General features: G+C 41.1%; 4 protein-coding genes across 6 annotated transcripts in view; 1 reads left to right on the top strand and 3 right to left on the bottom strand.

Annotated features, from left to right (window-relative positions):
- Positions 1 to 15,469: 15,469 nt before the first annotated feature.
- LOC134853402 (transportin-3-like) lies at positions 15,470 to 39,988 on the bottom strand. The gene is made up of 12 exons (XM_063869396.1): positions 39,968 to 39,988; positions 31,142 to 31,355; positions 30,815 to 31,064; positions 29,657 to 29,966; positions 29,261 to 29,411; positions 28,737 to 29,107; positions 27,630 to 27,865; positions 21,799 to 21,962; positions 20,894 to 21,397; positions 19,648 to 19,874; positions 17,234 to 17,466; positions 15,470 to 15,788 (listed from the first exon to the last, which is right to left on the bottom strand). Exons 2-12 carry the CDS (start codon positions 31,344 to 31,346, stop codon positions 15,548 to 15,550), a joined length of 2,892 nt encoding a protein of 963 aa, XP_063725466.1. The 5' UTR covers positions 31,347 to 31,355; positions 39,968 to 39,988; the 3' UTR covers positions 15,470 to 15,547.
- LOC134853403 (vacuolar protein sorting-associated protein 4B-like) lies at positions 31,420 to 148,545 on the top strand. 2 transcript variants are annotated; one of them, XM_063869397.1, is made up of 8 exons: positions 31,420 to 31,442; positions 131,738 to 131,824; positions 131,892 to 131,926; positions 134,100 to 134,233; positions 134,522 to 134,694; positions 138,601 to 138,796; positions 140,900 to 141,110; positions 148,358 to 148,545. In XM_063869397.1, exons 2-8 carry the CDS (start codon positions 131,740 to 131,742, stop codon positions 148,454 to 148,456), a joined length of 933 nt encoding a protein of 310 aa, XP_063725467.1. In that variant the 5' UTR covers positions 31,420 to 31,442; positions 131,738 to 131,739; the 3' UTR covers positions 148,457 to 148,545. The 2 variants fall into 2 exon arrangements, with proteins under 2 accessions (XP_063725467.1, XP_063725468.1); XM_063869398.1 differs by lacking the exon at positions 31,420 to 31,442 and adding an exon at positions 39,105 to 39,115 and having other exon boundaries at positions 131,736 to 131,824.
- Positions 148,546 to 186,843: 38,298 nt separating this feature from the next.
- Positions 186,844 to 191,694, bottom strand: LOC134853035 (trichohyalin-like). 2 transcript variants are annotated; one of them, XR_010164309.1, is made up of 3 exons: positions 191,063 to 191,694; positions 189,865 to 190,613; positions 186,844 to 186,955 (listed from the first exon to the last, which is right to left on the bottom strand). XR_010164309.1 is itself a non-coding variant. In XM_063868962.1 (2 exons), the coding sequence occupies exons 1-2, from the start codon at positions 191,676 to 191,678 to the stop codon at positions 190,120 to 190,122; spliced, it is 1,110 nt and encodes a 369-aa protein (XP_063725032.1). In that variant the 5' UTR covers positions 191,679 to 191,694; the 3' UTR covers positions 189,838 to 190,119. The 2 variants fall into 2 exon arrangements, 1 of the variants encoding a protein (XP_063725032.1); XM_063868962.1 differs by lacking the exon at positions 186,844 to 186,955 and having other exon boundaries at positions 189,838 to 190,613.
- An 18,383-nt stretch (positions 191,695 to 210,077) lies between these two features.
- LOC134853241 (uncharacterized) overlaps positions 210,078 to 257,029 on the bottom strand; it is a 98,240-nt gene continuing 51,288 nt past the window's right edge. The window contains exons 3-4 of the mRNA XM_063869209.1: positions 216,967 to 217,124; positions 210,078 to 210,478 (exon numbers count right to left, since the gene is read on the bottom strand). Coding sequence (XP_063725279.1) covers positions 210,078 to 210,478; positions 216,967 to 217,124 — 559 coding nt within the window. The remainder of the gene's footprint in view (positions 210,479 to 216,966; positions 217,125 to 257,029) is intronic.

Genomic DNA, 257,029 nt, shown 5'->3' with positions numbered 1-257,029 from the left:
ATCTGAACACAAAAATTTACCACGAAACAAAAGTTTCATAGATATCCTTTTATATTAGTTGAAAGAATACCGCGGCAGGTGAAATATAAATTTTCTTTATAAATCAGGGAGCTAAAGCAACGTGCTGATTTTTTGGTGGTAAAAAAAAACTTAAAACGTACATCATGAAACAACTATAAAAAATGAAAATTAAAAACGTTATTAATTCGAATTGATTTGAAAACTTGAAACAATTTTCCCATTTTTCACATAAACCGACGTCTACGAAAACTTAAATTATAAGCTTTCCATGTACAAGGTCGAAAACAAAATTGGCAAAGAAAAGGGATTAAAAACAATTATATTCGAATATAATGGGTTCTCTGCAAAACAAGCGATTAGAAATTCGGATAAAAGAAATTGCTTATAGTCGATTATAAAGTATTATAGTTAATTTTATTTGATTTCAAAAAGAGAGATTAGAATCGATTAAAAATTGATTAAAATCAATTTTTATAAGACTGGTACTAAAATCATATTATAATTAATTGTTAACGCTTGAAACTGGATGCGGGTTTCCGCTAAAATCAAACTATCTGCGCCATTAATCAAGAGGAATTTCTAAGTAACTGAACGTGCTGTTGACCTGATAATCTTGAGCGTTTCTTGGAACTAATTGTTTCTTTGAAGTCTTTAGAAAAAATTGCTCTCGTTAAAGTCTGAAACGTACGACGAATTATCTAGTAACTCAAACGACGAGGCTGAACGTAAGTTTGGCCATCTGTAACTGAAATTAATTAATTAAGAGTGAAAATAGAGACAAAAAATTGAAGATTTAAAGTCATTAATAAAATTGAAGTGGAGAAATCTTAAAACAGTCCAGGTATGAAATTGACGTAGTACGTTGACATTCCGCATTTAAGAAAATGAAAATGAAGTGTGTGCATTACCTCACAGATAGGGGCCCAGAAAAAAGACTCTTTACAAATCGAAGTTTATGTAGGAAGGAATTAGAAAAACTAATGAAATAATAAACAATTAAACCTTCGCAATTAAACCTTGCAGTTTTTTTTATTTCAAACACAAAAAGGGGTCAACCATGATTTTGTTGCAAGCAGTGACGATGAAAGATGCGTACCCCAAATCGCTTATTAATAAATTTCAAAATTGGGAAAACACCAAAATCTTCACGAATTTGGATTTGAGCTCTGCATTCTGGTAATGTGCCCTTCAGAAATGGATACCGAGAAAAAAAGGCTTTGATTTTGAAGTGCGATTGTTTCTCAGAAAAAACTGCTTTTTAAGTTGTGTAACGCAACAGTTTTTTTCAGCGCCTGATAGCCTAAGCCGTTCTCAGTAGAAGAAAAAAGTTTGTTTATTTGATGATGACACGCAATTGATTAGTTTGTTGCCAAGCTTTGCCAGTTACTGCCGAGAACTCAATAAAGGGTAGGCAGACAAAGCCTCCGAAAAAATTGCAAGAAGGGAGCAAACTTGTATAATTTTAAATGAGATCGTTTTAATTTTAATGTTAATTTTTTGTTGTTCATCATTTTTCAGTAGACTATTTCACCCTCCTTCGTTTTTTAACACTCAAATTTTTGACCATTTCGTTTAAATCGTGTTCAAGTTTCTCAGCCTAATATACAAATTGCGCAAACTAGAGTTTTTTATTTATTTTACTCTTTCACATTAACAATTTTGCTGATTATACCTTACCTACGATCTTGATCTCTGATGCTGGTCTCTGCGAATCTGGAGGCACAGTAATTACTCGGTCGTGATTCTTCAAATCATTGACTTTTTGGAAAAAAAAACAAGAAATTTATAATCCATTAGGACAATTGCTTCTAATTAAGCAAAAAATATTTCAGAAAGTTTTTTTGAATGTTTAGGTTGAAACATTTTTTTTTCAAAAGCATGGCTCCAAAACTCAATTCAGTTTTATACAGGGTTGCATTAATAACACTCTTTCCCAGTAAATGACATTTCCAACTGTTAATAATGGTAAAATAATGGTGTACCAACTAATGATTTTTATTCGATCAAATTTCAGTGCACGAAGACAAAAAACCATTCTCCGTTATTTTCCGAGACAAATTCCATTGTTAAAAACGCTACTTTTTACCCTGCTACGCTCGGGCCACTTATAGCGTTCTTAGTCAGAGAGGAGCAAATCCACTTTCCAATTCGTGCGTCTGCTTGCTGGAGTTTCAAGAAAACCTGCTTTTGCTTGCGATAGTTTTTTTTTAAGTTCTCGTTGAGAACAGATCTTCATACTGACACGATGTCTATATTTTGAGGGTCAGGTCAGAACGAGACTGCAGCACAGGGGCGGATTTAGGGAGGGGCGGTGGGAGCGGACGCCCCCCCCCCCCCCCCCCCCCCCTCAGGGATTCGACCCCCTGCCGACCCAAAGGGTCCCCCCTTTGGTACTTTTTAAGAAAACCATTTTTTGCCGACCGACCCTAAAATTTTTCTAAAGGCGCCTTCGGCGCCAATATATACTAACTTTGAGGGGGAGTGGCCAAAACAGGGACCTTTTAGTGCTTTAGACGAGCTCGGAAAATCAATTTGGTCGACCTAAAAAAAGGTCGTCAAAATTTTCGAAATTTTTTTGAAAATCCGCCCCCCCTCGAAAAAATCCTAGATCCGCCTCTGCTGCGACACATAACATTTCAAGTCCTCTGAATCTTTAGAGGTCAATTTGGCTCCGAAAATCGCTGGGCGCATAACGTTTGCGACAAGACAAACTTATCGGGTTTCTGCAGCATCCAACCTCTCACAATACTCACTGCCATGGGTTCTGTAAGCCCCAGGAGGCCTTTACACACTTCTAATTTCGGCCAGCAGCAATATGATCTGATTGCAAAACATTCAAATCAACTGAGATAGGGACCATTTTTGAGTTTATGTAAGTGCTATCAATTATTCTAGATAGACACCAGTTTGAGTTTATGTAAGTGCTATCAATTCTTCTTTCTGTCTGGCGACCTGCTGTCGTGACCTTGCGATCTCTAATGTCCGATGGGATCTGAAATAAAAGAGTGCAGTAAGATTTCGATTTGATGCCTAACAGTTTGTCTTCAATAAAACTTATTAACAACCTTTTTGAATTTCCAAACTTATGACTTTAACATGGCGCAGCCAGCAGAGAAAAAAGGAGGGGGAAAAATCCATTAAATATAGTAGCATTTTGGGAAACACGAACGCCGGAACCTCCAGTATATTGGGAGGAGTGGATAATTAAATTTCACTGGGGGATGATAGCAAAATACGACGTTGATCCGATGATTTCTATTTTGCGAGTACTCTAAATGCGGCGGCTATCACGGCGTTGCCTGATGAAGTCAATGGGAAAAACCGTCTCGATTCGGAAAAGAAGTTAAATTCTAACTTGTAACTTTGTATCGGAGATGAGGCGCAACGCATATTCAAAGCACGGAAACCGACGGATAACATTAAAACGGAACGGTACCCACGGGTCCTGGATGAGATGCAAAATGTTTTCCAACGTGAGAGGAATGTAACTCATGAGCGGGGACTATTCTACGGACGAAAACAACGGGAGAACGAAACTTTCGAAAAACTTCATGCGGAGCTAAACGCTCTAGAAGGTAGATGTGATTTTGCAAACGCGGCCAAAATTGTTCGTGATATTTTCATTATGAATATGCGGGAATCGGATTGCCAACGAGAATTATCACGATCAACTAAGTTACCGGAGGAAGTTTACCGGATCGCCTTATCAAATGAACGTGGTGAGCGCGCATACAAATCATATACGGGAAAACCAGCTTCATCAGCTCCGGCAATTTCAATAAAACAGGAACCAGTAAATAATATAAGAAGGGGACAAGGATTTTTTCGAGGCCGAGGACGTGCGGGACGTGGGGGATATACCCAAGGATCAAGTAGTAGTGGGGGAAGCGGAAATAACCGTAGGTGTTACAATTGCGACGCGCCAAATTTTACCCTGGATCACATCGCGAGCTGTCCTGCAAAAGAAGCAACATGTAACTCATGCCGGAAACTGGGACATTTTGAACGAACATGCCGAGGAATTAGAAGGGGTACTAACCAATGGAGAGGACGAGGACAAGTTGGATTGGTCAGGGAGGAAAATGAGCATCATCAAAGTACGCAGAACGTAAATGAATTGAATGAAGACCCAGTATCGTGGGTGAATCAGCAGGGGTGCGGGGAAAACGAATCCATGACGTCGGGATCGGACGACTACATGGTAATGTCGATAAAAAGGAAGAAAAATGAGACTGAATTAAAGATCCCTGGGGCCCGAGTTCAAGTGGAGGTGTCAGGGAAGAAGATGTGGTTGTGGATAGATAGTGGATCTCCAGTGACTATCTTCAGCAAAAACGACCTAAAAACAACTTTAGGAAAAGCAAATCTTCAACTACAACCGTCAAAAGAGGAATTTCTGGATAACAACAACAACCGAATAAACATACTAGGGAAGGTAACAGTGATGATGTCATTAAATGGCTGGGCAGCACCAGCACAAGTGTCAGTAATATCCGGAAATCATCAATCAATCCTTGGGCGCGACCTGATGGGCACCCTAGGTCTCGAGCTAGTCCAACGGAAGAAAGTGATGGGAATCACAGGGGAAGGGATCAGTCAAGAGGAGGAGGAATACGACGAATTACAAACATACTTCTGTAAGTTGTACCCAAATTTATTTACTAGGATAGGGAAGATCCGGAATGCGAAAGTAAAAGCTGAATTTTTTGAAGATTTGAAGCCTATACAACAAAAAGGGCGTAGGGTGCCAACCAGTCTACAAGAAAAGGTGGATAAAGAAATTCATCGGCTGATAAATGAAGGACATATCATAAAATTACAGGAGTGCTCAGATAAGTATTTCGTCTCTCCTATCGTCATTACAGTAAAAAAGGACGGAAGCATAAATTTAGCACTAGAATCAAGAGAATTGAATAAACAGGTACACAAAAATAAGTACCAAATGCCGAATATTGACGAAATAATTGACGGAGTAAGTCAGATTATCGCGGAGAAAAAATCGGGGAATGTATAGTTTACAACATTGGATTTCACATATGCGTACGGACAAGTCGCATTAGAACAAAAACGAGCGAGCAATGCAATTTCTCACTAGTCGGCAGAAAATCCACGGGGACTAATCGTTTTAAAAACGGATTTTACGGACTTACGTCAATGCCGGCGGAATTCCAGAAGGTAATAGATAATTTGCTTAAGGAGTTCCCCCAGGCTAACGCGTTTATTGATGATATCCTAATTGCTTCAAAAGGAACTAAAACCGAACACATTGCGTTAGTGGAAAAGATATTGAAAAAGCTGGACGTCTCCAATGTCGCGTTAAAATTGCGAAAATGCGAATTTGCGAAAACGGAGTGCGAATGGCTTGGATTTCGAATTGAGAGAAGTGGTATAACACCCTTAGTAAGAAAAACACAAGCAATAGAAGACTTGAAACCCCCAAAATCTCGAAAGCATTGAAATCCTTGATGGGTTCGCTACACAGCTTACAAAACTTTTTACCCAAACTCGCCGAGTTAAGCGCACCGTTAAGGCCATTACTGAGCCAAAATAACGATTTTGTCTGGACACCCGTTTGCGAAAATGCGTTCCAACAATTAAAATCGCTGGTGGAAAATATTGTCGGATTACGACATTTCGACATTCACCGTGAAACTAGAATTATGTGTGACGCTAGTCACGATGGCCTAGGGGCCCGTCTTAGAACAGTAAGAGCATCCGGGTGGCATCCGATTTCGTTTGCATCCCGTTATCTTAATCTGGCTGAGAAAAATACTCCACAAACGAATTAGAATTACTCGCGGTAGTGTGGGCCACGGAAAATTTTCGGAATTATATATACGGTCGGTATTTCACAGTGATATCTGATCATAAAGCGCTATTTACATTGTTGAATTTGTCACCAAAAGGAAATAAAACATTTTTCAGTCGCTTAACTCGATGGTATGATCGACTGGTGCCATACGATTTTAAAGTTGAACATAGACAAGGGTCAAAAATGGGGATGGCTGACTATTTGTCCCAGTTTCCGTCCGCAGAGGCACCCGAGACAAGTCATTACGATGAAAATTTTACAGTAGCAAAGATAAGAATGATAAACGCGGCGTTGAGGCCCAAGGATAAAAGGAAGCCTAGGGGTCAAGAAGTGAATAACATTAAGCGAAAACCGACGGTAGGGGGCGTACAGTCATGTTTCGACACAACCAAAGCAGTTTCATCCAATGAGAATGAAAAAAAAGACGATTATGCAAATATTCACCGTGAGCACAAACGCTCAATAGAGGGCGTGTTTACATGCAACCGACGGTTAACCAATCAGCGTCGAGATATTTGCATACCGGCGGAAATATGCAAATACCAAAGAACGAGATTCAGACTTTGTTCTCATTGCTTAAATTACAGTTGCAAACATAAAAAATTGATTCAATACTCTCGAAACCCTTCCATTTCAACTAACTACAATTGCAAGCCTTCTGCGTCGAAAGTTTACAGTTGCGAACCATCCGTCTTACAAGATTACAGTGAAAAGCCACTTACTTTGAAAATTTACAGTAGTGAAGATTTTAGTGAAAAGCCAGTTACTTTGAAAAAATACAGTAGCAAATCCGAGAGAAATAACTTGAGTAACCCAAAATATAAAAACCTGATTTTTTCGCCAGAAAAGAATGATCCTCCAACTTCAGCAATAGTCAACACATCAACTAATTTGGGAAATGTTAATCTAAATGTTGTACTAAACCGCCTAAATCAACCTCCTAGCGTTAGTTCGGATTCCGATATCGAAATGATACCACCTGAAAAACTTGAGACCAAACAAACTAATTCTAAAAAACTAAATACAATTATATCTTTTCCACATCAATTCCCCGGTTTATCGTTCCCACTTGTACAAAATGAAAAATGGATCTATTCTATAGTGCCGTCGGATAGTAAAATAGTGAAGAAAATTGAACACCCGGAAGTTTTGAATTTAAAATTGATTGAAGCAAATATTGAAAAAGACCCAATTATGAAGACCATCCGAGACAACATCAGAGACAGGATTTCACGAGCAAAGGAGATTATTACAAAATTAGGACAATATTACGCCCAGCATTACAACGATTTCGCAGTACGGGAGAATTGCCTGTGGATGGACGGCCGGTTAGCAATACCGAAGGACCTATCCTCAGAAGTTCCGAATCGTCTCCATTATAACCATCATAGGCGGGATAAGATGTTCGCGGCCGCAAAGGACGTGTGGATTCCCCTTATGCACCGAAATATCGCGGCCACAGCCAAAAACTGCAAAAGTTGCTTAGAAGCAGGTAAAAACCTTAAACCGGACATTCCAAAAAATGACATGGGGGAAACGTATGATCCTAAGGAACCAAATGATTTGGTCCAATTAGACTTCTGGGGTCCAGTAAACTATGTTAGGGGTCGGAAAAAATATGTACTTGTAGCAGTAGATACTTTCTCGCATTGGCCGTCGGCGTATGTTTGTTCAAGCAACAAATCAAAAAATGTATTGAAGTTCCTAAGGAAGTACATAAATACTCATGGACACCCAAGGAAATTGCACATGGATCAAGCCACGGGGTTTTTCTCTAACGAAATTAAAAATTTCTGTAACTACGAAGGTATCGAACGTATTAAATCTCCGGTGAGGGATCATCGCGCAACAGGAAAGGTTGAACGGACTATTGGGTCGATAAAAAAATTACGTGTTGACTTATCTCCAGGAAAATAAAAACTACAAGTTTGGGGAGATGATATCCCGTGCGCTTAGTGCATTACGTTTCGTGCCACACTCTAAAACTAAACTAACGCCGTTCGAAGCATACCATGGTCGAAAAGCAAATACGGCACTGCGAAATTTAACGAAAAAGCCGTCATTGAAAAACCTAAATTGGAACAATGTTGTTAATCAACAATTATCTTGTTTAGACAAGGCGGGAAACCTCCCAGAAGTTGAACTTACCCTAAATTGGGAGAAGAGAAGTGACTTAGTGTACGCCCCTCAAAATAGGAAAGCTCCAATCATTTTGGACGATGACGTGGTAACGGATCCCAAGGCTCCGGAAGTTGTGGACCCCAAGGAACTAAGCCCACCCAAGACCCCAACATGGCTGAAAAAGCATAAAACAAGTTCAACAACGGTGTATCAGAGGACCGGGAAGACGGATCCAAAGGACCCAAGGAGGTATAAACGTTTGCCATTAAAAATTGATAAAATGACTAAACATACGGTGCAAATGGAAAAAGGGTCGTTACTAAAACGGAGTGGTGTGTCTTTTAGATCGGCGGCTGAAGAAAGCCTAATTGGGAATAGAAGCGAGGAGTGCACCCCTGGACCGAGTAGAAACGTAACTAGTACACCGGCCCCAAGCGAATCAAACAAGTATAAGCGAAAAGCGGAGAAGGACCGAACCGCAATGGAAAATGCAAGAAAATCGACAAAACAGCGAAAAGTGGAATACTCGGCGGACGAGAGCGAGGACGACGACGACGACTACGATAGTGAATGGGAAATCAGACGAAGGGAACCAACCATAGGTGCGGCGAACGAAGGACAAGATGTACCGTCGGTTAGTGTGAACTCACCACGATCCGTCGGTGGAAAACGCAATAAAAATCAGTACGAAACGGCGACGAGGAAATCAACACGGCAGAGACGCGGAGTTGACAAAATGGGGGGGGGGTTATGATCCACCGCATAGAACATAAATGAGGGAATCGACAAAAAGAGAAAAGGAAAAAGTAAACCATAAGAGAGGTTTGGCGGGTGAGAAAACTCAACGAAAACTAAAAACTTAACTAATACATTTATACAATACCAAACAGTAACATAAAGTTTATTTAGAGTTTATAAAGTTTACCTACGCTAAAATTTATTTGTGGTTGCCCGAATGAGATAGGGACCAGTTTTGAGTTTATGTAAGTGGTATCAATTATTCTAGATAGACACCAGTTTGAGTTTATGTAAGTGCTATCAATTCTTCTTTCTGTCTGGGGACCTGCTGTCGTGACCTTGCGATCTCTAATGTCCGATGGTATCTGAAATAAAAGAGTGCAGCAAGATTTCGATTTGATGCCTAACAGTTTGTCTACAATAAAACTTATTAACAACCTTTTTGAATTTCCAAACTTACGACTTTAACACAACAGAAGTAGGCTTGAGACGCTTGACTCCATCTTCGATAATTTGGATTAAAGCCAGACTTTTTATGAGTTGTCTAGCCGGTTTGCCCTGTGGCACAAATATGATACAGTGTTTTTCTTAACAACTGGTCTAAGTTTTGTCAAAAAAATCAAAAAGTCATATGAAACATATTTGATAAGCTTTTTACAAACATAAAAATGTATTGCAAGCACTTTTTTGTACACGAAAGTAGCTGAACTCCATGTTTCCGAAAGCAAAAACCAAAAAAAAAAACAATTGTTAACTTCATTCTCGTTGATTTCGAACTGCAAGCACGTTCTGATTGCATGATCTATGCAACATGATGATTGATTTTGATGAATTAACTAATTCATGATTCGGTGTAAGCGATTTATTGCCCTTGCAAAATGCATTCAAAAGAATGGCGCAGTTTTGGGCTGCATCGAAACCTCCAAGAAAGCTTTCAAACCAAGAATAGAAATGGAGTCCACCTTTATCAATGAAATCTGCATCAAATTTTGCACGCGGAATCTAATAGCAAATTACTTTGAAACATGCCGACTATTCAATTTTTCTGTGAACACCGAAACAGTTAACACCTCAAGAAAGCAGTGGGTTGATTACTGCAATGTACAACTTTCTGGACTGTCAAGATATCCATAATTTTGAATAACCAGAAGAAAACACACGGTTACTTCTGCATTGTAGAACACTTACTTCTTCCAGTCATATCTACCGGTATATTCTGTCAACTGGCTTCAGTTTTGATTTCACGAGATTAAAAATCTCAAACTCAATCACACATATCGAACTTAAAAGACTTCAAAACTCAAACTTAAAAAATTGTTTCAATAATTGACAATTCATAAAAAAGATGAGTGCATAACAAAATCCTCGACAAGTTGAAACATTCAACATTGAAAAATTACTTTTGTCGAAACCTTTGGCAATTTCATGTCGGAACCTTTGGCAGTTTCATGTCGGAACCTTCAGCAATTTCATGTCGGAACCTTCAGCAATTTCATGTCGGAACCTTCAGCAATTTCATTTCGGATCCTTCGGCTGCGGCGCTTAACTAAAAAGTACAATTTTTATGCGTCGAAAATTCTACAAAGAAACAAGTAACGGTAATAAAACTGAAAAGTAAACCCTTAGGAGACTTTCGACATGTGAAAAATCCGTGGGAAAAAACATTTCCATCCTTCCGTCCCTTCATCGTGTAATTTGACTACTTCCTTAGTTTATCATCCAGTCTAACAAAACTAAAGGATCTTTTAACTTAAACGATCGCTTCTCGCCGTATATTTTTAGTAGAATGTAAAGTCTTTATTACTAGCCAATCGTAATTTATAACTTTCCCCTAAACGAATTATTGTAAATTTAACTAGTTGTCAGAGAATTTTGAGATTGTTCAGAAGGAGATTGATCAATCACTCTTATAGTGTTTCAGTTTTTCAAAAGATCTTTTGAGATCAAAGAAAAATAAAACTGCTCGTATCAGGGCGAAGTCCTGAAAGTTCCATTTGCTTTTTAAATAAGGACTATGGAGCAGTAATAACATGAAAAAAATGAAGAAAAAATTAAACGATTTTTTTTAATTTGAGATTTTTTGTGAAAATCATCCCCCAACCCGCCATATAAAGTATAAAGTCATAAATTTGCTCCTAGAAACAAATTAATTATGGCAAGTAAGCTTCCATCAACCAATTTGGAGCAATTTCTTAGACGGATTGAATCTCAGTGCGGGTACACGCCATAAACGAGATAAATCGCGCGTTAATTGTCCCGAATTGGCCAAAATGGCAATCTTTAAACCCCCATAACTTTATGAAAAACGATCAGAGGTGAAATATATTTTCAAAGTTAAGCTCAGAACAGTAATACCTTTTCAATGATATTATAAAACTCCTTCAAAAATGGCTAGCTCAAAAACCGAAGTTTGTCTGAAGAAAAAACCCACCTCGAGAACATATTTATAACAAAACTGCTCGTATTAGGGCAAAACCCTGAATGTTCCGACTGTCTTTTACGGTCTACGGAGCAGTAATAGCATGGAAAAAATTAAATGTATTAGAAACAAAAAGCTTTTTTGAATTTGAGATTGTTTGTGAAAATCACCCCCCACACGCCTTATAAAAAAATCAAAGTGATAAATTTCGCTCCTATTTACAACTCAATTTTGGCAAGCAAGCTTCGTTCAAACAAATTGGAACAATTTTTAAGACCTATTAAATATCCGCTTACGCGTAAATAGCGCGAAATATATCGCGCGTTAGTTGTCCCTAATTGGCCAAAATGTAAATCTTTTGGAGCACAAATATTCCGTTACTTTCGTTACGAAAGTCGAAACAATGATTTCGTCTGCTTTATATTTAGAGTGAGGGCAATGAGGATAAAACTTAGGTCAACATTTCTTGCAGATGGAAAACTTTGCTAACAAAAACCAACAACTTACCAGGGTTGGTGCTCTAGCCTTGTATCTGAATATCAAAAACTGTTCTCCGCAGCACATTAAAAATTGTTCTTTATTCATTTGAGACAGAATAAAGGCGCTTTATGCGACTAAAGTCGCCTCAGTTTTATTGATCCTTTTTTTCACTCTGAGTGTAATTTTTGAGCTTTGATATTGTAATTTTGGCGTCCCCCTTCACGAGAATGGTGGTGGGGAGATTGCTCAATTGATCCATTTTTTCTAGCACTCAAACTCATAAATGATTTTTTTATGAGCGTGTACGAGATTTGCACCCAAGGGGGATAACGATAGCAGGACAAATTTTTCAATTATCGAGAAGTGAAGCTGCTGGCCGGACTCGAACCCTTGACTTCTGTCGTTTTAAGGGTGTGTGTCGTCCATCTACGCTAATCCTAAAAAGAGTAGCCGAGAATCAATGTTTTAATATAGTTAACTGATAATTCCTGTGAACAAGTTTTTTGATGGAGAAAAAGTCAAAGACATATTAGGAATGCCGTCGCTAAATTTTACCTGAGGATAAACGTAGAATGCTAGAAAAAAATTTCCCATTTTAGCTTTTTATCTCAATCATCATTAATTTATGCTTATACACCTATTTCGTTTTAAATAACTTGATTCGATTGTCTCCAAGTATAAACAAGCTAAGCTATTTGTTTTGCACATTATTCATCTAGCATAACAACAAAACTTATTGTCCTAACAATGTTAAGGGACTTTTATTTTATTGAACGCCGTTGTCTTGAAGAGCACTACTGATTTAGGGAAACTTTTTCTAGCACAGTCAGCTCTTGAATGATTTTTTTAGCAATAAGCTGGCTAAACCAAACAAGTCTGCTCGTATCAGGGCAAAGCCTTGAATGTTCCGACTATCTTTTACGATTTATGGAGCAGTAATAACATGAAAAAAAAATTAATTGTAATAGAAAGAAAGAGTTTTTCTTTGAATTTGAGATTTTTTGCAAAAATCATCCCCCACACGCCATATAAAATTCAAAGTGATTAATTTTGCTCCTAGTAACAACTCAATTATGGTTAACAAGCTTCGTTCAACCAAATTGGAACGATTTTTAAGACGTATTAGATCTCGGCTTACGCGTTAATAGCGCGAAATATATCGCGCGTTAGTTGTCCCTAATTGGCCAAAAGGGCCATCTTTAAACCCCCAACTTTATGAAAAATGATCGCAGGTGAAATATTTTTTCAAACTTAAGCTCAGGGAAACAATACCTTTTGAAAAATAAAGTTAAAATTCCGTCAAAGATGGCTAGTTAAAAAGTCGAAATTTGTCCGAAGAAAAAAACTCAACCCGAGCACAACTATTCTGTTACTTTCGTTATGAACGTCGGAACAATTATTTCGTCTGCTTTATATTTAGAGCGAGAGCAATGAGGATAAGAATAAGGTCAACATTTCTTGCAGATGGAATATTTTGCTAACAAAAAAGCGCATGGGACCCTTTCAATTAGCATGTCCTTGTATACATAAAAGACTAAGCTGCATCTTCGCAAACACAAAAGCGCCCAAATATTCGGGAGAATTTAAATGCATAGAAACACTAGAATTGTACGTAAAATTCTTAGAAAGTAAAGGCAACCACACTAATTTTGCATTCAAAAAATGGTAGCGTAAAGGCCAACTTTTGACCAAGTGAACAACTTCCTCCAAAATCAACTAAGTGAGGATTTTGTTCACTGGTTAAAAGTATTTTTTTTCAGCCAATCAGATTTGAGCAAAGTAAAAAAAATCAGATTTATCGCAAGTGTAATAAAGTATTTGTTTGAAAAGTTTTGCAAATTATGCTGAGATGTAAATTTTCTGAGAGAAAAATTGTATGATTGTACTATATTTAGACATAAAAAGGCTGCTTTTGCTTCAACTGATGAGCTGCAGAGCAAAAACTGTGTTACTTCATTACAAATGTTTACACATAAAATTTTAGTGCCAATGCGGCCTTATGATTCGAAAACGGCGCCAAAATTAGCCCGAAACTAGCACTTTTATTTGCAAATTACATGTGTAAACAAAGCTATTGAATTGCTCATTATTTTGACTTTTAATTTCCTTCTAACAATCCATTGACTGATACGGTTAAAATTACTATGTTTTTCGAAGAGCGTCCAATTAAGGATTGAGCAAAAAGTAGACACATATGCGTATCGCTACGCACACAAAAACATCTATGCATCTGCAATGCAATATCAGAAGAAGGTTCACTTGAACGAAAGGTAACTCGATATTTATTTACGGTCACTAGTAGGAATGAACTCGTTGCCAAACTGTTTAATTTTACACGTTAGTTTCGGAAAATAAGAAAATCAGATAAGCAAGAGAGAAGCTCTCAAAAATAACTTCAGTGGTTTAAGCCCCAATACTTCCTTTATGTAGGAAAGCATGGCTTCTCAGCTTAGTAGTCAAACTCTGAAAAGTTGCCAGTCAAACTCTGTACTTTGGAAGAAAAAAGTTGATTGACTCAAAAAAAGATAGACTCCTTTACCGTTCAATTTACCTGTAGTTTTTTTTAGCTAAGCCCCGGTAAACTGCAACACCAATTCAGCAAACAGATGGCTGGAAAGTTTTAATTATTTAGAAAAAAAACAACAATTTCTTGCACTTTCGTGAAGCTTTGAATTTTATATAAAACAAAAAACATTTCATCATTAAGCTTTTCGCGCTATGCTAGAAAAAATTTTCAAAAGCTAGCCCAACTTGAAAATTGAAACATAGCCAGAAGGCAGTCAATTAACACAAGTGAACAAAAAAAACAGTAGTCGTTTTTGGGAAATCTCATCTATCAAATTTCAAAAAAATTACAAATTGCCAAACAAATTTAAGAACGATTTATTATTGACATTTTGAAATTAACCCAATTCGACACAACTGGATCACTAGCTAATTTTTTTTTGGCTGCAAAATCTAATAATTTGAATCCGTTTTTGAAGCTAGAAATTGATCACTGATTTGGTGATCACCTTTACAATTCAGATCGATAGTGGAGTTTGCCTTCCCTTTCAAAAGAAATGAACAGAATTTAAGAAAACTTAAAGCCAAAGAGCAAAAAAAACTAGACTGAAGAAAATTTTGAATTTGAAAAATTTCATTAGAACCGAGACGTTTTTTCATTGTTGGAAAAATTGAGACATCAAACCCACGTTTGAAACCTAAGATCATTCAACGGACTGCTGCGCGGCTATAAATTAAGAAAGAGTCTACGTTCTAGCGCGATTAGACTTTAAATCAACTTTGTACACAGAGGCGAAGCAGCTCTATCAGTTGAAATTTAAAAAAGTAGAACTTAGACTCGAATTGGCAAAAACTCGGCTTTTTTTCGGTTCAAATGATGAATTAAAAATGCATCAACTGTGTTAACTTATTACTACTATTCGAATTTGGAAGCACATGCTGTGAAGCAGCTGTAAAGGCGCCCCAAAAGTGGCACCAAAATTTGCGATTTAGGTTGCAAAAAAAAGAAAGTTCGTATTAATGCACATTGCTTCGCAATTGTAAATACACTGCTTGTACGAATAAATTTCATTTTCTGCTCCAGAGTGAAAGGTGGGTAAAAGTTATGCCAGAATTATAATTTTGTGATGCTTGTGCAAAAAACGTGATGCATTAAAAGTGATGCTTGTGCAAAAACCTTATTTCAGACTTCCCACTGAAAAAAACTATGAAATCAGTCCTTCAGTACGCCAGTAAGACATAATTTTGTTAATAATTTACTACTAGTCTCGGTTTTAGAGAAATGCCGTAAAAAGGGTGTATAACTGAGAACGAGATGATTTTTCGACGATTTGGTCATTCGATTTATCATCTTTTCGTAGCAGGATAAAAAGTGAGACTTGAAAACTCTCATTTTTAAATCAACATAAATCTACAATAACGATCAAATATTCACTCAATAGCCAAGTAGTTCATCTGTAAAACTTGACTAGATTTTTCAGAGTTCTTCCAACCGGCCTGTAGTTCGAGTCGTGAACAATTGCGTCGTAGATGCTTCTGAGTTGTTGAGGGGATACATTTTTGGCGGCTGTTTCGTTTCTCTGGGAGAGGGCTTCAAATGCCTGGGCGAGGAGGATGCAGAAGGAGTCTCGGTCGAACTGGGAGACAGTTTGGAACACCAGACTGATGTCTGGCAGCAAGTATCTGGGCAGACTAAAACACAGCACAAAATAGAAACCAGAAAAAAAAACGAAAAAAAAATTACAATAGAAGTTTTAAGACAGTGCCAGAAAGTTGGAAAAATGCCATGAAAACCGAAAATAACTTCATGATGTCTATAAATTTTCAACTTTCAAATTTCGAAGAAAATAACTAACTACATCGCGTTAGAGATCTATCAGGTGATTCTGTTAGACTAATTTTTCTTACCTGAAAACAAGTCAATAAATCAATTTGATAACGCTTTCTAATCGCAAACATTACACAGAGGTGAACGTGTTATACAACGAAAGCGTGGCCTTGCAAGCTACCAAACAGAGCCAACTGACAGTTGGAAAAGTGTAACGAACACAAGGAAATTGAAATAAAAAACCAGTTTTTTCAAAAAATCTTCAAATTTGAATTTGAAGAAAAATAGATGGCTTTAGAACTCTTTAAATTTGCTGAAAAAATTAGGATGGACAATTTTTCGTTAAAAGTAACCCAATTTGAGAAAACTGGATCAATAGGTAAGACTTTTATTTCGCTGGGAAATCTGATAATTAATTTACATTTTAGAAATCAGAAGTCGATCACGTTTTTCGTGACCTTTACACTTTTGCTGTTCGATAGTGGAGTTTGCCTTCCTTTTAACAAGAGAAATGAACTGAACTTAAAAAGAAATCACAAGCCAAACCGCGAAAAAACCAAAATTGAGCGTGAACAAAGTTAAGACTTTTCCTGAAAAAAAAATCAGCAAGACCTATTATATAAGAGGGTAACTTCCCAAATGTCATAAAAACAAGTTTTTCCATGACACTCAAGCTTTTTTTAACTAAAAGTTCTCCTTTTATTTAGGAATGAGATGTGTGAACAAGATTTGATTGTATCACTTTCAAACAAATGTTGAGTGACCGTTTTGCTGGAAAAATTGACCACACAAAACAAATTAGTAGCTACTTATGCTTTTGATAAGAATTCCTTAAAAAATCGAGATGATGTCAAACAACAACTGAATTGACAACTTTACGACTTTTAACACCTTGTTCAGTAAAAAAAAACATCTCTCATAATTTTTCAACTGTTGCATGGAAATTATGCCATTTGGGATATTTCTCATTTTTATGCCATTTGGGAATTATGCCATTTGAGACGTAATCTATAAGAGTACTCACTACGCTCATTATTCTTAAACAGACAGTGAGATGGAAATAACTTAAGAAAAAAAAACGAACATTTTTTTCAGACCATAGGGTACTAAGGCAATTGCATTACCTCCAGGCCACGTTAGAAGGCGGTGGGAAGTTGCTAAGAATCGACAATTAAGTAACATCAAAACAAATGTGTAAGAAAAGTTGTTTGCGGGAAAAAACGTAAGTTCCCGATTACAAGACAGTTGCTCTCGCAATTGTAAATATAAACAGCAAACCATGTATTTTCCTATATTACTTTAGACCAACCTGAAAACTGCAGCTGCAATGGCCTGAGTGAGGAGTTTATGCCCGTGCGTGGATAACATTTCGCTCATCTTGCTTCTCAGCTGTGACGTGTTGTCTGAGTTAGTACTGTTACTATTAGTGATGCTGATGTTGTTGTTTGCATTGTTTTTCGCAGATGCTGTTGAGAAGAGAGTGTCTATAAACTCCACCACTGAGATCAGAGCTTCCTTGTGGTCCAGGTGCAACGCACAGATCTAAACAGAAAACTTTCATTAAGAATATTTTAAATTTGATTTCTAAGCCAAATAATTCTACAATTATATACTATATTCAAACTACTCAGAATCCCAAACAACAGCAAAAAAAATCGATCCTAGGTATCACACTCAGGCTAATTCAAACCTGCTGAGTTTAACAAATTTTTCCCAATTTGATATTCTATATTTTTTAAACCGACGAAACTCTAATTAGCAATCAGAGTCAAGCTGAATTAGCAACTTGGAAACCGCAAAAGACTCATTTCTATCAATATCAAATTAAATTATATTCTTTTTCATTGTTTTTGCATTCATAAAATTTTGCTCTATCTTATAGCACAGTTTATTATATTATTTTACCTTTTTAATTTTACTTTTTTAATTTTACTAATTTTTTATTATATTATTTTATGACTCTTTTAATTTCAAAAAACTTGGAACAGTTTCAAAATACCGCCATGGTCTTTGCTGACACACAAATATCACCAAACTTGAACTTTTTAACCAGAGTGGTTCCCATTTGCTATCTTTTCAGCTCTCAAAAGATATTGTTCTGCCGCTGCGCAAACTCACTTTTTTACAGTAAAAAAAAACATGTTGGTGCCTGTAATTATGAGTTTAGCAAAAATTAATTTTGCGAACTGAATAGAGGCTATGGGTACCAAACAACAAAATTGAAGAAAAGCTCAAAAATAGCCGGTTGCTATGCGAAGAGCACAGAAAATTCCAAAAAAAAACTTTTTTATAAATCGTAATAAGGAAAGGTTAAAATAACTTTGTTCGTGTGCCCGATTCAAACTTCCGACCTAGAGACTAGGAGTCTCGTGTCCTCCCCCCTGCGCCACGGTCGCTTGAAACAGCCACCAATGAAGCAGCTACAGATGCGATTAAATTGCCACTGCAAATGCAGCAAAACTGCCACAAAAAAGCTATTTTATTTGCAATTTGGGTTGAAAAAAAAATGGATTCAAAACACAGCACTACGCTCGCTAGCTTACATGTAGAATAAAGTTGTTCGAATTAGAAAAAACTGAATGAATATGTAATTTTTTTTGTTCTTCTAGGATTTCGGAAAAATAAAGTCAATTTTCTAAATGAAAAAATTGCGCCATTTTCACTTATGTTATTAGCGAACATAATGTAATTATGAAAAAAACATATTGTGATAATTATCAGACACATGACAACTCAAATAAAAATAAAAAACGAAGTAGAAAAAGTATAGCTAGCAAAAAGAAAGTACTGATGGTAGCCCGTCTCGAACCACAGACTTTTTTCAACCAAATACAACTTTACCACTTGAGAAATGCTCATTTTTTAAATTAAATTGAACTCAAAGCAAATTAACATCCCTTGCAAGGCTGAATCACTAAATGATTTTGTAAACTAGTTAAATTTCAATAACAACTGCTAGTCGCAAATGCAAACAATGACAGCCAGTTACTGTGCAAGTAGTACAGAATATTCCGACCATTGTCTTTAAAAACTTTTTAAAAAATAGTGTAGTTTTCTTCTGCGTGGTGTGATGAAAGGATCTGACGTAAATCTATCTAAGCATATTTGACAGTCATAGCAAAATAGGCAAAATGGACAAAAAAATTGTAGAAAAATGACTAGAAAAACAAAAAAGTCAGTTTTTTGTTCCCAAAATTGCGCTAAAAAACTAAAAAAACTAATTTCACTTGTTTAAAATTAAGTTTTCAGGGCTTGACTGCAGTACTATTGAGTAGTTGTAGGCCTGCTAGCTCGCTTTAATTGCTCAAAATCGAAAATTTAAACTAGTTTTTATCGATATTGAGAAAAGTTTGTGAGAGATTGTTTTTATGTCGTTCGAATCACGACTGAAAGGGCTTCAATTTGGTATATCAGTCGACCCATTCCGATGCTTATTTGGGGCACCTGATTCTGCGTGGAAAACAAAAAAAGAAGAAAAAAAACATTTTCAAATGGTCGGAACAAAAATAGTAGCTACGCAGCTTGAAAAGTGTCCCTCAACAAAGTTCACAAACAAGCATTTCTGTTGGAAACCAGGGACAGGAAAATAATGCTGAGGCGCCTGATAACAGGCCACACAAAATTCTTAATGGCGCTCTCTCGGGTGACCGGGCTCTAAATTTTCACCGTAGATTATATAATACCTCACCTCACTTAAAGCCAATTATGATTTTCTAAACTCACGGCAGCGTCGAACACAGGTGCGAACTTATCCGACCCAATCAGCACTTCGGGACACTTCTGGGTGATTCGGATACTCAGTCTGTAGAAGTCGTCCACTGTGTCTGGGTGGTTTCTGAACCCGTCCTCTTCCGTAAACTCATTCAGAGCCCTGGCTGAGAAGTGGTCGAATAGGGCGGACAGTCCCTGGTTGTACTGGCCACAGGCGCCAAACTCATCCACCACTATACCTGCAACAAATTGGATTTTAAAAAAATTAGGCGGATGTTCAACTAAATGCCATATCTTGAAGCAGGGGCGGATATACGATTTTTTCGAGGGGGATTTCCTCGACCTTTTTTAGATCAACCAAATTGATTTTGCGAGCGTTCGCGCTTTCAGAACACTATAAAGGCCTTATTTTCACAAAATTTTCTGCACCGCAGGTAAAATTTTGATAATACAGGTCAAAAATGCCGTTTTTGTCGCTTTTTTGTGACCAAAGCGCCTTTAGAAAAACAAAAACTTAAGGGTTGGTCGCCGAAAATGGATGTCAGAAAAGAATAGTGAAGGGCCAATTTCTCAGAACACGATTTACCAGACAGCTTTAGTAAGCAAACTAATCAGAAATTCCAATCACTTAGGATATATAATAGAAAATGAAAATTCATTTCTGAAAAATGCTAACGAGTGGGGAAAAATCCAAGTTCCGTTTAATTTTTTCGAATCTAAGAATTTCTCCAATTTTCTATCCAGGGAAAAATATTGAAACAATCGATTCTAATTCATCGCAAAGCATGAAAAGCAAATGGCGACATTTGAAATATAGCCAACAGACAGTTCGAAAAGAATCAATGAACGCAAGTAAACAGACGAAAAAATTGACTCTTTGAAAAAATCTCAATTTTTGAAATTCAAAGAAAAAATGTGCCCTTAAAGCCCTTCGAATTTTGAGGGCAATATGAGTGGCATTTTTCTGATAAAAGTAACCCAATTTGAGAAAAGTTGATCAATAGGTGAAATTTTTCTTTCGCTGAGAAATCTGACAACTACATTCCCCTTTCGAAACTAGAAGTCGGTGCATGATAATGTAGTTTGGAATTCTTTTAACAAAGGAAATGAGCTGAACTTTAAAAGAAAGCAAAACCTAAACCGCGAAAAAGTATATTTGAGCCTGAACTAATTTTAGAACTGTTCCTGAAAAAAAAACAAAAAAAATCATCGCGACATATATAACTACGTTCATCGGCTCTTAATGAACTCAACTGACCTCCGAGATACAAATAGCAGGAGAATCCATTCTGCGTGTACAAATCCACCAAATTCTGCACCAAGTCTGCCAAGTAGGCTTCAAAATGCAGGCCAAGACACCTCAACGAGTAGCGCAGAGTCCTGCATCCCTTTTCCGAAATCTTCTCCGACATTTTGTACTGGTGCAAAATACCCAACACAAGTGGCAAAATCTGCCCAATTACTTGTTTGCAAGGATGTTCACTCGTCGCGTCTCCTCCCGAATCATGGGGGGTTTCCTCTTTAGGTCTGACGTACTGGAGTAAAATTGAGATCCTGTCCAAAACTGGGATGTAGGGTCTGAGAGGACTGTCGTTTCCAGAAGCGTCTCCTGCTGCTTTTTCGCTTTCCGGTGACAAGTATTGTTCTGATTTCTGTTCTGCATGTTGGTCGGCGGAGTTGGCAGCGCTTTCGATGCAGAACTTGACAAGTTTTTCGAAGCCCACTTTCAATTCTGGGTTCGGCTTGTGGTTCAGGATGCATACTGAAACAAAGAAATAGGAAATGGAACTAACTAAAATCTAGCTTCCGGAGCTTCGAACTTCTGGGTTTCAAACATGAAAGTTGCCTCTCTTCTATAGGAAATCAGATCAGTATCTATCAATCTAGATTTAGCTGGTTAGATTAGTTAACAAACTATAGAAAAGATCAATTCTTTTCCCCAAATTTTAACTAAAAAAGAATAAAAAATAAACAAATAAACATTTCATACGTTGTCATAATGGCAAATTTCAAAATCTTTCGTTTTCGAATGAATTCTTTTGGAGGATTCACGGATTTATAACTTCTCCATAATTCACTCAATTTTTAAAGTCATCTTGTTAAAATATTCTCATTTGTTCATCCATCTATACAGCGTACTGATTGAAATTCACACATGCATACCTAGCCCCTGTATGAGGTCCTCGGATGACTTCTGTTTCTGGAGGTCAAAGTACTTCAGAAGTTCGCAGAGGGAGTCGAAATGTGGTGCCAGCTGTTCTGCGTTGGAACAGCAGATGTTGAGAAGTGCAGACGAGGCACAGTCATTCAACTCCTTGCAGCTCAGTCTGAAACAGAGCAACATTGTTAAAGTCCTAACGTCTCCCCCTGTCAGTCGAGATAGGTCCACGGTGCGCGGGGGTGGGTTAACATTATTAAGACCAGAAATTATCCATAAAAAACATGTACATAATCAAGGCCACAACAACGGTTGTCCTTAATAAACTAAAAAATGCTAACGCTATAAAAAGATTTAGCAGCAAGATTAAGTTCAGCTGACTGCACGATTGGCTTTTAAACACCGTCCTTGACCGTTTGAAAACGTTTAAAAATATTTTAACCAATAAAATCAGTACACAGAGACGAAACAGTGTTTCACACCATTTGCAATACAACATAAACATCGTATGTCAAGCGAGCCGACAGAAAATGAGACAAAATCTAAAAGCGAGACTTTTTGTATTTTGAAAGAAAAAATCGATAAGGAAAAAAAATCGATAAAGAAAAAAAATTCATATATTTGTCTCGTTTTCATTTTAAAAATCTTAAGGAAAACAGGCCAACTACAACTGCTTGTGTTGATTTAAAGCCAAACAAATTTTTGCAGTGGCAACTAAGCCGACAATATTTTACCAGACACCAATATTTGAGTAGACACCAGTTAAGCATAACTCTATACTCCCCAATCACGCATGCATAGAAAATTTCTTTCGCAATCAAACGATGCGATGCATATGGGTAGAATAAGCCAATAAATTATAAGTCAAAACCTTCTGAGCCTAATAAAGCAACAGAAAAATGATTAAAGAAAAAACCATAAGCTGAAAGACTAAATTGGAGTAAATTTACAACCAAAAAGTATTCAAAATGCAGACATACTCAACATAAGTCGGTTGTTTAGGAAAATACAGACCAAGTGAGTTAACAAGATGATTCAAGTGATTTTGTCAAACAAATTGTTAGACTGAAAAAAGTAGAACCCAAATAATTTTCCATAGGAACGCAAGCTATAGCGGGTATCACAGACACAAAAAAATGGCAAACAACCGCACGTTAGTCGACGTTAAACAAAACGGCAACCCAAAAATAGCAAATCTGATAGATATTTGTAAACAAAAAATAGTAAAGGCCATTTAGTTTCAACAGAAATGTATATTAAAAATGTATATGCGGCGACAACTCATACTCTGCATTGCTTAATTATGCAGATCACCCGCAACACACATACACTCCATCATAGACCCCATAGCCCCAAAAACTTCGGAGCTTCGGGGTCTAAAGGCACATCACCAAATCTTTAGGTCTTTTAAAATTAACACCAAAAATTCAAGAAAAATATGCCACTTTTAGGAACTCCAAATAACTATTTTGGCTTTTAAACACCCTTGCTGAATGTTTGACAACATTCAAAAACAGTGTTCATCATTCAAATCAGTCAACAGAGACGAAACAGTGTTTCCCGCCATTTGCAATACAGCACAACATAGAATGTCAAGCTAGCGACAGAAAAGAGACAAACTCTTGTGTCGAAATATTTTTATATTTTGAAAGAAAAAGCCAAAAAGGACTGACAAAATTTCCATACATTTGTCTCAATTTTCAGTTAACAATTTTAAGGAAAATAAGCCAACAACAACAACTGCCAAAGCTGAATTATAGCCGAAACGAAATTTTCGCAGCTGTCGTCTGAATCAATTTACTAACACCCAATTCCAAGTTTGAGGTTAGAAAAATCTTCACGTTTTTGGCAAGGTGTTTATCAAAAACGCAGAAATGATCTGAGGGTCCAGGAAATCCTGATAAATTTGAACAAACGAACGGAGACTTCCCATGAAAAACACTATGAAAAAATTACTATGCTATAAGAAAGCGCTATACAAAGAAAAAACATGCAGCAGTAAATGCGGTTTTAAAGCACAAATTCCTTACGCTCCTTACATAACCGAAATAAATTTTGTATTTGAACTGTTCATAGCAATTTGCGAGTCTGGTTGGAAAAATTGCGAAAAAAGGTTATTTGTAACATAAACAGAGACGAAGCGGAGCTAAACTATACAAGAAAGCAGCTAAGTAAAAAACACATGGAAAAATGTGAAATTAACATCGCCTAAGCATCGAAGCCTCCAGTGGCACGGGGCGGTTATCTCAGTGGAAGGAGGAAAGAAGGAGGACCAGAAGGCAAATTAAGAAGGACAAGAAACGCTGGGAGGAGTCGTGGTGGCTACGAATAGTTCAGGAGGCAAAGAGCGCAGAAGGGGCGGGTGACACGCGGAAGCTGTACCAAACCTTGAGGCGGATCGGTGTCAAGGATACGCAAACCATAGAGGACGAATTCTTCAGCCCAGAAGAATACCAGGCGCACTTTATGGCGGTTTCTAAGCACAGGTATGAGAGAGAACCTGAGGATATAGAGGCCACAGCACTGGAAACAGAAGAGAGGAAAGATGCAATCGCAATAGAAGCGGCAAAACGCCTGGAGAAGGATATCACCTTCGCCGAATTCACTGAACAGCTGGAAAGAATAAGCAACGGAGCGCCGGGCAACGATGGTATCAGAATGGACGGCATTAAATGCCTTAGCAGAAACGCCCAAATACCCCTATACAACTGCATAACCAATCTCCTAGGTACCAGTCCATCGGACTGGCCAGATGATTGTAAAGAGGGCTGGATGATACCACTGCATAAAAAGGGTGCAAAAGACTGTCTGGACAACTACCGTGGGGTATGTCTCCTACCATTAGCAAGCAGGATCAAAGCAAGGCTCTTTGCCACAAGGATAAGAAGATGGGCAGAAGAGATAGGCGCCATGGATGAGAATCAAAATGGCTTTCGTAGCGGCCGCTCTACAGCAGATGCTACGCAAGTTGTCCTGCGAGTGGACGAGGAGACAAGAAGAGTGCTAGGTTGTTGTCAAGAAATTGATGAAAGGCGCCCCGGGGCAACCCTCTTAGACATCACAAAAGCGTACCCAAGAACCAACAGGCAACTCCTATGGAGAATTCTGGAGCGCCTAGGCGTCACTTCGAGTGTCTTGGAAATAATCAAAGGCCTCCATGAGAAAACCTGTTACAGGGTCAAGGGTAAAGAGGGCCTCAGTGAGAACTGGAGGCCACAGCGAGGACTGAGAGAGGGATGTACAACATCACCAATCCTGTATAACATCTACCATACTCAAGCGGCCCGACTAGCACAAAAAATGCGGGAACAAAAGGCAGTGAGTAACGACGAAGAGTACAGCCTCGCGTGGAGCTGGAGACCCGGCAATAGCTTACCCCCCGTAGATACACGGAGAACGACGAGAAGTAGTACACAAGAGAAGTTCATCTTAGTGGACTCCTTGTTCGCGGACGACTCAACCCTTATTGGCTGGAACAGTGAGCTGAGGGAAGGCAAGACAGCTTTCAAGGAAGCCCTCGCCCAGTTCGAAGAAAAGTGCCACGATGGCACGGAGGAAAACATATCCTTCGCTTCTGAGGCAGCCAATAAAACAAGGATGCTAGGGACACGAATCGGTAAAAATGAAGACAAGGCTGCTCGGATAAAAAGAGGGTACTGCGCGTGGTACAAAATCAAACGGTGGTTATGGAAATCTACCTTATCAAAACGTACCCAAGCTATCGCAGTGCAAGCCACAGTTGAGTCTACAATGCTATTTGACTCAGCTGTGAGGCCATGGTCAAAGACAGACATAAATAAGATGCAAAGCGTGGTGGACAAGGCGTATCGGCATATTTGGAGTGGCGGAAGAGGTCTTGCCTTGATACGCATGCAGGAAACCAGCACAAACTCGTATCAAATAAGGAAAGAGTTGGGAATACCATCAATTCGGTGCAAAATAGAAAAACGAGCCCTGGAACGAATAGGACACATTCAGCGAATGCCCAATACCAGGACAGTGAAAAGAGTCGTCCTAGGACACTGGAAAATGGAGCCGACACAACAGGGCACCCTGCGCAATGGTCTTATTTCATACTGGAGGAGGCTAGTTAAAGAGATGGGAAAGGATTGGACAGACCTCGAGAACCTCACCCGCGACAGGAAAAAGTGGAAGATACTGACTAAGGAACGGATGCAATTCATTGAGAACTGGGAAAATGAAATGTGCAACGTAAATGGAAGACAGGAAAAGCCCAGAAGATCACAGTATACCGAAGACTCAAGGGGGAATGTCTATAAATGTAGATGGGAAGGATGTGAGCGAGTGTGCGCCAGTAAGGGTGGAAGGACACAACATGAAAGGAAAATGCACCACGAGCGTCTCACGACCTTCACATGCCCGCATTGCATGCGCACGTTCAACGAGAAAGGGCCATGGACGAACCATAGGCGAGGGGCATACTAAGGAACCCCCAAAAGGCAAACGGGCGATATGCGACATATGCGGGGAGGACCAGAGTGCAAAAAATCTCGCGCGTCATAAGAGGAACATACAAGGAGGAGAGCAGAGAGCGAGCCCGAGTCCCATTCTAGGACCTGCAAAGGTCGTAACAGAACGAAGAAGAAGAAGAAAGCAGCTAAGTAAAAAACACATGGAAAAATGTGAAATTAACATCGCCTAAGCGGTAACAAAAATAGAATTTTGTAAGCGGTAACAAAAAACCTAAAACACCTGAGGAGGAAACCTTGAAGTCAGAAAATTAAACACAGAAAAAAGTTTTTAAGCCCACTGGACCTTACTTAAACATAAAAACACACAACATACAACACACACACACACACACACACACAACTTTTCGCTCATCAAACGACAAGACAAAAATGGAAAAATGAAACTTACATATCGAGTTGGTTACATTACAACCAAAATAAAAAGAAAATTTTGAATTGGACGGATAAGTGAAATGCTTTAAAAAATGTTAATTGTTTGTGTTATTTGAACAGTTGCTGTTCGATAGTGGAGTTTGCTTTCTTTCATTTAAGGAAATTAACTTTAAAAAATCATTTTAGCGTGAAAAAATTAGCCAGACTTCATGATGTGGAATGTCAATTGAGCAGACAAGGCAGCGTTGTAGAATATTTTCTCGAAACAATTGGTTTTAATGACGATGAAAAACTCTAACAGAATCTAACTCTGCTTTATTAAACTTTTGTGCTAACTAAATATAATGAACTTGTGTCATGTACATGACGCATCCTGCACCTCTGCAAACAATGCATTCCCACAGGAAAACTCATCTCAATCGATCAGTGAGGGATTATTCCCTTGGGCAATGCCAGAAATCTATTCTACTACTTCTACTCTCTGTTCATGACTCTTAAAAAGGTAATTCAACAAAATCAGAATTGGCAAGCGTACAAACAACAGAACTACTTTCAGTTATAGTGAAAATTGCTTAAGCCAGAAAATGATTTGACGAGGGAAAAATCCATACTTGGGAAAGTAAGCCGACAAAATGGAAGCAAGAGACAGTCCGACATTCAAAATTTTCCAAAAAAAAAACGATTTCCATGCATATCGGAGAAAAACGAGGTCCGACCGGGACCCTTAGCCTAACCGCGTGCATAAACTCTAAACCAAAAGAGAACGGGCCTAAAGATGTCGAGGTTTTTTAATGAGGCAGGTCAATTTCTCCCAGAATTGTACGCCAATGTGTTTACGAAGAAGTCAAATTCCCGATTACAAGTAGACTTCCTCTGGCAACTGAAAAGTGAGCGAAATTGGTAGTTTAAGGCTGTACGTGTCTCATTTAACAAAAAAAATAGTTGCGATTGAAAAATTTATGAAAACTAACCTTGTGGCCAGGAACTGAATGATTCCTTCGAGGAAGTTCGGGTGGTTGCTCACCCACGTGCCCAGTTCTCCTAGGAACTGCAGCACCGCAAAGCCCACACATACATGCGTCTGATGATGTCCAATAGCCAGGACTTTCTCGAATAGGGGTGGGGTGACTTCATTTTCCTCTCTATGGATGAACTTGGCCACTGCGTTCAGAACGAAGATTGCAGCTTCTATGCTCTCCCAGGCGTTCTTAAAAATGATCACCTCACTGCAATATCCGATAATAATCCCAACTAACTTTTCCATGAAGGCTCGAGGAGTCCTCGCTAGAATCCGGTAGAACTAACGAGGTCCAAATGAGTCCATTCAAAACAAGTCAAGGTCCACAGAATTATAGTCCTTAAGAGTGTCGTGAACCCTTTGGACGGAACAAAGGGGTCCCCGGATTCAATTACAGGGGCTAGGCTTAGAAACTTTTTAGAGGAAGGGCACTTAAGATCAGCAAGACTAGACAATCTCAAAGCGAATTTATTTGGAGCTTGTTTCTGCAGAGCGGATGGCAGTGTTAGCTTTAATGTCATCAGATTTGAAGTTTCAGAGATTTCTTTTTGGTCCAAAGGGAGACCGATTGCTCAACAAGAGTCCGTCCAAAGAGTGACTTGACTTGACAATGGGGGGACACAACACTGAGTAAGGAGTGAGTTTAGAGGTAGTAAAGCTAGCACTGCCGATGACATGCATTTGGTTTAAGACCCTCTAAGAACCTCCTGTGAAAACAAAGAGCAAAATTAATTCCCAAGAACTATTCATAGGATCTCTGATACTCATTTGCTCTTTGCTAAATTAGTTCACTCAAAGTTGGATGTTTCTAAAGCATAATCTTAAACAGCATGTGCATTTCGTTACGTGCTTTTAATGCTTTTATTACAATAAAGACCAAAAATTTTCTTAGAATCTAGTTTTCCAAAACCCACCGGTTCCCATATTTGAACAAAACGAACCAATCTGAATAACTAAGTGTTATTGAAAAAAGTATTTTAAGAATATAATTTTAGTCCTACACTCTATAAGCACAACTTTCATTTCAATTGAACAACTAATCTTCTTTAAAAAAAGATACCTGTGTTTCGATCACACTTTTGGCCATGACTACAATCTTCATAGGATGCACAATCTGTACGGACTCCATGATGAGATCCCTGGCTAGATTTCTGAACTCGTAAAAGTCATCTTTCATACTCAACAAATCACTTCTATCTGGTTCCAACTGACACAATCTGAACAGGGACACAATAAGACGTTCATAATAGGGCGCAAACTGAGAGATAAATTCTTCGCTGTTGCTCTGTCTTGAGATTGACTCGGCAAAAGCGAACCAGAAGTTGAAAGTGTGCAGAGCTATTTCGAAATCATAGTGTCCGCAACAGTCCAGCAGCATGTCAAGGATGACTTTGCTGCCGATTCCATTGTTTGAAAGCGATTGAATCGAATCTAAAATATAGACAAAGTTCCGTTTTATTTTGATAAGTTTGAAAATTTGAATCATATTAAATATAAGCAAAATGATTGCATTACGACAAATCCGATTTAAAATCAGACTGATGATTTAGAGGCACACTTGTTGGTAAATCATTTAAAAATTACCTAGAAAAACTTCGGCAGTGGATGCGAAAATAGTGACAAAGTTCATAGATTTCTCGGCATCTTCATGTGCAACCGACATAATGTATGGCTCCCTCAACTGCACAACTCCGTCGTACACTTTGGCCAAAAACTCATCCGACGTCGCTTGTTTCTGAAACGCAACTTGGTCAACTTAAATGACATAAGAAATAAAGCGGATATAACTCATGCTGTTTAAACAAATGTTAAACTATTTGCACAGCAACAATGCAATGAAGCACGTAATTTTTGAAGGAGTTCTACACGTGTGAATAACTTTTGAAAACGTCATTTCATTTCAAGGGGGACGGGGACAGTGATTCAGGTTGAATTTTTTACAGGAAACTTAGAATTTGTAACAGAATCAGTTTTACTCACAAAACACGCTTGCACAACGGCACAGACAAAATCCGTCAAAACTTCATGTGATTGAGAGGTTGTCGAATTTTCCTTGAGAAGGTGAAAAGACAAATCACAAAAAGATCCACTGTTTATCGCACTAGTATGGATCAAATCTGCTCTGAGCCAACTTGTGAGACATTTGAATATTCGGAGTAACACTTCTTCTCTTTCTGTACACTGTATTTTGAGTAGTGAAGCGAATAAGTCGATACATTGTGGAGCATCTTGGCTGAATTCGAGTTTAAGTTTATTTCGTCTGTTTTCTCCCAACTCCAGTCTTTTGCTACTGTAACAATAGAGAAATACATCCAAACTTGCTCCAACTTTGTGTAATTTTTTGCTATCGCATTGTTATTTGCTCTCACAAAAAAGTAGCTGATATCATGTTTTACACAGAGACAAAGCTGCGCTTCGCAAACACTTGCGAGAACACGATCAAAAAGCAGCTCTATCAAATTAAATAAGTAAAAGTAGAAATAAGCCTCGAATTATCAAAAACTCGGCTACATGTACGATTCGAATCTGCGACCTACAGCAATCAAGAGACTCTTTAAGTCTCACGCACTATCCCCTCAGCCTTTCAAGCTTAACGACCAACAAACACTAGTCACGAATAAAGCAGCTACATATGCTAGCAAATTACCAATGCGATTCAGCACCAAATACAATTAGACTCAATTTTGCAAAAAAAAAAAATTGAAATATAACAAACTGAAGGCACCCACACTAACTTTGCATGTAACAAATTGCGAACCATAAAGCCACATTATGTATAGATAATGCATTTCAAAAAATTTGAGATATATTGAGTTAGAAAATTTCTGAAATCGAGTTTTTATTATTGTGACGATGTTTGAAACAAATACTTTTTTTTCGGTTCATTTGATGAATTAAAACTGCATCAACTGTTATAGTTTATTACGATTCGAATGTCAAAGCACATGCTATCAAAAAGCTGTAAAGTTGCCCCACCATAAAAAAGCCACACCAATATTTGCGATTTGGGTTGGAAAAAAAGAAGGTTCGTACTAATACACTAGCTTCGCAAGTGTAATTATAGTTAATATCATATAGAGTCGAATCTGCGAAAACTTGGACGAATAAATAGGGCCAAAAAAATCAAACGAAACACACTCGATGTCTTCTGGGATGTACTGCAAAATCTGCATAACCACCAAAGCTGTCCTGGCAGAAGACGAAGGGTTCACAAAACTTTTCAAATGTAATAAGCAATGGTTCCATTCTTCGCATTGTAAAGCCAAGTGTGCTACAGCTACTGAAAGCTGGCTATTGGTTGACTTCGAGAAAACAGTAGACCCAAGAAGTATTCCCAAAATCGAGTCACGTATTTCCTGCCAGCCATTACCGATTTCAGCAAAACTGTCTAAAACATACAATTTGATGAAACAAATTTTACGTTTTTTTTCTAAATGGCTTCATAAACAGAGACTTTGAACTGACCTTGTATTTTTGTTCTCAGCGTATTTGCTGCAAAATAATACACTTCAGGAGGGTTAGCCTTTGTCAAAAGCTCTAGTGAAACAGGCCAGGCCGAAGATGTAGATTGAAAAGACTGTAACTTCTTATCAGCAACTGATTTTGAGGATTTATCGCCGGACTGACCATACAACTGATCAACGAGTTTTATCACTTCAGCTGCGGACATTCAGAGTCTGGAGAAAAATTATTTTCAAGATCCATTGACCATATGGAGTTGTGATAAACTTATAAGCCTAATTGTTGTGATAAACTTATTAAATAGTTTCAAATTTGATATGGCACGCAACAAGCGTCTTGCAAGTGCAAGTAATTCAATGTGCGGGTCCTGCAGCAGAAAAATCAAGGACAAAGAGGAACAAGCAATCCAATGCGACAAATGCGACAATTGGCTACACCAAAAATGTACTGATGTCTCGCTGGAGGCCCTCAACCTATTCGATGTTGTGAAAGGAATCAAATGGTTTTGTGACCATTGTCTTAACCCCGTAAAACAACTGATGGCCAGAAACGAGTCCATGGATGAGGCCGTTGGAATCATTAAGGCAACCATATCAGAACTGAAGGAGGATCTCAATAAAGCTAAGTATAATTCTACGTCACTAATAACTTCCAACCCAACCCAGGGATGTCGAATACTCGGATTTTTTGATATTCGTTATTCGCCGCGGCCCAACCATTCGATATTCGACTTCGGCCGAATAGTGCCCTTACTATTCGGATTCGGCTTCGGCCAAATGTTACTACTCGAACAACTATTCGGATATTTGGTTATTTTCCCAAAAAACTTAGCATAAAAGTTTGATACAACAAATTCTATAAAAAGTATTGAACATAGCATTTTTCAAGTAGAATTGGCTGTGACTTGCGTAATAATGTAAAAATCGCGGGAGTGAGTAAATGTTAAAAATCAGTCACAACTCACAACCCAGTTTTTCGAGCTAAATCGACTGAGATCGCTAAAAACTGTTAAAAATCAGTGACAACCCAGTTTTTCGAGCTAAATCGAGTGACACTATTTAAAAAAGAGACCGTAATTTTAAAACAAGTTTGCTAATGAACAGTTTTATTTCAAAAACCTTTTATTCTTATTTAAGAAAACATTTCGTGAATGATTCTCAGGTGATAATCGATTTTGTAAGTAGTTGCGACTGAGTCGGCATAAAGAAAATAGGCGCTCTGGATCAACACTGGACGGACGAAAATTTTCCAGAAAAGCGAAAATGTCAAACTCATCTAATTGGCAATTGTTATTGAACTCTGCAAAAGACAAACCTTCTTCCACAGCCACATATTGATGATCATTAGACGCCACCTGTGTGGCACTTTCGGGTTCAACAGCGAACTTTCGAATAGTTTCAAAAAAACTCCCCGATTTATTAATCAGGGCAGTGATAACAGGATTGTTATCAATCCACTTACCCAAAACAGTGCGAATTGGAGAATTAAGAGCTGGTTCCATATGTGCCAAATGATTAAGAAATTTTATAACCTTCACAGCTAACGCAGCATCAGACTTGTTGCTTTGCAGAGACAGTTTGGACCGTTTTGCTATCACACACTTGCGTGTGTTTAGTCATCGAAGTCGTTGACGCCCCGGCAGCGACATCAGACTCTTCTACATTAGCCATCTTAAAAAAAAACAGAAAAATATAGTGAAACAAAACAGTAAACCAATATTCGGAATATTCGGGTTTTTTAGCAGTGGACCCTGGATTATTCGGTATTCGGCAAAAAAAAAAATATTCGGATTCGATATTCGGATTTCAAAATTTTAATATTCGGATTCGGCTTCGAAGTGCCGAATACTCGGTATTCGGGTGGAATACTCGGATTCGAATCGATAACCCTGACCCAACCCCGCCAGCACCCAACGAAAATAATTTACAAATTAGAATAAATGGAATAAAGGAATATACACGGAAGAAAGACGCAAATGGCAAAGATATAATTGCAACTCAAGACGAAATTTTGTCTCATGATTCGTATGAAATTGAAAAAGTGCTTAACCACCTACGGGAAGAAACAAACTGTATCGCCGACTTAAAACGTCTAGGAAAATTTGACAAAGACAAACAACGCCCTCGTACTATTTTAGTGCGACCGAACAATACCTGGACTGCTAGAAAACTTCTAGCGAAAGCAAAGCAGCTGAAAGCAGCACAAAAGTGTTTATATCATAAAGTTTGAATAAAGAGGAACAAGAAATAGAAAATAAATTATTGATGAAAAGAAGAGAATTGATTAACGACGGAACAACCACAAAAGATATACGCATAATAGGACTGAAATTATATGTCAATTGAGACGAAACCAAAATTGATTGACTATCAAGTACTACGGAAGATTTAGATGTATTATGTTTCAATATCAGAAGTATATACCTTCTTCAGCGTAGAGTGGAGCTTTCATCATTTCTTGCCTCGCAGAACTACAACATTATTCTAATATCAGAAACTTGGCTTACCGATGAACAGGAAGATAGCGAAATTTTTCTGCCGTCTTATCAACTATTTAGATCTGATAGAAAAGCTCCTAAAGGTCAGACAAAGCACGGAGGCGTTATGATTGGAATTATGCACTCATTTCATTGTCAAAAAATATCACTACCTGAAGAAAGCCAAGGTGCTGCTGTAGGGTGCATAGTAAATTTTCAGAACAGAAAAATATTAATTGTTAGCTTCTACAATCCACCGCAAACCAGCCACTATCACCTTAACGATGAAATGATCAAATTAATTTTTAAAGAAATTGAAACATTGATGTCACAGGTTGATGCAACAATAATCTACGGCAATTTCAACTTGGATATCGACTGGAACATCAGAAGTAGCGAAAATTGCGAATCTCAGAGTTTCCTTGATGAAGTTGATCACCTTGAACTAGAACAACATATAGATTTCCCAACAGCTGCTACGGGTACTTTAGATCTCTTATTCTCAAAAGGTGAACTGAATCTCGTCTCAACGAAAGTCAAACCCTTATCCATTTCAAGCATGTCAAACCATTTTCCAATTACAGCAAAGTTTGAAATTCGAAAAGTAAACAATGTTTTCCGATCATACCACAATGAGTCGAAAATGTTCAGCTACTGTAAAGCCGATTTTAAAGCCTTAAATGCGGATATAATAGACAACCCTTTTCAAGGCTTCTGTTGGTCTAACCCTGATGTGTTATTGTCGGACTGGTATAAATGGTTGAACATCAAAATCGAACGCCATGTCCCTACTCGAACAAGGCATCGAGGCAGACTCGCGCCATGGATTACCCAATCCACATCCAATATCATCATGAAATTGAACACCGCTAAGAAAAAGTACCCAGCTCTGCACAACCGTGTTTTATCTCTACAAAAAGAATACGATTTTGCCGTTGAACAAGACCAAATTAAATTTGAATCAGAGCTATATGATTCTAGATCAACTGATAAGCTTTTCAAATTTTACCGTACATTTAAGTCGTCCAGAGTACCATCAAAACTTATTTATGGTAGCAAAGAAGCTCAATCAAATGCCGAAAAAGTGGAACTTTTTGCTGATTTCTTTGACGATAATTTCTCAAAACCCTCCGATCCTCCAAGTCTTGGTGAGCCTCAAAACTTATCAACCACGAAATTAGATGATTTTGATATCTCGGAGCAACGCATACAAAACATCTGCAGAACTCTGGACTGTACAAAAGCAAGTGGCCCAGATAAAATACCCGCAATTCTTTATAAGAACTGCTCAAAAAACATCGCTAAATCACTAAATGTTCTTTTCTATAAGATCAAACAAACCTGCAGTTTCCCCAGCTATTGGAAATGCGCGATCGTTAACCCGACTAATAAGAAATCGTGTAAATATATGGTGGAAAACTACAGAACGGTTTCGTTACTTGCAATCGTATCTAAAATTTTTGAGCGATGTATGTTCCTCGACATCTATGAATTTTTCGAGCCGCTCATCTCCAATCAGCAATACGGTTTCCGCAAAGAACGATCATGCGTAGTTCAAATGATTGTTTATCTGAACAAGGTCTATAAAGCAATCAATGATGGAAAATCTGTAGAAGTTGTGTACACAAATTACGAAAAGGCATTTGACAGGGTAGACCATCAATTATTGCTGCGCAAAAATCAAGATATCGGTATAAGTGGGAAATTGCTTAAACTACTCAGCTCGTATCTTACCAAACGTACCCACAAAATAAGGGTAGAAAATCAATTATCCACAGAAAGATTATTAAACAGTGGTGTCCCACAAGGGTCAATTTTAGCAAGCATCTTATTTCTTATCTACATAAATGACATACCGTCGCAATGTAAATTCTCTACACCTCTCATATGCGCCGATGATGTCAAATTCATTAAAATCAATCAACAGAGCAACATTTTTCAAACTGATCTAGACAGAGTGTTCAAATGGAGTTCATCTCACAAACAACCGCTGCATGTTGGTAAATGCTCTTACATGAGCTTTACAGGTGAATGCAACCAAATGACTTTCAAGAATATTGCAACACCGGAAGTTGAAGTACAGAAAGATCTTGGGTTATTAGTCTCGCGGATTATGAAATGGAATGAAACTATAAGCAATAATATTTCCAAAGCCCTTAAGACCTTTTACATGCTGAAACGAATCACTTCAAAGGGACTACCAATGCGCGTGAAACTTAATATATTTAAATCGATGATTTTACAAGTGCTGTTATATGGGTCAAGTTGCTGAGCAGCAAGCATTAAAATGCTTAGATTGATCGAAAAAGTGCAAGAGAAAGCACTGACATGGGTAAATGGCCGGAACGACTACGTAACAAATCTGATGCAATGCAACATTTTACCGCTGACCTTGTATATGCATTTATTGGATCTACTATTTATGTCCAAGATGTTGAATGGTTAACATAAAAATGATGCCACAGAGTATTTTTGTTTAAAGTAATTCGACAGAGCCACCCGGTTATCAGAGAAACCTTTTTTCGAACTGCCGAAAATAAAGAAATCTATCTACCAACAGGAGTTTTGGCTCAGAACCTGCAAACTTGTGAACATCTTACCAAATTCAATCGACCACTCCAACCATCAGGGACTCAAACCACGACTACTGAAGCACTTCTGGAATTACTTCATGACAAACTATAGTTACAACGATATTTCGACATGGAAACTTGCATGACGCTGAAACTTAAGGATGGAAACATCCAAGCTCTAATAGCTGAATCCATAATAATAATAATAATAATCATAATAATAATAATAATAATCATAATATCTTTCAGTATTTTTCAATTTAGAAAAAACACTTGAAATACTGTAAAAAAGGATAGATCAATACAGTTAAGTGTAATAACGATTTTTTTTCTTTTTTTATTTGTAAGGTAATCAGAAGGTCAAAAGTATCATAGTAACCAAGGTTACAGTCATGAGTCCCTTCATCATGTATTCCAGTCAAAAACCTAGGAATTTTCTAGATATGGAAGTGATAATGATAAAAGAAGATGACAAGTGTTTATGTCCTTTTCAATTAAAATTGATACGGGTTACGTTTCTTCAATAAGAACACGCAACTCGACACGAGATAATATAATATACAAGTGTTACAAATAAAAAACTTCGTCGAAAGTTATTTTGTCATTTATTGTTCCGAGTACGCAAGCGGCGTTCGCAATCTGTATTGCCAGGGAGGTTCTCTGTTTTAAAAAGCTACCTGCTCTGGGTTCCTCAGTGCATATGCTTAGGTTCTTACAAAGCTTGCTCAAAAAAATTTCTGTGCTGGGGCCGGCCGCGCCCTGAATTTCAAAAGCTAGCGGTTGAAAAGATATCCATCATTTACAAGATCTTTTTACTTGTCAATTTTTCGCTCTTCCGCTTCAGCGGCAGCCGTACCAGGGTTACAAACAGACCCGGCATTAATCCTACAAGGAGCTAAGGAGTCTACTACCGTTGCATCCCACAAGAGCTGCTTACCATCAGCCCATGGAACGAGCGTCAAACCGTCTGGTCGCTTCTGATCGGTCCTGTAGAGGTGTCGGGGTTCTAAAACAGACGGAATGTGAGTAGATGATAGACTCTGCTTTATAAGGGCATTCAGGTTTGAATGCCTCGAGAATCTCCCTGCAATTTGAGGCAAGAAAGTCCATCCTCGATAACGTCTTTTCCGCACACGCATTTTTGCCGTTCGCTTATTTTTGATCCTAATCGAAGTCCTATCGCAATTCTGAGTTGTTGGTTCGACAGTTTTAACCTTAAATTTTTGCACGGGTTGACGTTCAACCATTGGGAGCCAAATCTATCTTGGAACGCGTTGAACCTTTTTACGTCCGTTGGTTCGAGTCGTAAAATCAAGTCTGCAATTTCGCTGTCAAAAATTGGCTCCTTCCAATTTTTTTGGATTTCGAGTCATTTCCGGAGCCATTTCAATTTTTCCAAGGTCAAACCACCGTTTAAGCGCATCATCATAGGTTCCATCCACATGCTCCAAACCAAAGATTTCGCTCAATGCATCTTTTGCTCCTACTGCTGAGGTTAGGAAAGCGGGTAAAGCTAGTAGACGAGCGGAAGAAACGCCCAAGCCACTTTTGGCTGCCGGGAGAGCTGCTTGTAAAAACTGGTTATCATCCATTTTCACGTTAGTGACCTTGCATAACGAATTTCTTAGTAGTTTTTTGTAGCGTTCCAAAAAATCATTTTGCAAAAAACAAGGGCTTGTACGCAAAAAACATAGGAGTTTTGGCATGCTAAAGCAATTTTTCAGGAGGTAAAAACCATAATGGGCGTCTAGTTTGTCAATGACATCCGAGATTTTTTCAAGCTCCTTAATTTTTTCGTCGAGCAATTCTTTTTGGAAAAGCTCGCCGATTGGAGATCCTAAAATTAGGAGTTCTTCTTGTGTTTTTATTTTTATTTTGGGGCATATTTTTCGAAGTTTTGTTAAAATTGAATTATACTGTGTACTAGTAGTCGGTCCCAAAAAACAAAGTTCACACTTCTCAGTGTTTAAGCTCAGGCCGTAAATTTGTTCCGATCTCAGAATGTTTTTAAGGTCCCGAGTACTACCTTATGGTCGTCGGCTAAATTCCCATCATCTAAACACCAGATGTTAATTTTCGACTCCAACTGTTTGACTAGTGTATGAGTTGTTTCCGCAAAAAGGGGTGGGGCTTCAGGATCACCTTGCTGAGTTCCGTCTTCTGACATTATGACAGAGCTTCCGTAAAAAAGGTAACTAGGTTTACCATACGCACAATGGGTGTAATTATACAATTCGGGGCAATTTGAATAAACATGATTCAGCATTGTTTCTCTGTTTAAAGAGTTAAAGGCATTCTTGAAATCTAGTTTTAAAAAAACAGTGCATTTTGGATTGTCGTCGCGTTCAATTAGGTTTCGAAACGAGTGCGCAGCTATTTCTGCTCCTCGTTTGGTACCGCATCCTACCTGTACGTTTCCGAAAAAATTTTGTCGCTCGGAGAGGGCCTTGCTTCCAGCGCATTTAGACGCGATACGTCTCAGCGTGTTGCCTATGGCAATCGGTCTCAACCCTACGTCTATCTTTATGAGGGCGATGAGCTTGGCGCCAAAAAAGAAAGGTCTTAGTGGTTCGGGTATTTTGCCATCTCCAATGAGGTTTATCAGCTTAGTAAGCGATTTCAGAAAATTAAGTCCTTCACTGCCATTCGACTTACTAACAAGATCATTAAAAATTTGAGGAACTATTTTATCAGGACCTGCTGCTGATCAGTTTGGAAAGGATATTATCGCTTTGTATAGGTCGAAATCGGTTACGAAAAAACTATCCAACTTTTCTGGATTTGGAGCTGCAAATTTGGCTCGCTGCGGGTGCTTAGACAACAATTTTTGATAAGTATCAGTTGAAAAAGGAGCTATTTTGTCATCCGAAGCAGCAAGCCTTATTCCTCCCTTTACATTTCCTTCATCGAGCTTACTACTTATTAAATTTATTCTCTGCTCGAGGTCACTCAGAGGCGGGCTTGAAACTTGGGGATGGGGTTTTGGAAGTGACACGTCATTTGCTCGAATTTTTTTATTTATCAAAGAGCTCATGCTTGTGGTCTGTTTGCGTCCACTTCTTTTCGGTTGCTCCAAAAAACAAGAACGACGTTAAAAAAATTAGCCACTTTGTAACGTCTTCTACATTGTAGACGATGTCATTTATTTTGTCCGACAGATTTTCCGCCATGGAAACACGCGAGTCTTTTGGTACTCTCTTGAGTACTCGTTCATTTGAGATGGCTGTTTTAACATAATTGTCTAGCACTAAATCATTACTTATTGTTGCTTTACTAACAGATTTTACATCAACGCATAAAGGACACTGAAACCATTGGGTTTTCTTAGAATCGCTAAGAGAAATATTTACACAACTGATATGATACCAACTAGAACAACAATCACATCTAACCCAATTTATCAGTCCTGAAGGTTTTAAGCAATCTTTGCTTGTACACTCTTTGTTGTTTTTCCTCATCTTGACGCAGCATAAAGGTAAAAAAAAGGATTTTGACTGGACTTTAGGAGACTGAACTAACCCATGATAAGCGGTTAGTAGGAATTTTACAAATCAGCAAATAAAAAAAAAGACAACTAAATTAATTTAATTTTTAAAATCGAATTATAAAAATCAAAAACAAGGAACAATCTCACCCGAGCTCAGTAGGTCCAGCGGCGCACCACCAGACTCCTCAAGTCAGTTCCAGTTTCCCACCTCTCCACAGAAAGCCACTTGACAGACCTGTCTCTAAAATCCCTCAGAGGCACATACAGGCACAAACATCAAACATAACAAATCTATTTAATAAGTTTATCACAACAATTAGGCTTTGTATAGGCGACTGTTACAGAACTAATAATGATTGGTTCTGTAACAGTCGCCTATTTAAGTCACATGAGGTTAAAGAAAAATGAGCCCTATAACCATTGGCTCAAGAGTCAGGGACACTATCTCTTGTGTTTTTCTACCTGAAGCAGTCGGTTCACTTGCGACATGAGACTAAAACCCGCGTTACAGCTTGAAGGCCACTATGTAACATTCGCCCGGAAGTACATATCGACGGAAAATAAAGCTAGGTCCTAAGACGACTGGCCAACGTCTAAACAGAGCTTTACATGCTTTTAACCGTCTCTACCAAAGCCAGTTCTTTTGGTGATCTTTCTAACATCGGGTCGACAAAAACGTTACTACTTTCGGCTTCGGTCAAAACACTCAGATTAACTTGACTACATGCAAAAATAGTGAGCTCATGGCTTGTTCTCAGTATCCCGAGACCACTAGATCACTCCTAAAATCAGGGCTCTACTATATATTGAACTATTATTGTTTTTGTTCAGTAGATAAAAATCATCATCTTCATCGAAGATGGATCAACCCTTTCCCCCAACTCCTAGCTGCTCATCCTTGCAAAATGATTTCAGATGTTAATAAATTCAATTCAGGACATAATAGGGAAGCTAAATTTTTGTATAAAATGATATAAGTTCCAGTCCCGAGACCCCTCCGGATTCTTGAATCCGGGGAATTAAGACCCTTATCTTCCTTCCGGAAAGCTGGTTTTCCACCCTTCACCGTTGTTGCAAACGGCCTTGCAACTATTGTAGCGACACAATAGTTGCAATTTGGGAACGGTCTCTGCTAATTCTGCTTTTTATCCGATTTGATTCTCTATTTTCACCTAGTAATTTTCGTCGCAACTATTGTTGTTCTGATTTTATTCTGGTTTTCTTCTAAAATGGCAGATTTTGACGTTTCTCAGAATTATTACGTCATCACTTCGAATTTTTAAAATTTCAAATTACCAGAATATCTCAACCTTCACTGTTTGACTAATCGTCCCAATAACGTTGTTAATCTCTTAAAATCGTCAATACGGAAAGTTAGCTGCTAACATTTCGAATCTGCATTTTCGTTCATTCTGGTCGACTGTCACAAACTCCCCGGACAGCCCGGTCAATGTACCCATTGAATCTCGCAATGTTCGTAAAATTGGTACAGTGTCATCGAACAGAATTTACAAAATGCACGAAATTACTTTTATCCGCGTCATATCGACTCACTGCAGAATATAAATGACATCATACTACATTGCTATAGCCTTCCAAATTCTTTCACTTATCTGCACCTTGAGGATATGACTTAAGATAAAACATCTTTTCTGACTTCCAATGTCAATATCCTAATTTAAAACTTTTTCTCCTAGATTTTTAAAAGATGTTGGCTTGCAGGACAGTCCTGCCAACCAACAAGCTAAAATTATCCTACTATGCTTCTTCACTTCGGAAATCTTGCTTGTTATTGTCCTGAATATTAAAATTAAGAACTCTGTGGTTAGAAAGAACAATGAAACAATCTCCCTCTTCAAGAGATCATCCAAGTCTTCCATGTCACCACAAAGTGATCAGTCGACCTAGTTGATTAAAAACAATCATGCAGACTGGAATATTTAAATATACTCTTTGCTCAAGCCTTTCTAAATAAATAGTAAGTGTCTCTAAAGTCACTAAATAAAATCAAAATGCAAATTTATAAATGCGACGAATTCTTTAATGTTGAAAACTCAACTAAATTGTTCAGTTTTCAATTACAACTTGGTTGCCTGGTTTCTCACTTGAGGTTTTGTCACACACATAAAACAACTCTGAGTTTTAACTTCTCCTTTTGGTCACTTCTTTGTTTCTCCTTTTTTTGTCGTTTAGAAATTCTAAAATTTCTAAATTCGTCTAATTTTTTTTCTTTTTGCATATTGTTTTTCGGACATTTGTCAACGTTCCATCTCCTCCTCCTGTGACACTGACTCTGCACTTTCAGTTTCTGTGTCTTGCAACACATCGTTAGCTATTCTGACGCTGTTGGAAGCAGCCTCCAACACTTCTGCTCCTCTAACCTTTGTTTAAAACAAGGTAGGGGATCCACATTAGATTCTCTGTTCCTGCAGAAGCTGTTGTTGAGACACAACGTCACGTTTCATTCCAAATCTTCCTTCAACATGTCTTCCTTTTCCTTTCCACTACGTTCACTTGTCCCGGAAATTCTTTTCACAGCGATGGTCACTGCATTCCGATGAGTCACGAAAGCTCGCTTGAAAGCTCCTGCCCCAATGTCCAACTGATATCCGCTGTACACTCTGCCGTGCTTCGACATATGCTTTTTGACATATTCGTACAACCATGCAGTCATGTTGGCTCTAAACCATGGCATCAATCGTCTTCTTGCCCATATCTTTTTCACTTCCATCGGAATGTTCAGAATCTTGCACATTGTCTCGAATTGATCTAAATCTTTTAGACAACCCAATATCTGCAATTGTTCTCTCGTTGGCTCTTCCTGGCTTTTGTTCTCTCTCACATGAGCTTCCAGCCATCGTATCGCCATCATAACTCCCACTATTACTATTGTTATGGCCCGTGATGAGTCTGGTAAACCCATGGAGAGCAGCTCTACAGAGTCCCAGATCAACACCAGATTACTACGCTCGGGATACCACCAGGTCTGCAGCAAGCAGTGGCAGGGAAACTCGTCATGTGTCAACATGATGCTCCTCCAATTACACTTTCCCGAAGCTTCCAGCAGTGGTTCCACTTCCATCAACACTCGGTGGACGTCATCATTCTCGTCTACTGTATTGTAATCTGTAACAGTTGATCCTCTCTGTTTCTGTCTCTCAAAGTCACTGAAGTTCCCACTCACATATCCCATGAACTTCCTTCCCAGTATCGATTCCAACTCCTCCTTTGTTCTCTCTGCACAGTAACTCGTAAGATTTTTCCGACATTCTCGTTAGTGTCACACACTTTGGCACTGAGAAGGCTTGATCCACGATCGTTCTCGTAGTCTTTACATCCACAGCTACGAAATGCACCGGGTATCTGCTCTTGCACATTGGAGCTAATGTCGATCCCACCAAATATCGTGCTCCTGATGGTCTACGATAAGTTTCAGTGTATCGGATGTTCATTTCCGCCTCGATCACTTCCCTCCATTTTCCTAGGTGCTTCTGCTCAATTTGAAAAACTCCTGGAAACACTTCTACACTGATGGCTGTGACCATCTCATGTTTCTGTTCTAGATTCAATAGTGACTCTAAAAAACCAAACATGCTCTAGATTCCTAGTGCAGTCACTAGATTCACCTCAGCTCCTCCATCGCAATCTGCGATCAGTTCCGTTTCCGTCCTTGCTTTCATCACAACGTTCCCAAACAATATCGTCAATTGCTTGTTTTGTCTCTCTAGGGTTTTCACGCAATCCAGACCTCCAAAAACGTGACCTTCCAGTCCACAGACTTCCGCCAGACAGCGACCAGGTTTAACCCAGTCTTCTGTTCCCCAGCCAGGAAACTCCACTTTGTCTTCTCCGTTGCTACTAGAGGCTGTTGTCATCACATTATATATGATGTTAAGGTCACGGAGGTTACAATCTGCATTTAGTTCCCTCTGCACATCTTGAGTCGCCCGTAGTATCGAGTCAGCGTTGGGACTAGGACACCATGATGGTCTCATCAGTTCTTACACTACCATCAAGCTCGTTCTTAGTAATTCATCTGAGAATCCCAACACAAACTCCGCTCGTTTGTCGGATTTTGGCACGGAAGGTGCAGTCACCTCTTCTTCCAAGACTAGTCCCAATTTGGTCTGCGGATTAGATGCGCTTTTAATCATTACAATTCTGGAAGTCCAGAACCTTAGCAACACTGCCTGCTCGTAATCAAAGAAGCAATCGCGTATGTCTAGCTCAGGAAAGGGTTGTACGCTATCCCTATGATTCCGGACACGTAGCTGTATGACTTCTTCCTGATCGGTCCACAGTACTCACTGGATTTCGGCAATGCCCCCATAGATTCTTTAGTGAGTCTCAGCTCCTTGTTTGAGAATCTCCTGATTTCGTCTATTTTTCTCATGGGTTCTAGCTCTTCAGGTTCTTTCATATTCACCCTCATTGGCTTGCTTTGATGCATATCCAGCAGCGCTAGCAAGAGTAAGGCTTATACTCGTTCATCGCCCTCCCTCAGCATCTTGACATAAGTGTTCACTGCTGGCACTGAAATCTGGTCTATCATGAACCGAATGAAACAGAGAGCGTCTCTCCGCTTCGCGCACGCTACTGCTGCTCCCTCTTGTGTTATCAGATCCCTCAAGTTTGTCATCAGGAATACCTTCTCTTCTTTTGACCTTTTCCTTTCTTCTGAGTCATATTCCCCGCGATTCAATCCCATCATGCACCAGGCGAACCTCAGTTGTAGTTCGGTTCTCACGTAAGGTACTGCCATGAGAGCGTGTATTCTTGGCGTAGTCCTCATCTCTTCTTCAAAGTACCGTAACACCACTATTTTCCATGGAAGGCTCACCAATTGCTCCATCGTTTCTGCCTTCATCTCAGACGACGCCAGAGTCCCGTACGCTTTCTGCTTGAGGGTGGTGCCTTGCAGCATTGTCTCCAGATAACCTTCCATGGCAATCTTGTCTTCCAGAGCCATTAAGTATCCTCTAGCCGAGTTTCGGTACTCCAACATCTCCATGTATCCACCAGCGGGTTCATCTATTGACACAGTCTCCGACACTGTCAGTCGGTTATACTCCACTGGTACCAGTTGTCCTGCGACACTTCCCTTTCCGCGGTTCATGGGAGACGGTTTAAAGTTTTTCATGGTACTTTCTCCACATTGGCTGAGTATCTTCATTTCCAAGGTTGCTCCAGTCAGAGTGCGGTCACTCCTTTTGGATTTATAACCCATTGACTTTATCCCTGCCATCAGAATGGGTGGCACCATTGCTACATCAGTCAACATCCTGTCTGTGCCAGGCAATCGATCATCACCCTGCCCCAAGTCCATATTTTCTTCAACGCGTTTTCTTTTAGCTGAATTGACAGCTTTCATCGAGATTCCGGATTCCACTTTTGTCTTTATCGCTTTCCTCAATGTTACCTTGCTGCCCAGTTTCATCTTCAATTGATTAATCCTGTCAATCACCATTTTTGATCGCATCGTTACCTTTTGGGTTCTTGACAGATTTACCACCTCTCCTTTATCCTCCTCTGGTGTCATCTTGATGGGAGAGTTCGTTTCACTTTCATCAGTGGCCGAGTCCATCAACAACTCACTCAATCTCCCCTCACACTCATCAAGTTTGTCAAGGACCTCCCGCATCAATGGTCGGTTGAGACCTACTTTCAAAATGGACTGGGTCCCGTAGCTCTGAACTACTGTCCAGACTTCTTCCATGAACGCCACTCTGTCCAATCTACATCCCGTCCTATTATCATGGTCTCGGTGATGTACTTCCCACTCTTCTTCGGGCAACGTTCCCAAGAAAGGTACTCTGGCAGTGCCTTCTATTCTTCTTCTCCTCGGTGATTCCATGAGGAGTCTTTTTTCGTTATCTTTTGAATTGCCCGGAGAGCTGCTCTCCGGCAAATTCCGTTTCAATTCCATAAAGGCCGACGGAGATTCCAGTGTCGAAGTGCTTTCGTCTGCTGGCTCAGTCGCTTCCAACGTATCCGCGTTGTTCTCAAAGTCACTGAGGAAATTGAAATCCAGGCTGGATTTTCCTCCTGTCGATGCCTTGTCGTCTTCCCTATCAGCATGATCTGTATCTTGTTGCACGGGTTCCTCCGTTCGACGGCTTCCTCCCTGCCCATCTATTCCTTCTGATGTTCTTTCTTGGAGCTTGAGGGTTCTTGCTTTTCAGTCTCGGCCCATTCCGGAAATTTCGCTATGATCAGTATGCCGGCTGATTTATCTTCCTCTTCTCCATAGACCACTTTGATTTCCTCACAGCCGAAGGGTGCCAGGAAGGTTCTCGTCTGCAGCGTTCCTCCTACCGTTAACTCCGGTTTCACACTAGTCAGGATCAGGGAGGCCTCAGGCAGATCGGCCCTACCTCTCATCTTCATAGGCGTTAAGTTTAACCCCGCCCTTCCTTATCAAATCCTCCAGGCTTGGGAGTCGCGGCGTTCCTTATTCATCTTCTCGTCGCTTGATCCGTGTAGGCAAATTGTGTGTACTGCAGCACGGCGGCGTTCCTCCCCACAAAGTATGGATCCATCGTTTCCATGAGTTTCCCTATCCTCCTTTCATTGGTTTCAAACGCTCTTAACCTAGGAGTTTGTACTACGGAGACTGCTCCGAGCAACATCCTACTTATCAGAGGGAATTCAGGGATTTCCTCCGGCAGCTTCTCGTAATCACCCCAGTCTTTCGTCTCTTCCCTCACCTTGTGATATGCTGCAGTGAGACGAGGAACTCTGGTTATTTCACCATTCGACTTATCATAGGGTCTTAGATTCTAGAGCTTCTCTCTACTTCTCCCATACGATCACGGAAGTGATCATCAAAGTTGACGACTGTCATTTCTGGCTCTGATATTTTCGCAAATAACAGATCTTTCCTCATGAGCTCCCGCAATGCGTGCTGCTCACACCAGTTCAGCGCACTACCGTCCACTGCTGATATGAGGTTCAGGTACAGCACCGACCTCCTATACGCTTCTACCTTAACGTCAAGGAACGCAAACGTGACTGCTGGTCCAAAAATCACTGTCACAAACTCAGTGGCTCCTCTGATCAACGCTAAGGGATCGGTCCTCATAGCCAAGCTTAGATCGGTTAGTAGGGGCATGCCCCCATCATGTCGTCTCACGTCTTCTTCCCTTTCGAAAGCGATTTTGCTGCAAGAAATACTGGATAAGAGTGTGTCTCAGGTCTCTCATCTTATTCCACGAGTCCGTGGCTTTCTTCATGTCAAATTTCCTCACATTCTCTCTCATCTGCTCTGGGCAAAGTGTCAGTTTCATTAGTCCTCCCAAGTTTCCATGGGAAATCGCAATCAATGTTAGAAGCCCATTTAACCGCAAGTTCTGAACTCCTTCGGTGAGCAGTATCACCGGTCCCTTCGCGAAACTTTCTGCTCCAAACGTCACGAACAAGGCTAGTAGTTCCACAATTGATACTTCCACTGTTGCTTGGAGGAATTCTTTATCAAGTAATGAGAGAGTTTCGGGTAGACTTTTGCCAAGAAGGACGCGGTCCATCCGGCTCCCAACCCTTCCAACATGCTATCTGTCCGTTCAAAGCTTTCTTCCCCCTTCACTTTCTGGGTCTAGAAGGTTTCCAGGGTAATCTGGCACATTCTGTTCTCAAACTCGGCTGTCTTTTCTTCAGCATTTTCCGCCAGTTTCACCTCCATTAACAAGTAGGCATGGATCTTCTTGGTCATTACTGGGCCTTGCTCAAAAGCATCTGCACCCAATGCCGCTACTCGAGGAATTAGATGTAGCCACGGGTTAGCCTCCGGTTTGGTTCTCAAAACCATCGCCTCCAAGTGAGCTCTAGCCTCCTGGGAGTTTTTCCTTCTCTCTTTTTCTCCTGTCGCTTCCATTCCTCGGAACCATAAGTCGTTCGACATCGCTACGATCACTCGATGGTCGTCGCCTATTCCCGGTTTCAGTTTGAGCTGTCGACTGAAGTTGGACATTTCCAACCCCAGCACCTCGTCCAACACTAGCATGTGTAGCTCATGGTCCTTGAATCCTCTCATCGCGTTCGAGATATCCGACCACACCCAGGTAGCTCAGTCCTGAGTGGTCTCAGGTTCTCCATCTCTATCATGCCGTTTGGGGCCGATATGATAAAATCATATTTCCCTTCCGAAAGCAAGGTCACGATCGCATACACGAATTTCAGTCCATCCGGGAGATGTGCATACCCCGGAGACAGCGCGAACACTACTCTCGGTGTCATCTTGGTGAAGAACCCCTCCTTCATCGCATCCATCATTTCACCCATTGACTCGAGGATGTCTTTTGTTGCTGGCCATACAGCATTTTCTACCGTTGTAGGCTCTATGAGTCTGCTCAGGAAACCTCTACTGTGTAGATGGTCATTGATGCCAGCAAACACGATTGTGATTGGGTTCATGTCCGTCTGTCTTTGTACCCCGATAGCCATTGACACGGATTGCAGTAGGTCCAGATCGACCGCTGCCAACATTATGACGTCCGGCCAAAACAGAGACTTGAAAGTGTGCACGAACTCTGAATTCGCTACTATCATAATCTTGGCCTTCCTCATTTCTGCCTTGTCGTACGCGGCAAAGATGGTCTCATCTTTCTTTATCGCTTTCAATTCGCCGTATCTTTGGACATCACCTTCTTGACTTACTTTTTTCGGGTATACGCTTTCTTCCACATGACCGGGGGGTGTCTTCAGCTGCCTGAACATCTTCACATGTTGTCCAATCGGCGCCCTCGTTATCAGAAATCTTCCCGGTCTCTCTTGTCGATTCCCCTCATCGTGATTTAATCTCACGTCTTGCAATGATCGTGCGGTCACTGGTCCCATTGTGTTATTAGAGGGCAGTCCCTCTAGGTCAGCAAACCTCAAGGCCGTCGTGGAGCTGAAGTTTATGCCAGCGGCTTTTAACCAGTGTACGCCTGTTGTCGAGTACAGTCTACTGACCGATAGCCTCGCTCCATTCAGCATCCTCCTGGCATCCACGGCGAAGCTCAACATCTGAAGGTCCAGCTTCATCAGGTCATCCTTGTACACATGCCGGGGAGAAGGTCTCTATCAGGGCATCTCTCCTTTCGACTGGTACTTGTCGTCTCCGATCTCGTATCCGATCTAGAGGTGCTGGTTGTCTCCTCCATCGGGTTTTCAGGCCCTAGTCTTCTCCTCGGATTAATGGTCCTCCTCATTGGCGCTTCTCCCAATCGATCTTGAACGTCTGGTCTTTGACCTGGTTTGCTAGAGCTCTGCTGTCTATAGTTCGTCACGGCCGGGACCGTCCCCAAGCGTGTTTCCAGGTTCGGAGGCACAAAGGTGGTACACACCGGTTCGTTCGATGCTCCCTCCTCCTTTAGCACCCCTGTGTCAAAGAGTTCTACTTCCATACTATTGAAGTGGATGCCGTCCGTGGTCCGCCTGGCCTGATCCATAGCTCTCTACTCATGTTCGATGTCCATGAGGATCATCCTTCCGGCATTCCGATTTGCGAGATTCCTTAGGATGTTATTCCACCGGACTACTCCTTCGTTGTGCCTTCTCCCTGTTGCAGTCAAATTCCTCGCATTCATTGGCACAGTGCAAACGGTCAGTATCGCGCAGTTGAACTTCTGCCAGAGAGTATTAAACAAGCACACCATCATTGATTCCCATAGTGCTTCTTCCTCATCTGAGCTTCTCGAGATGTTGTTCGTCCCAACCTGGATCATCACATTGGGGATTGTCCCTTGGTTCATCAGCTCCACCATCCGAAATAACTGGGCTATCGTCGCGCCTCCGAAGGCCATCACCGTGGTGACGCAAGAGGTCTTCAAGTTCGAGAGTACTCTGAATAAGCTATCTCCCAGTATCAGATGTGATTTCCCCAGCGGTGGTTGCTGCAGGTTCACTGCCGGATTCCAGGTCGCTCGATTGAAGCAAGCTCTCGGATCTGACTCCGGAACTCCTGTGAAGTTATATCTCAACTGATTGTTCTTTTTTACGTCTATTACCCGTGACACTTTCTTCGCCGGCATCTTTCGTATCTTCCTCTCTGAGACCTTGTGCCGCTAACTCCCTGTCTGGTCATCACGCTTTGGGAGAGCCGTACTCTGCCAGTATCGTCGATTGTTCCATAAGGTGCAATCACCCCGGAACCTGGCGCATTCTTGTTGGCGACTAGTCGTCCAGCTGTCTCTATCAGCTTCCTCACCCTTTGTTCCACGACTGGGTCACCCAAGGTGTCACTAGGGTCCGGGATTGTCACTCGACCTGTTGTTGTCGGGAGTCGCGTTTCCGTTGTCTGACTCATCTCTCGAGGCGTCAAGAACTCCATCGGGGACTCCCCCCGAGGACCACTTCTTGCAGGTATCACCTTCTCCACGGCTGTTGTCAACGCCATCCGCTCTTTTTATCCCGCCTCAAGCGCTCAATTTCTTCACTCTTTTTTTTGTTGCAGTCTTCGAACAATCTCTTCCACATGTCTCTATCTTCCTCCGTACTGAGCAGGGTCTTAGTCATCTCATCCAGCTCCTTCCTGGTCCTTTCCAGCTCATCCTTCATCCCATCTAGATCTTGCATGGATCGGTTCGTCTGAACCCCTCATTCTACTTTCGCCCTCTTTGGTGGCACAGCTGCTCTCAGTGGTGAACCAGACGAGGCAGCCTCGCTGTTCATCTCTTGATGCATTCTCGTCAGCCCAGGCTTGGGCTTGGAGGGCAAAGGCATTTCACCTGGTTGATAAGTCCGCTCTCCCCATATGCTGCCATCAATAGGACTTCCGTGGGGCTGTCCCCACGGTTGTCATGTCCCAAGGTGTTTATCAGGGCTGTCAGCAACATGACTACCTCTGGGTCCTCCAGAGCGAAGTCTCGATCCATTAGACGACGATAGATCGCATCTACCATTGGTCCTACATATGCCTCTGCCAGGTCCATCATTCATCCAAGTTGAAATTATCCATTCTCTTTTCAAGTTTGATTCGATTTGATTCAAGGGTTTGACTCAAGTGAGCAATTAAATGATCAATCAGGATCTAGAAAAGAGGTCACGAATATCACACTTGTCAGTTTCACCTGAACTTCTCGTTAAAATTTATTTAAAAACAGTCAGATAAAATGATTTTGATCCTAAAATAAAATATAATCAATCGGTCTCTAAAATTTTGGAATTCGACCTAAGATTGGACAGTCCAAACTTTGGTTCTATTCCTAAGATCGTCATTCAATTGTTCATGGTCACTAACTCTTTCTTACCCAGGATCTTAGTTACATTACACATAACATAACACACATATCACACACTACATAATTTAGTCTAACACCCTCTTCCACGTCACTCAGCCTATACTTCCTCTTCCACGTCACTCAGCCTATACTTAAGTAATATTTCTTATGTAAGTACACTTGTATATTAGTATCAGAGAATATCACGTGTAAAAGCGCGTACAGTTCCCGAGGATGCAGTTGTCCTCTGTTCGGATCGTACACTGGAAGCGAGAGCTCCTTCACGTCCATTTCCACGAGGAAGTCTCTCAACCTCGTCAAGGACAAGACTAGGTTTTCTGGGTTCACGTGCCGCTTCTCCGTCGCCCTCGTCACCAAGAAGCATAGGTATTTTCCCGGTATCTGTGACGCCCCCTACTCCTGATCTTTGGTTCCAAAGGATTTCTATATTTTTATATTCTCTCTTAAAATCTGCCGCTAACGTCCTAGAACTCATTGCTGCTGTGATTGCTATCGCACATGTTCTGTATGTGAGTATGAAATCACTATCTGTTATTTTTATGCTATTTGAATACTCATTTGGTAAGTTAAATTATGACTCAGCTACCCTCCCTATGTCAGGTTTCTTAGGTTCTTCGCCTGTTCTGCTTCTAAGTCTCCTGTCTCTCTTGCTATTCTTAAATTTTTTATTATCAAGTTTTCAGTGTGGGTAAGTCCTACCCCCACTCCCCGGACAAAAATATCCATCGACGTCCCCGTCGATCGCATACCGGATATCAAGTCGAGGTTAGAAGCCAGAATGAGTAGTTGCCCTTCCTGGGCAGCCCAGGAAGGATCATCTCGTTCGGTTTTCATGTATTTCATGCTTTCACGATCTACATCTTGAATCATGACATTGGTCTCTTTGGGGTCTGATGTCATTTCGTTCAGCCTTTCCAAGACTCGCAGATTTGTGAGATCTTTTTCGTAGGACTCCTGTTGCTCGTCGTCGAATTCTACTTCGGGTTTCGACCGGTCCTCGATCCATTCCTGGTCGTGATCATCTACTATGTCGATGTCTTGTGACACTGTTATTCCTTCTAGACCCACCACTTCTTCCACTATCTTTTTCAGATCTATCCTTTCTACTACAAAGTCATCACCGTAAGGGTTATATTTCTTTTTGGGTCTTGTCCCGTCTCTCTGTCGAGTCTGTATCGTGAACGGAAGTTCTGGTTCCGAGTTCTTGGGGACCATATTTGTTCGGTATCCTGCCAGTCTTCTTCTGCGTATGGTAGGTCTCATCGTCTGCTTCGATCACCTCAATTGGATCCAGGTCCAGTGGTGTACTTGTTGCTTCCTCTACGACTTTGTTTTCATCGTTCTTCTGCCTGGTGCCTTTCTCGTTGACCTCACAAGCAGGGTCCATCATTAGATAATCCCCTTCTTCCATGTCTGCGGGTATACACCAGTCTTCTGTCGATGGATTGTGTGGCTTAATGCTCTCGTAGTGGGCGGTTCGGCCAGTACTCAGTCTATAAAAGCGTCCCTCTTGGTGCACTTCCGTAATCATGAAGTGTTCCTTCCACTTCTTAAGGAGCTTTTTCGTTCCTTTCGGTGGTATAACGTTCTGAAATACCCATACGTAGTCTCCCACCGAGTAAGTTTTTGCACCAGCTGCTTTCTTGTCGATTTTCTTCCTCTGCCTTGCCTGTGCTTGCTGAGTATTTTGTCTACACAAGTCGTTCAACTCTTGCTGACGTCTGATCACATCCCTCACGTAGACCTGAGGAGACGTTTTCTTTTCCTGATACTCTTGGTAGAAAAAGGTCAAGGGTAAAGACTTCTCGTGTTGCATGCTATTATAGGATCCCATCACCTGTGGAAGGTATCTGTCCCAATCGGTCATATACCTGGAACAATATACCCTCAGCATCGACACTAACGTTCTATTCTGTCTTTCCACTAAGCCATTCGTCTGGAGATGGTATGTCGTGGAGTGAGCTTGAGCAACCTGTGAGTGTCTCATAAGCTCTTTCGTGAGCTCTCCTACGAAAGCTGTTCTGTTATCCGATTGAAACGTCATCGGGCAACCATGTCTCGCTATCCACGTATTGATCAGGTGGTCGCATGTCTCTTCTGCTGAGGCTGTTATGCAGTGCACGGCCTCTGCATATTTCGTGAAATGATCTATCATGACCAAGACTTGATTATAACCACTGTCTGTCATGCATATCTTTTGGTGATCTATCTGCACCACTTCGTTGAATTCAGACGACTCGATCGACTGTAAAGGAAATTGCAATTTCCTTGGATCCTTGACCTGTTGGCATGACAGGCACGCTGTTACCCACTTGTCACATGCCTTTTCTTTCCAGGCCACTCAAAGCGTTTCAGGATCCTTTGATACACTTTATCGATCCTCTATGGCCCATCTGATCATGCGACCTGAATAATAGTTCTGTCTGATAAAAATGCGGCAACACTATTGCGTTATACTTGTATGGGACTTTGTCTTCTTCTCTTCTCTTGCAAGCCACAATTCCGTCCTTGTTCAAATATAACCTCCCCTCTTTCTGCATGAAGTATTGTCTCAGGATACGGTAACTGTCTTCTTCCAGGTCGCCTTTGTCTGGTGGACCATTTTCTATCCAGCCTTTCAGGTTGCTTGTCATGCGGTCATTTCTCTCCGCCCTTAGTAGGTTCAAGAGTCTGTATCTCGCCTTCAAGTATGTCTTCATGACCCTCATCTGACTATTCAGCTCATTGGGCTGGTGTGTGTCTTCTTCCATCTTAACACACCAAATATTCGCCAACGGCTGTGTTTCTTGTTTGAACGGCTGAAGATCAGTCCTGAATACCTCTTTTTGTGGCAACAGACCTATTGAACGTTTCGATACCGCTATTGTTTCCAAATCATCTGCTGCGTTGTCAAAGACTCCTTCGCTAGGTATGAGGTAGCGGTCACTGTCAGGATCCTGGTACACCTCTGTATCCAGATCCCTTGCACAATTTTCCACTAGTAGTGTGTGGATCGCTAGTTCTGACAGTTCTGATCCCGAGCTCGAGTTCCTGTCTGAGAAGGTATCAATTCCTGAATTTCGGGAATTGTCATCTGTTGAAGAGTCTGTGATGGAGTCTGTACCCTCCTCCAGATCAGGTCTGTGCCATCTTCGCATCCATCTGAACTCCCCGGACAAAACTTTGTTCCCCAGGTCCTGTTTCTCGTCAGGAACTTTTTCTTCTATCTCAGGCTCCCCGGACAAACTTCCTTGTCCCGGGTGTTGATCTTGCCGGCTTTTTTCACCGTTTGTCTCCCCGGACAAACAATCTTGCACCAGTTTTCGTTCAACCTTCTCACTATCTCTATCCTGGTCCTCAAAGGTAACGGTTTTCTTTGGCGTATCGTTCCCCCGTTCTTTCCGACCGTACGAAGTACTTGTTAAGACCTCGTGGGGTATTGAGGATACTAGTTGCTGAACTATTGACCTACAATCCCTCTCGTTGTCTTTGTGTTGTCGTATTGACGGCATGATCTTCACCTTCTCACTGACTGTCAGTGATGCCATGGCTGCTGCCCACTCGGGGTCGTCTCTGGTCACTTCTCTCTCTAACATTCCACCCAGCATCCGCATCACTTGCAGTGTGACCTGCATCGTTTTATCCAATAATGAGAGGCTGTCTATGTTCATGCGAGAGAGTTCCTGCTGGACCAGGTTTGAGCGCAGCAACAGATCCAAGGGTCCCTTTCGAATAGGATTTTTATCTCGGCTGCTTTCTCGTTAGGTAACTCAGGATGTCCTGGAATTGGATGTCCAGACTTTTCCAACCATCTCGTTAAGGGAAGCGCTTCATAAGTTTCTTTGTCCAGAAACGAGAATCCTTCCTTTATTTCTGCCTGATTGGCTTGCTTCTGTTCCAATCTTTCATAGAACTCAGTTTTCTTGCTGAGGCTGTCAGCATTCTGGTGTTTATCACGCATCCTGTGCTCGACTAACATGTGGTAGCCATCCAATCTTACTATCCATCTACCAATATAACTCTAATCCATCGAGTAGGTCTTCAAACAGGATAACGCTCTGTTGTCCCCGCGTAAATTAAAGGGAGCGCTCCCCAAGTATGCGCGGTACTTTTCTATGAAAGTGACTACTGCAAACATTTCTGCTTTTGGTGCACCATATTTCATCTCAGAATCACTGAAGACCTTGCTGCCATATGCAATGGAACGGAGAACCGTTCCTCCATTCCATTCTTGCTCCTGATGCAATATTCCTGAGATGGCCACGACCGATGCGTCTGTATCTAGAACATACATGCTCTTTTCTGTAGGCATGCCTAGCACTGGCGCTTCGCACAGTTCCCGCTTTATGTTCTCGAAGGCAGCTTGTGATTCATCGTTCCATTCCAACTTCTTTCCTTTGTTGCGCATCAGCATCTGCATTGGATACACCTTGTCTGCATATCCTTTGATGAACTCACGGTAATAATTGGCAAACCCTAGGAAGCTCATTAGCTGTGTGTCCTTTCTCGGACCTTCCATGTCAACACAGCCTCTACTGCTTCCGGGTCCGGTCTCACACCATGCCTGTCCACCATTCTCCCCAGGTACTTCTCCCCAGGTTTGCACTTCAAGCCTGCTCTTTTTATGAATCCAAATTCCTCATCGAGCCAATCGATGTGGTCTTCCAGGGTCGGTGTCGCTATGACTACGTCATCCACGTAACACATCACGAGATTCCCGTACTTCTTAGTCACTCTGGTCAAAGCCTGAGCCATCAGTATTTGAAAAAAGGCCGTTGCGTTGCACAAGCCGAAGGGCATCCTCTTCCACTGGTACAACCACGCGAATCCTGTCTGTTCTCCATCCTTCTTCCGCAGCGGGACCTGCCAGAAGGCAGAACCCAAGTCCAATGTAGTGAAGAACTTGGCATCACCAAGTTTAGAGAGGCTCCCGTCTATTCGCGGTATCGGGTACGCATCTTTTATCGTTACCGCGTTCAAGTAGCAAAAGTCGCAACAAAACCTTAGCTGCCCCCTTTTTTTCGCCATTACCACCCCGCAAGATCACGGCGATTTCGAGGGTTCTATCATGCCGTATTCGAGCAGCTTTTCGATTTTCGCTCGGCACGCTTCCGACTTATGTGGCGTCATTCGTCTGGCGCCTTCTCTGTGGGGAACGGCGCCTTCTTCAACTTCAATTTCGTGTTCGACGAAGTTACAGCAGCCGATATCCGCCTTATTTTTGAAAACACATCTGCGTTTCGATTTAAAACGTCCCAAAATATTTCGAAATCTCCCTCACCAATTTTTCCTTTCAAGTGTTCTATCTCCGGCAAGACCGGTTTGTCAGATTCTAGTTCATATGACGAGGTGTGTTCCGGAAAATTCGAGCATTCGATATGCCGTCGTCCGTTTCGGATTTCATTGAAAACAATTTATGTATAGATTTTAATTCATTAATCCTCTTTAAAGTTTTATCTTTATTGGCATGATAAGGACAGTCTTTCACACAATGTTTCTTCAAGTTTTGTGTCTCCTCATTGTCGGTCCTTATCGGCAAAGCGTGACCAAGCTTCTTTCCACGCTGGATTGAAACCGTGGTGTCCAGTGTGTTCAATAACACACTGACACACAGTCCGTTTCGCGTTACCGAGAAGCTCCGGCCTAAAATCACCGAACTCTGACTATTTGGACTCGGTACTATACAAACCTGTTTACTATCGCTTAACGAATTCAAATTCCTCATTCTAAAAATTGCCTTGCCACCACAGCCTGCCCTGGCTGTAATTTTACCTTTTTATCTAAAAAAATGGTTACCTTGTTTTCGTCTGTTATTATCCTATTAATTGGTTTCTTAACAAACTTCCAGTCCGGGTTTCTAATCCGTATTAGACCGTTGTTCAAGTCAATCATCACGTCAAAATTCTTGACAAAATCTCTGCCCAAGATGAATTGGTCGGCATCGTCTAAGTTCTCTACTACCTGGAAGCTCATCCATAGATCCCGTCCCCCCATGTGGAGAACTGTTATCGGCGTTCTTCCGGCTACGTAAATCGCTCCTCGATTGGTGGCGGCCAGTCGGAGATTCGTCGGAATTAGATCTTCCCTCGTGAAGCACATTCTTTCCCAAGTTTTTATCGGCATCACACTCACTACCGCTCCTGTGTCCAGAAGCCCTGTGACTCCGATTTTCTTGCCATTGGTATCGAGCAGATGTACAGTCACATCTGCTTCGTATCCAATGTGTACCGCGTCTTGTTCCATCATGGCGTCATGGCCTATCCTGCGGACTTTGAGTTCCTCCTCACCCAAATAGATCTGCCCTACTCGGTCACTATCTGTTGTCACATAAGTCCTATTGTAGATACTGATTCCATCTACGTTCAGCATCACTTGATACGGCCCATAGACCTCCACGTAGCGTCCATGAAGTTGTCCACCCGTTGTTAGTAGTGCTCGCACAGCTCTCGACTCAGTGCGTGGTTCCACCTGCCTCAGATACTCTGCATATGTGTCCAAATGCATCAAAGTAAACTCTGATGGTTCACTCAGATTTCTGATTACCTGGTGTCCTGCTACCGAGATTATCGACTGTATTTTGCTTCCTTGCGACACCATGCCGAACCTCTGACCGGAGATCACATTAAGTTTCAAGCTCAAACTACTTGGTGCCTTTGTCTCTTCGACTTCTGTTGTCTCGAAAGTAATCAGTTTCTCCTGCAGTTTCTAATTTTCCAGGTCGAGTTTTACTTTTTATTCGATCACTTTCGTCACCAGTTCCTGCTGCACTCTATTTAGAGCATCCCTCGCGGCTGCCCTAAAATCAATCTTGAAGTCATCGGCCGCTGTCACCGGTTCCGGTTCACATGTCTCTTCAGTTACCGCTTGCATTTTCTTCGTCGCCAGCTCTTGCAGTTTGTCTTTTCTGCGCGCCTCCGCTTCACTCAAAAGGCGGGCCTTGCTGGCTTTCACTCCTGATAAAGCTTCCTCATGCCTTGGATGCTTGATGTCTGCTACAGCATCCCAGAATTGCGGACAATCTTATTTAAAATGACCTTTCAAGTTAGAAAAGAAACACTTCGGGCCGAATTTCGCAATTACTCCTCTCATGAAATCCTCATGGTCAACTTCTGACGCATCTTCGTCCTCGAGGCTAAAGCCTATTGCTTTCATGCTCTGTTTGTAAGTTGGGCATGCTGACACATGATGATCCGTTGAACTGTAATTGGCACAAGAGTGTCTCTTGTCCATATCATCCCTCGGTTTGTACCAGTTGTTCCCGTGGTTTGCTGGTCCGTTGTTAAAATTGCCATAATTGTTCTTTTCATATCCAGATCTCGAAGGAGGTTTCAACAAAAGATATTCTTTTGACTTGAGCCTCAACTCCTCTGGTGTTGGCGCATTGGTTGATAGTGGTGTGTAATGCGTTGCTAGCTTTGTTCGAAGTTTATCATTCTTCACACCATCGATGAATTTTGAGGCTACTGCCAGATTCATCCTTCTATTTGACTCATTCGGTTGGCTGCGTCTTCTTAGCATTTCCAAGTCGTCTAGGAACTTGTCTATCGTTTCATCTTCTCGTTGCCTCCGTTTCTCGAAGCGCATCATAGCCTGGTGCCCCTGCACCCCTGATCCAAAACAATTTAACAAGATTTCGAAGATTTTCTCAGCTGTGTCTCGCTGATATTGCTTCTTGGCCATGACAGAGTTCGGGCTGTCCCTTCCAAGTTACTGGTGAGCGCACTGCATTCTTGTCTTTTCGACAAGTCCTCTTCCTCGAAATGCAGTTTCATTTTCTCTATCCAGGTATCAAAACAGCCATCAGATTCGTCTTTATAGCATCTTGGTTTCCTACAGATTCTTCTGGACTTCTCACTGCGTTCATTGGTTCTGGATAACCCCGTAAGGTACGTTTCCAAAGACCTGTTTAGGGGTTCAAAGGCTGTGGCCATAGCCGTAGCATCTCTTGAGTGCCCTGCCTGAGAATCGTCGTCCCCTGTTAAGGGTTCTGTATTTGGTGTATCCCTACATTCCGAATCGCCGTGACTGTTTCCTTCTTGGCCCACTTGACTCCTCCCTGGGCCGGCATATCTCCTGTTGCTGGAATCACCTCTCCCAGTCGCATGTGTGATTTGCGTCGGTCGTTCGTTTGAGGTCTGTCTGTTCCCTGTTGAACTTGCACTACTGTTTGGGCCCCATGTTCTATTATCCCTTGTGGCATAGCTTGATGAGCTGCCCCTACCTCTAGTGGATCCATATTTCCTCCTCCATTGATGGTCATTGAAGTTCACCTTCGGTTCCCTGCTGGGACCTCCCGAATTTGGTTCCCCTTCTCTTGGTCCACTCCTGCTGCCTAGTAGCCCGTCCAACCTGTCCATGATAGCCTGAGTTCGCCTCTCCATCATCGCATCTATCTTTGTGTCAAGAGTCCCAAGAGTCTGCTCTTGTTGCGTTCTTAACTTCTCCATGTCGTGTCTTAAGCGTAACTCTCTCTGTTCCGCTTCTCTTGTCATTCGCGACAAGTTCTTCGCTATGTGCTCGTCCGTTCTTTCCTTCAAACTTTTCTCGCTCCTACCAACTTCTTATCTGTTTCGGTTTATTTTTTCCCGCAGACTTTCTCTTTTTCAACGTGGACTGCTCTCTCCAGTTCACTCATTCTTATGGACGTCTGTTCATTTTATTCTTCTATACTGATCACTATGTTGTTCAAGGCTTTTTCTAATGATGCCCCGTTTTCTACTAGTGGCGTCACTAGTGGTGGTGTCACTCTGTCGATCCCAGGTAGCTTTGTGCTGGTCAAGATTCGGTCTTTGACACGTTTTTTCATTATCCACCTCTGGTTCCGCTGATGCGTTGCCTAGCCCTATGTTTCTATTCTCCCCAGTTCGCGTCTCCGAATTTGTCATACTCACAAAATTTCTTGACTGGCCTGGTGTGTTTGTGTCTTTGCTTGTCGTTCTCACCACACCAAATTTGTCCATGGTTCCAGTCTCTCTGTTTTTGTATGGCTCATTCTCCTGGGTCGAACTATTGAGGCTGACTTGAGATCAAAAATCCATTTGCTCCTCATCGTCCTCTTCTTCCTCCTGGGATTCACCTTCATTTCCTGTATGGTGAATGGAAAGATGTTTCCAAAAGTGTTCTTCACTCTTTCCGAAAACGATGCGGTTGTTGCCTGTTTCTCCGTCACGCCTGCCATCATGGTGTTGTCTGTGGGAGATCTCCTAGTTGCCACAATTTCAGTAGAGATGTCGGACAGTTCCGACATCTCCTCTCGGTCCAGTGTCCCGGTGGAAGTGGAAAAATCTTGGCCTTGTTATACCGGAGTAGATTCACTCCCTAGCCTTCTGTTCCCTCTCCCGTCCGGTCCATGCATTTGTTGATTCTCATGCATGGCCTGGTCCGGATGGACCTCCACTTCTAGCATAGCTTTTCGCTCTTCTGAGGACTTCTGACTCCTTGTTTCAACCATTCTGCCTAAAACCGTCTCCCCTTTGTCGGTCCGGGTTCGTGTGATCCGTTCCACAAAAGGGTCAGTCATTGCTTTTCTTTGCTTTTCATGTATGAATTTTCTAGAGCTATTACCTCGTATAGGTATTCTTGACTTGTCTAAACTCATTTTCAACTTATCACTTCCTATTGCCTATACACTCAATTCGATTGCTAGTGACCTTCTAGTTTGACTATTAATAATAATAACACAACACAAAAAACTTCAAAAGATTCCATTAAATAGTGACCACGAATCCTTGTATGTTATCAGAGTACAGCTTGTATATAATTTATTCACAATAACCGATTATCGGTCGTACGATTTGAGAACTAGCACAATATGATGATATCGGTCAACTTAAAAGATAGTGTACTCACTACCCAATCAAGCACAAATTTTATTGATTTAAAATCAAAACAACAAAATAAGAATATTTCTATGAAAAACGTATGTGTATTGTGATTTTAGTTGGTCGCAGTACAATAGTCGAACTTGTATTTTAAAGAAAGAGCTTTCCGTGCTTGGTGCTGCACCAAACAGACAAAACTTTGAAGGCAGTAATTTTCTCAAGTGGGCGTCTATTGCACCCACCGAGTACTGTGCTACCTATCTGCCTTCGGACTGCCCGAGCTAAACTTACTAAAATCCTCAGGGTAGTCACTTTTCTCAAAAACTTTTTGGATTTCAATCCACACCAATGAGTTACACACTCTTTTTTAATTTAGACTTAGTGTCGCGAATATCCGAGTTCGGACCTGTTTTGTTTTGGTCTGGTCTTTTTCGAAAGACAAGTTACCAGGGCAGTCACTGGTTCCTAGCCTGTCTCCTAATAACCTAATACCTCTCACCATAATCTTTTCTATGGTGAGAGTAGTTCTTTAATAAAATAGTTCTTTAATAAAAGAACCTAAGTTCTTTGATAAAATAATACCCCTCCGGATTGGCAAAAGTAGGACCTTTCTGGATTGGCAAAATTGAGACCCCTCCGGATTGGGACCCCTCTGGGATAGTAAATATAAGACGACTCGGATTGGTACCCCACCGGTTTTGTGAAAACAAGACCCCTCCGGATTGGGACCCCTCCGAATTAGAAAAAAAAACTTGGACCCCCCCGATTGGGACCCCTCCGATTTTGTAAAAATAGCTTTTCGGAGACTTCCTTGATTTTCAACCTATAACCCTCCGTATAGTTTCTCTGATGCTATTATGCTGTTTGAATTAACTAGGAAGGGTTTGTGGTCCTTCCCTAGACCCTTCCGGATTGAAGTTAAGCCTCTTATTTGACAATTCACACTAACGATGAAGGGTCTTATCGCTAGACTAATTTCGGCCCGATTAAGGTTTTCTTGTGCCTTTAGCCTTCCCTTTTTGTCTAGAACAGCTTAAAATTGCTTTATTCAACCGTTATCACCTTTTGGAAGGGGTAAAAGGTCTTTCCAAAAAAAGTTTATAAAACGTGAAGGGTCTACCCTCCCAAAATAGTGTATTTGCTAAAAACAATCTCAAAAAATTTTCACGCTTCTTTTTTCGAATAATTTTTGTTCCTATTAGTAAGCTCAGCTACATTCTGATCTAATGGTACCAAGATCAACTGGATCTGTCCAGTCGTTTCAAAGTTACTGACCAAAACGTTTTTTTTCCAAATTCAAAAATTTTCTCCCTTATAGGTTCCGCCTAACTTTTTTCACAATCCCGTTCTTTTCGACCTAAAAGATATTGATCCGAGCTCAGAAGGCCGATACTCTTCCTTCTAGTTCAATGCAAAAAACCCGATCTAAAAGGCTTTCCTTGAAAAAATATGCGAAAAAATATGCTATTTGGACCCCTCCGGATTGATGAATCCACTGAATGAAACACGTTAAGCTCGATTTCTCTGTAACCCGGAAGGATTTCGGGAAGCGGGTTTTAAAACCTGTAGATTCACTAGTGGACGTTGTCCGAACAACTATTTTTACTGTCCTAACTCAAAAATTTCAAAAAATTTTCTGATTTTATAGTGTTCTGTTTTCTCAAAAATCGCGAAAATTCGGTTATTGGTGCCAAAATAGTTCCGACCGCTTTCGAACTAAACTTAACCGGTTCTACATATTATAGTAGTTCATTTACAATGTAACACACTGATTTAGCGCTTTTTTCCGTTTCAAAAAATATCGATATGTCAAAAACCGCGATTTGTGGGGGGGATCAAAATATCGCTATTTTGACCTTGAAAACCGGTCTGTTTTCTTTGTTTTTCACTGAAAAACGATATAGGAGTATTAATATTGGCTATATAAGTAATAATACTAGTAATACTATACCCCTCCGGGTTCGTTCAATATCCGAATTAAGGTGCTTAACTCGGATATTCGCAGTTCGGTGAAGGGTCACTACAGTGCAGCACTGTCGAGCCCCCCACAGATTACTATCTTACTTTTTGTACCAAAAGGGATACAAAACTTGTTAGTGATACCCAACAGTCGATTGTTGTTGTTTTTGAGCCCTTCTTGTTGCTCCTTGTACTGCTTGCCGGATCAGTCTTCTCACAAGACCCTTCCGGATTGAGCGCAAATCAGCAGACCCTTCCGGATTGAGCGCAATTTAGCATTAACGTGCCAAAATAACCCTACAGTACAAGCCTCACAAACGGGCCACAAAACTGATCGTAACGATACTGACTGATCAAAATGCCTGTAACACCAATATATCTATCAACAACAAACGGGGGGTCGGATCACATCTTGTCTGGGGGGATGATTACTACTGATTTTATACTTTTTTTTTTTACTTTTTTTGGTTTTTTCAGTTATTTTTTTAATGTTTTTTCTTTTCTTGATAATATACTACTTTTTGTTTGGTTTCTTGTATATCTTTAAGTGTTTTTGGTCACGGACCACTCAGGAAAGGACGGGACAGCGAATCCCCCCACCCTTCCTGGTTCGTGAATTTTCGGTCTTAACTAGGTTAAAAAGCTATTCACGGTAATCCGGAAGGCTTCCGCGTTCCAAACTACCCTTACGCACCGGCGGTTTAGGCCTTTTAAGGGCGTTAATGTGAGCATCCGCTCGGCGCGGAGCGCTCGTTAACGGTTCTGCCGGTCATGATGTTAAAAAAGAATAACAACAAGGAGCGCCATAAAAACATCTATGTAACATTCGCGCGGAAGTACATATCGACGGAAAATAAAGCTGGTTCCTAAAACGACTGGCCAACGTCTAAACATAGCTTTACATGCTTTTAACCGTCTCTACCAAAGCCAGTTCTTTTGGTGGTCTTTCTAACATCGGATCGACAAAAACGTTACTGCTTTCGGCTTCGGTCAAAACACACAGATTAACTTAATTACCTGCAGAAATAGTTAGCTCATTGCTGGGTTTCAGTATCCCAGACCACGAGATTTTTCGTAAAATCAGGGCTGCTACTATTTATTGAACTATTATTGTTTTTGTTCAGTAGATAAAAATCATCATCTACATCGAAGATGGATCAACCCTTTCCCCCAACTCCTAGCTTCTCATCCTTGCAAAATGATTTCAGATGTTAGTTAAATTCAATTCAGGACATAATAGGGAAGCTAATATTTGTAAAAATGATATAAGTTCCAGTCCCGAGACCCCTCCGGATTCTTGAATCCGGGAATTAAGACCCTTATCTTCCTTCCGGAAGGCTGGTTTGCAACGGCCTTGCAACTATTGAAGCGACACAATAGTTGCAATTCGGAACGGTCTCTGCTAATTCTGCTTTTTCTCCGATGCTGACTCTCTGTTTTCACGTAGTAATCTTCGTCGCAACTATTGTTGTTCTGATTTTATTCTGGTTTTCTTCTAAAATGGCCGTTTTTGACGTTTCTCAGAATTATTACGTCATTACTTCGAACTTTTAAAATTTCAAAATACCAGAATATCTTGACCTTCACCGTTTGACTAATCGTCCCAATAACGTTGCTAATCTCTTAAAATCGTCAATTCGGAAGGTTATCTGCTAATATTTCGAATCTGAATTTTCGTTCATTCTGGTCGAATGTCTAACTACCAATATACCCACCACTCTAGAAAATAAGAACACCCCCATACACAGGTCTCAAACACGTTAAATAGGCGAACGCTGTTAAAAACAGGGTCGGAACCTTATGTATAGTAACTTTTTATTAGTCAGTGGACCTTTGATCCATTTCAGATGGATCAACCTAAAAACTCTCCCTAACTCAACATTGTAACATTCTCTCGGAAGTACATATCAACGGAAAATGAAGCTAGGTTCTAAAACGACTGGCCATCGTCTAAACACAGCTCCACATGCTTTAAACCGTCTCTGCCAAAGCCAGTTCTTTTGGTGGCTTTCCTAACATCAGGTCGACAAAAAACGTTACTGCTTGCCGGATCAGTCTTCTCAGAAGACCCTTCCGGGTTGAGCGCAAATCAGCAGACCCTTCCGCATTGAGCGCAATTTAGCATTAACGTGCTTAAATACTCAATTAACCCTACAGTACAAGCCTCACAAACGGGCCACAAAACTGATCGTAACGATCCTGACTGATCAAAATGCCTGTAACAACAATATATCTATCAACAACAAACGGGGGGGTCGATCACATCTTGTCTGGGGGGATGATTTCTACTGATTTTATACCTTTTTTTTTTTACTTTTTTTAGTTTTTTCGGTTATTTTTTATGTTTTTTGTTTTTCTTGATTACTATACTACTTTTTGATTGGTTTCTTGTATAACTTTCAGTGTTTTTGGTCACGGACCACTCAGGAAATGACGGGACAGCGAATCCCCTCACTCTTCCTGGTTCGTGAATTTTCGGTCTTAAATAGGTTAAAAAGCTATTCACGGTAATCCGGAAGGCTTCCGCGTTCCAAACTACCCTTACGCACCGGCGGTTTAGGCCTTTTAAGGGCGTTAATGTGAGCATCCGCTCGGCGCGGAGCGCTCGTTAACGGTTCTGCCGGTCATGATGTTAAAAAAGAATAACAACAAGGAGCGCCATAAAAACATCTATGTAACATTCGCGCGGAAGTACATATCGACGGAAAATAAAGCTGGTTCCTAAAACGACTGGCCAACGTCTAAACATAGCTTTACATGCTTTTAACCGTCTCTACCAAAGCCAGTTCTTTTGGTGGTCTTTCTAAAATCGAATCGACAAAAACGTTACTGCTTTCGGCTTCGGTCAAAACACTCAGATTAACTTAATTACATGCAGAAACAGTGAGCTCATGGCTGGGTCTCAATATCCCAGACCACGAGATCTTTCGTAAAATCAGGGCTACTACTATTTATTGAACTATTATTGTTTTTGTTCAGTAGATAAAAATGATCATCTCCATCGAAGATGGATCAACCCTTTCCCCCAACTCCTAGCTTCTCATCCTTGCAAATTGAAATCAGATGCTAAATAAATTCAATTCAGGACATAATAGGGAAGCGAATATTTGTAAAAATGATATAAGTTCCAGTCCCGAGACCCCTGCGGATTCTTGAATCCGGGGAATTAAGACCCTTATCTTCCTTCCGGAAGGCTGGTTTTCCACCCTTCACCGTTGTTGCAAACGGCCTTGCAACTATTGAAGCGACACAATAGTTGCAATTCGGAACGGTCTCCGCTAATTCTGCTTTTTCTCCGATGCTGACTCCCTATTTTCACGTAGTAATCTTCGTCGCAACTATTGTTGTTCTGATTTTATTCTGGTTTTCTTCTAAAATGGCCGTTTTTGACGTTTCTCAGAATTATTACGTCATTACTTCGAATTTTTAAAATTTCAAAATACCAGAATATCTTGACCTTCACCGTTTGACTAATCGTCCCAATAACGTTGCTAATCTCTTAAAATCGTCAATTCGGAAGGTTATCTGCTAAAATTTCGAATCTGAATTTTCGTTCATTCTGGTCGAATGTCACACTACCAATATACCCCCACTCTAGAAAATAAGAACATCCCCATACTCAGGTCTCAAAACACGTTAAATACGCAAACGCCGTTAAAAACAGGGTCGGAACCTTATGTATAATTACTTTTTATTAGACAGTGGACCTTTGATCCATTTCAGATGGATCAACCTAAGAACTCTCCCTAACTCAACATTGTAACATTCGCCCGGAAGTACATATCAACGGAAAAAGAAGCTAGGTTCTAAAACGACGGGCCATCGTCTAAACACAGCTCTACATGCTTTAAACCGTCTCTGCCAAAGCCAGTTCTTTTGGTGGCTTTCCTAACATCAAGTCGACAAAAAACGTTACTGCTTTCCGGCTTCGCCAAGAACGCTCAAATTAACTCAATTATATGCAAAAATAGTGAGCTCATGCCTGGGTCTCAGTATCCCCAGACCACGAAGTCACTCCTAAAAACAGGGCCACACCGGACAAAAATCATCATCAACCCTTTCCCTCACTCCTAGCTTCTCATTATCTGGAAATGAATCGGGATGTTAATTAAATTCAATTCAGGACATGACCAGGAAGCTAAAAGTTTATGCATAACATTTGAGTCTCGGGCCCGAGACCCCTCCGGATTCTGGATTCCGGGAAAATAACACTCCAATTTCTTTCCGGAAGGCTGGACACGTCGTTCCAACACTCTTCTTGGTTCTTGTGAATTGCTCGGTAATCATTGTAGCGGCACAATCGTTACAACTTGGTGTGGTTTCTAACAATTTCCAGTTATAATTCCATTATGTCGTTGTTTTCTCGTAGTTGTTTTCACTGCAACTATTGTTGTTCTGTTTTGCCGTTTCAGTGTGTGCGAAATATAAAAAGGCTACGTGTCGTTCACGTCCAAATCAAAATTTTAAAAATTAGCATGTAAGTTAAAACTACAACCTCTTGATTTGGCTGATCGTTCCAATAACGTCGCTAATGCGTTGAAACCATCAATCTTCCAGGTCAGATGTTGTTTCTCTGGTCGATAAAAATTCGAATGCGAATCTGCATTTCCGTACATTCTGGTCGAATGTCGCATACTCCCCGGACAGCCCGGTCAATGTCCTCGTTGAGTCTCGTCGTCTTCATCAAAGTGATAAAGTGCCATCGAACAGAATTTACAAAGTTCACGAAATCACTTTTATCCATTTCATATCAACTCACTGCAGAATATAAATGGCATCATACCACACTAGTATTGCCTTCCAAATTCTTTCACTGATCTGCACTTTCGAAGATTTGACTTAAGATAAAAAATGTTTGCCGACTTCCAATGTCAATCAATATCCTGATTTAAATCTTTTTCTCTTAGGTTTTAAAAGGTGTTGGTTTTCAGGACAGTCCTGCCAACCAACAAGCTCAAATTATCCTACTATGCTTCTTCATATCGGAAATTTAGTGGTTATCGGCCCTAAATATTAAAATTAAGGAACTCTGTAATTAGAAGGAACAATGAATTGATCTCCCTCTTCAAGAGGTTACCCAAGCTTTTCACTTCACCACGAAGTGATCAGTCGTCTTATTTGATTAAAAACAATCATGCAGGCTAGAATATTTTAATATACTCTTCACTCAAGCCTTTCTAAAAAATTAGTAAGTGTCTCTAAAGCCACTAACTAAAATCAAAATGCAAGTTTATAAATGAAACAAATTCTTTAATCTTCAAAACTCAACTAAATATTTTCTTTTCAGTTTCAATTGCAAACTTAGTTGCTTTGTTTCTCATTTGAGTTTTTTGTCACATACTTCTCTTTTGTCGTATGTGACATCTTCTCTTTTGTTGCTTCTTTGTTTCCTTCTTTGTTCGTCGTTTAGAGTTTCTGAAACTTCTAAAGTCTTCTAATTTTCTTTGTTTTTGCATCTTGTTTCGGCCATTTGTCAATGTTCCATCTCCTCCTCCTGTGACATTGACTCCGCACTTTCAGTCTCTGTGTCGGTAGCTATTCTGACGCTGTTGGAAGCAATCCTCCAACACTTCTGCTCTTCTACCCTTTGTTTACAACAAGGTAGAGGATCAACGTTAGATTCTCTGTTTCGGCAGAAGCTGTTGTGGAGGCACAACGTCATGTTTCTCTCCAAGTCTTCCTACAACATCTCTTCTTTTTCCCTTTTGTCACATTCACTTGTCCTAGAAGATCTCTTCACTGCGGTAGTTACTGTATTCCGATGAGTTGCAAAAAATCGCTTGAAAGCTCCTGCTCCAATGTCCAGCTGATACGCACTGTATACTCTGCTGTGCTTCGACTTATGCTTCTTTGCATACTCGTACAACCATGCAGTCATTTAGGCTCTGAACCATGGCATCAGTCATTTTGGCTCTGAACCATGCAGGCATTTTCTGGCCCATATCTTTTTCATTCCATCGGAATGTTCAAGATTTTGCACATTGTGTCAAAAATATCTTAATCTTTTAGACAATCCAATTCCTGTAACTGTTCTTTCGTCGGCGCCTCCTGTCTATTGTTCTCTTTTACATGAGCTTCCAGCCATCGTATCGCCATCATAACTCCTACTATCACTATCGTTATGTGCTGTGATGAATCTGGTAAACCCATGGAGAGCAGCTCAGATCAAGACCAGATTACTACGCCCGGGGTACCACCATGATTGCAATGGCAGGGGAACTCATCATGTGTTGACATGATGCTCCTCCAATTACGTTTACCCGAAGCTTCCAGTAGTGGTTCCACTTCCATCATCACTCGGTGGACTTCATCATTCTCATCTACTGTATTGTAATCCGTGACTGTTGATCCTTTCTACTTTTGTCTCTCAAAGTCACTGAAGTTCCCACTGGCGTAAACCATGAGCTTCTTTCCCAGTATCGATTCTAATTCCTCTTTAGTTCTCTCCGGAATTGCTGAGAACATTTTGCACAGTAACTCGTAAGATTTATCTGACATTCTTGCTAGTTTTACACATTTTCGCACTGAGAATGCTTGATCCACGATCGTTCTCGTACTTCTCACACCCACCGCTACGAAATGCACTGGGTATCTACTTTTGCAGATTGGAGCTAGAGTTCATCCCACTAAATATCTCGCTCCCGTCGGTCTGCGATAAATTTCACTGTGCCGGATGTTCATTTCCGCCTCTGTCGCTTCCCTCCACTTTCCTATATACTTTTGTTCAGTCTGTAAAACTACTGGGAACACTTCTACACGGATGGCTGTGACTATCTCATGTTTCTGTTCTAGATTCAATAGTAACTCTAAAGAACCAAACATGCTGTAGAATCCTAGTGCAGTCACTAGATTCACCTCAGTTCCTCCATGGCAATCTGCGATCAGTTCCGTTTCCGTCCTTGCTTTCATCACAACGTTCCCAAACAATATCGTCAATTGCTTGTGTTGTCTCTCTAGGGTTTTCACGCAATCCAGACCTCCACAGATGTGAGCTCCCATTCCACAGACTTCTGCCAGGCAGCTACTAGATTTGACCCAGTCCTCTGGTCCCCAGCCAGGCAACTCTACTTTGTCTTCTCCGTTGATATTAGAGGCTGTCTTCATCATATCAAAGATGATGTTCAGGTCACGCAGGTTAGTCTGCATTCAATTCCCTCTGCACGTCTTGTGTCGCACGTAATATCGATTCAGCGTTGGGACTAGGACACAAGGGTGGTTTCATCAGTTCCCATACCACCATTAAGCTCGCTCTCAGTAGTTTGTCCGAGAACCCCAATCCAAACTCCACTCGGTTGTCAGATTTTGGCACTGAAGGTGCAGTCACCTTTTCATCCAAGGATAGTCCCAGCGTGGTCTGCTGATTAGCAGCGCTTCTTATCATTGCAATTCTAAGACGCCCAAAATCTTAGCAACTCTGCTTGCTCATAATCAAAGAAGCAATCGCGTATGTCTTCATTTAGGAAAGGGTTGTACGCCATCTCTATGATTCCGGATACGTAACTGTATGATTTCTTCCTGATCGGTCCATATTATTAACTGGATCTCGGCAGTGCTCCCATGGATTCCCTAGTGAGCCTCAGCTCCTTGTTTGAGAACCTCCTTTTTTCGTATATTTTCTTCATTGGTTCTAGTTCCACGGGTTCTTTCATATTTACTCGCTTTGGTTTTCTCTGATGTATGTCCATAAGTGCTAGCAAGAGCAAGGCTTGTTCGTCGCCTTCCCTTAGTATCTTGACACAAGTGTTCAATGCTGGCACTGAAATTTGTTCCATCGTGAACCGAATGAAACACAGATCGTCTCTCCGCTTCGCGCACGCTACTGCTGCTCCTTCTTGGGTTATCAGATCTCTTACACTCATCACTAAGAACACCTTTTCTCCCTTCGATCTTTTTCTTTTTTCCGAATCATATTCCCCGCGAGTCAATCCAATCATGCACCAAACAAACCTCAGTTGTAGCTCTGTTCTCACATAACGTATTGCTATCAGACCGTGTATCTTCGGCGTGGTTCTCTTTTCTGCTTCGAAGTATCGTAACACTACCGCTCTCCATGGAAGGCTCACCAACTGCTCGATCGTTTCCGCTTGCATTTCAGACAATTCCAGATTCCAGAGTCCAGTATGCCTTCTGCTTCAGGGTGGTGCTTTGCATCATTGTCTCCAAATATTCGTTCATGGCACTTTTGTCTTCCAGAGCCATTAAGTGGCCGAATTTCTGTACTCTAGCATCTTCATGTGTCCATCGGCGAGTTTGTCAATCGATACCGTTTCCGACACTTTTAGTCTGTTATATTCCACTGGGACTAGCTGTTCTACGACGCTTCCCTTTCCGTGATTCATGGAAGACGGTTTAAAATCTTTAAGGGTAATCTCTGCAAATTGACTGAGTATCTCCATTTCTAACGTCGCTCCAATCAGAGTGCGGTCACTCCTCTTGGTTTTGTAACCGGTTGAGTTTATTCATGCCATGAGAATGGGTAGCACCATCGCTACGTCAGTCAACATCCTGTCTGAGCCAGGCAATCGATCATCACCCTGCCCCAAGTCCATAGTTTCTTCAACGCGTTTTCTTTTAGCTGAATTGACAGCTTTCATCGAGATTCCGGAATCCACTTTTGTCTTTATTGCTTTCCTTAATGTCACCTTGCTGTCCAGTTTCATCTTCATTTCATTAACCCTGACAATCACCATTTTTGATCGCATCGTTACCTTCCGGGTTCTTGACTGATATACCACTTCTCCTTTGTCTTCTTGCGGCGTCATCTTGAAAGGAGAGTTTGCCTCACTTTCATCAGTGGCCGAGTCGATCAACAACTCGCTCAATCTCCCTTCACACTCGTCGAGTTTGTCAAGGACTTCCCGCATTAGTAGTCGGTTGAGACCTAGTTTTAAAATAGACTGGGTTCCACAGCTCTGAACTATTGTCCAGACCTCTTCCATGAAGGCCACTCTGTCCATTCTGCATCCTGTCCTATTTTCATGGTCTCTATGATGCACCTCCCGCTCTTCTTCGGGTAACGTTCACAGGAAAAGTACTCTGGCAGCGCCTTCTATTCTTCTTCTAATTGGTGTTTCCATCAAGAGTTTCTGCTCGGTTTTTTTTAGAATTACTCGGAGAACTGCTCTCCGGCAAGTTCCGGTTCGTTCCCATGAAGGCCGACGTGGGTTCCAGCGTGCAAGTTCCCTTGTCTGCTGTCTCAGTCGTCGCTTCCAGCGTGTCCATGACGTTTCAAATTTGCTGAGGAAATTGAAGTCTAGGCTGGATACCCCTCCTGTCGAAGACTTATCGTCTTCTTTCTCAGCTTGATCGGGATCCTGTTGCATAGGTTTTTCCGATCGATGGCTTCCTCCCAGCCCATCGTCTCGTCCTGGGTCCTTTCCTGAACCTGAGAGCCCTTGCTCTCCACTTCTTGCCCCATCAGGAAATTTTGGTACAACTAGTCTGCCTGATCTTCCTCCTCTCCATGAATTACTTTGATCTCTCCATAGCCGAAGGGTGCTAGCATGGTTCTAGTCTGTAGCGTTCCTCCCACCGTTAACTCTAGTCTTACACTCGTCAAGCTTGGGGAGGCTTCTGGTAAGTCAGCCTTGCCTCTCATCATCATAAGCGCTAGATCCAGTTTCGCCCATTCCTCGTCAAACCTCCCAGGCTTCGGAGTTGCTGCATTGCTCATTTGTCTACTCGTTGCTTCATCCGGGTAAGCAAACTGCGTATACTGCAGCACTGCGGCATTTCTTTCCACAAAACACGGGTCCGTCGTTTCAGAGAAATTCGCCATTCTCCTTTCATTAGTCTCAAAGGCTCTCAACCTAAGGGTTTGCACTGCGGAGACTGCTCCGAGCCAGATCCTTCTTATCAGAGAGAATTCAGGGATTTCCTCCGGCAGTTTCTTGTAACCACCCCAACCTTTTGTCTCTTCTCTCACCTTATGGTACGCTGCAGTCAGTCGAGGAATTCTTGTGACCTCGCCGTTTGTTTTGTCGTAGGGTCTTAGATTACAGAGTTTAGGGAAAACTTCAATGTGCCCTCTGTCCACTTCTCTCATACGATTACGGAAGTGATCGTCAAAGTTAATGACCATCATCTCTGGCTCCAATATCTTTGCAAACAATAGTTCTTCGCTCATGAGCTCTTGCAGTACATGCTGCTCACACCAATTCGGCGCACTCCCGTTCAGGTGCAGCAACGACCACCTGTATGCTTCCACCTTAACATCAGGGAACGCAAACATGACTGCAGGTCCATATATGACCGTCACGAACTCCGTGGCTCCTCTGATCAATGCCAAGGGATCGGTCCTCATAGCTAAGCTCAGACCGATTAGCAGTGGCATACCCCCAACAGGACGTCGAACGTCTTCGTCTCTCTGAATCGTTTCATCCTCTCCTGTTCCAAAGCGATTTTGCTGCAGTAAGTACTGGATAAGAGTATGTCGCAAATCTCTAATCTTGTTCCAGGAATCCGTAGATCTCTTCACGTCGAATTTCCTCACGTTTTCTCTCATCTGCTCCGGGTAGCGTGTCAAATTCATCAATCCGTCCAAGTTTCCATGCGTTATCGCGACAGTTCCAACCCCAGTACTTCGTCTAACACTAATATGTGTAGTGAATGGTTCTTAAATCCTCGCATCGCATTCGAGATGTCAGACCACACCGCAGTGATTCAGCCCTGAGTGGCATCAGATTTTCCATCTCCATCGCAATTTGAGGCAGATATGATCACATCATGTTTCCCTTTCATGAGCAAAGCCACAATCGCATATACAAACTTCAGTCCATCCGGGAGATGTGCATATCCCGGAGACAGTGCAAACACGTCTCTCGGTGTTATCTTGGTGAAGGCCACTTCTTTCAGGGTGTCTACTACTTCACCCATTGATTCGAAGATATTCTTTCTAGCTGGTTATACAGCGCCTTCGGCTGTCGTAGGCTCTTTGAGTCTGCTCAGAAAACCCCCACTGTGCAAATGGTCGTTCATGCCAGCAAATACGATAGTGATTGAGTTCACTTTTGTGTGTCGTTGTACCCCGATTGCCATCGACACAGACTGCATTAGGTCCAGATCGACCGCTGCCAACATTATAACATCAGGCCAAAACAGAGACTTGGAATTATATACGAAGTCTGTGCTTGCGACTATCATAATCTTTGCCTTCCTCATTTCTGCTTTGTCGTAGGCAGCAAAGATGGTCTCATCTTTCTTGATCGCCTTCAATCCACCGTGAACATCACCTTCTTGATTCACTTGTTTCGGGTACGCTCTTTCTTTTACATGACCTAGGGGTGCTTTTATCTTCTTAAACATTTTTACATACTGTCCTATTGGTGCCCTCGTTGTCAGGAATCTTCCGGGTCATTCTTCTCGATTTCCTTCATTGTGATTCAGCTTCACATCTTGCAATGGTCTTGAATTTACTGGACCCGTTTTATTGTTTGAGTGCAGTCCTTCTAAGTCGGCAAATCTCAAGGCTTTTGTAGAGCTGAAGTTTACGCCAGCGGCTATCCACCATTCCGCGCCTGTTAATGAGTACAGTCCGTTGACAGGCAATCTCGCACCATTCAACATCCTCATGGCATCTGCTGCATAGCTCACCGTCTGAAGGTTCAATATAGTCAGATCTTGTTTGTATATATGCCAATTAGAAGGTATGGGCCTCGACTACATCAAAGAGCTCCTGTCTGGACGTCGCTCCTCTCGACTGGTACTCGTCGTCTCTGATCAATTCTCAGCGGTCGGATTGACAGGTCCTAATCTTCGTCTAGGTTGGATGGTTCTTCTCATTGGCGATTCCCCCAAATCGATCTTGCACAACTGTCGTTTGCCCTTGCTCGCTAGAGCTTTGCGGCCTCTAGGTCGTCACGGCTGGGAGCGGTCCCAAACGTGTTTCTAAGTTAGGGGGCACAAAGGTTGAAATTGCCGGTTCATATGTGGTTTCTTCCTTCTTCAGCACTCCCATGTCAAAGAGCTTGACTTCCATTTCATCCAGTCGCTCTTGGAAGACTCGGTTCAACCAGGCCCAGGCTTGTCCTTCAATGCTATCAAAGTTGATCCCATCAGTGGTTAGTCTGGCATGATCCATAGCTCTCAGCTCGTGTTCAATGGCCATAAGGATCATCCGTCCAGCATACCGACTCGAAAGATTTCTCAGTGTGTTGTTCCACCTGATGACTCCTTCATTATGTCTTCTTCCTGTCGCTGTCAACGTTTTTGTGCTCATTGGTACTAAATTTATGCCAGAGAGTACTAAATAGGCACACCATCATCAGGTCCCATTGTGCCTCTTCCTCATTTGAGCCTCTTGAAAATTGTTCGTGCCTATTAGGACCATTATGTTAGGGATCCTCCCTGGGTTCATCAGTTCCACCATTCGAAATAGCTGGGCTATCGTTGCACCTCCAAAGGCCATCACCGTAGTGATCCAGGAGGTCCTCAAGTTCTGGAGCACTCTCACCAAGCTGTCACCTATTATCAGATGTGATGTCCCAAGTGTCAGTTGCTGCAGCTTTATTGCTGGTCTCCAAGTGGATCTATTGAAGCAGGCTCGCGGATCCGTGTTCGGAACTCCCGTGAAGCTATACTTCAACTGGTTGTTTTTATGCACGTCAATCACTCGGGACACTTTCTTCATCAGCATTTCTTGTATCGTCCTGTCTGAGACCTTAGAGTTCTTTGTTGGTAACGTTGTATCACTAACTCCCGTTCTTGTCATCATCTCTTGTGAGAGTTGTGGTCTGCCCGCATCATCAATTGTTCCATAGGGTGCAGTCACCCCGGAACCTGGCGCATTCCTAATAGCGACCAATCGTCCAGCTGTTTCTATCAACTTTTTAACTGTTTGCTCCACGACTGGGTTACCTAGGGTGTCACTCGGGTCCGGGATTGTCACACGACCAGTTGTAGATGGGAGTCGCGTCTCCGTCCTTTGACTAAATTCGCGAGGCGTCAAAAGTTCCATCGGGGACTGCCCACGAGTAATATCCCTTGTAGGTATCACTTTTTCCACGGCTGTCGTCAACACCAGCCGCTCCGATTGCTCTTTGTACTCTCTCCTCAGCGCTCTATTTCATCACCCTGATTCTAGTTGCAATCCTCAAACATTCTCTTTCACATGTCTCTATCTTTTTCTGTACTGAGCATGGTTTTGGTCATTTTGTTCAGCTCCCTTCTGGTCTTCTCCAGTTCTTCTATCGTCCCGTTAAGATCTTGCATGGTTTCGTTCGTCTGAACCTCCTCCTCTACTCTCGCCCTCTTTGGTGGCACAGCTGCTCTCAGTTGTGAACTAGACGAGGCAGCCTCACTGTTCACCTCAATCCAGGCCTAGTCTTGGTGGGCAAAGGCATCTCACCTGGTTGGCAGGTCCTCGAACTTCCCAATCCAGGCTCGTTCGCCAAGTCACTTCCTGAGAGAGCTCCGTTTCTCCACCTCATCACTCTCACGTTCGGGCTGTCTAGTACTCCTCTCTCTCCATATGCTGCCATCAAAAAGACTTCCGTGGGGCGGTCCCCACGGTTATCATGCCCCAAGATGTTTACTAAGGCGGCCAGCAACATGACTACCTCTGGGTCCTCCAGAGCGAAGTCTCGATCCATCAGCTGACGATAGATCGCATCTAACATAGGTCCAACATTTGCCTCTGCCAGGTCCATTAATTCGTTCAAGTTGAAATTGTCCATGTTCTTTCAGATTGGATTCTGTTATCGGTTTGATGAATTGAAATCAAGTGAAAAATTAAACCATCAATCAGGATCTAGAAAAGAGGTTGCGAATATCACATTTGTCAGCTTTACACTAACTTTATATGAATTTTTTTAGAACTGTCACATAAAATGATTTTGATTCTGAAATTCAATACGTTGCTAAAATTTTGGAATTCAACATAAGAATGGACAGTCCAAACTTTGGATCTATTCCTAATATCGTCATTCGGTGGTTCATGGTCACTAATTCTTTCTTACCCAGGGTCTTAATAACATAACAAATAACATAACATAACATACATATCACACACAACACACATTCAGTATGACGCCTTCCTGTATGCAACCTAATCTCAGCCTATACTTAAATAATATTTCTTATGTGAGTATACTTGTACTTAGTATCAGAGAGGATTACGTGTATCAGTGCATACAGCTCCCGTGGATGCAGTCGTCCTCTGTTCGGATCGTACACTGGAAGCGAAAGCTAATTTACTTCCCTTTCCACAAGGCATGACTGAGTTTTCCGGGTCCACGAGATTTTCTCCATCGCCCTCGTCATCAAGAAATATAAGTACTTTCACGGTATCTGTGACACCGCCGGAGGCAAAGCTGCTACGCCTCTTATTTCTGGTATTTGCTTCCAAAGGAAATCTATGTTTTACTGCTTTCGGCTTCAGTCAAAACACTCAGATTAACTTATTTACATGCAGAAATAGTGAGCTCATGGCTGGGTCTCAGTATCCCGAGACCACGAGATCTTTCGTAAAATCAGGGCTACTACTATTTATTGAACTATTATTGTTTTTGTTCAGTAGATAAAAATGATCATCTCCATCGAAGATGGATCAACCCTTTCCCCCAACTCCTAGCTTCTCATCCTTGCAAATTGAAATCAGATGCTAAATAAATTCAATTCAGGACATAATAGGGAAGCGAATATTTGTAAAAATGATATAAGTTCCAGTCCCGAGACCCCTCCGGATTCTTGAATCCGGGGAATTAAGACCCTTATCTTCCTTCCGGAAGGCTGATTTTCCACCCTTCACCGTTGTTGCAAACGGCCTTGCAACTATTGTAGCGACACAATAGTTGCAATTCGGAACGGTCTCTGCTGATTCAGCTTTTTCTCCGATTCTGAGTCTCTATTTTCACGTAGTAATCTTCGTCGCAACTATTGTTGTTCTGATTTTATTCTGGTTTTCTTCTAAAATGGCCGTTTTTGACGTTTCTCAGAATTATTACGTCATCATTTCGAATTTTTGAAATTTCAAAATACCAGAATATCTTGACCTTCACGGTTTGACTAATCGTCCCAATAACGTTGCTAATCTCCTAAAGTCGTCAATTCGAAAGGTTAGCTGCTAAAATTTCGAATCTGCATTTTCGTTCATTCTGGTCGAATGTCACACTACCAAAATACCCACCACTCTAGAAAATAAGAACACCCCCATACACAGGTCTCAAAACACGTTAAATAGGCGAACGCTGTTAAAAACAGGGTCGGAACTTTATTTATAGTAACTTTTTATTAGTCAGTGGACCTTTGATCTACTTCAGATGGATCAACCTAAAAACTCTCCCTAACTCAACATTGTAACATTCGCCCGGAAGTACATATCAACGGAAAATGAAGCTAGGTTCTGTTTTTGTTCAGTAGATAAAAATCATTATCAACCCTTCCCCTCACTCCTAGCTTCTCATTATCTGGAAATGAATCGCGATGTTAATTAAGTTCAATTCAGGACATGACCAGGAAGCTAAAAGTTTATGCATAACATTTGAGTCTCGGGCCCGAGACCCCTCCGGATTCTGGATTCCGGGAAAATAGCACTCCAATTTTTTTCCGGAAGGCTGGACACGTCGTCCCAACACTCTTCTTGGTTCTTGTGAATTGCTCGGTAATCATTGTAGCGGCACAATCGTTACAACTCGGAGTGGTTTCTAACAATTTCCAGTTATAATTCCAATATGTCGTTGTTTTCTCGTAGTGGTTTTCACTGCAACTATTGTTGTTCTGTATTGCCGTTTCAGTGTGTGCGAAATATAAAAAAGCTACGTGTCGTTCACGCCCAAATCAAAATTTTAAATATCAGCATGTCAGTTAAAACTACAACCTGTTCGGATCGTACACTGGAAGCGAAAGCTAATTTACTTCCCTTTCCACAAGGAAGTCTCTCAATCTTGTCAAGGACATGACTAGGTTTTCCGGGTCCACGAGCTTTTCTCCATAGCCCTCGTCATCAAGAAATATAAGTACTTTCCCGGTATCTGTGACACCGCCGGAGGCAAAGCTGCTACGCCTCTTCTTTCTGGTATTTGCTTCCAAAGGAAATCTATGTTTTACTGCTTTCGGCTTCGGTCAAAACACTCAGATTAACTTATTTACATGAAGAAATAGTGAGCTCATGGCTGGGTCTCAGTATCTCGAGACCACGAGATCTTTCCTAAAATCAGGGCTACTACTATTTATTGAACTATGATTATTTTTGTTCAGTAGATAAAAATCATCATCTCCATCGCAGATAGATCAACCCTTTTCCCCAACTCCTAGCTTCTCATCCTTGCAAAATGAATTCAAATGTTTGTAGAATTCAATTCAGGACATAATAGGGAAGCTAAAATTTGTAAAAATGATATAAGTTCCAGTCCCGAGACCCCTCCGGATTCTTGAATCCGGGGAATTAAGACCCTTATCTTCCTTCCGGAAGGCTGATTTTCCACCCTTCACCGTTGTTGCAAACGGCCTTGCAACTATTGTAGCGACACAATAGTTGCAATTCGGAACGGTCTCTGCTAATTCTGCTTTTTCTCCGATTCTGAGTCTCTATTTTCACGTAGTAATCTTCGTCGCAACTATTGTTGTTCTGATTTTATTCTGGTTTTCTTCTAAAATGGCCATTTTTGACGTTTCTCAGAATTATTACGTCATCATTTCGAATTTTTGAAATTTCAAAATACCAGAATATCTTGACCTTCACGGTTTGACTAATCGTCCCAATAACGTTGCTAATCTCCTAAAATCGTCAATTCGAAAGGTTAGCTGCTAAAATTTCGAATCTGCAATTTCGTTCATTCTGGTCGAATGTCACACTACCAAAATACCCACCACTCTAGAAAATAAGAACACCCCCATACACAGGTCTCAAAACACGTTAAATAGGCGAACGCTGTTAAAAACAGGGTCGGAACCTTATGTATAGTAACTTTTTATTAGTCAGTGGCCCTTTGATCCACTTCAGATGGATCAACCTAAAAACTCTCCCTAACTCAACATTGTAACATTCGCCCGGAAGTACATATCAACGGAAAATGAAGCTAGGTTCTAAAACGACTGGCCAGCGTCTAAACACAGCTCTGCTTGCTTTAAACCGTCTCTGCCAAAGCTAGTTCTTTTGGTGGCTTTCCTAACATCAGGTCGACAAAAAACGTTACTGCTTTCCGGTTTCGACAAGAACGCTCAAATTAACTCAATTATATGCAAAAATAGTGAGCTCATGCCTGGGTCTCCGTATCCCCAGACCACGAAGTCACTCCTAAAAACAGCGCCACTACTATTTATTATATTATTATTGTTTTTGTTCAGTAAATAAAAATCATTATCAACCCTTTCCCTCACTCCTAGCTTCTCATTATCTGGAAATGAATCGGGATGTTAATTAAATTCAATTCAGGACATGACCAGGAAGCTAAAAGTTTATGCATAACTTTTGAGTCTCGGGCCCGAGACCCCTCCGGATTCTGGATTCCTGGAAAATAGCACTCCAATTTCTTTCCGGAAGGCTGGACACGTCGTCCCAACACTCTTCTTGGTTCTTGTGAATTGCTCGGTAATCATTGTAGCGGCACAATCGTTACAACTCGGAGTGGTTTCTAACAATTTCCAGTTATAATTCCAATATGTCGTTGTTTTCTTGTAGTTGTTTTCACTGCAACTATTGTTGTTCTTTTTTGCCGTTTCGGTGTGTGCGAAATATAAAAAAGCTACGTGTCGTTCACGTCCAAATCAAAATTTTAAAAATTAGCATGTCAGTTAAAACTACAACCTCTTGATTTGGCTGATCGTTCCAATAACGTCGCTAATGCGTTGAAACCATCAATCTTCCAGGTCAGATGTTCTTTCTCTGGTCGATAAAAATTCGAATGCAAATCTTGCATTCCGTACATTCTGGCCGAATGTCGCATACTCCCCGGGCAGCCCGGTCAATGTCCCCATTGAGTCTCGTCGTCTTCATCAAAATGATAAAGTGCCATTGAACAGAATTTACAAAATTCACGAAATCACTTTTATCCATTTCAAATCAACTCACTGCAGAATATAAATGGCATCATACCACACTAGTATCGCCTTCCAAATTCTTTCACTGATTTAAGATAAAAAATGTTTGCCGACTTCCAATGTCGTTGTCCTGATTTAAAACTTTTTCTCTTAGGTTTTAAAAGGTGTTGGTTTGCAGGACAGTCCTGCCAACCAACAAGCTCAAATTATCCTACTGTGCTTCTTCATCTCGGAAATTTATTGGTTATCGGCCCTAAATATTAAAATTAAGGAACTCTGTAATTAGAAGGAACAATGAAATGATCTCCCTCTTCAAGAGGTTACCCAAGCCTTTCACTTCACTACGAAGTGATCAGTCGTCCTATTTGATTAAAAACAATCATGCAGGCTAGAATATTTTAATATACTCTTCACTCAAGCCTTTCTAAAAAATTAGCAAGTGTCTCTAAAGCCACTAACTAAAATCAAAGTGCAAGTTTATAAATGAAACAAATTCTTTAATCTTCAAATTTCAACTAAATATTTTCTTTTCAGTTTCAATTGCAAACTTAGTTGCTTTGTTTCTCATTTGAGTTTTTTGTCACATACAAAACAATTCTGAGTTTTAACATCTTCTCTTTTGTCGCTTCTTTGTTTCCTTCTTTGTTCGTCGTATAGAATTTCTAAAACTTCTAAATTCTTCTAATTTTCTTTGTTTTTGCATCTTGTTTTTCGGCCATTTGTCAATGTTCCATCTCCTCCTCCTGTGACATTGACTCCGCACTTTCAGTCGCTGTGTCTTGCAACACGTCTGTAGCTATTCTGACGCTGTTGGAAGCAATCCTCCAACACTTCTGCTCTTCTACCCTTTGTTTACAACAAGGTAGAGGATCAACGTTAGATTCTCTGTTTCGGCAGAAGCTGTTGTGGAGGCACAACGTCACGTTTCTCTCCAAGTCTTCCTACAACATCTCTTCTTTTTCCCTTTTGTCACTTTCACTTGTCCTTAGAAGATCTCTTCACTGCGGTGGTTACTGTATTCCGATGAGTTGCAAAAGCTCGCTTGAAAGCTCCTGCTCCAATGTCCAGCTGATACCACTGTACACTCTGCTGTGCTTCAACATATGCTTCTTTGCATACTCGTACAACCATGCGGTCATGTTGGCTCTGAACCATGGCATCAGTCATTTTCTGGCCCATATCTTTTTCATTCCATCGGAATGTTCAAGATTTTGCACATTGTGTCAAAAATATCTTAATCTTTTAGACAATCCAATTCCTGTAACTGTTCTTTCGTCGGCGCCTCCTGTCTATTGTTCTCTTTTACATGAGCTTCCATCCATCATATCGCCATCATAACTCCTACTCTCACTATCGTTATGTGCTGTGATGAATCTGGTAAACCCATGGAGAGCAGCTCAGATCAACACCAGATTACTACGCCCGGGGTACCACCATGATTGCAATGGCAGGGGAACTCATCATGTGTTGACATGATGCTCCTCCAATTACGTTTACCCGAAGCTTCCAGTAGTGGTTCCACTTTCATCATCACTCGGTGGACTTCATCATTCTCATCTACTGTATTGTAATCCGTGACTGTTGATCCTTTCTACTTTTGTCTCTCAAAGTCACTGAAGTTCCCACTGGCGTAAACCATGAGCTTCTTTCCCAGTATCGATTCTAATTCCTCTTTAGTTCTCTCCGGAATTGCTGAGAACATTTTGCACAGTAACTCGTAAGATTTATCTGACATTCTTGCTAGTTTTACACATTTTCGCACTGAGAATGCTTGATCCACGATCGTTCTCGTACTTCTCACACCCACCGCTACGAAATGCACTGGGTATCTACTTTTGCAGATTGGAGCTAGAGTTCATCCCACTAAATATCTCGCTCCCGTCGGTCTGCGATAAATTTCACTGTGCCGGATGTTCATTTCCGCCTCTGTCGCTTCCCTCCACTTTCCTATATACTTTTGTTCAGTCTGTAAAACTACTGGGAACACTTCTACACGGATGGCTGTGACTATCTCATGTTTCTGTTCTAGATTCAATAGTAACTCTAAAGAACCAAACATGCTGTAGAATCCTAGTGCAGTCACTAGATTCACCTCAGTTCCTCCATGGCAATCTGCGATCAGTTCCGTTTCCGTCCTTGCTTTCATCACAACGTTCCCAAACAATATCGTCAATTGCTTGTGTTGTCTCTCTAGGGTTTTCACGCAATCCAGACCTCCACAGATGTGAGCTCCCATTCCACAAACTTCTGCCAGACAGCTACCCGATTTGACCCAGTCCTCTGGTCCCCAGCCAGGCAACTCTACTTTGTCTTCTCCGTCCCTCTTAGAGGCTGTCGTCATCATATTAAAGATGATGTTCAGGTCACGCAGGTTCCAGTCTGCATTCAATTCCCTCTGCACGTCTTGTGTAGCACGTAATATCGAATCAGGGTTGGGACTAGGACACAAGGGTGGTTTCATCAGTTCCCATACCACCAATAAGCTCGCTCTCAGTAGTTTGTCCGAGAATCCCAATCCAAACTCCACTCGGTTGTCAGATTTTGGCACTGAAGGTGCATTCACCTTTTTTACTCCAAGGATAGTCCCAGCGTGGTCTGCTGATTAGCAGCGCTTCTTATCATTGCAATTCTAAGACGCCCAAAATCTTAAAACACTGCTTGCTAATAATCAAAGAAGGAATCGCGTATGTCTTCATTTAGGAAAGGGTTGTACGCCATCCCTATGATTCCGGATACGTAACTGTATGATTTCTTCCTGATCGGTCCATATTATTCACTGGATCTCGGCAGTGTTCCCATGGATTCCCTGGTGAGCCTCAGCTCCTTGTTTGAGAACCTCCTTATTTTGTATATTTTCTTCATTGGTTCTAGTTCCACGGGTTCTTTCATATCTACTCGCATTGGTTTGCTCTGACGTATGTCCATAAGTGCTAGCAAGAGCAAGGCTTTCGCTCGTTCATCGCCTTCCCTTAGTATCTTGACACAAGTGTTCAATGCTGGCAATGAAAATTGTTCCATCATGAACCGAATGAAACAGAGAGCGTCTCTCCAATTCGCGCACGCTACTGCTGCTTCTTCTTGAGTTATCAGATCTCTTACACTCATCATTAAGAACACCTTTTCTCCCTTCGATCTTTTTCTTTCTTCCGAATCATATTCCCCGCGAGTCAGTCCAATCATGCACTAAGCAAACCTCAGTTGTATCTCTGTTCTCACATAAGGTATTGCTATCAGAGCGTGTATCTTTGTGGCGGCGTGGTTCTCTTTTCTTCTTCGAAGTATCGTTACAGTACCGCTCTCCGTGGAAGGCTCACCAACTGCTCGATATATTTCTTATCCTTGGTGATTCCATCAAGAGTTTCTTTATCTCGTTGTTCTTAGAATTGCTCGGAGAGCTGCTCTCCTGTAATTCCGGTTTGTTTCCATGGAGGCCGACGGGGGTTCCAGTGTGGAAGTTCTCTCGTCCGCTGGCTCAGTCGTCGCTTCCAACGTGTCCGTGCCGTTTCAAATTTGCTGAGGAAATTGAAGTCTAGGCTGGATATCCCTCCTGTCGAAGACTTATTGTCTTCTTTCTCAGCTTGATCCGGATTCTGTTGCATAGGTTTTTCCGATCGACGGCTTCCTCCCAGCCCATCGTCACGTCCTGGGTCCTTTCCTGAGCCTGAGGGCCCTTCTCAGTGATCGTCAAAGTTAATGACCGTCATCTCTGGCTCCGATATTTTTGCAAACCATAGGTCTTCGCTCATGAGCTCTTGCAGTACATGCTGCTCACACCAATTCGGCGCAATCCCGTCCACTGCTGATATGAGGTTCAGATGCAGCACCGACCTCCTGTATGCTTCCACCTTAACATCAGGGAACGCAAACTTGACTGCAGGTCCATATATGACCGTCACGAATTCCGTGGCTCCTCTGATCAATGCCAAGGGATCGGTCCCCATAGCTAAGCTCAGATCGATTAGCAGTGGCATGCCCCCAACATGACGTCGCACGTCTTCGTCCCTCTGAATCGTTTCATCCTCTCCTGCTCCAATGCGTTTTTGCTGCAGGAAGTACTGGATAAGAGTACGTCGCAAATCTCTAATCTTGTTCCAGGAATCCGTAGATCGCTTCAAGTAAAATTTCCTCACGTTTTCTCTCATCTGCTCCGGGTAGCGTGTCAAAACCATCAATCCTTGCAAGTTTCCATGCGTTATCGCGACAATTCCAACCCCAGTACTTCGTCTAACACTAACATGTGTAGTGAATGGTTCTTAAAACCTCGCATCGCATTCGAGATGTCAGACCACACCGCAGTGATTCAGCCCTGAGTGGCCTCAGATTCTCCAGCTCAATCGCAATTTGGGGCAGATATGATCACATCATGTTTCCCTTTCGTGAGCAAAGCCACAATCGCATATACAAAGCCACAAACTTCAGTCCATCCGGAAGATATGCATATCCCGGAGACAGTGCAAACACGTCTCTCGGTGTTATCTTGGTGAAGGCCACTTCTTTCAGGGTGTCTACTACTTCACCCATTGATTCGAGGATATTCTTTATAGCTGGTTATATAGCGCCTTCGGCTGTCGTAGGCTCTTTGAGTCTGCTCAGAAAACCCCCACTGTGCATATGGTCGTTCATGCCAGCAAAAACGATTGTTTATTGAGTTCATAGCTGTGTGTCGTTGTACCCCGATTGCCATCGACACAGACTGCATTAGGTCCAGGTCGACCGCTGCCAACATTATAACATCAGGCCAAAACACAGACTTGGAATTATATACGAAGTCTGAGCTTGCGACTATCATAATCTTTGCCTTCCTCATTACTGCTTTGTCATACGCAGCAAAGATGGTCTCATCTTTCTTGATCGCCTTCAATCCACCGTATCTCTGGACATCACCTTCTTGATTCATTTGTTTCGGGTACGCTCTCTCTTTTACATGACCTAGGGGTGCTTTTATCTTCTTAAACATTTTTACATACTGTCCTATTGGTGCCCTCGTCGTCAGGAATCTTCCGGGTCTTTCTTCTCGATTTCCTTCATTGTGATTCAGCTTCACATCTTGCAAAGATCTTGCATTTACTGGACCCATTTTATGGTTTGAGGGCAGTCCCTCTAAGTCGGCAACTCTTAAGGCGGTTGTAGAGCTGAAGTTTATGCCAGCGGCTATCAACCAGTCCGCGCCTGTTATTGAGTACAGTCCGTTGACAGGCAATCTCGCTCCATTCAACATCCTCATGGCATCTGCTGCAAAGCTCATCGTCTGAAGGTTCAATTTCGTCAGATCCTGTTTGTATATATGCCAATGAGAAGGTATGGGCCTCGACGACATCAAAGAGCTCCTGTCTGGACGTCGCTCCTCTTGACTCGTTCTCGTCGTCTCTGATCTTGTCTCTGATCTTGAGGTGCTGGTCTTCTCCGCGGTTGGATTGACAGGTCCTAATCTTCGTCTAGGATGGATGGTTCTTCTCATTGGCGATTCTCCCAAATCGATCTTGCACATCTGTCCTTTGCCCTTGCTCGATAGAGCTTTGCGACCTCTAGGTCGTCATCCTTGGGACCGGTCCCAAACGTGTTTCTAATTTAGGGGGCACAAAGGTTGAAATTGCCGGTTCATTTGTGGTTTCTTCCTTCTTCAGTACTCCCGTGTCAAAGAGCTTGACTTCCATTTCATCCAGTCGCTCTTGGAAGACTTGGTTCAACCAGGCCCAGGCTTGTCCTTCAATGCTATCAAAGTGGATTCCATCAGTGGTTAGTCTGGCATGATCCATAGCAGGTCCTCGAACTTCCCAATCCAGGCTCGTTCGCCAAGTCACTTCCTGAGAGAGCTCCGTTTCTCCACCTCATCACTCTCACGTTCGAGCTGTCTAATACTCCTCTCTCTCCATATGCTGCCATCAAAAAGACTTCCGTGGGGCGGTCCCCACGGTTATCATGCCCCAAGATGTTTACTAAGGCGGCCAGCAACATGACTACCTCTGGGTCCTCCAGAGCGAAGTCTCGATCCATCAGCTGACGATAGATCGCATCTACCATAGGTCCCACATATGCCTCTGCCAGGTCCATTAATTCTTTCAAGTTGAAATTGTCCATGTTCTTTCAGATTGGATTCTGTTATCGGTTTGATGAATTGAAATCAAGTGAAAAATTAAACAATCAATCAGGATCTAGAAAAGAGGTCGCGAATATCACATTTGTCAGCTTCACAATAACTTTATATCCAATTTTTTTTAAACAGTCAGATAAAAAGATTTTGATTCTGAAATTCATTAAAATCAAAACGTTGATAAAGTTTTTGAATTCAACAGTTCAAGAATGGACAGTCCAAACTTTGGATCTTTTCCTAAGATCGTCATTCGGTTGTTCATGGTCACTAATTCTTTCTTACCCAGGGTCTTAATAACATAACATATAAAACAACATAACACACATATCACACACAACACACATTTAGTATGACGCCTTCCTGTATGCAACCTAAACTCAGCCTGTACTTAAATAGTTTTTCATATGTGAGTATACTTGTATTTTATTATCAGAGAATATTACGTGTATCAGTGCATACAGCTCCCGTGGATGGAGTTGTCCTCTGTTCGGATCGTACACTGGAAAAGAAAGCTTCTTTACTTCCCTTTCCACAAGGAAGTCTCTCAGTCTTGTCAAGGACTTGACTAGGTTTTTCGGGTTCACGTGCTTTTCTCCGTCGCCCTCGTCACCAAGAAACATAAGTACTTTCCCGGTATCTGTGACGCCGCCGGAGGCAAAGCTGCTACGCCTCCTATTCCTGGTATTTGCTTCCAAAGGAATTCTATGCTTTTATGTTCCCTCTTAAAATCTGCTGCTAACGCTGTCTTAAAAATCGTGTCTGCTGTGATCGCTATCGCACATGTTCCATTTTTGAGTATGAAATCGCTATTTGTCAACATTATGCTACTTGAGTATTTATTTGGCAAGTTAAAATATGACTCCACTACACCCCCTATGTCCGGTTTCTTAGGGTCCTGTTTCTGCTTCTAGATCACTAGTCTCTTATGCTATTCTCAATTTTTTTATTAATAATTTTTCAGTGTGGGTAAGTCCTACCCCCCTCCCCGGACAAAAATATCCATCGACGTCCCCGTCGATCGCATACCGGATATCAAGTCGAGGTTAGAAGCCGGAATGAGTAGTTGCCCTTCCTGGGCAGCCCAGGAAGGATCATCTTGTTCGGTTTTCATGTATTTCATGCTTTCACGATCTGTCTCTTTGGGGTCTGATGTCATTTCGTTCAGCCACTCCAAGACTCTCAGATTTGTGAGATTTTTTTTGTAGGACTCCTGTTGCTCGTCGTCCAATTCTACTTCGGGTTTCGACCGGTCCTCGATCCATTCCTGGTCGTGATCATCTACTATGTCGATGTCTTGTGACACTGTTATTCCTTCTAGACCCACCACTTCTTCCACTATCTTTTTCACATCTATCCTGTCTACTAAGAAGTCATCTCCCTCAGGATTATATTTCTTCGTGAGTCTTGTTCTGTCATTTTGTCGAGTCTGTAACATAAACGGAAGATCTGCTTTCAAATTCTTGGGGAACTCCATTTGATCGTGGTCTTGCCAGTCTTACTCCGAGTAGGTTAAGATTTCTTCATCTGCTTCAATCACCTCGTTGCGATCCAGGTCCAGTGGTGCACTTGATCCTTCCTCTACGACCTTATTTCCATCGTTCTTTTCCCTGGTGTTCTTCTCGTTGACCTCACAAGCAGGATCCATCATTAGATAATCTCACTCTTCCATGTCTGCACGTATACACCAGTCTTGTGTCGATGGGTTGCGTGGCTTGATGTTCTCGTAGTAAGCGGCTCGACTAGTACTCAGTCTATAAAAGCGTCCCCCCTGGTGCACTTCGTAATCATGATGGGTCTCCTCCAGTTTTTTAGGAGCTTTTTTGTTGTTTTTGGTGGTATCATGTTCAGAAATACCCATACGTAGTCTCTTAACGAGTGAGTTTTTGCACCAGCTGCTTTTTTATCGAATATTTCCCTCTGCCTTACCTGTGACTGCTGAGTGTTCCGTCTACACAAGTCATTTTATTCTTATTGACGTCTAATCACATCCCCTACTTAGACTTGTGGCGATGTTTTCTTCGCCTCGTTTTCTGGGTGAAAAAATGTCCAGGGCAAAGACTTCTCAGGTCCGGTTAACATCATGGGTGGACTAACTCCGGTGGCGGAGTGTTGCGTGCTGTTGTAAGCTCCCATCACCTGTGGAAGATAGCTGTCACAATCGGTCAAGTACCTGGAACAATATACCCTCAGCATCGACAATAACGTTCGATTTTGACTTTCCACTAAGCCATTCGTCTCGGGATGGTATGTCGTGGAGTGAGCTTGAGCCACCTGTGAACGTCTCATGAGCTCTTTTGTAAGTTCTCCCACGAAAGCTGTTCTGTTATCCGATTGAAACGTCATAAGACAACCATGTCTCGCTATCCACGTATTGATTAGATGATCGCACTTCTCTACTGCTGAGGCAGTTATGCAGGGTACGGCCTCTGCATACTTCGTGATGTGATCTTTCATGACCAAGACTTGATTGTAACCACTGTCTGTCATAATTATCTTTTGGTGATGACTCTGTACCACCTCGTTGAATTCAGATGACTCTGATATACTTTCTCAGGATCCTCTGATATACTTTCTCGATTCGCTGATGGCCCATCTGATCATGCGACCTGAAAAATGTTCTGTTTGATAGAGTTGCGGCAAGACTATAGCGTTATAATTGTACAGGACTTTGTCTTCTTCTCTTCTCTTGCAAGCCACGATCCCTTTCTTGTTCAGATATAACCTTCCCTCTTTTAGAATGAAGTACTGTCTCAAAAAGCGGTAACTCTCTTCCTCCAGGTCACCTTTGTCCGGAGCTCCATTTTCGATCCACTTTTTCAGGTTGCTCGTCATGCGGTCATTTCTCTGCGCTCTTAGTAGGTCCGAGAGTCTGTATCTCGCCTTCAAGTACGTCTTCTTGACCCTCATCTGACTATTCAGCCCGGCGGATGCCTGTCTTTTTCCATCTTAATGCACCAAATCTTCGCCAACGGCTGTGTTTCTTGTTCGAACGGTTGAAAATCAGTCCTGACTACCTCTTTTTTGTGGCAAAAATTTATCGAATGTTTCGATACCGCTTTTGTTTCCAGATCATCTGCTGCGTTGTCAAAGACTCTTTCATCTGGTATCAGGTAGCGATCACTGTCAGGGTCATGATATACCTCCCTGTCCAGATCCCTTGCTCGAGTCTCCACTAGTAGTGTGTGGATCGCTAGCTCTGACAGTTCCGATCCTGAGCTCGAGTTCCTGTCTGAGTAGGTGAACTCCGGGAATCGTCGTCTATTGAAGAGTCTGCGATGGCGCACGTTTCCTCCCGTGGATCAATTCTGTGCGTTCTGTTCATCCATCTGAACCCGCCCTCCCTCCTCACCATTCGTCTCCCCGGACAAATTTACTTGCTCCAGGTTTCGATTAACTTCCTCACCTTCCTTCTGCTGGTCTTCAAAGGTAACAGTTCTCTTTTAAGTGTCGTTCCCCTGTTCTTTCCGTTTCTATGAGGTACTTCTTAAAACTTCTTGGGGTATTGAAGATACTAGTTGCTGAACTATTGTCCTACAATCCCTCTCATTTTCTTTGTGTTGTCGTCTTGACGACATGATCTTCACCTTCTCTCTGACTGTCAGTGATGCCATAGCTGCTGCCCACTCGGGGTCATCTCTGGTCACTTCTCTCTCTAACACTCCATCCAACATCCGCATCACTTGCGGTTTGACCTGCACCGTTTTATCCAATAATGAGAGGCTGTTTATGTTCATGTGAGAGAGTTCCTGCTGGACCAGGTTTGAGCGCAGCAACAGATCCAAGGGCACCGAGTCCTTCTTGGATAGAATCTTTATCTCGGCTGCTTTCTCTACAGGTAACTCAGGATGTCCTGGAATTGGATGTCCAGACTTTTCCAACCATCTCGTCAAGGGAAGCGCTTCATAAGTTTCTTTGTCCAGAAACGAGAACCCTTCCTTGACATCTGCCTGATTGCTTTGCTTCTGTTCCAATCTTTCATAGAACTCGGTCTTCTAGCTGAGGCTGTCATCATTCTGGTGCTTGTCACGCATCATGTGCTCGATTATCATGTGGTAGCCATCTAACCTTACTATCCATCTACCAATATAACTCTGATCCACCGATTATGTCTTCAACCACGATAACGCTCTGTTGTCCACGCGTAACTTAAAGGGAGCGATCCCCAAGATTGCGCGGTATTTTTCCACTTATGTACTGACTGCAAACTTTTCTGCTTCCGGTACACCATATTTCATCTCAGTTTCACTTAACACCTTACTGCCGAATGCAATGGGACGGTGAACTGTCCTCCCATTCCATTCCTGCTCCTGATGCAGTATTTCTGAGATGGCTACTACTGATGCGTCTGTGTCAAGAAAATACATTCCTTTTTCTTTAGGCATGCCTAGCACTGGCGCTTCGCACAGTTCCCGCTTTATGTTCTCGAAGGCAGCTTGTGCTTCTTCGCTCCATTCGAACTTCTTTCCTTTATTGCGCATCAGCTTCTGCATGGGATACACCTTGTCTGCATATCCTTTTATGAACTCACGGTAATAATTGGCAAACCCCAGGAAGCTTATGAGTTGTGTGTCCGTTCTGGGAGCCTTCCACGTCAAGTCAGCCTCTACTGCTTCCGGGTCCGGCCTCACGCCATGCCTGTCCACCATTTTTCCTCGATACTTGATTGAATTCCTGAGGATTTCAAGTTTCGACGGTTTGCTTTAAAGTCTGCTCTTTTCATGCAGCCAAAGACCTCATCGAGCCAAACAATGTGGTTTTCCAGGGTGGGTGTTGCTACCTGTTCACATATCTCTTCCCTTACCGCCTGAATCTTCTTCGTTGCCAGCTTTTCGGGTTTTTCTCTTCTGCGCGCCTCCGCTTCACTCAACAGGCGAGCCTTGCTCGCTTTCACACCCGATAAAGCTTCCTCATGCCTTGGATGCTTAATGTCTGCTACAGCATCCCATAATTATGGACAATCCGATTTAAAATGATCTTCCAAGTTACAAAAGAAACACCTCGGGCCAAATATTGCAATTACTCCTCTCATGAAATTTTCATGGTCGACCGCTGATGCATCTTTATCCTCGAGGCTAAAGCCTATTGCTTTCATGCCATGTTTGTAAGTTGGGCATGTTGACACATGATGGTCCGTCGAACTGCAATTTGAGCGTCTCTTGTTCATATCGTCCCTTGGTTTGTACCATTTGTTTCCTTGGTTTGCTGGTCCGTTGTTAAAATTGCCATAATTGTTCTAGTAATATCCCGATCTTGAAGGAGGCTTCAGCAATAGATAATCTTTTGACTTGAGTCTCAAATCCTCTGGTGTTGGCGCATTCGTTGAGAGTGGTGTGTGATGTGTCTCAGTGGTGAGTGGTGTGTGATATGTTTCTCAGGTCGTCATTTTTCGCCCCGTCAATAAACTTTGAAGCGATGCTGAAGTTTCATCTGTTCGTCGATTCTTCCGGGTCGCTTCTTCTCCTCAAACTTTCAAGATCATCTAGAAATCGATCGATTGAATCGTTTTCCCTTTGTCTTCTTTTTTCAAATCTCATCATCGATTGATGACTCATCATTCCCGATCCGACTCGATTCAACAGTATCTCGAAGATTTTGTCCGCTGTATCACGCTCCTCTTCTTTATTTGCTACCACGCATTTTAGTGATGTGCCCTCTAGATTGCTTAGTATTGCTGTGCAGGCCTGCCTTTCGTCATTCAGGTTGTCCTGTTCTAGATGTAGTCTCATGACTCCTACCCAGGTGTCAATGCAGCCATCCGAGTCGTCTTTAGATTCTTTTGGTTTCTTGAAGGTTTTTCTGGATTTACCACTTCCTCTGTCACTCAAATCTGTACTCCTTTTTGCAAATGCTTCAAGTGTTCTGTTCATCATTTCCCAGGTACTCGTCCACGTCATGGCGTTAGGTGTTACTCTTGTATGTGTACTCGAGTCCCCCGGTGCAATCGTCGAGTTTGAGGTTCCACCCTTCGTAGTAGTCTTGGAACCTACTCCCATTGAGCTCGTTGCATGCAATCCGGGGTAGCGGTGTGGACTCCCTTTTCTTCCGTTGCGGTCCTACAAAGTCGGTTTTAATTCCCTGTGCTTTGTCCGCCACTAGTTATCTTGTGCTATAGATTTTCTCCCGAGTGCATCCAGTTTGGACTCTATGGCACAAGAACCTTCAGCTTAATCCTTGCTCATTGTATCCATTCTGGTCTCTAGATTCCTTAACTTCTCATTCACGGTATCGTACCGTTTCTTCTTTTCTTCCATATCCTTCTTGATATGTTTATCTCGCTCTTTGTCGCTAGTCTCTACCTTGTCCGACATCTGTTGTAGCTTTTCTACCGTGGCCCTTGCTAAGACATAGTAGGTTCTCGTTTCTGTTTTGTCTTATTTCGTTTTTCAGCACTTGGCGGTCCTCCTCACTGCACTTGAACTTTATTTCTATTTCATTTAACTTTCTCATTAAGTCTCCTAGCTCTCATGAAGTTGTTTCTGTTTCATCAGCTCGTTTATCTTGGTTAGCTGCTGCTTCCTTTGTGGCTTCTTCTTTATCCTTCCTGGTTTCCGTCGTTATCGTGGAAACTGTCCCAAAGGTTTTGCTTTACTCGGTCACTGGCGTTATCTCCCCCCTCTATCTTGGCTTCATTCCGACCATCGCAGCAATCATCTCGGTGAATGACGTTCTCTTCATTTGTGAGTCGTCTTTTATCGTCTCCGGTGTGTTTTGGTCGCCTTGTCTCCATTGCCTATTGGTGAGAACTCTATGGTACTCTTTTCCTGTTCTTCTGTATTTGGCATCGGTGTTAACTCCGTCGTCCTCCGTTTCATGCCATCTATACTTTGATCTGGTGTTTCTAGTTCAGCCTCTTCTGCTGGTAAGTTTTGTTCTTCCATTGTTTTTTCTTTCGCCTTCTGTTCCTTGTTGCTTCTTGTGCGGACCATTTTCGCTGAAATTTTCCTCCTCATTGCTCTCGGATTCATTGGTGTTGATTTTTTTTGCGTTGAGGTCTGGTTTTGCTTAAGTCCTGCTCCCTTTCTTTCATTTATCGATACCCTATTTCCCTTCATGATTTTTATAGACAATTTTCGTTATCTACAATTTTAATATATACAAGTCCCTACTGTAACTGTCCTTCCATTCCATCCCTGCTCCTGATGCAGTATTCCTGAGATGGCTACTACTGATGCGTCTGTGTCAGGAAAATACATACCCTTTTCTGTAGGTATGCCTAGCACTGGCGCTTCGCACAGTTCCCGCTTTATGTTATCGAAGGCAGTCTGTGCTTCTTCGCTCCATTCGAACTACTTTCCTTTATTGCGCATCAGCTTCTGCATGGGATACACCTTGTCTGCATATCCTTTTATGAACTCACGGTAATAATTGGCAAACCCCAGGAAGCTTATGAGTTGTGTGTCCGTTCTGGGAGCCTTCCACGTCAAGACAGCCTCTACTGCTTCCGGGTCCGGCCTCACGCCATGCCTGTCCACCATTTTTCCTCGATACTTGATTGAATTCCTGAGGATTTCAAGTTTCGACGGTTTGCTTTAAAGTCTGCTCTTTTCATGCACCCAAAGACCTCATCGAGCCAAACAATGTGGTCTTCCAGGGTGGGTGTTGCTACCTGTTCACATATCTCTTCCCTTACCGCCTGAATCTTCTTCGTTGCCAGCTTTTCGGGTTTTTCTCTTCTGCGCGCCTCCGCTTCACTCAACAGGCGAGCCTTGCTCGCTTTGACACCCGATAAAGCTTCCTCATGCCTTGGATGCTTAATGTCTGCTACAGCATCCCATAATTATGGACAATCCGATTTAAAATGATCTTCCAAGTTACAAAAGAAACACCTCGGGCCGAATATTGCAATTACTCTTCTCATGAAATTTTCATGGTCGACCGCTGATGCATCTTTATCCTCGAGGCTAAAGCCTATTCAAGTTGGGCATGTTGACACATGATGGTCCGTCGAACTGCAATTTGAGCGTCTCTTGTTCATATCGTCCCTTGGTTTGTACCATTTGTTTCCTTGGTTTGCTGGTCCGTTGTTAAAATTGCCATAATTGTACTTGTAATATCCCGATCTCGACGGAGGCTTCAGCAATAGATATTCTTTTGACTTGAGTCTCAACTCCTCTGGTGTTGGCGCATTCGTTGAGAGTGGTGTGTGATGTGTCGCTAACATTGTTCAAAGCTCATCATTCTTCACACCATCGATGCATTTTGAGGCTACTGCCAGGTTCATCTTTTTGTTCGACTCATCTGGTTGGCTACGCCTTCTCAGCATCTCCAAATTGTCTAGAAACTTGTCTATCGTCTCACCTTCACGTTGCCTCCGTTTATCGAAGCGCATCATTGCTTGGTGTCCTTGCATCCCTGAGCCAAAACGATTTAACAAGAATTCAAAGATTTTCTCAGCAGTGTCCCGCTGGTATTGGTTTTTGGCCATCACGCAGTTTAGGGCTGTCCCTTCCAAGATGCTGGTAAGAGCACTGCTCTTGCCTTTCTGACAAGTCCTCTTCTTCAAAATGCAGTTTCATCACCTCTATTTAGGTATCAATACAGCCATCAGATTCGTCTTTATAGCATTTTGGTTTCTTAAAAACCCTTCTGGATTTTTCACTACGTTCATTGGTTCTAGATAACCTCGTAAGGAAAGTTTCCAAAGACCTGCTCAGAGGTTCAAAGTCTGTCGCCATTAATGCAGAGTGTTTCATTAAATTACTGTTTTTCTATTTCCTGTTTCAGCCGTTACTCGATTTCTTTGGTCGCCAAGTCTGGCTTCACTTTGTTGATCGCCTCTGCAGCTGCTTTCTCGTATTTTATCTCTAGTGAATTCCTCGTTTCGGCCGCCGTGGCATCTTTGACTTGTGTCACGGCCTTCACTGTCTTTGTTGATAATTCACCAGCCGCTGCCTTTTTGTTGTTCAAGTCATTTTCAGCTTGTCTATTCCTGGTATTTTGCACCGCAGCTAGTGCCAATTTCTGATTCTGGTGATTCTGATTCTTCACCGCCTCCCGAAACAAAGGACAGTCCATCCTAAAATGGCCTTCTTGGTTACAGAAAAAACACCTCGCGCCTATCTCGATGATCAAGCCACTGTAAAACTCATGTTCTTCCATTAGACTCATGTCTTTTAATCTGGTGCGTATCCAAAGACTGTTTTGTGATGCATGTATGTCGTGCAATCCGCCACAAGATAATCCGCTGATCCACAATTTGCGCATGACCTACGTTTGTCCATGTCGTCTCTAGGCTTGTACCATGACGACCTTTGTAGTTGGCTCCCCCTTTGCATGTTCCTGCCTTCTGAGAACGGGTACTTTTTTGGTTTCATCACAATGTACTCTCTTGACTTCTGTCTCATCTCTTCTGGGGTTGGTGCATTATCCTTTGATAGTGTATAGTACGTTGCCAAAATCGTTCTCAGGTCGTCATTTTTCGCCCCTTCAATAAACTTTGAAGCGATGCTGAAGTTTCATCTGTTCGTCGATTCTTCCGGGTCGCTTCTTCTCCTCAAACTTTCAAGATCATCCAGAAATCGATCGATTGAATCGTTTTCCCTTTGTCTTCTTTTTTCAAATCTCATCATCGATTGATGACTCATCATTCCCGATCCGACTCGATTCAACAGTATCTCGAAGATTTTGTCCGCTGTATCACGCTCCTCTTCTTTCTTTGCTACCACGCATTTTAGTGATGTGCCCTCTAGATTGCTTAGTATTGCTGTGCAGGCCTGCCTTTTGTCATTCAGGTTGTCCTGTTCTAGATGTAGTCTCATGACTCCTACCCAGGTGTCAATGCAGCCATCCGAGTCGTCTTTAGATTCTTTTGGTTTTTTGAAGGTTTTTCTGGATTTACCACTTCCTCTGTCACTCAAATCTGTACTCCTTTTTGCAAATGCTTCAAGTGTTCTGTTCATCATTTCCCAGGTACTCGTCCACGTCATGGCGTTAGGTGTTACTCTTGTATGTGTACTCGAGTCCCCCGGTGCAATCGTCGAGTTTGAGGTTCCACCCTTCGTAGTAGTCTTGGAACCTACTCCCATTGAGCTCGTTGCATGCAATCCGGGGTAGCGGTGTGGACTCCCTTTTCTTCCGTTGCGGTCCTACAAAGTCGGTTTTAATTCCCTGTGCTTTGTCCGCCACTAGTTATCTTGTGCTATAGATTTTCTCCCGAGTGCATCCAGTTTGGACTCTATGGCACAAGAACCTTCAGCTTAATCCTTGCTCATTGTATCCATTCTGGTCTCTAGATTCCTTAACTTCTCATTCACGGTATCGTACCGTTTCTTCTTTTCTTCCATATCCTTCTTGATATGTTTATCTCGCTCTTTGTCGCTAGTCTCTACCTTGTCCGACATCTGTTGTAGCTTTTCTACCGTGGCCCTTGCTAAGACATAGTAGGTTCTCGTTTCTGTTTTGTCTTATTTCGTTTTTCAGCACTTGGCGGTCCTCCTCACTGCACTTGAACTTTATTTCTATTTCATTTAACTTTGTCATGAAGTCTCCCAGCTCTCATGAAGTTGTTTCTGTTTCATCAGCTCATTTATCTTGGCTAGCTGCTGCTTCCTTTGTGGCTTCTTCTTTATCCTTCCTGGTTTCCGTCGTTATCGTGGAAACTGTCCCAAAGGTTTTGCTTTACTCGGTCACTGGCGTTATCTCCCCCCTCTATCTTGGCTTCATTCCGACCATCGCAGCAATCATCTCGGTGAATGACGTTCTCTTCATTTGTGAGTCGTCTTTTATCGTCTCCGGTGTGTTTGGTCGCCTTGTCTCCATTGCCTATTGGTGAGAACTCTATGGTACTCTTTTCCTGTTCTTCTGTATTTGGCATCGGTGTTAACTCCGTCGTCCTCCGTTTCATGCCATCTATACTTTGATCTGGTGTTTCTAGTTCAGCCTCTTCTGCTGGTAAGTTTTGTTCTTCCATTGTTTTTTCTTTCGCCTTCTGTTCCTTGTTGCTTCTTGTGTTGACCATTTTCGCTGAAATTTTCCTCCTCATTGCTCTCGGATTCATTGGTGTTGGTTTTTTTGCGTTGAGGTCTGGTTTTGCTTAAGTCCTGCTTCCTTTCTTTCACTTATCGATACCCTATTTCTCTTCATGATTTTTATAGACAATTTTCGTTATCTATAATTTTAATATATACAAGTCCCTACTGTAAAATCTGATTGAAATTATTTTAAAAAATTCCTATTAGACTAAACAAGAAAACCTGTCGAATTTAGCCTAAATCAGTGTTGCGTCCCTTTGTTAAGGTCTTGGGACCCTTCGTTCTTTCGTGTTAGGATACTTTAGTACTGTCCTAGGACTTCTTGGTAATCTTCTAGGATTCTTCGCTTTAGTGTGTGGGCACTTCGATGGGGTCTTGGTACACTTTGGTACTGTCCTAGTACACTTATAGACCCTCCTAGGACCCTTTGCTCAAGTGTTGGGACAATTCGTTGCTGTCCCAGGAGCCTTCGATACTCTCCTAGGACCCTTCGCTCAAGTGTTGGGACAGTTCCTTGCTGTTACAGGACCCTTCGGCACTCTCCTAGGACCCTTCGCTCAAGTGTTGGGACACTTCGTTGCTGTCCCAGGAACCTTATTTACTCTCCAAGGACCCTTCGCTCGAGTGTTGGGACACTTCGTTGCTATCGCAGAAGTTTTCGGCAAGACTCTTGTACTTCTTCCAACCTTGTAGCTCAAGTGTTTCTTCGCCTGATTGAAGATTTTCCCCGCACCTTATGTCGAGTATTGAGATACCTGATCCACTATCCCAGTACCACCTCTGGAGCTCTAGTATTAGAAAAAATCCCCTAAACTCAATTCTGTTCACCAAAACTTTCTTTACTAAGTCCCTAAAATTACCTTCCCTATTTCAATCCGATGAAAGTCGAAATACGATTTGTTTGTTAGTCTATAATTTTAGTCGATTCGTTAAAATTCTCTAAAATCTGGCCCGAAAATGTAAAAATTGTAAAAATTCAAAGAAAAATGTAAATTACAAAAACCAGAAAAGTAAGTATACCTAAAATTCAAAGGCAAGCTATGACGTTTTTCGTGGAAAACGACTGGTACCTGACTCAATCTGAAAATTGGATCTCCTTGCGTTGCAACTCTTGTTCTGAGTCTTTTGATGGATCATTTTAGATTCTGGGTCTACTAATGTAACCATACCGACGATATCGATTGTATAGTTACTACGATGTGTCCTCCTTTTTTACAATTTTGAAGCGCCAACCTCTATCTTAACCAGTCCCCCTTCTAACCTCCCCCTATCTAGCACCCCACTTAAGCCGAAAATTACCCTTAAGCGCAACCTCTCGAGCGAAAGTCCGTAGAACCTGTTTCCAAGCTTTGCTAAAAAAAATGTTTCCTCAAAACAGTGGGTATCCGCATATCCAATTTCACACATATTTCCTATAATGTAAAGTGGATTTTAACGATACCCGTTCGACCAAACAGAACACCTCTGTATACCCTTCTCAGTTTGCTCTGATTCGCTGCTGGATGTCTCCTTGGCGTGTCCTCTGTCTCTCATGTCCCTTTCCTGAGAAACACCTTCCCACTTGGCTGGTCACCTGTTCCAGTCAAGTCTCGCAGTGGTCCGCTGAAGTTGCAAGCTATCTGAAAACCTTACAGCGCCCCACACTTGGGCACCTGTACAACGTTGCTGATAGTTGCTTTTCGTCTTTTACTCGTTTTTTTTTGTCCCCCTAGTTGCCCCCTTTACTCTGTTAGCTAGGCCTCTTTCGGAAAGCGCACCGGAAATTTTCTCAAGTTTTCTTAACATGCTAACACGGTACAACCAGACTCGAACGCCACTAAAAACAGGGTCGGAATCTTATGTATAGTTACTTTTTATTAGACAGTGGACCTTTGATCCATTTCAGATGGATCAATCTAAAACTCTCCCTAACACAACATAACAAAGCAAAACACACTCAAGAAAACTCAATTAGGTACTCACATACCGACAAGACCTCTATAATTGAGTAACTAAATTTAAAAGCAACTCTAGAATTGATTGGGTAATTAAGTTTAACTCAAGAAGTTTGAACTAAACAAGTTTTGACTCCAGAAACAAGTTTTGGATCTGGACCATTAGGCAGCTTCAGCTGTCCGCCTTTCCACCGATGTTTCAGTCTTGGCCATTCTAATTTCTTTCTTCTCCACTCGCGATCACTTTCCGTCTTCTGCCAAGAAAAAAACAGCTCTACTCTTGTTCGAATTATGTATTAGAAACTGCGAATAGCAATTTCCCGCTGCTATTGTTTCACTACTTTCCCGCGATTGTCGTTTGGTTCTTTTGATCTCATTTTCTTGTATTTTCAGTTGTCGCGAGAAACTTGAGCATGACATGTTCAATTCGAGTTTTTGGAAAAACTTTTTTCTCCTCAAAATCAAGACTAAACGTTTTCTCAAGTACAAACTTCCACATATGACCGACTGGCACATATGTCAGTGCATTTAGTCGGCCATAATTTGGCAGCGAGGAGAGTAAATTTATGGTGAATAAATACAAGTTAGCTGAGCGAGCGAAAAATTGAAAATTTTATTACCATAAAAAGAAAAAATAAGACCATCTTTACAAAACATATTAGCACTAAAATTAATGTTTAGATTGCGGAAAACATTTCGGATTATCGGGTGGTGAAATGTAATAATAAGGCGAATCAAAGAGTGAATCAGAGCACCAAATGTTTTGTTTATGTAGTGATTATTTGCAGAGAGGATGGTTTTGGGGATAATAAGCTCATTTGGGTTAAAATTATGATTTATCAAATTTATTTAAAATCTCCAATTAATAGCAAAGTCTGAAATCGTAGATGAGTTATCATTAAATCCGGCTACTATAGTAACACAATTCAGTTTCTTCGAGGGGTAGCGCGAGACAGTAGCGGCAAGTTCGGCTAGTTTTTCACCTCTGTACGAGGGAACTGTGGCTCCGACATCTTTGGGGCTGCAGTACTTGGTCCTTGAGGTTCCTATTCTCAGTTTCCTGCTCCACTTGGGTAGCCACTTCGGCCTGTAATTCGGCGCGGAAATTCACTAAAGAGGGTTCAAAAGAGGCAAAACCAGACAAAGAATAGATTGTGAAATCAAAAAAAAAATTTCCGAAAAAGTAAATTTCAAACGTTTTGGCAACTATGTGCATCGTCAGGATTTTACAATAAACTAATCTAAATGACGATAAAACATCAATTTACAAATGTTATTTACAATAATTCATATACAATTTGGTTCTAAACCATCAGGTTAAAAAATTAGCCAATCACAGATGGCCTCTAAATTAATATTAAGATTAAAATACTTTTAACCTCTAAAATTAATTAAACAATTTAAAATTAATTTGTCTGGAAGTTTCTGAGTCATTATTTTGATTTGGACATGTGCGTTTTAAATAAAAAAAACTAAAAATATTTTAAAACTAAATTTTCAGTATTAACTCCCTGCTCCTAATTTCATCGCGCGTGTTCAAGCCCGGTTTCTCTTTCCTGATTTGTATTGCCTCTAGTGTTAACAATTTTGTTTGGTTGTTTGACCTATCTCTAATTTCGCAACTAAGATCTGCGCTATTTCACACAAGTTGGCATTGCTGAAGGTGGAGGCCTACCGGTGAGTCTCCTTTCTTCTGTTCCTCAATTCTAGTGGTCAAATCTCGAACAGTTCGTCCGACATAGGTGGATGTGCATCCACCACAAGACAGTTTATAACAGTTTATACAAGACAGAAGCCACCTTTGCGGACCATTTTTCAGGGTACTGATTTGTCAGCCATTGCGCCCTATTAGTTTCCATAGCCTTATCAATTGCTCCCACTTAGATGTACTCCTAAAAACCCTGTGTACAGTGCGTTGGATAACACTACGCTTATACTGAGTGGGGGCGCAGCTTCTTTAGTTCAGTATAGTCCCTGTATCTGTTGGTTTTTGAATCCAACTGCAAGTTCGTACCAACTGCAGGAACGGCAAATTCCCCTTCGAATTAGTTTTCTCTAGAGTGAACTGCAGATTTGGATGAAGATAAGTGGCGGCATCGAGAAGACAACTCAGCTCCCCTCTGACTGTTCTAACAATGTCATCCACATACTTGAGGAATAATTTCGCTTGTGGAGTATCCTTCTCCTTGTTCTTAGCTCGGCAGCAGCCTTCACAGTACCAGAATACCTCGGTTATTGATACGTATGCTTCATCGGATATTTTTCAAGGCAACTCTCGCATTCAACCCCCTTTGATCCATATGTGACTTTCCTGCTGCAACATTGGCCCAAGCCATTTTTGTCATTAATTTGCTGTATCACCGTCCCACCGGTATGTCTTGTCTTAGAGCAAACTCGTACTCTTTCAGCCATAAGTTTGCCAGAATTACAGCGAGGTACGCGCCCATTGCTAAACAATCAATTTGTACATAGCATGAATCATTACACTTGAAATATACTTTGCTGACCGCCATATTCAAAAGCCTTTTCATGGTTGCTCTTTGAATTTCAAGAAGAGACTCCTGGCTGTACAGCTTCTGTAAAGCAATTTCAATTGCCTCCTTCAGGGGAACGTTGGTGTACAAACTTTTCACATCAAGAGATTTTATGGTTTCATCCGGATCTAGAGCAATGTTTTCAATTGTTTCTCTGGCCTCTTTAGTATTGGTTTATATATTGGCTCCATCGATGTTGTCAAAAAAAAAATTGCAAGCATTTTGTTCAGATTCTCATACTAGCTGCCTGAAAGTGATAGTACTGGTCGTAGGGGTGTCTCAGCTTTGTGTACCTTAATGAAACCGTACCAGCGGGCGGGTTGCCCCCCTGTTGACCTCATCTTAGAATATAACTGATCATTTATCTGGTCTCTTTTGTTCATGGCTAGTAATTCTTTGAAATTCCTTCTCAATTTTCAGTATAATCTCATCAGTGGTTGCATCTTTTTTCACAAACTGAGCAGATTGCAACAAGAATTCCAGCTTTGATTCATACGTTTGTTTCCTCATTATGCAAAAACCAACCCCCTTATCAAAAGGCACAGCCAGCAACCCATTATCTTTGAGATATTTCCTCGTTTTTTTAACGGCCTTGTCTCTGGGGTTTGCCTTACGTTTTTTGCATATGCCTTTGCCGCGGCTTCTATTTCACATAAAGTTTCACCAGATGTTTTTTGATTTTTCAGTTGTGAGAGGCAATGTCGATATCCGCCAAAAATTGTGTTTCGTTAAATTTGTCTCTAATGGGATGCTTCGGGCCCATTGATAGCACTTCATATTACCATCCAGGCAGTTCAATGTTATCAAGTACCTTAACTGATCGCTCATTTCTCCCCCCAAGAGGTTTATCTTGTCTCTCGGACAGTTTTTCTAACTTTTTTCTATGGTTTTCTGACGTTGTTTTTAAGCTTGCCTCAACTTGACGCCTCACGAAGCGGAAAATGGATGCCCAACGCTGTTCGTCAATTTCTTTTTGCACCAGTGATCTTGCTTTCATTAGCATCTCCTCGTACCTTTGCGTATCCTTATTTGCTCTAGAAGTTTCAGTCCTTAGTAGTTTCAATTGAAAATTATACACAGCTTGGTCCTAAAAAAACCGTTCTCGGGGACCTTAAACTTCAAAAAGTCCGGTATTAGATCGTTTTTCAGACCTTTTCTCAGACACTTCAGTCTATGTACAGATACTTGAACTTTTTTAAAGAATTTTAAATAGTCTAACACAATTTTCCAAGTTAGTTTTCTTTTTAAAAATATCTGAGCCAAACAGCAGGCAAAGTTAATGTGGTCACTGTTTTGCAGGCCACGAGTAATGAAACTCACAAGGCTCAAAGCAAAACCAATCACACTCTTCTCACCTCTGTCTTTGAAGCGCAGACACTTCCTCTGCCTTCAGTTTCTGCTCACGACTTGTTTTCGCCTTCAGCCTTGTCTGTGATGGTCTCTGTTGCTTGCCCCTGATGTTGCCAATCAGCTCTGACAGCCTTTCTTTGTGTGCCACTACCAATCGCTGAGACTTCAGCTCCAATTCAGCACTCTGGTGCAGCTTCAAATATTCCTTGAGCTGCTCCGGGTCGTTTTGCTTGCTCATGGAGAGTAGCCGTTTTGTAGCTGGAATATTGAGCACTCCTAGACCGAGAAGCTGATCAAACAAGTCGGGCGTTCCTTCTCTTCTGCAATAGATGATCGCCAATATCTGCTGCTTCTTCGACTTCAAATAGTTTGTCAGCTCCTCGACACCAGCTGGGCGATAGTTGTTTGTTCTGTGGCTGATAATGGTGTTGTTCACCTCGGCGTGACGCACAACCACTTTTTTCTCCTTCAGTGAACTGTCTTCCGGTAATCGTCGCAGCTTCTTTCTTTGGTTGAGCAAGTTGTTATTAAGGGATAGGCCACGAACTGCTGTAACAAGGCTCTCGTTTTGCTTTTTTTTTCACATGTGTTTAGGGTGTTGATGCTGTGGAACAGTGTGCTAGCTGCTACAATATGAAACATTTCGTAACTCAAATAAAAATTGGCCATATTTTACGTATCGATAAAAAAAACTCTATAAAAACTCCCTATACATTGATAAAAATCATTAAAAATTTTTATACTGGCCTTTTAACGGGAAAACAGTTGGAATTTTAAGCTCTTCGCTTTTTGGTTAATCACAAATTTACAAGTAAATTTGAAGAAAATTTTGCTAAAAACCAAATTTCAAACGTTTTCGCAACTATGTGCATTGTCAGGATTTTACAATAATTTAATCTAAATGTCGATAACACATCAATTTACAAATGTGATTCACAATAATTCACATACAATTTGGTTCTAAGCTATCATGTTAAAAAATTAGCCAATCACAGATGACCTCTTAATTATTATTAAGAATAAAATACTTTTAACCTCTAAAATTAATTAAACAATTTAAAATTAATTTGTCTGGAAGTTTCTGAGTCAAAATTTTGATTTAGACATGTGCGTTTCAAATAAAAAAACTAAAAACTTTTTGGGACTAAATTTGCAGTGTTAACTCCCTGCTCCTAAACTCATCGCGCGTGTTCAAGCCCGGTTTCTTTTTCCTGATTTGTATTGCCTCTAGTGTTAACAATTTTGTTTGGTTGTTTGACCTATCTCTAATTTCGCAACTAAGATCTGCTCTATTTCACACAAGTTGGCATTGTTGAAGATGGAGGCCTACCGGTGAGTCTGTTTTCTTCTGTTCCTCAATTCTAGTGGTCAAATGTCGAACATTTCGTCGGACATAGGTGGATGTGCATCCACTCCAAGACAGTTTATAAACCACTCTTGACTTGAGGTCATTAGAAAATGATGACTTCAGTGATTGTAAACATGATTCTAGTTTTGTTGTGGTGAAAACCACTTGAACTTTAGTTAATTTTCGTAACCTGTTAACCTCTATATTGCACCATCAGCATTGGGGCTTCAAATCCGTTGGTGATTGAATTGGCAAACACCTCTCACTATTCAGGGGCTTGCCCTTACCCTCGATGATCTTGCACAAGGCGTCTGAAGCCACCTTTGCGGACCAATTTTCAGGGTACTGATTTGTCAGCCATTGCGCCCTATTAGTTTCCATAGCCTTATCAATTGCTCCCAGCTACATGTACTCTTAAAAACCCTGTGTACGGTGCGTTGGATAATACTACGCTTATACTGAGTTGGGGCGCAGCTTCTTTCGTTCAGTATAGTCCCTGTATCTGTTGATTTTTGATACCAACTGCAAGTTCGTACCAACTGCAGGAACGGCAAATTCCCCTCCGAATTAGTTTTCTCTAGAGTGAAAGGCAGATGTGGATGAACATAAGTGGCGGCATCGAGAAGACAACTCGGCTCCCCTCTGACTGTTCTAACAATGTCATCCACATACCCGAGGAACAATTTCACGTATGGAGTATCCTTCTCCTTGTTCTTAGCTCGGCAGCAGCCTTCACAGTACCAGAATACCTCGGTTATTGATACGTATGCTTCATCGGATATTTTTCAAGGCAACTCTCGCATTCAACCCCCTTTGATCCATATGTGAATTTTCTGCTGCAAGATGGGCCCAAGCCGTTTTTGTCATTAGTTTGCTTTATCTCCGTTCCCACCTTTATTTCTTGTCTTAGAACAAACTCGTACTCTTTCAGCCATAAGTTTGCCAGAATTACAGCGTGAGACGCGCCCATTGCTAAACAATCAACTTGTACATAGCATGAACCATTACAATTGAAATATACTTTGCTGACCGCCATATTCGAAAGCCTTTTCATGGTTGCTCTTTGAATTTCAAGAGGAGACTCCTGGCTGTACAGCTTCTGTTAAGCAATTTCAATTGCCTCCTTCAGGGAACGTTGGTGTAAAAACTTTTCACATCAAGAGATTCAATGTTTTCAATTGTTTCTCTGGCCTCTTTACTATTGGTTTCTATATTGGCTCCATCGATGTTGTCAAAAAACTTGGCAAGCATTTTGTTCAGATTCTAGTACTAGCTGCCTGAAAGTGATAGTACTGGTCGTAGGGGTGTCTCAGCTTTGTGTACTTTAGCTAAACCGTACAAACGGGCGGGCTGCCCCCCTGTTGACCTCATCTTAGAATATAACTGATCATTTATCTGGTCTCTTTTGTTCATGGCTAGTAATTCTTTGAAGTTCCTTCTCAATTTTCAGTATAATCTCATCAGTGGTTGCATCTTTTTTTCACAAACTGAGCAGATTGCAACAAGGATTCCAGCTTTGATTCATGCGTTTGTTTCCTCATTATGCAAAAACCAACCCCTTTATCAAAAGGCACAGCCAGCAACCCATTATCTTTGAGATATTTCCTCGTTTTTTCAACGGCTTTGTCTCTGGGGTTGCCTTACGTTTTTTGCAAATGCCTTTGCCGCGGCTTCTATTTCACATAAAGTTCACCAGATGTGTTTTGATTTTTCAGTTGTGAGAGACAAATGTGGATATCTGCCAAAAAGTGTGTTTCGTTAACTTTGTCTCCAATGGGATGCTTCGGGCCCATTGATAGCACTTCATTCATATTCCCATCCAGGCAGTTCAATGTTATCAAGTACCTTAACTGATCGCTCATTTCTCCCCCCAAGAATTTCAAGGCCACTACCAAAACACCCCCCACTCTAGAAAATAAGAACGTCCCCATACTGGGGTCTCAAAATACCCAAAATACGCGAACGCCGTTAAAAACAGGGTCGGAACAGTCCATATAGTTACTTTTTCTTAGACAGTGGAACTTTGATCCATTTCAGATGGATCAACCTAAAACTAATCTTACCTCAACATAACAATCATAAAACACACTCAAGAAAACTAAATTGAGTACTCACATATCGGCACACTCGAGAATCGGAGTAACTGATTTAACTAGCGACTCTAGCATGAATATAATTGAATATAACTTGAGAAGTTTGCTGTTAATGAATTCCAATCAAAGAAAATGAGTTTTCAAACAAACGTTTTCGCACATCATTGTGCATCTTCAGGTTTTAAAAATTCTAAAACATCTCTTCAAAATGATCAAAGATCATAAAAATTGTCATACACAACATTATTCCAAATTTTTAGAACCATTTTTAAAACCTACCTTTCCACCGAAGGTTCACTCTGGTCCAACTGAATCCCGATGTTCTTTTACTTTCGATAATTTTCTGTCCCCTGTCACGAATAAGACAGCTCTACTCTTGTAAAATTTGCCCAAATACTACACAGCGACGGAGCATAGAAAAAGTACCTATTAACGACTGGCAGGCGTCAGTTACCTTAATCCTACTCGTTTTTCACCGTCTCGACCTTACCAGTTGATTTTCTGGTCTGTTTAGGGCTAAGTAAAAAGTTACTATTTTTAGGCCATCAGTCAAACGACTTTTGATAAGCTTTCGTTTACATGCGAACACAACCACATGGCTGAGTCTCGGATCCTCAGACTACGTGATTGCCATTAAAAACACGGCTCGAACAACCTATTTTAATATGTTTTTGTATGACAGTTCTATATTAAATCCATTAGAGATGGATTGACCCTTTCCTCTTTCTAGCTACTCATACTCTAAAATATCAAGTTACACCGGTGTTAATTCAAAGTTCTATGGCATCAGAGTAGCTAAAAAGTTAGTTTTATATAGTCCCTTCACATACAACAGTCTCTGGGGGACCAAGCCTCCGCTCCCGTAATCTTCCCAAGATAACGCTGTTATCTCTCCCAATTTGTGGCATGGGAGGGTTCCGCGGATTATTCCTTCCCCACTGAAGCTTCCTTCTCCACTAATATCCACTGCTAAGATTCCTATCGTGTGTTATTGCCACGATAAGAGACTCCGTTTTCTCCGTGTTCCCGCACGACCGTTTCTCACTATGATTGTTGTTGTTCTGCTTTTTCGTACTTTTCAGTCAAAATGGCCGTCGAAATATTGGCCCGTCAATCGAAATTTTAAAAATTCAAATTTTCGGAATATCTAGACCCTCCTTCGCAGTAATTTTTCTTTACTAAGGCCTTTATTCGTTTTCTTTCGTGTCGCCGGAAGGTTGCGCTGTGCCAATCTGGCCGAATGGCACATACTCCCCGGACAAGTCCCCATCAATGTCCCTATTGATCGCATAACACCGGGTTATCGTCAAGTAGTGTTCCAGTTCTCTGTAATCAATCTTACAAATCGCATAAGAAAATGAAATTTATCTATTCCACCTCAACTCACTACGTGTTCACAAATGGCATCCTACTACATCTCACTGCCTTTCAACATTTTCAAAAAATTCGCACCATGAGGAGTGTCCTAGATAAAATTTCTTTTCTGACTACTTACGTCACTTGCCATAAAACATTTTTTCGCTCTTTGTGATTAAAAAGTTGGGACGTGGCACGGGCCGCACACGTTAAAATTAACTTAACGTCACTCACCAAGTATAATCAGTTATTTTTGCAGTCCTTTCAATATTAAAACCAAGAAACACTGTGGCTAGGAAAGTTATTGAGTTACTCACCCTTCTCGAGCGAGTTTACCCAAACTTACCATGCCGCCACACAGTGAAATTGTGTCTTACACAGGTTAAAAACTTCAGTCGTGTTTAAATAGGTAAATATACTCACCTATGTTCTATATAGATACATAAGTAGTATAACTTAGATTTTCTTTCAACAATTTTAACAATTGTAACAATTTTCAAAGTCTGGTTTGACCAAACTAAATCAAAACAAAAAGTTTAACAAGTTCAATAATCAAATTTGGTTGATTGGTTTAAGTTTTAACACACAAAGACAATCAAGTTTTTTCTCCTTCTCTTCTTTTCTTGCTCACGTCTTCACTAGTCCTCTTGGTTCCATCATCTTCATTCCATTGCTTCTCCATCCTGATCTTCAGCTTCGCTGTCTTCTAGGACTTTCTCAAGCATGTTCATGGAGTTGCGGGCCGTACCCCAACTCTCCTGTTCCAACAGCCTCGGTTTGCAACAAGGTAGCAGGTCCACATTCACTTTTTGCTCCCGGTTCCTGCAAAAGCTGTTGTGAAGACATAGGCTCACATTTCTTTCTAGGTCAGCTCTTAAAACCTCTTTCTTCTCATCTTCAGTTATACAAGGCGCTCTAGCTACTCGCTTCACCGCCGTGGTGACCGCGTCTCTGTACGTTAGGAATGCTCTCCTATAGGATCCCGGTCCTATATCTAGCTGGAAAGATTGATAGGCTTCCGTGTTCCTCGACATGTGACGCTTCGCGCGTTCATACATCCATGACGTCATCACTGCACGGAACCAAGGCATCAACCTTTGCCTTGAACATATTCTTTCAATGGCTTTGGGTATTCTCAGAACCTTGCAGTTGGTTCTGAAAAGATCCAATTCACGGCTCATATTCACGTTGCTCAGCTGCTCAGGAGTCGGCACGGCCGTCTCCTGTTCACTTGTGTCCGCGTTAGCCTCCAACCATCTCACTGCCAGCATGGCACTAACCACCACGATTGACACCTGTTGATTCTGATCGGGCAACCCCGTAGAGTACAACTCCTCCACGTCCCATACTAGCATCAGATTCCCGGGTTTGGGGTACCACAACGTCTGCGCCAAGCAGTGGCAAGGATACTCCCCATGGGTTTTCACTATGTTTCTTCGGGTCCGATACCCTGAGGCTTCCAGCAACGGTTCCACCTCCATCATAATTCTGTGTAAATCGTCTTTCTCTTCTATGGTGGGGAATTCAGTGGGTAACGCTCCACTCGCTTTCTGCTTTTGGAACTCGCTCATATTACCTTCGTTCAATCTCAGGAACTCTTCACCCACTACGTCTTGCAACTCGCCTTCAGATCTCTTCGGGACTGCCCGAAAGATCTTCGCCAACAAATCATATTACCTCTCCGACATTCTGGCCAACCTCACGCACTTTGGCACAGAGGAAAGTTGGTCAATCAACACCTGCTGCGTCCTCGTATCCATCACCACCATGTGCGTAGGATACCTACTATTGCAATATGGCGCGGAGCTTGATTCCACCAGATATTTTGAACCAGTAGGTTTATGATAGGCTTCACTATCCTTCAGATTCATTTCGTTTTCCAGAGCTTCTCGCCAGCCTCCGATCTTCTGCTCTGTCTGCAATGCTCCAGGGAACACTTCCACGCTGAGGGACGTCACTAGCTCATGGGCACGCTCCAGGCGCTCAAGCGATTCTATCGAACTCGTCATGCTATAAAATCCCAAGGCTGTGGTCAAGGTTACATCCGTCACCCCATGGCAGTCCACGACCAAGTCCATGCCACTCTTATCCGACATGCTCAATCTTCCGTACAATCGTGCCAGTTGTCGATGCTGCTCGCTCAGCGTAATCAGGCAGTGTCCCAAGTTGCAAACATGTCCTTCCATCCCACTATGTTGAGCCAAACATGTGCCTTGCTTCAACCAATTGCTCGATGGGCTTTCCTCGGATAGCTCCGTGGATGGGTTGCATTTCCGCTTCGTCAACCTCATGGCCAGCAGATGGTGTACCATGGCCAGATCATGTAGACTCGCGTCATCATCCAGGTCTAACGTGATATCCGCCGTCATGTCCCAGGGTTACTAGGCTGGTTTTCAAGGGACCGTCCCAAGAACCACAATCAAAACTCACTTGCCCCTTCAGCTCGGGAACCGAGAGTTCGACCACTCGTTCTTCTAAGATAATTCCCAGCTTGGGTTGTTCCACCATCAGCATTCCAGTTTCTTTAATCCGTTCAACCCAGAAATTGAGCACTATGACTTGCTCATAGTCAAATTACGCTTCCCTGGCTTCTTCATTCACGAAGGGATTATACGCCATCCCCGGTATGCCAGACACATATTGGAACGACTTCAGTTTCCCTAGTGTTGCAAAGTCTTTTTGTCCCCTGACTGTTTCAATCAACTCCCGGCTCACTTTCAATTCTTTGTTGGAATATCTTCTCACTTCTTCCAACTTGCGATAGTTTTCCATGTCATTCGACTCCCTATTTGGTACAATCAACGGCATATCCTGATATAGTTCCAGGAGTGCCCTAAGGAAGTTTCTTTCGCAATCAACTCACTTTTGCCGAATGATCTTTATGCATTCTCCCAAAACAGGAGTAGGGATACGATCCACCACGAACCTGACAAAGCAAAGGGCATCCTTACGCTGAGCCCATGCTATCGCAGAATCGTCTTTTGAAATCAACGCTCGCAGAGCTCCCATCAAATGCAGCTCCTGTTCCCGTGATTTCGAATCATTACTGGCCTCATATTCCGCCTTCTTGATGCCCATCAAGCACCAAACCAACCGTACTTGCAGGTCAGTTCTCGTGCACGGATGATCCAGGTACGCTGCCACCGTCGCAGGTGCATGCATCGTCTCGTCGAAGTATCTTTGGAGGGCTGCCCTCCAAGAGATTTCCAGCAGTTTTTCCAACCCGATTTCGTTCGCTTCCGAGGGCATTACCGTGCCATATTCTTTCCGATTTAGGTTAGAATTCTCCGTAAGCCCTTTCAGATATTCCTGCATGGCTCGCTTCTCGCTCCAAGCCATCAGGTGCCCTCTCGCGGAGTTCCTCGTCTTCAACATTTCCACATAACCCCCTGCTGGATCTCCCATGTGGACCGATTCCGGCACAGTGACTCGACTGTACTCGACCACGTCGAGTTGTCCCTCCAGTTTCAACTTGGCCATGTTGGTTCGCGAGGGCCTGTAATCTTCAAGTCCTCCAGATCCACACTGACTGATGATCTCCATCTCTAGCTTAGTGTCTGCCAGGGTTCGTGCTGTCTTCTTTGATTTCATGGCTGTCGTGGTCAGACCTGCCAAGAGCATAGGGGGTATCAGGTTTTCTTTTTCTACCCGGTCAGCGTCGCACCATCTCCTTGCCCGCTCTCGCCTGAACGACCTGCGCTCGTCAGAGAGGCCACCACTGCGCTGGCTTTTGACTTCACCACTCTCTGGTTCACGGCTCGACTTCCTGTCTTCCCTTTCAGCCGCTTCAGCCCCTTTCTGGCTCGTCTAACGGGTAATTTCTTTGTGACCTGCTGATCATCGACACTGTCCTCTGTAACTGACTCGGCCAGAACATCAGACTCCATGGAGTTTATTATTTTCTCCAGGACCTCACGCATGATGGGTTGGTTCAATCCCACCTTCATTATGGACTGCGTCCCATACCGTCGTATCACGTCCCATGACCTTTCCATGAAGTTCACTCGGCTCCAGGTTGCCCCTGTCTTGCCTTCAAGTTCACTTTGATATCTCTCCCATTCCTCTTCCGGCAGCGTACTCAGGAAGGATACCCTCATTGACTCTTCGATTTTTCTCCTCCTCGGTGACTCATGGAGCAATCTTTGCGGATCCCTGCTTCGGCACTCTCTCGCCGACGCCTCCTTTGTAGGGGACATGAAAGATGATGGCGTCATCAGCAACAGACTCCCATCGACTTCCCCCTCGTCGTCTTCACTGAACCGGTATTCTAGCAAGTCTCTCTCCAACGCTCCTAGATCCGTCTCACCCAGTTTTTCCATCTTTCCCTCGATTTCGTTATCGTCCCGATCCATCAATTCATCGTCATTTGCATCAGGTTTCGGCTTGGGTCCTGACGGGCCTTGTCGTGTTTCTATGCCCGAGTCCGGCCGAGCCGGTACGATCATGTCTCCTGCGTGATAAAACAATTCATCGTTCACCAGGAATTCTACGGACTCCTCGCCATGTGGTGCCAGGTCCTCTATCGTTTTGTATGAGCCTCCTCTGCTCTCCTTTGCCACTTCCAGCATCACTACTTTCACTCCTCCTGGCCACTTCAGTCTTGATAAGTCATCTGTGGGAGTATACACCTCGTTCCACATTTCAGCCGAGACCTCTGGTCTCCTGGAAGGTAGTGCCTTAATCTTTTTCCTACTCCAAGCATCAGGAAATGAGAAGTCGAACGTGTGCGCGGCTGCAACATTCCAGCTGATGAAGCGCGGCTCTATCCCTTCACTCCACTTCAGCATTCTCTTCTCTGCCTCACGAGCTGCTCCGATGCGAGGGGCAATGACGGGAGATGTGACTCCCAACAACATCCTCCTTATCGGTGGGTAACGAGGGCATTTGTCTGGCAGCGGCCTGGACCCGGAAAGCCGCCCTTGCTGGTTCTCTTTCGCGTGTGCATAGGCTTCTGGCAAGAGTGGGACTCTCATTGCCGCTCCTGAATCTTTCACTACTGGTCTCAGATTCCAAAGCTTCGGGTTAAACTGGATGTGGGAAAGGTCTTCACGGCCCATTCGGCACATGAAGTGGTTGTTGAAATCCATCAACATCCAACCTGGCTCCGCTATTCTTCCGAACAGCCTATCGTCGCTGGCCAGCCCTCTCAGTTCCCTCTGCTCTACCCAATTCAGCACGGAACAATCCACGACTGAGACCAGGTTGACATACAACACAGAATTCCTGTATGCCTTGACTTGCACGTCCGGGAACGCGAAAGACATCACCGGTCCATACACCACCGTGACGAATTCCCGCAGTCCGTGAATCAGAGCCAACGGATCGATCCGCATCATGACAGCCAAATCTGTCAGCAAGGGCATGCCATAATACTGCTTACATTCACCCGCATCCGTCGCTACCTTATCTTCCCGTGACACTTCTGTTCTGTTGCAAGAGATATTGGATCAGGAGAGTCCTCCAGTCTTTCATTTCCCTGAGCGAGGCGGTTTCCAACTGCGCGTTGAACTCACGACTTGTTCCCTGGAGCTGTTCAGGGTACGCAACAGCACAAGCAAATCACCCAGTGGACCGTAGGTCATGGCAATCAGAGTCAGGAGTCCATCCAATCTCAAATCTGCCAACGCTTGGGTGAAGATGTTCGCCGGTCCCTTCACGAAATTCTCATGACCAAATTTCCCGTACAGGGCTAATATCAGGCCAATCGACAGCTTCCTGATATCCTTGACAAAGCTCGCGATCAGGCTCCGAGATGCCCTCGGGTAGCACTTCAACAGGAAGGATGGCGTCCATCCCACTCCCATTCCACCCAAGATGGCATCCGATCGTTCATATTGTGCCCTCGTGGCCAGTACGTCAGCTTGGAACTTGCCCAACGACATCGTGTTTACATTCTGCATTAATTTCAGCATCATACCCCCGGCCAACTCCCGGGCATCAAACAAGTTCTTCAGATACACGTGTAACTCTTTAATCACTGCCGGCGCATGCTCGAACGCGTCTTCTCCCAAGGTGCACAGTCTTGGTGACAAATACAACCATGAGTTGTTGTGCGGCTTCGTGCGCAAAGCCATTGCCATGAGATCTTCTTCCGCTGATGTCATGTTTTTTTCTGACTGTCCTTCCCTGCTCATTCTCTGCGTGATCCATCTGTCTGAACCAGAGATCATCAGCCACCTGTTGTACTAACAGATGATCGTCATCTACCCATGGTCTCAACTTCAGCAATCTGGCGAAGTTGGACAGCTCCAACCCCAGAACCTCATCTAGCACCAACCGAGTTGTGCTACAATCTTTGAGTCCCTGTATGGCATTGGAAATGTCAGCCCAAACGGCAGGAAGCTCAGATCGGGATGGGTAGTAATTGTTGGGGTCTACCACTCTGTTCGGGGCAGGAATTATCACATTGAACCGTCCCTCTGCTATCGTTGTGACCATCCTGTACACAAACTGAAGGTGTTCTGGCAATGCAGCGTACCCTGGTGACAACACAAAGACCACCTTCACTATATTTTGGGCGAAACGTTGTTTTGCTGCTGTTTCTACCTCAGCCATCGCCGAGAGCAATGTCATTATCGCCTCCCCTATGACCTCGTTGGTCGGGATCGACCCATCCGTCAGACGTGTCAACAAGCCCCTGCTTTGCAGTTGATCATTTGAGCCTGCAACCACTATCACCTGCGGCTCCATGCTGACCACCCTTCGTACACTTATCATCATGCCTATTGCCTGTCCCCAGTCCAATTTAGGCGCCGTCAAGAAAATAACGTCGGGCCAAAAGAGAGTACGGGGCGTATAGAGATAATCTGAACTGGCCACAATCAGATACTTGGCAGCTTTCATGTCCAAGGGATCATAAGCGGCAAACAGGCCGTCACCGACTGGGGCCTTCAGTTTCCCATATCTTCTGTCATCTCCATCCACCGTGGTCGTTCGGGGGTAGTCCCTTGAATATTCGCCAGGCGTCTGACCGGGTGGTTTAGCAAACTGCCTGTACATCTTGTGATACTTGTTATTAGGCTTGTTATCTGCCTGAAACTTGCCCTTACGAGCAGGTGGCGTCAGTTCCCGGGCTCTCTGGCGGACGTCCGTAAGAGACCGGGTATTCAAAGGTCCAAAGGTATTGTCCTGAGGCAATCCATTCAAGTCTGCGTGCCGGAGCGTAGTCGTGGAGCTGAACTGCTCCTGCTCTACTAGCAGCCAATCCACGCCCGGTATCCGATATAGTCGCGACACTGTGGGACTTTCTCCGCCGATCATTCTCATTGCGTCCTCCCGACACGTCAAGGTATTCATGTTCAACGTCGTTGACATGACCGTCTTGTACTGTCCCCAATGACTAGGGTCTGATCGGTTCCAAAGCAGCGCGCTGCCTGGTTCAACTCCCTCCGCTGGCACGGCGCTCGTAGACGGTCCGGCTGCTGAAGCAGGGTTTGCCGTGGCAGGCGGGTCGTTCCTCCTAGACATGAACTGGGAGTTGTTCCTGTTCTGATTAACTGATCTCCCGATTCGGCTTTCAAGCGGTTGTGTTCTGGGAGGAGGAGCAGTCCCTAGCCTCTCTCTTACGTTTGAGCTCGGAGCGACGGGTGCGGCTGCAGCCGTCTCCATTGCCAAGGGCCCTAGGCGGTTGACGAGGGATTCGGGCACGCTTGCCCTTATTCTATTTCCTCCGGTCGAGCTGGTCCGAGCCAGAGAACTGGTTGCCCTCGACTCCTGCTCCACTTCCCTCAACTACGTCTGAAATACATCAGTGACCCAGTGTCTCCCTCGTTGGGTGTTGAAATGTATTCCATCTCTGGTAAGCACGATGTGATCAATCATGCGCAGCATGTTTTCGAGATCCAGAAGTCGCAGCTCGCCAGGGTTGTTTCTCACCAGACTGCGGATCATTTCGTTCCACCGTGTCACAGTGCCATTCATGAAATCTGCCACTGTGGTGCCCACCAGCGGGTTTTGTGGTATCGTGCACAGCACCACAAGCCTGGGCCTGTACTTCTCCTTTAGTTCATTCAGGAGGCATACCAATAGAGGCTCCCACTTGCTCTCCGGAGTCACTGGGGCTTTCGAGATGTCGTTGGTTCCCAGCATTATTACCAGCGTATCCAGATGATCTTCGCTCTGGATTTCCATCATCTTGATGACCTGAGCCACTGAGGCTCCTCCAAAGGACAGAGTGGTAGTCTGACCATAGACGAAGATCTCATTCAGATCCCTCACCAAACTGTCTCCTATGATCAAGTGGCGACTCCCTGGGGGAATTACCTGGTCGCTCGTAGCGGGGGTCCAGCTCATGTCATTCAGGCAGGCTTGAGGATGCTCCGCGGCCACTTGCGTGAACTGGTGACGTGCCATCAGATTCTTCCTAATGTCTACGAACCGGGACTTTTGAAAGGTTCCGCCATGCGCAGTCCCCGAGGACGGTACCGTGCGGGTTGCTCGCTCCGAGCTATTGGATGAATGATCACGACGTTGGGAAGGAACGATCCTACCCAATGTCCGCCCAGTGGTTCTGTTGATCTCATCCATTGTTGCTCTGGTCACTTGGTTGAATGATTCTTGGAACTGAGGAGCGAGATAGGTGTCAGAAGAGTCTGGTATCGTGTAAGTCTGACTGGAAGCAGACTTTTGTGTCTGCTGAGGAGCCTCGGGCCCTCTCGATGCACACAGCTCCTGTACTCTTGTCTTGGGGCGTGTGTCGCTGGATCCCTCCGAGGATTTCATTGTCGCCAGAACTTCCTGAGACACTTGGCTCACCTTTGCCATATACAGCTCCTTCAGGTGCTTTATTTCTTCCTCCTTGTAGGCCACCTGCAGATCTTCGTATTTCTTTTTCCATTCGTCTCTTTCTCGAGCTATCGCCCTATACTCCTGGAGTTTGGCACACAGCTCGCTCTGATCTCTCTCTTTCTTCTCCAACGTCTCAATCGTCTCCGACGTCTGGATTTCTATTTCGCTCACCCTCACTCTCTTCGGAGGAGGAGCAGCTGTTGGAGAGTCGACCGAATGTGACGGGCCTGGCCAATCACGTTGTCTTTTCGCTATGATGAGTGGCTGCGCAGGTTGGACCGGCAAGGGCATCTCACCTAGCCGGTGGTCACTCTGTTCACCTAGTCCTGGCTCACGAGCCAGTTCGTGGCCAGACATTTATCCACGCCGCCATCTCATCAGTCGGTTTCGACCTCTCTCGGCGGTCCCGGACTCACCGAAGGCCAACATCAACACGATTTCTGTAGGGCGATTCCCTCGACCCTCTCGTCCTAATGCCTTGAGGAGCGGGATCACAAACATCGCCAGCCCCGGGTCTTCTCGTGTAAAGTCACAATCGATCAGCCGCTGATAGATCTCGTCTAGAGTCGCTCCTAGACTTGCTGAGAGAAATTCCATTAGTTCGTTCGTGTCACCCATTTCTTATCGTGTTGATTCTTGTTGTCGTGTAGTTTCTTCCTGGTTCGTTTGATTCAAGGAATTCAATAAACAATTCCTGATCAATCAAGATCTAAAAAACAAGTCGCGACTTAAAACCATCATTTTTGGATAAAACATCATTCAACTCTTTAAAACTCTTCATTGAAATTCTCTTCTCAATTCTGATTTAAAAATATAGCACCAAGGTGGATCGTCCACCTGTATCTGTGTCAGGATAGCACAAATGAGCGCTGTCACCTTGATGACCTGGAGTATTCTAGGTCTTTTATGACACAAAACATAAAACATATCATAACAATAACATAACACATAAACATCACACATCTATATTATGACATAAAAACATAATCCCTAATATTGTACCTAAAACCTAATCCCAATCTAAACTTGACACTAACTCTTATCAAGTGAACTTAATAAAAACCACTTATCGCCAAACGTAATTCCTAGCATATGCTCAGATAGTATTTCTTATGTAATTAAACCTCTATGTCAGTTTCTGAAAATATCCTATGTACAAGTGCGTACAACTCTCTCGGATGTAGCTTTCCCCTATTAGGATCATATACTGGTAACGAGAGAGAGGTCAATCCTCTTTCAACCAAAAAATCCCTGAGTCAAGTCAAGGCCAATACCAAGCTTTCTGGATCTACCTGTTGCCTATCAGTGGCCTTGGTAACCAGGAAACACAAATATTTCCCTGGTATCTGTGATGCAACAGGGGGCAGCGCTATCAGCCCTCCTACACCAGGCCTCTGTTTCCATAAAAATTCGATGTTCTTATACTCTCTTTTGAAATCAGCCGCTAGTGCTGTTTTGAAGCTTACGTCCGCGGTTATCGCTATAGCGCACATGCGTTCCGTGAGTATGAAATCGCTGTCCGTTATGACGATATTGTTTGAATAATGGTTCGGTAGGTCGAAATACGATTAAAAAATTCGTCCAAAAGGTGGTTTTTTAGCATTCTCGCCCTCTGTCTCTAGTTCTCCGGTTTCTCTTGCCGATTTCAATTTTTTTATTATCAGATTTTCGGTGTGGGTGAGTCCTACCCCCACTCTCGGACAAAAATATCCATCGACGTCCACGTCGATCGCCAAAAATCTAGGAGATCGAGGTTGGATTGTGGAACACATAGAGGACCATCTGGGGCGACCCAGTTGAACTCGGTATTGTCATGACTGGCGTATTTGATGCCGTCTTTATCGACGTCCTGAATCGTCAGAATCGTCTCTTTTGGATCTGTCGGCAGATCATGGAGCCATTCGAGCACCCGCAAGTTCGTTAGTTCTTACTCATGAGTCTGTTCCGCTTCTGGTTCGAACTCCACTTCCGGTTCTGATCGATCGTCGATCCAATCCTGATCCATGTCATTCACCAAATTGATTTCTTCTAGCACCGCCACTTCGTCCAGTCCTACCAGCGAGTCCATCATATCACTTACAACTATCCTGTCTACGACGAAATCCTCGCCGTACGGATTGTATTTCTTTTTGTTTTTTCCTCTCTTGCTCTGGCGTGTTTCCATGGTGAGAGGAAAATCAGGCTGTATTCCTTTGTCAATTTCGATTTGTTCCGGGCAATCCCAGTCTTCCTCGGCATAAGGTAAAATTTCATTGTCCTCCTCTACTCGCTCGGTCAACTCCAGATCCAGTGGTAGGTCGCAGTCGTCCACCACCTCATTACGATCGTTTTTGTCGCGAGTACCCCTTTGATTCACCTCACAAGCAGGATCCACTATCAAATAGTCTCCCTCTTGCATGTCCGCTGGGATGCACCAGTCCTCTGACGAGGCATTGTGTGGTTTGATATTTTCGTAATGAGCTGCTCTTCCAGTGCTCAATCGATAAAAGCGACCTCCTTGGTGCACCTCTGTTATCTGAAATGGACCACGCCATTTCTTTAATAATTTCTTGGTTCCTTTTGGTGGAACCACTTCCTGGAACACCCAGACGTAGTCGCCAACTGAGTAGGCTTTTGCATCGGCTGTCCTTTTATCAAACCTCCTTTTTTGTCTAATTTGCGCCTGTTGCGTGTTCCTCCTGCATAAGTCATTGAGGTCCTGCTGTCTTCTAATAACATCCCGCACGTAAGTTTGCGGTGCTGTTCTCTTCCCCTCATATTCAGGGTAGAAAAACGTCAACGGAAGCGCTTTTTCGTGACCCGTTAGCATCATGTGCGGACTTATTCCCGTGGTGGAATGCTCCGTGCTGTTGTAAGCACCCATCACTTGCGGCAAGTGCTTGTCCCAGTCATCCATGTAGCGTGAGCAATAGACTCTCAGCATGGATACCAATGTGCGATTTTGCCTCTCGACTAGGCCATTCGTTTGCGGGTGATAAGTGGTCGAGTGGGCCTGCGCTACCTGCGACCTTCTCATTAACTCCTTCGTGAGATCACCCACGAATGCTTTGCCATTTTCCGATTGGAATGTGATAGGGCAGCCATACTCGCTATCCACACATTTATCAAATGATCGCATGTTTCTTCCGCCGATGCTGTCATGCAGGGTGCTGCCTCCGCATACTTCGTAAAATGGTCGATCATTACCAGCACCTGGTTATAGCCCGTTGCTGTCATGCAGATTTTCTGATGATCAATTTGCACCACTTCCTTGAATCCCGACGACTCTATTGACTGTAGGGGGAACCTTAGTTTCCTGGGATCCTTCGCCTGCTGACATGACAGGCATGCGGCGATCCACTTCTCACAAGCCTTCTTCAATCCCGGCCATTCGAATCGTTTCTGTATCCTGTTGTACACTTTGTCCACGCCTTGATGGCCCATCTGATCATGTGATCGAAAGAGCAATTCGGTCTGGTACAAATGTGGTAACACTATTGAATTGTACTTATAAAGGACCTTGTCCTACTCTTTACATTTACAGGCTACGATTCCGTCCTTGTTCAGGTACAACAAGTCTTTTATCTTCAGGTAGAATTGCTTCAAGATCTTGTAGCTGTTTTCTTCCAAGTCTCCCTTGTCAGGTGCTCTATTCTCCATCCATCTCTTCAGACTGCTCGTCATTCTATCATTTCGTTGAGCCCTTTGGAGATCCGACAGCCTGTACCTGGCTTTCAAATACGTCTTTACCACGTTCATTTGCCCACTCATTATTTCCGGAGCATGAGCATCGTCCATCAACTTGACACACCATATCTTTTTCAAAGGCGTTGCTTCCTGCTTAGATGGTTCCAGATTGGTACGGACGACCGTACCATGTGGCAGCAATCTGGTTGGGCGTTTCGAAACTGCTATCAGCTCGAGCTCGTCTGCGGCATTATCTACCACAGTGCCCTCTTCATCTGAGGTGTATCTGTCCCTGTCTGGAACCTGATGCGTTTCTCGGTCCAGCCCGCGCTGCTTCCAAACTACCAACAAGGAGTGGATTGCGATCACTGACATATCGGAATTGGAAGTTGTTTCAGATGTGTTGTCCCAGGACTGGGGCCTCGAGTCAACACTTGAGCCGACTGATTCCCCAACATCATATTCCATGTTGTCTGTGATGTTTCTCGACTCCCCGGACAAAACTCTGTCCATTGGTTGCTTTGAATCCGACTCCCCGGACAAAATTCTGCCCCTTGGTGATCTCGTCAACATCTCCCCGGACGAGTCGTCCTGCACGGGCTCAAAAGTGTCTGACTCCTCAGACACGTCGTCCCTGACGTGCTCGAAGGTATCAGACTCCCCGGACATTGTCTCGTCCCCGGACGAACAATTTGGGCTCGGCTCGTATTCTTCTCTTGCATCCGTGAAATGCACTCTCCTCGCGAAGCTGCATTTCGACTTGATCCTGACTTTCTCTGTGGCTTGGGACTGATTCAGTGTCCCATATTCAGTGAACGAAGTTCTCAACAAGACCTCCTTCGGCATCGAGCTCACCAGCTGGTTGACTATTGACCTGCAATCACGTTCAACACCTCGGCTGCGAGTGGACACTGGCCTCCTCTGTTCTCTCATTGACAGTCAACCGCTGCATGGTCTCCATCCACTCACGATCATGCCTATCCACTTCCCTGTCCAACAAGTCACGGAGCTTTCCCATGACGTCCGCCGCCACGTTCACCGTCCTGTTCAATAGAGCCATGCTGTTTATACCCAGCCTGGTAAGTTCTTGCTGTACCAAATTGGATCGTACTAGCAGATCCAACGGAACGGGCTCGCCTCTGGCTAAAACCTTTATCTCCGCGGCCGTCTCCACTGGAAGGTCAGGGTGTCCGGGTATATGATGCCCTGACTTATCTAACCACCTAGTAAGTGGCAGTTTGTCGTAGGTTTCCTTGTCCAGAAATGAAAACCCGTCTTTGATCTCCGATTGATTAGCCTGCTTCTCCTCGAGGCGCTCATAGAATTCTGTCTTTTTACTGAAGCTGTCTGCGTTCTGGTGCTTGTCACGGGTACGGTGCTCTATGATCATGTGGTATCCATCCAGGCGCACGATCCAACTACCAATATAACTTTGATCCATCGAATAGGTTTTCAGCCAGGCAAGGGCACGATTATCCACACGCAACTTGAAGGGAGCCTTCCCCAAGTAGGCCCTGTATTTTTCCACACGAAAGTGATCACCGCGAACATCTCCGCTTTTGGTGCGCCGTACTTCATCTCAGTATCACTCAGTACTTTACTCCCGTAGGCTATCGGACGAAGAACCGTTCTCCCGTTCCACTCCTGCTCCTGGTGAAGTATGCCTGATACCGCAACCACTGATGCATCCGTGTCCAGCACGAACATCCCCTTCTCTGTTGGCATGCCGAGGACCGGTGCCTCGCAAAGTTCACGTTTGATGTTCTCAAATGAAACTTGTGCCTCATCAGTCCAAGTGAACTTTTTGCCCTTGTTTCTCATCAACCGCTGCATGGGGTATATTTTGTCAGCATACCCCTTGATGAACTCTCGATAATAATTAGCGAATCCCAAAAAACTCATCAGCTGTGTATCTGTTTTAGGTGCCTTCCAGGTCAGCACCGCTTCAACCGCTTCAGGATCTGGTCTCACTCCATGTTTATCCACCAGGCGGCCCAGATATTTTATGGAATCTCTGAGGATTTCACACTTAGAGGATTTACATTTCAGACCCGCCTGCTTCATGCAAAAAAAACACCTCCTCCAACCTCTCTATATGGTCTTCTAAGGATGGTGTTGCAATCACGACATCATCGACAGAACACATGATGAGATTCCCGTATTTCTTAGTGACGCTCGTGAGTGCCTGGGCCATCAGTCGCTGGAATGTGGCCGTCGCGTTGCACAATCCGAATGGCATCCCCTTCCACTGGAACAATCCCAGCTCGCACGCGAAGCCTGTTTTTTCTCGATCTTGCTTTCGGAGTGGCACCTGCCAGAACGCAGAGCCCAAATCCAACGTCGTGAAGAACTTCGCGTCTCCCAGCTTGGATAGGCTCTCATCGATGCGGGGAATCGGGTATGCGTCCTTTATAGTCACTGCGTTCAGATAACGGAAATCACAACAAAATCTGAGTTGTCCCCCTTTCTTTTTCGCCATGACCACGCCACAAGCCAACGGGGACTTCGACGGCTCGCTCATGTCATACTCCATTAGCATCTCGATTTCCTTCCTACACGCTTCTGACTTGTGAGGGGTCATCCTTCTCGCCCCTTCCCTATGAGGTACCCAGCCCTCTTCTATCTCAATCTCGTGTTCTACAAAATTACAGCAACCTATGTCGGCCTTATGCTTCGAAAAAACGTCTGCGTTCCGACTTAGCACCGCTCTGAGCGAATCTAGTTCCATGTCTGAAGTTTTGCCCTTCAAATGTTCTATCTCAGGTAGGACCGGTTTATTCGCTGCTAACTCTGTCTCTGTCGGCCTCTCAGGAAAGTTGGAACAACTAGACAGCCCATCATCTGTTTCCGACTTCATTGAAAACAGTTTCCTAGAAGATTTCAATTCATTTACTCTCTTCATTATACATTCTTGGTTCGCATGCAATGGACACTTAGTTACATCAAACTTTTTCAACACACTCTGAAAGTCTGTGTTCAGAGGCAAAGCATAGCCAAGTTTCTTTCCCCTCTGTATTGTCACTATTGTTGCTTCTGTGTTCAACAACACACTCACACACAGTCCGCTCTGAGTGAGTGAGAAGCTTCTTTCTAAAATAGCTGAGCTTTTACTGTTTGGATTTGGTACCAGACACACCTGTCTGTCATTGCTGAGCTCATTCCACATCCTAAACGTCGCTACTACGGCTTGGATTGGTTTTAATCTAACTTTTCGATCCAGAAAAATCGGCACCTTGGCCTGGTTAATTAAGATCTTTTTAAGGGGTTTCTTTTCATACTTTCTCTCAGGATCCTTGATCCTAATCAACCCGTCATTGAGATCGATTGTGACATCAAAGTTGCGTACGAAGTCCCTTCCTAAGATGAACTGATCGGATTCGTCCAAATTCTCCACTACTAGGAAGCTCATCCAAAGATGTCTTCCTCCGAGCTGCAGTGAAATGATCGGGGTTCGTCAAGTCACATAGATCGCTCCCTGATTGGCAGCTGCCAACCTGATGTTTGTCGGTATGAGATCCGACCTCTCGAAACCCATGTCGGTCCAAGTTTTGACTGGCATGACACTAACCACTGCTCCCGTGTCTAGCAGTCCCTTTTCTGAAAGTTGTCTGCCTTGCACGTCCAGCACGTGTGCGACCAGATCGGCCTCGCAACCTATGTGCACCGCATCTTGTTCGAGCATGTCGTTGTGTCCGATTCGTCTAACCTTCAGCTCCTCTTGACCAATGTATATCCGGCCAATCTGATCGTTCGCATCAGTTATGTGAGCTTTTGTGTAGATATTGATGCCATCCACATTCATTAGAATCGGGTATGGGCCATGGACATCGATGTAATGTCCATCCACTTTCATCAGCCTCGGACCTCCTGTTGTGAGCAGCGCTCGCACTGCCCTGGAGTCCAGTTTGGGATCTTTCTCCTTCAGGTAGTCGGCATAGATGTCCAGGTGGACTAGTGTAATCTCGGATGGTTCACTCAAGTTCTTGACCACCTGGTGCCCTGCGACTGAGATAATGGACATTATTTTTGTCCCCTGCTTCGTCATGCCGAAAGTTCTCCCAGATATAACGTTCAGTTTCAGTCCCTGTTTCCTGGGTTCCTCTTTGTCTTCTATTTTCGTCGTTTTACCCAGAATATTAAAACTTTCCCAAAGATCTGTGCTCTCCAGCTCCGACCTTACCCACTGCTCCATTTCTTTCGTGGCTAGCTCCTGTTTGACATTCTGCAACGCTGTCCTTGCCGCCAGACCGTAATCCACCCTGAGTGGGCTAGCCGACTCTGCCTCCAGGTTCGAGGCTACCACCTCGTCAGGCAGTGTCTTTACCTTCTTAGTCGTAAAGGTGCTCGGTGTCGTGTCCTTTCTCCGAGACTCGACCTCGTTCATCAGACGTGCTCGACTGGCCTTGACACCCGAAAGCGCCTCTTCGTGGCGGGGATGTTTCGCGTCCGCCACTGCATCCCAAAATTGAGTGTAATCCGATTTGAAGTGTCCCTCCAAATTACAGAAGAAACACCTCGGACCATATTTCATGATGAGCCCTCTGACGTACTCTTCGTGATCCTTGTCGGTCGCGTCGACGTCATCGAGAAAGTAGCCTTTTGCCTTCATGTTCTGTTTGTATGCAGAACACGCGGAAACGTGATGGTCCATCGAACCACAATTCGCACACGACCTCCTCTTATCCATGTCATCGCGTGGTTTGTACCACCTGGAGTTCGCACCAGTGTTTGTCCCGCTGTAGTTACCATAATTGCTGTAACGGTTTTGCGCCCTCGGTTTTATGAGTAAATACTCGCGTGACTTCATACGCAAATCATCGGGCGTGGGTACCTGGTCAAGTGACAGGGTGAAGTGTGTGGCCAACATCGTCTTCAATTCCTCACTCTTTACTCCGTCCATGAACACGAAGCAATCGCCAAGTTTCGCTCGGATATTCTCTCATCGGGATTGCTTCTCCTCCTAAGCAATTCAAGGTCGTCCAAAAATTTGTCTATGGATTCGTCATCTCTTTGACGCCTCTTTTCGAACTTCACCATAGCCTGGTGCCCTTGTACTCCTGAGCCGAAACGATTCAGCAGGATGTCGAATATCTTGCGAGCGATGTCTCTCTCATTGGCTCTTTTCGCCATTGCACAATTTAGTGCAGTACCCTCCAGGGTGCTCGTTAGTGCGCTGCACTCTTGTTTCTTGGAGAGACTCTCTTCCTCAAAGTGTAACTTCATCACCTCTATCCAAGTATCAATGCAGCCGTCGGATTCGTCTTCGTATGACTTCGGCTTTTTCAGTGTTCTTCTTGACCTCTCTCCTCTCTCGGTTGACTTCGAGAGTTTGGTGATGAGTCTTTCTAGAGATCTGTTCAGAGGCTCAAACATCGAAGCATACATCGTCGTGTCCTGTGACACTGTAGTCAGATCTGGCACTGAACTGACTTGTGGCACAGTTGGCAACCTTGTCTCCGGAGTAGCATCTGCCTCCGGCGGGACTGGATTCGTCCAGCCAGGCCTCGACGGGGCTGCCCTTGGCCGCTCCCTATTCCTAGGTTCGTAGTTCGTTCTCGAGCTTTGCTGGGCTCTGGCATAGCTGCCCGTACCATCTCCATCATTCGCATGGCGTGAGCGCTCCCTTGGGTTGGGACGCTCCTCCCAATTGCCCCCGTTCAAGATCGCGTCAAGCTTCCGCATCATTAAGTCAGATTTGGCATCTAACCATTTTTCCAGGCTAGTCATCGTGTGGGCGTAGGTACTATCATGATCGTTTAACAATCGCTCGATCTCCCTCGTCTTCCTAGCTTCTCTTTCGTGTGACTCCTTGTTTGCCTGTGCCAGGCTCTCCGCCAGGCACTGATCGGTGTTGCGAATCAACTGAGCCTGATCAACCCTCGCCTGCGACTTCACGTGCGTTAGTTCATCTCTCAGATTCTCTCGACCTTGGTGAGCTCTCTCATCAACTTGATCTATTCTCTTAGTCATGTCCCGTCTCAGTTCATCCAGACCATTCATTACGCCAGCGAACATGTCACTTATATCGCCAGTGGCCCCAAACGACGGGGTTAGTCCCAAAGAAGATGAGGTCAATTGCGGCTGCAGCCTGGTGCTTGATGACGCACCGCCTTTCTGCTCATCGACGTCATCAATCTGTCGAACGTTGATGACGCTCCCATCGTTATCCCATCTGACATGGGCCTGGTCGGCGAGGCGGACGACGCCTTCCTGCTCATGTCGTTCCTTGGGCACGGTGTGAAGTTCACATCCGGATGGGTTATCTCCGGGTAGTCATAACTGGAAGATAAACCTTCAGTTCATAGTGACGCCATGCGCTCATCGTACAAAGACTTCCAGCTCTTCTTGGCCTTCGAACCCAGTTGTTCTTCACTCGGGCTTATACTCGACATCATCGCGTTGTTTCTCTGCTTGGTCAGGGATGAGTGGGTATTAGCTGAATGTGAATTTTTTCTCCTCCACCTATGACTCTTGGTCTCCGATTTGGACATTCCCTTGAAAAACACTTCCTCTCGCGGCTCGACCTCGGAACGCTCCGAGGCCTCCTCCGTCCTCTCAACTTCTTCCCGCTCGAGGTCCTCGCTCGGATCAAAGTCGAGTCGAATAAGCGTCGAAATAAGAGTCGAATAAACCAAGCAGAGGTTTTTCTCGATCCTTAGTTTCATTTCGTTCACTGAAAGATCAGGTTGACCTTTAGTCGATTCGGTTTCGGCAAACACGTCGGAGGCGCTGCTAAACGAGGACTGCCCTTGCTCACCCTGGGAATCTCAGTAGTCGATCCTAACGAGTCCCTGCGCTGCATACTTTGTGACAAATAACAATATTCTTATTATTTAATGGCGATGCACACGTACCGCAACAAGTTCAAGTTAAATTACTTAACGCTGCCTCTTCGATTTCTCAATGACAATCTTAGCGATTCAGCTAAAGTTACACACAGGGCTTGCTCAGTATTGATATAATGCTAACTCAACCCTGTTGTATAGTATAACAGTATTACAAAATTTTCACAAGATATAATCAACACACAAAACACAATCGACAATCAGATAAGAATATCATACAGGTGACAGCGACCTTTCGTCAGTATCAATTTATCGCCACACAATTTATCAAGTCACTGCTTTGTTAAAATCAAACAATCTTTGGTAAAAAGCAGTGATGATTCAGAAACAGATCAACAAAACTTAGTCTTAAAGAAAAAGACTTCCCTCAATCGGAACGATCCGAAAGAACGAAGCCCAGGACACAGTCTTCTCAAGAGAGTGTGTATTTGCCTAAAACACCCATCGAGGTCTTCTTTTAGGTGTCCTGCGATTGCCCGAGCTGTCCTATTAAGTAGCTCAAGGCAACCTCTGATCGAAAACTTCTAAAGTCTATGAAAAAGCTCCCCCACACCCGGAACGCTCCAAGTGCACGAGAGCAGGGAACAACTTTTCTTCTCAAGTGAGTGTGTATTTGCCTAATACACTCACCGAGGTGTTCTTTTATTTGTTCCCGGATTGCCCGAACTTTCCTATTAAGTAGCTCAAGGCAACCACACAACCAAAATCACAATAAAAAAAATTTTTTTTTGTTCGGGTACTTCCGATACACCCGACCTAGAATCCAAAATTGATCACGAATTTCCGGGTCAAAATGGGCTCCTATGATCCTAATCAGCACGCCTAATATCCTATTATGATCTTAATTAAATGGATATTTTCCGTTTCCCAAATTGCCACAGGTTTCCTCAAGTTTCTAACAAGGAAGATTGTTAGAAGGTTTAATTCACTCCGGAGGGTTACTTCGGAGGGTTGTTAAGACACTTAGCCTACTCCGGAGGTTACTTCGGAGGGTGCCTTAGTCACCCAAGAGACTTCGGAGGGTCCCCCTTAACTCACTAAGTAGGGTCAACAAGAGGGTTAATATGCTCCGGAGGGTTACCTCGGAGGGTTCTTCCAAAATTTTCAAGTTTTTGAAAAGGGCCTTCAACTAGCTTAAGAAAGCGTCAAAACAAGCTAAATTCCTTATGGGGTGTGGTTTTTAACTCCTTTGGAGGGTCTCGTGGAAAATCTCCACTAAGGAGGGTTGCTAAAGGGCTTAAGTCACTCCGGAGGGTTACTCCGGAGGGTTCCGCGAAAATCAGGAAAAAGGGTTAATTTACCGCAATAAAGCCTCTGAATGCTGTGTAACTTGCTTAAAACCAGGTTGGTTGACACGGTCAACCTTCCCAGCAGGATAAAAAGGTGTTTTGATAAAACGTTTTGCCGCTCGGAGGGTTACCTGTAATTTGGACCCTCCGAACCAACAAAATCTAAAAAAAAATTTCTTTTCCGAGATTATCAACCCAAAAACGGTTGCGGTCCGGAAAAGTGGTCCAAAACGTCGACTTATGGTACCAAAATTATCCCAATCGGTTGGCTAGTCTTTGAGAAATTGCCAAAAACGTGTTTGTCCAAATGGGCTTTTTTCACCACCTATATAGGTTCTGAGTAACTTTTTCCGCAATTCCTGTCGAAAAGGCCTAAAAACAATTGAAACGAGCGTAGTAGCCCTATACGGCACTGGAATTATGCAAAAAACCGGACCAAAATTGGTTTGGAGACAAAAATTTGGCCAATAACTATCAAATTTGAACCCTCCGATTCCTTCCTTTTCCAATCCTTAAGTCGTTAGCTCTATCCACGGAGCTAATCGGAGGGTTACTCAAGAATTTTTCTGGCAGCCGAGCACGTTATGTTAGCACGCTCCTAATACAAAAGATTTTATTGCTCTAACTTTAAAAACTCAAAAACTCGATCCCAAAAACAGATTGACAAAATTCAGAGAATTATCGAAATTTTGATCGAAAGATTTTGTTTTTTTCCAACTTCTACTGAGTCTTTTCTCACGCGGTTTCTTTAGTTAGGGGGATCGAAATACGTAGCTACTCCCTATATAAAAGTTTTTTGCTGTTCGGAAAAGCTCGGATATCCAAAAATTTGGGGGTCTACAGTTTGGTCGAAAATCGATAACTTTCGACGAAATTTGGGTGTTTCTTGGGTCTAATTAGGAGATAAGTAATATATAATAAGGATAATAACCTATTAGTAGTCGTTAATGAATAGTACTATACCCTCTTTTGCACCAAAATACCCGAATTAAGACCCTTAACTCGGAAATTTGTAATCGATGGAGGGTACAATCGGACCGCGCCAATCGTGCCCCCCACCACTTAAGTTCTGATGAAATAGTACCCGAACGATACCAAAATTGTTTCAACGATACCCAACAGTCGTTGTGGATGTTGTCCCCGATGTCCTGGTTGAGTGTGGAACACGTCGGTCAGCTTGCCACTCTACCCTCCGGCCACCGGCAAAACCACCATTGACGTGCTTAAATACTCAAATCACACTCAAGGGAGGGTATCCAACCCTTCGCCAAAACACACAATCTTTCTATCAGAAACGATATAAATCAATCTGAAACAACAACAAATAGGAAGGTCAGATCACATCCCGTCCGGAAATAACATATAAACTGTCACTTTGTTTTTTTACTGTTTTTGGTCTTTTTTTTGGATTTTTTATTGTTTTTTGTACTTTTTTGTTTTCAAATAAACTTATCTTTGGCTTTTTCTTGGTTATGCACTATTTTTGTTTGGTTTTACGCTTTCTCTTTATTTGTTTTTGGTCCCGGGACTTTGGGACAAGCGGGCTCATGACTTCCCACCTGACCCTCCGGCCCCCGGAATTTTCGGTGTTAACTAAGTTAAAAAGCTAAATAGTACTAGACGGAGCGTACGCACCTTCCCCCTAGTACAATAACGGTCATTAAGGCCTCTAACTCGGGCATACGCCCGGAGCGGAGGGTTCGTCGCTGAAACGCTTGCTGATCATGATGGTCTTATGCCTTTGACAGGTCCACCCAGGAGCGCCATAAAAACTTCTATGTAACATTCGCCCAAATACTACACAGCGACGGAGCGTGAAAAAAGTACCTATGAACGACTGGCAGGCGTCAGTTACCTCAATCCTACTCGTTTTTCACCGTCTCGACCTTGCCAGTTGATTTTCTGCTCTGTACTCATACTCATACTCTAAAATATCAAGTTACACCGGTGTTAATTCAAAGTTCTATGGCATCAGAGTAGCTAAAAATTAGTTTTATATAGTCCCTTCACATACAACAGTCTCTGGGGGACCAAGCCTCCGCTCCCGTAATCTTCCCGAGATAACGCTGTTATCTCTCCCAATTTGTGGCACGTAGGGTTCCGCGGAATATTCCTTCCCCGCTGAAGCTTCCTTCTCCACTAATATCCACTGCTAAGGTTCTTATCGTGTGTTATTGCCACGATAAGAGACTCCGTTTTCTCCACGCTCCCGCACGACTGTTTCTCACTATTTTTGTTGTTGTTCTGCTTTTTCGTCCTTTTCAGTCAAAATGGCCGTCGAAATATTGGCCCGTCAATCGAAATTTTTTTTTGAAAATTCAAATTTTCGGAATATCTAGACCCTCATTCGCAGTAATTTTTCTTTACTAAGGCCTTTATTCGTTTTATTTCGTGTCGCCGGAAGGTTGCGCTGTGACAATCTGGCAGAATGGCACATCTCGTTCGACTAAGCGTCGGAAATTGCGAATAGCAATTTCCCGCTGCTAAATTTGACCACTTTCCCGCGCTTGTAATTCGGTCGTTCTGATCTTATTTTTCTGATATTTTCAGTTGTCTTGAGAAACCTGAGCTTGACATGTCCAATTCGAATTTTTGAAAAATTCCATTTGACCACAAAACCATCTTGTTCGTATTGCTCAAGGTCAAACTTCCAGATATGACCGACTGGCACAAAATCCTGATTTTGCGCTTAATTTTGTCCACAAGTGTAAGTTTTTATAAACCTAAAGATGCACTGTAAATGTGCGACAACGTTTGTTCAAATAACAATTTTAACGTATTCGATTCTTTAACATGACCGACTAGCACACAGATTATGATAACTGCCTATACTTTTTTGTATCAAGATATGAATGTATCCTGTTATGAGCGAAGTCTCAACATTCTGAAGGAGGCAGTTGTTCTACCAGTTCGTTTCCCAGAGCTATTTGCAGGTATTCAGTTCTCTTAATTCTACCTTGCTGCAAGCGAGCACTAGATATCCGAAATTTATGCATTTAGGACGAAACGCTTGGCGCGGCATCCTATTATTTGGGGTAGGTTTTATCTTTAAAATTATAATTTTAAACTTTTTTATTTCTACCTTATTGTTTTTTTTGTTCCAAACATTTGAGAAATGCGGAGGAACCTTGTATTCGGGTGTTTTCATTTTTTTTCTGTTTGTTTTCCACCTAAAATCAGGCGCCACAAATAACCATCGGCTTTAAATCCGGGCTTCACTATCTCGCCATGTTTAAGCTTTTTCAACTTATTATTTTTGCATGGTTAACGAAAGAATTTTTTCACATTTAAGCTATATGGTATATTGCTATGGTTAATATATATTTTTTGATTTTCTTGTTTGAGTTTAGCGTTTATTTCGCCAAGTTTGCAATAAGCAACCCAGTGTAAGATGCTGCCAGGGTTTAAACTGGTGTTGAGTTTTTGGCATCCATATGAATAATCACATCCTTTAAGGTTACGAAATACGGCAATTTTCGAGATTTTTCAAAAAATTTGAAAGAAAACTTAATTTTCAAAAATTTCTGAAAATTCGAAATTATCAGCCTTGTAGTTGAGGGTTGACCGGGTAAGTTCTGAGGTTTCGAATCCTGCGTCCAAATCTCACTTCTCAAATCCTTGTAGTTTTCGACATCAGACGTTTTTAATGATTTTTTCAAAAAACTTGATTTAAAAAATTCAGAAACTTTGAAGATTTCAATCCTGTAATTGGAAACAGTGAGGGTACTCTCAGGAGTTGCTAATCTTGCCTTTGAATATGCCTGCTCAAATCCTTTTAATTTACGAGATTTTACGTTTTCTAGGACTTTTTCAAGATGTTTCAAAGAACATAGATATAAAAAATTTCATTAAATTTGAAGTTCCTATATCTATAGTGAGGATTTTTCAGGGTACTCCCAGAGTTGCGAATATCGCCTCCAAATATGACTGCTCAAGTTAATGTAGTTTTCGAGGTATGACGTTTTTGTGATTTTTTCAGAAAGTTAAAGATAAAAAAAATTCCCAATTCTGTAGTGGGGGTTGTCAGAGTATTCTCAGGTTTTCAGGGGTTGCGAATCTTGCCTTCAAATTTGAGTGCTAAAATCCTGACAATTTTCCAGATATGACGTTTTTTGTGATTTTTCCAAAAGATTTTCCGAAAACTTAACTTAAAACTCAATTTGAAATTCCTAGCTGTACTTGGGGGCTGTCAGAGTAATCTCAGGAGTTAGGAATTTGGCCTCCATTTAAGAATGCCCAAATCTTTTTAGTTGACGTGATACGACGCTTTTTTTTCTGGAACTTTTCAGAAAACTCAAATTACGAAATAATTCACAAAATAGAAATTCCCAACCCTGTATTTGTGTGCTGCCAGAGTGGTGTTAACGATTGCGAATAATGTCTTCAATCTTCGTAGTTTCGAGATGTGGCTTTTTTGGTTATCAAAAAAAAATATCTTTTTTTAGAAAACTTAAGTTTGAAGTTTCTCAAAATTTGAATTTCCCAACGTCGTTGGGTACTGTAAGAGTACTCTCAGGAGTTGCAAAGCTTGCGTCCAAATGCGACTGCTCAATTACTCTAAGTTTCCGAGATGTGACGTTTCTTAGTTTTATTTAAAAATTTTCAACGAGGTTATATACAACTTCACAAAATTTTATGATTTTTCAAAATGTGTATTAAAAAAACTTCGCAAAATTTGTAATTACGAACCCTTTAATCGGGTGCTGTCAGAGTACATTCAAAAGATGCAGATCTTTTTTCCAATATATGCGGTTTTTATGAGTTGTTAAAAATTCGAAGCACCGGAGGCAAATCGAAAAAGAATCAAAAACTTTGTCTTCTTTCGGTTAATCTGCTTTTAATTATTTACTCTTATTCATCTTCTTTTACATCTCAGAAATCTCGATTTTTGACTTCAGAATATGTATTTTACAATATACTCGTCACATCTTCCGGAAGAAATCTGATCGTAGCCCAGACAAATCATCGCAACAAAGAAAAGGAATCGCGAAAAATGATCGTAAAACAACCACCCTCCACGAAATGTTTCAAACAACATATCCCCGCATTAATTTGATACCTGTTTGATGCTGGGCTATAATGGAAAAGAAACAAGTTTGTCGATATTGTTCAAATGTTTTAAGTTGCTTCCAATTTTTTTGATATATTTTTATTCCGCGTCCTGCAAAGATTTTTAATTTTAAAACGTTTTCTGGTTTCGTACTTCAGCCCTCAGGTGCTGGGAAAACGAAACTAGTGAATGATTCAATTGCTTTGACTCAAAATTCCGCAGCAGTGATTCGGGCACATGGAAATGATCTTGTTCCATCGAACTGTGTTAGAAATGGTTGTAACCCTGAAAGGTACAAGACTTCATCTGGTATGAAAAACTATACTAAAACATCTAAATACTCATTTATATTAAATTTTTTCTGGTGGGATGATTTGAAACTACGAAGAAGTTGAGGTGAGATTTTTGCTCGGAACCACAACAAACAATTAATTTGTCTAAAAATTTGAAATAATTAAATATAGTGCATTTTGGTCATCTCCTCTGAAATGATCTTAATTAAACTCAAATGGCTGCTCAAAAACTTCATAAAGTTTGAAAAGAATAGTATACCTGTGGCATTTGATTATCTATGTTCTAGTGCTGTCGTGGATATCTTTAACGAAGTCAAGAAAACTCTTCCGAAACCTGTGATTCTGTTCATTGACGATTTTGAGTGTCTTTTAAACGAAAGCGAAAAAATCTCGCCAGAGGCATGTAGAAGAATAACCACAGAGCTGCTGGTACAAATCGACGATTGTGACAAACAACCAGGTAATATCTAGTTTTTAACTTGAATGTTAGTGTGATTGTCGGATATTATTTTACCGTTTCATTCGAAATGGAGGATGACGTTGGATCTATTTTACGGTAGCTATCCATTGCAGCATTCATTTTCAAACTGAATATCGAAAGAAATTGTATTGAGCTTCCTTTTGAGCTTCAGATGCTATAAAAATCAACAACCCATTCTCAATTGCTAACTAAATCTCAATTCTTCCGAAGCCGGGTAAAGTCGGATTTCAGATCGGAACCAGTACAGCAAAACTTTAAATATAGTTTTGTTCAGAACCATGCTTGTCAATTTCATAGATAGACAGACCCCTAAGATATGGACCCCTAAACAGGTTCGTGGTATTAATATCAGTTTTTGATTTTAAAAAATTTTTGCAGTATTTTCTCTGTAGAAACAAAAGTGATTCTGGCCTGATAATTTTCCGGGCTCCAGCAATTCAGGGCCTACCCCTATAAAATTTGCGATACAATGCAACGCTTGTCTCATAATCGAAAAAAAGTTTTTTTTTCTAGTAAACCATTTTTTTTACAGTCAGGTGTAAGTTTCATTCATATTTCAATGACATAGAGATCGGTTTAAGATTATAATGGCTACGTTTGCCAGCGTAAATACCAACTCAATTCAGGAAGCAGTTCATTTCTGTTTTCAACAATTTTTCATTTACAAAAGGGAAGTTTCCAGAGGTTTCAAAAGGGGCAACGTTCACCGATTTGCAAAGAGGGGAGTTGAACAGATGAAAATAATTGTAGGCTGATTTCTTTGTTAAATTGCTGTAGTAAATTTTTTGAAAAAGTAATTCTTTGGCGTCTTTGCAACTTCTGAACCTATTCAATATTTGATCTGAAGAACTGTTTGGATTTGTCAAAAATATAATGACGATCAATGCCTTGGTCGAATGAACAGAAAAACTCCAGCTCGGAAAAAATGATATGACGTGTAGCATGTTCTTGGATCTTAAAAAGGAATTTGATCAACTAGATCATTTGAAAAAGGAATAAGAGGTTTATACAATAATTGGTTTTGGAGCTATTTATGAAATCGGAAATGTGTTTTTTTACTAATTGCGTCAATTCAGGAAGCAGTTCATTTCTGTTTTCAACAATTTTTCATTTACAAAAGGGAAGTTTCCAGAGGTTCTCAAAAGGGGCAACGTTCACCGATTTGCAAAGAGGGGAGTTGAACAGATGAAAATAATTGTAGGCTGATTTCTTTGTTAAATTGCTGTAGTAAATTTTTTGAAAAAGTAATTCTTTGGCGTCTTTGCAACTTCTGAACCTATTCAATATTTGATCTGAAGAACTGTTTGGATTTGTCAAAAATATAATGACGATCAATGCCTTGGTCGAATGAACAGAAAAACTCCAGCTCGAAAAAAATGATATGACGTGTAGCATGCTCATGGATCTGAAAAAGGAATTTGATCAACTAGATCATTTGAAAAAGGAATAAGAGGTTTATACAATAATTGGTTTTGGAGCTATTTATGAAATCGGAAATATGTTTTTTTTTACTAATTGCGTGTGCTCATATCGGTTGAATATATCACTTGTATTCCCTACCGGATCTGTAATTGGTCCACTACTGTTTCTGGTATCTATAAATGATATGCCCAATTGCGTGAAAGACTCAAAATTTACCTTTTTGCAGATAACACTGATTTCGCATGCAAGGTTAAGTCCCTCGAGGTTTTTACCAGAGATAATAGTATATGCACATAATGTAACACATAAACGATTTTACAGATATCTCGATGTTTTTGTTCATTTCTAAACTGTCTTTTTGTACCCAAGTTGAAAAAAATAAAGCTTTATTTGTACATTGTGGAGATATTGCGCAAATGAGAAAAAATGTGCCAGTTGAAGTGCTCATTGAATTCATTTTATGATTTCAAAAGCATCGTACAAAATGGTTTATTGGTATATAGAGGAACAAGTTTCACAAATGTCGAACCTATTTTTCTTGTGCAGAGGAAAATAATCAGGATGATATTTAACGAGAGAAACTACAACTAGTAGGAAACTCTTTAGTTATCACAAATTTAACAGTTCATGATTTATATGTATAAGCTCTTCTCAAATTTAGTTTGAAGTCTATTATTTTTTAGTATTAAAAAAGGTTGAATAGTTTTGGGCTTCGATTAAGGGATGTTATTTTACTCGAAAACACAGATTTTGTTTGATTTAGTTTTTGCGTCATGGTGTAAATATGAATAGGTTCTGCCGTGGGGTGTAGTTGCTACAACTGCTTTTTCGCAGAGGATCAAGCGTTGTCTTCGGACAACATAGTTTTATACTATTCAAGCCTGATTTCGGGAATACAGCGTTTACTTCCTTTTGCACCAATAGAACAGTCACATTTCGGTAATTTGAAAAATTGTCTAAAAAGGGGACGTTATGTTGCCCATGTTTCCAGCGAATTTTCAGGGCCACATTTTCCAATGGATCTCAACTATCTTTTGTGTTTCTGATGTTGAGTGAAGAAAATCATTTTTTTTTTGTTATTGTTTCCGGCTGAAAACGTTCAGATTGTTTTGATCGACTTGCTTGTTTGTTTTTGTTTTGATCTTAAAAGCTTGCTCATCACCACTCTTGCTCTTCTTTAAGGAGCGCAGCTACGTATCTGTGTTTCAATATAAAATCACGCTGGCAATTGTCTTTTTTATCATATTTTTCTTCTGAGACTTCGATAAAAATTTCGGGAATGTTCCTAGAAAGAAAAATTTTGTATTCTATCGGCATCCGTTTTTTTTAGTTGCCTAAATTATTCAGGCAACAGTTTTAGTTTCTAGACGATTATCGCATCCTTGTGAGTTTAACGAAAGTAGTGTGATTTTTACAGTAACATAATTTAATCCCAGTTTTAATTTGAATGAGTGAGCATTTAACTTTTTTCAACGTCAATGCAATATTGATATAAAATGGCTGGGACAGGTTATTTATTATTCGAAAAAAAACTTCGTTAAATGTCTTAGATTTTTGAGAAAATGACGCGATTAGAAGCACTTAAGGTATGAACGTAAATATACTTTGAAAATTTTCAAAAACTAGTTTAAAGTCACCTCTATTGGTTTTAATCTACTTTAACTTACCTTTTAATTAAAATATACGTAATAAAAATAATTAAAAAGTAAGAAAACTTTTATGCTAATTTAATATTCATCTGACCAGTTTTTAAGAGAAAAATTAATTTAATTCTACCTGACTTTTTTCAACGTAATCGGCTCAAGATAACTTTACAGTTATATTTTGTGTACCCTGTGTAATGATTGAAATTGAATTATCTAGCCGTTTTGAATACCTTCGAATGATTTTCAAACTAAGTATTTCTACACTTGAACAAACTAATGGTGAAGAAAAATTAAAATCTTACTGTTTTTAAGTGTCTTTTTTTGTCTATGTATAAATATTGTAAAGTTTTGTCTCCCGAAAGCTTCCTCTTGTTTTTGAAACTTCTGCTCCTTTCTTTAGTTTTAGATTGTGTCGTTTGTTGTTATCGGGGCACAATATATCAATTGGAGAGCCATAAAAAGGCATGTTCTTAACCAAAAGGATGAGTTTGTGTATAAATCCTAAATTCTGCCCAAGTTTCGAACTAGTTACTTACCTGTTATTGTTTTTAGTGCTTACTGGGCCATGAAAAAACTTAGTTCGTTAGTTTTTGTCATTTTTTCTCGGTGGCCAACGAAAACCAAACTCATGCCTAAATTTCAATTTCTGTCATCTTTGAAATCTGATTTTTTTTCTACATCAAATCGCACCTTGAAATCACTTTTTTGACTCTCTGCTTCTAGTTAGAGTTAGTTTGTGTAGATGTAGTTTTCTTTAGATACAGAAAGTTGTCTTTTGGTTTAGATACAGAGGGGTTAGACGATTTTTTTTATTTAGGTGTGTCTGTGATCGTCGCGGCTACTAGTAAACCATGGGATATCTGCTGTCCGGTTCGGAAGAGGTTCGATAGACTGGTTTATGTCACGTTGCCAGACCAACAAACTCGATTTGCCATTATAAAACATGAGTTCACGAATTTTCAACACAACTTGACAGATGAGTTCTTTGAGTATTTGGCAAGTGTGACTGAAAGGTGTGTATTATTTGATGTTGGATGTCATAGTCGGAGCGTTTTTTTTTAAATGGAAATGTCAAATTGCATTTTTATTGAACCGTTACAAATTGTGTCGCTTTCCCACTTAGTTTGGAGGAAAAGCGGTTGCTTTTGCAGCCTTAGGTATCTGGTTGGAGTATCGGTCAGGCCTGGATTTTTTTCGGTGTACATCTGGGAAAATTGGATTGTCGGACTATCGTTTGTCGACTAAGTTGTCACATCGCAGATTTTTTTGAGCTGTAGGCAATTTTCATGGCAGTGGCAAGCAATTTCGATTTATTCCTGTACTACTCTTGACTATTTCTTTTTTTTTGTTTTGTTCCGCTCAAAGCAATATTCAGCCCTAATAATTTTGGCTAATGTTTTATCGGCGCATTTGAATTGTTTTGTGTAGTTTCAAGGGCAAAAACTGATTTAAAACTATTCAGTTAATGTTTTTGGCTCAATAGTGTCTACCTTCCTATTGTCAGCTTAGTGGCTGCTCGGTAAATAAAAAAATAAAAGCTCACTTAATTTGGTTTCTCGACTGTTTTTCTGAACTCCATTTTTTTTGCCGTAGTGATTTCCCACGCGTGTTTTCGTTACTGGCTTGAATTGCTACGCTTATGTTGTACGTTGTATTGTCGGCGATGCGAAGCTCCGGTACGTCTCTGTGTGATCAATAGTGGGCAGTTTTATTTGCTCAAAAACTATCCTTTAAGGTTATTTATCTTTTTTTTAAAACGGTTCGTACGTTTCTAAATTGGTTTTAAATGAAATCGCACGTAGATATTAGCAGTATTAGGAAAATTATTTTTGTTGAGATTCGTTGATCATAAAACTTATAACCCAAAATTCGGCTTTATAGAGGGTAGCAAAAATTGGAACCGACAAAATTAAGACGGAAGAGCAAATGACCAATTTTTAAATGCAAAAGCTCCTATTTCAGACAAAAAATGGCTGATCGTAACCTATATTCAAATTTGGATGCCAAAATTGCTCAAAATTGACAAATTGCTGTTTTTAATTAAAACTGTATGTTTCAACTAGTTGCCACTACTGTGCTAATTTAAAATTATCCGGACAAAAAGGAAAAACATTGAAACGCGTTTTCCCCAAATTCGGTTGATTTTGGACTAAAAACGATGAAGACAAAAATTGGTTGAAGTTATAGCAAAATAACAGAGAGCAATTCGGGTCCAAAAACAATTTTTGTTTGTCAATCAAACATCACGCCTAAACCACCGGTTGAATTGCTGACAAAAATATATCAAAGTGAGCCTCTTATGTAGCCCAACAAAGTTTAAGCCGAGTCTCCGCAAGTTGGAGCGAATGGTTATAAAGTTGTTTTTAATTGGTAGTTTTTTTTACACATGCGAAGCGAGTGTATTAGTACGAACCTTCTTTTTTTCAACCGAAATCGCAAATATTGATGCCATTCTAAAGCACCTTTAAAGATTTTTGATAGCATGGTCCTAGACATTCGAATAGCAGTTAATGCATATTTAATTCATCGAATCAACCGAATGAAAGCTCAATAATGAAAGCTCGATTTCAAAAATTTTCTAACTCAATATATCTCGCAATTTTTTGAAATGCATATTTTATACATAATTTGGTTTTATGCTATGCGATTTGTTACATGCAACGAAAGTGTGGATGACTTCAGTTTGTTTGAATTCCAAATTATTAATTGCAAAATCGAGTCTATTTGTATTTGGTGCCACTTTTGCTGAATTGCATTGGCAGTTTGTTAGCATATGTAGCTGCTTTATTCGTGACTAGTTTTTGTCGGTTGTTATGCTTGCGTGGCTGAGTGGATAGTGCGTGAGATTGAAAATCTCTTGATTGCAAGTGCAGTAGGTTGCAGATTCGAATCTTACACATAGCCGATTTTTTGCTAATATGAGGCTTATTTCCACTTTTTTATTGCACTTGATAGAGATGCTGTTTGGCCGTGATCTGGCAAGTGTTTGCGAACCGCAGCTTCGACTCTGTGTTTATCCTAATGAGAGATCCAATGCTTGGAAAAAAATTAAAATTATTTAATTTGTTGACAATTATAATTAATCGAGCTCAAAGCACAATAAAACCAATGTTTAGGTTCTCCTGTAGTGATTTGGTGATGTTGGCCCGTGATGCTTGTTGGAATTCAGTTCGCAAACTGCAAAATTCGTCCCAAGTTCAGAATTTAATGAAGCAAGATGAAAAGATGCAGATGAACCTAAAAAACACGACTGGAAACCCTAGTCATAACCAAGAGGGCCGGAAAGATAGTTTGTATCAGATGTTAAACGAGCAGTCTGTTCTTAAGGTATGTTGTCACTTAGTGATTTTTGAACGTGGTTATGCCCAAAATTAGCGTTAACCATGACTTCTATACAATATAGTAAACAAAGCTAATCTTCGTAAGTTTCACCTTTTTCAGGAGTCTTTTAGGAGTTTTTGTCCCTTTTTTATAACGCTAGCAAGCAGCTAGTGTTTTAGTAAGAATCTTCTTTTTTTCTAACATAACTCGAATATAAAAGTGTTCATTTAAATAGTTTACTTGTGTGCCTTTGCTATAATCACGATCTGTGGCATTGGAAGTTTCATAGCATCTGTTCTCGGCTTTGTTTTGTGGCTAGTGTTGGTGATGGACTAAGCGTCCGTGGCTGAGTTGTTAGTGCGCGAGACTCAAAATTTCTAGGTCATGGGTTCGAATCCGAGGTGTGGCCGAATTTTTACTAATTCAAGACTTATTTTTACTTATTGCACTGTTTAGAACTCTAGAGCTTTTCTCGTGTTCTCGCTAGTGTTTGCGAAGCGCAGCGAAGTCTAGCTTATTTGAACATAACAAATTTTATGGCTTATTTTGCTGCTTTTTTTGGCTAGTGTTAGTTTACATTTGGAAAAAAACATGTATTTTGAAAACGTATGGGATTTGTTGTTCGTGTTTTTTTTGCGACGCTTTCGAATTTTTTTTTCACTTTTATCAGAAATTTCATTTTTTCACAGAAACTACTACCGATTTTCAAAAAAATGGTACCAATGAAAAATCCGGCTGCTCTTTTATGTGCCTGAATAGTTAGCTAATCTTTTTTTTCTCGTTCTACAGCCTTCGAAAGTTTCAGCAGGGGGATTTTTGGCCTATTTGTTTTGAATTTTTTTGATTTTGTCAAGTTTTAAAAGCACAAATCTGAGATGAAGGTTTCAATCAAAATAACAATTTATGACAATTTCCCCTTCTAAAGCGGCTATTCCCTAAATTCGATAGAAAAAAAGATATGGCCTCAAAAACTTCACTGCCAAATCTGAGATTTAGGTCTTAACCGGAAGGAAAAAAATTGGTTATACGAATCTTTTCTGAGCAAACTTCTATGCCCTGCTTTTTCAAAAAATATGGCCTTAGAAAATCTCTGAGGTTGATAGTTCCTTAAAACTAACATTGTGCTTAGATTTTTCCTGCGTTTTCTCTTTCACTCTATTTTTTTGTAGAAAAGTTGATATGGACAACGGAAAAATCCCTTTTGAAATTTTAACCATTTAAAAAAATTCGTCCTTATTTTCGAAAAGTGCTAGCTAAATCTGATAATAAGGGATCAATCTTTAAAAAATGAGGGTGTTGAAGTCTTCATTTTGAAATCATGGTGTGGAAAGCAGAATCTATTCCTATGCTTAAGAAGAGAAAACTGTATGGATTTAGGAAAGTCAAATTTTTGATCGATTTTTGGAATCTTTTTCATTTTTTTTTCAAACTACCCAGCCAAATCCGAGATAGAGACCTCATTTGAAAGGGCAAGTAGTAGTTTTTTCCTTTAAATAAGTAAATAAATAATTTATTACTTGCAAAATTGGTGTTTTTACACTTGCGAGAGCAATTGTCTTGTAGTCAGGAGGTTGTCTTTTTCACGTTAACAACTTTTCTTCGATTCTTATTTGCTTTTCCTACTTGCATTTTTATTGAACCTTAACAATTTTCAGTAACGTGGCCGCTTTCGCACCCTAAATTAACCTTACCTGCGCAAACGTCTATGCCCTGCGTTTTGAAAAAATATGGCCTTAGAAAATCTCCAATTTTGGAAATTTTGCCCGGGGTCAAGTTCCGGCCGGGCCTCGTTTTTTGAACATTATGCATGAAATTGAATTTTTGAATGACTTATTAATGAAATTTTATTATGGTTGCAAGTGTTGTTCCTTGTAGTTTTATCGGGGGGGAGAGAAGAGACTTAAAACTTTTGTGCAAAATCAATTTTTTTCTGGTCAACTAATGTCTGATCAAATTTTGTTCAGTTGCCAATTTAGTATTTAATTGTTTTCGCTGGTGTGTTTGCCTAAAATGAATTATTACCGAGACACGAAAATTTTTGTAGACTTGGTTTTTTATCTTTTCATTTTTTCGACGTCTTATTTTTTTATGGTTTGTGTTGTATCGAAAGTGATGCGAAACGCCGCTTCGCCTCTGTGTGTGAATTTTGAAGCTCCCTTTTGCAGCTTTCTTGCTTGGAGCTTATTTTTAACCGTCAGTGGCACCATTGTGTGGGGCAGTAAGCTGGAAAACATGTCGTTCCGAAGATTGAAGTTCAATTCCTGTAGACGTCATTTATTTTTCAGATGTAATTAGATTTTTTTATACTTTTTTGACCTTTAAAAAGATAATTTTTGCCGTATTTTCTTGTGTTTGCGATGTTCAGCTTCGCCTCTGTCTATAATTTACATTGACTTTGCTCAGTTTTTTTGAAACCAGGCACGCATAGTCATTACACAAGTAAAGCTTGTGTGATAGTATGGACTCTTTTTTTTTTCAACCTAAGTCGCAAATATTAGTTTTCGTGTTGAAAGTTTTCATTTTGATCAATAACCAACAATTAACTACAGCCAATGCTAAAGATATTATATTACAAATAGCATTTTAGCTTCAAAGTATCATGGATCTGTTGCGTAGAGGTAGGGAAGGAGACCCGCAACTAAATAACAGGGTTCGAACATGGGCAGGTTCGGATGTTTTTAATGAACTTTTTCGTGAACTAGCCGCTCTATTAATTGAGGCATGTTAGTTAGTAATTTTGTTTTTGAAATTGACTGCTAATGCGTAATGATAGGCTTGCTTCACTTAGCAATTATGTAGACTCATAATTGGTGTGCGTCTCTTGAGAAATTATGTAGACTCAAAGTTTTACTCGTCCAGTTTTTCTCAGTAGCGTTATCGGTCATAATTTTGCTTGTGTATGCGAAGCGCAACTTCGACTCTGTGTTGGATAAATAAAAGTACATTTGATCACTCTACGGAACCTTCTAAAATCATTTGTTCTCGAAAAAAAAGTTCGTTAAAAAGCAATTTCGGGGCATCTAGGTGTAAATATAAGTGATTTTTTTTATAAAACCCTGAGTTTTTTTCGAGATGAATTTTTTCCGAGGTAATAAATTTGGTTTGAGGGAAAGATAGCAGCTAAAGATGCCCTTTTTATTTATTACTAAAGAAAAATTAATTTTTCCCAAGTTACTGCTGCGGATTTTCAACGCTATGAAAAAATTAGCTCAGAATTTATGAAAAATGTAAAACAAACATCAAATTTGAAAATTTGGAGTGGAAAAGGGCACGATGAGTATGATTTGGAAGTTTAACCGGTTTTCTTGTGTCAGTTTTTCTGTGTTGGTTTTTAAAGAGTTGCGACTTATATAGGCCGTGCTGATTTTTTCTCTTAGTCTGAAAATTTCTTTCAATTTCATATTCAACTGATTTTTCGCTTTTTGACATTTGGTTTATTTTTAATTTCAATCAAAATGATCGCTAACAGAAAGGCAAATTACGCTCACTTAACTTGTTTTTTTTTTAATGAAAGAAAGTGTCTATCATTGAAGATTCTTAAACGTCTTTGAGCCGAAGTCAAATTTAAAATAAGTTTGCTCAAGCGAGCGTAGCTTAACAATACGAATGTATTTTTTTCCTATCCATTTCGCTAGTAAGTTGTCATTTGGTGGCACTGTTTCTGCTTAGCTTCGGGAATTTAAGAACGGTCTTATCTGCTTTCTTAGTGCAAGTGTTTGTTTTGTCAAGCGACCATGGCGCAGATGCGCCGACGTGCGTTAGACTCAAAAGCCCCAGTTCAAAGTTCGAATCCGGTTCAAAGCAAGGCTAGCCTTTTTCTTATTACTTATTATGTACTTATTACCCTTGCGACTTTGTTGACAGGACTTTTCATCTGGACTCATTTCCTTGAAGCCTCTTACCAACCAATTTACCACTACAGAAATACCTTGTGCTTGTTGCTTGTTAGGATTTCAAATATCTGCTCTGTTCGAATTTTTCTATGTCGTTTGTAATTTACCAACTCGATTTGTTAAAACTTCATATATTTTTTTCGTTTTTATATTCTTTCCTTTTTTCGGCTTGATAGGTTGCGGCTTATAATATATCGGCTTAGTGACCATATATTGCCTCTCTTGATTAGCGAATTTTTTTGTGTTTGTGTGTGTGTGTGTGATCGCTAACAAAATGATCGCTAACAGAAAGGCAAATTACGCTCACTTAACTTGTTTTTGTTTTTTTGTGTGGAAGTTTAACCGGTTTTCTTGTGTCAGTTTTTCTGTGTTGGTTTTTAAAGAGTTGCGACTTATATAGGCCGTGCTGATTTTTTCTCTTAGTCTGAAAAATTCTTTTAATTTCATATTCAACTGATTTTTCGCTTTTCGACATTTGGTTTATTTTTAATTTCAATCAAAATGATCGCTAACAGAAAGGCAAATTACGCTCACTTAACTTGCTTTTTTTTTAATGAAAGAAAGTGTCTATCATTGAAGATTCTTAAACGTCTTTGAGCCGAAGTCAAATTTAAAATAAGTTTGCTCAAGCGAGCGTAGCTTAACAATACGAATGTATTTTTTTCCTATCCATTTCGCTAGTAAGTTGTCATTTGGTGGCACTGTTTCTGCTTAGCTTCGGGAATTTAAGAACGGTCTTATCTGCTTTCTTAGTGCAAATGTTTGTTTTGTCAAGCGACCATGGCGCAGATGCGCCGACGTGCGTTAGACTCAAAAGCCCCAGTTCAAAGTTCGAATGCGGTTCAAAGCAAGGCTAGCCTTTTTCTTATTACTTATTATGTACTTATTACCCTTGCGACTTTGTTGACAGGACTTTTCATCTGGACTCATTTCCTTGAAGCCTCTTACCAACCAATTTACCACTACAGAAATACCTTGTGCTTGTTGCTTGTTAGGATTTCAAATATCTGCTCTGTTCGAATTTTTCTGTCGTTTGTAATTTACCAACTCGATTTGTTAAAACTTCATATATTTTTTTCGTTTTTATATTCTTTCCTTTTTTCGGCTTGATAGGTTGCGGCTTATAATATATCGGCTTAGTGACCATATATTGCCTCTTTTGATTAGCGAATTTTTTTGTGTTTGTGTGTGTGTGTGTGTGTGTGTTTTGAGGGTGAGGGGGACTTAAAGCTTCTTTAAAGTCTTCAAATTTGTATTTTTTCTCTTTTAATTACTGCTTACTCAGTTTCGGCCTATCATATCTCAGCTAAGTGTACTCATGTGGCGTCGTTCGACGAGCAAAAAATTTTGTGCGTGCGTGTGTTTCAGGGCGGGGATTTAATAAATTGAAAGTTTTCGTAAATGTAAAATTTTTGAGGTTTTGCCCTCTTTAAAATAATTTTTTATTAGTCTCAAATTTTTTCGATTTTTTTAGGCTTTTTGTTTTTTTCTGCCTAATAGGTTTCTTCCTATTTGTTATCGGCTTGGCGGCCTCAGGGCTCAGATTGTTTTCTTTAACTGGGCAATTAAATGCGTGTGTGTGTTGAAGGTGAGGGGGACTTAATACATTTTTATACGTCTTGTTAATTTTTTTTCATCTTAAGGGGTTTCTGCTTTGTTACCGCGTAGTAAATTGTCTTTTGCTGCGTTTTCTTCATTGTATTGTCTGGGCTATTCATTTTCATAGATCTAGTTTTTTTTACTTTTTTTGTGTTTCAAGCGGCTTTTTTATATTGTTTCGCAAGTTGTGCGAAGCTCAGCTTCGCCTCTGTGTTCCACTTTTAAACCCTTTTTGAGCTAATCTTTACCAATTTTACCCATTTGTGTTAAAGTTGCAGCTTCGGCTATGTGTTTGAATTGTTGTGTAGATCTCTTAGAGCTAAATGACTTCCTATCAATTGTCTGCCAGCTGTTTATTCCAAATTTATCGGACTAAAAAAATGGACAAATCGAAATTAGCCTTAGCTTTAACCAAATTTTTAGTATTCCGTAAGGTCTTACAGACTTAAAAGCTCCAAGTGGTATACAATGGGGAGTGATTAAGATTTCGCGGGCAGTTAACGCTATGAATGTTATTTTGTTTAAAAAAGTTACACTAGTGGACAAAAATAAACGCAAATTCAGGTTTTTACTCTCTAAAAAGCCTAACTTAAAGGACTATTTTGGACAACATTTACTTCGAATTTTAACAAAATTTGTACATCAACCGAAAGCAAATGATCTGAAATACCCTCCATGAAAGTCTCAATTTTTAATTTGAAGCGCTAACCAGTTTTTTTCTGGGTCTGAAAATGCCAGTTTTCATCATCCGCGTGAAATTGTAAGAAACAGCTGAGTCTAGGAAAGTTGTCATACTGAATATTCCAGTTTTCTCGCTGACTTTGTTTCTCGTCGCATGAACAACTTTTTTACTCCGTTTATTCGAGAAATAGTTCACTACGATGCAAAACTTAGAGCAGACGGTGAAAGCTGGCATTTTCAGATCCAAAAAACTGGTGACTGCTTCAATTTAAAAATTGAGACTTTCAAGGAAGGTATTTCAGATCATTTGCTTTCGATTGATGTAAGAATTTTGTTAAAGTTCGAAGTAAGTATTGTCCAAAATGGACCTTTCAGTTAGCCTTTTTAGAGAGTAAAAGCTTGAATTTGCGTTTAATTATGTCCACTAGTGTAAGTTCTTTTTTAAAGAGTCGTTTTTTTTTCAGGAAGTGTTAGTTTGTTTAGACTTAAATTTGCTTTTTTCGCGGTTTGACTTTTGATTTTTTTTCAATGTCACATCTATTTTGTTGAAACGAAGGCAAACTCCACTATAGAGCTACAAAATGTTTCGGAAATTGTGATCTACTTCTAGTTTCGAAAGTGAGTTATCGATTTTATCAGCGAAGTAAAATTTTTACTTATTGATCCAGTTTTCTCAGCAAACAACATTGCTCTAGATTTTCAAAGAGCTCTAAGGCCATCTATTTTTTTCCCACAAAATTCGAAAGTTGAGGTTCTTTCAAAAATAATGAAGTCAGTATTTTTTTAATTGCGTCCAGTGACTCTTTTCCAACTGTCTGATGGCTTTGTTTTCGAAAATTAATGAGAAAACACTTCATTAGCAATCTCATCTAAAATAAATTGTTTTCTAAATGATAACTCTTGTGAAATAGTTTTTGGATCGCTCCCATTAGAGACCGCTGGCAGCATTGCAGCAAAAGGTTTATAGCTTCATCAAAGTAGTTATGTTACGCTATGAGGGGAGGGGGCTCTAGTTTGCTGTAGCGGGCTTATAACATGGAAGAGCTTTGTGTACGACACAGTTACCCGATGTCGTTTCAGTGTGACGTTGACGATGCATTGCTGAATATGAAGAAATCCGTAGATGATGAGGAAATTGCCAAGTTTGAAAGCTTCAATGAAAACTATGGACAAGATTGAATTTCATTGTGTGTTCTAATTGGTAGCTTAGACTTCTCGAGTTAATTTATATGGAATTTAGATAAATTTTGAATATTGTTGTTGCATGTGTAGAAATAAATGTTTACTTCCAAACATCTAGTGTCTGAAAATCGTCTCAGATACTTTACAGTGAAAGACTTCTAAGTTCTAGCAACACGGAGCTGATCAGCGGGGAGTTGACCATTTTTGGAGTAAAACCGCTTGGGATCTCATTTCCGTGCACGTTATTTTAGTTCCGACCATTGAAAATATGGAGGAGCTTTGTATTCGAGTTTCTTAGTTTTTCTTTTTGTTTTCCACGCTAAATCAGGTACCACAAATAGTCATCGGACTGGGTTGAGTGATATATCATATGAAAGCCCTTTCAGTCGTTCCCGTCCAGTGTCGAGAAAACAGGTTTTAATTTTTCGATTTTTCGTCTAAATTCGAGAAAGTAAAGCAAATTTATGCCTAATTTAGGCCGTTTACAAAAGATTAATTGTGCTTAAATTTAAGTTTACCCAACTAAATCTAAAAACAGTAATGAGTAAAAATGTAATGCCAGTTTGGGACTCAAACGCTTCAAATTTAAAAACATAATTTATATTTTTTGTTTTTCTAGTAGTTTTTTCTTCAAAAATTTACGCACTGTTTGCCTAAATTACTAAATGATTGCCGTATGATTGCCGTATATGCCTAAGTTAGAGATTTACTTCAGATTCTTTTATCATACAATGCAGAAGCAACTAATTTGAAATAAAAATTTTTTCATGATGGTTTTAATGACAGGTCATAACATTATGTGCTACTTGCACAGTAACCGGCTATCCTTGTTTCACTTGGTTTCTGTTTTGTCGTGTTCAAAACTAGTCAGCTCAAGGCCTATTTTTTCTGACTTGGATAACTTGAACATTTTGAATCGATTAAAACAATCCTTGCTTCATATTTTCGTGTTCTTTTTTCGAAGGATTTTTTTGATTAAATAATGCTGGACAAACCAACGTTTACTCTGTTCAGGTTTTTAAAGAATAATCAAATCAGAATTGGTTGTAGAAAAGACAAGCGCAAAACTATAGCACTGATACTCGGTGATATACTTTAATAGGTGGTAGATTAAATTCCAATAGCTGGATTGCTTTTTGCTATACTTCTTACATTATTTATAATTTATTTCAAAAGCCAAATTTTTTGTCGAAAGAAGTGAAAAATTTGAATGTTTGAATAGAATTTCATTTGGCAGAGTAATGTATTTACAAAAAAATCTTAGTAGTAGTACAACTGAGTGAAAATGAAATGACTATGTTAGGCATTATAATTCTCAAACTTAATACATGCGCTATACTCAAAATTACCAACTAATGTAACATATCACCCTGATACTCATCTTTCTGAGTTTAAATGAATTGTTTGGTCACTGTTGACTCAAAATAGACCGCTTAGCTACAATTTCTATAACTGAACTAAAACTTCCTGCTAAAAACATGCCAATGAAATGCAAAATCTACGATAAAAAATGACTCAGTAGAAGTATATAAATCAAACCTTTGTAAAAATAATTGTGACACTTTTACAGGCAAAATGAGCTTGATTCAATCTACAACATTTTCACCAACAACATTGTACTAACTATTGAAAAAGATACTCCGCTAAAATCAATCTTTATCCGTCACGGCAAACGAAGTGTAATTTTCCAGGATGAACAATTCATTTCGCAGTTTCTTAACTCAAAAATTGAGCGTGAAAAATGGAATATTACCAAGGATACTACAATTTCAAAAAAACCAGCAAATCAAATTTCACTTTTAGAAAATTCCTTCAGTGAATTACTTTCAATCAGTTTCAAAATGGCAAATCAGTTTAATTTAAAAAAATTCACCTTCAGGCTGCTTCCATAATTACGTTACGACAACCAAAACCCTCTTTCCTCAAAAAAGAATTTAGCTTAAATAACAAAAAAGAGCTTTAATTCAGGTGTTATTAGAGTGCAAAATAGAACGCTTAAAACTCAATTTTAAAAAGCCACCGGGGCCCTCTGACATCCCCGCATGGGCACTAAAAGATGGTTGCAATAAAATTTACCCACTTTTTACTTTCCTTTTTATTGAAAAGATAAGAATATTATCTTTCCCGATAAGCGTAGAAAAGCCATTGTCACACCAATGTACAAAAAAGACAATCCAGAATTAACAGAAAACTACAGGACATTCTCAATAACAAGTGAATTATCAAAAGTAATCAAAATTTTTTTTATAAAAACAAATTAACGAACATCTTTTATCACAAAACCTGCTAAACAACATCAATTTGGTTTTAGAGCCTCCTATTCGACAAAAGATGCAATCTTATTCAGCGCCAATTTTGTTTAGAAAATCAATTGATTGCAACAAGTTTGTTCCTTACTCATTATTAGATCTTTCCTAACCATTCGACTCTTTTGATCATAAGTTTCTAGAACAAAAACATAAATCTCTGAACTTTCTTGAAAACGCAATAGAAATGATCATATTTTTTTTATCAGCAACCGACATCAGGAAACAATTGTCAACAACATTGGATCACATTGGATATCTTTGAACCAACTTGCCCCTCAGGGCACCGTTTTGGAACCCCTGACCTTTAATCTGTATACCAACGAATTAACCAAACAGTTACCTAATTTTCAGTCTGCTTTCAAGGATTTACTGTTGACAACAACATTTTAGTCATAATAAGCTCACGCAGACACAAATATTGAAGTTTTGAATCGGTCTTACAAGTTTTTGGAGATTGAAGTTTTTGAAGCGGTCATCGGGAAGAATTCCAAAAATTTCGGGTGTCAACGAAAAACACCAGCCCACGTCGACCAAAGTCAACAATACGGACAGTTGAAAAAGCCTGTGTCAGCTTTCGGCCAGCAGAACACTTTTGGCGAACTGGACAATCAGTCTACTTGCACTCTCTGACGAATTTCGGCCTTTTGCACTCTGCCAATCGCACAATTCAGCCAAATGGACACCAATTTCGGACAAACAGCCACTTTCAGCCAAACGCCCACTTTCGGCCAACCGACACTTTTGGCCACACGCCCTTTTTCGGCCAAACGCCCATTTTCGGCCAAACGCCCACTTTCGGTCAACACTTGCGCAACCACTGTTGTCAGCCCCTGATGGTGTTGGTTGAATTGTGTAATAGTGGAAGCGCTGCTGGAATAGAATTGCTGCTCGATTCCCGGGTCGCGGTACCAAAAATATGACCGCGCTTACCTCATAACCCTAAAATATCTCACAAAAGTTAACTAAACGATGAATTAATCAAAATGAAGTAATTCTGGAAACGGTATAAATCGCAGATTTTGTCGATATAACGGAAAAATATTTCAACAAAATCGGCACATTCATGGCTTAACGTGTTAACATAACATCATTTTTGTGATATAAGGTAAATCACTTACAGACGGCAATAACCTGTTAGACAAAGCTTTTGCTATGTTTTAATTTTTGTTGTAGTTGTATAAAATTTTTGGTTCGGGCAAAAACCTTGGTTTTTTGTGGGGCTTCAACTTACGCCCAACCGGTCTGGTCAGTTTTTTAAGCTTTGTTCTAGACAACTGTTCAACTGATCTTAACTTTGTTCAATTTATTTGGTTCTATATTCTCGCTTATTATAGGTTATTTGCGTGGCAACAAAAGTCGTTCTGCAACTTGTGAAAAAAAACTCAAGCTCTTTTATTGGTTATCTTTTTTCATTCATAAGGTTTTGGTTGGTACCGTATTAAAAAAACTATTTTTGCGCCGCTTACACTATGCACATGGTATGCTCTTGCTTGTTCCAAACGGAATGGGGCAAGTAACATTAGCTCAAACTGTTCTATGACAACATTTTATTATTGGCTCAATTGGCATTTTTTCTATTTTTTCTTTACCACTCGATCACCGATTTTGAATGGTTTTTTCAATTAAAAAATGTGAAGGTTTTGTAGAACTATGTAGATCAATTTTTTGAGCTCCGCTTTGCCTTTGTGAATAAACTTTTTTCGCATCTTCAATTTTCTAATCGTAGGAGAAGAGTAGTTTTCGCATCTGAAGCTCTCGTGATTTTTTGTTGGTTCTATTTTTTTTCGGTAAAAAATTCATCTATTACAAAAGAAATGTTTTCCTCATAACAAAGGATATTTGAATGCACTTGATCATATCTACAGTTTTGAGATCAATTCAATCGCATCTGCTGAAAATAAGGTGAATTGTGCTCTCGAATTACAAAAGCGGAAATGGAGCGAAAAAACGTCAACGGTTACTAAAAACTAAAATAAAGTTACGAAACTAGATTATTCAACCGTTCAATAGATTTACACAGTTTGATCCATTTCTCTTAGATGGTTCATTTTTTTCCTTTTTTTAATCATTTTTTTCTCTTTCTTTGTTCTTTCACACTTCTTTGTTCTTTCTTTTTTCTTTCAAGCGTTATGCGGCCAACTGCGTAAACTGATTGGTAAACGCAAAAAACGAGAATAATTATGACTATGTTATTCAAGCTTCATGTCAAAAAAATCAAAATCATTAATTTTTAAGAAAAGTTGTGCACAGGACAGTTTAATGTTTCGACAATTTTTGATCGAAAAATTTTCGCTTCTTAAGCAACGCTCAACAAGAAGACGAGGCCGAATGAACAGAAAAACTCTCCTTCAATTGATTTTCTGTCTTATGGAAATTTGGTTGGAGCTTGTCATCTCGCATGTTTTCTTCATCTTTTTCTAACTATTGACGTTGTTCCCTCTGCCAGGCGTGTGACACTGCAAAAAGCGCAAGGTTCCACCGCGTCTCTTTTATCAATGTTACTTTCATCTTGCAAATTTTTTAAAGCAATAACAGCTGGTTACTAGGCATTTAAAATATAAAAAATTTCCGCTTTCAGTTATTTTATTTAAAGCAATAACAGCTGGTTACTAGGCATTTAAAATATAAAAAATTTCCGCTTTCAGTTAAAATTTCCGAACAGCAAGTTATTTCTCACTTTCAGTGGTCGCAAAAAAACTGTCCTGTAAACATTTTTTCTTAAAAATCTAAGATATTGATTTTTGTGTCGATGCTTGAATAACATGGTCGTAATTCTTGTCGGCTTTTTTTGCGTTCACCAATCACAAAATTAAATCATCTTATAAGCTAGAGCTAGAATTTCAATTTTGTATCTTAAACGATAGAGCTAGGTTTTTTGCTAACGAAGTTTTGGCTCCTGATTTTCTCGCAAAACTCTTTTAGGTGAGTTTTCTGAATGGTGGATTTAAAAACCGTTTTGTTTTTAGTGAGTGTACACCGACTCAATAGGAGGCCTGATCTGGGGATCGAATAACTGCGGGACAGTTTTCCTTTGGAGATATTTATGCAATTGAGTTTATTTTTTGGGCTTTCTTTGATATCAAGACAGTAGTAGATGTTGAGGCTGATCAGGGGGGGATGAGCATAGCAGACCCCAACTATCAAGATACGTTATAGATTTCCAGTCTGCCATGCTATGTATTAAGATAGGGAATACCGATGGTAAGGTTTTATGGTTTGTGGGATTGTAGGATAATGGTAAGAGAAGTGGTATTTATTTGGTTTTTGTGTAGAAATGTTTAGTTTTTTCACAAAAATCTCGGCGCGCGTTATCTAATTGGGAACAATGAATTTTTAAAGACGTGTGAATTGTGGGACGAAGGCCTTTTAATTAGATTTTTGGTTCATGGTAAGTCAATGGTAAAAGTTTTTGGGCAAAAACTTGGAATATTTATCAACAAAAATGAAAATTTACTTTATATCTATCTGAATCTGTTCTGAAACCTACTTAAACGTCGAAAAAGTCAAATTTCTGAGAGAAAAAAGAATAAATTGAGTAAAAAGTATATAAATCACTGCATCGTATTTGAAATTTACCGCAAATTTGTAAAAAAAAAAATACCAACAAAACACTGCATCGTACAAAACTTTAATACACTGCATCACTTGTTATCAACTCATTACATTGCATCAGTTCTTATAAGTTCATTGGTTTTGTATGAATTCCATCATCTTGGACTTGTCTTTTTGGATAAAAAAAATAAGTCCTTTCTTTGTTTGCTCATATGTGGCTAACATATGATTTGTAGTTCTGAATCCTCTATTTGTAGATGTTAGGTTGATTGCTTCATCGAGCACTCTCCTATACTTTGACATGGCTCGATCTCCAGAATCTTCGAGACTTCGCTTGTTCAGTCCTCTGCTTCTAAATTTGAATTTATCTGTTTTGTTGTCATAGCAGCAATAAGTTTTGCTACATAAACATAGTATTTCTGTGCATCTGAATTCCAGTTTGAAAAATCCCGGCTCCCGCTTATCATTCTTGTTATGCGTACTGCAACAAGTTCGAGGGAAGAAATTAGATTTTGCATCCGCCTTGAAAGGTCTCTGCAGTCATTTTCCCTTATTTTTCCCCAAGCAGCTCTCTTATCTGGTTGGATACACTCGTATAATTTTTTTTTCTGCAAGAGCTAAGTAAAGCGAGTCTGTATCCATCTCTAACTATTCAAAATTGCTTACATCACAGAAGTTGTCAAAGAAGTTATAGTAGAGTTCCAAAATTCTCAGTTTTGCATACTGCAGTATGAAGAATCCAACAATGATGCGTTCTCGGTGCTCAATGGTTGCTTTTAACAACTCCACCTCAAACAAGTCTTTTTCAACTGTATTCTATCTTTTGAGCAACGGCTCAATTATTGCTTTATGAGATTTTTCATCGTTTAGTTTTTTTGTGGTTGTATGTCTGGATCTATCCATGATCTGATATCCATATGAGGAGTTGCCTAAAAACTTCATCATTTCTGCTACAACTCCTGACAAAGGTTTTTCATCTCATTCTCTTCTTGCATCAACCACTGATTGAACAATAGCGATAGCCATTTGCTATTGAACAAAACGGTAAATTTTGGTGCACTTCAAGCCAAGTTCCAAATAAAAGTTGAACAGAGGAGTTATAACTGTTCCATTTGCTAGCTTGAAACTAGATATCAGCATTCACTGAGGATGTTTTAATATTTCGTTCTCAATTGGATAGTTCTCCATGTTATCCCCAGTACAATTTCTTCCAACCTCAGTAAATTTGAAAAATGGAAGAAAATTCGCAAATTTTGATTTTAGTTCATCTGGAACAACTAAAATTGCACTGAACCTAGCCAAAAAGAGATTTTTTATTGCTAGAAGGGAGTCTGTAGAAAGTGGTCTTTTGTAGGGAAAGTTGGTTCTGACGTGATTTTTGATCTTGTTATTGGTTTTGAAATTTCCCACTACTCACCCTCCCACATTTCTTCAACTTTGTACCCTTTCTCTTTTATGTACTCTCATCTCATATCATCAACCTCTCTCTTCACTTGTTTCATTGCTCAATATCCTGATCTGTTAAGGAAGGACGAGCTTCTCGGCAAGAACAGAAGTAGTAGTAACTGGCTTGCATCAATTTCAACGATTGATTTACAAACATTTGATGAATTTCTGATGTACGTTTCATCAACTACAGTTTTTCGAGTGAAAACATTGGAAGGTCTCCCAGTCATGTCCTCTCTATTTTTTTACACACTTTCGCAAAATGGATAAAACTTGTAATTTGTAGATTTGTTTAGGCATTTGTTTGCTAGATTTGGAAGAGTATATGCAAGTTTCAACATATCTATCCCCTTGTTATGATAAAACTGAATCAATTTTGCATTGCTTCCAGGGTTCGAGCTAAATCCATGTTGTTGTAAGACTTCAAAAAAATTTTGAACACTGTCATTCTGTTTTTGTTCCAAGTCTCTTGTAAGTAATTGTAATTATCCATACCAGATGGAGGTACAGTCTTGATTTGAAGCTTTTTCAGTCCTTGTTGTTATTCAAGTCCACTCTTTCTCAGCTTCTCATAATCGAAGAAAACTTTTTCTAGAGGATTGATGTTTCTAAGTTTACTGAAAAAGGCTTCATACGGTGGCAATTCGGGAAAATCAATTGGTCTGGGTTATCAAACCACTCAAAGGAAAAAAAATAATTTGGTTTCGCTAGCTTTATAGTCTTTGAGAAAGTATTCGAGAGTAGTTGCCTGACCCAGAAACTTCATTATGTCGAGAAATTGTACATATCCAAACTTGAAAGGTATAAAGTCATTCGCTTTTTTGATGACGGATGTTTCTTGTTATTTATCGCGAATCAAATAGAGGATTAGGTAGGACTTGATCGAATTCAAGTCATATCTACAACTATTAAACCAAAAACAGGTTAAGTAATTACATATCTCTCCAGATGCTGTTTCAAATTGATGAGCTGCTTTTTCTGAATTCGTAAGAATTGTGTTGACATATCTGCTTCTTCCGAATCTTCAAAGCATTCGTCTTCGTGTTCAAATTTGATGCTTGAATAAGTTTTACTTCGCTCGTTAAGCTGATCAAAGACCTTTTTCATTCTTTCATAGATAGCTACTTCAGTATCTTGAAATTTTGTTCTCATCTCCAGCTTACTCTTTTGAGCCAACAGTTCGAGGTTGCTTACAAAATCAATTATCAAGTTCATACTTGTAAAAAATATGGGTCCATCTATCAGATTCGATGATAGAGAGACAGAAATTGGGACATGTTTTCCATTCCAGGTTGTAGTTTGTGTTTCTTTTAATTCCTCTGTAGGAACACAAATTGACTCAAAATCGAAAATTGCTAAGTTATAGAAAAGTTTGTTATCTTCAGAAACTGAGGATTGAATCCTTCTAGCTTTTCAAACAAAGTTCCTCGAAGCTCATACACGTTCGTTGAGTAAATATGTCTCATTCAGTCCTTGTATCTAAGGAAATGCTGATTGAAATGGTCTGATTTGTGTAAAAAGGTGTCACAGCTAGGGCATCGAAAGCACTTGAAAAAACTATCTATATCATTTGTATGAATGGTATGATTGTTAAATCTCAGTAGCTTAACTGTTTTATCAAATCTTCTGATACTTCGTCGAGCTAGTTCTCCTACATATTTTCCTTGTTGGATATCGAAATCGTATATAAAGATTTTTTTGCACAATTTCTTCGACAACAGGTAAAGTCTTCTGGAGAAACTCCCCGAAAGTTTTTATGATCATAAAAAGATTTGGATAATAACTCTGTAAAGTATCTAGAAGTAGGAGAGTCGAGATCCTTGTGTCCGTTTATGTACATTGCCAATGCGCGTAAAAGACACAAATGATCCTTGTCTTTATTAGATAAAAGACAGTTAACAGAATGGTTTTTCAGTAGAGGTTCGGGTAAGACAGGGTCTGGACATCCCATTGGGATGTTTTTCAGCAAAGCAGCAAAAATTGTAACGTTAGTAATCAACTTGAATCTCCATTTTTTGTTCTGGCGTTCTTGGGTACATTGCTCCACAATATCAAGTTTTTTCTACTTTTCTTCGGATTGTAATCAAGTCTGCTTTAGTACAGAGCAATTGAGATTTTTCAATTAAAGTATTGATTTTGTGGGCGTAGAAATAACGATATTCACCAGTCTCAATAATTCGAAGAACAAAACCCAGAGCAATGTTGAATTGAGCAGCAGAATCGAGCTTGTTGAAGACTTCTTCAAGTTTCTCGTTGATTATTTTAGTATCTATCTTGGATATTTGGAAGTTAAATACCTTAAGTTGTCAAAGTTCCATCTCCGTATCCACCAGAAAATGTTGAAAAGCACTAAGTTCCTCCTTAAATTTTTCACACTCTTCCCCTTCTTCCTCCACAATCTTGTTCAAGTCATCTACACAGTCACTGGGTTTTCGTTGCTTAGTTCCTTGTTCCTTTCTCCGATGTTGTTGGAGAGAGTAGTAACGTAGGAACTATTGTTCGCAAGAAGGACAAACTGTCGACTTCTTCAAACTTGGTTGAGCATGCTTCTTCGCACCATGATAATCCATCTCCTCTTTGATCTTTGTATAAAAATGACAGTTTGGAATTTTTATGCTCCTCAGTCTTTTCATATCTCTTTCGATGTCGAGCTGCATTCTGGCGAACATACATAATTCCACATTCTCCACACTTTACTTTCTCGTTCCGGTGAAGGACAGGCATTATTAAAAAAAATTGGGACTTTGGAAATGTTTCAAGATTAAAAAAAAATTTAAAGTACCAAATGAATGGAAATACTTACTTTTTTCTTTTCGCGAAGTAACGAATTGTAAAATTTGAAAAAAAATTCAATGAACTGTTTCTGATTGACAAACAAAATGAATGATTTAACTCAATAAAATAAGCGTTTTTATACTAACAATGACGTCATTGCCTACGCAGTTATCCTTTTATGTTAACGACGTCCTTCTATAATAAGATATTGATTTTTTTGTCATGAAGCTTGAATAACATGGTCGTAAATTCTTGTCGGCTTTTTTGCGTTCACCAATCACAAAATTAAATCATCTTATAAGCTAGAGCTAGAATTTCAATTTTGTATCTTAAACGATAGAGCTAGGTTTTTTGCTAGCGAAGTTTTGCCTCCTGATTTTCTCGCAAAGCTCTTTTAGGTGAGTTTTCTGAATGGTGGATTTGAAAAAGTGTTTGTTTTTAGTGAGTGTACACCGACGGCCTGAACTGGGGATCGAATAACTGCGGGACAGTTTTGCTTTGGAGATATTTATGCAATTAGGTTTATTTTTATTGGGCTTTCTTTGATATCAAGACAGTAGTAGATGTTGAGGCTGATCAGGGGGATGAGCATAGCAGACCCCAACTATCAAGATACGTTATAGATTTCCAGTCTGCCATGCTATGTATTAAGATAGGGAATAGAGTCTACAATGCATTAAGGTAGGAAATACCGATGGTAAGGTTTTATGGTTTGTGTGATGGTAGGATAATGGTAAGAAAAGTGGCATTTTTTTAAGTTTGTGTAGAAATGTTTAGTTTTTTCACAAAAATCTCGGCGCGCGTTATCTAATTGGGAACAATTAACTTTTAATAATGTGTCAATTGTGGGACGAAGGTCTGCTAATTAGACTTTTGATACATGGTAAGTCAATGGTAAGAGTTTTTGGGCAAAAACTTGGAATATTTATCAACAATAATGAAAATTTACTTTCTATCTATCTGAATCTGTTCTGAAACCTACTGAAACGTCAAAAAAGTCAAATTTTTCAGAGAAAAAAAATAAATTGAAAACAAAGTATATAACTCACTGTATCATATTTGAAACTTACGGCAACTTTGTGAAAAAATACCAACAAAACACTGCATCGTACAAAATTTTAATACATTGCATCACTTGTTATGAACTCATTACATTGCATCAGTTCTTATAAGTTTATTGGTTTTGCATGAATTCCATCATCTTGGACTTGTCTTTTTGGATAAAAACAAATAAATCCTTTCTTTGTTTGCTCATATGCGGCTAACATATGATTTATAGTTCTGAATCCTCTATTTGTAGATGTTAGGTTGATTGCTTCATCGAGCACTCTCCTATACTTTGACATGGGTCGATCTCCAGAATCTTCGAGACTTCGCTTTATTAAGTTCTTTGCTTCTAAATTTGAATTTATCTGTTTTGTTGTCAAAGCAGCAATAAGTTTCGCTACATAAACATAGCATTTCTGTGCATCTGAATTCCAGTTTGAAAAATCCCGGCTCCCGCTTATCATTCTTGTTATGCGTACTGCAACACGTTCGAGGGAAGAAATTAGATTTTGCATCCGCCTTGAAAGGTCTCTGCAGTCATTTTCCCTTATTTTTCCTCAAGCAGCTCTCATATCTGGTTGGATACACTCGTATAAATTTTTTTCTGCAAGAGCTAAGTAAAGCGAGTCTGTATCGATCTCTAACTATTCAAAATTGCTTACATCACAGAACTTGTCAAAGAAGTTATAGTAGAGTTCCAAAATTCTCAGTTTTGCATACTGCAGTATGAAGAATCCAACAATGATGCGTTCTCGGTGCTCAATAGTTGCTTTTAACAACTCCACCTCATACAAGTCTTTTTCAACTGTAATTAATAGTTTGAACAACGGCTCGTTTACTGGTTAATGAGTTTTTTCATCTTTTAGATTTTTTGTGGTTGTATGTCTGGATCTATCCATGATCTCATATCCATACGCGGAGTTGCCTAAAAGCTTCATAATTTCTGCTACAACTCCCGACAAAAGGTTTTCATCTCCTTCTCTTCTAGCATCAACCACTGATTGAACAAAACTAGTGAAACAATAGCGAGGAGAATATTGAACAAAAGGGTAAGTTTTGGTGCACTTCAAGCCGAGTTTTATATAAAAATTCAACAGAGGAGTTATAACTGTTCCATTTTCTAGCTCGAAACTAGATATCAGCATTCTCTGAGGATGTTTTAATTTTTCGTTCTCGATTGCATAGTTATCCCTGTGATCTCCAATATAAATTCTTCCAACCTCAGTAAATTTGAAAATTGGAAAAAAACTTGCAAATTTTGATTTTAGTTCATCTGGAACAAATAAATTGCACTGAACATGGCCAACAAGAGATCCATCTTTTTAATTGCTAGAAGGGAGTCTGTAGAAAGAGGTTTTTTGTAAGGAAAGTTGATTCTGACATAATTTTTGATCTTGTTATTGGCTTTGAAACTTTCCCACCACTCACACTCCCACATTTCTTCAACTTTGTTTTCTATCTCTTCTATGTACTCTCGTCTGATATCATCAATCTTTCTCTTCACTTGTTTCAACACTCAATATGCTGATCTGTCAAGGAGGGACGAGCTTCTTGGCAAGAGCATAAGTGGTAATAACATCCCATTGCTTCAAACACTGTATTATAGTGATCACAAAAACCGTCCACTTTAAAACAGTCGATTTTTTTTTCTGTTTTCCAGATGTGAAATTTTACATTCTGGTCTTGTTTCCTGACAGAAAAACATGACCATGTTCTCAAAGTTGCGAGTTCGATTGCGTCTAGTTTTAAATTTTTGCATATCAGTGTCAAACTCCCATCTCGTGTACAGTCCTGTTGGCATATCTTCACACATTGAGAAAGGGTAAAGCTGGCTTGCATCAATTCCAACGATTGATTTACAAACATTTGATTAAATTTTGATGTATGTTTCATCAACTACAGCTTTTCGAATGAAAACATTGGAAGGTCTACCAGTCATATCTATCCCCTTGTTATGATAAAACTGAATCAATTTTGTTCCAGGGTTCGAACTACATCCTTGTTGTTGTACCACTTCATAAAGTCTTTGAACACTGTCATTCCGATTTTATTCCAAGTCTCTTGTAAATAATTGTAATCATCCATACCAGATGGAAGCACAGCCTTGATTTGAAGCTTTTTCAGTGCTTGTTGTTCGTCAAGTCCACTCTTTCTCAGCTTCTCATAATCGACGAAAACTTTGTCTAGAGGATTGATGTTTCTAAGTTTACTAAAAAAGGCTTCATACGGTGGCAATTCGGGAAACTCAAGTTTGTCTGGGTTATCAAACCACTCAAAGGAAAAAAATAATTTCGTTTTTAAAAGATCTAGAGTTATTCGCTTTTTTGATGACGGATGTTTCTTGTTCTTCATCGCGAATCAAATAGGGGATTAGGGAGGACTTGATCAAATTCAAATCATATCCACCACTATTAATCCAAAAACAGGTAAAGTATTTAAATATCTCTCCAATTGCTGTTTTAAATCGATGAGCTGATTTTTCTGAACTCGTAAGAATTCTCTTGACAAATGTGCTTCTTCCGAATCTTCAATGCATTCGTTTTCGTACTCAAATTTGATGCTTGAAAAAGTTTTACTTCGCTCGTTTAGCTGATCAAAGATCTTTTCCATTCTTTCATTGATAGTTACTTCAGTATCTTGAATTTTTGTTCTCTTCTCCAGCTTACTCTTTTCAGCCAACAGTTCGAGGTTGCCTACAAAATCAATTATCAAGTTCTGTGGATCCTTGTTGTACAAACAGATGGGTTCATCGATCAGATTCCATTATATAAAGACTGAAATTGGAACAGGTTTTCCAATCCAGGTTGTAGTTTGTCTTTCTTTTAATTCCTCTGTAGGAACAGAAATTGACTCAAAATCGAAAAATGCTAGGTTATTGAAAAATTTTGTTATCTTCAGAAACTGAAAGATTGAATCCTTCTAGCTTTTCAAACAAGGTTTCTCGAAGCTCATACACGTTCTTTGGGTAAATATGTCTCATTCGGTCCTTGCATCTCAGGAGATGCTGATTGAAGTGGTCTGATTTGTGTAAAAAGCTGGCTTTAGCTAGGGCATCGAAAGCACTTGTATGAATGATATGATTGTTAAATTTCAGGAGTTTAACTGTTTTATCAAGTCTTCCGATACCACGTCGAGCTAGTTGTCCTACATATTCTCCTTCTTGGATATCGAAATCGTATATAAAGAAGTTTCTTTGCACAATTTCTTCGACAACAGTTAAGTCTTCTTGAGAAACTCCCAAACATTTTTAGGACCATAAACAGATTTTGATATAAATTCTGTAAAGTATTTGGAAGTGTGAGAGTCGAGATCCTTGTGTCCGTTCATGTACATTGCCAATGCGCGGAAAAGACACAAATGATCTTTGTAAGGTTCCTTGTCTTTATTAGACAAAAGACAGTTAACAGAATGGTTTTTCATTAGAGGTTCGCGTAAGACAGAGTCTGAACATCCCATTGGGATATTTTTCAGCAAGGCAGCAAAAATTGTAACGTTAGTAATCAACTTGAATCTCCATTTTGTGTTCTGGCGTTTTTGGGTACATTGCTCCACAATATCAATTTTTTCCACTTTTCCTTGGATTGTAATCAACTCTGCTTTAGTACAGAGCAAATTAGATTATTGAATTAAAGTATTGATTTTATGGGCGTAGAAATACCGATATTCACCAGTCTCAATTTTTCGAAGAACAAAACCCAGAGCAATGTTGATTTGAGCAGCAGAATTGAGCTTGTTAAAGACTTCTTCATGTTTCTCGTTGATTATTTTAGTATCTATCTTGGACATTCGGAAGTTAAATACCTTATGTCGTCCAATTTTCACCTCCGTATCCACCAGAAAATGTTGAATAGAACTAAGTTCCTTCTTTAGTTTTTCACCATCTTCCCTTTCTTACTCCACAATCTTGTTCAAGTCATCTATAGTGTCACTGGGTTTCCGTTGCTTAGTTCCGTGTTCCTTTCTCCGATGTTGTTGGAGAGAGTAGCAACTTGGGAACTATTGTTCGCAAGAACGACAAACTGTCGACTTCTTCGAACTTGGTTGAGCATGCTTCTTTGCAACATGATAATCCATCTCCTCTTTGATCTTTTTATAAAAATGACACTTTGGATACTTATGCTCCTCAGTCTTTTCATATCTCTTTCGATGTCGAGCTGCGTTCTGGCGAACATACATAATTCCACATTCTCCACACTTTACTTTCTCGTTTCGGTTAAGGGCAGGCATTATTAAAAAAAATTGGGACTTTGGAAATGTTTCAAGATTAAAAATTTAAAGTACCAAATGAATGGAAATACTTACTTTTTTCTTTTCGCAAAGTAACGAATTGTAAATTTTGAAATAAAATTCAATGAACTGTTTTCAAACAAAATGAATGATTTAACCCAATAAAATAAGCGTATTTATACTAACAATGACGTCATCGCCTACGCAGTTATCCTTTTATGGTAATGACGTCATTCTATGATAAGAAGTGGCGTCACCACCCACGCAATTTTCCTTTTACGGTAATGACTTCATCGCCTCCGTCATTCCTGCGAAATCTAGAATTTGCCAGAAAAGTTTTCAACCAATCAGAACTAAGCAGATTCTAGACTTAACTTTGGATCAAAAAAGTTCATTTTTGAAAAATGTCAGTTCAAAACACTTGAACTTCCTCGAGTTACTCTACAAGAAAAAGAAAAGATTCCGTGTGATTTCCTTTTTGATGAAATATATGTAGATTCTTACTTTTTTCACAATTTTTTGGACGTTTAGCTTGTCAAAAAAATAGAGTTCTCCGACTAAGTAAAGGACTCTTTAAGGACACTTACCCAATCAAAGAGTTTACTTTTGATTCATATATTGCGTATCAAAGCTATAAACTTACTGCTGAGTTACACCTGACTAGAAAAGAAATTTTGTTTTATTTAGAAATTTTGAAGTTAATGAAAAAGTCGTACGATAATTTTCAAAGACTCTTTTTACTCCCTAACCAACTCCCAAATTTGTCAAAACTCCCCAGCAAAATTCTTTTTTCCTCCTTTTCTTTAAAAATTTTCAAAGTTCAAACTCTTGCATGATCAGGTTTGGAATCAGATTTCAAAAGATTTGCTTTGAAAAATTCATCAAGTTTGAGTAATCCTCTCAAATTTACATCAAAATAAAAGAACTTGAATTTCTACTCAAAACGTAGCAATTTTCTATCGATAATATACAAAAAATTCAATTAACTTGATGAGAAACTTGCAGAGATGCTACTTTTATTAATTTTTCTTCTTTTGTTTCTTATATCGACAATATTTCTTATTTTACAGCAAACAACTTTTCGTCATTTAATTTTGGCAATTGCTTTTGTCTATATTTTTAATTATTTGGAAGATTTTAGTCCTTAAAAGGTAAATTTTTCTCTGATTGGATACGACAACTAGAACAAAAATGAAAATTTTTGTGATTGGAAGCAACAATGGGTAAAATGGAGCTTTGTTTCCGATTGGACACGACTTTTCTATAAGAAATCCATAAAAGGAAACTGAAATCGGTGTGGGCACGACCACAATCCAAATAAGGAAAAACCATGATGGTACCCCTTTCTCTTTACTTAAAATCATTTTATTTTCAACTTAACTACCGTCAACTACCTCCTCTCTCAGCTCAAAATATTTTAATTTCAACTTAACCATCGACAACTACTTCTCTCGCAACTGTGAAACTTGTTTTTAATCTGAACCTTTTACTCATTCAACTTCCCTCGCAACTTTTTGCCCAAAATGATCTTCTCAGTGCAAAACAACAACCTTATGTTCTTGGTAGAATTTTCGGCTGATTCAGTAGATATCCAAGTGCGAGAAACAGTTTGTGGAGTTTTTCTGGCACGAATGGACATCCCAATCCAATTCTGTCACATGGTGGAGCTGATGCGCGGAGATTTCAACGAACATAATTTAACGCCAGTACCCATGAAAGAGAACCAACTTGGAGAAATGCAAATGATGGAGGAAGTGGCTGAGCATTTGGGAATCAACTACCCCGAAACTCCTGACTCTAGATATGTGGCTCAACCATTCGAAGATTTCCTCTTTCCTTGGGAAGAGGGATCTGTGGACAACCCAATTACCATCGAAGAGAATGAGGGGTTCTCTGAGCCAAGAACTCCAGTCAACGAACAACCAAGACAGCCACCAGTAATGGAGGCAAGACCAGCTTTGCGTTCCATCGAGGACTTGCAAAATTTTGAAAACTCAGCTGCTCGACAGCTCTTTAATTTGAAAATATTTTGATTGTTTTGTGTTTTTTATTTTTATTTTTTTTGCATTTAGTAATTTTATTTTAAAGAGATAGCAACAAAGACATGAGGTCATAGAAAAGTTTGTTAAAAAATTGCAATGGAAAATTTTTTAAAAAATTTGTTGAAAAATTTTGTTAAAAATGAAACTACTTATGCAATTCGTTAAGGTTTTTACAAAGTTTTGTTGTAAAGATGGCAAAAAATTTAAACCAATTTTAACATCTTGTAAAAAAATTCACAACATTTTTTTCACACATAACAAAAAAATGTTCACAATTTTTTCAAACATGTTAAAAAGCTTACATTAATTTTTGCACCATGAAAAAATTTTTATAATATTTCCGGCACACTTGTTAAAAAATCAAAGAAAAACTCGCTAAATAAGAAAAATTTCATTCTATATTTTCGCATTTTACAAAAGTTTGTTACAAAATTTTCTTGCGCTGTTGAAAATTAAAACTTATAAATTTTTTTGTTCTGATTTCGATCCTTTAAATATCCATATTTTCCACGTAAGTTAATCAAAAACATCAGAAAAACAATGTATTAGGATAGGGAATAGTACTCAAAGTCATCAATAGTGAAAAATTTCCAGCAAAGTTTTAACAAGTTTATTACAAAAATTTTTTGCGTTTTTCGCATGTGCATAAGAAGAAAGAAAGTAGATTTTTGCTTTTGTTTTCCTAAAAACCACGAAAAACTTGCAATTAACACAAACATTTTTTATAAAATTTTTGCACATTTGTTAAAAAAACCAAAACAGTTTTTGCATCTTGTGAAAAGTTTACTTAAATTTTTGCGAACTTGTTGAAAAAATGAAATCAAAATTAGCATCTTGCGAAAAAACTTTGATTTAATTTTTGCACACGTGTTGAAATTTACAAATTTACTCGTTGAAAAAACTTTTGATTCTGAATAAAAACTATTTTGACAAGATTTTTATAAACAAATATTCAATTAATAATAGAAAAATTGACACGCTCACTATTTCCACGACCATAACAATCAATGAAACAATCAACAGTTTTCAAAAAATCAGTATCATTTTTTGAGTTTTGAACTTCTCGAATCCTTTCCAAAAAAGCTGATCCAAGAGTCTGAGTGGACGCAAGCTTCTGAGCAGAACTGAGATAATATCTTGTGAATTTTTTTTGCAGCAGGCGTTTCTGTGCAACACTGGGTATTTTAAATTTCCGGTATTTTACACTTCAAGTTGTGTTAGACTGCACGATTCAATTGATTGAAAACTTCACCTCTTGATGAAATAATATTGAAATAAAATCTGCCTTTCTTTAAAGTATAGATACAGTAACAAGCAAAGCAAATTTTTCTGATCTTTGCAAAATTTGATCAAGCGATGATCCGATTAATACTAAGTGAAATTTGCAAATTTCCAGTAGGCAGAATGATGAATGGTTAGATACATAGTAGTCTTGGGTGACAATGAAATTTTCATGAAATTTTTCTGAGACAGAGATAAAAAGAGATTTTGCATTTTAGTCCGAATAAAAAGTGGGATATGCTTGACACATAGCAGATGCCATCACCGATTACTTGTTGAAAGTGATTTTTATCTACATTGAATTGCTTATATAAAAATTCAATCACCTACGCAATGTCCAGATTTGGATCACCACCTACTCATTATTCCATATAAGGTAATAATACCTTATTTGGAAGGTACAGTGAGTCATCAACATTTACTTTTCATTTAAAATTTTCATATATTTACAAATATCATTATTTTGAAATATCTACTACTGATCAGTTGACTCTGAGTCTCAAATCAAAAATGTATTCACGAAAAGATATCCTTCCCAACTATATTGAATTTGCTAAGAATCACAAAAGAATTGGGAGATTTTTTTGGTCCCAAAAACCCTACAACGGAAAAATTTACTTTGAACCTTGCTTCCAATTGCTAAAGAAAAAAGAATCGGCACAAATTGAAAAAACCCAGCAAGTAAATCTTGGTGAAAAAGAGGGGGAAAGGTTATCAGCAATACGGAATACTGTTATTCACGATGCTGAAAACCTTGGACTCGTTCCTGTATTGGAACCCTATTCTGACAAAGATTCAACCATGGAGCAGGAACTTGCGATCTGTCATACGGTGTATGACGTAGCAACATACAAGAAGAGAATGGTATGTGTCACAATCAAGAAGTACAGTATGAACAAGCCACCCTCCATTCAGATTCGACTCTTCACTGCAAAGGAAAACGAAGTCTTGAAGCAAATTGCCTATGTCAACTATACTTTGAACGAGTTCAAAGAACTCGCCCAAGTCTTGGGAGATTTTATGTTTGTTGAGAACTGTAATGTTCAATAATTTTGTTGAGTGTTGTGTTATAGTTATTTAGTTCAAATATTCACCTTCTTGAATCATTTTTTAAAGTTTCTTTGAGCTGAGCAGTATGAGTTGGAACATTGATTTTTCCAGAAATCTTGTTTCAAAACTTCAAAATAGATGGGGACTTTTTCATATCGTGTTACAAGAAAAGTCCCAGAGATTTTCTTTTACAGTTTTGGAATCTCAAAATTTACCAAAGTATAGATATAGTAACAAGTAAAAACATATTTTTCTGATCTTTGCAAAATTTGATCAAGCGATGATCCGATTAATACTAAGTGAAATTTGCAAATTTCCAGTGGGCAGAATGATGAATGGTTAGATACACAGTAGTCTTGGGTGACAATGAAATTTTCATAAAATTTTTCTGAGACAGAGATAAAAAGAGATTTTGCATTTTAGTCCGAATAAAACAGGGATATGCTTGACACATAGCAGATGCCATCACCGATTACTTGTTGAAAGTGATTTTTTATCTACATTGAATTGCCTATATAAAAATTCAATCACCTACGCAAGTTCCATATTTGGATCATCACCTACTCATTATTCCATATAAGGTAATATTACCTTATTTGGAAGGTACAGTGAGTCATCAACATTTACTTATCATTTAAACTTTTCATATATTTACAAATATCATTATTTTGAAATATCTACTACTGATCAGTTGACTCTGAGTCTCAAATCAAAAATGTATTCACGAAAAGATATCCTTCCCAACTATATTGAATTTGATAAGAACCACAAAAAAATTGGGAGATTTTTTTTGGTCCCAAAAACCCTACAACGGAAAAATTTACTTTGAACCTTGCTTCCAATTGCTAAAGAAAAAAGAATCGGCACAAATCGAAAAAACCCAGCAAGTATATCTTGGTGAAAAAGAGGGGGAAAGGTTATCAGCAATACGGAATACTGTTATTCACGATGCTGAAAACCTTGGACTCGTTCTTGTATTGGAACCCTATTCTGACAAAGATTCAACCATGGAGCAGGAACTTGCGATCTGTCATACGGTGTATGACGTAGCAACATACAAGAAGATAACGGTATGTGTCACAATCAAGAAGTACAGTAGGAACAAGCCACCCTCCATTCAGATTCGACTCTTCACTGCAAAGGAAAACGAAGTCTTGAAGCAAATTGCCTATGTCAACTATACTTTGAACGAGTTCAAAGAACTCGCCCAAGTCTTGGGAGATTTTATGTTTGTTGAGAACTGTAATGTTCAATAATTTTGTTGAGTGATGTTGTTCTAGTCATTTAGTTCAAATATTCACCATCTTGAATCATTTTTTAAAGTTTCTTTGAGCTGAGCAGTATGAGTTGGAATATTGATTTTTCCAGAAATCTTGTTTCAAAACTTCAAAATAGATGGGGACTTTTTCATATCGTGTTACAAGAAAAGTCCCAGAGATTTTCACTAACAGTTTTGGAATCTCAAAATTTACCACAATTGCAAAAGTTGGATACAGAATCACAAATTGCTCAGTTTGACTGGATTTTGCATAATGGAAGACGAAAAGTTTTTCTAAGTTATTGGTCAGATGTTTAAAAAAATAGATCTTATAGAGTATTGTAGAAAAGGAAAAACTTGGAAAAACAATCCGAAACTTCCGTTGGAAAAAAAAGGGTGTGATAAACTGGTTGATTCTGTCCCCTCGGTTTTGTCTTTTGTCGAAACATTCAAAAAAATTTGTATCATTATTGACGAATGCAGTGTAGAAAATGAACGTTCAGAAACTGAACAAAGTTCTCAGAATTTTTGATTTGGTTAAACAAGACTTTTCATCAAATGCAAAAAGAAAAAATTACTTTCTTTGTACGTATTGTTTTAGACCCAAACATAAGTGTGAAAGAAATGGACCAAAAACTTCCCTTTGGGGGTCTAATTGGATGCGGAAATTCCTGTATGGATTACTTTTTTGCAAATTCAAAAGTTTTCAGACTCCATGAATTTTTAGAAGATGCAGCTGGATCTGTGAAGTCTACTACTTAAAAGGGACCCGGTTATTGTTATGTTTTACCTAGATATCCAAGTTCTTGTTTCCTTGGTCACGTGACTGGATTGTTCTTCTGTTTATATATTAATATTTTTGCTTCATCAGTATATGCATTGTTCGATTGTTAGTCATTTTAACCAAAAACTTTAGCCAAAACAGCTAACATCATGAGTCTAGTTGTTTTGGATATTGACTGTATTGAAATCAAAATAGTGAAAGAAATAGGAGTTTGTAAAAACTGACAAACTGTGGGATATTCCTGTCTTCCTCCCAAAAGTTCATAGCTACATCTCAGTTTGCTTGGTGTACGAAGCATCTTCATGGAATCAATTGAAACAGTGGCCATTTAAAATATACTGATCTTGAAAACATATTGAAAAAATTAAAAGCTCTAGAAACGGAAATTTTTGCAAAAGGTTATAAAAAAAAGTAAAATTCTATCAGAAAATTTGGAAATAAAGGTTACAAACTTGGATGGCTACGCATGCCCAAAAGTTCAGAATTTGATTTTCAAGGATGAAGAATATGATTGGAGGTGTAGCAACTACCCATTAAGTCAACTATACTTTGAACAAATTCAAAGAACTCGCCCAAGCCTTGGGAGATTTTTTGTTTGTTAAAAACTGTAATGTTCAATAATTTTGTTGAGTGATGTTATTATAGTCATTTAATTCAAATATTCTTCTTCTTGAATCATTTTAAAAAATTTCTTTGAGCTGAGCAGTATGAGTTGGAACATTGGTTTTTCCAGAAAATTTGTTTTAAAGCTTCAAAATAAATTGGGACTTTTTCGTATCTTCTTACAAGAAAAGTCCCAGAAATTTTCACTAACAGTTTTTGAATCTCAAAATTTAACAAAATTGCAAGCTTTGGATACAGAACCACACTTTTCTCCATTTGAGTGGACTCTGCATAATGAAAGGCGATAAGTTTTCCTAACTTATCGTTCAGATAATTAAAAAAATAGATTTCATAGAATATCGTAGAAAAGGAAACACTTGGAAAAACAATAAGAAAATTCAGTTGGAAAAAGAAGAGTATGAAAACTGGTTGATTTTATCCCCTCGGTTTTTTCTTATGTCGAAACATTCAAAAAAACTTGTATCATTATTGACGAATGCACTGTAGAAAATGAACGTTCACAAACTGACTGAAATTCTCAGAAATTTTGATTTGATCAAGCAAGATTTTTCATCATATACAAAAAGAAAAAAAATACTTTCTTTATAGCCGTATTGTTTTGGAACCAAACCTAAATTTGAAAAAAATGGACCAAAAACTGCCTTTTGGGGGTCTAATCGGATACGGAAATTCCTGTATGGATTACTTTTTTTGCAAATACAAAAGTTTCCACACTCCATGCAATTTTACATGATGCAGCTGGATCTGTGAAGTCTACTACTTTGAAGGGACCTAGTTATTGTTATGTTTTACCTAGATTTCCAAATTCTTGTTTCCTTGGTCACGTGACTGGATTGTTCTTCTGTTTATATATTATTATTTTTGCTTCATCAGTTTTTGCATTGTTCCATTGTTAGTCATTTTAAACAAAAATTTTAGCCAAAACAGTTAACATCATGAGTCTAGTTGTTTTGGATTATGAGTGTATTGAAACCAAAATAGTGAAAGACTAAGGATTTTATAAAAATGGACAAACTGTGGGATATTCCTTTCTTCTGGGGCATTCTGCCAGATTGGTACTTCGCCACCTTCCGGCGAAGCACAAATTAGAGAGAAAAGGGCTTAACAACGAAAAAGTGCTTGAAAGGAGGGTCGAAATGTTCCGGAAGTTTTGATTTTTCAAAATTTTGATTAACGAGCAAGTTTTTCTCAGAAATACCAAAAACGGCCATTTTGACCGAAAAAAGTTGAGAAAAACAGAACAACGGCAAATATAGTGAAAAACGGTCGTACGTAAACACGAAAAAACGAAGCCTCTTATTGTGACAATCACGCACGATAAGACCCGTAGCAGAGAAAAATAGTGGGAAAGGAGGCTTCAGTGGGGAAGATATATTCAGCAGAACCCTCCCGTGCCACGAATTGGGATCATATAAAAATTTCTGAAATTTTCAGAAATTTTGATTTGACTAAGCAAGATTTTTCATCAAATACAAAAAGAAAAAAAATACGTTCTTTGTAGCCGTATTGTCTTGGACCCAAACCTAAATTTGAAAAAACTGGACCGAAGACTTCCTTTTGGGGGTCTAATCGGATACGGAAATTCTTGTATGGATTACTTTTTTTGCAAATACAAAAGTTTTCACACTCCATGCAACTTTACATGATGCAGCTGGTTCTGTGAAGTCTACTACTTTAAAGGGACCTGGTTATTGTTATGTTTTAACTAGATTTCCAAGTTCTTGTTTTCTTGGTCACGTGACTGGATTGTTCTTCTGTTTATATATTGTTATTTTTGCTTCATCAGTTTTTGCATTGTTCCATTATTATACATTTTAACCAAAAATTTTAGCCAAAACAGTTAACATCATGAGTCTAGTTGTTTTGGATATTGAGTGTATTGAAACCAAAATAGTGAAAGAGTTAGGATTTTATAAAAATGGACAAACTGTGGGATATTCCTTTCTTCTGTTCCATTCTGCCAGATTGGCACAGCGCCACCTTCCGGCGAAGCACGAATTACGGAGAAAAGGGCTTAACAATGAAAAAGTGCTTGAAAGGAGGGTCGAAATGTTCCAAATTTCGATTAACCAGCAAGTTTTTCTCAGAAATACGAAAAACGGCCATAAAATTGAGAAAAACAGAACAACGGCAAATATAGTGAAAAACGGTCGTACGTAAACACGAAAAAACGAAGCCTCTTTTTGTGACAATCACGCACGATAAGACCCGTAGCAGAGGAAAATAGTGGGAAAGGAGGCTTCAGTGGGGAAGATATATTCAGCAGAACCCTCCCGTGCCACGAATTGGGAGAGATAACGACGTTATCTCGAGGAAAACACGGAAGCGGAAGCTTGGTCCCCCAGAGACTGATATATGGTGAAAGACTGTAGTAGAGCCGTGTTTTTAATGGCAATGACGTTGTCTGAGGATCCGAGACTCAGCTATTTGGTTGTGTTCGCATGTAAACGAAAGCTGATCAAAAGTCGTTTGACTGATGGCCTAAAAATAGTAACTTTTTACTTAGCCCTAAACAGACCAGAAAATCAACTGGCTAGGTCGAGACGGTGAAAAACTAGTAGAATGAAGGTAACTGACGCTTGCCAGTCGTTAATAGGTACTTTTTCTACGCTCCGTCGCTGTATAGTATTTGGGAGAATGTTACATAGACGTTTTTATAGCTCTCCTGGGTGGGCCTATTAAAGGCATAACACCATAATGATCAGCAAACGTTTCAGAGAAGAACCCTCCGCTCCGGACGTATACCCGAGTTAGAGGCCCTAATGACCTTTATTGTACTAGGGGGAAGGTGCGTACCATCCGCCTAGTACTATTTAGCTTTTTAACTTAGTTAAGATCGAAAATTCCGGGGGAAATCTAGAGCCCGCTTGTCCTGAGGTCCCAGGACCAAAAAAAAATTAAAGAGAAATCGTAAAACCAAAGAAAAACAGTGCATAACCAAGGAAAAGCCAAAAAAAATTCATTTGAAAATAAAAAAAAGTACAAAAAACAGTAAAAAACCAAAAAATACCAAAAACAGAAAAAAATGTGACAGTTTATATGTTATTTCCGGACGGGATGTGATCTGACCTTCCTATTTGTTGTTGTTTCAGATTGATTTATATCATTTCTGATAGAAAGATTGTGTGTTTTGGTGAAGGGCTGGGTACCCTCCCTTGAAATTAATTTGAGTATTTAAGCACGTCAATGGTGGTTTTGCCGGTGGCCGGAGGGTAGAGTGGCAAGCTGACCGACGTGTTCCTCATTCAACAGGGACATCAGGGACAACATCCACAACGACTGTTGGGTATCGTTGAAGCAATTTTAGTATTGTTCGGGTACTATTTCATCAAAACTTTAGTGGTGGGGAGCACGATTGGCGCGGTCCGATTGTACCCCCCATCGATCACAAAATTCCGAATTAAGAGTCTTAATTCGGGTATTTTGGTGCAAAGGAGGGTATAGTAATTTTCATTAACGAAAAGCTATAAAAAAAGGCTTCAGGCAGAAGCTTTGAGACGTCAATTTCTCCCATCTTGTAAACCAATGTTGATATATTATTCCAAATTTAATTACCCTACCAAAACAGTATCTCATTTTATTAATTGTTTTCTCTTTGGTGAGCATCCGTAAAATATTGTCAATTTGTGGAAAATATGGAAAAAAAAATTCGAAAAAAGACACACAAATTATTTGAAACCCGTGTAAATCTAGAAAATGGGCTGCTTAAAAGTCACTCATTATTACTTGAGTACATTGAGAATAATAGTCGCACCACAAAAATTGATAATGCTGTTTACAAGGTAAAATCGCCTCGGAAAAAGCTGTCGACGTCAATGAGTGATTAATTAGGTTAGCGTGAAAAACGGAAAACCCTGAAAAAATTATTACCCAGCACGACCTTTGGCTTAAGAAAGTAACTGAAATGAACGATAAAGTAATGCAAGAAGCTCAGAGTTACAAGATGAGCCTTGAACCTCCGTCATTTTCATCAGCCGCCATTACAGGGAGCATGGGATCTTTACAACAAACTAGGTCTGAGACATCCTCAAACTCGCACAAAACAAGAGAATCAGAAGCACGAGTATCTGAAAACAGGTTTAAGGTCTTTAATAAGTCTAAGGAAAGTGGAAAACGTTAGTCAAATGAGTCTGATAAATCTGCTTGCACTCGTCATACCTCGACTGTTCATACTATGTCATCAAGTGAAAAACGGCATGATTTAGCTTTGGTGAAACGACGCCACGAGGAGCTGAAAAGGCAGTATCAGGTAACTATAAGACTTAAAGAGCAAGAGAACCGTCTTATGTTCGAACAATGTCAGCTGGAACAAGAGAAATTGGCTGAAAGTCATAAGAAGCAACTAAGTGAAATGGAAATGAAAGCGTTTGAACTTGTGGACAGTTCATCTGAGGTTAGCGAGAAGGGAGGGGAAAGTAACTCGACAGGAGTCAGTCAACCTATTTCAAAAGTAGCAACCGATCGGACTAATGATTGGGTAGACTCTGTTTGTTCACAAACACCTCCTGACGTTGCTAGTGTGCCAGGTTTGCTGGCTCATCCTGTACCAATTTCGTCAGAACCGACGACTTCCGCCAACCTCGCTCATGCAAGTCAAACCAGTAATAGTCATAAACATGAGCACACAGCATTGAGTTACCCTGGAACCTATAGTTATGGACATAGGGCTAGGCCTCAATTTGGCAGTGCAAGCCTTTCGCCATTGCAAGCTTCTGTTCCCTCTGTTTCATTCCCAGTTAACAATATGCATTCTAGTGCACACGTGTTACCACCACCGTCTGCTGTTCCTTTAGAAACCATGAGTTCAAACATAACTAATGGTAGTTTTGCCATCGGGCAACCGGAACCATTACCTGTCCCAATGTTACCGGCACAACTCGGTTCTGGTTTTGTTTCTTTGTCTTCTGCATTTGCTGGTGGTGGCTTCTCATCTTCTGGAGTAAACCCATCACAGGTTTTCTTTTCGGCACCTAATTGCCATGCAGCGCCGGTTCAGACGCAGCATAATATTCCATTTGTACCGCATACTGTGTCACCTAATATTAACGATTACTAGACAAGTGATGCAAACTTATGGCGACTGTCACCTACAACTCCAATATCTGGCATCGTAGCAGTTTTCAAATCATTTTCATTCACCAATGATCTAAAAAGTGTTAACCTGTTAAACCACGCTGTAAGTAAACTTCCGACTAACCTCGAGGAAGCTTGGTCAATGCATGCTGTTAGGCATAATTGGCAGCGACCAATACTCTTAGACTTTAATAGCTGGTTGAAAGAAAAAGCCGAGGAGCATGAACGATTACGTGTACTTAACTCTAAGGCAAAAAACGAGGAACCAGTTAAGCCAAAAACCAAGCAAAGTTTTTGCAACCAATAGCCAGGTAACTAGTAAGGCTCAGGATAAGTCTAAGTTTCCGCCGTGCGTTTTGTGTAAGGGTAGTCATGCATTGTGGAACTGTGCTGTTTTTAAGGAAAAGAATGCTACTAAGCGAGCAAAATGCGTAGCTGAAAAGAAGCTATGCTTCGCTTGCCTCAATGGAAATCATAGTTTCCGGCAATGTTCTAGAACTAAAAAGTGCCCGAAGCCAGAGTGCGATAGCACACATAATGTCTTGCTCCATGGAGCCAAAAAAGTATTTCCTCGGAAGGAAAACTCAAAAGTGTCAAAAAAGGATGGAACAAACAAATCCAAGGAGAATTCCAACCATTCCACCCATGCCGCTGTTAGTGATGTACATGACATTGATTCTTGAGTCGTCTAAAGGGTTGTTGCCAATTGCAACACTTGGTGTACCCTCGGATGTCACAAGTCTCCTTAAGTTGGTTCTTTGTGAAAGTGCATCGACTCACTCTTGGGTGTCTCCGTCACCCGTTAACCGTCTCGGCTTATTAGGGGAGCCCATTAGTTTGTCAATTGGTAGTTTCAATTCAACCACCGTCGTTGAGACTCAGAGGGTCAAGTTTACAGTTTTCTCCTGCCGAATAATAGTGATTTCGTATTCCCTCTGTGTGCATATGTTAAAGACAATATTCGGATTGGTTCCGAATTAATCAATACTGCTGATTTGCAGAATAAATATCAACAATTAGCACCTATTAAGCCCACTCAACATACTTATGAGGATGTTGAAGTTTATATAGGACAAGACTGCTTAGACCCAGTGAGTTCATCTTGTGAGATGATAATAACTCACGGTGTTTCGTTCGCCTACCGATAGGTTGGGTCATAAGTGGTCCGTTGCCGCCGTCCTTTGTTTCTACTGCTTCGTGTTTCAAGTGTGTTGTTGAAGATTCTTCTTTGACCGACCAGATGAAATCCTGATACGAGTTGGAATTTTATGGTCGATACCCGTTCCACCGCGGAGAAACATGCTTTATCCATCCCTGATTCTGAAACCGTTCACAATGGCGAAAGGTACATTGTGCTTACGCTTTGGATTGATAGTATTGTCAGGCTACCAAACAACTATTACTCATCACTCGCCCATTTTAAAACAATTGAGAGAAGGGTAAGTAAAGACCCTGAACTGCGCGAAAGATACGCAGACACAATTAGAGAGGACATTAGGAAAGGTTCACGGCACATCCCTAAATAAGTCCTTTTTGGTGGGTCCGGGCCTACTTCAAAATTTATTTTTTGTACTTTAGCGATTCCGTCAACACAAGTACGCCGTCTTCGCGGATATAGAGAGTATGTTCATCTAGGTAGGAGTCCTCGCCCGCGATCAATTTTCGCTTCGTTTTTTTTTGTGGCGGGAGGTTACTACTTCCGATGTGGTAGTTCATCAGTAGACTCGCCTTATATTCGGCGCACGGGATTCGCATACATGCGCCAATTTTGCGTTGCGAAAAACAGCAACTGATAATATGTTAACATACCCTGAGGCCGCCTCAATCGTAAATGAAAATTTAAAACGAGTACTTGGATTCGTTCGAGAACGTAATCCCATGCATTTAAAATTAGCCGCGATTTGGTTTCGTTATTAAAATTGGGAGGATTTAATTTGACTAAACTTGTCAGTAATGCTGATGAAATCACTTCAGCAATGAACTCCCAGGAATGCAAAACCGCGTCTTCACTCATCAAGGAAGTTTGTAATGGTGCCGAACAATCACCACACATCCTAGGCCTCAAGTGGGACCATGTGAAAGACACATTGGTTGTTAGCAGAGGCGTGGATCGTCCTCTCGATAAGGCATTAACTCAACGAACCGTCTTGATTTTTGTCTCTTCTCTGTTTGACCCTGTTGGATTAGTAGCTCCATACACCGTTGAGGCCCGTCTTTTGCTTAAAGATATTTGGAACATCAGTGGCCAAAGTTGGGCTGACGAATTGCCGGAAGACATAAGAGATAAGTTTCTCGAGTGGCACTCGGGTCTCCCTCTCTTAGGGCAATTGACTACTCCCCGTTGTTACTTCACAGAGCCTGTGAATCAAATTGAGCTCCACGTGTTTGGTGATAGCTCGAATGACGTTTTCTGTGGGGTTGTATTTTTGCGTGCGCGACTCTCGAGTTCGCAAAGTATTCAAATATCCTTCAACATTGGTAAAGCTCGCGTTGCGCCCTTGAAAGCGCTATCTACACCGAAGCTAGAGTTTCAAGCTGCTCTGCTCGCCACACGACTGAAAGATGATACACTGACCGCTCTCACTGTCTGCATTAATCATGTCTACACATGGACAGATAGTACTACAGTTTTGGAGTGGCAAAACTCCACTGAAAAATTACCTGTATTCGTCGATAACCGTGTCGGCGAAATCCTCGAATCGACCACTATTGTTGAGTGGCACCATGTTCTGAGCGGCAATAATCCAGCTGATACCGGTACGCGTGAGATTTTTCGGAAGCCCTCAAGGATAGCAGCTGGGTTATTGATCCGAGCATTCTCAGGACTACTGATTAGACGTTTATACCCGGCGAACGGGTTATAAAAGTCGTTTGAAGGGTCCTTCTTTTGATGTTGATAATTGCTTGCAGACATCATCTTCCTTCGTCACCGATGTCACATTCATCAAACATCCCGAAAACGGGTTCAATTGGGAAAGGTTCAGTTCCTTTACGAGAAGTAAGCGAGCAGCTGCTTTTTTGTTGAGGATGATGCCTTCATATAAGCATTTTCGCGGTAAGGACTTACAATTCACCTACCCCACTGAACTTGATACTGCAGAAAACAAACTGGTTCATCTTGCTCAGATGGAATCTTTCCCCGTTGAGTTAAAAACACTCACCGCTGGCAAACCTATTAAGAAAAGTAGTAAAATTGCCACATGCTCGACTTATATCGGTCCCGCTGGTATCATCTTTTCCACCGGACGGATCGTGCGCTTAGTGAATACCAAGTTTGATACTAAGCACCCAAAATTACTCGACGCCCGACATACCCTAGTTCGCTTGTTGGCCCGCAGCCTCCACCACAAGCATTTTCATCAAGGTTTAGATTACATGCGCTCCGTTTTAAATATGAAATATGCAATACTTGAGTTGCGTCGACTACTTCGGTCTATCGAAATTCAATATGTAACCTTAAACGCAAAGCAAGTACTATCCAGCTAATTATGTCCGATTTACCTGTCGAACGTCTCGGTTAAAAAAACCACCCTTTAATCATACGGGTGTTGATTACTTTGGACCACTTTACGTTCCGGTTCACAAAAGCACTGAAAAAAGATGGGGATTTTTTTCACTTGCCTCACTACCAGGGTTGTACACCTTGAGATTGTACCATCTCTGGACACTAGTTCTTGTGTCATGGGCATCGAACGGTTCATTGCGCGTCGTGGTACACCAAGCACGATCTGGACGGATAACGGCACGAACTTCGTTGGTGCGGAAAAGGAACTACTTGCCTGCATCAAGAGCTGGAATGACATGGTTCCGACAATTTTTGCACAAAAAGGTGTTGCTTGTAAACTTAAACCGCTATGTGCAGCCCATCATGGCGGCCGAAGTCCGAAGCGAGTGCTTTAAGATATACGAGGCAGTAGCCGAGTCACCGAAGAGGTGTTAGGAACAACACTCTGCTTAGTTGAGCAAGCTTTGATTTCGAGGCCAATCTTTCCCGTTAGTAACGATTCACGTGAGTTAGAAGCCTTAACCCCAAACCAATTTTTGCTTGGACAACATGCCACAAGCTTTCCTTCGGTTTTACCTGGGGAGCAATTCGACCACAAGAAAAGGTACGTGCGAGCGCAGTCGTATGCTAACGCTACTTGGTCTCGTTGGCTTCGCGAATATGTTCCCTCACTGAACAAGCGTGTCAAATGGCACACTCAATCTGACTCCACTCTAAAGACAGGCGATCTCGTGTCGGTAATTGAGCCCGATAGTCCGCGTGGGTACTACCCACTTGCCCGAATCGTCAAGTTTTACTACGGAAAGGACGGTTGCACCTCCGCCATATCTGGCTTCGTAGCAGTTTTCAAATCATTGTCATTCACCGATGATCTAAAAAAGTGTTATCCTGTTAAACCAAGCTGTTAGTAAACTTCCGACTAACCTCGAGGAAGCTTGGTCAATGCAAGCTGTTAGGAAAAATTGGCAGCGACTAATACTCTTAGATTTTAAAAGCTGGTTGAAAGAAAAGGCCGAGGGGCATGAAATACTACGTGTACTTAACTCTAAGGCAAAAAACGAGGAATCAGTTAAGCCAAAAACCAAGCAAAGTTTTTGCAACCAATAGCCAGGTAACTAGTAAGGCTCAGGATAAGTCTAAGTTTCCGCCGTGCGTTTTGTGTAAGGGTAGTCATGCATTTTGGAACTGTGCTGCTTTTAAGGAAAAGAATGCTACTCAGCGAGCAAAATGCGTAGCTGAAAAGAAGCTATGCTTCGCTTGCCTCAATGGAAATCATAGTTTCCGGCAATGTTCTAGAACTAAAAAGTGCCCGAAGCCAGAGTGCGATAGCACACATAATGTCTTGCTCCATGGAGCCAAAAAAATATTTCCTCGGAAGGAAAACTCAAAAGTGTCAAAAAAGGATGGAACAAACAAATCCAAGGAGAATTCCAACCATTCCACCCATGCCGCTGTTAGTGATGTACATGACATTGAATCTTGAGTCGTCTAAAGGGTTGTTGCCAATTGCAACACTTGGCGTATCCTCGGATGTCACAAGTCTCCTTACGTTGGTTCTTTGTGATAGTGCATCGACTCACTCTTGGGTGTCTCCGTCACCCGTTAACCGTCTCGGCTTATTAGGAGAGCCCGTTAGTTTGTCAATTGGCAGTTTTAATTCAACCACCGTCGTTGAGACTCAGAGAGTCAAGTTTACAGTTTTCTCCGGCCGAATAATAGTGATTTCGTATTCCCTCGGTGTGCATATGTTAAAGACAATATTCGGATTGGTTCCGAAATAATCAATTTTGCTGATTTGCAGAATAAATATCCACAAGTAGCACCTATTAAGCCCACTCAATATACTTATGAGGATGTTGAAGTTTATTTAGGATAAGACTGCTTAGACCCATTGAGTTCATCTTGTGAGATGATAATAACTCACGGTGTTTGGTTCGCCTACCGATAGTTTGGGTCCTAAGTGGTCCGTAGCCGCCGTCCGTTGTTTCTACTTCTTCGTGTTTCAAGTGTGTTGTTGAAGATTCTTCTTTGACCGACCAGATGAAATCCTGGTACGAGTTGGAATCTTATGGTGCTTTCAAACGAGTCGATACCCGTTCCGCCGCGGATAAACATGCTTTATCCATCCTTAATTCTGAAACCGTTCACAATGGCGAAAGATACATTGTGCTTATGCTTTGGATTGATAGTAATATCAGTCTACCAAACAACTATTACTCATCACTCGCTCATTTTAAAACAATGGAGAGAAGGTTAAGTAAAGACCCTGAACTGCGCGAAAGATACGCAGACAAATTTAGAGAGGACAATAGGAAAGGCTATGTCGTTACCGTCGAACCGCATAATCCACGTAAGCGTTCCGATCGCGAGTGGTATCTTCCGCACCATCCCGTCGTAAATCCGAATAAGCCGAGTGAGGTGCGCCGAGTCCTTAATGGGGCTTCTAAGTTTCACGGCACATCCTTAAATAAGTCCTTATTGGTGGGTCCGGACTTCAAAATTTAGTTTTTGTACTTTTGCGATTCCGTCAACACAAGTACGCCGTCTCCGCGGATATAGAGAGTATGTTCCTCCAGGTAGGAGTCCTCGCCCGCGATCAAATTTCGCTTCGTTTTTTGTGGCGGGAGGATACTACTTCCGAAGTGGCAGTTCATCAGTGCACTCGCCATATATTCGGAGCACGGGATTCGCATACATGTGCCAATTTCGCGTTGCGAAAAGCAGCAACTCATAATATGTTTACATACCCTGATGTCGCCTCAGTCGTAAATGAAAATTTGGGACGATTACTTGGATTCGTTTGAGAACGTTACCCATGCATTTAAAATTAGCCGCGATTTGGTTTCGTTACTAAAATTGGGAGGAATTAATTTGACTAAATTTGTCAGTAATGCTGATGAAATCACTTCAGCAATGAACCCCCAGGAATGCAAAACCTCGTCTTCACTCGGGAGATTTTTTCGGAAGCCCTCAAGGATAGCATTTGGGTTATTGATCCGAGCATTCTCAGGACTACTGATTAGCCGTTTATACCCGTCGAACGTGTAATCAATAAAATTCGTTTGAAGGGACCTTTTTGTGATGTTGATAATTGCTTCGAGACATCATCTTCCTTCGTCACCGATGTCACAGCCATCAAACATCCCAAAAACGGGTTCAATTGGGAAAGGTTCAGTTCCTTTACGAGAAGTAAGCGAGTAGCCGCTTTTATGTTGAGGATGCTGCCTTCACATAAGCATTTTTGCGGTAAGGAACTGATAATATGTTGACAGCAACTGATAATATGTTAACATACCCTGAGGCCGCCTCAGTCGTAAATGAAAGTTTGGGACGATTACTTGGATTCGTTCGAGAACGTTACCCATGCATTCAAAATTAGCCGCGATTTGGTTTCCTTGCTAAAATTGGGAGGATTTAATTTGACTAAATGTGTCAGTAATGCTGATGAAATCACCTCAGCAATGAACCCCCAGGAATGCAAAACCTCGTCTTCACTCATCAAGGAAGTTTGTAATGGTGCCGAACAACCACCACACATCCTAGACCTCATGTGGGACCATGTGAAAGACACATTGGTTGTTAGCAGAGGCGTGGATCGTCCTCTCGATAAGGCATGAGCTCAACGAACCGTCTTGATTTTTGTCTCTTCTGTGTTTGACCCTGTTGGATTAGTAGCTCCATACCGTTAAGGCCCGTCTTTTGTTTAAAGATATTTGGAACATCAGTGGCCAAAGTTGGGCTGACGAATTGCCGGAAGACATAAGAGATAAGTTTCTCGAGTGGCACTCGGGTCTCCCTCTCTTAGGGCAATTGACTACTCCCCGTTGTTACCTCACAGAGCCTGTGGATCAAATCGAGCTCCACATGTTTGGTGGTAGCTCGCAGGACGTTTTCTGTGGGGTTGCATTTTTGCGTGCGCGACTCTCGAGTTCGGAAAGTACTCAAATATTCTTCAACTTTGGTAAAGCTGGCGTTGCGCCCATGAAAGCGCTATCTATACCGAAGCTAGAGCTTCAAGCTGCTCTGCTCGCCACACGACTGAAAAATGATACACTGACCGCTCTCACTGTGTGCATTAATCATGTCTACTTGTGGACAGATAGTACTACAGTTTTGCAGTGGCTAAACTCTACTGAAAAATTACCTGTATTTGTCGATAACCGTGTCTGCGAAATCCTCGAATCAACCACTATTGATGAGTGGCACCATGTTCTGAGCGGCAATAATCCAGCTGATTCCGGTACGCGGGAGATTTTTTCGGAAGCCCTCAAGGATAGCAGCTGGGTTACTGATCCGAGCATTCTCAGGACTACTGATTAGCCGTTTATACCCGGTGAACGTGTAATCAATAAAATTCGTTTGAAGGGTCCTTCTTGTGATGTTGTTAATTGCTTGGAGACATCATCTTCCTTCGTCACCGATGTCACATCCATCAAACATCCCGAAAACGGGTTCAATTGGGAAAGCTTCAGTTCCTTTACGAGAAGTAAGCGAGTAGCCGCTTTTATGTTGAGGATGCTGCCTTCACATAAGCATTTTCGCGGTAAGGACTTACGATTCATCGACCCCACTGAACTTGATACTGCAGAAAACAAACTGATTCATCTTGCTCGGATGGAATCTTTCCCCGTTGAGTTAAAAACACTCACAGCTGGCAAACCTATTAAGAATAGTAGTAAAATGACCACATACTTGACATATATCGGTCCCGCTGGTATCATCCTTTCCACCGTCGGATAGTGCGCTTAGTGAATACCGAGTTTGATACTAAGCACCCAATATTACTCGACGCCCGACAAACCCTAGTTCGTTTGTTGGCCCGCAGCCTCCACCACAAGCATTTTCATCAAGTTTAGATTACATGCGCTCCGTTTTAAATATGAAATATGCAATACTTGGGTTGCGTCGACTACTTCGGTCTATCGAAAGTCAATGTGTAACCGTAAACGCAAAGCAAGTACCATCCAGCTAATTATGTCCGATTTACCTGTCGAACGTCTCGGATATAAAAAACCACCATTTAATCATACGGGTGTTGATTACTTTGGACCACTCTACGTTCCGGTTCACAGAAGCACTGAAAAAATATGGGGATTTCTTCTCACTCGTCTCACCGCCAGGGCTGAACACCTTGAGATTGTACCATCTCTGGACACTAGTTCTTGTGTCATGGGCATTGAACGGTTCATTGCGCGTCGTGGTACACCAAGCACGATCTGGTCGGATAACGGCACGAACTTCGTTGGTGCGGAAAAGGAACTACTTGTCTGCATCAAGAGCTGGAATGGCATGGCTCCGACAATTTTTGCACACAAAGGTGTTGCTTTGAAACTTAAACCGCTAGGCGCACCCCATCATGGCGGCCGAATTCCGAAGTGCGTGCTTTACGATATACGAGGCAGTAGGCGAGTCACGGAAGAGGTGTTAGGAACAACACTCTGCTTAGTTGAGCAAGCTTTGAATTCGAGGCAAATCTTTCCCGTTAGTAACGATTCACGTGAGTTAGAAGCATTAACCCCAATCCAATTTTTGCTTGGACAACATGCCACAAGCTTTCCTTCGGTTTTACCTGGGGAGCACTTCGACCACAAGAAAAGGTACGTGCGAGCGCAGTCGTATGCTAACGCTACTTGGTCTCGTTGGCTTCGCTGATATGTTCCCTCACTGAACAAGCATGTCAAATGGCACACTCAATCTGACTCCACTCTAGAGACAGGCGATCTCGTGTGGGTAATTGAGCCCGATAGTCCACGTGGGTACTACCCACTTGCCCGAATTGTCAAGTTATACTACGGAAAGGACGGTTGCACCCGATCCGCCCTGGTTAAGACCGCAACCCGTGAAGCCACTCGGCCGACAGTTAAGCTCGCTCCGGTTCTTCCTTCCTGTGAGGGAGGATGTTGCAACGCAAATATAAAACAGATTATAGATGCATAAAAAAAACAAGCACAGTTGGCCGAGCGGCCTAAGCTAACGTAACGACTATACAAACTTGCGAATTGACTTAGGTTCGAGTCTCCCACCTTCCCATGTATTAAAATACTAAAAATGGGGGTTTGCATCCTATTTTAACTGTTTTTTGGTTCTAATTCGGTTCAGCCTTGATTAAAGCTGACCGCCAAAAATTAGCAATTTGTCTGAAGGATATTATTACCGGTTCCTGTGGCTAGCTTACGCCAATTTGTACCGTTTTTGGGGCAGTTTTGAAGTTATAAGATGTTATGTTTAACCAAAATTATGATGAATTATTGAGTTTCCGAGAGTTTTTGCCAATAAATGCTCTTAATAATTCAAGCATTCGACTTCATAGTTTTTATCAACTTACGGAGATTGAGTGCACGATCTCTGATTTTAAGCATAAGGTTGTCTAAAGACTGTTTAAGCTCAATTAAATTTTCTTTATTGATATTCTTATTGAGATGAATTAGAGAATTATGTAGTGCCCATCTTCGTACAGTTATTAATTTTTTGTTATTTTGTGTTGATTTGTTTTTGTTGTTACTGATTTTATCCTTCCTGTGGTATCGAGTGATTTGTCTAATTTTTGTTTTAAATACATGAAGATGACGAAGTGAACAACTTTATTTCGTCGTATTACTTGCAAATTTTTCAAAGCGGTTTTTTTGGCAACTCCGTATCTTAATTCTCCATATTGGTATTTGGTTGTATAAACTACTTGTAAGTTCTTATGAGAAAAATTGAGCTGATAAACTGTCTTGTTTGATAGAAAATGAAAATGAATCGACCTCATTTTTTTCACTGATTCAATATGTTGGTTCAAGGTAACATTTTGATCCAAAATTAACCCCAGATATTTAACTGCACTTTTTACTTCTACCGTGTTTTGGTTCCAGGTAAAACTTTCAACCTTTTTTACTCAGTTGGTAATCTTAATCTATATCTATGTTTCTCCTATGTTTGTTGTAAATTTATTAGTTTCCATCTATTCTGATTTTAGTTCCGAATCTTTTTTAAGTTCTTTATTTTCCTTGAGTGTTCCAAAAATATTAGTGAAATCGGCATAAAGAATACATTCTCTGTGATGTGGTAAGTTGGGAAAATCACTGATATAAATAAGAAAAAACTCTTAATTAAGAAAAAAAATTGAATTTGTTGGAAACCACCGCGTCGCAAGTTAATCTTGCGAGGGCGAGTGTTTGGTCGATTGTATTCTTTGAAGGAACTTTGACAGGAATTCGAATAAATTTGTCATTCTGGCTGAAAATTGTAGACGAAAAATTTCAATTGTTAGTATAGTTCGTGCAGATATTTCAGACGTTTTTTTCTCTTCTGTTTATTCAACAGTTTCAACTGGAGTTTTCACCGGCGCTGCAAAAACCTCCAATACTAAATTATAGTTAGAAATTAGGATCGGTTTTTAGCAATAGAATATATAGCTGAAATAAGTAGGCTCTTCTCCAGAGTACTGTTCGGGAAATTTGCACACTGACATTGCAGACATCATCCTCGCCAATCATCAATGTTGGAGTGGTCATATCAGTGACAGGAAAAAACTTTCAGTACTGAAGCAGTAATTTATGATTTATCTCAGAGCAGGGCTGATTTTTTTCTGTAACAGTGCTGAAGAAAATGATTTTATAATTTATCTCTGTCTGATTGCAACCCGAGATTATGTTTTCAGTTAGAACCAAAATTGCTCTCAGGGCTTGAAGGAAAAGAAGTAATTGCGTTAAAATAAGTCAGTTTGAAGTTTGACAAGTTTACTTGGTTTGAATTAATAAAGATTATATTCCCGTGTTGACCAAAAATGCTAATCATACACTTTTCATTCAATTGCATAAGTACAGAAAACTTTTAGAAAGGCCTTTGATAAGTATTTCTTAATATATGGAAATTGTATGACTAGCAGTTTTCCATAAACTAAAAATATTAATTTTTAACATTTTAATTTCTCATAATTTTTTGGCTGTGTTCGTAACCGAACACAAATGACATAAACCTTGGTTACTCAATCGTAGTAACCAAAGGTTTGGCCGTCTCGAAATAATAATGCATTAGAAACAGCCTGAAATGTTTTAATTCTGTCTCACATAAATAATATAAAGGAAAAGAACGAACTTTTAAATATTGGCAAAAATTTTCAAAGATGATTGTTTCTAAAATTTGAATTTTTAAATTACCAGACATTGATCAAGGCATACAAAAACATGTCATACAAAAGAAAGAGGAGTTTCAAGCGTTTTCGAAAAAAGTTATGAAGAGTAAAAGAAAAAAATCCATCATTAGTATATCCAGGACTACGTTATACACACAAATACATGCATGCAAATTTTTTCTTCTTCAAAAAATGTTTGTTCGAGTACGAAAATCAACTTGCGGTTGACAAAAAACACAAAAAAAATACTGAAAAAACTTTGTTGTTGCCATCAAAAAAGTACTAGTCATACAATTTCCATATATGACTAGGAGAGAAGAACAGTATTTGGAAATTGTATGATTAGCAATTTTTGACAAAAATTTTTCTTTTTCTTAGTACGATACACCGAATTTTTCATTAGCAAAAAGTTGAAATTTGTATGACTGCATTGTTTTCATAGCCTTAGTTTACGGAATTGTATGATTAGCATTTTTGACCTATGGAGGTCAACCCGGGTTTACAAAGCTCCAAAGCAATTGCATATGAACAGAAAAAATGAACATTAAAAATGGTGATAATACTATTATTAAAATAATGATGGCTAATGCTGGAGAAAATCAATTATCTCACTGCAATAATGAAATCATATGTCATTTCAGTTTGATCAATTTGAAGTAATTTGGACAAGAGAGGAAATAGAAATGAATTTGATTCATCGGCTGTGAAGTTGGCATAATTGGTGAACAAGGCAAGGCGGTGTGTGGGAAAACAGGGAAACAACAGATCAAAAGTGTTGTTGTTCCGACTTTCGATACGAAAGTAACTGAATATTTGTGCTCGGGGTGGTTTTTTTTTTCTTCAGACATTTTTTGACTTTTTAACTAGCCATTTTTGACGGAATTTTTTATATCATTCGAAAGCTATTGCTGTCCTGAGCTTAAATTTGAAAAGATATTTCACCTGTGATCATTTTTCGTAAAGTTATGGGGGTTTACAGATTGCCATTTTGGCCAATTTGGGACAATTAACGCGCGATATATTTAACGCTATTAACGTGTTAGCGGAGATTTAATCGGTCTTAGAAATCGTTCTAAATTGGTTGAAAGAAGCTTATTTGCCATAATTGATTTGTTAATAGGCGCAAAATCTATCACTATGTACTTAATATGACGTGTGGGGGGATGTTTTTACATAAAATCTCAAATTTTTTCAAAACAAATTTTTAAATTTTTTTTATTACTTTGAAATTTTTCATCCTATTAATGCTCCATAGACCTTAAAAGGCAGTCGGAATTTTCAGGGCTTCGCCCTGACACGAGCAGTCTTGTTGTTCTGATTTTCGATACGAAAGTAACGGAATATTTGTGCTCGGGGTGGGTCTTTTTTTTCTTCAGACAAATTTCGACTTTTTAACTAGCCATTTTTGACGGAATTTTTTTATATCATTCGAAAGCTATTGTTATCCTGAGCTCAAATTTGAAAAGATATTTCACCTGTGATCGTTTTTCGTAAAGTTATGGGGGTTTACAGATTGCCATTTTGGCCAATTTGGGACAATTAACGCGCGATATATTTAACGCTATTAACGTGTTAGCGGAGATTTAATCGGTCTTAGAAATCGTTCTAAATTGGTTGAAAGAAGCTTATTTGCCATAATTGATTTGTTAATAGGCGCAAAATCTATCACTATGTACTTAATATGACGTGTGGGGGGATGTTTTTACATAAAATCTCAAATTTTTTCAAAACAAATTTTTAAATTTTTTTTATTACTTTGAAATTTTTCATCCTATTAATGCTCCATAGACCTTAAAAGGCAGTCGGAATTTTCAGGGCTTCGCCCTGACACGAGCAGTCTTGTTGTTCTGATTTTCGATACGAAAGTAACGGAATATTTGTGCTCGGGGTGGGTCTTTTTTTTCTTCAGACAAATTTCGACTTTTTAACTAGCCATTTTTGACGGAATTTTTTTATATCATTCGAAAGCTATTGTTATCCTGAGCTCAAATTTGAAAAGATATTTCACCTGTGATCGTTTTTCGTAAAGTTATGGGGGTTTAAAGATTGCCATTTTGGCCAATTTGGGACAATTAACGCGCGATATATTTCGCGCTATTAACGCGTAAGCGGAGAAGTAATCCGTCTTAAAATCGTTCCAAATTGGTTAAAAGAAGCTTATTTGCCATAATTGATTCGTTACAAGGAGCTAAATCTATCTTTTTGTACTTTAAATGGCGTGTGGGGGGATGATTTTCATAAAAAATTTCAAATTAAAAAAAAATTTAAAAATTTTATTACACTTAATTTTTTAATGTTATTACTGCTCCATAAAACCTTAAAAGGCAGTCGGAACATTCAGGGCTTCGCCCTGATACGAGCAGTCTTGTTATATATTGTGTAAGAGTTCATGTGATGGCGATATGGAAATGAGAGATAAGGATGATGTGTTGAGAATATAGCATAGCACATGAGTGGAGAGAGAGAGAGAGAGAGATGGGTGGAAGGATTGAAGAAGGATGGTAGAGCGGATGAGTGTGTATTAGAGTATCCAATGGAGTGAGGTTGAAGTAGTCCACTGTTGCTACATGTTTAGTCTCCTAGGTAGATGTCAATACCGTAGGTGGAGCCATGTGTATGAACATAGCGACTCGGAATAGAATAATCATACCCACATCCACCTCCTGTCCCCACTCTAACATACATCCACTTGAGTCCACTTCTGCCCAGACGGGTGATGACCTCATCCCTCATCTTCTGTGGTGTCATACCCCTTCTACTCTCCATATCAGACAACACACTCTTCATCACACTCTCTGCCTTCTCCCTCTCCTCATCAGTTGCTGCTATGTGACTGTTGTAGTCTGAGTGTGGGACAGTGTAGATGTGCATGTTGTAGGGGTACTCTGTCTTGTTCTTCCACTCTGCTGTCTCACCCACTCCATCATTACACTTGAAACTACTGTCACTGTCTTTAGCATTGGCATAGATGAACCAACTGCTCTCAGGGTATGCATTCATAAAGGCAGTTGTGATCTCCCCTTCTGATCCTCTCAACCTTGTGTCCGCAGTCTTCTTCCACTGAGCTGAAACAACACGCCACCTTTCTACATAAACTTCCAAGCCACGTTCATTTCTTATACTCATTTTGAAAATCTACATTCTTTTTTTTTAAATAATTTCGGCATCTTAATGGATTAGCTTGTATATATTTTTATTCTTTTAGATATTTCTCTCAATTAATTAGTCTGTTTGTTTTTTCTTGATTTAAAAATTGTTCTCTTTCAAGCGCTTCTTTTTTGTTCAAACAATGTTTCATCCTATAACCTCATTCTCATGACAATAATTGAAAAAAAAAAATTGAAAACTGGAATTGATATTATCACAAATAATATTATCAACATCGATCTGTGTCGATGACAGAGGCGACTTGATGGCTTTCATACCACATTTAGATGAGCTGAAGTTGTCTGTAATCTAATTGAAAAGACGAACTGCATGACGATTGAATTAAACTAATGACACATCTGTTTACCTTGGTTGGCCAGTTCCTCTTTCTGTCTCTGCTCTGCCAGTGCTTTGGCAGCTGCCACACTCTGCTGTTGTCTCAACTTCTCCTCCGCCTCGGCCACTCTCGCCCCCAACTTCTTTCTCTCCTCCGCCTTCTGTCTCTCAAACTTCTCCTCCACTTCCCGCACCTGCTTCTTAATCTGCTCCTGCTTTGCATTCAGCTCCGCCTCTTGCTCCGCCCTCTCTCGTCTGAACTGCTCTTCCATCTTTTGCTGCTGCAACTTCAGCTGCTCAATTTGATCCGCCAACTTGGAGTTGCTTTGTTCAGTTACCAACTTCGCCTCCAGCTCCTCTTGCTGTTTCTGATTTCTCTCCAGTTTGTCTTCAAGCGCCTGTTTGTACTTCTCGCTTTGATCATCGAACTGTTTTTGCAACCTGTCATGTTCTGCCTGTTTCTTCATCAGCTGATTGGTCATGTCTTGTTTCAGCTTCTCAACTTTCGCCTCTAACATTTCCCGAACCTTCTCTCTTTCCTCGGCCAGTTTCGCCAACTCCGCCACGTGTTTCTTCTCCATTCTCTCACGATCTTCTTCAGTTTTTCGCTTCAAAGTTTCCATCTGCTGCGAGAATTGTCTTTGCATCTCTCTCAACTCCTGTTGTCTGAAACAGTTTCCCTCGTGGATAATGAAAGTGCAAAAAGAGGCAGAGAATCTTATTTGTATCCTGTAAAATAAAAGGTAGAAAATCGAGACTACTTGTTTATATTTCAGTCAAAGCTCATTAAAACGGATTGTTTGTGCTTGGGTCAGTTTTTATCCAGACAAAATTTGTCCTTTACGAAGCTTTTGACCAAGTCTTCTTACACATTTTGGTAGAAGTTGATTTCCAGGGCATCACACTTCATCAATTTTTGCTAAGTTATGACGAGCTGTGTGCGCTTTATCTCCGTAAATCAAAAATATGAAGTCGAATGTTTGAATTTAATGAGAGAATTTATCGGCAAAAACTTCTCGTCCTTTCGGTCGGGTATAACATCATATTTTCAATAACATTCGTCATCAATTCACAGCTTCAATAACAAATTGGCGCAAGCTAGCCACAAGAACCGGTCGGTAATGAGACAAATTGCTCTTTTTTAGCGGTCAGCCTTAAACAAGGCTAAACCGAATTAGAATAAAAAAATAGTTAAAATACGATATAACCCTCTTTTTTAGTATATTAAAACATCAGCAGGTGGGGGGCTCGAACCTACGTCAACTGTTATGTCACACATATAATTCGCGTTACGTTAGCTTAGGCCGTTCGGCCATTAAAGCTTATGGTTGTTAATTTTTGGTTTAATTTTATGCATTTATACTCTCGCACACTTGCGCTGCAACATCCTCCACCCCTAAACAAGGAAGAACGGGAGCGAGCTTTACGGTCGGGCGGGTCAGTTCGCTCGTAACGGTCTTTATGTCGGCGGATCTCGCGCATCCGTCCTTGCCATAGTGCAGTCTTAGGATAAGTGCGAGCGGATAATTTCCACGTGGAGTGTCAGGCTCTAGGACACAAACCAAGTCGCCCGCTTTCAACTTAACGTCTGACTGGTTGTGCCACTGTGCCCTCCTATTGTGGGAAGGAACGTATTCCCGCATCCACCGTGTCCATATTGCGTTAGCGTATGATTGCGCTCTGGCGAAACGCTTCTTATGGTCGAAGTTTTCTTCGAAACTTAGCGACGGAAAACTCGCTGCGTGTTGACCAAGGATAAAATGATTCGGGTTCAACGTCTCTAGATCTAGCGGATCGGAACTAACGGCTGTTATCGTTCTAACGTTGAGTGATTGCTCAACAAGGCACAGCGTGGTTTTTAGAACCTCCTCAGTTACTCTTCTGTTGCCTAAGATGTCATACAAAACGCGCTTGACACTCCAAACTAATCGCTCCTAGGAGCCACCATGGTGCGGTGCGCTTGGTGGATTGAATTTCCACTTGATCCTTTCTGAACAAAAACAGCGGGTGCGAGCTTGTTCCAACTCTCAACGCAAGCTAAGAGCTCTTTCTGAGCGCCAACGAAGTTCGTGCCGTTGTCGGACTTGATGGTAGTCAGAGTACCGCGACGTGCAATAAACCTCTCCACGCCCATCACACAAGAGCTTGTGTCGAGTGAGGGGACCACTTCAATGTGCACCGCTCTAGTGGTAAGATAGGTGAACAAAAAACCCCACCTCTTTTCCGTACGTCTCCGGATTGGAACTAGGAACGGCCCATAGTAGTTGACACCTGTGTTAGAGAAAAGAGGTTGACTGTAACACAGTCTTTCAATGGGCAGATCAGCCATCATATGAGTTACGGTTTGCGCTTTGTGTTTTCGGCACACAACGCAAGTAATTTCAATGTTTCGCAGCAACCATCGCAAATTTAACAAAACAAACTTCAAATTAACCACCGCACGCATGTAATACAAGCCTTGATGTAAATTCCTAAGGTGCAAGTGTTTAACCAATAACCGAACAACCGCGTGACGTGCATCGAGTATAATCGGATGCTTGCTATCGAAATCGGAATTAACCAAGCGGCTGATGCACCCAGTCGAGCGAAGGATGCCAGCTGGTCCAATGAACAGCGAATACTTGGCGATCCGACTATTCTTCGTGATAACTTAACCGGATCTTAGTAGTTTTAGCTCACTAGGGAATGTTCTACCCTGGGAGAGGTAATTGAACTTCTGTTCAGCAATATCCATTTCACACGGGTCTGTAGTTTCTATTATACTCGACCGGAATAGTTTGTGGTATGGCAGCCATCTTAACAAAAACGCTACTGTGTGTTTGTACTTTACAATTGAATTGAATCTCTCCCACTTTTCGAATGGAAAACTTTTCTCTGTCAAAACATCGACGTCGAAATTTGACGAATCTTCCAGACAAATGTCGATATCACTTCAAAATCCTTTGAACCTTATTTTATCAATAACCCCGGTATCGGGCTTGTACGGCCAATTAGTCGTCCTCAGTATACTAGGGCCATTAACCCAGCTGCTCTGCTTGAGGGCTTCCGAAGAAATCCTTATTTCTTGACGGATCCTTATGTAGCCTCTCTTCCAAAGACTTTAATTGAGCTAAGGAGGAAAAATAATTTTCCGGTAAAGTACTTTCTTTATCGTTCCACAGCATTGGTACAATGTACGTCTAACCATCGTGAAAGGTGTCATTTTTCAAAAGAGACAAAGCGCGTTTGTCGGCATCGGAACGGGCATCTACCTGCTTGAGGGCTCCATTTGACTCCAACTCATACCAAGTTTTAATTTGGTCCGCTTTAGACATGTCTTCGACAACACACTTAAAGCAAGACAAGTTCGACTTAAAGGACGGCGGTAACGGACCATTTAAAACCCAACCTATCGGAAAGCGTACGGCGCACGGTGAAATAGAGTTCTCCCCCAGAAGGTACTCAACGGGTCTCATGGTATGGTATCATACTTATGGTATGATATCATACTTATAATGTGTCGGTTTGATTGGAGCCAACTGCGGGTATTTTTCCTGTAATTCAGGAAAACTTATGCTATCCGATCCAATGCGAGTATGATCCTTAACATAAGCTTGAAAAGAAAGCGAAAATTCAATATTATTCGTTTTGGCGGAAACTTGAAAACTTACTTGATGAGTTTTCATCAAGCCCTTGGAATTGAATTCATTTATGGTGAGGTTAACGGGAGTGCCAACCAAATGGAGGCGTTTTACGAGATCGGCTGATACCCATGAGTGCGTGGAAGCACTATCGCAAAGAGCTAGGGCAGTAGTAATAGTCGCATCCCAAGAGACGGCGAGTGATGCCACTGGCAGGAGGACTTTTGTTGACTCCTGGCTATGAATATCGCCGACGGCAGCGTTAGTCGATACATGATTAGTGTTTGCGTTACCTGACGCCGGGGAACTTTTAGTATCCTTAGGAGGAAAATTTTTCTCAGCTCCATGTAAGAGCAGGTTGTGCGTGCTTTCACAATCTGGCTTGTGGCACTTTCTGGCCTTGCTACAATTACAAAGTTTGTGATTGCTCTGTAAACACGCAAAGCAAAATTTTTGTTCAGCTACATGTTTCGCCCGTTGCGTAGCGTTTTTCTCTTTGAATACGGCACAATTCCAAAGAGCTTGTTGACCTATACATACAGAACATGGAGAGAACATTGGTTTTTCTTTAGTCTTATCACTTACTTTTGCATTACTAGCAAACGCTTTCGTACCTACTTTTTGTTTGACTGGTTCTTCAGATTTAACTTTAGAATTAATTGTTTTTAGCTTCTCATGACCCTCCGCTTGTTCTTTAAGCCATTCGTTGAAATCTATCAGAGTTGGTCGATGCCACTGGCGTCTTACGGTTTGCATTGACCAGGCTTCCTTAAGGTTTGGGGGAAGCTTACTCACAGCCTGATTCAATAAGTTTTTAATTTTCAGGTCAACGTTAAAAGATAAAGACTTGATATCGGCAACAAGTCCAGAAATTGTAGAGAAAGAGCCAATTAAATTTTCCGAATTATGCATTTTCAGCGGCGGAAAATTACTCAATTTATCTAGATGAGCCCCTAGTACAGCATGCGGCTGTCCGAACTTTCTTTGAATAGTTGCTAATGCGTCTTTATATAGTACTCCGCTATAACTATACTCAGCGATTGCGGTTTTTGCTTTACCCACTACGAGCGTTTTCAGATAGGTAAGCTTTTCATCGGAACTGAGTATGGCCATTAAAGCTTATGGTTGTTAAATTTTGGTTTAAATCTGTGCATTTATACTCTCGCACATTTGCGCTGCAACATCTTCCACCCCTAAACAAGGAAGAACGGGAGCGAGCTTTGCGGTCGGGCGGGTCAAATCGCTCGTAACGGTCTTTAAGTCGGCGGATCTCTTGCATCCGTCATTGCCGTAGTGCAGTCTTTGGATACGTGCGAGTGGATAAAATCCACGTGGAGATGACCCAAACCAAGTCGCCGGCTTTCAATTTAACGTCTGACTGTTTGTGCCATTTTGCCCTCCTTTTGAGGGAAGGAACGTATTCCCGCGAACGAACGTCCATTTTGCGTTAGCGTGTGATTGCACTCTGGCCAATCGATTCTTATGGTCGAAGTTTTTCTTCAAAACTTAGCGACGGAAAATTAGCTGCGTGTTGACCAAGGATAAAATGATCCGGGGTCAACGCCTCTAGATCTGGCGGATTAGAACTAACGGCTGTTATCGGACTAGCGTTAAGTGATTGCTCAACAAGGCACATCGTGATTCTTAGATTCTCCTCAGTTACTCTCCTGTTGCCTAGGATGTCATACAAAAAGCGCTTGACACTCCGAACTAATCGCTCCCAGGAGCCACCATGGTGCGGTGCGCTGGATGGATTGAATTCCCACTTGATCCCTTTCTGAACAAAAACAGCGGGTGCGAGCGTGTTCCAACTCTCAACGCAAGCTAAGAGCTCTTTCTGAGCGCCAACAAAGTTCGTGCCGTTGTCGGACATGTTGGTAGTCGGAGTACCGCGACAAAACCTCTCCACGCCCGTCACACAAGAGTTTGTGTCGAGCGAGGGGACCACTTCAATGTGCACCGCTCTAGTGGTAAGACAGGTGAACAAAAAACCCAACCTCTTTTCCGTCACTCTCCGGATTGGAACTATGAACGGCCTATAGTAGTTGACACCTGTGTTAGAGAAAATAGGTTGCCTGTAACACAGCCTTTCAATGGGCAGATCAGCCATCATATGAGTTACGGTTTGCGCTTTGTGTTTTCGGCACACAACGCAAGTATTTTCAATGTTTCGCAGCAACAATCGCAAATTTAACACAACTTATTTCAAATTAACCACCGCACGCTTGTAATCCCAGCCTTGATGGAAAATCCTAAAGTGCATGTTTTTAACCAATAACCGAACAACCGCGTGACGTGCATCAAGTATAATCGGATGCTTGCTATCGAAATTGGAATTAACCCAGCGGCTGATGCTCCCAGTCGAGCGAAGGATGCCAGCTGGTCAATGAACAGCGAATACTTGGTGATCTGACTATTCTCCGTGATAATTTTACCGTATCTTAGTAGTTTTAGCTCACTAGGGAATATTTCACCCTGGGACACGTAAATGAGCTTCTGTTCAGCAATATCCACTTCACACGGGTCTGTAGTTTCTAATATACTCGACCGGAAAAAGTTAAGGAATGGCAGCCATCTTAACAAAAATGCTAGTGTGCGTTTGTATTTTACAACTGAATTGAATCTCTCCCATTTTTCGAATGGAAATTTTTTCTCTGTCAAAACATCGACGACGAAATTTGACAAATCTTCCAGACAAATGTCGATATCACATGAAGGTTCTTTGAGTCTTATTTTATCAATAACCCTTGCATCGGGCTTGTACGGCCAATCAGTCGTCCTCATTATACTAGGGCCATTAACCCAGCTGCTTTCCTTGAGGGCTTCCGAAGAAATCCTTTTTTCTTGACGGATCCTTAAGTAGCCTCTTTTCTAAAGACTTTAATTGAGCTAAGAGGAAAAATAATTATTCGTTAAAGTACTTTCCTTATCGTTCCACAGCATTGGTACAATGCACCTCTCACCATCGTAAAAGGTGTAATTTTTCAAAACGGACAAAGCGCGTTTGTCGGCATCGGAACGGGCATCTACCTGCTTGAGGGCTCCATTTGACTCCAACTCATACCAAGTTTTAATTTGGTCCGCTAGAGACATGTCTTCGACAACAAACTTAAAGCAAGACAAGTTCGACTTAAAGGACGGCAGTAACGGACCATTTAAAACCCAACCAATCGGAGAGCGTACGGCGCACGGTTAAATAGAGGTCTCCCCCAGAAGGTACTCAACGGGTCTTATTGTATGGTAGAAATCTTGTCCAATAATTATTTCGGCATCCTCATACTTTTAATGTATAGGTTTGATCTGAGCCAACTGCGGGTTTTTTTCCTGTAATTCAGTAAAACTTATGCTATCCGATCTAATGCGAATATGATCCTTAATATGAGCTCGAAAAGAAAACGAAAATTCAATATTATTCGTTTCGGCGGAAACTTGAAAATTTACTTGATGAGTTTTCATCAAGCTCGTGGAATTGAATCCATTTATGGTGAGGTTAACGGGAGTGACAACCAAATGTAGGCGTTCTACGAGATCGGCGGATACCCATGAGTGCGTGGAAGCACTATCGCAAAGAGCTAGGGCATTAGTAATCGTTGCATCCGAAGATACGGCGAGTGATGCAACTGGCAGCAGGCCTTTTATTGACTCCTGGCCATGAATTTTGCCGACGGCAGCATTAGTCGATACATGTTTTGTGTTTGCGTTACCTGACGCCGGGGAACTTTTAGTATCCTTAGGAGGAAAAATTTTCTCATCTCCACGTAAGAGCACGTTGTGCTTGCTTTCACAATCTGGCATGCGGCACTTTCTGGCCTTGCTACATTTACGAAAATTGTGATTGCTCTGTAAACACGCAAAACAAGGTTTTTGTTGGGCTACAAATTTGGCTCGTTGCGTAGTGTTTTTCTCTTTGAATACGGCACAATTCCAAAGAGCGTGTTGACCTTTACATACAGAACATGGAGGGAACTTTGGTTTTTTTTAGTCATATCACTTACTTTTGCATTACTAGCAAACACTTTCGTACCTACTTTTTGCTTCGCTGGTTCTTCAGACTAAACCTTAGAAATAATGTTTTTAGCATCTCATGACCCTCCGCTTTTTTTAAGCCATTCGTTGAAATCTAGCAGAGTTGGTCGATGCCACTGGCGTGTTACGGATTGCATTGGCCAGGCTTCCTTAAGGTTTGGGGAAGCTTACTCACAGCCTGATTAAAAGTTAACACTTTTCAGGTTATCGTTAAAACATAGAGACTTGAATACGGCAACAAATCCAGAAATTGTAGAGGAAAAGCCTTTTACATTTTCCGAGTTATGCATTTTCAGCGGCGGAAAATAACTCAATTTATCTAGATGAGCCCCTACTACAGCATGCGGCTGCCTGAATTTTCTTTGAAGAGTTGCTATTGCGTCTTAATATAGTACTCCGCTAAAGCTAAACTCAGCGATTGCAGTTTTTGCTTTACCCACTACGAGCGTTTCCAGATAGGTAAGCTTTTCATCGAAACTGATTATGGCTGAATCGACCGTCGATATGAACTGCCCAAACCACTCATGCCATTTAAGTTGGTTGCCATCGAACTGGGTCAGCTTCCACTCAGGGAGATGATCTTTTCGGCTGTGCATAAGTATTTTAACCAACTCTCTTGTCGAAAGTGGACGCTCTACGTCTGCACCGGGAGTTGGCGCTGTGTAATTCGAAGAATTACCGTGATAATCAGGAACGAACGGTTGATTAGCATGTGAAAATTTTTCGGGCTGCGCAAAGAACACAGTCCCTCCGCTTGTATAAGGAACAAAATTATTCGGAGGAACAATCGGAGCTACTGCGGAAAAAACAGTTGTCGAAGGAACGTAGTGTTGTTGAGCTGACATTAAAGGGGCAGCAACAGCTGGTCTCCACAAACTACTATAAGGATTAGAGTGGTCACTTGAAAAGATATAATTACTAACGGGAACACCCATATGTTGTTGTGATGGGATTACAGGTGCCTGGTAGCCAGCAGCTACTACTGATCCTGTAGTTTGATGGCTTAAAGAAACCTGATTAGTTGTTGTTGATGCAGGAACGAACGTGCTACACCAGAAGGAACTTCTGCAGATAATGTCGGAGCAAAATAATTTTCAGAAGTAACCGGGACTACTGACCGTGTGTTTGGATTGCCTAGCACCGGATGAGTGGACAAAAAAGTTTGCTGAGACAAGTTAATAGAAACAAGTTGAATAATCTGCTGTAACATTACTGGATTGTTAACGGAAATCTGCGATTGGACCAAATTCGACAAATTATGTTGTTGTTCGTGAATGTGGTTTCTGAAATACAACACTGAATCACTATAAGCTGCCTGGCTCTTATTCACTCCTGTAAAACTTGATGAGACCATGTAATTTGTTGTTGCAGGATAAGTCTCCTCGGGAGCTGTCGAACGAACGTGCTGCTCTTGATTGGAAACTACCACAGCATCAGGCTGATTGTGGTCGACAGCTTCGACCCAGTGACGAGTACGATCCTTTTCGTCTTTTGCTAGTTGTGGAGAGATTCGAGTTGAACCACTTTCCTCAGCATTCTCGCTGATTTCCGACAACTCACCTTCTACTTCAAGCCCTTTGAACTCAATTTCTGCCAGTTTTATCCTGTGTTCTTCAGCCAACTCTTCCAACTCTAAACTGCTTTGTTGTTCTAAAAAATATTGTCTCATCATGTTTTGCTGCTCTTTAAGTCTTAATGACACCTTTGCCTGCCTTTCAAGTTCCTCTTGTTGTTTCCTTAAAATCATTAAATCGCGCTTTTTCTCAGAAAGTGTTTTCGATGGAGCGGCGGTACAACGACTAGATTTCTGAGAACCCGATTGCTGATGTCGGCTGCTTCGGTGGAGCGGATATCTGTTTTATGCTACTGGGGTTTTTCACTTTTTCCAGAATGATGAGAAATTTTTAAGCTGCTATCTATGTTGTCCGGCTCTGTTACTGCCTCAAAACTTGTTTTATATGTGATAGCTTCCTGCAAAACTTTATCGTTGCTTTGAGTCAACTTATGAAGCCACATGTCCTGTGCCAGTATCAATCCGTCGGGGTTGGCACTTTTTGCAGCCATATCAATGTCAATGAACTCCTTATTTACCTCGACCGCTTGTTCTATATAGTTCCTACATTTTGCAAAGCAGATATCAATTTTTGAGCAACGACTCTGACTCTCTATGTATTCCAAAATGATTTCGTGGCTTTTATAAATTAGTTTTCGAGATTGCTACGTTTCTCAAACAACTTCTTAATTTTCTTCTGAAACTTAACTTCCATGCTTAATAATTTCAGAAATAAACGACTCTCAGAAAATTTTTTATTTTCACTCAAGTAAATCCACAAAATACTCTAATACATCAATAACTTACAAGGGGGAGTAACTTGAAGTTTTAACTCTGTAAGTCTATTGTGAATCGCCCAAACGGCGACAAACGTCGACAGTGTATTTAGGTCAGCACTGTATCGTCTAAGTAACAACAGAGTCTTCAACTCAAGGGAAGGGGGCTGGTGCAGCTCTTTATGTTTTTCGATAAGTATTTGGTCTTTGGCCTTTCGGTTTGAGATAAAATCCTCAACTATGTTAAGAAAGAGAATACCTGTCTTTTTCAACTCTTTTTCCATATTAACTGTACCGTTGCGGCGACAGTATATAATAGCGGTAATATTCTCTTTTTATCTCAAAAGAAGGTTCTTAAGTTGGTCAGTACTCAAAATACGGTTGTTTTTACTGCGGTGCTTACTAATGGAGTTATTTATAGCCAAATAACTAGATCTTGGAGCCAAATAACTAGATGTTTCCGATTCGACAAAAAGTGGTGCAGACAGTATTGAATAAATTTCTGCGAGTCACTGGCGTTAAAGATAAAGCTTAGACCGGGCTTTGTGAAACAAGTTTCTTTCACGCGCTTTTGAGACGGTGCGGATAGTATACGGAGCGCGTGGTCTAGAGAACTAGCTCCTAGAATGAATACCATATACTTAAGAGACCTATGCGACGGTTACGTTACGCTTAAGTACCAACCGACCTGCTAAAAATTTTAGCAGGTCGGTTGAACTCCAACAACGCACACCGAGTAAACATGAGGATGAAAGAATTCATTTCAACTCACTTAATATCACCGTACCTGACCACTTAACATTAGTGTCGCTCAACGACGTCAATAATCAGACGGCCTGAAACGGCTTAGGTTTATTTGAAGCGAACTGGCTTTCAGTTACACCGATGGTGTGGTGGATCAGGCAAATTGGTTAAGTTCCAACAACACACTTGGAAACAACCTGAGGATAAAAAACTCAACCTAATTTGCCTGATATTTTGCTACCAGACCACTTATCATAAGGTTGGTGTCATATTACAGCACAGTTTCGCAGAATTCTGGTGACGTAGTGAGGATTTTTTTGGCAATTTTTTTTACTTTTTTCCCAAAATTTTTGAAAAATTTTTGTCAGCAAGTCGTAAACCAATCCAAAAACTAGTCCAGTACCTCTTGTCCATGATCCGATTTCAGGGATTAATATTCCGTTCAAAAATATCCAAAAATTTCTGGTATCGAGAAAAAATTGCAATCAAGTTGTCTAAGCACCGATTGTAAGTTATTTCAGTTCAAAGGAACGTTCCAAAAGTTTTGGCTAGGGAAAAATTATCGGTTGCTAGCTTGCGGAAAAAATAACAATATGTATGACAGCTTATAAAATTTTATAGCACAAATGGAAAGTTTTAAAAGTTTTAATTGGAGATTGGCGTCACCGGGAAAAATCCAAAAACTTCGGGTGTCGAGAAAAACACAGCTCCATTTTGACCAAAAGTCAACAATCAGGACACCTGAACAGGCCTCTCATCCGCTAGTCAGCCTGCTATTTCGTCCGTCTGCTATGTCGTCTGTCGGCCAACTGGGTACGCTATGCTAACTTTCGGCCAAACGCCCACTTTCGGCCAAACCCCCACTTTCGGCCAAACGCCCACTTTCGGCCAAACGCCCACTTTCGACTTTCGGCCAACTGGACTCTGTTTGGGCCAACTGCTTTCTAACTGCTGTCCCTTGTGTCGATCGTCGACTTTGTGTCATCGTCGGTCCCTTGTGCAATTTCGAGACTAACGTGGGAATTCGGGACCCTTGTGCAGTTTCGGGAATAACGTCGGACTTCGGGTACCTTGTGCAATTTCGGGAATAACGTCGGACTTCGGGTCCCTTGTGCAAGTTTGGGAATAACGTCGGACCACCTTTTTTAGTATATTAAAACATGGTCAGGTGGTGGGCTCGAACCTACGTCAACTGTTATGTCACACATATGATTCGCGTTACGTTAGTTTAGGCCGCTCGGCCATTAAAGCTTATGGTTCCCGGGTTGACCTCCATACACAAAAATTGCTTATCATACAATTCCATACATCAAGTATCTGGAAAAAAACTTGTCATACAATTTTCATACAGTTTCTAAAAATGGTTGAAAAAAGAGATTAACTTATTTCTGTGGCTGTTTGATTCTAATAAAACAGTCTGGTAAAAGAAACCGAGGTAAAAGAAACACTTTTCAGGTTATCGTTAAAATATAGAGACTTGAATACGGCAACAAATCCAGAAATTGTAGAGGAAAAGCCATTTACATTTTCCGAGTTATGCATTTTCAGCGGCGGAAAATAACTCAATTTATCTAGATGAGCCCCTACTACAGCATGCGGCTGCCTGAATTTTCTTTGAAGAGTTGCTATTGCGTCTTAATATAGTACTCCGCTAAAGCTAAACTCAGCGATTGCAGTTTTTGCTTTACCCACTACGAGCGTTTCCAGATAGGTAAGCTTTTCATCGAAACTGATTATGGCTGAATCGACCGTCGATATGAACTGCCCAAACCACTCATGCCATTTAAGTTGGTTGCCATCGAACTGGGTCAGCTTCCACTCAGGGAGATGATCTTTTCGGCTGTGCATAAGTATTTTAACCAACTCTCTTGTCGAAAGTGGACGCTCTACGTCTGCACCGGGAGTTGGCGCTGTGTAATTCGAAGAATTACCGTGATAATCAGGAACGAACGGTTGATTAGCATGTGAAAATTTTTCGGGCTGCGCAAAGAACACAGTCCCTCCGCTTGTATAAGGAACAAAATTATTCGGAGGAACAATCGGAGCTACTGCGGAAAAAACAGTTGTCGAAGGAACGTAGTGTTGTTGAGCTGACATTAAAGGGGCAGCAACAGCTGGTCTCCACAAACTACTATAAGGATTAGAGTGGTCACTTGAAAAGATATAATTACTAACGGGAACACCCATATGTTGTTGTGATGGGATTACAGGTGCCTGGTAGCCAGCAGCTACTACTGATCCTGTAGTTTGATGGCTTAAAGAAACCTGATTAGTTGTTGTTGATGCAGGAACGAACGGTGCTACACCAGAAGGAACTTCTGCAGATAATGTCGGAGCAAAATAATTTTCAGAAGTAACCGGGACTACTGTGTTTTTGGATTGCCTAGCACCGGATGAGTGGACAAAAAAGTTTGCTGAGACAAGTTAATAGAAACAAGTTGAATAATCTGCTGTAACATTACTGGATTGTTAACGGAAATCTGCGATTGGACCAAATTCGACAAATTATGTTGTTGTTCGTGAATGTGGTTTCTGAAATACAACACTGAATCACTATAAGCTGCCTGGCTCTTATTCACTCCTGTAAAACTTGATGAGACCATGTAATTTGTTGTTGCAGGATAAGTCTCCTCGGGAGCTGTCGAACGAACGTGCTGCTCTTGATTGGAAACTACCACAGCATCAGGCTGATTGTGGTCGACAGCTTCGACCCAGTGACGAGTACGATCCTTTTCGTCTTTTGCTAGTTGTGGAGAGATTCGAGTTGAACCACTTTCCTCAGCATTCTCGCTGATTTCCGACAACTCACCTTCTACTTCAAGCCCTTTGAACTCAATTTCTGCCAGTTTTATCCTGTGTTCTTCAGCCAACTCTTCCAACTCTAAACTGCTTTGTTGTTCTAAAAAATATTGTCTCATCATGTTTTGCTGCTCTTTAAGTCTTAATGACACCTTTGCCTGCCTTTCAAGTTCCTCTTGTTGTTTCCTTAAAATCATTAAATCGCGCTTTTTCTCAGAAAGTGTTTTCGATGGAGCGGCGGTACAACGACTAGATTTCTGAGAACCCGATTGCTGATGTCGGCTGCTTCGGTGGAGCGGATATCTGTTTTATGCTACTGGGGTTTTTCACTTTTTCCAGAATGATGAGAAATTTTTAAGCTGCTATCTATGTTGTCCGGCTCTGTTACTGCCTCAAAACTTGTTTTATATGTGATAGCTTCCTGCAAAACTTTATCGTTGCTTTGAGTCAACTTATGAAGCCACATGTCCTGTGCCAGTATCAATCCGTCGGGGTTGGCACTTTTTGCAGCCATATCAATGTCAATGAACTCATTATTTACCTCGACCGCTTGTTCTATATAGTTCCTACATTTTGCAAAATAGATATCAATTTTTGAGCAACGACTCTGACTCTCTATGTATTCCAAAATGATTTCGTGGTTTTTATAAATTAGTTTTCGAGATTGCTACGTTTCTCAAACAACTTCTTAATTTTCTTCTGAAACTTAACTTCCATGCTTAATAATTTCAGAAATAAACGACTCTCAGAAAATTTTTTATTTTCACTCAAGTAAATCCACAAAATACTCTAATACATCAATAACTTACAAGGGGGAGTAACTTGAAGTTTTAACTCTGTAAGTCTATTGTGAATCGCCCAAACGGCGACAAACGTCGACAGTGTATTTAGGTCAGCACTGTATCGTCTAAGTAACAACAGAGTCTTCAACTCAAGGGAAGGGGGCTGGTGCAGCTCTTTATGTTTTTCGATAAGTATTTGGTCTTTGGCCTTTCGTTTTGAGATAAACTCCTCAACTATGTTAAGAAAGAGAATACCTGTCTTTTTCAACTCTTTTTCCATATTAACCGTACCGTTGCGGCGACAGTATATAATAGCGGTAATATTCTCTTTTTATCTCAAAAGAAGGTTCTTAAGTTGGTCAGTACTCAAAATACGGTTGTTTTTAGTGCGGTGCTTACTAATGGAGTTATTTATAGCCAAATAACTAGATCTTGGAGCCAAATAACTAGATGTTTCCGATTCGACAAAAAGTGGTGCAGACAGTATTGAATAAATTTCTGCGAGTCACTGGCGTTAAAGATAAAGCTTAGACCGGGCTTTGTGAAACAAGTTTCTTTCACGCGCTTTTGAGACGGTGCGGATAGTATACGGAGCGCGTGGTCTAGAGAACTAGCTCCTAGAATGAATACCATATACTTAAGAGACCTATGCGACGGTTACGTTACGCTTAAGTACCAACCGACCTGCTAAAAATTTTAGCAGGTCGGTTGAACTCCAACAACGCACACCGAGTAAACATGAGGATGAAAGAATTCAACTCAACTCACTTAATATCACCGTACCTGACCACTTAACATTAGTGTCGCTCAACGACGTCAATAATCAGACGGCCTGAAACGGCTTAGGTTTATTTGAAGCGAACTGGCTTTCAGTTACACCGATGGTGTGTGGTGGATCAGGCAAATTGGTTAAGTTCCAACAACACACTTGGAAACAACCTGAGGATGAAAAAACTCAACCTAATTTGCCTGATATTTCGCTACCAGACCACTTATCATAAGGTTGGTGTCATATTACAGCACAGTTTCGCAGAATTCTGGTGACGTAGTGAGGATTTTTTTGGCAGTTTTTTTTTACTTTTTTCCCAAAATTTTTGGAAAATTTTTGTCAGCAAGTCGTAAACCAATCCAAAAACTAGTCCAGTACCTCTTGTCCATGATCCGATTTCAGGGATTAATATTCCGTTCAAAAATATCCAAAAATTTCTGGTATCGAGAAAAAATTGCAATCAAGTTGTCTAAGCACCGATTGTAAGTTATTTCAGTTCAAAGGAACGTTCCAAAAGTTTTGGCTAGGGAAAAATTATCGGTTGCTAGCTTGCGGAAAAAATAACAATATGTATGACAGCTTATAAAATTTTATAGCACAAATGGAAAGTTTTAAAAGTTTTAATTGGAGATTGGCGTCACCGGGAAAAATCCAAAAACTTCGGGTGTCGATAAAAACACAGCTCCATTTTGACCAAAAGTCAACAATCAGGACACCTGAACAGGCCTCTCATCCGCTAGTCAGCCTGCTATTTCGTCCGTCTGCTATGTCGTCTGTCGGCCAACTGGGTACGCTATGCTAACTTTCGGCCAAACGCCCACTTTCGGCCAAACCCCCACTTTCGGCCAAACGCCCACTTTCGGCCAAACGCCGCTTTCGACTTTCGGCCAACTGGACTCTGTTTGGGCCAACTGCTTTCTAACTGCTGTCCCTTGTGTCGATCGTCGACTTTGTGTCATCGTCGGTCCCTTGTGCAATTTCGAGACTAACGTGGGAATTCGGGACCCTTGTGCAGTTTCGGGAATAACGTCGGACTTCGGGTACCTTGTGCAATTTCGGGAATAACGTCGGACTTCGGGTCCCTTGTGCAAGTTTGGGAATAACGTCGGACCACCTTTTTTAGTATATTAAAACATGGTCAGGTGGTGGGCTCGAACCTACGTCAACTGTTATGTCACACATATGATTCGCGTTACGTTAGTTTAGGCCGCTCGGCCATTAAAGCTTATGGTTCCCGGGTTGACCTCCATACACGAAAATTGCTTATCATACAATTCCATACATCAAGTATGTGGAAAAAAACTTGTCATACAATTTTCATACAGTTTCTAAAAATGGTTGAAAAAAGAGATTAACTTATTTCTGTGGCTGTTTGATTCTAATAAAACAGTCTGGTAAAAGAAACCGAGGTTTTCATTCAAAAAAAATGCTTATCATACAATTCCCATTTATATATTTTTTTCAGTAATTTTGAAAATTTGGCCCAAAAACGTTTTTTTTTTCAACCGCTCATCGAATTTCGTATGCAAACAAAATTTCATATGCAAAATTTAATTTTTTGTGTGCATAACGTAGTCTTGGTTACGATAATATTGGCTTTATTTTCTTTTGATTTATTTTTTTTCTTCAAAAACGCTGAACATTCCTATTTCCTTTGTATGAAGTGTTTATATATGCCTTGATCAAGTCTGATAATTTGAAAATTCAAAATATTATAATAATCACCATTAAAAATTTTTGCCAAAAACTAAAAGTTTGTTGCTTTCGTATATGAATTGTGAAAGCCGAACTCAGGTAGTTTGCTATGCAGTGTAAATGGAAAGACCGTCCAACTTTTGGTGCTTTGAGTAACCAAGGTCTTTGTCACTTTGTCACTTGCAAACACAACCGAAAAATTTTCAGAAATAAATTTAGAAAAAAAATCAAACTTTTTGGTTTATGGAAAAACACCTATCATACAATTTTCATTTATGGAAAAATGTTTATCATAGCGATTTCATACAATTTTCTGTACGTATGGCTATGTATGGAATTGTATGACAAGAAGTTTCTCATATATGGGAATTGTATGATAAGAAGTTTCGGTCATCCCGGGTTGTTACATTTTGGTTCAATTTTTTGCATTTATACTCTTGCACATTTGCGCTGCAACCAGCTGATTTAGAAAAGATGCTGTTTTGATCAAATTAATAGTAAGATCCATAGTTTCGAGCTTGCCAACAGAGGGCAACTATATACGAAAGTTTGAGCTGGCTATTGCCTCCAAATTGGGAGAAGTCAAGTTATTATGTTATAAGTTGGTAAGTGTGACATGGCGGATGTTTGCCCTAGAGCCTTTAGAGCGTAAGCGGCAAACTAAATCAATCCGAATTGAATCGAGGGAAGTAAGTTGCTCAGGTACTTGACCCTCGATCCTTTTGATAGTTTTCAGAAGTATCAAAATCAAACTGTATTTTTTATAGAAGAAACATGCGCTTCACCTGAGTTCTTCCTTTCTTCTCTGCAGCTCCATTTCTGCCAGCCGCTTTTCCTTCTCTTCTATTTCCCGTTTCAGTTTCCTCGACTCTGTCTCCAACTTTTTCATATCTTCTGTGTTGAAGGGGGGCGCCCTTTCCACCAACTTCCACAGTTCCTGCATTGCCTTCTGGAAGGCCTCCTCCTCCTCGCGATTACTAGTGTCTCTGCACGAGTCTACTATGAGGTATTTGAGTCCCTTCCCTCTGGGAAACTTATCCTGCACGGACCTTATGCATTTGGCCGCCATTTGAGCGTCGGTTTGTTTGTTGACTCGTTTTCGTAATACAATGCTTTCGAAATCCATGGGTAGCCGAGTAAAAATTATCACAGCTTGCGACCAAAATTTCGCACCAAAGATGCCTTCAAAAATCCGAATTATTTCGATGAGGCTCCCATCTAGCCGAGGCTCTTGGCCATTCACAGCTATTACAAATAGGTTCACATGATCGCATTTGTCTCTTAGTTTGATCACGAGTTCGGAGATTATGGCGGCGTCCGTATCCCTTTCGGGGTCGTCGATGCCCACTGTATCAATTAGGGATACGGGCGTCTCCTTGATTCCATTAAAAAAGACGTTGCCAAAGGTTGTTGTGCCGGTAGGCCCTTGTGCCTCTGTGGAAACTGGGAACAGGTCTGCGTCGTGGGCTTTGCCTGCCACCACATTGCACAGGCTACTTTTGCCTATCCATGTCTTGCCCAAAATCAGCACTTTCTTGAACGTGTTCCCGTTGATGTCTTCGACAAGAATACTACTCTGAGGTCCTGAAAAACGCTGAACATTCATATTTCCTTTGTATGGGGTGTTTTTATATGCCTTGATCAAGTCTGATAATTTGAAAATTCAAAAATTTATAATAATCACCATTGAAAATTTTTGCCAAAAACTGAAAGTTTGTTGCTTTCGTATATGAATTGTGAATCGTTTGCTATGCTGTGTAAATGGAAAGACGGTCCAACTTTTGGTGTTTGAGTAACCAAGGTCTTTGTCACTTTGTCACTTGCAAACACAACCGAAAATTTTTCAGAAATAAATTTAGAAAGAAAAAATCAAACTTTTTGGTTTATGGAAAAACACTTATCATGCAATTTTCATTTATGGAAAAATGTTTATCATAGAGATTTCATACAATTTTCTGTACGTATGGCATTGTATGGAATTGTATGACAAGAAGTTTCTCATATATGGGAATTGTATGATAAGAAGTTTCGGTCATCCGTGGTTGTTACATTTTGGTTCAATTTTGTGCATTTATACTCTCGCACATTTGCGCTGCAACAAGCTGATTTAGAAAAGATGCTGTTTTGATCAAATTAATAGTAAAATCCATAGTTTTGAGCTTGCCAACAGAGGGCAACTATATACAAAAGTTTGAGCTGGTTATTGCCTTCAAATTGGGAGACGTCAAGTTATTATGTTATAAGCTAGTAAGTGTGGCATGGCGGATGTTTGCCCTAGAGCCTTTAGAGCCGAGGCTCTTGGCCATTCACAGCTATTACAAATAGGTTCACATGATCGCATTTGGTTCTTAGTTTGATCACGAGTTCGGAGATTATGGTGGCGTCCGTATCCCTTTCGGTGTCGTCGATGCCCACTGTATCAATTAGGGATACGGGCGTCTCCTTGATTCCATTAAAAAAGACGTTGCCAAAGATGATTGTGCCGGTACACCCTTGTGCCTCTGTGGAAACTGGGAACAGGTCTGCGTCGTGGGCTTTGCCTGCCACGACATTGCACAGGCTACTTTTGCCTGTCCATGTCTTGCCCAAAATCAGCACTTTCTTGAACGTGTTCCCGTTGATGTCTTCGACAAGAATACTACTCTGAGGTCCTCCTGACACTTCGCTGCTCCTCGCCGCCACTTCTAACAAAATAGCACAGCTAGCAAAACCTTTTTGTTGAAGTTGTCTTGACCAATAAATGATCTAAATTCACGGAAGCGCTTTAGAAAATTGAGTTTTTACTTGGAGTGGTCGCTCATAGAGTAATTTCGGATAGGGTACACCGTCTGCTCGTCACGCTATCTTATTTTCGGCCGGATAGATTCGTGCAACTTCTTAGTCTAATACCAATCTTAATCTTACTCTCCTAGTCTCAATAGGTCTGGTGCATAATGGTCTTTGCGGGTTAGATATAGTGAACTTGTTCCAAAGGAGAACAACAGTCTTCAGATTGTCAAGTTATATTCAGATTGTTTTGGTGCTGAAACTACAAGTAGTTTCAGCACTACAAATAATTGTCAGTGTTAGTTATGGACTATGGATGGTTAGTTAATAGTATTTTAAAGAGATGGTTATAAAATGTTTTTTTTTATAACTTTATAAAACATGTTTGTGTGGGTTAGTTTTCTCTTTGGCATCATTTCGTGTGAGCAGTGAATGACTTTTTCTTTTGGTGTAAGGAATTGAAATGTTAGTGCAAAGTGGTTAAATTTATTGAAAAACGGCTGGTACGCTTTAGTGTTTATTAGTGCGCGATCAATTATGTTATCAAATTTCCTATTAGTGGTTTTATTATATCTCTTTATAGTTTATAGAGATAGTTTTATCAAGAAAAAAATTGGTTATAAACCCTAGTTTCAAACTGGTTCCGACCATCCTGGTTTTAGAGAACTTTTAGTTTTCAAATTGTTTTTTGTAGTGAGGGTTTGAGAGAGTTCTTTGTTTTTTTTTGTGGAGTAGTGTTCTTCTGAAGCAGTGACTGCATGAAGAAAGGAGAGATGTAGTTGTCTTCGTAGAGAGAAGAAGAACAGTTGTTCGTGGTCCAAAAGTGGGTCTCGTTTATCCTAGATCGTCTTGAGTGATTGTGTCAAGATTTCGGATTGATGCAAGGATGTGTTGATTTCGTTTAGCAAGAGCGAGACTACATGCAAGATGACGTTTGACCTTTTCGTGTGAAGTGCCAAGTGTCTAGGATCTGTATATGAGATCAACATCGGGTTGGCCATTGGTCTGTTTCAATGGTTTTCCTTTGCTGCGATGTTGGATTCATACTGTAGTCCTTTGAGAGCAGTGACTACGGCAACAAACCTAATAGATTTGTCATTTCAGAGTTGGAATGTAATCGGTTTTCCATCTTCCTTTGCTGCTCGTTCCGTTGGCTCTTAGAAATACTTTTACATTGCATAATAAATCTATAATTTGTAAGTGAGATGAGTTTTAGTTATGATATTCATTAGTTGTTTTCGCAAAAGCGTTTTATATAGTTTCGGTTATTTTAAAGAGCCGATTACCCTAGAGCAACTATCGTCAAAAATTTAAAAATTGACTGCGTGTCTTAAGCGTGGTTGTAGCGCGGTGCGTTAACCCAGCTATAGAGCATGCTTAAGACATCCTATTGGGTGGCAAAGCTAGTTGATGGAGCATGATATTACGGTCTCTTTGAGCAGAATCTCTTTTTGTGTTCAACTTTTTGTTCTCTTTTATCAGGAGTTTTTCTTTTTTGTTTTTGATTGTGTCCTTGCATCAAAAACAGATGTTATGTTTTGGGTTGTTTTGACTTTTTGGTGTTTTAAATGATTTCAATAAACTAAACATGATAGTGGGTTTCAAAGGAAAAGTTTGTCCAGTTTTAATCTGGATTTCATCTGGTCTGAGTACCGTGAGACTTTTTTATGCATGCGTTGGTTTTGTTGTATAAGTAAGCTTCGTTGTTCAGTTTAAGCTTGCTCATAATTCCTTCCAACCGGGTTAAAGGAAGTTTTGAAACCCGTGAAAACAAATTAAATTTGTTATCAGCTATTGTTGAAGCTTGAAATTCATATATTAAATAAAGCTACGTTGGGGGAGTCGTGCGAGTAAAGGACAAATATTCAGTTATAAAAGAAGCAAACCTAAAAAGTTTAATTTCTAGTAAATCATTTACATCTTAACAATTTACTACTTCACAATTTTAACAATTTACCACAGAATAAATTATTTCTGGCATTTGTTATGAAGTTTACTGCACTTGAATAATTCATTTTTATTGTTAGGTTAAAATTGAAACTTTGTAAAAAATAGTTTGTGGTTCTTTTGTTGGGGTTTTAATCTTTTAGATGAGTGACTGGTGAAATCCAAAGTAAGAGTTATGAAAAATACGGGTAATAATGGTGAGTGTCATGTTTTATATGTTAGTGTTAAGAATAAATTTCATACTTAGTCTTGATTGTGTCCGATGTTACTGGAATCTTTGCAAGCATGCGGATAACGTTTTTAGTGCGAAGCAGAGGCCAAAAAAATTCAAGCGCTCTGCTGGTGTTTACTTTTTCGGCAAGTGTTTAAAACTCATGATTTATGTTCTGAATCAATTATTTAGTTTATGATAAATTTAGTATTGTGATTGTGTTCGATTAGTGTGGTTTCATTGGGCTGTATATGCTCGTGGGCAATTATTATGGGACGGGCGGCGTCGATTGGTAAAGTGTTAGTCAGTGGGCAAAAATATATACTTCTTTCTGATGGGAACACGATTACGGAGGATGCATGTAAATTAGTAGATTCAATGCAATAGGTGAAATTTATGATATATGCTGATGTGTAATTTGAGTTAATTAACAAAAAACGATGCTGTGGGTTATGGGTTGGTGCGTTGGTGATATTATGTTCATGTATGAATTTGAAAAATGTGTTTATGTGGGTTAGTTTTGTCTTCAGCAAGATTTTGTGTGAGGAGTGAATGTCTCTTTCCTTTGGTGTAAGGATTTGAAATGTTAGTGCAAAGAGGTTAAACTTATTGCAAAACGGCTCGTAATCTTTGGTGTTTGTTAGTGCGCGAGCGATTAATTAGCGATGTTATCAAATTTCTTATTAGTGGTTTTATTATATCTTTTTATATTTTATAGAGATAGTTTTATCAAAAAAAAAATTGGTTATAAACACTAGTTTCAAACTGGTTACAAAATCATTCATAACTTCAACTATGGTAATTTCTTGTCTAATATCACAACTTAATCTAAAATTTGTCGTTATTATATATTTTTGCTTATTATTTCAACATTCGTGGTCATAGTTTAGTTTCAATTCATTCAGACTCTTCCAATATACACCTTCAATTTCAACGCGCCAATTTCGGATTTTTCAATCATTTGTAATTGCTTTTTTCTATTTAAATTTCAACAGCTTTTTTGAATTTCATCGTGCCTGCTCGATGAAAGCATCAGCAATATTTCAACATAACAACTTTCATTTCCTCAGTTGTATTTCACAGTACCCCTCGAATTATATGGTGTTTTAAGAACATTTGTTTGTAAACGTCTGTTTTTTAACAGTATTTGTAATATCGCAGCCTTTTCTTATTACTATAGACAGTTTAAAATTGCCAACCTGAAGTGACATTTGATTCAGTTGGATGGTTTTTTTTTCGCTCACGCTCATACAATCCTGGCTTAAGGCAACAGCGAAAAATTTAAAAAAAAAGCAATTTTCCAATTCCTTTTTTTTAATTGGGTTAAATTTGGACGAAAAAAGATGATGATACTAGAATTTAACGTGAACGTTATCATCCTTTTTTTTGCAAACTTAGGACCCAAAAGGACATAATTGGAACGGGGCACTTTTTCTAGTTCAATATTATCCAAACAAAAAGAGTCAATTGACCTTGAACTGTTACGGAATCCACAACAAAACAAATGTGCGACGAAATTTACGCTAAAGGTATTTGCACGAGGAATCCACTGAAGCTTTGTTAGTGGAAACCACTTACTTGTTAGAACACATTCAAAAATTTGACTATCGAATCCAGGAACATACAGACACAAAATTGTGTGCCTATCCAATGCACAGTTTGGCCTCGTAATGAACCAAATTAAAGGAGGTATTTTAAGGATTTCATTGTGGGTCTAAGCTTTTCAAAAAAGCCTCCTGAAACGTTTTGTTAATTTCTGAGCAATTTTTGTCCTCATTATTTGTTGCCTAAAGTCAACCCAACTTGGGAAAATTAAATTCAAAAATTGCAGCTTCAGTAATTTATCCGTTTCAGATACATCACAAGTGTATGCGCCTGTTCAGCTCCAAATGCAGTAAAAATGCAAATTGTCATCAAAATGTGGCAATTTTTAACTGCCTATAGCAAGAGAATCATTTATAGGGTATAATTATCGATGAATGAGAGATGGCTGAGTGAAGTGTGCTTGAAATTCCCACGTATAACTATAAATAACTTGGCATTAACGAAATTTAGTTAATTTATTTTCTGAAATTGACACGATTTTGTTGTAAAATAATGTTAGGAGAGAAGATTATAATTTCCTCAGTTGTATTCAAAGTACCCGTCAATTTAAATGGTGTTTCAAGAATATTTGTTTGTAAACGGTCTCGTTTTTCAACAGTATTTATAATATCGGAGCCTTTTCTTATTACCTTAGACAGTTTAAAATTGCCAATCTGAAATGACATTTGATTCAGTTCGATGTTTTTTTTTGCTCACGCTCATAAAACCCTGCCTCAAGGCAACAGCATAAAATATTTTGAAAACCGCAAACTTTCAGGTCCTTTTTTCAATTGGGTTAAGTCTGGACAAAAAAAAGATGATGGCACTAGAATTTAACCTGAACCTTATCATCTTTTTCTTTGCAAAGTTAGGACTCAAAATGACATAATTGAAACGGGGCGCTTTTTTAGTTCAATATTAATTAAACGAAAAGAGTCAATTGACCATGAACTGTTACGGAATCCTTAGCAAAACAAACGTGCGACAAAATTTACGCTACAGGTACTTGCACGCGGAATCCACTGAAATATTGTTAGTGGAATCCATTTACATGTTAGAACAAATTTAAAGACTTGTCTATCGAATCCAGGAACATACAGACACAAAATTGTGTGCCTATCCAATGCACAGTTTGACCTCGTAATGAACCAAATTAAAGGAGGTATTTTAAGGATTTCATTGTGGGTCTAAGCTTTTCAAAAAAGCCTCCTGAAACCTTTTGTTAAATTCTGAGCAATTTTGTCCTCATTATTTGTTGCCTAAAGTCAACCCAACTTGGGAAAAACTAATTCAAAAACTGCAGCTTCAAAAAATTTATCCGTTTGATATACATCACAAGTGTATGCGCCTGTTCAGTTCCAAATGCAGTAAAAATGCAAAATGTCATCAAAATGTGGCAATTTTTACCTGCCTATAGCAAAAGAATCGTTCATAGGGGTATTATTATCGATGAATGTAAGATGACTGAGAGAAGTGTGTTTTGAAATCTCCATGTATAAACTATAAATAACTTGTCATTAACGAGTTTAAATTAATTTATTTTTTGAAATTGAAAAATTTTGTTGTAAAATAATGTTAGGAGAGATGAAATCAAAAATCTGCAAATATATTGGATCTACTTAAAAATCTCCTCCTCCCAAGAAGAGGGGTGGGGGCGAGTTTTCAAAAAAGTCGAAAAATTATTTGTTGACTTTATTTTCTTATAAATCATTGTAAAGACCCTAATTAGACAAAAATTCATACCAAAAAATGGTTGCTTGAAAAAACATGCCAAAAAAGGCGTTCAACTTTAGTATATTTTGGCCATTAGAAAAGTTTTAGAGTGAGTCAGCCCTAATGGATATCTCAAAATAGTAAAAAGGGGGGACCATTTGGGTTGGCAGAGGGTCGAATTCTTAAGATTTGAACGGTTTTGAGCGATTTATCTGAAAAACCGCTCAAAAACCGCACAAGACTTGAGCGGTTTTTTTTAGATAAACCGCTCAAAGCCGTTCAAACCTTGCGCGGTTTTTGAGCGATTTTTTTTAGATAAACCGCTCAAAACCGTTCAAATCTTGCCCGGTTTTTGAGCGGTTTTTTTTAGATAAACCGTTCAAAACCGCTCAAACCGCTCAAATCTTGCTTCAATTTAGGTGAAAAATCTCGACTCGTGAAGGATGATCGAATTTCTCAATTTTCATTAACGTTTTTTTTTCAAAAAAAATTGCATGAACCGTCTGTGATTGATGCTTTTTTCAATTTTTGTATTTTATTTTTTAATTCATAAAATTGGATGAACAAATAACAAAAGCTTATGGCAAAACTGGGGAAATTACTTTTGCAGTGATTATGAGAATAATTATCTAGAAAAACAGGAAAAAAGCGCTAACTTAAAACTTGTGGCAATCTGGAATACGCTATGCACCCAAAAAAGAACAAAGTTTGCTCACAAAACAAACTTTTTGGTAAAATAATATTTCTTTTGACTAACTTCGGTTTCGCTTCGTAAAGATTTTTTTTTAAAAGGACTTGTTCCTTTGATCACAAAATTTCCATGTAGAAAAACTAAGAATTGTTCGTGCCATTGCTTTCAATTGCACTTTTCCACAGATAAATTAAATGTATGAACGAACTCTTGCCAAAAAAGCTAATTATGAGTTCAGTCATAATAGAGTAGATTCTCACGTGCGGTGCTCGATGTCTTCTGTCTTTCCACTCTCCTTTTCTCTTCCAGAGTAGTCAGAGGGTGTCCCATTGCATCTACTTGGACGTCCGGAAGCGAGTTGATATCATTAGTTATGGAGGGGGGCACTTGTTCGCGACATGCATACACAGGGCACTCGCTGAAATCATTTTTGCTCTCATTTCTGGTCTAAATTGTTTCCAGATTAACAACATTAAATGTTCTAATTTTCAAAACAGAGGCACAATCTTGAGCATATTACCCGGGTAGAGGTCCGCGTCACGTCTATTTTGGAGTTTGTCGATCGAACTGTTGTTAAATCTGCAACCAAAAACCCATAGCTTGGGCAGTGTTTGCCGTTTCTCTGTGGCGATGGTCGAAAAATAAGTCGGGGCATTGTCGAAAAACTCAGCCGCATTACCACTTACAGGAGTCGAACTCTTATCTACGACCTGCAAACCTACCACGCTAGCCATTATGGTCGAAAAAGAAGTCGGGGCATTGTCAAAAAATTCAGCCGCATTACCACTAACAGGAGTCGAACTCTTATCTACGGCCTGCAAACCTACCACGCTAGCTGTTATGGTCGAAAAATAAGTCGGGGCATTGTCAAAAAATTCAGCTGCATTACCACTTAAAGGAGTCGAACTCTTATCTACGGCCTGCAAACCTACCACGCTAGCTGTTATGGTCGAAAAAGAAGTCTGGGCATTGTCGAAAAGTTCAGCCGCATTACCACTAACAGGAGTCGAACTCTAATCTACGGCCTGCAAACCTACCACGCTAGCCGTTATGGTCGTAAAAGAAATCGGGGTATTGTCGAAAAGTTCAGCCGCATTACCACTAACAGGAGTCGAACTCTTATATACTGCCTCCAAACCTACCACGCTAGCCATTATGGTCGAAAAGTAAGTCGGGGCATTGTCAAAAAATTCAGCCGCATTACCACTTACAGGAGTCGAACTCTTATCTACGGCCTGCAAACCTACCACGCTAGCCATTATGATCCAGAAATAAGTCGGGTCATTGTCAAAAAATTCAGCCGCATTACCACTTACAGGAGTCGAACTCTTCTCTACGGCATGCAAACCTACCACGCTAGCCAGTATGGTCGAAAAAAAAGTCGGGGCATTGTCAAAAATTCAGCCGCATTACCAATTAAAGGAGTCGAACTCTTATCTTCGGCCTCCAAACCTACCACGCTAGCCATTCTGGTCGAAAAATAGATCGGGCATAGTAGAAAAATTCAGCCGCATTACCACTTACAGGAGTCGAACTCTTATCTACGGCCTACAAACCTACCACGCTAGCCATTATGGTTGAAAAATAAGTCAGGACATTGTCAAAAAAACTCAGCTGAATTACCACTTATAGGAGTCGAACTCTTACCTACGGCCTCCAAACCTACCATGCTAGCCATTATGGTCGAAAAATAAGTCGGGGCATTGTCAAAAATTTCAGCCGCAATACCACTTACATGAGTCGAACTTTTATCTACGGCCTCTAAACCTACAACGCTAGCCATTATGATCGAAAAATAGGTCGGGGTGTTTTTGAAAAATTCAGCCGCCTTACCACTTACAGGAGTCGAACTCTTATCTACGACCTCCTGCAAACCTACCACGCTAGCCAGTATGGTCGAAAAAAAAGTCGGGGCATTGTCAAAAATTCAGCCGCATTACCAATTAAAGGAGTCGAACTCTTATCTACGGCCTCCAAACCTACCACGCTGGCCATTATGGTTGAAAAAAAAGTCGGGGCCTTGTCAAAAAATTCAGCCGCATTACCACTTATAGGAGTCGAACTCTTATCTACGGCCTCCAAACCTACCATGCAAGCCATTATGGTCGAAAAATTAGTCGGGGCTTTGTCAAAAAATTCAGCCGCATTACCACTTACAGGAGTCGAACTCGTATCTACGGCCTCCAAACCTACCACGCTAGCCATTATGGTCGAAAAATAAGTCGGGGCATTGTCAAAAAATTCAGCCGCTTTACCAATTACAGGAGTCGAACTCTTATCTACGGCCTGCAAACCTACCATGCAAGCCATTATGGTCGAAAAATTAGTCGGGACATTGTCAAAAAATTCAGCCGAACTACCACTTATAGGAGTCGAACTCTTATCTACGGCCTCCAAACCTACCACGCTAGCCATTATGGTCGAAAAATAAGTCGGGGCATTGTCAAAAAATTCAGCTGCATTACCACTTAAAGGAGTCGAACTCTTATCTACGGCCTGCAAACCTACCACGCTAGCTGTTATGGTCGAAAAAGAAGTCTGGGCATTGTCGAAAAGTTCAGCCGCATTACCACTAACAGGAGTCGAACTCTAATCTACGGCCTGCAAACCTACCACGCTAGCCGTTATGGTCGTAAAAGAAATCGGGGCATTGTCGAAAAGTTCAGCCGCATTACCACTAACAGGAGTCGAACTCTTATATACTGCCTCCAAACCTACCACGCTAGCCATTATGGTCGAAAAGTAAGTCGGGGCATTGTCAAAAAATTCAGCCGCATTACCACTTACAGGAGTCGAACTCTTATCTACGGCCTGCAAACCTACCACGCTAGCCATTATGATCCAGAAATAAGTCGGGTCATTGTCAAAAAATTCAGCCGCATTACCACTTACAGGAGTCGAACTCTTCTCTACGGCATGCAAACCTACCACGCTAGCCAGTATGGTCGAAAAAAAAGTCGGGGCATTGTCAAAAATTCAGCCGCATTACCACTTACAGGAGTCGAACTCTTATCTACGGCCTACAAACCTACCACGCTAGCCATTATGGTTGAAAAATAAGTCAGGACATTGTCAAAAAAACTCAGCTGAATTACCACTTATAGGAGTCGAACTCTTACCTACGGCCTCCAAACCTACCATGCTAGCCATTATGGTCGAAAAATAAGTCGGGGCATTGTCGAAAATTTCAGCCGCAATACCACTTACATGAGTCGAACTTTTATCTACGGCCTCTAAACCTACAACGCTAGCCATTATGATCGAAAAATAGGTCGGGGCGTTTTTGAAAAATTCAGCCGCCTTACCACTTACAGGAGTCGAACTCTTATCTACGACCTCCTGCAAACCTACCACGCTGGCCATTATGGTTGAAAAAAAAGTCGGGGCCTTGTCAAAAAATTCAGCCGCATTACCACTTATAGGAGTCGAACTCTTATCTACGGCCTCCAAACCTACCATGCAAGCCATTATGGTCGAAAAATTAGTCGGGGCTTTGTCAAAAAATTCAGCCGCATTACCACTTACAGGAGTCGAACTCGTATCTACGGCCTCCAAACCTACCACGCTAGCCATTATGGTCGAAAAATAAGTCGGGGCATTGTCAAAAAATTCAGCCGCTTTACCAATTACAGGAGTCGAACTCTTATCTACGGCCTCCAAACCTACCATGCAAGCCATTATTGTCGAAAAATTAGTCGGGACATTGTCAAAAAATTCAGCCGAACTACCACTTATAGGAGTCGAACTCTTATCTACGGCCTCCAAACCTACCATGCAAGCCATCATGGTCGAAAAATTAGTCAAGGCTTTGTCAAAAAATTCAGCCGCATTACCACTTACAGGAGTCGAACTCGTATCTACGGCCTCCAAACCTACCACGCTAGCCATTATGGTCGAAAAATAAGTCGGGAAATGTCAAAAAATTTAGCCGCATTACCACTTACAGGAGTCGAACTCTTATCTACGACCTGCAAACCTACTACGCTAGCCGGTATGGTCGACAAATAACTCGGAGCATTGTCAAAAAAAATCAGCCGCATTGCCACTTACAGGAGCCGAACTCTTATCTACGGCCTGCAAACCTACCACGCTAGCCATTTTGGTAAAAAAAATTAGGGCCTTGTCAAAAAAATCAGCCGCATTACCACTTACAGGAGTCGAACTCTTATCTACGGCCTGCAAACCTACCACGCTAGCCATTATGGTCGAAAAAGAAGTCGGGGGCAATGTCAAAAAATTCAGTCGCATTACCACTTATAGGAGTCGAACTCTTATCTACGGCCTCCAAACCTACATGCAAGCCATTATGGTCGAAAAATTAGTCGGGGCTTTGTCAAAAAATTCAGCCGCATTACCACTTACAGGAGTCGAACTCGTATCTACGGCCTCCAAACCTACCACGCTAGCCATTATGGTCGAAAAATAAGTCGGGGCATTGTCAAAAAATTCAGCCGCTTTACCAATTACAGGAGTCGAACTCTTATCTACGGCCTCCAAACCTACCATGCAAGCCATTATGGTCGAAAAATTAGTCGGGACATTGTCAAAAAATTCAGCCGAACTACCACTTATAGGAGTCGAACTCTTATCTACGGCCTCCAAACCTACCATGCAAGCCATCATGGTCGAAAAATTAGTCAAGGCTTTGTCAAAAAATTCAGCCGCATTACCACTTACAGGAGTCGAACTCGTATCTACGGCCTCCAAACCTACCACGCTAGCCATTATGGTCGAAAAATAAGTCGGGAAATGTCAAAAAATTTAGCCGCATTACCACTTACAGGAGTCGAACTCTTATCTACGACCTGCAAACCTACTACGCTAGCCGGCATGGTCGACAAATAACTCGGAGCATTGTCAAAAAAAATCAGCCGCATTGCCACTTACAGGAGTCGAACTCTTATCTACGGCCTGCAAACCTACCACGCTAGCCATTTTGGTAAAAAAAATTAGGGCCTTGTCAAAAAAATCAGCCGCATTACCACTTACAGGAGTCGAACTCTTATCTACGGCCTGCAAACCTACCACGCTAGCCATTATGGTCGAAAAAGAAGTCGGGGGCAATGTCAAAAAATTCAGTCGCATTACCACTTACAGGAGTCGAACTCTTATCTACGGCCTTCAAACCTACCACGCTAGCCATTATGGTCCAAAAAGAAGTCGAAGCATTGTCAAAAAAATCAGCCGCATTACCAATTAGAGTAGTCGAACTCTTAGCTACGGCCTCCAAACCTACCACGCTTGCCATTATGATCGAAAAATAGGTCGGGACCTTGTCATACAAATTCAGCCGCATTACCACCTACTGGAGTCGAACTCTTATCTACGGTCTCCAAACCTACCACGCTAGCCTTTATGGTCGAAAAATAAGTCGGGGCATTGTCAAAAATTCAGCCGCAGTACCACATACGGGGAGTCGAATTCTTAACTACGACCTCAAAACCTAACACGCTTGCCATTATGGTCGAAAATTAAGTCGGGGGAGTGTCAAAAAATTCAGCCGCAATACCACTTACAGCAAGTCGAACTCTTATCTACGACCTCCAAACCTACCACGCTAGTCATTATGATCCAAAAAAAGTCGGGGCATTGTCAAAAAATTCAGCCGCGTTACCACTTACAGGAGTCGAACTCTTATCTACGGCCTGCAAACCTACCACCCTAGCCATTATGGTCGAAAAAGAAGTCGGGGCATTGTCAAAAAACTCAGCCGCTTTACCAATTACAGGAGTCGAACTCTTATCTACGGCCTCCAAAGCTACCACGCTCGCCATTATGGTCGAAAAATAAGTCGGGACATTGTCAAAAAATTCAGCCGAATTACCACTTATAGGAGTCGAACTCTTATCTACGGCCTCCAAACCTACCATGCTTGCCATTATGGTCGCAAAATAAGTCGGGATATTGTCAAATAATTCAGCCGAATTACCACTTATAGGAGTCGAACTCTTATCTACGGCCTCCAAACCTACCATGCAAGCCATTATGGTCGAAAAATTAGTCGGGGCATTGTCGAAAAATTCAGCCACATTACCACTTACAGGAGTCAAACTCGTATCTACGGCCTCCAAACCTACCACGCTAGCCATTATGGTCGAAAAATAAATCGGGGCATTGTCAAAAAATTTAGCCGCATTACCACTTACAGGAGTCGAACTCTTATCTACGACCTGCAAACCTACCACGCTAGCCATTATGGTCGACAAATAACTCGGAGCATTGTCAAAAAAAATCAGCCGCATTGCCACTTACAGGAGTCGAACTCTTATCTACGGCCTGCAAACCTACCACGCTAGCCATTATGGTAAAAAAATCGGGGCCTTGTCAAAAAAATCAGCCGCATTACCACTTACAGGAGTCGAACTCTTATCAACGGCCTGCAAATCTACCACGCTAGCCATTATGGTCGAAAAAGAAGTCGGGGGCATTATCAAAAAATTCAGTCGCATTACCACTTACAGGAGTCGAACTCTTATCTACGGCCTTCAAACCTACCACGCTAGCCATAATGGTCGAAAAAGAAGTCGAAGCATTGTCAAAAAAATCAGCCGCATTACCGATTAGAGGAGTCGAACTCTTATCTACGGCCTCCAAACCTACCACGCTTGCCATTATGATCGAAAAATAGGTCGGGACATTGTCATAAAAATTCAGCCGCATTACCACCTACAGGAGTCGAACTCTTATCTACGGTCTCCAAACCTACCACGCTAGCCTTTATGGTCGAAAAATAAGTCGGGGCATTGTCAAAAAATTCAGCCGCAATACCACTTACGGCAAGTCGAACTCTTATCTACGACCTCCAAACCTACCACGCTAGTCATTATGATCCAAAAAAAAGTCGGGGCATTGTCAAAAATTTCAGCCGCGTTACCACTTAAAGGAGTCGAACTCTTATCTACGGCCTGCAAACCTACCACCCTAGCCATTATGGTCGAAAAAGAAGTCGGGGCGTTGTCAAAAAATTCAGCCGCTTTACCAATTACAGGAGTCGAACTCTTATCTACGGCCTCCAAACCTACCACGCTCGCCATTATGGTCGAAAAATAAGTCGGGGCATTGTCAAAAAATTCAGCCGAATTACCACTTATAGGAGTCGAACTCTTATCTACGGCCTCCAAACCTACCATGCTTGCCATTATGGTCGAAAAATAAGTCGGGACATTGTCAAATAATTCAGCCGAATTACCACTTATAGGAGTCGAACTCTTATCTACGGCCTCCAAACCTACCATGCAAGCTATTATGTTCGAAAAATTAGTCGGGGCATTGTCGAAAAATTCAGCCACATTACCACTTACAGGAGTCGAACTCGTATCTACGGCCTCCAAACCTACCACGCTAGCCATTATGGTCGAAAAATAAGTCGGGGCATTGTCAAAAAATTTAGCCGCATTACCACTTACAGGAGTCGAACTCTTATCTACGACCTGCAAACCTACCACGCTAGCCATTATGGTCGACAAATAACTCGGAACATTGTCAAAAAAAATCAGCCGCATTGCCACTTACAGGAGTCGAACTCTTATCTACGGCCTGCAAACCTACCACGCTAGCCATTACGGTAAAAAAAATCGGGGCCTTGTCAAAAAAATCAGCCGCATTACCACTTACAGGAGTCGAACTCTTATCTACGGCCTGCAAATCTACCACGCTAGCCATTATGGTCGAAAAAGAAGTCGGGGGCATTGTCAAAAAATTCAGTCGCATTACCACTTACAGGAGTCGAACTCTTATCTACGGCCTTCAAACCTACCACGCTAGCCATTATGGTCGAAAAATAAGTCGAAGCATTGTCAAAAAAATCAGCCGCATTACCAATTAGAGGAGTCGAACTCTTATCTACGGTCTCCAAACCTACCACGCTAGCCTTTATGGTCGAAAAATAAGTCGGGGCATTGTCAAAAATTCAGCCGCATTACCACATACGGGGAGTCGAACTCTTAACTACGACCTCAAAACCTAACACGTTTGCCATTATGGTCGAAAATTAAGTCGGGGGAGTGTCAAAAAATTCAGCCGCAATACCACTTACGGCAAGTCGAACTCTTATCTACGACCTCCAAACCTACCACGCTAGCCATTATAGTCGAAAAATAAGTCGGGGCATCGTCAAAAAACTCAGCCGCATTACCACTTACAGGAGTCGAACTCTTATCTATGGCCTGCAAACCTACCACGCTAGCCATTATGGTCGAAAAAGAAGTCGGGGGCATTGTCAAAAATTTCAGTCGCATTACCACTTACAGGAGTCGAACTCTTATCTACGGCCTGCAAACCTACCACGCTAGCCATTATGATAAAAAAAATTGGGGCATTGTCAAAAAAATCAGCCGCATTACCACTTACAGGAGTCGAACTCTTATCTATGGCCTGCAAACCTACCACGCTAGCAATTATGGACGAAAAAGAAGTCGGGGGCATTGTCAAAAAATTCAGTCGCATTACCACTTACAGGAGTCGAACTCTTATCTACGGCCTTCAAACCTACCACGCTAGCCATTATGGTCGAAAAAGAAGTCGAAGCATTGTCAAAAAAATCAGCCGCATTACCAATTAGAGGAGTCGAACTCTTATCTACGGCCTCCAAACCTACCACGCTTGCCATTATGATCGAATCGAAAAAAAAGGTCGGGACATTGTCATAAAAATTCCGCCGCATTACCACCTACAGAAGTCGAACTCCTATCTACGGTCTCCAAACCTACCACGCTATCCTTTATGGTCGAAAAATAAGTCGGGGCATTGTCAAAAATTCAGCCGCATTACCACATACGGGGAGTCGAACTCTTAACTACGACCTCAAAACCTAACACGCTTGCCATTATGGTCGAAAATTAAGTCGGGGAGTGTCAAAAAATTCAGCCGCAATACCACTTACGGCAAGTCGAACTCTTATCTACGGTCTCCAAACCTACCACGCTAGCCTTTATGGTCGAAAAATAAGTCGGGGCATTGCCAAAATTCAGCTGCATTACCACATACGGGGAGTCAAACTCTTATCTACGACCTCAAAACCTATCACGCTAGCCATTATGGTCTAAAATTAAGTCGGGGAAGTGTCCAAAAATTCAGCCGCAATACTACTTACGGGCAGTCGAACTCTTATCTACGACCCCCAAACCTACCACGCTTGCCATTCCGATCGAAAAATAAGTCGGGACATTGTCAAGAAATTCAGCCGCATTACCACCTACAGGAGTCGGATTCTTATCTACGGTCTCCAAACTTACCACGCTAGCCTTTTTGGTCGAAAAATAAGTCGGGGCAATGTCAAAAAATTCAGCCGCACTACCACATACGGGGAGTCGAACTCTTAACTACGACATCAAAACCTAACACGCTAGCCATTATGGTCGAAAATTAAATCGGGGGAGTGTCAAAAATTCAGCCGCAATACCACTTACGGCAAGTCGAACTCTTGTCTACGACCTCCAAACCTACCACGCTAGCCATTAGAGTCGAAAAATAAGTCGGGGCATTGTCAAAATTCAGCCGCATTACCACATACGGGGAGTCGAACTCTTATCTAAGACCTCAAAACCTATCACGCTAGCCATCATGTTCTAAAACTAAGTCGGGGAAGTGTCAAAAAATTCAGCCGCAATACTACTTACGGGCAGTCGAACTCTTATCTACGACCTCCAAACCTACCACGCTTGCCATTATGGTCGAAAAAGAAGTCGGGGCATTGTCAAAAAATTCAGTCGCATTACCACTTACAGAAGTCGCACTCTTATCTACGGCCTTCAAACCTACCACGCTAGTCATTATGGTCGAAAAACAAGTCGAAGCATTGTCAAAAAAATCAGCCGCATTACCAATTAAAGGAGTCGAACTCTTATCTACGGCCTCCAAACCTACCACGCTTGTCATTATGATCGAAAAATAGTTCGGGACATTGTCATAAAAATTCAGCCGCATTACCACCTGCCGGAGTCGAATTCTTATCTACGGCCTCCAAACCTACCACGCTAGCCATTATGGTCGAAAAATAAGTCGGGGAATCGTCAAAATTCAGCCGCATTACGACATACGGGGAGTCGAACTCTTATCTACGACCTCAAAACCTATCACGCTAGCCATTATGGTTTAAAATTATGTCGGGGAAGTGTCAAAAAATTCAGCCGCAATACTACTTACGGGCAGTCGAACTCTTATCTACGACCTCCAAACCTACCACGCTTGCCATTATGATCAAAAAAAAGTCGGGACATTGTCAAGAAATTCAGCCGCATCACCACCTACAGGAGTCGAATTCTTATCTACGGTCTTCAAACTTACCACGCTAGCCTTTATGGTTGAAAAATAAGTCGGGGCATTGTCAAAAAATTCAGCCGCACTACCACATACGGGGAGTCGAACTGTTAACTACGACCTCAAAACCTAACACGCTAGCCATTATGGTCGAAAATTAAGTCGGGGAGTGTCAAAAAATTCAGCCGCTAAACCACTTACGGCAAGTCGAACTCTTATCTACGACCTCCAAACCTACCACGCTAGCCATTATAGTCGAAAAATATGTCGGGGCATCGTCAAAAAACTCAGCCGCTTTACCACTTACAGGAGTCGAACTCTTATCTACGGCCTCCAAACCTACGACGCTAGCCAATATGGTCGAAAAAAAGTCGGGGCATTGTCAAAAAACTCAACCGCATTACCACTTACGGGGAGCCGAACTCTTATCTACGACCTCCAGACCTACCACTCTAGCCATTATGGAAGAATAATAAGTCGGGGCATCGTCAAAAAATTCAGCCGCATCACTACTTACGGGGTGTCGAAATCTTATCGACGACCTCCAAATTTACCACGCTAGCCACTATGGTCGAAAAATAAATTGGGGCATTGTCAAAAAACTCAGCCGCATTACCACTTACGGCGAGCCGAACTCTTATCTAAGGCCTCCAAACCTACCACGCTAGCCATTATGGTCGAAAAATAAGTCGGGTAATTGTCAAAATTCAACCGCATTACCACTTACGGTGAGTCGACCTTGTAACTAAGACCTCTAAACCTACCACGCTAGCCATTATGGTCGAAAAATATGTCGGGGCATTGTCAAGAAATTCAGCCGCATTATCAATTACAGGAGTCGAACTTTTATCTACGACCTTCAAACCTACCACTCTAGCCATTATGGTCGAAAATTATGTCGGGGAAGTGTCAAAAAATTCAGCCGCAATACTACTTACGGGCAGTCGAACTCTTATCTACGACCTCCAAACCTACCACGCTTGCCATTATGATCGAAAAAAAAGTCGGGACATTGTCAAGAAATTCAGCCGCATCACCACCTACAGGAGTAGAATTCTTATCTACGGTCTTCAAACTTACCACGCTAGCCTTTATGGTTGAAAAATAAGTCGGGGCATTGTCAAAAAATTCAGCCGCACTACCACATACGGGGAGTCGAACTGTTAACTCTGACCTCAAAACCTAACACGCTAGCCATTATGGTCGAAAATTAAGTCGGGGGAGTGTCAAAAAATTCAGCCGCAAAACCACTTACGGCAAGTCGAACTCTTATCTACGACCTCCAAACCTACCACGCTAGCCATTATAGTCGAAAAATAAGTCGGGGCATCGTCAAAAAACTCAGCCGCATTACCACTTACAGGAGTCGAACTCTTATCTACGACCTCCAAACCTACCACGCTTGCCATTATGATCGAAAAAAAAGTCGGGACATTGTCAAGAAATTCAGCCGCATTCACACCTACAGGAGTCGAATTCTTTTCTACGGTCTTCAAACTTACCACGCTAGCCTTTATGGTTGAAAAATAAGTCGGGGCATTGTCAAAAAATTCAGCCGCACTACCACATACGGGGAGTCGAACTGTTAACTACGACCTCAAAACCTAACACGCTAGCCATTATGGTCGAAAATTAAGTCGGGGGAGTGTCAAAAAGTTCAGCCGCAAAACCACTTACGGCAAGTCGAACTCTTATCTACGACCTCCAAACCTACCACGCTAGCCATTATAGTTGAAAAATAGATCGGGGCATCGTCAAAAAACTCATCCGCATTACCACTTACAGGAGTCGAACTCTTATCTACGGCCTCCAAACCTACGACGCTAGACAATATGGTCGAAAAAAAGTCGGGGCATTGTCAAAAAACTCAACCGCATTACCACTTACGGGGAGCCGAACTCTTATCTACGACCTCCAGACCTACCACTCTAGCCATTATGGAAGAAAAATAAGTCGGGGCATTGTCAAAAAATTCAGCCGCATCACTACTTACGGGGTGTCGAAATCTTATCGACCACCTCCAAATTTACCACGCTAGCCACTATGGTCGAAAAATAAGTCGATTAATTGTCAAAATTCAACCGCATTACCACTTACGGTGAGTCGACCTTGTAACTAAGACCTCTAAACCTACCACGCTAGCCATTATGGTCGAAAAAAAGTCGGGGCATTGTCAAAAAACTCAACCGCATTACCTTTTACGGGGAGCCGAACTCTTATCTACGACCTCCAGACCTACCACTCTAGCCATTATGGAAGAAAAATAAGTCGGGGCATCGTCAAAAAATTCAGCCGCATCACTACTTATGGGGTGTCGAAATCTTATCGACGACCTCCAAATTTACCACGCTAGCCACTATGGTCGAAAAATAAATTGGGGCATTGTCAAAAAACTCAGCCGCATTACCACATACGGGGAGTCGAACTGTTAACTCTGACCTCAAAACCTAACACGCTAGCCATTATGGTCGAAAATTAAGTCGGGGGAGTGTCAAAAAATTCAGCCGCAAAACCACTTACGGCAAGTCGAACTCTTATCTACGACCTCCAAACCTACCACGCTAGCCATTATAGTCGAAAAATAAGTCGGGGCATCGTCAAAAAACTCAGCCGCATTACCACTTACAGGAGTCGAACTCTTATCTACGACCTCCAAACCTACCACGCTTGCCATTATGATCGAAAAAAAATTCGGGACATTGTCAAGAAATTCAGCCGCATTCACACCTACAGGAGTCGAATTCTTTTCTACGGTCTTCAAACTTACCACGCTAGCCTTTATGGTTGAAAAATAAGTCGGGGCATTGTCAAAAAATTCAGCCGCACTACCACATACGGGGAGTCGAACTGTTAACTACGACCTCAAAACCTAACACGCTAGCCATTATGGTCGAAAATTAAGTCGGGGGAGTGTCAAAAAATTCAGCCGCAAAACCACTTACGGCAAGTCGAACTCTTATCTACGACCTCCAAACCTACCACGCTAGCCATTATAGTTGAAAAATAGATCGGGGCATCGTCAAAAAACTCATCCGCATTACCACTTACAGGAGTCGAACTCTTATCTACGGCCTCCAAACCTACGACGCTAGCCAATATGGTCGAAAAAAAGTCGGGGCATTGTCAAAAAACTCAACCGCATTACCACTTACGGGGAGCCGAACTCTTATCTACGACCTCCAGACCTACCACTCTAGCCATTATGGAAGAAAAATAAGTCGGGGCATTGTCAAAAAATTCAGCCGCATCACTACTTACGGGGTGTCGAAATCTTATCGACGACCTCCAAATTTACCACGCTAGCCACTATGGTCGAAAAATAAGTCGATTAATTGTCAAAATTCAACCGCATTACCACTTACGGTGAGTCGACCTTGTAACTAAGACCTCTAAACCTACCACGCTAGCCATTATGGTCGAAAAAAAGTCGGGGCATTGTCAAAAAACTCAACCGCATTACCTTTTACGGGGAGCCGAACTCTTATCTACGACCTCCAGACCTACCACTCTAGCCATTATGGAAGAAAAATAAGTCGGGGCATCGTCAAAAAATTCAGCCGCATCACTACTTACGGGGGGTCGAAATCTTGTCGACGACCTCCAAATTTACCACGCTAGCCACTATGGTCGAAAAATAAATTGGGGCATTGTCAAAAAACTCAGCCGCATTACCACTTACGGCGAGCCGAACTCTTATCTAAGGCCTCCAAACCTACCACGCTAGCCATTATGGTCGAAAAATAAGTCGGGTAATTGTCAAAATTCAACCGCATTACTACTTACGGTGAGTCGACCTTGTAACTAAGACCTCTAAACCTACCACGCTAGCCATTATGGTCGAAAAATATGTCGGGGCATTGTCAAGAAATTCAGTCGCATTATCAATTACAGGAGTCGAACTTTTATCTACGACCTTCAAACCTACCACTCTAGCCATTATGGTCGAAAAGTATTTCGGGACATTTTCAAAAAATCTGGCATATCACCACCTACAGTAGTCGATTTCTTATCTACGGCCTCCAAACCTACCACGCTAGCCATTATAGTCGAAAAAAAAGGTCGGGGCATTGTCAAAAAATTCAGCCGCATTACCACTTACAGGAGTCGAATTCTTAGCTACGACCTCCAAACCTACCACTCTAACCATTATGGTCGAAAAACATGTCGGGGCATTGTCCAAAAATTCAGCCGCATTACCACTTACGGGGTGTCGAACTCTTGTCTACGTCCTCCAAACCTACCACTCTAGCCATTATGGCCGAAAAATTTTTCGGTAACTTTTCAAAAAATCAGTTGCATTACCACCTACAGTAGTCGATTTCTTATCTGCGGCCTCCAAACCTACCACGCTAGCCATTATGGTCGAAAAAATTTTCGGAAAATTTTCAAAAATTCAGGCGCATTACCACTTACAGGAGTCGAACTCTTATCTACGGCCTCCAAACCTACGACGCTAGCCAATATGGTCGAAAAAAGTCGGGGCATTGTCAAAAAACTCAACTGCATTACCACTTACGGGGAGCCGAACTCTTATCTACGACCTCCAGACCTACCACTCTAGCCATTATGGAAGAAAAATAAGTCGGGGCATTGTCAAAAAATTCAGCCGCATCACTACTTACGGGACGTCGAAATCTTATCAACGACCTCCAAACTTACCACGCTAGCCATTATGGTCGAAAAATAAGTTGGGGCATTGTCAAAAAACTCAGCCGCATTACCACTCACGGGGAGCCGAACTCTTATCTTAGGCCACCAAACCTACCACGCTAGCCATTATGGTCGAAAAATAAGTCGGGTAATTGTCAAAATTCAACCGCATTACCACTTACGGTGAGTCGACCTTGTAACTAAGACCTCTAAACCTACCACGCTAGCCATTATGGTCAAAAAATATGTCTGGGCATTGTCAAGAAATTCAGCCGCATTATCAATTACAGGAGTCGAACTTTTATCTACGACCTTCAAACCTACCACTCTAGCCATTATGGTCGAAAAGTATTTCGGGACATTTTCAAAAAATCAGGCATATCACCACCTACAGTAGTCGATTTCTTATCTACGGCCTCCAAACCTACCACGCTAGCCATTATAGTCGAAAAAAAGGTCGGGGCATTGTCAAAAAATTCAGCCGCATTACCACTTACAGGAGTCGAACTCTTAGCTACGACCTCCAAACCTACCACTCTAACCATTATGGTCGAAAAACATGTCGGGGCATTGTCAAAAAATTCAGCCGCATTACCACTTACGGGGTGTCGAACTCTTATCTACGTCCTCCAAACCTACCACTCTAGCCATTATGGTCGAAAAATGTTCGGGAACTCTTCAAAAAATCAGTTGCATTACCACCTACAGTAGTCGATTTCTTATCTGCGGCCTCCAGACCTACCACGCTAGCCATTATGGTCGAAAAAATTTTCGGGAAATTTTCAAAAATTCAGGCGCATTACCACTTACAGGAGTCGAACTCTTATCTACGGCCTCCAAACCTACGACGCTAGCCAATATGATCGAAAAAAAGTCGGGGCATTGTCAAAAAATTCAGCCGCATCACTACTTACGGGACGTCGAAATCTTATCAACGACCTCCAAACTTACCACGCTAGCCATTATGGTCGAAAAATAAGTTGGGGCATTGTCAAAAAACTCAGCCGCATTACCACTCACGGGGAGCCGAACTCTTATCTAAGGCCTCCAAACCTACCACGCTAGCCACTATGGTCGAAAAATAAGTTGGGTAATTGTCAAAATTCAACCGCATTACCACTTACGGTGAGTCGACCTTGTAACTAAGACCTCTAAACCTACCACGCTAGCCATTATGGTCGAAAAATATGTCGGGGCATTGTCAAGAAATTCAGCCGCATTATCAATTACAGGAGTCGAACTTTTATCTACGAACTTCAAACCTACCACTCTAGCCATTATGGTCGAAAAGTATTTCGGGACATTTTCAAAAATTCAGGCATACCACCACCTACAGTAGTCAATTTCTTATCTACGGCCTCCAAACCTACGACACTAGCCATAATAGTCGAAAAAAAGGTCCGGGCATTGTCTAAAAATTCAGCCGCATTACCACTTACAGGAGTCGAACTCTTAGCTACGACCTTCAAACCTACCACTCTAACCATTATGGTCGAAAAACATGTCGGGGCATTGTCAAAAAAGTCAGCCGCATTACCACTTACGGGGTGTCGAACTCGTATCTACGTCCTCCAAACCTACCACTCTAGCCATTATGGTCGAAAAATTTTTCGGGAATTTTTCAAAAAATCAGTTGCATTACCACGTACAGTAGTAGATTTCTTATCTGCGGCCTCCAAACCTACCACGCTAGCCACTATGGTCGAAAATGTTCCGGGATATTTTCAAAAATTCAGGCGCATTACCACTTACAGGAGTCGAACTCTTACCTACGACCTCCAAACCTACCACTCTAGCCCTTACGGTCGAAAAACAAGTCGGTGCATTGTCAAAAAATTCAGCCGCGTTACCACTTACGGGGTGTCGAACTCTTATCGACGACCTCAAAACCTATCACGCTAGCCATTGTGGTCAAAAAATAGGTCGGGTCCTCGTCAAAAAATTCTGCAGCGCTACCACTTACGGGCAGTTTAACTTTTTTCTACGACGTCCAAACCTATCACGCTAGCCATTATGGTCGAAAAATATGTTGGAGCAATGTCAAAAATTTCAGCCGCCTTACCACTTACAGGAGTCGAACTCATATCTACGACCTCCAAACCTACCACTCTAGCCATTATGGTCGAAAAATGAGTCGGGGCATTGTCAAAATTTCAACCGCATTACACCATACGGGGAGGCAATTTCTTATTTACGACCTCCAAACCTACCACTCTAGCCATTATGGTCGAAAAATGTTTCGGAAACTTTCAAAAATTCAGGCCCATTACAACCTACAGTAGTCGATTTCTTAGCTACGACCTCCAAACCTACCACTCTAGCCATTATGGTCGAAAAACAAGTCGGGGCATTGTTCAAAAATTTAGACGCATTACCACTTACGGGGTGTCGATCTCTTATCTACGACCTCCAATCCTACCACGCTAGACATTATGGTCGAAAAAGAAGTCGGGGCATTTTCAACAAATTCAGCAGCACTACCAGTTACGGGCAGCTTAAATTTTTTCTACGACCTCCAAACCTACCACGCTAGCCATTATGGTCGAAAAAAATGTCAGGGCAATGTCAAAAATTCAGGCGCATTACCACCTAACGGTAGTCGATTTCTTAGCTACGACCTCCAAACCTACCACTCTAGCCATTATGGTCGAAAAACAAGTCGGGGCATTGTTCAAAAATTCAGCCGCATTACCACATACGGGGAGTCGAACTCTTATCTACGACCTCAAAACCTAACACGCTAGCCATTATGGTCAAAAATTAAGTAGGGGCATTGTCAAAAAATTCAGCCGCATTACCACTTACAGGAGTCGAACTCTTAGCTACGACCTCCAAACCTACCACTCTAGCCATTATGGTCGAAAAACAAGTCGGGGCATTGTTCAAAAATTCAGCCGCATTACCACATACGGGGAATCGAACTCTTATCTACGACCTCAAAACCTAACACGCTAGCCATTATGGTCAAAAATTAAGTAGGGGCATTGTCAAAAAATTCAGCCGCATTACCACTTACAGGAGTCGAACTCTTAGCTACGACCTCCAAACCTACCACTCTAACCATTATGGTCGAAAAACTTGTCGGGGCATTGTCAAAAAATTCAGGCGCATTACCACCTACGGTAGTCGATTTCTTAGCTACGACCTCCAAACCTACCACTCTAGCCATTATGGTCGAAAAACAAGTCGGGGCATTGTTCAAAAATTTAGACGCATTACCACTTACGGGGTGTCGAACTGTTATCTACGACCTCCAAACCTACCACGCTAGACATTATGGTCGAAAAATAAGTCGGGGCATTTTCAAAAAATTCAGCAGCACTACCAGTTAGGGGCAGCTTAACTTTTTTCTACGACCTCCAAACCTATCATGCTAGCCGTTATGCTCGAAAAAAATGTCGGGGCAATGTCAAAAATTCAGGCGCATTACCACCTACGGTAGTCGATTGCTTAGCTACGACCTCCAAACCTACCACTCTAGCCCTTATGGTCGAAAAATAAATCGGGGCATTGTCAAAAATTCAGCCGCATTACCCCTTACGGGGAGCCAATTTCTTATTTACGACCTCCAAACCTACCACTCTAGCCATTATGGTCGAAAAATGTTTCGGGAAAAATTCAAAAATTCAGGCGCATAACCACCTACGGTAGTCGATTTCTTAGCTACGACCTCCAAACCTACCACTCTAGCCATTATGGTCGAAAAACAAGTCGGGGCATTTTCAAAAAATTCAGCAGTACTACCAGTTACGGGCAGCTTAACTTTTTTCTACGACCTCCAAACCTACCACGCTAGCCATTATGGTCGAAAAAAATGTCGGGGCAATGTCAAAAATTCAGGCGCATTACCACCTACGGTAGCCGATTTCTTAGCTACGACCTCCAAACCTACCACTCTAGCCATTATGGTCGAAAAACAAGTCGGGGCATTGTTCAAAAATTCAGCCGCATTACCACTTACGGGGTGTCGAACTCTTATCTACGACCTCGAAACCTACCACGCTAGACATTATGGTCGAAAAAGAAGTCGGGGCATTTTCAAAAAATTCAGCAGCACTACCAGTTACGGGCAGCTTAACTTTTTTCTACGACCTCCAAACCTACCACGCTAGCCATTACGGTCGAAAAACAAGTCGGTGCATTTTCGAAAAATTCAGCAGCACTACCAGTTACGGGCAGCTTAACTTTTTTCTACGACCTCCAAACCTATCACGCTAGCCATTATGCTCGAAAAAAATGTCGGGGCAATGTCAAAAATTCAGGCGCATTACCACCTACGGTATTAGATTTCTTAGCTACGACCTCCAAACCTACCACTCTAGCCCTTATGGTCGAAAAATAAATCGGGGCATTGTCAAAAATTCAGCCGCATTACCCCTTACGGGGAGCCAATTTCTAATTTACGACCTCCAAACCTACCACTCTAGCCATTATGGTCGAAAAATGTTTCGGGAAAAATTCAAAAATTCAGGCGCATAACCACCTACGGTAGTCGATTTCTTAGCTACGACCTCCAAACCTACCACTCTAGCCATTATGGTCGAAAAACAAGTCGGGGCATTTTCAAAAAATTCAGCAGCACTACCAGTTACGGGCAGCTTAACTTTTTTCTACGACCTCCAAACCTACCACGCTAGCCATTATGGTCGAAAAAAATGTCGGGGCAATGTCAAAAATTCAGGCGCATTACCACCTACGGTAGCCGATTTCTTAGCTACGACCTCCAAACCTACCACTCTAGCCATTATGGTCGAAAAACAAGTCGGGGCATTGTTCAAAAATTCAGCAGCATTACCACTTACGGGGTGTCGAACTCTTATCTACGACCTCCAAACCTACCACGCTAGACATTATGGTCGAAAAAGCAGTCGGGGCATTTTCAAAAAATTCAGCAGCACTACCAGTTACGGGCAGCTTAACTTTTTTCTACGACCTCCAAACCTACCACGCTAGCCATTACGGTCGAAAAACAAGTCGGTGCATTTTCGAAAAATTCAGCAGCACTACCAGTTACGGGCAGATTAACTTTTTTCTACGACCTCCAAACCTACCACTCTAGCCATTATGGTCGAAAAAAGTTTCGGGAAAAATTCAAAAACTCAGGCGCATTACCACCTACGGTAGTCGTTTTCTTAGCTACGACCTCCAAACCTACCACGCTAGACATTATGGTCGAAAAATAAATCGGGGCATTTTCAAAAAATTCAGCAGCACTACCAGTTACGGGCAGCTTAACTTTTTTCTACGACCTCCAAACCTACCACGCTAGCCATTATGGACGAAAAACAAGTCGGTGCATTGTCAAAAAATTCAGCCGCATTACCACTTACGGGTTGTCGAACTCTTATCGACGACCTCAAAACCTACCACGCTAGCCATTATGGTCGAAAAATAGGTCGGGGCCTCGTCAAAAAATTCAGCAGCGCTACCACTTACGGGCAGTTTAACTTTTTTCTACGACCTGCAAACCTATCACGCTAGCCATTATGGTCGAAAAATATGTCGGAGCAATGTCAAAAATTTCAGCCGCATTACCACTTACAGGAGTCGAACTCATATCTACGACCTCCAATTCTACCACTCTAGCCATTTTGGTTGAAAAATAAATCGGGGCATTGTCAACATTTCAACCGCATTACACCATACGGGGAGGCAATTTCTTATTTACGACCTCCAAACCTACCACTCTAGCCATTATGGTCAAAAAATATTTCGGAAATTTTCATAAATTCAGGCCCATTACAACCTACAGTAGTCGATTTCTTAGCCTCGACCTCCAAACCTACCACTCTAGCCATTATGGTCGAAAAATAATTTGGGGCATTGTCAAAAAATTCAGCCGCATTACCACATACGGGGTGTCGAACTCATATCTACGACCTCAAAACCTAACACGCTTGCCATCATGATCGAAAAATAAGTCGGGACATTGTCAAAAATTTCAGCCGCATTACCACCTACAGGAGTCGATTTCTTAACTACGACCTCCAAACCTACCACGCTAGCCATAGTGGTCGAAAAACAAGTCGGTGCATTGTCAAAAAATTCAGCCGCATTACCACTTGCGGGTGTCGAACTCTTATCGACGACCTCAAAACCTATCACGCTAGCCATTATGGTCGAAAAATAGGTCGGAGCCTCGTCAAAAAAATCAGCAGCGCTACCACTTACGGGCAGTTTAACTTTTTTCTACGACCTCCAAACCTATCACGCTAGCCATTATGGTCGAAAAATATGTCGGAGCAATGTCAAAAATTTCAGCCGCATTACCACTTACAGGAGTCAAACTCATATCTACGACCTCCAAACCTACCACTCTAGCCATTATGGTCGAAAAATAAATCGGGGCATTGTCAAAATTTCAACCGCATTACACCATACGGGGAGGCAATTTCTTATTTACGACCTCCAAACCTAACACTCTAACCATTATGGTCGAAAAATGTTTCAAAACTTTTCATAAATTCAGGCCCATTACAACCTACAGTAGTCGATTTCTTAGCTACGACCTCCAAACCTACCACGCTAGCCATTATGGACGAAAAACAAGTCGGTGCATTGTCAAAAAATTCAGCCGCATTACCACTTACGGGTTGTCGAACTCTTATCGACGACCTCAAAACCTATCACGCTAGCCATTATGGTCGAAAAATAGGTCGGTGCCTCGTCAAAAAGTTCAGCAGCGCTACCACTTACGGGCAGTTTAACTTTTTTCTACGACCTGCAAACCTATCACGCTAGCCATTATGGTCGAAAAATATGTCGGAGCAATGTCAAAAATTTCAGCCGCATTACCACTTACAGGAGTCGAACTCATATCTACGACCTCCAATTCTACCACTCTAGCCATTTTGGTCGAAAAATAAATCGGGGCATTGTCAACATTTCAACCGCATTACACCATACGGGGAGGCAATTTCTTATTTACGACCTCCAAACCTACCACTCTAGCCATTATGGTCAAAAAATATTTCGGAAATTTTCATAAATTCAGGCCCATTACAACCTACAGTAGTCGATTTCTTAGCCTCGACCTCCAAACCTACCACTCTAGCCATTATGGTCGAAAAATATTTTGGGCATTGTCAAAAAATTCAGCCGCATTACCACATACGGGGTGTCGAACTCATATCTACGACCTCAAAACCTAACACGCTTGCCATCATGATCGAAAAATAAGTCGGGACATTGTCAAAAATTTCAGCCGCATTACCACCTACAGGAGTCGATTTCTTAACTACGACCTCCAAACCTACCACGCTAGCCATTGTGGTCGAAAAACAAGTCGGTGCAATGTCAAAAAATTCAGCCGCATTACCACTTGCGGGGTGTCGAACTCTTATCGACGACCTCAAAACCTATCACGCTAGCCATTATGGTCGAAAAATAGGTCGGAGCCTCGTCAAAAAATTCAGCAGCGCTACCACTTACGGGCAGTTTAACTTTTTTCTACGACCTCCAAACCTATCACGCTAGCCATTATGGTCGAAAAATATGTCGGAGCAATGTCAAAAATTTCAGCCGCATTACCACTTACAGGAGTCAAACTCATATCTACGACCTCCAAACCTACCACTCTAGCCATTATGGTCGAAAAATAAATCGGGACATTGTCAAAATTTCAACCGCATTACACCATACGGGGAGGCAATTTCTTATTTACGACCTCCAAACCTAACACTCTAACCATTATGGTCGAAAAATGTTTCAAAACTTTTCATAAATTCAGGCCCATTACAACCTACAGTAGTCGATTTCTTAGCTACGACCTCCAAACCTACCACGCTAGACATTATGGTCGAAAAATAAGTCGGGGCATTTTCAAAAAATTCAGCAGCACTACCAGTTACGGGCAGCTTAACTGTTTTCTGCGACCTCCAAACCTACCATGCTAGCCATTATGGTCGAAAAAAATGTCGGGGCAATGTCAAAAATTCAGGCGCATTACCACCTACGGTAGTCGATTTCTTAGCTACGACCTCCAAACCTACCACTCTAGCCATTATGGTCGAAAATTAAATCGGGGAATTGTCAAAAATTCAGCCGCATTACCCCTTACGGGGAGCCAATTTCTTATTTACGACCTCCAAACCTACCACTCTAGCCATTATGGTCGAAAAATGTTTCGGAAAAATTCAAAAATTCAGGCGCATTAATACCTACGGTAGTCGATTTCTTAGCTACTACCTCCAAACCTACCACTCTAGCTATTATGGTCGAAAAAACAAGTCGGGGCATTATCAAAAAATTCAGCCGCATTACCACTTACAGGAGTCGAACTCATATCTACGACCTCCAAACCTACCACTCTAGCCATTATGGTCGAAAATTAAATCGGGGCATTGTCAAAAATTCAGCCGCATTACAACCTACGGGGAGCCAAATTTTTATTTACGACCTCCAAACCTACCACTCTAGCCATTATGGTCGAAAAATGTTTCGGGAAAAATTCAAAAATTCAGGCGCATTAATACCTACGGTAGTCGATTTCTTAGCTACGACCTCCAAACCTACCACTCTAGCTATTATGGTCGAAAAAACAAGTCGGGGCATTATCAAAAAAATTCAGCCGCATTATCACTTACAGGAGTCGAACTCATATCTACGACCTCCAAACCTATCACGCTAGCCATTATGGTCTAAAATTAAGTCGGGGAAGTGTCCAAAAATTCAGCCGCAATACTACTTACGGGCAGTCGAACTCTTATCTACGACCCCCAAACCTACCACGCTTGCCATTCCGATCGAAAAATAAGTCGGGACATTGTCAAGAAATTCAGGCGCATTACCACCTACAGTAATCGATTTCTTAGCTACGACCTCCAAACTTATCACTCTAGCAATTTTGGTCGAAAAACAAGTCGGGGCATTGTCAAAAAAATCAGCCGCATTACCACTTACGGATGTCGAACTCTTATCTACGACCTCCAAACCTACCACTCTAGCCATTATAGTCGAAAAATTTTCGGGACATTTTCAAAAATTCAGGCACATTAGCACCTACAGTAGTCGATTTCTTAGCTACGACCTCCAAACCTACCACGCTAGCCATGATGGTCGAAAAATAGTCGGGGCATTGTCAAAAAACTCAGCTGCATTACCAATTACAGGAGTCGATTTCTTAGCTACGACCTCCAAACCTACCACTCTAGCCATTATGGTCGAAAAATAAATTGTGGAATTGTCAAAAATTCAGCCGCATTACACCCTACGGCGAGCCAAATTCTTATTTACGACCTCCAAGCCTACCACTCTAGCCATTATGGTCGAAAAATGTTTCGCGAAATTTTCAAAAGTTCAGGCACATTAGCACTTACAGTAGTCGATTTCTTAGCTACGACCTCCAAACCTACCACGCTAGCCATGATGGTCGAAAAATAGTCGGGGCATTGTCACAAAATTCAGCTGCATTACCAATTACAGGAGTCGAACTCTTAGCTACGACTTCCAAACCTACCACTCTAGCCATTTTGGTCGAAAAACAAGTCGGGGCATTGTCATAAAAATCAGCCGCATTACCACTTACGGATGTCGAACTCTTATCTACGACCTCCAAACCTACCACTCTAGCCATTATAGTCGAAAAATTTTCGGGACATTTTCAAAAATTCAGGCGCATTACCACCTACAGTAGTCGATTTCTTAGCTACGACCTCCAAGCCTACCACGCTAGCCATAATGGTCGAAAAATAGGTCGGGGCATTGTCAAAAAGTTCAGCCACATTACAAATTACAGGAGTCGAATTCTTCGCTGCGACCTCCAAACCTACCACTCTAGCTATTATGGTCGAAAAACAAGTCGGTTCATTGTCAAAAAAGTCAGCCGCATTACCACTTACGGGGTGTTGAACTCTTAACGACGACCTCAAAACCTACCACGCTAGCCATTATGGTCGAAAAATGAGTCGGGGTGTGGTCAAACAATTCAGCCGATTACCATTTACGGGTAGTCGAACTTTCATCTACGACCTCCAAACCTACCACGCTAGCCATTATGGTCGAAAAATAAGTCGGGGCATTGTCAAAAACGTCAGCAGCACTACCACTTACGGGCAGCTTAACTTAATTCTACGACCTCCAAACCTAACACGCTAGCCATTATGGTCGAAAAATAAATCGGGGCATTGTCAAAAATTCAGCCGCATTACACCTTACGGGGAGACAAACTCTTATTTAGGACCTCCAAACCTACCACGCTAGCCATTATAGTCGAAAAATATGTCGGGGCATTGTCAAAAAAATCAGCCGCAGTACCACTTACAGGAGTCGAAATCTTATCTACGACCTCCAAACCTACCACTCTAGCCATTATGGTCGAAAAATAATTCGGGGCACTGTCAAAAACTTCAGCTGCATTGCCATATACAGGAGTCGAACTTTCATCTACGACCTCCAAAGCAACCATGCTAGCCTTTATGGTCGAAAAAGAAGTCGAGGCGTTGTCACAAAATTCAGCAGCACTACCACTTACGGGCAGTTTAACTTAATTATATGACCTCCAAACCTACCACGCTAGCCATTATGGTCGAAAAATAAGTCGGGGTATTGTCAAAAAATTCAGCCGCACTACCACTTACGGGGAGTCGAACTTTTTTCTACGACCTCCAAACCTAGCACGCTAGCCATTATGGTCGAAAGATAAGTCGGGGCAAGTCAAAAATTTCAGCCGCTTTACCACTTAGAGGAGTCGAACTCATATCTACGACCTCCAAACCTACCACTCTAGACATTACGGTCGAAAAATAAATCGGGGCATTGTCAATAATTTTTGCCGCATTACACCTTACGGGTAGCCAAATTCTTATTTAGGACCTCCAAACCTACCATGCTAGCCATTATTGTCGAAAAAAATTCGGGGCATTGTCAAAAAATTCAGCCGCATTACCACTTAGAGGAGTCGAACTGTCATCTACCACCTCCAAACCTACCACGCTAGCCATTAGGGTCGAAAAATAAGTCGGGGAATCGTCACAAAAATCAGCCGCATTACCACCTACAAGAGTCGAACTCTCATTTATGACCTCCAACCCTACCACGCAAGCCCCAATGGTCGAAAAATCAGACGAGGCATTGTCAAAAAATTCAGCCGCATTACCACTTACGGGGAGTCGAATTCTCATCTATGAACTCCAAAGCTACCATGCTAGCCATCATGGTCGAAAAATATGTCGGGGCATTGTCGAAAATTTCAGCCGCTTTACCACTTACGGGGAGTCGAAGTCTTATCTATGACATCCAAACATACGATGCTAGCCATTATGGTCGAAAAATCAGTCGGAGCATCGTCAAAAAATTCAGCCGCATTACCACTTAGGGGGAGTCGAACTCTTATTTACGACCTCCAAACCTACCACGCTAGCCATTATTGTCGAAAAATAAGTCGGGACCTTGTCCAAAAATTCAGCCGCATTACCACCTACAGGAGTCGAACTCTGATCTACGACCTCCAAACCTACCACGCTAGCCATTACGATCGAAAAATAAATCGGGGCATTGTCAAAATTTCAACCGCATTACAACTTACGGGGAGTCGAGCTCTTATCTTTGACCTCCAAACCTACCACGCTAGCCATTATGGTCGAAAAATACGTCGGGGCATCGCCAAGAAATTCAGCCGCATTACCACCTACAGGAGTCGAACTCTAGTCTACGACATCCAAACCTACCACGCTAGCCATTATGGTCGAAACTTAAGTTGGGGCATTGTCGAAAATTTCAACCGCATTACCACTTACGGGGAGTCGAACTCTTACTTACGACTTACCACGCTAGCCTTTACTTACCACGCTAGACTTTATGGTCAAAAATTCAGTCGGGTCAAAATGTTCAGCGGCATTACCACTTACATGATTCAAACTCTATTCTACAACCTACAAACCTACCATACTAGCCATTAAATCGAAAAATAAGTCTGGGCATCATCAAAAAACTCAGCCGCCCGCATTACCACTTACAGGAGTCAAACTCTTGTCTACGACCTCCAAACCTACCACGCTACCCTTAATGTCGAAAAATTAAACGGGGCTTTGTCGAAAATTTCAGCCGCATTACCACTTACGGGGAGTCGAACTCTTATTTACAACTCCCAAACCTACCACGATGGCCTTTATGATGAAAAATTGAGTCGGGGCACAGTCAAAATGTTCAGCCGCATTACCACTAACAGGATTCGAACTCTTATCTACGGCCTCCAAACCTACCACACTAGCCATTATGGTCGAAAAGAAAAATAAGTCGGGACATTGTCAAAAAATTCAGCCGCATTAGCACCTACAGGAGTCGAACTCTAATCTACAACCTTCAAACCTACCATGCTAGCCATTATGGTCGAAAAAAAGGGTCGGTGCTTCGTCAAAAAATTTAGCCTCATTACCACTTACAGGAGTCGAACTCTTATCTACGACCTCCAAACCTACCACTCTACGACCTCCAAACCTACCACGCTAGCCAATATGGTCGAAAAATAAGTCGAGACATTATAAAAAGATCAGCCGCATTACCAATTACATGGAGTTGAACTCTTATCTACAACCTCCAAACCTACCACGATAGCCATTATGGTCGAAAAATGGGTCGGGGCCTTGTCAAAAAACTCAGCCGAAATACCACTTATAGGAGTCGAACTCTTATCTACGCCCTCCAAACCCGCCATGCTAGCCATTATGGTCGAAAAATAAGTCGAGGTATCGTCAAAAATTCAGCCCCGTAACCACTTACGGGGAGTCGAACTCTTATCAACGACGTCCAAAGCTACCACGCTAGCCATTATGGTCGAAAAATAAGTCGGGGCAATGTCAAAAACTTCAGCCGCATTACCAATTACGGGGAGTCGATCTCTTATCTACGACCTCCAAACCTACCACGCTAGCCAATATGGTCGAAGAATAAGTCGGGACATTGTCAAAAAATTCAGCCGCATTACCAATTACGGGGAGTTGAACTCTTATCTACGACCTCCAAACCTACCACGATAGCCATTTTGGTCGAAAAATGAGTCGGGGCCTTGTCAAAAAACTCAGCCAAATTACCACTTATAGGAGTCGAACTCTTATCTACGCCCTCCAAACCCGCCATGCCAGCCATTATGGTCGAAAAATAAATCGAGGTATCGTCAAAAATTTAGCCGCGTAACCACTTACGGGGAGTCGAACTCTTATCAACGACGTCTAAAGCTACCACGCTAGCCATTATGGTCGAAAAATAAGTCGGGGCAATGTCAAAAACTTCAGCCGCATTACCAATTACGGGGAGTCGAACTCTTATCTACGACCTCCAAACCTACCACGCTAGCCAATAAGGTCGAAAAATAAGTCGGGACTTTATCAAAAAGTTCAGCCGCATTACCAATTACGGGGAGTTGAACTCTTATCTACGACCTCCAAACCTACCACGATAGCCATTATGGTCGAAAAATGAGTCGGGGCCTTGTCAAAAAACTCAGCCGAATTACCACTTATAGGAGTCGAACTCTTATCTACGCCCTCCAAACCCGCCATGCTAGCCATTATGGTCGAAAAATGAGTCGATGTATCGTCAAAAATTCAGCCGCGTAACCACTTACGGGGAGTCGAACTCTTATCAACGACCTCCAAAGCTACCACGCTAGCCATTATGGTCGAAAAATAAGTAGGGGCAATGTGAAAAACTTCAGCCGCATTACCAATTACGGGGAATTGAATTCTTATCTACGACTTCCAAACCTACCACGCTAGCCAATATGGTCGAAAAATAAGTCGGGACACTGTCAAAAAATTCAGCCGCATTACTAATTACGGGGAGTTGAACTCTTATTTACGACCTCCAAACCTACCACGATAGCCATTATGGTCGAGAAATGAGTCGGGGCCTTGTCAAAAAACTCAGCCGAACTACCACATATAGGAGTCGAACTCTTATCTACGCCCTCCAAACCCGCCATGCTAGCCATTATGGTCGAAAAAAAGTCGAGGTATCGTCAAAAAATTCAGCCGCGTAACCCTTTACGGGGAGTCGAACTATTATCTACGACGTCCAAAGCTAGCACGCTAGCCATTATGGTCGAAAAATAGGTCGGGGCAATGTCAAAAACTTCAGCCGCATTACCACTTACGGGGAGTCGAACTCTTATCTACGACCTCCAAACCTACCACGATAGACTTTATGGTCGAAAAATAAGTCGGGACTTTATCAAAAAGTTCGGCCGCATTACCAATTACGGGGAGTTGAACTCTTATCTACGACCTCCAAACCTACCACGATAGCCATTATGGTCGAAAAATAAGTCGAGGTATCGTCAAAAAATTCAGCCGCGTAACTACTTACGGGGAGTCCTACTATTATCTACGACGTCCAAAGCTAGCACGCTAGCCATTATGGTCGAAAAAAAGTCGGGCAATGTCAAAAACTTCAGCCGCATTACCACTTACGGGGAGTCGAACTCTTATCTACGACCTCCAAACCTACCACGATAGCCATTATGGTCGAAAAATAAGTCGGGACTTTATCAAAAAGTTCAGCCGCATTACCAATTACGGGGAGTTGAACTCTTATCTACGACCTCCAAACCTACCACGATAGCCATTATGGTCGAAAAATAAGTCGGGGCATGTCATAACTTCAGCCGCATTACCACTTACGGGGAGTCGAACAATTATCTACGACGTCCAAAGCTAGCACGCTAGCCATTATGGTCGAAAAATAGGTCGGGGCAATGTCAAAAACTTCAGCCGCATTACCACTCACGGGGAGTCGAACTCTTATCTACGACCTCTAAACATACCACGCTAGCCATTATGGTCGAAAAATAAGTCGGGGCATGTCAAAACTTTAGCCGCATTACCACTTACGGGGAGTCGAACTATTATCTACGACGTCCAAAGCTAGCACGCTAGCCATTATGGTCGAAAAATAGGTCGGGGCAATGTCAAAAACTTCAGCCGCATTACCACTTACGGGGCGTCGAACTCTTATCTACGACCTCCAAACCTACCACGATAGCCATTATGGTCGAAAAATAAGTCGGGACTTTATCAAAAAGTTCAGCCGCATTACCAATTACGGGGAGTTGAACTCTTATCTACGACCTCCAAACCTACCATGATAGCCATTATGGTCGAAAAATGAGTCGGGGCCTTGTCAAAAAACTCAGCCGAATTACCACTTATAGGAGTCGAACTCTTATCTACGCCCTCCAAACCCGCCATGCTAGCCATTATGGTCGAAAAATGAGTCGATGTATCGTCAAAAATTCAGCCGCGTAACCACTTACGGGGAGTCGAACTCTTATCAACGACGTCCAAAGCTACCACGCTAGCCATTATGGTCGAAAAATAAGTCGGGGCAATGTGAAAAACTTCAGCCGCATTACCAATTACGGGCAATCGAATTCTTATCTACGACTTCCAAACCTACCACGCTAGCCAATATGGTCGAAAAATAAGTCAGGACATTGTCAAAAAATTCAGCCGCATTACTAATTACGGGGAGTTGAACTCTTATTTACGACCTCCAAACCTACCACGATAGCCATAATGGTCGAGAAATGAGTCGGGGCCTTGTCAAAAAACTCAGCCGAACTACCACATGTAGGAGTCGAACTCTTATCTACGCCCTCCAAACCCGCCATGCTAGCCAATATGGTCGAAAAATAAGTCGAGGTATCGTCAAAAAATTTAGCCGCGTAACCACTTACGGGGAGTCGAACTCTTATCTACGACCTCCAAACCTACCACGCTAGCCAATATGGTCGAAAAATAAGTCGGGACATTGTCAAAAAATTCAGCCGCATTACCAATTACGGGAGTCGAACTCTTATCTACGACCTCCAAGCCTACCACTCCAGCCATCATGGTCGAAAAATAAGTCGGGGCATTGTCAAAAAATTCAGCCGCATCACCCTTACGGGGTGTCGTACTCTTATCTACGACCTCCAAACCTACCACGCTAGCCAATATGGTCGAAAAATAAACCGGGACCTTGTCAAAAAATTCAGCCGCATTACTAATTACGGGGAGTTGAACTCTTATTTACGACCTCCAAACCTACCACGATAGCCATTATGGTGGAGAACTGAGTCGGGGCCTTGTCAAAAAACTCAGCCGAACTACCACATATAGGAGTCGAACTCTTATCTACGCCCTCCAAACCGGCCATGCTACCCATTATGGTCGAAAAATAAGTCGAGGTATCGTCAAAAAATTCAGCCGCGTAACCACTTACGGGGAGTCGAACTCTTATCTACGACCTTCAAACCTACCACGCTAGCCAATATGGTCGAAAAATAAGTCGGGACATTGTCAAAAAATTCAGCCGCATTACCAATTACGGGGAGTTGAACTCTTATCTACGACCTCCAAACCTACCACGATAGCCATTTTGGTCGAAAAATGAGTCGGGGCCTTGTCAAAAAACTCAGCCAAATTACCACCTAAAGGAGTCGAACTCTTATCTACGCCCTCCAAACCCGCCATGCCAGCCATTATGGTCGAAAAATAAATCGAGGTATCGTCAAAAATTCAGCCGCGTAACCATTTACGGGGAGTCGAACTCTTATCAACGACGTCCAAAGCTACCACGCTAGCCATTATGGTCGAAAAATAAGTCGGGGCAATGTCAAAAACTTCAGCCGCATTACCAATTACGGGGAGTCGAACTCTTATCTACGACCTCCAAACCTACCACGCTAGCCAATATGGTCGAAAAATAAGTCGTGACATTGTCAAAAAAATTCAGCCGCATTACCAATTACGGGGAGTTGAACTCTTATCTACGACCTCCAAACCTACCACGATAGCCATTATGGTCGAGAAATGAGTCGGGGCCTTGTCAAAAAACTCAGCCGAACTACCACATATAGGAGTCGAACTCTTATCTACGCCCTCCAAACCCGCCATGCTAGCCTTTATGGTCGAAAAATAAGTCGAGGTATCGTCAAAAAATTCGGCCGCGTAACCACTTACGGGGAGTCAAACTCTTATCTACGACCTCCAAGTCTACCACGATACCCATTATGGTCGAAAATTGAGTCTAGGCATTGTCAAAAAATCAGCCGAACTACAACTTATAGGAGTCGAAATCTTATCTACGATCTCCAAACCTACCAGTCTAGCCATTATTGTCGAAAAATAAGTCGTGCATTGTCAAAAACTTCAGCCGCATTACCAATTACGGGGAGTCGAACTCTTAGTTACGACCTCTAAACCTACCACGCTAGCCATTATGATCGAAAAATAAGTCGGGGCATGTCAAAACTTCAGCCGCATTACCACTTACGGGGAGTCGAACTATTATCTACGACGTCCAAAGCTAGCACGCTAGCCATTATGGTCGAAAAATAGGTCGGGGCAATGTCAAAAACTTCAGCCGCATTTCTACTTACGGGGAGTCGAACTCTTATCTACGACCTCCAAACCTACCACGATAGCCATTATGGTCGAAAAATAAGTCGGGACTTTATCAAAAAGTTCAGCCGCATTACCAATTACGGGGAGTTGAACTCTTATCTACGACCTCCAAACCTACCACGATAGCCATTATAGTCGAAAAATGAGTCGGGGCCTTGTCAAAAAACTCAGCCGAATTACCACTTATATGAGTCGAACTCTTATCTACGCCCTCCAAACCCGCCATGCTAGCCATTATGGTCGAAAAATAAGTCGAGGTATCGTCAAAAATTCAGCCGCGTAACCACTTACGGGGAGTCGAACTCTTATCAACGACGTCCAAAGCTACCACGCTAGCCATTATGGTCGAAAAATAAGTCGGGGCAACGTGAAAAACTTCAGCCGCATTACCAATTACGGGGAATCGAATTCTTATCTACGACCTCCAAACCTACCACGCTAGCCAATATGGTCCAAAAATAAGTCGGGACATTGTCAAAAAATTCAGCCGCGTTACTAATTACGGGGAGTTGAACTCTTATTTACGATCTCCAAACCTACCACGATAGCCAGTATGGTCGAAAAATGAGTCGGGGCCTTGTCAAAAAACTCAGCCGAATTATCACTTATAGGAGTCGAACTCTTATCTACGCCCTCCAAACCCGCCATGCTAGCCATTATGGTCGAAAAATAAGTCGAGGTATCGTCAAAAATTCAGCCGCGTAACCACTTACGGGGAGTCGAACTCTTATCAACGACGTCCAAAGCTACCACGCTATCCATTATGGTCGAAAAATAAGTCGGGGCAATGTGAAAAACTTCAGCCGCATTACCAATTACTGGGAATCGAATTCTTATCTACGACCTCCAAACCTACCACGCTAGCCAATATGGTCCAAAAATAAGTCGGGACATTGTCAAAAAATTCAGCCGCGTTACTAATTACGGGGAGTTGAACTCTTATTTACGACCACCAAACCTACCACGATAGCCATTATGGTCGAGAAATGAGTCGGGGCCTTGTCAAAAAACTCAGCCGAACTACCACATATAGGAGTCGAACTCTTATCTACGCCCTCCAAACCCGCCATGCTAGCCATTATGGTCGAAAAATAAGTCGAGGTATCGTCAAAAAATTCAGCCGCGTAACCACTTACGGGGAGTCGAACTCTTATCTAGGACGTCCAAAGCTACCACGCTAGCCATTATGGTCGAAAAATAAGTCGGGGCAATGTCAAAAACTTCAGCCGCATTACCAATTACGGGGAGTCGAACTCTTATCTACGACCTCCAAATCTACCACGATAGCCATTATGGTCAAAAATTGAGTCGAGGCATTGTCAAAAATTCAGCCGAACTACCACTTATAGGAGTCGAAATCTTATCTACGATCTCCAAACCTACCAGTCTAGCCATTATGGTCGAAATATAAGTCGTGCATTGTCAAAAACTTCAGTCGCATTACCAATTACGGGGAGTCGAACTATTATGTACGACCTCTAAACCTACCACGCTAGCCATTATGGTCGAAAAATAAGTCGGGGCATGTCAAAACTTCAGCCGCATTACCATTTACGGGGAGTCGAACTATTATCTACGACGTCCAAAGCTAGCACGCCAGCCATTATGGTCGAAAAATAGGTCGGGGCAATGTCGAAAACTTCAGCCGCATTACCACTTACGGGGAGTCGAACTATTATCTACGACCTCCAAATCTACCACGATATCCATTATGGTCGAAAAATAAATTTACGACCTCCAAAACTACCACGATAGCCATTATGGTCGAGAAATGAGTCGGGGCCTTGTCATAAAACTCAGCCGAACTACCACATAAAGGAGTCGAACTCTTATCTACGCCCTCCAAACACGCCATGCTAGCCATTATGGTCGAAAAATAAGTCGAGGTATCGTCAAAAAATTCAGCCGCGTAACCACTTACGGGGAGTCGAACTCTTATCTAGGACGTCCAAAGCTACCACGCTAGCCATTATGGTCGAAAAATAAGTCGGTGCATGTCAAAACCTCAGCCGCATTACCACTTACGGGGAGTCGAACTATTATCTACGACGTCCAAAGCTAGCACGCCAGCCATTATGGTCGAAAAATAGGTCGGGGCAATGTCAAAAACTTCAGCCGCATTACCAATTACGGGGAGTCGAACTCTTATCTACGACCTCTAAACCTACCACGCTAGCCATTATGGTCGAAAAATAAGTCGGTGCATGTCAAAACCTCAGCCGCATTACCACTTACGGGGAGTCGAACTATTATCTACGACGTCCAAAGCTAGCACGCCAGCCATTATGGTCGAAAAATAGGTCGGGGCAATGTCGAAAACTTCAGCCGCATTACCACTTACGGGGAGTCGAACTATTATCTACGACCTCAAAATCTACCACGATATCCATTATGGTCGAAAAATAAATCGGGGTATTGACAAAAAATTCAGCCGCGTAACCACTTACGGGGAGTCGAACTCTAATTTACGACCTTCAAACCTACCACGATACCCATTATGGTCGAAAAATAAGTCGAGGTATTGTCAAAAAAATCAGCCGCGTAACCACTTACGGGGAGTTGAACTCTTATCTACGACGTAAAACCTACCACGCTAGCCATTATGGTCAAAAAATAGGTCGGGGCAATGTCAAAAAATTCAGCCGAATTACCTTTTAAAGGAGTCGAACTCTATCTACGACCTCCAAACCTACCTTTTTAGCCATTATGGTCGTAAAATAAGTCGGGGCATCGTCAAAAAGTTCAGCCGCACTAGCACTTACAGGAGTCGATTTCTTTTCTACGACCTCCAAACCTACCACGATAGCCCCATTATGGTCGAAAAATAATTCGAGGTATGGTCAAAAAATTCAGCTGCGTAACCACTTACGGGGACTTGAACTCTTATCTACGACGTAAAAGCTACCACGCTAGCCATTATGGTCGAAAAATAGGTCGGGGCAATGTCAAAAACTTCAGCCGCATTACCATTTACGGGGAGTCGAACTCTTATCTACGACCTCGAAACCTCCACGATAGCCATTATGGTCGAAAAATAAGTCGGGGTATCGTCAAAAAATTCAGCCGCGTAACCACTTACAGGGAGTCGAACTCTTATCTACGACGTCCAAAGCTACCACGCTAGCCAATATGGTCGAAAAATTAGGCGGGGCATTGTCGAAAACTTCAGCCGCATTACCACTTACGGGGAGTCGATTTATTATTTACGACCTCTAAACCTACCACGCTAGCCATTATGGTCGAAAATTAAGTCAAGGTATTGTCAAAAAAATCAGCTGCGTAACCACCTACGGGGAGTTGAACTCTTATCTACGACGTCCAAAGCTGCCACGCTATCCATTATGGTCGAAAAATAAGTCGGGGCAATGTCAAAAACTTCAGCCACATTACCACTTACGGGGAGTCGAACTCTTATCTACGACCTCCAAACCTACCACGATAGCCATTATGGTCCAAAAATAAGTCGGGGTATCGTAAAAAAAACTCAGCCGCGTAACCACTTACGAGGAGTCGAACTCTTATCTACGACGTCCAAAGCTACCATGCTAGGCACTATGGTCGAAAAATAAGTCGAGGTATTGTGAAAAAAATCAGCCGCGTAACCACTTACGGGGAGTTGAACTCTTATATACGACCTCCAAACCTACCACGATAGCCATTATGGTCGAAAAAAAAGTCGGGGTATCGTCAAAAAATTCAGCCGCGCAACCACTTACGGGGAGTCGAACTCTTATCTACGACGTCCAAAGCTACCACGCTAGCCAATATGGTCGAAAAAATATTCGGGGCATTGTCAAAAACTTCAGCCGCATTACCACTTACGGGGAGTCGAACTATTATTTAGGACCTCTAAACCTACCACGCTAGCCATTATGGTCGAAAAATAAGTCGGGGAATTGTCAAAACTTCAGCGGCATTACCACTTACGGGGAGTCGAACTATTATCTACGACCTCGAAATCTACCACGATATCCATTATGGTCGAAAAATAAATCGGGGTATTGACAAATTTTTCAGCCGCGTAACCATTTACGGGGAGTCGAACTCTAGTTTACGACCTTCAAACCTATCACGATAGCCATTATGGTCGAAAATAAGTCGGGTTATCGTCAAAAAATTCAGTCGCGTAAGCCCTTACTGGGAGTCGAACTCTAATCTACGACGTCCAAAGCTACCACGCTAGCCATTATGGCCAAAAAATAAGTCGGGGCATTGTCAAAACTTCAGCCGCATTACCATTTACGGGGAGTCGAACTATTATCTAGGACCTCTAAATCTACCACGATATCCATTATGATCGAAAGATAAGTCGGTGCATTGTCAAAAACTTCAGCCGCATTACCACTTACGGGGAGTCGATTTATTATTTACGACCTCTAAACCTACCACGCTAGCCATTATGGTCGAAAATTAAGTCAAGGTATTGTCAAAAAAATCAGCTGCGTAACCACCTACGGGGAGTTGAACTCTTATCTACGACGTCCAAAGCTACCACGCTATCCATTATGGTCGAAAAATAAGTCGGGGCAATGTCAAAAACTTCAGCCACATTACCACTTACGGGGAGTCGAACTCTTATCTACGACCTCCAAACCTACCACGATAGCCATTATGGTCGAAAAATAAGTCGGGGTATCGTAAAAAAAACTCAGCCGCGTAACCACTTACGAGGAGTCGAACTCTTATCTACGACGTCCAAAGCTACCATGCTAGGCACTATGGTCGAAAAATAAGTCGAGGTATTGTGAAAAAAATCAGCCGCGTAACCACTTACGGGGAGTTGAACTCTTATCTACGACCTCCAAACCTACCACGATAGCCATTATGGTCGAAAAAAAAGTCGGGGTAACGTCAAAAAATTCAGCCGCGCAACCACTTAGGGGAGTCGAACTCTTATCTACGACGTCCAAAGCTACCACGCTAGCCAGTATGGTCGAAAAAATACTCGGGGCATTGTCAAAAACTTCAGCCGCATTACCACTTACGGGGAGTCGAACTATTATTTAGGACCTCTAAACCTACCACGCTAGCCATTATGGTCAAAAAATAAGTCGGGGAATTGTCAAAACTTCAGCGGCATTACCACTTACGGGGAGTCGAACTATTATCTACGACCCCGAAATCTACCACGATATCCATTATGGTCGAAAAATAAATCGGGGTATTGACAAATTTTTCAGCCGCGTAACCATTTACGGGGAGTCGAACTCTAGTTTACGACCTTCAAACCTATCACGATAGCCATTATGGTCGAAAATAAGTCGGGTTATCGTCAAAAAATTCAGTCGCGTAAGCCCTTACTGGGAGTCGAACTCTAATCTACGACGTCCAAAGCTACCACGCTAGCCATTATGGCCAAAAAATAAGTCGGGGCCTTGTCAAAACTTCAGCCGCATTACCATTAACGGGGAGTCGAACTATTATCTAGGACCTCTAAATCTACCACGATATCCATTATGATCGAAAGATAAGTCGGTGCATTGTCAAAAACTTAGGCCGCAATACCACTTACGGGGAGTCGAACTCTTATCTACGAGCTCCAAACCTACCACGCTAGCCATTATGTTCGAAAAATAATTCGGGGCATTGTCAAAACTTCAGCCGCATTACCACTTACGGGGAGTCGAACTATTATCTACGACCTCCAAACCTACCACGCTAGCCATTATGGTCGAAAAATAACTCGGGGCATTTACAAAACTTCAGCCGCTTTACCACTTACGGGGAGTCGAACTATTATCTAGGACCTCCAAACCTACCACGATATCCATTATGTTCGAAAAATCAATCGGGGTATTGTCAAAAAATTCAGCCGCGTAACCACTTACGGGGAGTTGAACTCTAATTTATGACCTTCAAACCTACCACGATAGCCATTATGGTCGAAAAATGAGTCGGTGCATTGTCAAAAAGTTCAGCCGAATTACCATTTATAGGAGTGGAACTCTTCTTTATGACCTCCAAACCTACCACGCTAGCCATTATGGTCGAAAAAGAAGTCGGTGCATTGTCAAAAACTTAGGCCGCATTACCACTTACGAGGAGTCGAACTCTTATCTACGAGCTCCAAACCTACCACGCCAACCATAATGGTCGAAAAATAAGTCGGGTATTGTCAAAAAATTCAGCCACGTAACCAGTTACGGGGAGTTGAACTCTAATTTACGACCTTCAAACCTACGACGATAGCCATTATGGTCGAAAAATGAGTCAGTGCATTGTCAAAACATTCAGCCGAATTACGATTTATAGGAGTCGAACTCTTATTTATGACCTCCAAACCTACCACGCTAGCCATTATGTTCGAAAAATCAATCGGGGTATTGTCAAAAAATACAGCCGCGTAACCACTTACGGGGAGTTGAACTCTAATTTACGACCTTCAAACCTATCACGATAGCCATTATGGTCGAGAAATGAGTCAGTGCATTGTCAAAAAATTCAGCCGAATTACCATTTATAGGAGTCGATCTCCTATTTATGACCTCCAAACTTACCAAGCTAGCCAGTATGGTCGAAAAATAAATCGGTGCATTGTCAAAAACTTAGGCCGCATTACCACTTACAGGAGTCGATTTCTTATCTACGACCTCCAAACCTACCACGATAGCCCCATTATGGTCGAAAAATAAGTCGAGGTATGGTCAAAAAATTCAGCTGCGTAACCACTTACGGGGACTTGAACTCTTATCTACGACGTAAAAGCTACCACGCTAGCCATTATGGTCGAAAAATAGGTCGGGGCAATGTCAAAAACTTCAGCCGCATTACCATTTACGGGGAGTCGAACTCTTATCTACGACCTCGAAACCTCCACGATAGCCATTATGGTCGAAAAATAAGTCGGGGTATCGTCAAAAAATTCAGCCGCGTAACCACTTACAGGGAGTCGAACTCTTATCTACGACGTCCAAAGCTACCACGCTAGCCAATATGGTCGAAAAATTAGTCGGGGCATTGTCGAAAACTTCAGCCGCATTACCACTTACGGGGAGTCGATTTATTATTTACGACCTCTAAACCTACCACGCTAGCCATTATGGTCGAAAATTAAGTCAAGGTATTGTCAAAAAAATCAGCTGCGTAACCACCTACGGGGAGTTGAACTCTTATCTACGACGTCCAAAGCTACCACGCTATCCATTATGGTCGAAAAATAAGTCGGGGCAATGTCAAAAACTTCAGCCACATTACCACTTACGGGGAGTCGAACTCTTATCTACGACCTCCAAACCTACCACGATAGCCATTATGGTCGAAAAATAAGTCGGGGTATCGTAAAAAAAACTCAGCCGCGTAACCACTTACGAGGAGTCGAACTCTTATCTACGACGTCCAAAGCTACCATGCTAGGCACTATGGTCGAAAAATAAGTCGAGGTATTGTGAAAAAAATCAGCCGCGTAACCACTTACTGGGAGTTGAACTCTTATCTACGACCTCCAAACCTACCACGATAGCCATTATGGTCGAAAAAAAAGTCGGGGTATCGTCAAAAAATTCAGCCGCGCAACCACTTACGGGGAGTCGAACTCTTATCTACGACGTCCAAAGCTACCACGCTAGCCAATATGGTCGAAAAAATATTCGGGGCATTGTCAAAAACTTCAGCCGCATTACCACTTACGGGGAGTCGAACTATTATTTAGGACCTCTAAACCTACCACGCTAGCCATTATGGTCGAAAAATAAGTCGGTGAATTGTCAAAACTTCAGCGGCATTACCACTTACGGGGAGTCGAACTATTATCTACGACCTCGAAATCTACCACGATATCCATTATGGTCGAAAAATAAATCGGGGTATTGACAAATTTTTCAGCCGCGTAACCATTTACGGGGAGTCGAACTCTAGTTTACGACCTTCAAACCTATCACGATAGCCATTATGGTCGAAAATAAGTCGGGTTATCGTCAAAAAATTCAGTCGCGTAAGCCCTTACTGGGAGTCGAACTCTAATCTACGACGTCCAAAGCTACCACGCTAGCCATTATGGCCAAAAAATAAGTCGGGGCATTGTCAAAACTTCATCCGC

Source organism: Symsagittifera roscoffensis, chromosome 8 (genome assembly GCF_963678635.1).
Source record: "Symsagittifera roscoffensis chromosome 8, txSymRosc1.1, whole genome shotgun sequence".
Classification (NCBI taxonomy): Eukaryota; Metazoa; Xenacoelomorpha; order Acoela; family Convolutidae; genus Symsagittifera; species Symsagittifera roscoffensis.
The sequence above is the reverse complement of the archived record's forward strand: the minus strand, read 5'-3'. Positions and strand labels throughout refer to the sequence as shown.

Coding starts and splice junctions, on each gene's coding strand:
- LOC134853402 (XM_063869396.1), bottom strand. CDS start 31,346: ATGTCCGCAGCTGAAGTGATAAAACTCGTTGATCAGTTGTATGGTCAG. Junction 29,967..30,814: donor TACATCCCAGAAGACATCGA/GTGTGTTTCGTT, acceptor CTATTGTTACAG/TAGCAAAAGACTGGAGTTGG. Junction 29,108..29,260: donor CACTGCCGAAGTTTTTCTAG/GTAATTTTTAAA, acceptor TCTATATTTTAG/ATTCGATTCAATCGCTTTCA.
- LOC134853403 (XM_063869397.1), top strand. CDS start 131,740: ATGAATGTATCCTGTTATGAGCGAAGTCTCAACATTCTGAAGGAGGCA. Junction 134,234..134,521: donor AATGGTTGTAACCCTGAAAG/GTACAAGACTTC, acceptor TCTATGTTCTAG/TGCTGTCGTGGATATCTTTA. Junction 134,695..138,600: donor CGATTGTGACAAACAACCAG/GTAATATCTAGT, acceptor TTTTTTATTTAG/GTGTGTCTGTGATCGTCGCG.
- LOC134853035 (XM_063868962.1), bottom strand. CDS start 191,678: ATGCAAAGACAATTCTCGCAGCAGATGGAAACTTTGAAGCGAAAAACT. Junction 190,614..191,062: donor AGAGGAACTGGCCAACCAAG/GTAAACAGATGT, acceptor GTGTTGTTTCAG/CTCAGTGGAAGAAGACTGCG.